Raw genomic sequence first — 236,426 nt, 5'->3', positions numbered from 1 at the left:
CTTGCCCAAGGTTTCTACACCTTTTCATCGGTCCCAAGAGATCGTGCTCCCTTCCCTCTGTGACCCCCCTCGGAACGAGAAGGAGGCTAGGTTACACACGTTGGATGTCCGGAGGGCCTTAGTCACGTACCTAGATAGGACTAGGGAATGGAGGAAGTCTCAGGTCCTGTTTGTCACTTTTCAGGGGCAGTCCAGGGGGCATGGGGCTTCTAAGGCTACCTTGGCCAGATGGGTCAGGGATGCCATCGGTTTGGCGTACTCAGCTAAAGACGCCACTCCTCCTCCGGGCATAAGGGCGCACTCCACTAGAGCAGTGTCTACGTCTTGGGCAGAGAGGGCGGATGCCTCTATTGACCAGATCTGTCGGGCGGCTCCTTGGTCGTCTCCTGGGACTTTCTTTCGGCACTATAGGCTGGACTTGTCCTCCACAACTGACCTTTCCTTTGGGAGACGGGTCTTGCAGGCGGTGGTCCCTCCCTAAGGTGGATGGTCTATATAAATCTCTCATGTGGTGCTGTCATGGGCGGCAGGGAAAAATCTTAATTACTCACCGGTAATGGGATTTTCAATAGCCCATGACAGCACCCTTAGTTCCCCCCCTTTTCACTGGTTGTGGGCACCCTTCGGGGAGTGTTAGTTATGGGTGTTTTTCCTTGGGTGGTGGTATGATTAATCTGTTTGTTGTGTTTTGTTGGTCCTCTCTGGCTCTGAAAACCTACTGATGTGGAGGAGAGGTACCGCCTTTTTATCAGTGGGTTTCCTGTCCTGATGTGGGCGGAACCTATCTCTCATGTGGTGCTGTCATGGGCTATTGAAAATCCCATTACCGGTGAGTAATTAAGATTTTTAGCTTAGTGTCTGTAGGAGGCACTTCCTTTCAAGGTTTGTTATTTTTTGAGGGCAACGGTTTCCTTTTGGGACCGATCTCCCACTACCATCAACGGGCGGGAACGTGAAGTGTTGCCTACACGTACCCCCTCCCGCGACGCTGGATCCTGGGCTGGACGACGGGTTCCATAGACACCGATTTTCCAAAGCCCAGGGTAGAGGCCTGTGCCCCATAGCCCAATTCCTCAGCCCCTCTCTGCAGGCTCTGAGTTGAATATGACACCGACACAGCAAGCTGACTCTGCTATTTTCACTGCCTGGAAAGCAGTGTTTTAAGGTGAGATCCCCCTGACTGGATTCCCAGACAAAAGGAGAAAAGACGCTGCAGGGAAGGTTCCCAGGACATTTACAGTATTTATTATGTGCAAGGAGCAAGGATCCTGCACACACAGTGTTAACTTTCTTGCTGGCTGGAGGAGGGGGAAGTTCTGCTGTTTGCAGAAAGTCTTGCAGATAATTTCCCGGTGGCAGGGGGAGGGCCCAGGGCTCAGGGACTCAGGCTGTTTATTATCTGCTCTGTTTATTTGCTCTAGCAGAAAAGCCGTTTTTTTTTTTTTGTTTTTTTTTTGTTTTTTTTTTACTACCCACAGCAATGGGGGGCACACTGACTCATCTTCCCACTCTTTTAGGGCTAAGCCCCCCCCCCCCCGTGGCTGCGATAAGCCCCGCCCCCCAGGAAAGCGTGCGAAGATCTTCATAGAGCTTAATCCTTCCTGAGGACAGGGCCATCGGCTGGTTCTGGTGAGGTGCTTGCTTCAATTGTAGCTCTGCTGAGCATTGCTCCCCCTCCTGGCATACTCCTATTAGGAACATGCAGAAATCTAAGGGCACTAAGAGTACTAAGGCCCACATAGTCTATTATTCAGCCTGCACTGCCTGCCACACTGAGCTACCACGTAAACACACCTCTTCTCTCTGTGAGTCCTGTGCCCCTATAGCCCCCCAAGACCCCCCTGCCACCACCGCCGTAACCGGCAGCCTAGGGCCCCCAGCCCACCAGAATGGGCACAGTTTCTGTCCCAATCCATGGAAAAACTGTCACAGAACCTGGTTCTGGCTATGCAATGTCGTCCTCCACACCCTTCAGGGTCCCTGGACGGAACGCAGCCTGATGATACCCCTATGGAGGATCCTTCTGAGGTAATCCAGGCACATGCTTCACCGGTTGCAGGGATCAGGAAAAGAGCACACGGCCGGGTGTCTCCAGTGGGCTCTCCCTCGGGAACACACAGGGCAGGCTCTCCCACACGCTCCACGGCTTCTGAAGAGCTGGAGGAGGGAGAATGCTGTTTGTACCAGGAGGATTCCTTGGTTTCATCACCCCCAGATGATCAAACTGAAATAGACTCCCTTATAGCAGCAATCAACCAAACTCTGCATGTGGAGGATCCCCCATCCACTACCACTGACCATGCGGTCTCCTTTAAGAGGTCAAGGAAACCCAAAAAGGTTTTCGCTGATCACCCAGAGTTTCAGGATATCCTCACAAAGCAAAGGGAGAAGCCTGACAGGCGCTTCGGTAACAGTAAACTCATGGAGTCCCGGTACCCTTTTGCCTCACCTGCCCCTAAGGGCTGGGCCGATCCGCCCTCGGTCGACCCCCCCCGGTCTCCCGCCTTACCACAAAGACGCTCCTGTCTTTACCCGATGGTTCTTCCTTCAAGGACCCGACAGACAGACAGATGGAGCACCTCGCCCGCTCTGCTTTTGAGGCTACGGGTTCCTCCCTCTCGCCCTCCTTTGCCTCTGTGTGGGTCGCAAAGGCGATCTCGGTCTGGGCAGACTCCCTTAACACTTCGCTTGAGGAATCCCAGTTCACTCATACCTTCACAGAGGTAACAGCTCAAATTGCCGCTGCGGCGGAGTACCTGATCCAGGCCTCCATGGACGCTGCTACCTGCGCAGCGTTTGCCACCTCAAATACCATAGCCATCCGTAGAACTCTCTGGCTCCGACAATGGCGAGCGGACTCTGCCTCCAAGAAGTCTCTCACGGGCCTTCCCTTTTTTCCAGACCGATTGGCGAACGTCTGGACAAGCTCATTTCTGACGCCACGGGAGGAAAGAGTACCTCCCTCCCCCAGCTGAAGTCCAGGACGTCCTTCACCAGACGTCCACAGTCCTCGTTCCGCTCCTTTCGGAACTCATTTGGTTGGTCGACATCCCGTGCTGTCCCCGCCACCAGCCGCGGACTACGCAGGGACCGACCTTCTCAGCTCTCCCCGAAACCCACTTTGTCATGGCAGCCTAGACCGAAACAGTCCAGGACTAGGGAGACTCGTCCACGACGTTTTCCCCCCTCATGACTCCTTCGGCGCCCCGGAAGACACACTCATTGTAGGAGGTCGACTGCGGCTCTTTCAACACATCTGGGCTGCCGCCTCAGACGACAAATGGGTGCGAGACCTTGTGTCTTCCGGTTACCACATAGAATTTCGGACCCGACCCCCGAGTCGGTTCTTTCTCTCAAACCCCCCAAAGACTCGAAAACGTCGCAAAGCTTTTTTCTCAGCAATACACTCGCTTCAAACAGCAGGAGTGATAATACCTGTCCCAGACGACGAGAAGTTCGGGGGTTTTTATTCCAACCTCTTTGTGGTCCCCAAAAAGGATGGGTCAGTTCGACCCATCCTGGACCTCAAACACCTAAACAAACATGTGCACGTACGGAGATTCAGAATGGAGTCCCTAAGGTCCATTATTGCATCCATGGTCGAAGGGAAATTCCTCGCATCCATAGACATCAAGGACGCGTACCTGCACATACCCATCGCCCCAGATCACCAAAAGTTCCTCCGCTTCGCAATTCAGGACTCCCACTTTCAATTCGTAGCTCTACCCTTCGGCCTTGCCACCGCACCAAGGGTCTTCACCAAAGTCATGGCGGCCGCCATGAGCGTCCTTCACGCCAGGGGAGTAGTCGTTCTCCCTTGGATGACCTCCTCATCAAGGCCCCCTCCTTCCGCGACTGCTCAACCAGCGTACAGATCACTGTGGACACCCTATCCCGCTTAGGGTGGCTAGTGAATCTGGACAAATCATCCCCGATCCCATCATGATCCATCACCTTCCTGGGCATGTCCCTGGACACCCGTCGGGGCTTGATCCTTCTCCCTCAGGACAAGGCGTTCGCTCTTCAACGAGCGGTACGCTGCCTTCTACGTCCTCCGTCTCGCTCCATTCGATTCAGCATGACAGTGCTCGGCAGGATGGTGGCGGCTATGGAAGCAGTACCCTTTGCTCAACTGCACCTCCGCCCACTGCAGCTAGCCCTTCTAGCGGCCTTGGACAAGAGCCCCTTCTCCCTGGACAGACTTCTTCACCTGACGCCTTCAGTCAGGTACGCACTCCGCTGGTGGCTTCGGTCCTCATCCCTATCGAAGGGGAGATCTTTTCTCCCAGTGAACTGGCTGGTCCTGACCACGGACGCCTAGGCTGGGGAGCAGTGTACCAGCACCACACTGCTCAAGGACGTTGGACGCCCCAGGAGTCTTTCCTACCCATCAACATCCTGGAACTCCGCGTGATCTTCCTCGCGCTCAGAGCGTTCTGCCCTCTGCTAGCGGGTCGTCAGATTCGATGTCCAATCGGACAATGCAACAGCTGTAGCCTATATCAATCGGCAGGGGGGCACCCGCAGCAAAGCGGCTTATCTCGAGGCCCACAAGATCCTCAGCTGGGCCGAATCGACGGGATCAGTGATATCAGCGGTACACATACCGGGGGTAGAGAACTGGGCAGCAGACTTTCTGAGTCGCCAAGGTCTGGCTGCCGGAGAATGGTCTCTCCACCCAGATGTGTTTCTACACATCTGCACTCGCTGGGGAACACCAGACGTGGACCTAATGGCCTCAAGGTTGAATGCAAAGGTACCCGCGTTCATAGCCAGGTCACGCGACCCGCAGTCCATCAGCGCGGATGCTCTAGTCTGCTCCTGGCACCACTTCCGCCTGCCTTACATATTTCCACCTCTACCCCTGCTGCCGCGGGTAATCAGGAAGATCAAGGCAGAGGGAGTCCCGGTGATACTGATAGCACCAGACTGGCCCAGGCGCGCCTGGTACGCCGAATTAGTACAAATGCTCACAGACGCACAGTGGCGCCTTCCAGACATCCCAGACTTGCTGACCCAAGGGCCTATTTCCCATCAGAACTCCAGAGCCCTGAAGCTGAAGGCATGGCCATTGAGACCTGGGTATTAACAAGAGCGGGATTCTCCCCCGCGGTTATTACCACCATGATCAGCGCCCGAAAGCCTGCTTCATCCCGCATTTACCACCGTACGTGGAAAATCTTCCTTTCATGGTGCAGGGAAACTAACGTCCAGCCTATGCCTCTGGCCATCCCCAGAATTCTCGACTTTCTACAGTCTGGCTTGCAAGCGGGGTTGGCTCTCAGTTCCCTTAAAGGGCAGGTCTCAGCGCTCTCAATCTTCTACCAATGCCGCCTGGCTCAAACAACGCAAGTCAAGACCTTCCTCCAGGGTGTTTCCCACCTAGTTCCCCTGTACAAACGGCCGCTGGAACCATGGGACCTCAACCTCGTTCTGGACGGTCTCCAGAGGTCTCCCTTTGAACCCCTCAAGGAATCCTCCCTTGCTCTTCTGTCCTGGAAGGTAACATTCTTAGTGGCAATTACGTCCATCAGACGGGTTTCGGAGCTAGCAGCACTCTCTTGCCGCGAGCCTTTTCTGATCTTCCACCAGGACAAGGGGGTTCTGCGCCCCCTTCCGTATTTCCTTCCAAAGGTTCTTACCCCGTTTCATTTGAACGAGGACATTGTCCTGCCTTCCTTTTGTCCACACCTGGTTCATAGGGTGGAAAGGTCTCTGCATTCGTTAGACTTCGTCAGAGCTCTCAGATATTACATATCCAGGACAGCCCCCTTTAGGAAAACGGACTCTTTGTTCGTCATTCCTGAGGGGCCTAAGAAGGGACAGGCAGCTTGAAAGGCGACGCTGGCTCGCTGGATTCGCTCTTTGATCCAGGAAGTCTACCGCTTGCAACTCAAGCCCATTCCTAGTGGGCTGCGGGCTCATTCCACGCGAGCAGTTGGAGCTTCATGGGCCATTCGGCATCAGGCTTCAGTGGAACAGGTGTGTAAGGCTGCGACCTGGTCTAGCCTACATACGTTTTCAAAGCATTACAGAGTCCATACCCAGGTTTCAACTGAGGCAAATCTGGGTAGGAAAATTCTGCAAACGGCAGTAGAGCACCTCTCTCAGTAGGCGCTGTCTGGGACTGGTTCCTAGTCCTTGGGTTGTGTTGTCTTCTTTTATGTTTCCCACCCATGGACTGCTTTAGGACGTCCCATGGTCCTGTGTCCCCCAATGAGGCGTCAGAGAAAAACGGATTTTTGTGTACTCACCGTAAAATCGTTTTCTCTTAGCCATCATTGGGGGACACAGCACCCACCCTGTTGCCCTGTTGGGCCTTGGTTCTCTCAGTACCTTATTTGCTTATTACTCTTTTTTTTTTTCTCATGTTCCTCTGTTGAGGTGAGTTTTTACTGTTTTTTTTTCTCCTACTGCTTGTGTACTAAAACTGAGCTTGCTTGGCCCGGCCAGGGGGTGTATACTGCAGAGGAGGAGCTATGCTTTTGCATCTACTTAGTGTCCTCCTATGGATAGGCAGCATAACACCCATGGTCCTGTGTCCCCCAATGATGGCTAAGAGAAAACGATTTTACGGTGAGTACACAAAAATCCGTTTTTTTCAGGTCTTGTCACAGATTCTCACTGGGATTTAGGTCTGGAATCTGACTAGGCCATTCACACACACATGAATAGGCTTTGAGCTAAACCATTCATTGTAGCTCTAGCCGGATGTTTAGGGTCTGCTGGAAGGTGAACCTACACCACAGTCTCAAGTCTTTTGCAGCCTCTAACAGGTTTTTTCCCTCACCCTATGACGGCACCACGAGAGAGGATCCGCCCATCCAGGACAACAGGAAACCATCAGGTTAAAAAGGGGCGGCCATCTCGCCGCCTCAGTTTGGTTTCCTGTCCTGGACGGATACCTCAGGATGCGGCCCTGGAGAGCCGTGGATCTTCAAGCAAGTCTTACCCGGTCCCGACGGGCGGTTCTGGCGGCGGCACGGGTCCTGCCTCGCTCCGTTCGGGTGCCTGGAGGCGCCATGGTGGACCCCCGGGGGTTGCGTCCATGAGCGGATGCAGTGCGGCAGGTAAGTACTGCAGCCTGCCGGTCCTTCCAGGGCGGCGGGGCTGTTCGCGGCCGCGTGTGCTGCACGCCGCCGCCATCTTGGGGGCGTGCTTTGAGTGCGGGTGTTGCGCATGCGCGGCAGCCGCACCTGTCATGCGCTGACGTCGGCAGTGACGTCAGACCCAGGAAGTGGGTCCGGAGGCGCGGGGGGGGGGGAAGTGCTCCAGTGCTCCAGCGCTCAGTTTACAACGGAGCTCTGGGCTGAATACATGTGCTCCAGTCCTCCTTGCCTAAACGGAGGTGTTTTGTGCTTGTAGCAAACGTCCTTAGGTTCAGCTATATGGACAAGGAGGGGCACCGTGAGGAGGACCGGCACTCGGTGCGTGAATCCTCATCCCCTCCTGCTGGCAAGAAAGTGGCAAAACCACCGGAGTGTCGCAGGAGCGACTCTGGTTCAGATGCCAGCTTGTCTAGCAAGCGTGGCACCCGGGCCACTAAACAGACCCGAGAACCGTCTGACGGCAAAGGCGCCTCCAGAGGGAAGACTTTGATGAAAGCTCCTTCCCCAGAACCGGTACCGACCTTCATCTCCTAGTGGGTGAGTGATCTTCAGGCATGTGTACCTGTTGTTCATGGTTTTCCTGTTGTTGTGTCTCCCCTCCGTCCCTGTCATACGTAGGTTAAGAAGCCACGGAAGTGTACTGCCAAATCAAATAACAGGGAATGCGCCCTCTGTAACCGGGAACTGGCTCCGTCCTGGTCCAAGTGGCTCTGCAAGGACAGTATCCAGCAGACCATTTCAGATGAGACCCCTGGGTTTGCTAGTGATCTTCGTGCCATCATCCAGTCCGAAGTCCAGAGTTCTCTACAGTCCCTGAAAGAGCCTCCTCGTAAACGGCATAGACAGGCCTCCCCGACCTCGCCATCCAGTCGATCCGAGGGAGAGTGTGGATCTTCTGGCTCGGCATCCTCTTCCTCTGACAGTGAGGCTGATGTCCACCAATGTTTCCCGGTAGAAGGCACGAGCAAACTGATTAAAGCTGTCAGGGACACTATGGGCATTACTGAGTAGAAATTGCAGCCTTCAGTCCAGGATGTCATGTTTAAGGGTCTGGAGCGTAGAAAGCGCAGGACCTTCCCGGTAGTGGACAAGATACAGGCGTTGATCTCCAGGGAGTGGAAGAAACCGGATAAGTGGGGTTCTCTTCCAGGCGGCTTCAAGCACAAGTATCCCTTTGAGGATGCTACCTGTTCCCACTGGGATAGGGCACCCAAATTGGATGTAGCAGTAGCTAAAGCGTCAAAAAAGTTTTCCATTCCCTTCGAGGACATGGGATCCTTAAAGGACCCTATGGATCGGAAGGCGGATGTCTTCCTTAAAACCGCATGGGAGTCCTCAGCAGGTGCTCTCCGGCCTGCCATTGCTGCTACTTGTACGGCACGGTCTCTGGCAATGTGGTTGTCCAAATTAGAGGAGAATCTGAGGTCCAAGGTTCCTCGGGACGAGATTGTTTCTTCTCTGCCCAGACTGCAGGGAGCGGCGGCTTTCATCTCAGATGCATCAGCAGATTCCACTCGCCTGGCGGCTAAGACGGCGGCCCTTTCTAATGCGGTTCGTCGAGCCTTATGGTTGAAATGTTGCCCAGGGGATCTACAGGTTAAGTCTCAGCTGTGTTCCATTCCCTGTCAGGGCGAGTTTCTTTTCGGATCTTTCCTTCTCCGACCTCACCTTTGGGAGGCGTGTTCTACAGGCTGTGGTCCCTCCCTAAATTTTCCTTTCGCTGTAATTCTTTCGTGGTGCCGTCATAGGGTGAGGGAAAAATACGTAATTACTTACCGGTAATGTGTTTTTTCCGAACCCATGACGGCACCCTTATATTCCCACCCGGCACTGGGGGTTGTTGGTTGGTTCACCTTCCTTTCTTCCTTCTTCCACATTTTTTCTGGTGGTGGCCTTATACTAACCTGTTGTTTTTTTCGGAGGTCCTCTCATGCTCTGTAATCAAACTGAGGCGGCGGGAGGACCGCCCCTTTTTAACCTGATGGTTTCCTGTCCTGGATGGGCGGATCCTCTCTCGTGGTGCCGTCATGGGTTCGGAAAAAACACATTACCGGTAAGTAATTACGTATTTCCTCCTGGAGTTTCCTGTATTTAGCTGCATCCATCTTGTCATCGATTCTGACCAGCTTCCCTAACCCTGCTGAAGAAAAGGCCCCCCATAGCATGATGCTGCCACAAGTGATGAGCGAGCACTACCATGCTCTGGTGATCAGTACTCCTTAAGATCAGTTTGATGCTCGGATGGGTGCTACTCGAGTACCTGGGGAACTTTTTAAGCATTTTTCCAGAAAATGTTAAAAAAAAAATGCTATAGTTACTAGTTATTGCTTTCCATCTGTAGCATAGAACACTGTTAATGGTCCTGTAAATGATACACCTGACCTGTCTGGTGAATTCCTTAGTTTTCATGATGCGGTTTGATCCTTATTGTTCTCAGAAAAATCTGAGGCCTCCACAGAACAGCAGTAGTTATACTGAGAATAAATTACACATAGGTGGACTCAATTTACTAATTAGGTGACTTCTGGAGGCAATTGGTTGTTTAGGATTATATTTAAGCGTATCAAACTACAGGGGATGGAATACAAATGCACGTCACAAAAACATTTGAAATACCATGTATCTTTTCTTTTACACTTCATAAATACTTGGTTTGTGTAGGTATGTCACATAAAATCCCAATAAAATAAAGTTAACTTTGTGGGTATAATGTGAAAATATGTGGAAAAGTTCAGTGTATGGATACTTTTTCAAGGCACTGTATGTATTTATCGCTGTTAAAAGGAAACCTGCTGTATGTTTTACACTAGGATGTAATGGTGTGGCTATATAGGCAACTGTCCTCCAATAAAATTAATACTTTTTTATGTAGAGATCCCATGTGCAACTCAGGAGAAATCTAGCGTAGAAGCAAATCAGGTTGGGGTATGTTCATCAGTGTACTTAGAGGAAGTAGTCAAAGTGCCCTGACGCGCCTCCAAGTGCCCTGACGCGCCTCCAAGTGCCCTGACGCTCCTCCAAGTGCCCTGACGTTCCTCCAAGTGCCCTGAGGCGCCTCCAAGTGCCCTGACGCAAATCAGGCTGGGGCATGTTCATCAGTGTACTTAGAGTAAGTAGTCCAAGTGCCCTGATGCTCCTCCAAGTGCCCTGAGGCGCCTCCAAGTGCCCTGACGCGCCTCCAAGTGCATTGACGTGCCTCCAAGTGCATTGACGCGCCTCCAAGTGCCCTGACACAAATCAGGCTGAGGCATGTTCATCTTTGTACTTAGAGTAAGTAGTCCAAGTGCCCTGACGCTCCTCCAAGTGCCCTGAGGCGCCTCCAAGTGCACTGACATGCCTCCAAGTGCATTGATGCGCTTCCAAGTGCATTGACGCGCCTCCAAGTGCCCTGACGCAAATCAGGCTGGGGTATGTTCATCAGTGTACTTAGAGTAAGTAGTCCAAGTGCCCTGACTTGCCTCCAAGTGCCCTGACGCAAATCAGGCTGGGGCATGTTCATCAGTGTACTTAGAGTAAGTAGTTCAAGTGCCCTGACGCACCTCCAAGTGTATTGACGTGCCTCCAAGTGCATTGACGTGCCTCCAAGTGCATTGATGCGCCTCCAAGTGCATTGACGCGCCTCCAAGTGCCCTGACACAAATCAGGCTGGGGCATGTTCATCTTTGTACTTAGAGTAAGTAGTCCAAGTGCCCTGACGCTCCTCCAAGTGCCCTGACACAAATCAGGCTGGGGCATGTTCATCAGTGTACTTAGAGTAAGTAGTCCAAGTGCCCTGACTAGCCTCCAAGTGCCATGATGCAAATCAGGCTGGGGCATGTTCATCAGTGTACTTAGAGTAAGTAGTCCAAGTGCCCTGACGCACCTCCAAGTGCATTGACGCTCCTCCAAGTACTGTGACGCTCTTCCAAGTGTCGTGACATGCCTCCTTGTGCCCTGAGACTACTTCAAGCGCCCTGAAGTGCCTCCAAGTGCCCTGACATTCCTCCGGTGCACTTTCAGGCTCATTTGCATATGGTTTGTTCACTAGCGTTCTCATGACAGGTACATCGGATCTTTACAAAAAGGAATCATATTTGAGGGGAGGCAAGCATTTATACATAGGGAAGGAATGGTGGCAGTTTATCAGTTGGAGCAATCCAATACCGATATAGGATACAACACACAAGTCAGAATGAATTCTTTTTGCTCTGTTTTATTACTACAACACTGACATCCCTAGTTCCATCCCCAGCCCAGAATAACAAGAATGGAAATCCTGAAACTAATACAATAACCTGTTTTAACTTTCTGGAGCTAGAAGTGATCGACATCAGATCAACTGTACTTAAATAACAGACACAGAAAACTGACCAATATGAACATATAAAACTGTACAATATATACACAGAAGGTTATCGGGCTGTGGCTGGGAGATTCCCGGCACCGGCACAAGTACCTGCATCTAATACGAACGGTGTAGCAGCAAAGGATCTGGATTTCTAAAGACCTAAAACGGCAAGTACAGGATTTCCAGCCAAGCTGTCAGTTCTAGCTATTCACATACGGCGACTACCATTCCTTACACGCTGCTATTTACATAATGACGAGTAACGGTAACACTGACATCAATTCGAGACTTATACCAAATGAGGACGTCTCATTGGTGAAAATATCAAATTTTCATACATATGGCTTTTTATTTTATTGCTTGGTGATGACCTACCAGCTATCTAAGCTTACTGTGACCCCCACATCTGGAGAACTACAAGTCCCAGCCTAATCTGCTGTCCTGAGCCAACACAGTTTGCTTCCCTTAGGAATAGATCATAGATTAGATAAGCCAATTCACTATGATCATCTTGCTCCTTGCATGTCACATCTAGGGTCCAATCTGAAAAATAAAAGCCCCCCCCAAATCTCAGCTTCCTGGAATTATGCTTTATATTACATTCCATTACCCGACTGTTCAAACTGAGCTAATACATTTACCTATTGTATTCGGTGAGGATGAAAAGAAGAGCTGGAGCGACACGGCCTGGGACTGGCAGTACGGACTTTCCCGAGGTCCGAGGATTTATGGCGTGTGCTCATTGTGCCACCCTCTACGTCTGATGCCAGCCAGGCGGGGATGAGCAAAACACACGCAAGTAAAGAGAAACATCGCACATCTCCGTCCACGGGCAGTAAACACTGTACATCGCCTCCTCCGTAGTTATCACCCCCAGACCTCTATGCACAATGAATAGCAATGTGCTGGGGGAGACTTCCCAAACAAGAATTAATGAGAACTATGAGATTCACCAGCTGCCCCCGATGGGAACAGTGAATACTGTACATTCGCAACTTTATACAGTATGACACAGGTATCTCCTGCTAATCTACCACCAAAGGGCAGGCACAGGGATTGACTTCATCTGTAGGAACCCTACAAGCCCCCTCATCATCCTCATCACTCAGGCAGCGGAGTAGCTATTATCTAAGCTAAACGTGGCCGTGCAGCTTTCCAGTCTCTGGCTATGATCCCTTCCCTACAGGTTCAGTATCCAGAATATATTTTCTGAGTTCCGCTCTCAAGGCTTCAATTCGTCGCTGAGCGTCTTTGAGTTGGATCCTCAGACTTGTGTTTTCCTCCTTCAGATATGATCTCTCCTGTTATAAAGAGGGACAAAACAACAGAGCTGTAAGACTGTGGTCTTCAACCCTCCCCAACATATTGATTAGTGTAGAATATATTAGACCCCCATAATGATGGAAGGAACTAGAAATCACCCTTGGATCAATTCCCTACCCAGTTACCAAACAATGCAATTGAAGGGCTGAACTTTTTCATTCTAAGGAACTCATAGCACCCACATGAGTTATGCTATGTATAGTTAAATCCAGAAATATTTGGACGGGGACCGACTCTTCGTGATTTCAGCTCTGCAGGCCACAATTTTAATTTAAACTGAAACAACTGAGATATAATTGAAGTGGAGACTTTCAGGTTTAATTAAAGGGGTTGAACAAAAATATCCTGTGAAATGTTTAGGAATTGCAACCAGTTGTCTACAAAGCCTCCTCATTTCAGGGGCTCAAAAGTAATTGGACAAATTAACTTTACCATAAATATGTTCATTTTAATACTTTGTACGGAATTCTTTGCAGGCGATGACTGCCTGAAGTCTGGAAGCCATGGGCATCACCAAACACTGGGTTTTCTCCTTTGTGATGCTTTGCCGTTTTTTACTGCAGTGACTTCAGTTGTTGCTTGTTTGTGGATCTTTCTGCCTTAAGTTTTGTCTTCAACATGTGGAATGCAACTCGATGGGGTTCAGATCTGGTGATTGACTCAGACACTGCAGAATATTCCACTTCTTTGCTTTCGCAGGATGTTTTGCTTGACTCGGATTAAAAAGTATCACCCTGTACAGTGTACACTTCAGATTTCATCCAGCTGCTTCTATCTTCAGTCACATCATCAATAATCACCAGTCACCCAGGGCCATTGGAAGCCACGCATGCCCAGCCATTACATTCCTCCACCATGTTTTACAGAGGATGTGCTGTGCTTTGGATAAAGAGCCATTCCGAGCCTTCTCCATATTTTATCTTCTTCCCATAATTCTAGTACAGGTTGATCTTGGTTTCATCTGTCCTCTGCTGCTTTTCCAGAATTGGGAGGCTTCTTTAGATGTGTTTTGGCAAAGTCTAATCTGGCCTTTCTATTTTCAAGGCTGATTAATGGTTTGCACTTTGTGGTGACCCCTCTGTATTTGCTCTCATGAAGTCTTCTCTTTATGGTAGACTCAGATACTGAAACACCGACTTCCTAGAGATTGTTCTTTGGTGGATGTTGTGAAGAGGTTTTCTTCACTATGGAAAGGATTCAGCGATCTTCCACCACTGTTGTCCTCCACGGATATCCAGGCCATTTTGAGCTCCCAAGCTCACCAGTACCCTTTTTTTTTTTTTTGCAGAATGAACCAAACTGTTAATTTGACCACTTCAAACATTTCTGCCATCTCTCTGATGGATTTCTTCTTTTTTTTTCAGCCTAATAATGGTCGGTTTCTCTTCTATTGAGAGCTCCTTTGACCGCATGTTGTGGGTTCACAGCAACAGCTTCCATGTGTAAATGCCACATCTGGAATCAGCTCCAGACCTTTTACCTACTTAATTAATGATAGATAATTGAGGGAATAGCCCATGCAGCCAATTAGAGCTTTTAAGATGATTGTCCAATTACTTTTGGTCCCTTAAAAAAGAGGCAGCTACATATTAAAGAGCTGTAATTCCTAAACCCTTACACCAATTAGGAATTGAATACCCTCAAATTAAAGCTCAGAGTCTGCACTTTAAGCCCATATTTATTATATAACTGCATCTTGAATATGTTTTGGTGAACAGCTAAAATGCCAAAACTTGTGTCACTCCAAATATTTTCTTCGGCGCTCCATTGGGAGACCCAGACGATTGGGTGTATAGCTACTGCCTCCGGAGGCCACACAAAGCATTACACTAAAAAGTGTAAGGCCCCTCCCCTTCTGGCTATACACCCCCCGTGGGATCACGGGCTGCTCAGTTTTCAAGCTTTGTGCGAAGGAGGTCAGACATCCACGCATAGCTCCACTGTTTAGTCAGCAGTAGCTGCTGACTATATCGGATGGAAGAAAAGAGGGCCCATGCTAAAGGGCCCCCAGCATGCTCCCTTCTCACCCCACTCTTGTTGGCGGTGTTTGTTAAGGTTGAGGTACCCATTGCGGGTACGGAGGCTGGAGCCCACATGCTGTTTTCCTTCCCCATCCCCCTGAGGGCTCTGGTGAAGTGGGATCTTACCGGCCTCCAGACTCTGAGGCCGGGCTCCATCCACAGACCCGGAGATCCTGCTGGATACGGAGCTGGGTACCGTCAGGGACAAGGCCCTGCAACATTCAGGTACTCTGTGTCCCCGTACAAACAGGCACAGACACACTCCAGCGTTGCTGGGTGTTCTAGTGCGCCGGGGACAGTAGCGCTGCGCGCTTGGGTTATACTCACTGCAGCTTAGCTGAGTGAGTTTATGTGTGGGGAACTACCGCGCCGGCCGCCATGGAGACTGCGGCGCGGCTGAGACTTGTGGTGCGCCGGGGACTTCGCGCCGACCGTGCTTTTACGACGGCAGCGCTGATAAATCTAGTCCCCGGCTTCTGCGGCCTAGTTACGTTTCGTTCCCGCCCCCAGCCCTGTCAGTCAGGGAAGGGGAGAGACACTGTACAATAGTCAGCGCCGAGGGCTGGAGTCTTATTTACATACTCCAGCCCTCTCACTGGGCACAGTGGGACGCCAGTTTCCCGCTCTTTGTCTGCAGCACGCCCACGGCCCGCCCCTCTTCACAGGACGCCGGCAGCCATTCCTGCACGCAGTCTGAGCTGGAGAACGGACATAGCCCTGGGAGACCCAGACAGGGGATTCTGGCGACCACACACCCGCTGTTAAGCGGGCGGTAAGCAGCACCTAGGTGCTGACCCCACTAGTGCCACAGTGTTGTTTTGTGTACTTTTGTTTGTACCTATATATATTGCACTGTACGGTCGCTTCTTGGCTTATACCCCTATATTGCTCTGAGGAGACAACAGCATGTCATCCGCAAAAAGCAAGGGTGCCAAGGCACGGGCTTCATATGCTGCCTGTACCGCATGTGGGGCTGATCTACCGGCAGGTTCCACTGACCCCCATTGTGTGCAATGTTCGGTCCCTGTGCCACTTCGTCAGCCGGAGTCTATGCTAGTAGTGGCCCAGGCAGAGACGCCTGTGAACCCTGCCCCGGTGACGGGGACAGAGTTTGCAGTTTTTGCTGATAAGATGTCTGTGACTATGACAAAAATTCTAGAAACTTTGCAGTCCAGGCCGGTCACTCAGACCATGGGCACTGCTGATTCAATGTTCCCCGGTCCCCCTCAGTTGGAACTAATCCGTGCTCCAAGGGGGTCCCAGGCATCACAGGCTGAAGGCTCTGACTCGGACGACAGTCCCAGGCAGCCTAAGCGAGCTCGCTGGGAGAGACCCTCGGCGTCATCACGCTGGTCAGGGTCTCAGCGAGAGGATTCTCTGTATGATGAGACAGAGCTAGGTGATCAGGAGTCTAATCCTGAGACTGCTCTCAACCTGGATACCCCTGATGGTGACGCCATGGTGAATGATCTTATAGCGGCCATCAATAGACTGCTGGATATTTCTCCTCCAGCGGAGGAGGCAGCAGCACAGCAGGAGAAATTCCATTTCAGGTATCCCAAACGGAAATTGAGCACTTTCCTGGACCACGCTGACTTCAGAGAAGCAGTCCAGAAACACCATGCTTATCCAGATAAGCGTTTCTCCAAACGTCTTAAGGATACACGTTATCCCTTTCCCTCTGACGTGGTCAAACGCTGGACCCAGTGTCCAAAGGTGGACCCCCCAATCTCCAGGCTTGCGGCTAGATCCATAGTTGCAGTGGAAGATGGGGCTTCACTTAAAGATGCCAATGACAGACAGATGGACCTTTGGTTGAAATCTGTCTATGAAGCTATCGGCGCGTCGTTTGCTCCAGCATTCGCAGCCGTGTGGGCACTCCAAGCTATTTCGGCTGGTCTGGCGCAGGTGGACTCTGTCATACGTCCATCAGTGCCGCAAGTGGCGTCCTTGACCTCGCAAATGTCTGCGTTTGCGACTTACGCTATCAATGCGGTCTTGGACTCTACCAGCCGTACGTCAATGGCGTCCGCCAACTCGGTGGTTTTACGCAGAGCCTTATGGTTAAAGGAATGGAAAGCAGATTCTGCTTCCAAAAAATGCTTAACCAGTTTGCCATTATCTCAAGACAGACTGTTTGGTGAGCAATTGGCGGAAATCATTAAACAGTCCAAGGGTAAGGACTCTTCCTTACCCCAGCCCAGATCACGCAAACCTCAACAGTGGAGGGGACAGTCGAGGTTTCGGTCCTTTCGAGGTTCGGGCAGGGCCCAATTCTCCTCGTCCAAAAGGACTCAGAAGGAGCAGAGGAGCTCAGATTCCTGGCGGACTCACTCACGCCCAAAGAAAGCAGCCGGAGGAACCGCTTCCAAGCCGGCTGCCTCATGACTTTCGGCCTCCTCTCTCCGCATCCTCGGTCGGTGGCAGGCTCTCCCGCTTTTGCGGCATCTGGCTGCCACAGGTCAAAGACCGGTGGGTAACAGACATTTTGTCTCACGGGTACCGGATAGAGTTCAGTTCTCGTCCTCCGCCTCGGTTCTTCAGAACTTCCCCACATCCCGACCGAGCCGATGCTCTTCTGCAGGCGGTGTGCTCTCTAAGGGCAGAAGGAGTGGTGATCCCTGTTCCTCTTCAGGAACGAGGTTTAGGTTTTTACTCCAATCTATTTGTGGTGCCAAAAAAGGACGGCTCTTTCCGTCCTGTTCTGGACCTAAAACTGCTCAACAAGCACGTGAAAACCAGGCGGTTCCGGATGGAATCCCTCCGCTCCGTCATTGCCTCGATGTCTCAAGGAGATTTCCTAGCATCAATAGACATCAAAGATGCTTATCTCCACGTGCCGATTGCTCCAGAGCACCAGCGTTTTCTACGCTTCGTTATAGGAGACGAACACCTTCAGTTCGTAGCCCTGCCATTTGGTCTGGCGACAGCCCCACGGGTTTTCACCAAGGTCATGGCAGCAGTGGTAGCAGTCTTGCACTCTCAGGGACACTCAGTGATCCCTTACTTGAACGATCTACTTGTCAAGGCACCCTCTCAAGAGGCATGCCAACACAGCCTGAACGTTGCGCTGGAGACTCTCCAGACTTTCGGGTGGATCATCAACTTTTCAAAGTCAAATCTGTCACCGACCCAATCACTAACATATCTTGGCATGGAGTTTCATACTCTCTCAGCGACAGTGAAGCTTCCGATGGACAAGCAGCGTTCACTACAGACAGGGGTGCACTCTCTCCTTCAAGGCCAGTCGCACCCCTTAAGACGCCTCATGCACTTCCTGGGGAAGATGGTGGCAGCAATGGAGGCAGTCCCGTTTGCGCAGTTTCATCTGCGCCCACTTCAATGGGACATTCTCCGCCAATGGGACGGGAAGTCGACGTCCTTAGACAGGAAAGTCTCCCTTTCCCAGACGGCCAAGGACTCTCTTCAATGGTGGCTTCTTCCCACCTCATTATCACAAGGAAGGTCCTTCCTACCCCCATCCTGGGCGGTGGTCACGACAGACGCGAGTCTGTCAGGGTGGGGAGCAGTTTTTCTCCACCACAGGGCTCAGGGTACGTGGACTCAGCAGGAGTCCACCCTTCAGATCAATGTTCTGGAAATCAGGGCAGTGTATCTTGCCCTACAAGCCTTCCAGCAGTGGCTGGAAGGAAAGCAGATCCGAATTCAGTCGGACAACTCCACAGCGGTGGCATACATCAACCACCAAGGCGGGACACGCAGTCGGCAAGCCTTCCAGGAAGTCCGGCGGATTCTGATGTGGGTGGAAGCCACGGCCTCCACCATATCCGCAGTTCACATCCCCGGCGTAGAAAACTGGGAAGCGGACTTCCTCAGTCGCCAGGGTATGGACGCATGGGAATAGTCCCTTCACCCGGACGTGTTTCAGGAAATCTGTCGCCGCTGGGGAAGGCCGGACGTCGACCTAATGGCGTCCCGGCACAACAACAAGGTCCCAACTTTCATGGCACGGTCTCGCGATCACAGAGCTCTGGCGGCAGACGCCTTAGGGCAGTTGGAACTGCGACCAATCTTGCACTATGTGTTTCCCCCTCTGGCACTCTTGCCCAGAGTGCTACGCAAGATCAGGTCCGATTGCCGCCGCGTCCTGCTCGTCGCCCCAGACTGGCCGAGAAGGTCGTGGTATCCGGATCTGTGGCATCTCACGGTCGGCCAACCGTGGGCGCTACCAGACCGGCCAGACTTACTGTCACAAGGGCCGTTTTTCCATCTGAATTCTACGGCCCTGAACCTGACTGTGTGGCCATTGAGTCCTGGATACTAGCATCTTCAGGATTATCTCAAGGGGTCGTGGCCACCATGAGACAGGCTAGGAAGCCCACGTCTGCTAAGATCTACCACAGAACGTGGAAGATTTTCTTATCCTGGTGCTCGGCACAGGGAGTGTCCCCCTGGCCATTTGCATTGCCTACTTTTCTTTCCTTCCTGCAATCTGGTTTGGAAAAAGGCTTATCGCTCGGCTCCCTTAAAGGGCAAGTCTCAGCGCTATCGGTATTTTTTCAAAAGCGTCTAGCACGACTTCCTCAGGTACGCACGTTCCTGCAGGGGGTTTGTCACATCGTCCCTCCGTACAAACGGCCGTTAGATCCATGGGATCTGAACAGGGTACTAGTTGCTCTCCAGAAGCCGCCCTTCGAGCCTCTGAAGGATGTTTCACTTTCTCGACTCTCACAGAAAGTGGCCTTTCTGGTAGCGGTCACGTCTCTTCGGAGGGTATCCGAGCTGGCAGCGCTGTCATCCAAAGCTCCCTTCCTGGTTTTTCACCAGGACAAGGTAGTGCTGCGCCCGATTCAGGAGTTTCTCCCTAAGGTGGTATCCTCTTTTCATCTCAATCAGGATATCTCCTTACCTTCCTTTTGTCCTCATCCAGTTCATCGGTATGAAAAGGATTTGCATTTGTTGGATCTCGTGAGAGCACTCAGAATCTACATTTCCCGCACGGCGCCCCTGCGCCGCTCGGATGCACTCTTTGTCCTTGTCGCTGGTAAGCGCAAAGGATCGCAGGCTTCCAAATCCACCCTGGCTCGATGGATCAAGGAACCAATTCTTGAAGCCTACCGTTCTGCTGGGCTTCCGGTTCCATCAGGGCTGAAGGCCCATTCTACCAGAGCCGTGGGTGCGTCCTGGGCATTACGACACCAGGCTACGGCTCAACAGGTGTGCCAGGCAGCTACCTGGTCGAGTCTGCACACTTTCACCAAACATTATCAGGTGCATACCTACGCTTCGGCGGACGCCAGCCTAGGTAGAAGAGTCCTGCAGGCGGCGGTTGCCTCCTCGTAGGAGAGGGCTGTTTTGCAGCTCTAACTTGAGGTATTACTTTACCCACCCAGGGACTGCTTTTGGACGTCCCAATCGTCTGGGTCTCCCAATGGAGCGCCGAAGAAGAAGGGAATTTTGTTACTTACCGTAAATTCCTTTTCTTCTAGCTCCAATTGGGAGACCCAGCACCCGCCCTGTTTCCTTCGGGATTTTTGGGTTTTTTTCGGGTACACGTTGTTCATGTTGAACGGTTTTTCAGTTCTCCGATGTTACTCGGAGTGAATTTGTTTAACCAAGTTATTGGCTTTCCTCCTTCTTGCTTTTGCACTAAAACTGGTGAGCCAGTGATCCCACTGGGGGTGTATAGCCAGAAGGGGAGGGGCCTTACACTTTTTAGTGTAATGCTTTGTGTGGCCTCCGGAGGCAGTAGCTATACACCCAATCGTCTGGGTCTCCCAATTGGAGCTAGAAGAAAAGGAATTTACGGTAAGTAACAAAATTCCCTTCTTTGCACCTTACATCCAGGCACCCATTATTTTGATATATCGGACTGAAAGTCTGAAATACTTCTGTACTGTTACCATGTAATCATTTTGGAAGGCCGTTTAATGAGCTGTGATGTGTATTTTTAGCACAGATTGTCTGCAGGATAAATGAAAGGAGCTGAGGCTGCTTCATATTGGTAGATGCTGGCTGTGTAACACAGTCGTAATCCACCAGTAACAGCAGTGAATGGATCTAGGTCTGATCGCTACTACGGTAATTAATCATTTAAATACCACTGTTAATCAATGATTGGCGCGATCGGTAGCTGGTGCAGTACTTTGGCAGCCCGGAGCCTGCTAAAGGCCTCCACGGCTGCAATCCTAGTCCTCTAATGAAGCCTGGACCTCATTACTAGATTACAGTTCGGTGCGCAAAAAACAAGCCCGCACCAAGCTCCGTCTACCAAACAATTAAAAGTTTACATGTTTAATAATATGCCAACACAAACAAAATGACATATACAGTCATATGAAAACGTTTGGGCACCCCTATTAATGTTAACCTTTATTCTTTATAACAATTTGGCTTTTTGTAACAGCTATTTCAGTTTCATATATCTAATAACTGATGGACTGAGTAATATTTCTGGATTGAAATGAGGTTTATTGTACTAACAGAAAATGTGCAATCCGCATTTAAACAAAATTTGACCGGTGAAAAAGTATGGGCACCTCAACATAAAAGTGACATTAATATTTTGTAGCTCCTCCTTTTGCAAAAATAACAGCCTTTAGTCGCTTCCTGTAGCTTTTAATGAGTTCCTGGATCTTGGATGAAGGTATATTTGACCATTCCTGTTTACAAAACAATTCCAGTTCAGTTAAGTTTGATGGTCGCCGAGCATGGACAGCACGCTTCAAATCATCCCACAGATTTTCAATGATATTCAGGTCTGGGGACTGGGATGGCCATTCCAGAACATTGTAATTGTTCCTCTGCATGAATGCCTGAGCAGATTTGGAGCGGTGTTTTGGATCATTGTCTTGCTGAAATATTCATCCCCTGCGTAACTTCAACTTTGTCACTGATTCTTGCACATTATTGTAAAGAATCTGCTGATACTGAGTTGAATCCATGCGACCCTCAACTTTAACAAGATTCCTGATGCCGGCATTGGCCACACAGCCCCAAAGCATGATGGAACCTCCACCAAATTTTACTGTGGGTAGCAAGTGCTTTTCTTGGAATGCCGTGTTTTTTTGCCTCCTTGCATAACGCCTTTATGTATGACCAAACAACTCAATCTTTGTTTCATCAGTCCACAGGACCTTCTTCCAAAATTTAACTGGCTTGTCCAAATGTGCTTTTGCATAGCTCAGGCGACTTGTGTTTGTGGCGTGCTTGCAGAAACTGCTTCTTTCGCATCACTCTCCCATACAGCTTCTCCTTGTGCAACATGCGCTGTATTGTTGACCGATGCACATTGACACCATCTGCAGCAAGATGATGCTGCAGGTCTTTGGAGGTGGTCTGTGGATTGTCCTTGACTGTTCTCACCATTCTTCTTCTCTGCCTTTCTGATATTTTTCTTGGCCTGCCACTTCTGGGCTTAACAAGAACTGTACCTGTGTTCTTCCATTTCCTTACTATGTTCCTCACAGTGGAAACTGACAGTTTAAATCTCTGAGACAACTTTTTGTATCCTTCCCCTGAACAACTATGTTGAATAATCTTTGTTTTCAGATCATTTGAGAGATGTTTTGAGGAGCCCATGATGCCACTCTTCATAGGAGATTCAAATAGGAGAACAACTTGCAAATGGCCACCTTAAATACCTTTTCTCATGATTGGATACACCTGCCTATGAAGTTCAAAGCTCAATGAGGTTACAAAACCAATTTAGTGCTTTAGTAAGTCAGTAAAAAGTAGTTAGGCGTGTTCAAATCAAGAAATTGATAAGGGTGCCCATACATTTGCACCGGTCAAATTTTGTTTAAATGCAGATTGCACATTTTCTGTTAGTACAATAAACCTCATTTCAATCCAGAAATATTACTCAGTCCATCAGTTATTAGATATATGAAACTGAAATAGCTGCTGCAAAAACCCAAATTGTTATAAAGAAAAAAGGTTAACATTAATAGGGGTGCCCAAACTTTTTCATATGACTGTAAAACTTATAACTTTGGTATTTCCATAATTGTACTGACGTGAAGGCCATATTTACTGCACATTGACTCCGGGGAACAAAAACTACAAGTTGTCCCGCAAAAAACAAAACCCCATATGACAATGTTGACGGAAAATTTAAAAAAAACATATCAACCTTGAAAGAAGGTGAGAAAAACAAAAAATCACCAGATTTTGAAAGTGTTAAAGGGAATGTGTCTTCAGAAAATGAACTATTGTATAAATAAGGTTTTATGTTAATTCCATTTTTTTTAATTTTTTTAGCTTTTTACATTTTTGTAACAATCTATTAAAACAACATCTGAAACCTTGAACAGGCCATTAAATTTTGGGCTGATACTTGCAGCATGGCTATAGACCGCACTTGACTGAGCCTGACATATTGACTTCTATAGGAGTATTTTCTAGGCAATCTCAAATCTGAACAAAGGTCATTGTGAAAGGAGGGTGAGAAGGTGAGCTGTAACACCCAGCATTGTAAATGGTGGAGCTTGCATACTGTATAGCTATAGTGCCTTGGATCGTAATCTATAATATGTGTCTAGTATTAACTCAAGTGGCCAGTGTGAACACTGCAAGATTTCTGAAAGGTTTTGATTTTTAAAGCTAATAAGCTAGTGAAAGAAAATTTGAGGTAATTATATATATATATATATATATATATATATATATATATATATATATAAATAAATTTGTGTGTGTATGTATGTATATATATATATATATATATATATATATATATATATAATATAATATAATATAATATAATATATACAGTACAGATCAAAAGTTTGGACACACCTCATTCAAAGAGTTTTCTTTATTTTCATGACTCTGAAAATTGTAGATTCAAATTGAAGGCATCAAGACTATGAATTAAAACATGTGGAGTGAAATACTTAAAGTGTGAAACAAACAAAAATATGCCTTATATGCTAGTTTCTACAAAGTAGCCACCCTTTGCTTTGATTACTACTTTGCACACTCTTGGCAATCTCTTGATGAGCTTCAAGAGGTAGTCACCGGAAATGGTCTTCCAACAGTCTTGAAGGAGTTCCCAGAGATGCTTAGCACTTGTTGGCCCTTTTGCCTTCACTCTGCGGTCCAGCTCACCCCAAACCATCTCGATTGGGTTCAGGTCTGGTGACGGTGGGGGCCAGGTCATCTGGCGCAGCACCCCATCACTCTCCTTCTTAGTCAAATAGCCCTTACACAGCCTGGAGGTGTGTTTGGGGTCATTGTCCTGTTGAAAAATAAATGATGGTCCAACTAAATGCAAACTGGATAGAATAGCACGCCGCTGCAAGATGCTGTGGTAGCCATGCTGGTTCTGTATGCCTTCAATTTTGAATAAATACCCAGCAGTGTCAGCAGCAAAGCCCCCCCCACCATCACACCTCCTCCTCCATGCTTCACGGTGTGAACCAGGCATGTAGAGTCCATCCGTTCACCTTTTCTACAAAGACACGGTGGTTGGATCCAAAGATCTCAAATTTGGACTCATCAGACCAAAGCACAGATTTCCACTGGTCTATTGTCCATTCTTTGTGCTCTTTAGCCCAAACAAGTCTCTTCTGCTTGTTGCCTGTCCTTAGCAGTGGTTTCCTAGCAGATATTTTACCATGAAGGCCTGCTGCACAAAGTCTCCTCTTAACAGTTGTTCTAGAGATGAGAAGGTGTGTCCAAACGTTTGGTCTGTACTGTATATTTAGCAAAACCAATAGTTCATTAATAGGTCATTTTGGGAAGACACATTCCTGTTAATGGCGGCCATGCTTGTTATTACCTTTACATTTCTCTGTCCTGGTTTAATACTTACTCTTTCCAGTTCCTGTGTTGTGGGTTTAATTCCTCGTCTCTCCTCTCGGGCTTTGCGGACAGAGTCTTTATTATCCCACTTGGCATATGCCCGCTTCCTCACCAACATTGGACTGGGACAAGGAGATGAGCTGCGGTTTAATGAGGGGTCTGGGGTACGGCTCCGGCGCATGTGGGGGATGAGTAACGAAGGGCTGGGCGGGCAGTCGTCTGTCTGCGTGGCGCGATGTTTCACAGCTGGTTGTAACCGCACAGAGATCTTCTGAGCCGAGCTGCCCATCAACATGATTGTCCTGTCTTTGCGGATTTCGGTGTGGTCACCGGCTTCTCCATTTGTATAAGGAAAGGGGTCCTCATCTGCTAAACAATCTATTTAATAAAAAAAATGTTGAAGAGTGAAATGAAAGGACAGACCTACAGTTATTTTAAAGAGGACCTGTCACCAAGTCAAAAGTCTCCAGTTTTTGCACCTATCTTGTTCCTGCTGTTCTCCTGAATATTGCATTTTTTATTTTTTTTAAATCTATTATACGGTTCCAGAGATATGGGCCTTTATATTTAGTGCTAATGTTTATGATGTTTACAAGGGGGCGGTGCTCAAAGGAATCTTTGGAGGCGTGTCTGCATAATTACCCTATGAGGCACGCCCCCTTGCAAAAAAAACAAACCATCACAAGTAGTGCTAAGTAAAAAGGCCCGTATCACTGGTACTGTATGGTACATTGAAAAAATACTAAAAAATGGAATAACCAGAAGAGTAGAGCAAATAAAATAAGAGCAAACACTGCCACTTTTGACCTGGTGACAGATCCCCCTTAAATTTCATGGTATCATGAGTTCATTATTATTTTGCTATTGGTTATTCAGAGTTATTTCCATGAGATACACGCTCACCGTTTGTCACCCCCTTGCCACTGGCCAATGAAACGTCAGTCTGTCCGGAGTCCGGTGACAAACTGCTGTCCCCAGAGGGGCACTTTGACCTCTTCTTACATTCAAACACAACCAGCTCTTTACATTGCTTGTGGCAGTTCATCCCGCAGTCTGTGCAGCAAACACAATGGACAGAACAATGAATAATTATGGATACAGCTACCACCTCATTTCCAGCAGGTCTGCACTGGTAAGTAGGGCGTGCACTGACTCCAGACAGTAAATGCAGGTGTGGTGAGACGTCCTTGTTTATTTCCCTACTTTGACAATTACAATGTCACACGATATATTTCAGCTGTAATACATATCATAATATGACTGTGACAATGTACAGGAATACCATAACTTAAGAGTGCACCAACTTACAAATTTTTCAAAATATGAGTTGTCACTCTCTTTTTTGCTTTATTATGCCAGCAGAAATGTGAGGTAATAGCAGTTTATACTCGCCCTCCCTCTGATCCCACGCAGTGTGCCATCCTAATCTCATGCAGGTAGCTGATCAGTGTTTGAGAGCACCTCAGCTGATCAGCGTGTAAGCGCTGCGCTCTCACACGCTGATCATCTGACTGCATTAGATGAAAGTGCCGCGCTACAGGGGATCGGAGGGAGGGTGAGTCTAATAGTTTTTTTTAAGTGTGCAGCATCATAGCGGCCATGTACCAGGATAGTGGACCATATGTACCAGGATGGGGTGGCCATGTACCAGGATGGGGTGGCCATGTACCAGGATGTGGTGGCCATGTCCCAGGATTGAAAGCCATGTACCAGGATGGGGTGGCCGTGTACGAGGATGGGGTGGCCATGTACCAGGATGTAGTGGCCATGTACCAGGATTGAGAGCCATGTACCAGGATTGAGAGCCATGTACCAGGATGGGGGGCCATGTACTAGCATTGAGAGCCATGTACCAGGATTGAGGGCCATGTACCAGGATGGGGGGCTATGTACCAGCATGGGGGGCCATGTACCAGGATGGGGGGGCCATGTACCAGGATTGAGAGCCATGTACCAGGATGGATTGGCCGTGTACCAGGATGGGGTGGCCGTGTACCAGGATGGGGTGGCCATGTACCAGGATTGAGACCCATGTACCAGGATTGAGAGCCATGTACCAGGATGGGGTGGCCATGTACCAGGATTGAGAGCCATGTACCAGGATTGAGAGCCATGTACCAGGATGGGGGGGGGGCAATGTACCAGGATTGAGAGCCATGTACCAGGATTGAGAGCCATGTACCAGGATGGGGGGGCAATGTACCAGGATTAAGAGCCATGTATCAGGATTGAGAGCCATATACCAGGATGGGGTGGCCATGCACCAGGATTGAGAGCCATGTACCAGGATGGGGGGGGCAATGTACCAGGATTGAGAGCCATGTACCAGGATTGAGAGCCATGTATCAGGATTGAGAGCCATGTATCAGGATTGAGAGCCATGTATCAGGATTGAGAGCCATGTACCAGGATTGAGAGCCATGTACCAGGATGGGGGGGATGTACTCGGATGGGGGGGCCATGTACTAGGATGAAGTGCCGTGTACCAGAATGCAGAGCTATGTACCAGGATTGATGGGGCCTTGTTGGGTGATCATATACACAGTACCAGAATGGGGGCCATATGCCAGGATGGGGGGCCATGAGTAATAGCTGGAACAAATTAGTAGCATTTCAATTAATTTTAATGGGGAAATTTAATTAGACATAAGAGCATACTAAGTTAAAGCTCTGTCACAGAACAAATTAAACTCATGCGTTAAGGTATTACTGTATATGCCTCCTATAGGGGAGTCCTTTCATACATAGTAGATAATGTCTATATTAATGAAAAGAAGCAGCTATTTGATCAAACTAATGTTAGTCTGTGGCCTGAGAACAACCCCCTACCGGACAGCATCCCCGCCTCTTCTTTTTGATTAGCCGGCCTGGCATGACACCATGTGCTGCAACGATGATTAGCCAGGCTGGCTAATCAAAAGAAGAGCTAGGGATGAAGGGAGGTAGAAGGTGGTACTCAGTCCTTCCGGCAATAGTCAATAATTCATCTATGTGACTGCTGGATCGGGTCCCACAAAAGGATTCACAACTCTAGATCAGTTCTATCCTATATATTAATCCAGAATGCTTGGCAGGTGGACATGAAGTATAACCGTCACACAGGCATAAAGTAATAATATTTTTACCTTTGCAGCGATATCCTTGTTTAATCACACCCCAAAGCTGAAAATATACAGAAAACATCAGTCATTCGGAGTTACTATTTCAACTTACACATTATCTGCTCATCAGATACCGGCATAATTGTATCTGGTATAGTGTATGATTCACTTCTAATATAGCATGGAGCAAATACAACTGTGCAACCTACACAAGACGTACATATTCCAAGCATTAACATTGTGTTTCCTTGGTCATAACTCTGGGATTTGCGGTGCCCGCTTAGGAGAATGAAGGCCCTGTGCAAGACTCTTCATTGTAGTCTATTGAACTTATGTGAGTGAGCTAGTGTGGTGGCTCTGATGGTCCCACAGCTTCCATAGCAGTATGCACGCTTGGCCCACTCTCTTCTACCTCTCAGTTCCTTTGCTGCCTATGGCCATTTGATATATGTTAAGCTGAAGAGCAAATTCATTGGATGAAATTACTTTTAAGCATGCCAAAAAATTATCATTCTTGGCAGCAAATATGTTGTTGAGAACAGTGATATAATATGTGCACAGAACAGTTGTATTAACAATAGTGGACCATGCTCAGATTGCAATACTATGTCCTGAATTAATTTCTAAACATGCTCGTTGACCTGTTCAAACGGGGAGGGGGTGGCAGGTGAACTGTGACATCACCTAATGTGAATGGTTTCATCATAAGTCATCTACAGTATATGTAGAAGTTATTCTTCATTGTAATCTCCTTGTGATGATAATGAAAAGTGACCTACGCAGATCAGTAAGTGTCTGTCTATTATGAGGCTGAGTGGCCAAAGTGAAAACTGCAGGATTTCAAGATTTTTATTTTTTAATTTAGATAGGGATTCAATAATTAAGATAGAATAACCATAAATTTGTAATACAATTAAAGCATAACCATCATTTTAATTTTTATTTCAGAAATCAATAGTACGCATTAGTTAGACCCACGTAAGATGGTGTCCACGAAATTGAAAAATGTCCTTTTTATGGGGTAAAACTAAATGGTAGCAAAATTAAGAATGGACTTTGTGCATGCAGATTGATGGGTAAAGCTGAAATACTTACAAATCCAGCACAGTTGTCACAAAATGTTGGACGGAGGTAGGTGGTCTCCTGGAAGTTGTGTAGGAAACCCAAGCCAAGTTTGGAACATATGGAGCTGGCTCGCATAAAATAGGCTGTGATTTCCTGTCTGCTGATCTGACCTTCCCTGTAAAGAAGAGATGGCAGACACTTATTAGGTGAATGCATCCCCAACTGTGAATCTAATCGTCAGCTTCGGCTCAATGGTTTGCAGATTTTTCTTCCAGTATGGAAGTTGCTTTAGGCTGGAATCACACATCCAGTTTCCTCTCTATCAACCATTCCTTTTGAATCCACTTATAGCTATTGCTCACAGTCTTCACCAAAGACTGTATGCTGTAATTCCAGGTTAAGGCCTCTTTCACACGTTCATGCACTTAGCGCACGTGTGTGATGGTCCATGGGGCAGGTCAGTATGTGTGTCCATATGTATGTCCTCTGTTCGTGTGCTATACGTGTGACATCCGGATAGCACACGGACACCATGAACTTGTATACTTGCCTGTCTCCGGCACTACTGTCTCTATCACACTTGCTTCCAAGTCCACGGTGAGTGAATACAGTGAATATTCATGAGGCATAATGAGCAAGTCCGGAAACGACAACAGTGCAGGAGACAGGTAAGTATAAAAATTATTTTTTTTTAAAGAAAACCTGTCACCGGATGTTTATAATACTCACCTAACGGTCGGTGCAGAGCAGTCTGGTCGGATGGGTGTCTCCATTCTCCGGGTCCCTCTCCTCCTCTTTGGGCCATCTTTGTCCTCCTTCTTCTGAAGCTAGTGTGGATGACGCGTTCTACGTCATCTACTCTAGCCAACATTGAGGTCCGGTGCAGGTGCACTTTGATCTGCCCTGAGTAGGGCAGATCAAATTATTGTAAAGCGCCTGCACAGGACCTCACTGTAGGCTAGTGTAGATGACGTAGAACGCATCATCAACACTAGCTTCAGAAGAAAGATAACGATGGCCGAAAGAGGAGGCGCGGACCCAGAGAACTGAGACAACCATCCGACCAGTCTGCTCCGCACCGACCGTTAGGTATTATAAACATCCGGTGACAGGTTCCCTTTTAAGTGGCGTATTTTCTCCGATACGTGTCACACTGATGTCACTCAGTCCACATAAGGCCAGAGTCACGCTTGCGAGTGCCTCGCATGTAACTCGTGCAAGTCTCTCATTGAATCACCCGGCATGGACTCAGACTCTCAGGACAGGAGCATCTCAGCTGCATAGACATACATGCAACCGACCCGCTCCTGTCAGGAGAGTGCGAGTCTGTGCCGGATGATTCAATGAGAGACTCGCGCGAGTTACACGCGAGGCACTCGCAAGTATGACTCTGGCCTAAGTGTGACACCCATGCTACTGGTAGAAACTCAAGATGTCGCCGTTTGGTGCACACAGACAAATGTGTGCGCAACATAGACACACGATCAGTGTGAAAACACAGACGTGTGCGCCGCCCCATTGAATTTAATGGATCTACGAGTGCCTGTGTCTCCAGTACATGCGGAAACACACGTCACACGTACCGGAGACATGGATGTGTGAAGGAGGCCTAAGGTTGCATTCACACATTGCAGGTTTTGCTGCGACGTTGAAAAAAACAAACCTGCCATTTGTCAAAATATTTGAAAATGTATGAAGGCAGTCTAAAACAGATTGTCCAGCATTAGTTAAAAAAAAGAAAACAGGGGGGGGGCAACCTACATGCAAATGTGGTGCTAAAATCAAGTCTTTCTTAAGTATATGTTGTCCCGGAATATTAGATCTTACCTGTCCTTATCCATGATGCAAAAGGAAAAAGGGAAGCTGGCAGCAATCTTCTCAAATTCTTCCTGGGATATATAATCATCTTGGTCCAGATCATAGTTCTTAAATACAGACTAAGGTAAAAACATCTCGTTATACAAAACAACAAAGACAGGAGCAATTATATGGTAAATGTTCAATTCATAATGTTGTACTTACATCTACCATCCTTTGCACATGCTTGCTGATTGTTTTGGGGTCTGGTTTGGGGGAGACGCCGGATGCCCAATCTGCGACAACGGGTGGTTTGGAGGGGGTGACGGGCTGTATGTAGATAGATTAAGTTACTGGTATGTTGCCACAGCTGATTATAACAGTAGTGATGAATTTACACCACCAAATATTGGGAATGAGCATAACCCGGTAAAATAATGTGTATCACCGGTGAAAGAGTCAAATGTTAATTCATTGGATGAAATAATTATTTTTAAGCATGCTCAAAAATTATCACTCTCAGCAGCACATATGCTGGCGAGAACAATAATATAATATGTGCACAGAATCATTGTATTAACAATAGTTCTGTCCTCATGGAAGTCTGGTCAGTCTGTCTAAAGGGGCCGAATGTAGCCGATCGGCAAGTGTTTAACGAGTCAACCAATGTACATGAACTCTGAGAAATGAGTAAGGAAAACCAGGCCAGCCCTGTCTCTGTTATCTTTACCTATATGTAGGTCATTGTTCTCATTATAATTCTAGCAAACTAGGTCCACCTCCAGTTTTATCACATATTATATCTGTATTTGTGAGCCGCTAAGGTGTGAAACTGCAGCTATTTATACCACAATTCACACCAAGCTTCATTTCATTTTTAGGATTTGCAACATCATTTCCAGATACATATGGGATTGTGATGTGTCTGTGAAATTCAGGAAACCTATACATATACGTGAACATTAGCCTTATTATATAAAAAAAATAATAATATCTTCAGACATAAGTGGCTATGACCCAACTGTATGATTAGAATATTGTAGTAGTATGTCTAAGACATTTCACAAGAAGACCCTTCACCAGACATGAAACTATTTAGAAATGAAATAAGGAAGAAACATTTGTGATCAGGACTCGCTGCTGCTAGTGTGAACTAATCCATTATTTATCATTATTAACCATTCTGGTGTACTTCTGGATGTGAGCTTTGGGTCATTTTTCTATTGTATGACCCAGTGTCACAAGGAGTTGGGTACAAACTTCGTCGACTGTCAAGGCAGCTCTGGGCTCTGTTCAGATTGCAGATTCTGACACTCTACCTGATAGTTTCTCTGGTGTCTGGGATCAACACAGGCAGACTCGAGCATCGACCTGCTGTGTGCTAATTCATAGGCAGGCTAGCAAGAGTTAATCTCTGCTGGTCTGCTTGCTCCTTTTGGGAAAGCCTATCACACTTGCTTCTCTCATATTTCTGCTAGTTTAATCCTTCCACCCATGCCAACTATAGTTTGTCTTTGTTGGTCCGTGAGGTTTGATGTCCCAGACTTTCTGGAGAAAGTTGTCCTTATTACTTGGGGCAGTTGTGGAGTTTAACCCGGTTGTTTAGTAGCTTCCCAACTGCTCTTGTTTCCTCCTAAATCTCTTGTCGTCTTTACCCTTGTGTGTGCATGCGGTGTGACAGAGTTTTGGTTTTCACTTGTCTGTCTTTATATGTGGGTATCATCACAGACCTGTCCCATCCCTCTCTGAGGAGAGGGGAGGGGGAATCAGATGAGGACTGGTCAGGAGCAGAGCCAGGAAGGAGACTCAGGCATCTCCACCTTCAGAAGTATCCCTGAGATTAGGGATAGCATAGGGGGCCCTAACTTGGACAGCTTAGGAGCCCTGGTTCCCCACTATCCCATAGATATCATGACACCCAGTGCATTCAGTCCCATCATAGTTTTCTTAAATTTGAGAGGCAAATTGGCTCTAAAATTCTCTGAATTCATTGTTCCTACAACACATCTAAATGCTGCTTTACACGCAGCGACATCGCTAGCGAGCATACCCACCCACATCGTTTGTGCATCACGGGCAAATCGCTGCCCGTAGCACACAACATCGCTAGGACCCATCACACATACTTACCTTCCTAACGACGTTGCTGTGGCCGGCGAACTGCCTCCTTTCTAAGGGGGCGGTTCGTGCGGCGTCACAGTGACATCACACGGCAGGCCTCCAATAGAAGCGGAGGGGTGGAGACTAGCCAAAAGAAAATGACGCCCACCTCGTTGCCGGAGGACGCAGGTAAGGTGATGTTCCTTGTTCCTGGGGTGTCACACGTAGCGATGTGTGCTGCCTCAGGAACGACGAACAACCTGCGTCCTGCAATAGCAACGATATTTGGGATTAGAACGACGTGTCAACGATCAACAATTAGGTGAGTAATTTTGATCATTAGCAGTCGTTCGTACGTTTCACAAGCAACGACGTCGCTAACGAGGTCGGATGTGCGTTACGAATTCCGTGACCCCAACGGCATCTCGTTAGCGATGTCGTTGCGTGTAAAGCCCCCTTAAGGCCTTCAGTCCAAGAGGCAGCAAAGAAGCTGCATATCATTATAGGTCCTCATCATGATCACAGTTAGTAGGGTGCACTTTTCTTTCTAGGCTTTCTTTCATTTGTGGTTTGTCAGCTATTGTTTGTCATGGTCATCGTTAATCAGTGGTTCCTTCTCTCATACTGCCCTGTTTTTGTTCAATCTGCGATGTATGGTACTGGTTGAAACCATCACTCCAGATGTACCCAACTCAGCCTGGAGACATTTAGATGTGGCAAGTGGTTTCTTTGCCACATTTCAAATCAACTTTCTACATAATTTTCCTTTTTCCACCATGTTTTGGAAAGTTTTCAACTGTTACATGAGTAGAAAGCTTCAACCTAAAATCTTAAATGGTTGAAGCAGAGATGTCAAGGTCTTTAAAGATGGTTTTGTACTCTATACACCCTTTGTTTAGGGAGCTGTTGTAGACTCAATAAAAAGGAGCAGGTTCAGATAAAAAAGGAGTCGGGTGTAAGTTTGTGTTATGAGGACATCTCCCATGATGAGGTTGAGTCCTCTGATGTGTACTCCTAAGGAAGAATATGTTGAGCCAATAATAGTGAAAACGTACCAAGCCAAGTGTGGAGCTCTGAAGTCAAGTAGAGACTGCAAGTATACACATAGCTCTGTAGAGCCTCCAGCAACATGAAGGATTGGTTAGGAGTCTGACAGATAGATGGGTACTAAAGAGGGAAACCTGGCACAGAGCAGAGGCTGAGCAAGCTCTACTGATCTAATGTGAGTGGTTGGATGGACCCACCACCAAGACAAAAAGACAGCCTTCATATATCCAAGTAGTGATGACCTAGTTTACTTCTGCTACCATTCACTGCATTGTTTGTGTTTACAAAAAACTGTGCTTACACCTGGAGATGACTTCCAAGCTTTTCACCTCTTACCGGACCATAACCACTAAAGCGGGCTTTACACGCTGTGATCTCGCTAGCGAGATCGCAAGCGACCGTACTCGCCCCCGTTAGTTGTGCGACACGGGCATATCGCTGCCCGTCACACGCAACCTCGCTTACCCCCGTCACATGGACTTACCTGTCTTGCGACATCGCTCTGGCCGGTGAACCGCTTCCTTCTTAAGGGGGCGGGTCGTGTGGCGTCACAGCGACGTCACACGGCAGGTGGCCAATAGAAGCGGAGGGGCGGAGAAGAGCGGGACATAAATATCCCGCCCACCTCCTTCATTCCTCCTTGCCGGTGCAGACAGGTAAGGAGATGTTCGTCGCTCCTGCGGTGTCACACACAGCGATGTGTGCTGCTGGAGGAACAACATCGCTAACAACATCCTGAAAATGATTTTTTGTTTCAGGACGACCTCTCCGCGGCAAACGATTTTGCCCTCTTTTGCGATCGTTTAAAATCGCTCTTAAGTATTACAAGCTGCGATCTCGTTAATGACGCCGGATGTGCGTCACAAACAACGTGACCCCGACGATAATAAATTAACGATATCGTAGCGTGTAAAGCCCGCTTAAGAGTTGTACCACCTCATGACTATGAAAGGAACAATGTGGTCTTCTTACCTAAACGTTTGTGTTTGTGGCACTTCTACTGAAATAAGGGCATTACACACCTGGCCTTACGGTTTCAAAAAGTTTACTGTAAAATAGTGAATTACCGTACTTCTAAGGATATTTTCTGATATATTTGATAAAATAGCTGCAAAGGTAAAAATTCTCTTAATGTGGAAGTAACAGTTACTTTAAATTCCACTTATGATTCCATAATTCCCTCTTTGCATTTCATCTTATTTCGGCACTCTACACAATAGATTTACACCTCCGGTCGCCCATGAATATGTAGGCTACGGTATCATCATGTGAATCACATTTCATCGGTGGCATCTGCTTATGTAAGTAATGAGTGTTATACAAGTGATGGCTCTAATGTATGCACTGACAACTTTCCATCCTAATTTCTAGCTGACCTCAATAGAGAGAACATTTATGTAATCACAGGCTCAATCTTGTCTTAACAAAGGACTTTATCCATTGAAAATGCACAATTCTAGAAGCTTGTGCCAAACAGGTCAAGTATACAGTTACCCTTCAGAATCCGTGTCGCATGTATACTGTGTTATCAGTGTGAGTCTATTACCCTTCAAGGGACCTTTCGCCTCGTCTTACTCAAGCCTGCCTGTGTGTGCATGTTACCATCCTTTTTGTATTGGGGCATTTACACTGGAAGGCAATGAATGAGTGTTCCTAGGACTAAACAGGTGTAAACAGACTGATGATGACCCAAAGGAGCAAAATCCTCGTTCATCGTTTTGTGCAGCACAAACGATTATCCTTCTCGGCGGCGCACCATCCTATGTAAATAAGACCTGCTGCCCAGAACAAGTTGTTGATCGGCAGTCACTTAGTGCTGCTGGTTTTTAGGTGTAAATGCAGCCTTAATCTCTTAACACAATCTTAATAATTAGGGATTATCAAATACCTCAAATATTCTGCTTCGCGAATATCCGACGAATAGGTCGCCGCTATGCGAATATTCGATGCGCAATGTAAGTCTATGGGAAGCCCGAATAGTTGTTATTCGGGTTTCCCATAGACTTACATTGCGCATCGAATATTCGCGAATAGTTGAATAGCGGCGACCTATTTGGCAAATATTCGCAAAGCCGAATATTTGAGGTATTCGATCATCCCTATTAATAATCCTCAGATACACTTACTGGAGCCCGATGATTTCTTGGTTCCCTCGCATAAGACAACTCATACATTTCATCTTCTGTGTAATACAAGTCCAGGGAAAGCTGGAAAAAAGAACAATGAAGCATGTTTATAAAAAAAAAAGAGTGAAAATGAATATACTGGTGTTACCTAAGACAACAAATTAAATTCTGAATCCAATGTTATACGGTACATTACACAAAGTAGACATCTGTTTGCCTGGGCCAACAATACTGCAGGGTTACGGAATTGTAAAAGTTTACAGAAATATTCCCTAATGTTCATTTCACAGACAATGAGATACAACAGGATCACGTGATTACTGATTATCAATGATGTTTTATGTGCCTGTGTAGCATGGTACAGATGCTAAAATTATGGCTATTGGAGGACAAGCTTGGCTACTGGAGTAATGTCTATGTGATAGATAGCATTGCTACTGGAAGTTTGGCTATAAGATCTAGCCTGGCTTCTGGAGTTATGACTTTAGAAAACTCCTGGAGGGACGCCTATGGCTGACAGGCACTATATATTTAAGGCACCCTCCCATTAGGGGAGGTGCCTGTGCAACGTGTTCAGATAGCCAGTATACCAGTCTGCTAGCTAGTTGTCAGGTCCCGAGCTCCTGTCCTATTATCTCTGTGTCCATCACCAGTATCTGCCATACCCACCATTCCTGTCCGTACCTGCCTGTCCAGCCTACCTCAGTCATTCCCAGACTCCCTGAGGAAGCGTTAGTGAAACACACGTTGGAGTGTGTGACGGGGGAACAGCATTATACTCTGGCTCTACACATGACAGCAGGTAATTGCTAAGGATCTCCCTGCACAGCCGATGCTTTTTTGATATTGCAGTCAAAATCATTGTGTAATACAAGGAGTATATTCTATATATATATATATTTTTGTTTTTGATGGGTTGTGGTATTTTGGGCACTGAGCCGAGGAGGTTAAAATATATATAATTGAATTGATTTAACTCCTTACTTACCTATTGCCTTAATATGTAAACATACTGTATATTTAATTAGGGTATGAGTATGACCTGTTCCCTTGGCATATGTTTTTATGGTTTTAATTGTATCTGATGTGATTTTGTTTTTTAAATGGAATCTGTTGCTATCAATGAAGATGTAATATTTATTGTTTTTGTGTTTTCTGGGACATTTTTTTGGTTGATCTACCTCAGTCATTCCGCCTGTACCTGAGTCCATCACCTGTCCTGGGGGTTAGCTGCCACAGTTCTGGTCACTACCCTGGGAGTGGTAACTGGCGTCCGCCTTACGGTGGGTGCTTACTTAAGCTCCTACTAAAAGGTAAGTCCGGGACCCCCTTGTGGCCCAGTGGGTCCACTAACCCCACTTGCTGCCCCTACATCGGCCGCAAGAGTTACAGTGATTAGGATTATAAGGTTATTTCCATCTCCAAGCTCCTATCCTAATATGTAGTAGGTGTAATAATAATAATATTAGCAAATATCTCCAGTAAGAAATGTAGTATAGTTCTCCTGATATAGCCATGTCTCTTACCTCATGTGCAGAGCATTGCAGTAACTTAGGTATCCATGGTTATGACCACAAGCAACTAATGGTCACTATATGAGTGGTCGTAACCATGGATACTTAAACTGCAATGGCCTGAACATGAGATGAGAGACATAGCTAATCAGGAGAACTATACTATATTTCTAATTGGTGATATTTGCTAATTTTATTATTATTATTACACCTACTACATAGGAAGTCCCATGTTCCCCATCTGAATGGATTGATAGTCGTGTCTGTTTGCGCCATGCAAAGTTATGGGACTGAAGAACTTATCGGAGTCCTCTACTAAGAGTGAGGTAGAACTACAGTTGTGGACAAGATTTGAGACCACGTTTTTGGTTTTCATAAAGTTTGCTGCTGCAGTGTTTTTAGACTTTGCAGTTGATGTTTGTATGGTTACTGAAATACAATTATCAGCATTTCATACATTTTTATACTGTTACTAGCTGTAGTACCCGGGCGTTGCCCAGGATAGTAACTGTCTCTCTGTCTGTCTCCCATCTTCATCTGTTTGTGTCTGTCTGTCTGTCTCTCTCCATCTGTCTCTGTCCGTCCATCTGTCTCTGTCTGTCCGTCTGTCTCTGTCCGTCCGTCTGTCTCTGTCCGTACGTCTGTCTCTGTCCGTCCGCCTGTCTCTGTCCATCTGTCTCTGTCCGTCCGTCTGTTTCTGTCTGTCCGTCTGTCTCTGTCTTTTTCTGTCTGTCACTGTGTGTCTGTTTCTGCCTCTTTCTGTCTGTGTGTCTATCTCTGTCTGTCTGTCTCTGTCTGTCTCTTTCTCCGTCTGTCTCTTTCTCCGTCTGTCTCTTTCCCCGTCTGTCTCTTTCCTTGTCTCTGTCTCTTTCCTTGTCTCTGTCTCTTTCCTTGTCGTTGTCTCTTTCCCTGTCTCTGTCTCTTTCCCTGTCTCTGTCTCTTTCCCTGTCTCTGTCTCTTTCCCTGTCTCTTTCCTTGTCTCTTTCCTTGTCTCTTTCCTTGTCTCTTTCCTTGTCTGTCTCTGTTTCTTTTTCTGTCTGATTATCTTTTTCCGTCTGTCTGTGTCTGTCTGCCTCTGTCTGTCTCTTTGACTGTCTGTCACTCTCTCTCTTTCCCTGTATATCCTCTTTCCCTGTTTCCCTCTCTCTGTCTCTGTCTGTCTCTCTCTATTCGTCTCCCAACTGACATCTTATTACCTCACACATAAGCTTCTTATACTAACAGTTTATTTTGTTCCTATAGCAACCACTGACAGTTGCTATTAATAGCCTATAGCTCCCACCTCCATTCAGTTTAATGGAGGCAGGTTTTTTGGAGAGTAACTATAAAGCGTGGGGTTAAATTTTCCCGTCCAAACATAGTCTATGATGTTACCTGAGTCACATGGGGTGTCTGTGCAATATTTCATAATTGTAAATGCGATGGCGTGGATTCCTTTAGCGGACATACACACACACTTATACTCAGCTTTATATATAGGTATTTATATATATGGACAAATACATCAAGTTTATTGAAAAAAGCGAGTGGAGAAACCAAAACACAGAAATTATGAAACTATGACGAACTTCAAGCACTGATTAAACAAGAACTGTTCATAGGTCACAATTTGGCCCAGAAGCTGATATCCAGCGACCAGGACAAAGGAGAGAAGTCTTGAAAAATAAGGGACAACACTGTAAATATTGAGTCTTTGCGTAAACTTGATGATTTTGTCAATAAAAGTGTAAAAACTTATGAAATGTTGAAATTGTCCTTCAGTAACCATATAAACATCTAAAAGACATAAAACCACTGAAGCAGCAAACTTTGTGAAAAGCAAAACTTGTGCCAATTTCAAAACTTTTGGCAATGACTTTATATAGGAGTTAGAGAGTTTTTCTGGTATTACAAAAGCATGGCTGCTGTCTTTTGCATACAGTGCCACTCTTGTGCATAGGCTGGATCTGGTACTAAGGGTATGTGCACACGTTGCTTTTTTTTCCGCGCGGAAAAAAACGCACCCTCTGGCAGAGGGGAGAATAGTAAACAATGCTTTTTGAGAAACAACGCATCGAAAACGCATGCGTTTTCATGCGTTTTTCATGCGTTTTTTTAGGTGCGTTTTTAAGACTTGGGTACCTATACGTCAGAAACCCCCCACAAGTGACCCCATTTTGGAATCTGCACCCCTCAAGGATTTTATTCAGGAGTATATTAATCATTTTGAATCCACAGCTACTTCCCCCAAAATGTAGCTGTAGCAACAATATTCTCACTGTTGGGCTATGTGGCCATGATCCAGCGACACGGCGTCTAGTACCCAGTGTCAGCCTTCCTGCAGAGATGTGAGTGTTTCCCACGGGAGAACGCAGCTGCCCATGCCCACGATTTGGGTTCAGGCTGCTGTGGAGCTCTATGCTACCTGCAGAGAACACTCATCTACGCAGCATAAATTGACATGCTGAGGCTCGGGAAGCTGCGCCACCGGTCGGTTTATGCTGCGGAGAAAAGAAGCACAGTGGGCATGAGATTTCTAAAAATCCTTCCACTGTGCTTCTACTGCACAACGCAGCGTCATGGACGCAGGGAAAACACTCTGCGCCCAAAACGCTGCAAACCCCGATTGTGGGCATCCAGCCTAAAAAGCGTCAATGGAGGTCAAATATTTATATAACGTCCCACCCCCCCCTGCATATTCTAAGCTGGCACCTTTAGTACCTTTCATGTGGCACTAAAGGGTGCCTAGCCTAGTTTATATCACAAAAACAAAAAAAAAAATGGCGTGGGGTCCCCCCTATTTTTGCTAGCCAGTCAGGGTAAAGCAGACAGCTGTAGCCTGCAAACCACAGCTGGCAGCTTCATCTTGTCTGGTGATCAATTTGGAGGGCTCCCCAGGTTTTTTTTATTTATTTATAAATAAAAATAATAAAAAAAAAAAAATAACATGGGGTCCCCCCAAATTAGATCACCAGCCAAGGTGAAGCTGACAGCTGAGGTCTGGTATTCTCAGGGTGGGAAGAGCCATGGTTATTGGACTCTTCCCAGCCTAAAAATAGCAGGCCACAGCCGCCCCAGAAGTGGCGCATCCATTAGATGCGCCAATCCTGGCGCTTCGCCCCAACTCATCCCGCGCCCTGGTGCGTTGGCTAACGGGGTAATAAATGGGGTTGATACCAGATGTGTAATGTCACCTGGCATCAAGCCCAGCAATTAGTAATGTCACGGCGTCTATCAGACACCCGACATAACTAATTGACAGTAAACAAAAGCAAAAAAAGACAACAAAAATTTTTTTATTAGAAAAAACACTCCCCAAATCATTCCCTTGTTCTCCAATTTAATAAAAAAAATGGGTCCGCAGAAATCCATTTGGATGTCCCACGTCGGCTCTGGACCTTCTAGAATATGGGGGCACGTTCAGGGAACGTATCCCCCATTTTCTAGGAGGGCAGACCCTCCATTTGAGGAGAGTGGGTGCAAAAATCTGCACCCACTCTCCCCGGGTCACAGCTGCAGAGTGCGAGCAGCCAGCACAGCTCTCTGAACACAGTGCTGACTGCCAGCTGCTCGGAACATGTGACCGGCCGGCGTCTGCTGTGAAGGAGGAGGGGGCCGCGGGGGATCAGCGCTGCGACCGGACAGGTATGTATGACACCGGGGGGAATTGGGGTGAACGGGCAGGGCCTGGGTGCATTTTTCTGTCGCATGTCTCAAGGCACATGCGACAGATAACATAGGAGCAGGGCGGCCGGTGCGCTACTATGCGCGCGGCCATGTTGGATTTTCGGGAGGGGGGTCGGGGGTCAGGGCGGGCACTTTGGCGACACCGGGGGCTTTGCCAGGAAGTGAGGTCAACAGGAAACCTCTTGACCTCACTTCCAGGTAAATGCCTGCGTTCTGGCGTGCCGACAAAGCCCGCGGACCGCAACAAAAAAGCAGGTCCATGCGGTGTAGCTGCGTTCTGACCCCACATCATTGATTTCAATGGGGGAGAGAACGCAGCCACAACGCACAAAAGAAGTGACATGCTGCTTTTCTTTCCGCACCGATTTTTGGCATCAAAAACGCTGCGTTTAGAAACGCAGCGTGTGCAGTGATTTTTCAGCTTTCCCATACACTTTGCTGGGAAAGCTGAACGCATGCAATTTGCCACTGAAACGCTGCGGTTCAAAACGCAGCGTTTCCGCGGTAAAAAACGCAACGTGTGCACACAGCCTAAAGCCAAATGAATTGGGCTAAGCTGCAATACTAGACATGGTGGCTCAGTGGTTAGCACTACAGCCTTGTAGGGCTGGGGTCCTGGGTCCAAATCCCACCGAGGACAACATCTGAAAGGAGTTTGTATGTTCTCCCCGTGTTTGCGGGAGTTTCCTCTGGGTACTCCGGTTTCCTCCTGAACTCTATAGACATATGGAATTTAGATTGTGAGCTCCAATGGGGACAGTTAGGACGATGTCTGTAAAGCGATGAGGAATTTATAGCGTTATGTAAGTGAGAAAATAAATGAACAAGTGTGGCACTGTTTCTGCATGAGAGCAACCATGATTCTGAAAGCTCTTAAGGCCCCGTCACACGCTATGATACATCGGGCGATATGTCGTCGGGATCACGGATTCCGTGATGCACATCCGGCAACGTTTGATATATTGTAGCGTGTGACAGCTACGAGCGACTATTAACGAGAAAAAATACCTTATCGTTGTTCGTTGATACGTCGCTCATTTTCATAATGTCGTTCCACCTTCTGCGCGCCGGTTGTTCATCGTTCCCGAGGCAGCACACATCGCTCCGTATGACACCTCAGGACCGATGAACACAGCTTACCTGCGTCCCGCCGGCAATGCGGAAGGAAGGAGGTGAGCGGGATGTTACATCCCGCTCATCTCCGCCCCCCACTTCTATTGGGCCGCCGCTGTGTGACGTCGCTATGATGCCGACCATCCTTCCCCCTTCAGGAAGTGGATGTTCGCCGCCCACAGCGACGTCATGAGGGAGGTAAGTCCGTGTGACGGGGGTAAACGACTTTGTGCGCCACGGGCAACTAATTGCCCATGACGCACAAACGACAGGGCGGGTGCGATCACTCATGTGATCGCACAATAAATCGGCGCTTGTGATGCCGGCCTTAGACTTTAAACTTCAAAAAGGAGTTACAACTGTGGTGGAAAGTCGAGGACTTAGCAACAATATGGTAATTTAAGAAGACTTTACTTACTGTGAGTAGATGTACAAGATCCATATTAGCATCCAGGGGAGGCGCGATGTTTTGTAACTGGATCAGCTCATTGATATGGTTGTACATGGAATGTAGCTTTGGCACGTTGATTTGCTTCTCATCCAAAAAGTCAGGCATGGCCTCATAGAGAGAAATCAGGTCTTTTAGATGAACCCCAAGAATGGGAATCTTGAAATTGCTGCACTCGTTGTATACTCTCCGGTAATTATCATAATTCCTACAGGAGGTCAGGAGCTCTGTCATTTCATTAAGGACCTGCAAGAAGAAGCATATGATATTTAATGCCAGGGAATGCCAACTAGCTTGTGAGGATATTACTTGTGTCTTCATCCTCAAGGGTTTTCAGTAATCCTCTGTGTAATGTCCCCCCAAATTTTGTCAATGGCCTCTAAAATATGACAATACACTCCATTTTTTTGTAGGTATAAATGTCTAATTTAATACACACCTTATGCACATCATGAGACACATGAGAACTGGTCTCCTTAAGCCGAGAGATGGAGCTGTGACAAAGCCCTCCAATGACTGCCATTAACGTGTTAAAGTTCTGCAACTGCTGAAGTTTCTGTAAGGACAGTGACAGCAAATGATATTGGTATACAGAGCTGTATACATCTTTTCTCCTTCACAACACGTGGACATGAATGACTCTTACCTGAGCCACGTGAATAAACTTGGTGAGGACTTCAGCTCGTAACTGTGGAGTTGGTCGGCTCAAGACCATCAGTTGAACCCACTGGGAAATCCCATTGCAGAGAGCTATTGAGCGTTCCATCGTGGGATTATCCTTCACGCAACCATTCACAATGTAGTTCTGATAGTCTGAAAACTAAAAGAAATAATGGTATTCTTATAAAGAACCAACGTTCGATGTTCAACACATCATATTTATAGGTTATGTATGTTATATAGTGGCTACTTAGTCAAATGTTAGTCAAATCTTCCTATAGATTTACAGAGCATTACATTAAAAGATTCTCCACAGCTGTAATAGACCTGAAAGAAATTCCCATAGAGTTGCCATATCAGTTTACTCACAGAAATTCTGCGGAAGGATTTGAATTCTAGATACGTCAAGTGTTCTGCTAGTTCTTGTGGCTCCAAGTGGTCAAACAAAAGGGAGACTTTCCTTTTCTTGCTACAGTTAGGTTTTATTCTTTGTGTTAGTTTTCTTGACCACTCCCGAGAGTTACTAGAATAATACAGATAGGAAATTATAAGATGACAGACATAGTTAGAAATGAGGTACATGATATACAAATAGATAAGATGAAGAGGTGTTCTAAACATAAGTAAAGAGAACCAAATCAAAGGACTTCAAATAGTAGGCTATTCCATTACTTATTCAGAAAAAATGATCCACTATCACGTATCTGTGAGTATAAACGTATACGACCCTTTAGGATTACCACAGAATTTGAAGGCGGAATTAGAATCTGGAGTTTAGAGTCAATGACATGACAATCAGGTGTGATAGGGCAACCGGTTTTATGTGAAGAACAGGGATCTATCAAAGTCTGATATCCACAACACACGTTTATGGAAGTGTTTCATGGTATGGACAGAGGAGATTTTTGAGAACCTCAGAAGAAGAGTTGTTGTTACTCATCAAGGTGGAGAAGGTTCTCTAAAGAGCTTGCCTCCAACAATCCACAGGGGCTTGCTAAGGTTCTCTAAAGAGATTGCCTCCAACAATCCACAGGGACGTGCTAGAGGTACCGTCACACTAAGCGACGCTCCAGCGATCCCACCAGCAACCTGACCTGGCAGGGATCGCTTGAGCGTCGCTACATGGGTTGCTGGTGAGCTGTCATACAGGCAGATCTCACCAGCAACCAGTGACCAGCCCCCAGCCAGCAGCGACGCGTGGAAGCGATGCTGCGCTTGGTAACTAAGGTAAATATCGGGTAACCAAAACGATATTTACCTTCGTTACCAGTGCACACCACTTAGCGCTGGCTCCCTGCACTCCTAGCCAGAGTACACATCGGGTTAATTACCCGATAATATAATCTGTAGTCTGGCTATGTGTGCAGAGAGCAGGGAGCCGGCACTGACAGCATGACAGCGGCGGACGCTGGTAACGAAGGTAAATATCGGGTAACCAAGGAAAGGGCTTCTTGGTTACCCGATATTTACATTGGTTACCAGCGTCCGCAGAAGCCGGCTCCCTGCTCACTGCACATTCAGTTGTTGCTCTGTCGCTGTCACACACAGCGATGTGCCCTTCACAGCGGGAGAGCAACAACTAAAAAATGGTCCAGGACATTCAGCAACGACCGGCGACCTCACAGCAGGGGCCAGGTTGTTGCTGGATGTCACACACAGCAACATCGCTAGCAACATCGCTGTTACGTCACAAAAGTCGTGCCTCAGCAGCGATGTTGCTAGCGATGTTGCTTAGTGAGACGTGGCCTTAAGTTTCTCTAAAGAGATTGCCTCCAACAACCCACAGGGGCGTGCTAAGGTTCTCTAAAGAGATTGCCTCCAACAATCCACAGGGGCGTGCTAAGGTTCTCTAAAGAGATTGCCTCCAACAATCCACAGGGGCGTGCTAAGGTTCTCTAAAGAGATTGCCTCCAGCAACCCACAGGGGCGTGCTAAGGTTCTCTAAAGAGATTACCTCCAACAATCCACAGGGGCGTGCTAAGGTTCTCTAAAGAGATTGCCTCCAGCAACCCACAGGGGCGTGCTAACATGCTTTTCAATTCCCGCTGCCCGGCCTCATCAGTGGTGACGCGCGTACCTGTGTTCATTGTCACCGATTCAGATACTGGGTTTAGGGTCAGTGCGCATGATCAGAAGTCACTGCACTTCCGGTCATGCACACTAAGGAAGGAAGGGCTATGTGGGGGCTCATATGTAAGGGCTCACAGTGACTATAAAGGGAATATGTGGGGGCTCACATTATATATAGAGGCTAAGTGGGGGCTCATACTGTGTTTAGGAGACTGAGGTGGGGTCATACTGTATACAGGGGGCTCATACTCGATATAGGAGGCTATGTGGGGGCTCACATTGTATATGTGAGGGGCTATTTGAGGGCTCACATTGTACATAGAGGGGTTATGTGGGAACATACATTATATATAGAGGCTATTTAGAGGCTGATACTGTATATAGGAAGCTATGTGGGGGCTCACAGTGAATATAAAGGGGCTATGTGGGGGTTCACATTGCATAATGTGGGGGTATGTGAGAGCCCACACTGTATATAGTAGGCTATATGGGGGCTCAAACTGTATATAGAGAGGTTATGTAAGGGCTAACACTGTATATAAAGGGACATAGTGGGGGCTCACATTGTATATAAAGGGGCTATGGGGGGCTCACATTGTGTATAGAGGGGCTATGTGTGAGCCCATACTGTATATAAGAGGCTATGTGGGGGCTCATCCTGTATGTAGGGGCTATGTGGGGTCTCTTACTGTATAGAGAGGGGATATGTGGGGCTCATACTGTATAGAGAGGGGATATGTGGGGCTCATAATGTATAGAGGAGATATGTGGGGCTCATACTGTATAGAGAGGGGATATGTGGGGCTCAATGTATAGAGGAGATATGTGGGGCTCATACTGTACAGAAGGGATATGTGGCGCTCATACTGTATAGAGAGTGGATATGTGGGACTCATACTGTATAGAGAGTGGATATGTAGGGCTCATACTGCATTGAGAGGGGATATGTGTGGCTCATACTGTATAGAGAGGGGATATGTGGGGCTCATACTGTATAGAGAGGGGATATGTGGGGCTCATACTGCATAGAGAGGGGATATGTGTGGCTCATACTGTATAGAGAGGGGATATGTGGGGCTCATACTGTATAGAGGGGATATGTGGGGCTCATACTGTATAAGGAGGTTATATGTGGGACTCATACTGTATAGAGAGGGGATATGTGGGAATCATACAGTACAGAAGGGATATGTGGCACTCATACTGTATAGAGAGGGGATATGTGGGACTCATACTGTACAGAAGGGATATGTGGGTCTCATACTGTATAGAGAGGAGATATGTGGGGCTCATAATGCATAGAGAGGGGATATGTGGGGCTCATACTGTATAGAGAGGGGATATGTGGGGCTCATACTGTATAGAGAGGGGATATGTGGGGCTCATACCTTATAGAAAGGGGTTATGTGGGGGCTCATACTGTGCATAAGGGATGTCAATATATTTATTTGAGCTCAATACTAAGTGATACAATTAATATTTACATGAAATAATAATATATTAATATTAATACTGAGCAGAATTAATTTCAGTCCCTTGGTTCAGCTTTCCACTCCAGTTATGATCTCTTATGTGATCCCTAGGGAAAATGAATTGCCCACCATTGCTGTAGACAGATGAATATATAGACAAGCCGTTCTTAGCTACTAACATTTGAGCAGTGTCAAGCAAATGCCAATGTGACTCTTCTCCTTGCGCTCGCACCATCTCTTGGAACTCTTCCATGGTCTGCGTTAGACACGAGTCCATTTTAAACATGGTCCAAAGTTCTGTAATCCAGTACCTGATGAGGATAATGGGGTTAGTAACACCACATTACACATGGTTGGAAAGCTTGGTTGTCCGGGACGTGAAGACATGGAGGCCACCACAACCTTTAGATAGTCATCTCACCTTACAAAGTAGCATATCTTGAGGCAGAACATTGAAGACCTCTTCTCCAGAGCCGCCTCATATGTAAGGAATTTCAGTTAAGGATAGATAGAAGAGGAGGAGGAGGAACGACGCAATAAAAAGAAAATGATAAATTCTATGGAAACGGGTTGTAAATGTCGGCGGGTTTGTATTCACGTCCTATGTATTGTGTCATCAGAGAACCAAGGCAATATAGAAGGTTTTCTATTTTCCAGGATGGGATGAGTCTTATGTAGGTTATACAATAAACAAGTGTTGGACGTAATGGCTCTGTTGCCAGGTTATGCCTCCCCCATGAGTCTGCTCATTAGCCGCAGCCCCGGGAGCACATGCCTGTCAATACCAACACACATGCTCCGGTCCTCATGTGTCTTCTCATTACCTGCATCATTACCGACACAATCAAAGGTGTCTGAGATAAAGGAAGGTAAAAAAGAAATCCATTCACATCTGATAAATGAGTCTCAAACACTCCTGCGCAGACGGATGTAACCAAGCAACCTATTAGCATCACTTTACAGCCATAATAGCCAGAGTTCTGCAGAACCCAGCCCGGATCACCAGAGGTTTCTAAGTTCAGACCGGAAAACCTGTGCGGTGACATATGCTACATACATCTAACCATAGGCTCAGCAGGACCGCGTCCACACTTTAACCCCTTAAGGGTCTTTTCTTTATTTTTCATTTTTTCCTCCTCTTCTTCCAAAGCCTTTACTTTTTTTTTTACATTGGCGTATGAGGGTTTGTCGGATGAATTGACGTTTTTAAAGGGAACCTGTCAGGTGTAATATGCTCCCAGTACCACGAGCAGTTTTGGGTGAATATTGCTAATCCCTGCCTAACCGTCCCTGTATCTAGTATCATACATAAAGACATCTTTAGAAACAGTATTTCTAAAGTTCGTTTATGATATGCTAATGAGCGGGGGGACTAGTCACAAGGGCATTAGTTCCTACGCTCATTCCACCCTCTTAGCATGTAAGCACACCCACAGGGGCGTGCTAACATGCTATTGAATGTCCATCGTCCAGAATCATCTGAGGTGATGCGCATACCTGTGTCCGTTGCACCTCCTCAGAATGCCGGACTTAAGGCCTCTTTACACACAGCGATATCGCTAGTGATGTCACTGGTGAAAGCACCCGCCCCCGTCGGTTGTGCGTCATGGGCAAATCGCTGCCCGTGGTGCACAACATCGCTAACACCCGTCACACGGACTTACCTGCCTAGCGACGTCGCTGTGGCCGGCGAACCGCCTCCTTTCTAAGGGGGAGGTTCATGTGGCATCACAGCGGCGTCACTAAGCGGCCGCCCAATAGAAGCGGAGGGGTGGAAATGAGCGTCCGTAACATCCACCTCCTTCCTTCCTCATTGTCGGCGGCTGCAGGTACGGTGTTGTTCCTTGTTCCTGCGGTGTCACACAAAGCGATGTGTGCTGCCGCAGGAGCGACGAACAACATCGTACCTGCAGCAGCAACGATATTTGAGATTAGAACGACGTGTCAACGATCAATGATATGGTGAGTATTTTTGATCGTTGACGGTCATTCCTGCGTTTCACAAGCAACGACGTCGCTAACGAGGCCGGATGTGCGTCACAAAATTCCGTGACCCCAACGACATCTCGTTAGCGATGTTGTTGCGTGTTAGGTGGCCTTTAGGGTCAGTGCACATGATCAAAAGTCACTGCACTTCTTGTCATGCACATTAGACCTCTCTAAAGCCGGGATGCGTACACCCGGCTTCATAGTGCGCATGACCGGAAATGGGGTAATTTCGGATCATGCGCACTGACCCTAAGCCCGATGTCTGAGGCAGTGACAATTGACACAGGTACATGCGTCACTGCCGATGATGACGCTGGGCAAAAAGCATGCTGTGGATGTGCTAACATGCTAAGAATGAATGAGCACAGGAACTAACACCCTTGTGACTAGTCCCCGCACTCATTAGCATATCATAAAGGATCTTTGGAAATACGGTAATCTTTCTAAAGATCTCTTTATCTATACTACCAGATACAGGGACAGTTAGGCAGGAATTAGTAATATGCACCAAGAACTGCTCATGGTCCTGTGTGTATATTGCACCTGACAGGTTCCCTTTAATTGACACCATTGACTTTACCATATGATGTACTGAAAGCCAAAGGAAAAAAAGGAATTCTGATAATGTTATTTTGGGTTTCCTTCTTACAGCATTTGTTATGCATTAAAAATGACCAGACAACATGATTCTTCAGGGAAGTATGATTATGGTGATACCAAACCTATAATTATTTTTTTATTTTTTATGTATGATTTCAATGGTTAGAAAAAAAAATTAAAAACTTTGTTAAAAAAAAACCCCTAGGTTTCTGTCGCCAATTGTTGAGATCTAACTTTTTGTTTTTCAATCAATGGAGTTGGGTGACCCCCAAAATGCCAATATTTATTTTTAAAATACCATATATTTATACTGTAATAGGGGTCGATTTAATCTATTATTTTTTCACTTTTTTTTAACCCCTTCAGCCCCGGGGCTTTTTCCGTTTTTGCGTTTTTGTTTTTTGCTCCCCTTCTTCCGAGAGCCGTAACTTTTTTATTTTTCCATCAATCTTGCCATATGAGGGCTTGTTTTTTGCGGGACAAGTTGTACTTTTAAATGAAACCATAAGTTTTACCATATGGTGTACTGGAAAGCAGCAAAAAAATTCCAAGTGTGGAAAAATTGCAAAAAAGTGTGATGGCACAATAGTTTTTGGGATGTTTTATTCACGGTGTTCACTATATGGTAAAACTGATGTGTAGGTATGATGCCTGAGGTCGGTGCGAGTTTGTAGACACCAAACATGTATAGATTTACTTGTATCTAAGGGGTTAAAAAAAATTCGCAAGTTTGTCCAATAAAAGTGGCGCACGTTTTGCGCCATTTTCCGAAACACGTAGCGTTCTTATTTTTTGGGATCTATGGCTCAGTGACGGCTTATTTTTTGCGCCTCGAGCTGATGTTTCTAATGGTATCATTTTTGCGCAGATGCTACGTTTTGATCGCCTGTTATTGCATTTTGCGTAAAACTTGCGGCGACCAAAAAACGTAATTTTGGCGTTTGGAATTTTTTTGCCACTACGCCGTTTACCAATCAGATTAATTGATTTTATATTTTGATAGATCGGGCATTTCTGAACGCGGCGATACCAAATATGTGTATATTTATTTATTTTTTAACCCTTTAATTTTCAATGGGGGGAAAGGGGGGTGATTTGAACTTTTAGGTTTTTTGTTTTTTTTTTAATTTTTTAAAACTTTTTTTTTACTTTTATTTTACTAGTCCCCCTAGGGGGCTATAGCGATCAGCAATCCGACTGCTGATCGCTATCTGCTGATCACAGCTACACAGCTGTAAACAGCAGAAATAGTCACTTTCTTTTTTCCTCTGCTCCGTGCCGAGGAAGAATGAAAGTGAAACATCATAGCAGCAGGCGTCATCACATGACCCTGTGCTACGATGGCAACCACCGAACGTCACGTGATCACTCACGTGACGTCCGGAGGGGGCGGCGGTAAGTAAAAAACATGGCCGCGCGCATATAGATCTCGCTGCCAGACTTTGGCAGCGAGATCTAAGGGGTTAATGTTCCGGGTGGAATGCGATTCCACTCGGAACATGTAGGCACACGTCAGCTGTTGAAAACAGCTGATATGTGTGCCGATCCACGCCGCCTGCCCGCGGCAGGGGGCGGGGCTTACCGGGACACGATCCATGACGGAAAGATCCGTCCATGGTCATGAAGGGGTTAAATTAATTTTTCACTTTTTTATTGTTTTTATCAGTTCACCCCAGGGGACTTTACCTGCTTTTACTACAAATTGATATTCTCCTATGAAGCTCAACCACAGGATGGGCTTCATAGGGAGGACCAAGATGGCAGTAATGGGGGGGCCTTGTCTTGGCTAACAGCTGCCATGACAATGCAACAGCACCCCAGTGATTGACTGCAGCATCTAAATGCTAAAACGGCAGGGATTGTAGCTCTGGTTGCTGCTGTTAGAGGCAGATGGCAGCTGTATATACGTGCACTCTAGACTGACATACAGTTACTGTATGTCGGGGTGCAACAAGGACTTAAAGTGAGTTTGTCAGCAGGTTTTTGCTATGTAAGCTGAAGACAGAATGCTGCAAGGGTTAACACAGAGAATGTAGGCATGCCTGTCTTGTTAAGGTCAGATCTGTTGTTTATTTGCTATGTTTGTTTAAACATTAGAACTGATTGTTGCTCGGACTACATTGTCATGCGCAAAGTCGTCCGGCACACCCCTCCACTGATTGACACCTCACTGTCAATATACAAGTGTGGCGCCCCTGAGGCTTCCGTCGCCACAGAGACATTGCACCTCAGCCAGAGGTGTGATGTCCCATTCTGGGTAAGGAAAGGAGAAAACGCCGGTTCACAGGCAAATTCACAGTACACCCATTGTTAGGCATATTTTGGGACCAGGGATAGTGGCAACTACCCCCCATGCTGCATTCTGAGGGGCTGTAAGACCCATCCCTTCTCCCATAGGGTGGGGCCTAGCAACTGGGTAGGTGGGAGGAGCCAACAGCTAGATAGAGCAGAGACAGGAAGGTCAAGTGTAGTTAGTCTAAGTTGGGAGAGGAGAGCTGACAGGAGCTAGCAAGGAGAAGTTAGAGAGAGAGAAAGTGAAACTTCCTGGTGGAGACCCTGGGGCCAAGCTAGGCACAGGTGACACCACAGCAGAGAACTACAGAAAGGATTCCAGGGCCACTGAAAGGCTTTCAAGCTTGTGGCCTGTTCCACTAAGTCATCGGGTGGAGGGATCAGGCTGCATACAGGCAACGGTCCCTAGAAACTGGAGGAAGAGAAGTCATTTCCAAAAGTGAACACCGAGGCCCAGGGTGGTTGCAAGAGCCCAGGGCCACAACCCACTGTAGAACCCCCTAGGAAGAGGGCAAGTTCCATCCAGGCAAGCCTTCTTGTCCAGAACCTATAGTGGAGGCCAAGACAGGTTTATCCAGAAAAGTCAAGGCTCTGAAGACAGCCGAGGGAAGAGACACAACAGAGGGGTGCACCGGCATTTATTCCCAGATCTACCCGGGATCGGCGGAGGTCCCTAACGGTGAATTTCAGCAGTCCAAAGGCACCAGTGTGCTGCAGCCCTGGAATCGTGAGTAAACATCTTGAAACTGCACCCCCTGGTGTTGCCTCCATTATTTCGCCTGCACTGCACTAACTACAACACTACCATAGACTTTAATAAGCACCAACGGTTGCCCCGGGGTACCGCTCCACCTGTGGGGAGCGGAACTACCATAGCTGCCAGTCCATCAGCCCCGGAGGTCCCATCAAGCAGCGGCGGCTCCTTAGTCGCAATCCACAGGTGGCGTCACGAATATTCTACAAACTTTACTATTAATTACCATCTCCATCACTGCGATATTAATTGACTCCCGCCAGGGTCACGGAGTCGGGCCCTGCCACCGCTGACTACCCCCGGACTATTCCGGCCCGGCACCGGGTGTCCCAGAGCCCTGGGGTGGGCGAGTCACAATTTCTATAGAGAGCCTGGTGGGGGCGGTAGTAGCTGTCTCAGCTCTGCCACATGGCTAAATCTAAAAATGGTGATTGTATCAGAACGGCTGCACCCAGTAATCTAAGTGATACATCGTTGGATTCAGGATCTCATTACCAACATCATCCTGCTCTCAGATGAGATAGTAAAAACCTGCTGACAGATTCCCTTTAACATTAAGTGCAAGCTTGATCCACCCACATCATTTTGCAGCATATTACATAGGGTTTTCCCCTTTTTTAAGGTTGTAAAAACTGTGACTTGATGTTCCTTTAGTCTAAAGCCGTGTTCACATGACATGTAACCAATGATGTTTTTGCCTATATGTTTTACTTTATTTTATAAGAAAAAAACAAAACGATTCCTTTGACCTAAAGCGAAATATTGGAAAATCCACCCTTCTGTGGTTTTGGGGGTCACTTCTAATTTTGTCGCCCTCTGAATATGGTGGTTTTAACCAACAGGTTTCTCTATAGGACTTGAAAAATGTCTGTAAAAAATACCACTGAAGCGGTGTAAATCTATAGCTTCTTTTTTTTTTAGATAAAGAATAGGACATACAACAGTATGAGGTGGCGATCTAACAGCCGGCAATATCTGCACTGTGCGGGAAAGGATATAGTGTCCTGAGCTTGTTGAGCAGGTCTGCGGAGGGGATCAGGAAGCCATGCATCGTCAGCATGATCTGCACCAGCTCGCTGCCCTGGCAAACATTGCCATCAGAATCTGGAAAAGATAAGGGTTACAAAGATTACAAGGGGCGGAATCCAATCTAGCAAAGTCACAGGAACAACGCGGAGATCAGCACAGGATACCGCCACGTCACAGAGCTGCTGGTGACAGGTGTCATGGCCTAAAGGGGAAGATGGGCTAATAAATGCGAAACTCTGCTGTCCTATAAAAAATATCACTGAGAAAAGCACTTCTTACCAACCTAGAGTAAGCAAGAAGGAGAGGACACAGCAGTATGGCTGCAGCATCAGACTACACAGTTGTTTTGTAGTCTGTTGCCGTGGAAACCTATAGGCCTGCAGAGGAGCTTATTAACTACTGGACAATCCCTGCTTTATCAATTTAGGGCCTTTACAAAATAAAAACAACCGCTACTCACCTACTATACCGATATCGACTCCGCTATTTGCGGCTGGTCATGCGACTTGACAATATCACGTGACCACTGCAGCCGATCAGTGAAAGAGACGGTCACGTGACACAATAGTGTGATAAACTGAGAATGGCAGAACCCAGATCTCAAGAACGGCGTTGCTACAGGAGGTGAGAAACTGGGAGATTTTATTTTATGAAGGGTCCTGAAGTGACTAAGCAGGGGTTGTCTAATTGTGGATTACCCATACCTCCCAAGTTTTCAAGAAAGGAAAGAGGGACAAAGTATGCGGGGCAAATTTTGACCACGCCCCTAGCCACACCCCTAGCCACACCCATTTAGCAGTAAGGGTCATTCAGCAGATGCCCCGGACTGTTCATTCATATTTATAGCAGTCAGAATTTTTTTATATTTCTGTGTCACTATATGACATGTTGCTTATTTGTGCCTATCAATCCGTGTTCACACGTTGCATAAATTCTGTTTCTTTTTGTTTCTGTCTGCACCAAACTACACAATAACAATCTTCTCTGTTTTTTCCATTTTTGCTGCATTTTTTCTGCCTTTTCTCTATTATTTAATGTGTTTTTGGTTCACATGTGAATCTGCGTTGTTAAGTGTTTTTATCGTACAGAGAAGCTTTTTCCTGCATTTTTTTAAGCTCCACATAGAAACCTCCAGAGAAACCCCCCCCCCCCCCCCCCCCGAAAACCGCAGAATTCAGCGGCGTCTTTTCATGGAATCACATCCACTTTACTTGGACAATTAAACACAGCAGAATAAATGTGCAAAGAAACAGCAGAAAAAAATGCAGCATTTACACTACATGTGAACATGGACTAATTGTCCAAGCAAAGTGGATGAGACGTCCTGAAATCTCCGCTCCTGGTGCGTGGAAAGACGCCGCTGAACTGTGCGGATTTGGTGTTTCTTTCTTTATAAGCTTCAGGATTCACATCAGCAACAAACATGTATCAAATAAGGGGGACAATGTATAAAAAATACCGCAAACACGCAATAATCAGAGAACATTGTTATTGCACTCGTGGCGCGGACACCTGCAGAAAAAATGCAGCATTTACGCTATGTGTAAACACGGCCTCAGTGATCCATTTTTATTACATTTTTTTATGGGTTTTAATAAAGAAAAATAATAAATTGCGCCTTTTTTTCCCGCCATTTACCGATCCCCATAAATAATCTGATCGCTGTGTTGTTCAGGTCATTACAATTACAGGGACACCAAATATGTCCATGTTATTTGCTGATTTGTAATGTTTATTATTTTATAAAAAAAAGTGCAATAAAATTACATTATTCTATTTTTTTTTTTATTATTTTTAGTAACTTTATTAGAAGAAAAAAAATCCTCTTTTCCTCTCCCTCTAGAATACAGGACATAGAGATGCTGCTCTGTACAATGGAGCTGTGTCCTGTGTAATCTGCTGTGTAAGAGGCTGCATTGTAGGTTCATTTATGTGAAATCCTCCCTCTGACATCATCAGTCCTAGTGGCTCAACAGCTAGAGCAGCTAGGAAAGCCAGGTTACTGGACACAAGTTTTGAACGTTGCTGGTTTGAATCCAAGGTGGTGAAGATAAAAAAAAAATTAAAAAATTGTATTTGTATTTTTTTCCTCATTTCTTTATAGTAGTTTTATGGGAACAAATGAATCTGACTCTTTCACCAACATTGAGATACAGTATTTATCTATCTATCTATCTCTATCCCTCTATCTATCTATGATTCTATCTAACTATGATTCTATCTCTCTATCTATGATTCTATCTATGATTCTATCTATCTATGATTCTATCTATCTATGATTCTATCTATCTATGATTCTATCTATCTATGATTCTATCCCTCTATCTATCTATGATTCTATCTCTATCTATCTATTATCTGTCGTGTATCTATATATCCCTCTATCATCCATCCCTCTATCATCCATCCATCCCACTATCATCCATCCATCCCTCCCTCTATCTCTCCATTCATCCCTCCATTCATCCCTCCATCATCCATCCATTCATCCCTCTATCCCTCCATTCATCCCTCCCTCTATCCCTCCTTTCATCCCTCTATCCCTCCATTCATCCCTCCTTCTATTCCTCCATTCAACCCTCCATTCATCCCTCTATCATCCATCCATCCCTGCCTCTATCCCTCCATTCATCCCTCTATCCCTCCATTCATCCCTCCCTCTATCCCTCCATTCATCCCTCTATTCATCCCTCTATCATCCATCCATCTCTCCCTCTATCCCTCCATTCATCCCTCTATCATCCATGCATCCATCCCTCCCTCCATTCATCCCTCTATCATCCATCCCTCCCTCCATTCATCCCTCCATTCATCCCTCTATCATCCATCCATCCCTCCCTCTATCTCTCCATTCATCCCTCCATTCATCCCTCTATCCCTCCATTCATCCCTCTATCATCCATCCATCCCTCCCTCTATCACTCCCTCTATCCCTCCATTCATCCCTCCATTCATCCCTCTATCATCCATCCATCTATCCCTCCCTCTATCCCTCCATTCATCCCTCCATTCATCCCTCTATTATCCATCCATCCCTGCCTCTATCCCTCCATTCATCCCTCTATCCCTCCATTCATCCCTCCCTCTATCCCTCCATTCATCCCTCCATTCATCCCTCTATCCCTCCATTCATCCCTCCTTCTATCCCTCCATTCATCCCTCCCTCTATCCCTCCATTCATCCCTCTATCATCCATCCATCCATCCCTCTATCCCTCCTTTCATCCCTCTATCCCTCCATTCATCCCTCCATTCATCCCTCTATCCCTCCATTCATCCCTCCATTCATCCCTCTATCATCCATCCATCCCTCCATTCATCCCTCTATCATCCATCCATCCCTGCCTCTATCCCTCCATTCATGTCTCCCTCTATCCCTCCATTCATCCCTCTATCATCCATCCATCCCTCCATTCATCCCTCTATCCCTCCATTCATCCCTCCATTCATCCCTCCTTCTATCCCTCCATTCATCCCTCCATTCATCCCTCTATCATCCATCCATCCCTCCCTCTATCCTTCCATTCATCCCTCCATTCATCCCTCTATCATCCATCCATCCCTGCCTCTATCCCTCCATTCATGCCTCCCTCTATCCCTCCATTCATCCCTCTATCATCCATCCCTCCCTCTATCCCTCCATTAATCCCTCCATTCATCCCTCTATCATCCATCCATCCCTCTATCCTTCCATTCATCCCTCTATCATCCATCCATCCATGCCTCTATCCCTCCATTCATGCCTCCCTCTATCCCTCCATTCATCCCTCTATCATCCATCCATCCCTCCCTCTATCCCTCTATTCATCCCTCTATTCATCCCTCCATTCATCCCTCCATTCATCCATCCCTCCCTCTATCCCTCCATTCATCTCTCCATTCATCCCTCTATCATCCATCCATCCCTGTATCCCTCCATTCATCCCTCCATTCATCCATCCATCCCTCCCTCTATCCCTCCTTTCATCCCTCTATCATCCATCCATCCATCCCTCTATCCCTCCATTCATCCCTGCAGCTGAATAATCTGCTTCTGGTGTCTCACCTGCAGTATAGAGGTCAAGATAACAAAATCTTCCTATTGCTTTCAATACAGGCAGTAGCTCAGTGGTAAAGCTGCTGCCTTTGAAACAATGAACTCACAGTTCCACGAGTTTGAGTCCCGGCCGCCCCGAAAATCCAGAGCCGATGATAATTTAATTTCATTTATTGACTCCACTGAGGGGAGGAGCCGGGACATCAGCTGTGAGCCGCGGGAGTGCGGGACAGACCTGATAAATCGTGGCAGTCCCGCAGAATCCGGGACGGTTGGGAGGTATGGATTACCCCTTTAAACAATAACACATTTGTGTCCTACCTCATGGGGAGGGCATTGCATCTTAGGTATCCATGGTTATGTCCACTCATATAGTGACAGATAGTTGCTCATGGTCGTAACCATGGATACCTAAGTTGCAATGCCCTGCACATGAGGTTAAGAGATATACAGTTAGGTCCAGAAATATTTGGACAGTGACACAAGTTTTGTTATTTTAGCTGTTTACAAAAACATGTTCAGAAATACAATTATATATATATATAATATGGGCTGAAAGTGCACACTCCCAGCTGCAATATGAGAGTTTTCACATCCAAATTGGAGAAAGGGTTTAGGAATCATAGCTCTGTAATGCATAGCCTCCTCTTTTTCAAGGGACCAAAAGTAATTGGACAAGGGACTCTAAGGGCTGCAATTAACTCTGAAGGCGTCTCCCTCGTTAACCTGGGATGAATGAAGTAGTTAAAAGGTCTGGGGTTGATTACAGGTGTGTGGTTTTGCATTTGGAAGCTGTTGCTGTGACCAGACAACATGCGGTCTAAGGAACTCTCAATTGAGGTGAAGCAGAACATCCTGAGGCTGAAAAAAAAGAAAAAATCCATCAGAGAGATAGCAGACATGCTTGGAGTAGCAAAATCAACAGTCGGGTACATTCTGAGAAAAAAGGAATTGACTGGTGAGCTTGGGAACTCAAAAAGGCCTGGGCGTCCACGGATGACAACAGTGGTGGATGATCGCCGCATACTTTCTTTGGTGAAGAAGAACCTGTTCACAACATCAACTGAAGTCCAGAACACTCTCAGTGAAGTAGGTGTATCTGTCTCTAAGTCAACAGTAAAGAGAAGACTCCATGAAAGTAAATACAAAGGGTTCACATCTAGATGCAAACCATTCATCAATTCCAAAAATAGACAGGCCAGAGTTAAATTTGCTGAAAAACACCTCATGAAGCCAGCTCAGTTCTGGAAAAGTATTCTATGGACAGATGAGACAAAGATCAACCTGTACCAGAATGATGGGAAGAAAAAAGTTTGGAGAAGAAAGGGAACGGCACATGATCCAAGGCACACCACATCCTCTGTAAAACATGGTGGAGGCAACGTGATGGCATGGGCATGCATGGCTTTCAATGGCACTGGGTCACTTGTGTTTATTGATGACATAACAGCAGACAAGAGTAGCCGGATGAATTCTGAAGTGTACCGGGATATACTTTCAGCCCAGATTCAGCCAAATGCTGCAAAGTTGATCAGACGGCGCTTCATAGTACAGATGGACAATGACCCCAAGCATACAGCCAAAGCTACCCAGGAGTTCATGAGTGCAAAAAAGTGGAACATTCTGCAATGGCCAAGTCAATCACCAGATCTTAACCCAATTGAGCATGCATTTCACTTGCTCAAATCCAGACTTAAGACGGAAAGACCCACAAACAAGCAAGACCTGAAGGCTGCGGCTGTAAAGGCCTGGCAAAGCATTAAGAAGGAGGAAACCCAGCGTTTGGTGATGTCCATGGGTTCCAGACTTAAGGCAGTGATTGCCTCCAAAGGATTCGCAACAAAATATTGAAAATAAACATTTTTTTTTGGGTTTGGTTTATTTGTCCAATTACTTTTGACCTCCTAAAATGTGGAGTGTTTGTAAAGAAATGTGTACAATTCCTACAATTTCTATCAGATATTTTTGTTCAAACCTTCAAATGAAACGTTACAATCTGCACTTGAATTCTGTTGTAGAGGTTTCATTTCAAATCCAATGTGGTGGCATGCAGAGCCCAACTCGCGAAAATTGTGTCACTGTCCAAAGATTTCTGGACCTAACTGTAGCTCTGTAAGCAGAACTATAGTACATTTGTAATTGGAGGTATTTGCTAATATTATTATTACACCTACTACATATTAGGATAGGATCTTGGAGATGGGAATAACCCTTTAAGATTTGCTAGTCCTTTAGTTATAATCTCCTGCTGATAAAATAGTAATTTTATCAAAACTACAGCAAGCAGCCCAGTAATTAATACATCTCTGGAATCAGAGTCTTTGCCACGAAATTATGCTGCTATGTCTGTACTTCCAATAGCTATTGGCCTAACTCTCACTCAGCCGACAGTTAATCCTCCCAACTCCCCATACACATGCACTCTCCATTTTACTGAGCATGCATTTTCAATGGGGAGAAGAGCGTAAACCGCTCCCAAATACCTCTGGTGGTGGTAATGTATCTTCCCTAAGAACAAAAGAATTGGACACTGATTTCTAACTATTTCTTCCCACAGATGATATTGGAGAAGAGTCAGTAGCCCAAAACACATTAGTTGGCTACTCCTACCGATATTCGGGAGTTTTACTGACTGTACTGTTATCTGTAGGAATACCTTAAAGGGAATCTGTCACCAGGTTTTTGCGATCAAATCTGAGAGCAGCATAATTTAAGGGCAAAGACTCTGATTCCAGAGATGTGTCACTTACTGGGCTGCTTGCTGTACTTTTGATAAAATTACTGTTTTATCAGCTGGAGATTATGACTAGAGGACTAGCAAACCTTAAAGGGTTATTCCCATCTCAAAGATGCTATCTCAATATGTAGTAGGTGTAGTAATAATAATAATAATATAAGCAAATACCTCCAATTAGAAATGTAGTATAGTTCTCCTGATTAGCTGTCTCTTACCTCATGTTCAGGGCATTGCAGGACCTTAGATACCCATGGATACGAGCACGAGCAACTAAGTAACTGTGACTATATGCGTTGTCGTAACCTTGAATACCTAAGGGCCTGCACATGAGTTAAGAGCCATAGTGAATCAGAAGAACTAGACTACATTTCTAATTGACAGTAGTTTCTAATTTTATTGCTTGTAATCTTGAATACCTAAGCTCATGCAATGCCCTGAACATGAGGTAAGCGACACAGTGAATCAGCAGATCTATACTACATTTCTAATTAACAGTATTTGCTAATATTATTGGTTATAACCTTCAATACCTAAGGCCCTGCAATGCCCTGCACATGAGGTAAGCGACACAGTGAATCAGAAGAACTATACTACATTTCTAATTAACAGTATTTGCTAATATTATTGGTTATAACCTTGAATACCTAAGGTCCTGCAATGCCCTGCACATGAGGTAAGCAACATAGTGAATCTTAAGAACTACACTACATTTCTATTTGACGGTATTTGTTAATATTATTAGTCGTAACCTTGCATACTTAAGGCCCTGCAATGCCCTGCACATGAGGTAAGCGACATAGTGAATCTGGAGAACTACACTACATTTCTATTTGACGGTATTTGTTAATATTATTAGTCGTAACCTTGAATACTTAAGGCCCTGCAATTCCCTGCACCTGAGGTAAGCAACATAGTGAATCAGAAGAACTATACTACATTTATAATTGACAGTATTTGCTAGTATTATTATTATTACACTTACTACATATTGAGATAGGATCTTGGAGAAGGGAATAGGCCTTCAATGCTCATGTGCGCTATCTAATCCATTGATTGGCAGCTTTCTGCCTATGCACAGTGTACACAGAAATCTGCTAATCAGTGGTGTGGGCGGGGTTATACAGAGGTCAGCATTCAGAGAAATGGCAGATCTGCAGCAGATAAAACAATTATTGTAGAAAAGCTATGGCACACAGTTTAGTAAGTGACACATCGCTGGAATCAGGGTCTCCGCCCCTACATTATGCTGGGCCAACAAATACCTGGTGACAGATTCCTTTTACATGATATGTTGCATTTGCTGGTTCCTTTTATGTCCTCTGCTCATATACATGATATACTAAGCAGGAAGCCTCTGATTTCCTTTTGTCTCTCGCACTCGGCGTTGCGTTTCCTCTCCAGCGCTCACTTATTATAATTTACAAGAAGTGGTTTTAGGAGGCATTTTCAAGATGAGGTTAGAGAAGGGGGAGGACCGCGCTGTACACCCAGGAGCGGGTCCTTTCTTTTCTGTGTGTAGCGCAGGGGTTAACAGCTGATGACGCGGGATGTGCACCTTATTGCACCGGGTTACATAAGCAGCGGCGTGTACCCATCCTCAGGGCTGTTATACAAGTTGTTTTCTAGGATCACTAAATGAATATAGGATGCCACTTCAGCACATAATCTGTCATTTACCCTGAGCATCACGTCATGGAAAATAAATCTAAATTAAGGAGGCCGTTTCTGCATTTCACTTCTTCTGTTCTGCAGGTTAGCTGGAGATGTCATGCTGTGTTTCCATTCAGGGAAACTTGTTGTATTAATGCTAATGTGATTGCAATTTTCCTCCATTTTCCACCAGAGTGACAAACAATAGACTTTCTTTTGTTAATGTTCCTCCCACATTTCCCAGCACAGAATCAGTCCCTGGGGGGCTCCGGTTGATTCCTTCTCTCCAGGTACCACACAGAGCTGTCTCCGCTAAGAGCAGCGCTTATGGATAGCGAAAAAGCAGCTAGAGAATGTTAGTCAAGATCACGACTGAGGTATATGTCATACGCTGAGCACACATAGTCCTGTAAAATGCGCTATATATATATATATATATATATATATATATATATATATATACTGTTTATGTATATATATCCATCTGCATTGCTTTATTCCCAGAAAGCAACACTCCCAATGTCATCTGACACCAATCAGACCAGCTGTTTTATCAATATCTACTCTTTCAACAGTTTTAGATCATCATTTTATGGTCACTGCTGTTTGATTGGACATTTAAAGACCACTTACACTTGCCGCCCAGTTGCACTCAGCCACTTGTTTGCTGCTCAGTAATAGATGGTTCTTTTCACCCAGTTAACAAGTGTTTTGCTTATTTGTCAGGTGATCGGCAGCCTGTTGATCATTTCACCCACTAACAAGCGTTTTGCTTGTTTGTCAGGTGACTGGCAGCCTGTTGATCATTTCATCCAACTAATAAGTGTTTTGCTTATTTGTCAGGAGATCGGCAGCCTGTTGATCATTTCACCCAACCAACAAGCGTTTTGCTTATTTGTCAGGTGATCGACAGCCTGTTGATCATTTCACCCAACTAACAAGCGTTTTGCTTGTTTGCCAGGTGATCAGCAGCCTGTTGATCATTTCACCCAACTAATAAGTGTTTTGCTTGTTCATCAGGTGATCGGCAGCCTGTTGATCATTTCATCCAACTAACAAGTTTTACTTGTTTGCCAGGTGATCGGCAGCCTGTTGACTGATTACCCAATTAACATGAAATAAGTGTTCCTATGAGCACTCGTTCATGATAATTCAGTAGTGTATATACACATTTGTCCTGTGTTAGAGCCTTCTGGTGACCTTGTCCCGTGATTAGACCCTTCTGGTGGCCTTGTTTTGTGATTAGACCCTTCTGGTGGCATGTCCTGTGATTGGACCCTTCTGGTGGCCGTGTCCCGTGATTAGACCCTTCTGGTGGCCTTGTCCTGTGTTTAGACCCTTCTGGTGGCCTTGTCCTGTATTTAGACCCTTCTGGTGGCCTTGTCCCGTGATTAGACCCTTCTGGTGGCCTTGTTTTATGATTAGACCCTTCTAGTGGCCTTGTCCTGTGATTGGACCCATCTGGTGGCCTTGTCCTGTGATCGGACCCTTCTGGTGGCCTTGTCCTGTGATTGGAACCTTCTGGTGACCTTGTTCTGTGATTGGACCCTTCTGGTGGCCTTGTCCTGTGTTTAGACCCTTCTGGTGGCCTTGTCCTGTGTTTAGACCCTTCTGGTGGCCTTGTCCTGTGTTTAGACCCTTCTGGTGGCCTTGTCCTGTGTTTAGACCCTTCTGGTGGCCTTGTCCTGTGATTGAACCCTTCTGGTGGCCTTGTTTTGTGTTTAGACCCTTCTGGTGGAATAGATAAAAAATCAGCAGTGTCCGGGCGCTGCATAGAGTCAGGTTGAATAAGGATGATAGTTTACCATTTAATTATACTAATTGCACAAAGCGTTTCTGAAACGTATTGCCCCTTCATCAGGTGGTCTTGTCCTGTGATTAGACCCTTTTGGTCTTTCTGTATTTACACTAATGTATACAGTTATTCAACACTGTCGTCATCCAAACCCACTTAAGCTGAAACCCGAATCTTCTGTGGTCACCAGTTGAATTATTCTTGTGGCAAAACTTTCCATAGCTAAAAGTTACAAATTCCTAATCACCCTTTATATCTGAAACTGTACTCTTGGTTTCTTTTCTGGAAGAAAACTAACAACAACTTTACCAACCCTGGTACCCAAAATCAAAACTTTGTAACCTTCCTGGCTTCTTCCCTTACTTATGGCAATTTGCCCATAATAATAACCATCACTGCTCATGATCACAGTTGGGAGAGGTCCCACCTTGCCAGCTTCTTTTTTTTGACCCCGTCCTTTTCTAGCATTTTAAAGAGAGTTTGTCACTCCCAAAATGCAAAAGCTACTAAACATTAATATAGGGGGCTTAGCTCCTATAAAAATCATACCAGCAATATTAATTTTATTGTAGGGTGCGTGCCCAAGATCAGGGTTCACAGCGTTTTGGCCGCAGCATGTTTCAGCTGTGTCCAAAATGCTGCCATGTACAGGAAAAGCACAGTGGATGGGATTTCTAGAAGTTTGATGCCCACTGTGCGTGTACTACTGTAAACTGGCCTGCGGTGCTTTCAGAGGCTCAGCATGTCAATTGTTTGCAGGGGAGTCGCAAGCGTTTTCCATCGGAAGAACAGAAGACAGAGACCGCAACTGTCCAAACCCTGATTGTGGGCACAGGCGGCTGCGGTCTCCTGCGGTGGAGACTTGCAGCCCCGCAGGTCAGGACCCGCCGCGTCCAGGACACAGCAGGTCCTGATCATGGGCACGTACCCTTAGTGGCTGAGAAATTGACTTTTCATTTATAGGCACATGAGGAGGTTTCGATGCACCTTTGGCGTGGCTCACTCCTCCTCCAGATTGCCAGCAGTCACTTGTCCAGAGCAAGCACTGCCTTAATTCAATCTGCATCCCTGCACATACGCACAGACAGTTTTATAGGGTCTATGTTCCCTATATAACTGTTTACCTTGTTTATTTTGCATTTCGGGGGTGACAGACTGCCTTTAAAGGGAACCTGTCACCAGGTTTTTTCCCTTATGAGCTGTAACCACCACCTGTGATCTCTAATATACAGCTTTCCTGAATATTGTATAAGAGCCCAGGCCGCTCTATAGAACATAAAAAACACCTTTATAATACTCACCTAAGGGGCGGTCTGGTCCAATGGGTGTTGCTGCTCTCAGTTCAGCATCTCTGCCATCTTGTGCAGTTGCCGTCCTCCTGCCCAGCCCCGTGTGCATGATGCGTGCTGCGTCATTCACACAGAGGCCACTATTGTACTCCTGCACATGCGCGCATTGATCTGCCCGGCTGATGGCAGATCAAAGTACTGTAGTGCACATGCGCGGGCGGTCTTTAACCTTTCCTCGCTCCTGCGCATTACAGTACTCTACCATTAGCAGGGCAGCTCAAAGTGCCCATGCGCAGGAGCGCTATGGCGGCCTCTATGTGAATGATGCAGGACGCATGATTTACACGAGGCTGGGCAGGAGGACGACGATCGTACAAGATGTAGGAGGCGCTGGACCAAGAGCAACACCCATCAGACCAGAACGCCCGTAGTTGAGTATTAAGAGGCTATGTGCGCACTTTGCGTTTTTACCTGCGTTCCGCTGCGTTTTGAACTGCAGCGTTTTAATGCCAAAATGCATGCATTTTGATTTTCCAGCAAAGTCAATGGGAAATAGGGATTTCTTGTGCGCACTTTGCTGTTGAAAACGCTGCGTTTAATTTGTATATTTTTGGGCAAAAACTCAGCGTTCAAAGAAGCAGCATGTCAATTGTTTTTCCCATTTAGGCTGCGTTTTGCTAACATTAGAGTCAATGAGAAATCACAAAACGCAGGCTGAATCAAAATCCTAGCGTTTTACATGTTTTTGTGATACAGAAAACATATGTTTTGGGCAAAATAAAAGCATGCGTTTATGCAATTAAAATAATGATATGATATGTCCCTTTACCACACACATAGTCCGACAATTAAATTAATGAAAATCCATGTTTAACCTTTATTTTATGCATAAATATATTAAAATAGTTATAATTTAAATTAAATTAGCTATTTTTTGCATGTTTTTAAATATATTTGTAATAATTTTTTCTGTTTTTTTCATAGTGTTTGACTGTTTAAACTTTATTTAGCAGTGTCTTTATGTTCAAAACGCATCTGACTTTATGCAATGAAAAAGCATGTAAAAAGCGCTAAATATGTGGCTAAACCGCGGTAAATACGCACGCGTATTTATAGCGTTTTGATGGTCAAAAGCAACTTTGGCAAAAGCAATTTCTGCCAGAGGATGCGTTTAGAACTACAACTACCTCGACGCAAAGTGCGCACATGGCCTAAAAGTGTTTTTTACGTTCTATAGACCGGCCTGGGCTCTTATATACAGTATTCTGGAAGGTTGTATATTAGAAATCACTGGTGGTGGACGTAGCTCATCAAGGAAAAACCTGGTGACAGGTTCCCTTTAAAGGGATATTCCTATCTCCACGATCCTATCCTAATATGTAGTAAGTGTAATAATCATAACAAATACATAGTACATAGAAATGTAGTATAGTTCTCCTGATTCACTATGTCACTTACCTCATGTTCGGGGTATTACAGGACCTTAAGTATCCATGGTTACGACCACGCATATAGGAAAAGTAAGTTGCTTGTGGTCATAACCATGGATACCTAAGGTCCTGCAATGCCCTGAACATGAGGCAAGTGACATATTTAATCAGGAGATCTATACTACATTAGTAATTGGAGGTATTTGGTAATATTCTTATTATTACACCTTCTGCATATTGGGATAGGATCTTGGAGATGGCAATACCCCTTTAAGCAGATGTGTCCTTCCATAGTGATTATACCTTTTTATTTGCTTCATGTCCCGCCTGAGGTTCCCCTTTTTGTACCTTATACATTCAAACAATTGAACTATATGTATCTTCTAGAGGACTTTGTTAACAATAGCTTTCCTTTATGTAGTTGCCAATAGTGAACGCATCCGCGTATGCTTCCTACCCTTTCTTCCTCTCCCTCCCGCCATTGTTAATAACGTTTAGAATACATTGCACTGTATTCATTGCAAAATCTCAGTGAAAATATACATTTGTAAAAAAAAAACATAGACTACTCAAATCTTACAATGTTACTGTGCGGGGACCATTATTCCGCCTGCACTACTGGATACTACTGACATAACAAGCTGTAGGGCACGTCCAACGCAAAAGGCAAGCAACTACATGTAATTGTTGCTTTGGTTTGTAGTAATCGTGAAGAAACTACTTTATGAGTTAGTGAGTAAAAGATGTATCTGATGACTAGATGGGACTGGTTTTATTAATTTTGGACTTGGGCCATGATCACAAAGACTGTATAACCTCTGTGCGCTGCTATCCTCCTCTAGTAGCATTGGTGGAACTCCATATATAAGGCATCTGAAAGATTCCCAAAAAACTACTGTATAATTTCATGTTCCCATGTATTAGTACAAGATTTGTATTACAACTCTATACCGAACCCAGTACTTACTACCTTCACGTTTCGTCTACTGGGGTGTATTCACCCAGGGCAAATCAATTCTTCTATATGTTCCTTACTTCTTGTTGACCCGTCTTTTCAAACCCACTTCTTGCAAAGATGGACATAGCTTTTGAACATCCAAGACTTAAAAGGGAACCTAGAAGAGTAGATTTGGAAACTTGGCACTCAAGATAAATGTGAATAGTGGTCTTTTATTGAGAAGAACTTGTAGGACCAGCACAAGCACATACGTTTTGGTCAAAGACCTTCATCAGTGTGCGTGCAGGGGGTCCTCAGAAGGTACAGCAATTGGCGTAGTCAAGTATGATGCCGTGTCCATCGCTGTCTATGTGGCAATGTCTGACTACGCCAGTTGCTATACCTTCTGAGGACCCCCAGCACACACACTGATAAAGGTCTTTGACCGAAACGTCTGTGCTTGTGCTTGTCCTACAAGTTCTTCTCAATAAAAGACCACTATTCACATTTATCTTGAGTGTCAAGTTTCTACAGCTACTTGAGAACGTTTTGGACCCTACCTGGGCACCACCCCAGAAGTGCCATGTGTATCAACTCATTAAAAGGGAACCTATCACCAGGTTTTTCCTATATAAACTGTATCTACCATCTTTGTGTTACCTATAATAGCACTAATGCAACATCTTCAGGAGATCACAGCTCTGTGACGGAACAAAATGCCTTTTATAATGGTCCTTCTCCATATGCTAATTGGTACTGAAAGGTCTGATGGGTATCCCTGGACTGTGCTTGGTGCCTCCTCCTAATGTCAAGCTTACACTAGGGGGCGCAGGCGCTTAGAGGAGATTGAACTTCTAAGTGCAGTAACACAAAAAGCCCACCAGAGGTCGCTGATACAACAGTAAAGTGTACTTTACACTCTGCGATATCGGTACCGATATCGCTAGCAAGCGTACATGCCCCCATCGGTTGTGCGTCACGGGCAAATCGCTGCCCATGGCGCACATCGCTTGCACCCGTCACACGTACTTACCTTCCCTGCGATGTCGCTCTGGCCGGCAAACCGCCTTCTTTCTAAGGGGGTGGTTTGTGCGGCGTCACAGCGATGTCACACGGCAGCCGTCCAATAGCAGAGGAGGGGCGGAGATGAGCGGGACGTAACATCCCGCCCACCTTCTTCCTTCCTCATTGCCGGTGGACGCAGGTAAGGAGATGATCGTCGCTCCTGCGGTGTCACACATAGCGATGTGTGATGCCGCAGGAACGAGGAACAACCTCGCTACGTACGAGACAACGATTTTTGGTAAATGAACGACCTCTCATATACCAACGATTTTTGTCTCTTTTGCGATTGTATAAGGTCGCTCCAGCCTGTCACACGCTGCGAAGTCGCTAACGGCGCCGGATGTGCGTCACAAACACCGTGACCCCGACGATATATCGTTAGCGATGTCGCAGTGTGTAAATGGCCCTTTAGTGTAGTCAGACAAGCCAAAGTAAAACAAAAAGTCACATCTGAACGAGGGAGTGAGCAAGCCGTAAACTTGGAAGCACAAGGGTCAGGAATCAAGAGGTCACGTCAAAAACTAAAAGGGGAAACAGAGCTGTGGTCAGAAAAACGTTACCGAGGTCAGAGGCCGGGAGAGCAAGTAAGTACAAAGGACGGAACCGAGACACAGAACGGGACCGGGGTCTGGGAGACAGGGAAGACAAGCAGTACAAGGGGGATGGAGGTCAGGGAGAGGTAAACTGGATAGTGGGACGGATGAGGGCTAACTCACAAGAAGAAGTTGCGCATGCTGCAGAGCAGAAACTATTACTGGTGGTCTCTACACCATAATAAAGCGGCGTGAGCCCTGAAATGAGGCACCACAGAAGAGACCCCTCCCACCTGATTTAACCCCATCAGAGCCAAGCTACAGTCATGACACGTTTCATCATCCTTGATTGGCATGGTTGACGTCATCCATACAGCTTATTACACCTGCGCAGCTCTTGTTTCCTACTATGCATTCGCAAGAGTTGAACAGACTCTGTGGATGATAAAGAAAACATCAGTCATGTCAATCAAGGCTGTTGAAATGGTGACTAAGGACAAAGGAGGCTCCGAGCACAGTCCAGAGACGCCCATCCGACTGCTCAGGGCAAATTACGGCTATATAAAGGAACAATTATATCAGCCATTTTCTTAAGCACATGGGGGAGCTTTGATCTTTTGAAGGGGTTGTAGGATGTTATTTAAGGCAGCACAAGAGTGATGGATACAGTTTATAAATAGAAAACCTGGTGACCGCTTCCTTTTAAAATTCATAAGCATTCCCAAAGGTTGTGTCACCACACTACTCTACACTTTGGTGGTCCAAACTTTGCCCGTTTCCATTTCCGGAGCTTTGTGGGCACTAATTATGGAATGACAGTTTCCATCCCTGTCAACAAACATACGTGATGCTGTACATCAATATATTTTTGACCATCTATTCAAGATGTGGGAGGCCATGTATGAGCCTTGACATAAAAATATCACCTATTGACACCTTTCATTATTGAGGTCAAGATCTTAAGCGGTAAATGGGTTACTTCTTCAAAGAATCGACAACAAAGTGTCCTGATGTCATTTTTATTGATTGGGCTCAGCTTGAGACTCTTACATCAAACACATTGTGATTGGTGTCGGGGCAGTGACATTGTAGCTCTGTGCTCCAAGGCTCCAACAAAGCTCTCAACTTATAAGAACAACCTACATTTTATAACGCAAGATCTTTTCTTCCTAAATTTATCAGGGATCCTTGACATTTTACCTGAATATATCAGGATTTGGAAAATGTCTTGGAACTGTAACGGTTGTGCCCAAGTTTGAAGCAACAAAAATTGAACTCCACAATAAGAGGTTCTCCATGTGACTCAAACAGGCGCGTTTTGGGCATCTTCATTACAGCTTGAGTGTAAGTTTATAGGCCTGAAATGACTACATTATAGATCACCATGAACATGTTTAGTTTGTAAAACCTGCGGTCTGGATGGGACTTGGTGCCAGGCTTAAAAATACAGAATGCATAAATGAGACCTCAAATTAGAGTTTCATGTGGTAGATGTGATATTAGATGCTCCAGAAACAACCTCATTCACATGTATGCATGGATTTTTTAGCTGCACGGGATTCAGTAACTCGTCTGCCGTCACAGAATTCAGGCAAACAGATCATCTATTTGCATAAGCAATGCGGGAATGACTCTGTGCCTACAACTATGGAACCCCACATTTTAGGTACAGAGGGGTTCCAATGGACCCACTGAATCAAGTAAAATGGGCAAAAGCAGCCTAGAATGTGATAAGAATAAGGAACAGGTCAAGCAAACATGTAGCTCTCTCTACTGAAGACTTTGACAGGTAGAAAAAGCAGCGCCGTGCACCAAGGAGCAGTGATGGTGTGACCCAAACCCAAGGGCAGGTACTGTAACTAGAGTTGGTGCAAAATAATTCCGTTCGCAGCTACTCTTTTTATTCAGCCGGAGCCTGCAAGACCTCACATGTGCACCATGCTACAGGCCGACTAATCAAAAGAGGACCTGCAGATGCCATCAGTTAGATGGTGGTTCTCAGGGCTCAGGTCTAGCGTCACAGATTACTGATGTGAACAATAGGCCAGGTCTTGACAATCATTTTGTATCAACTCCAACTTCTACATTTTAAAGCATAAATTCTACTTGTTCTACCTATTTATTAATTTCTGTATCACTATACAAATGGGCAGATTTACTATCTATGATTGTGGGTATGTTCTATGGGATTGGTAATGATTAATGATGAGTGAGCACTACCATGCTCGGGTGCTCAGTACTTGTAACTAGTGATGAGTGAGCACTACCATGCTCAGGTGCTCGGTACTCGTAACTAGTGATGAGCGGGCACTACCATGCTCGGGTGCTCGGTACTCGTAACTAGTGATGAGCGGGCACTACCATGCTCGGGTGCTCGGTACTCGTAACTAGTGATGAGTGAGCACTACCATGCTCGAGTGCTCTGTACTCGTAACTAGTGATGAGCGGACACTAACATGCTCGGGTGCTCGGTACTCGTAACTAGTGATGAGCGGGCACTACCATGCTCGGGTGCTCAGTACTTGTAACTAGTGATGAGCGGGCACTACCATGCTCGGGTGCTTGGTACTCATAACTAGCAGTGGGATGTTCAGATGGGTGCAACTCAAGCACCTGAGTATAATGGAAGTCAATAGGGAACTTGAGCATTATGAAGCAGCCACTTAATAGTTGCGATCTATTGACCTACAAATAGTTGCATTGTAGCCCCAACCTTACATTTCAGAGGAAACCGTCCTCCTAATCTGTGCTGCGTGACTGTATTGTACATCTGTACTTCAATACATCAGAAGGCAGGAAGCCAGCGGTGTGTAGTAATCTGTCTACTGCCCTTCCCCCACCATCATGTAAATGACATTAGGAACTCCTATACAAGTTCTATTTTAGGCCATATTGTCCTTTATATTAATATTAATAAGTCTTAAATGCTCCTATAGTTCAGAGCGAACTGTCATACATTAATGTGGCAAATTAGGGTACAAAACACGTACACATTTTTTGCTGCAGATCCATGACAAAATGTATAAGTGCCATCTTCAGATTCTACCCAAGGAGTAAATTGACATTTTGCAGATAAAAAATCCACGTTGCTGGTCAAAGGCTGCTGATAATTTTTTTCCCGCAGCGTGTGGATGTGATTTGCTAAAATCTCAGCCACGTTTCTGCTACTGAAGAACGCTGAGGATTTTCTGTCTGCAAATCCAAACAAAAGCCTATCTACCATGTGTCAACGTGATCTCAAAAATGATCATCCTCCCCTGTGACACCTCGAAGGTGAAAAGTTTCAATTCAGTAAAGATTTGATTGGTGGGAGCCCAGAATTAATACCGCCATCAGTTACTTTAGAAAAGTCATCAACAACTATGAAAGCAACCAGAGATGGTGTCAATCTATTGACGGGAACTTTGACCACGCCATTAATCTGTGGTCTTGGAGCTCTACAGCATCCAAGGCCTCTTGTACTGCACTACTTACGGATAGTACAAACAGAAGAGTAGTCAGGAAAGTCGGTGTCTAGTAACAGGAGGACATATATTGATACAGGGAGTACACAGATGCGTATTCAGGTCACAATCCAGTGGTCAGAATTCCAGGAAGGCATATAATAGATTCAAGGAGTAAACTGAGATGTGGCCAGGTCACGGTCCAAGGTCTAAAGCCAGGAGGTCGCAACAGGAACAGGGAGCGGGCAAAGAGAAGTCAAACAACAGCCAGAGGTCAAAAAACAAAGATCAGAACACTAGCAGAAACACAGGAAAAACAGCACAACAACAAAACCAGAAAGTACAACTGGCAAGCTTCTGTGAGAGCATGCTCAGTAAAAAAGCAGATCAATTACCAGAAATATGGAACACCTGATCAATCAATCAACCTGGCAGCTCAGTAGTCCAGGAAAACACAGCAGAACATCTCCTAGTGTGCAAGATGCTCTGCACAGACACTTCTCTTATTTAGCCAACCCAGTGTGATATCCCCATAGTAAAGCACAAGGCCGGCTAACCAAAACAAAAGCCACGGATAGACTGAATCCTGCAAATCAATTTGCATTAATTCTAGTAGAAGCCACTAGAGACACTTTTGATATTACAAATTTTAAATGATTAGCATACTAATAATAATTGCCCAAACAATTGTAGAGGGGACGGGAAAGTCTCCTGAATTTTGTAAGTCACGAGGAAAACTTGCCTGTGATGACCGAAAAAATTAAAAAATAACATTTATAGAATTTCTAGTTATGAAATATATTTTTCTGTGTTTCTCTAACACACAAAAAAGGTCACAAAAATGCGTCCCATGAAGCGTTCAGTAATCAGTGGTTTGGAGGATACGGGCCGGGCCTAATCTCCACTTGTCTCCCACCGGACCTGCACTGTCTCACAGCTAATCTCCGGAAGCAGCGACATCTCTTATCAGCGCTCCGGCACCCGAGACATCTCACACATCTCATGTCCACACCAAGCTTTTCTCTACAAGATACCGCTTCATTTTGTTTACTGACCATCTGGCTTGGATCATTGGGGGCTTTCAGAAATGTTTCCATTTCCTGCTAACACAATGCATGTTAACCAGTTGTGATATTGGTCTACTGACGAGGCACAGCACTCTAGTACAAAATCTGTATGCTTCGTCAAAATGTAATTTTTATTTATCCCTAGTGATAACCCAGGTCCAAGTATAAAGTGCAAATAACAGTGACACAATTCAGTTAGTTCAGAGATAGGTGACGTTTCAACCAGATAATGCTTCATCAGGGGAGAAGCATGTCATGGCTCCAATGATAATACACCCTGTGTAAGGTGGCGTGCCTGCGTCCAAATATAAATTATATCGTGCCAATCAATATCCATTGTCTCAAAATTCTGTTTTGTAGGGAAGATGGGCTGTCTTAAAAGGAACCTGTCCACATTTTTTTCATATAGAAGTAGCGGTTTGACTGTATAGGTAATGTCCATAAATCATAATAATACTTTCTCATGTGCCAGTCATGGGAAATGTAGTCTAAAAGCCACAATCAAATCACACTGGGGGGCGTGTCAATGTATTTACTTTTTTAAGTGCAATGACACGCCCACGGTGCACTTACATCCTCATTTGCATATGGCTTCTATGCCAGATTTCTCATGATTAGCACATATGATCTCTAAAAAAAGGAATCCTTTTTATTGGCGCCTATACACCGATCATACTACTTCCTTATGGAAAAAAATGAATGCAGACTGCTTCCCTTTAAATTAAGAAACACTCAAAGCCTCTATTTCCTTTGAAGCTGGACAAGTCTTTCTATCCACCAGACATAATATATGTCACAATTCCTCTGTGCAGAGCATCTTGCACGCTAGGAGATGCTCTGCTGTGTTTTTCTGGACTACTAAGCTGGCAGGTTTATTGATTGCTCAGGTGTTTCATCTTTCTGGTAATTGCTCTGCTTTTTTTTGAGCATGCACCCACAGGACCTTGCCAGTCATACATTTTGGTTTTGTTGTGCTGTTGGCCTGAGTTTCTGTTAGTGTTCTGATCTTTGTTTTTTTACCCCGAACTGTTGTGTGACTCCTCTCTGCCTGCTCCCTGTTCCTGTCGTGGCCTCCTGGCTTTAGACCTCGGACCGTTACCTGACCACATCTCAGTTTACTCCCTGAATCTATTACGTGCCTTCCTGGAATTCTGACCCCTGGGATTGTAACCTGACTACACCTCAATGTACTCCCTGTATCCATTTGTGTCCTCCTGTTACCAGACCCCGGCTTTCCTGACTACTCTTCTGTTTGTACAACCCGTAAGTAGTGACTGCATTACAATAGATACAGCAGGGACAAATCATCAGAACTATATATTATGTACAGTGAAAAAGGGCACAATGTCTATAGCGTTATCAGAAAACAGGAACCGTACAACTACTCTGGAAAACCACAGCTATGCATTACAGCATGTTAATATTATTAATAATAATAATAGTATAATTATTTTTTTAATATATAAATTATTTCTAAACAAATTAACAAAGCAGCATAACAACATGTGGAGTTAAAATGTGCAAATGCAACAAAGTGTATAAAGTATCAAGTGGTATAATGTTCTCCCAAATTGGACTGAATTCGGATGTCTATTCCTGGTCTAAAGGTCTACATGAGCAGGAGGACTAAGATGATTACATTGTCTGGGACTTCTATCTTTAGACACTTTTGTAGAAATATATCCAAGGAAAAAAAGTTGAAATAACTTACCAAAAGTCTGAATGCACATCTGTATCAGTTCATCCAAGCTGGCTCCCTTGATGAGCTGTCCTAGAGGCATCATCACCCGTATGGGATTGACCTGGGGAAGTTTGGGATGTGACGTGCAATGGATGATTTGCTTTAATTCCAGCGCCAGTCTAGGAATAGTGGTACAGCCATGTGCAGGTCTACTGAGAAAGAAGGAGACCACACATGAATCAGTTACATGACAACTATAAAGCAGAGGATCTAAAGAGCCAGTTCTACTATTGGGCAGAGGCTCTAAAGAAACAGTTCAACTATTAGGCAGAGGATCTACAGTAAAGAGACAGTTCTACTATTAGGCAGAGGATCTACAGTAAAGCGACAGTTCTACTATTAGGCAGAGGATCTACAGTAAAGAGACAGTTCTACTATTAGGCAGAGGATCTACAGTAAAGAGACAGTTCTACTATTAGGCAGAGGATCTACAGTAAAGAGACAGTTCTACTATTATGCAGAGGATCTAAAGAGCCAGTTCTATCTACTATTAGGCAGAGGATCTACAGTAAAGAGACAGTTCTACTATTAGGCAGAGGATCTACAGTAAAGAGACAGTTCTACTATTATGCAGAGGATCTAAAGAGCCAGTTCCATCTACTATTAGGCAGAGGATCTAAAGAGCCAGTTCTGATAAAGAAGGTTATCTCCCCCTCCTGCTTTCTCTCCTAGCTCTCCTCCTTTGTGCCAACCACAAATCATTACTCTTGGTTCTCCTTCCAGGAAAAGTGACAATCATGACCGATTTTACTGAGGATTCCACAGGGTTAAGATGCTTTCACCATGCATGCCTGCCCCGAAAGAAGACTGAAATTTTGGGTACTTTCCCGCCATCAATGAATCATCAATTAAGAGCATGGAGTTCAAGACTTTTGAAAGGAAACCATTGTAGCTACTTTGTAATTCTATCATAGCGGCTGCCAGGAATCCTGCATACCAGGAATAGCTGAACATTTTGGATCAATTGGATCAAAGAAAATTCTTAGTGATGAGCATACAAAATTTTATATATGTACTGTACATACAGTTAGGTCCAGAAATATTTGGACAGTGACACAATTTTGGCGAGTTGGGCTCTGCATGCCACCACATTGGATTTGAAATGAAACCTCTACAACAGAATTCAAGTGCAGATTGTAACGTTTAATTTGAAGGTTTGAACAAAAATATCTGATAGAAATTGTAGGAATTGTCACATTTCTTTACAAACACTCCACATTTTAGGAGGTCAAAAGTAATTGGACAAATAAACCAAACCCAAACAAAATATTTTTATTTTCAATATTTTGTTGCGAATCCTTTGGAGGCAATCACTGCCTTAAGTTTGGAACCCATGGACATCACCAAACGCTGGGTTTCCTCCTTCTTAATGCTTTGCCAGGCCTTTACAGCCGCAACCTTCAGGTCTTGCTTGTTTGTGGGTCTTTCCGTCTTAAGTCTGGATTTGAGCAAGTGAAATGCATGCTCAATTGGGTTAAGATCTGGTGATTGACTTGGCCATTGCAGAATGTTCCACTTTTTTGCACTCATGAACTCCTGGGTAGCTTTGGCTGTATGCTTGGGGTCATTGTCCATCTGTACTATGAAGCGCCGTCCGATCAACTTTGCGGCATTTGGCTGAATCTGGGCTGAAAGTATATCCCTGTACACTTCAGAATTCATCCGGCTACTCTTGTCTGCTGTTATGTCATCAATAAACACAAGTGACCCAGTGCCATTGAAAGCCATGCATGCCCATGCCATCACGTTGCCTCCACCATGTTTTACAGAGGATGTGGTGTGCCTTGGATCATGTGCCGTTCCCTTTCTTCTCCAAACTTTTTTCTTCCCATCATTCTGGTACAGGTTGATCTTTGTCTCATCTGTCCATAGAATACTTTTCCAGAACTGAGCTGGCTTCATGAGGTGTTTTTCAGCAAATTTAACTCTGGCCTGTCTATTTTTGGAATTGATGAATGGTTTGCATCTAGATGTGAACCCTTTGTATTTACTTTCATGGAGTCTTCTCTTTACTGTTGACTTAGAGACAGATACACCTACTTCACTGAGAGTGTTCAGGACTTCAGTTGATGTTGTGAACGGGTTCTTCTTCACCAAAGAAAGTATGCGGCGATCATCCACCACTGTTGTCATCCGTGGACGCCCAGGCCTTTTTGAGTTCCCAAGCTCACCAGTCAATTCCTTTTTTCTCAGAATGTACCCGACTGTTGATTTTGCTACTCCAAGCATGTCTGCTATCTCTGTGATGGATTCTTTCTTTTTTTTCAGCCTCAGGATGTTCTACTTCACCTCAATTGAGAGTTCCTTAGACCGCATGTTGTCTGGTCCCAGCAACAGCTTCCAAATGCAAAACCACCCACCTGTAATCAACCCCAGACCTTTTAACTACTTCATTGATTACAGGTTAACAAAGGAGACACCTTCAGAGTTAATTGCAGCCCTTAGAGTCCCTTGTCCAATTATTTTTGGTCCCTTGAAAAAGAGGAGGCTATGCATTACAGAGCTATGATTCCTAAACCCTTTCTCCGATTTGGATGTGAAAACTCTCATATTGCAGCTGGGAGTGTGCACTTTCAGCCCATATTATATATATAATTGTATTTCTGAACATGTTTTTGTAAACAGCTAAAATAACAAAACTTGTGTCATTGTCCAGATATTTCTGGACCTAACTGTACCATACACATAATACCCTAGTGAACAGGTAAAAGATAACACCCTACAGTTTATCCTCCCTCCTGTGCACTACCTATCTGCGGAAGTCATCACCCTAAAAAATTCGAATTGGCACCGACCTCTACAGATAGGTAGTGCACAGAAGGGAGGATATATTGTATGGTGTCATCTATAATTCCCTCCTCCTTTTACCTGTGCACTAGTGTTTTATGTGTATGGTGTATATATTTTTTGTATCTTGTTTTAATCTATTCAATAACATTTCATAGTTTTAAAGGGTAATTTATGTAAAAGTCTATGACCCTATTTTCCATATACTTTGATGAGTATACGAGAAACTGTTCTTTCTCCAAAGTAAGCAGCAGAGCTCCACAGATCAGGGGCCTATTGAGACCCTGCAAGGTGCAGCGCAAGGTCAGTGCTTTGCATTGATACTTTTAGGACTGCGACATTAGGCTGAATTCACATCCTAGTGCTTTCCAAATCAGCAGTAGACCTCCAGGGCTGAACTTATCAGCTTCATAGATCTATACTGTATGAGGCTGACCAAATCAGGCCATGAGATCCATGTCCGGTGAATCAATTGCAGTTCGTACACGGACCATGACCCCTGAATGTGTGATCTTTTTTATTTCTACATATTCTAATGTACTGTTATAGCTTATATCTTCTTTTTTGTCTATGCAGGATATTCAGAGCTTAGAAATAGGAGCTTTGGCCACTATAAAGATATATTAAGAAATTAGTTAGCTTAACGGAGGGTCAGATTTATAGATTCATGTAGAGTTGTATTACATTTGATATCACCTAACCAACCAAACTTTCAGCATCTCCCAATCTCACACCACCTCTTCATCTCGCCTCCTATCTGTCGGTGTCCCCCATGGTTCTGTTCTTGGACCCCTGCTGTTTTCCATCTACACCTTCGGCCTGGGACAGCTCATAGAGTCCTATGGCTTTTAGTATCACCTCTACGCTAATGATACGCAGATCTACCTCTCTTTCTCTCATATCAGCTCCTTACTAACCAAAATCCCACAATGTCTCTCTGCTATCTCATCCTTTTTCTCTGATCGATTTCTAAAACTGAACAAAGACAAAACAGAATTCATTATCTTTCCTCCTCACTCAACGCCACCAACTGACCTATCCATCAAAGTCAATGGTTGCTCACTTTCTCCAGTCCCACGTGTTCGTTGCCTGGTGGTAACCCATGACTCTGCTCTCTCTTTCAAGCCACACATCCAAGCCCTCTTCACCTCCTGCCACCTTCAACTCAAAATATTTTCCAGATTCATACATTCCTTTCCCAAGAGGCTACAAAAACCCTAATGCATGCCCTTATTATCTCCTGCCTGGACTATTTTAACCCCTGCTCTGTGGACTCCTTTATAACAGTCTGGCACCCCTACAATCTATTCTAAACTATGCTGCCCAACTAATCCACCTGTCCCCCCGCTACTCCCTGGCCTCTCCCCTCTGCCAATCCCTTCACTGGCTTCCCATTGCTCAAAGACTCCAGTTCAAAACCCTAACTATGACATACAAAGCCATCCACATCCTGTCTCCTCCTTACATCTCTGACCTAGTCTCCCGGTACTCAACCGCACGTAATCTTCGATCTTCACAAGATCTCCTTCTCTACTTTCTTCTTATATCCTCTTCCCACAATTGCATCCAAGCTTTCTCCCGTGCATCCCCCATGTTCTGGAATGCTCTGCACTACATATCAGACTTTTGCCTACCGTGGAAACCTTCAAGCTGAACCTGAAGATCCACCTCTTCCGACAAGCCTACAATCTACCATAACCCTCAGTTCGCTATAGCGCCCCATGACCATCTCCACCCTCACCTACTCTATCCTCACCCATCCCTTGTAGACTGTGAGCCTGTCTGTGCCTTGCATTATTCATGATTATTGTACTTGTCCCTATTATGTATGCCCCTTTTTACAAGTAAGGCATGGAATAAATGGCGCTATAATAATAAATAATGATATCCATGCAGCTATATATTTGATTTTTAGATTGCTCCCTCTTGTAAAGGGAGGGATTCTGAGTAACAGCCACTTATGTTGTCTATCTCCATCTTATTCAATCGGTTTTGATTTTACTTGGGGTTCAAAAAGCAGATATTAACTGGTTTTGCTAATCTCTCCGATGCTTTTTGACCTCCATAGATCTTATCATTGTAAAGACCACTTAACTTATCTGAAATCGCCATCATACTTTGTTACACTTGGCAATCACTATGTTTGCATTTATTTGTATGCTGCTCTAACATTGTGGCTTATACACTGTTGCAAGTAAATAATAAACGAATCACATGAAAAGAAAATCCTTCTATTAAATAAAATGCAAATAAGGAAACTGCTCACATTTCTATCAATGATCTATAACCTGTGACTCTCCAACTGTGGTTAAAGGGGTTTTCTGGTTTAAGAAGAAAAGTCTATGTGACTGGAAACTACTGAATCGTGAAAGTAATATGCAAACTGTTAAGATTTCCCAGTCTGCAGGCACATAAACTGAGCGAAGACTTCTCATCTTAAGTCTGTTTACAAACAAGGCTGCATGGACTAGCCGCGGCTATCCTGACCCGAACTTGACAGCTTCATAGGAATATGAGACTTGCAAGTTCAGGTCAGGAGAGCCACAGACAGTGAGTTCATCACTGTGCTAAATGGGCGTCTAAATGAGGCCTTACCAGAAGACACCCTAAAACTACAACACCCAGCTGGCACTGATAATGTATTCATAGGAGGAAACAAAGAACAACACTTATAAGAAATAATTCAATACATTCAAACAACTTGTATACTGTTAATGCACTGATCAGCCATGTATTGATAAGTTTGAGCTGTGTTTACTGACAAGTTGTAAATTTTTCTGACATATTTGGAATTTTAATTCAAATTCTCTTATTCCCAGCAGTGAAGAAGGATGGGGTTTTTTCTTCTTGAATTTAAAAACAAAAAAATGGACTGATTTTCTCCAGTGTTTTGGGTCAGATTTTCATCAGTCTTTGGTCAGTGTGTATTTTTACCATCATTGATGTTATCATACGTCAATACAATATGAAAAAGTTGCAAAACTCCAATGTAATATTAAAAACAGTCAGCAAATGAATTGCACAGACTCGTAGACTTGTATGGGTGACTCTATAATTCGGACACGTCCTTACTTAAGTGTATTGAACGAGGTTGCGCTGATTCAGTTGGAATGTGGCCAGGAGTATATATATCATTAGAAACAACCTGTAGGAGGGCACCACCTATGGGAACCAATAAACCCATAAATGAAATAAAGAAGGGCTCTTAAACGAGTATATATATCATATATCACATACTTGTGGCCTCATGACCGCCATTCCTGGTTCTGACTCCGGCAAATCCTCACTGTACAGGCAGAGGTGCTGTCACCTGCCTGCTGCCATTCCTGAGCAAGCTCTGCACTGGTGTGGAATTGATCCCATAACTCAATCCTCTTTAGGTGACGGTCCTGGTACTTCGCTGAACTTTCTTGGGTGCCATGAAGCCTTCTTCACAGCAATTAAACTTCTCTCTTAAGTTTTTGATGATCTGATAAATGGTTGATTTAGAGGTAATATTACAAGCAGTATTGGCAATGTCCTTGCCTGTAAAGAGAGTTTGATTTAAATCAATGATGACTTTTAAAGCAACTAGTCTGCTTTTATAATTCAGTCATCATGATAGTTGTCTTGTCCTTGTCAACAGTTTGTCTTGAGATCAGGAAATGAGCAATGAAATTATGTACGTAGGTAATTTTGAGGCTGAGTTGAAATTCAGTGGAAATGGCATTATTGTGATTAAGTTATTTCTCATGGAAAGGAATGATTTCTTTTTTTTTGCAATTAATCTGATCACTCTCCATAACAATCTAGAATTAAAGAAGTTGTCCACTAAAATAAACTCAGCAAGTACTCACCCACCCTGGGATCCAGCACCAGCTCCCGACCACTGCTCTGGTCTTAAGGCCATTTTACACGCTGCGATATCGGTACCGACATCGCTAGCATGGGTTCCCGCCCCAATCGGTTGTGCGACATGGGCAAATCGCTGCCCGTGGCGCACAACATCGCCCAGACCTGTCACACTACTTACCTGCCCTGCGACATCGCTGTGACCGGCGAAACGCCTCCTTTCTAAGGGGGAGGTTCGTTTAGCGTCACAGCGACGTCACAGCTGCATCACTGAACCGCCGCACAATAGAAGCGGAGGGTGAACATCCCGCCCACCTTCTTCCTTCCGCATTGCGGGCAGGATGCAGGTAAGGAGAGGTTCCTCGTTCCTGCGGTGTCACACGGAGCGATGCGTACTGCTGCAGGAACGAGGAACAACTTTGTTACTGCTGCAGCAACGATATTAGAGAATGGACCCCCATGTCACCGATGAGCGATTTTGCTCGTTTTTGCAACGATGCAAAATCGCTCATAGGTGTCACACACAACGGCATCACTAAAGCGACTGGATGTGCGTCACAAATTCCGTGACCCCAACGAGATCGCTTGAGCGATGTCGCAGCGTGTAAAGCGGCCTTTAGTCTTTTGGCTATAGTATGTCACCGATCTAGGTATTCAATGAGCTCAGTGATGCATGCACTGAGCTTAGCGGCGCATGTCATCAACCTTGCCACAAGCAGAGAGCATTAACGATTGTGGTTCATGTAGGATTACCACTTAAGCCAAAATACTAAGACTGGAGCAGCGGTAGGGGCTCGGCCCTGCATCCAATCCATGGAGGCTGAGAACCTGCTAAGTTTATTTTAGGAGTATTACATAGTTTAGGGTCTGTTTTCCTGAAAATGGACAACCTCTTTAATGCACATTGCCGCTATTAAAACTGAAGCAGCAAATTTTGGGTATGTGCACATAATCAGGACTCGCTAGTGTTGGATAAAGGGGCTGCAGCACCGATTGAGCACTGCACTTCCTCCACTGCCTTTGATCGGCACACATGGGATCAGGATGAAGGTCACTGAAGTTGGGTGGCTGTGGCACCACATCAAGTCCATGAGGCTGGAGATCATTGCATGGAATTACGTGGTGAGTAGCTGCTTTTTGATCATAAAAACCCCAACACACCTCAACATGTAGGATCTACTGTAGTAAGCAGCACGGTATCACTTCCTTGTAGGTGAGCTGAAGAATGAATCATGTGCAGGAAGTCTGATCGCCACAGACGCTCTGAATCTGCCTTATCTAGAGAAAGGCTTCTCAAGAAAACATTTTCACAATCACCTTGGAGACATCTAAATAACTATGTTGTGCAAGTTATGACCACAAGTAAGCTATTAAACCTGTTCAGATCGTGACATTATGGAGAACCATCACCATTACTCATTGGACGGGGTCCTTTACTCAGTTAACAGGAGGAATTTCAGAAAATGGGGCAGAATAGGTTGCTGTACATGGTACACTATATTCTGTCAGGAAACTTTCCTACAACTGCCCCTGGACTTCATGACTGAGGAGAAGACCACTCATGCACATGTTTGAGTTCTCAAGCATAGAGCGAGATGGGCAGAGACGTGCTGGGATGTCAGTCATGTCCCTTTGGGTATGATTACTGCGGATTCTGCTGGCCATGGATGAAGGGCAGCCTCTGTGACTAGTCTAGGTGCTTTACATATGACGTGCTGCGATATTACAGTATACCTCTCATTGCCATTTTGAGGATCAATCCTTAGGCCGGAATCACACTTGTGAGTGACTCCCGTGTGTCTTGCATCGCTTCAACAGGCATGGCCTGCCGCTATCCGGACAGGAGTGGGTGAGCTGCATGTATTTCTATCCAGCTCAGATGCTCCTGTTGGGAGAGAGGTAGGCCATGCCGGGTGATGTGATACGAGTCACGCACAAGTCACTCCCAAGTGTGACTCCGGCCTTACAATCAAAGTCTAGCTGGGGCCACTTCAGAGTAGGTCCCAACACCAAAGTCTGCCCCTTTTAAGACTTGTTGCACATTGTGATTGTGTCTGAAGAAGGAGATGGAATTTCTGAAATGCGTAAGACAATAAATTATTGTCATTTTGCAATGACAGCATGGTGTTAACCCTTTCATCGCTTCTACATAACTTGGAGTGACCTCCAAACAATCCGACCGTTGTCCTAGTTTTTCAAAAAAATTAATTCTACCAAAAGGTATCCTGGATGCCAGCCATAGCACACTCTAGTGCTATCAAACTGGCTGATATGAGCCCTTCGTTTTAACATAAAATAACTTTCTATCAGATTTATGAAGGTTTAGTACTTTCCCACAGCAACCAGCAAAGTCACTTATTTCCATTTATTTCTTTGGTTGTCCAGTGTCTTCTGCAGGACATTATGTCGTTTCAGATGAAATAGCATTTCAGCCTGCAGCCTCTAGATGACAAGGTCACGTGATGTGACAGCATCATGGAGGTCATGTCACTGCGGCCTACAACCATAGGATGTAACATAGTCAACATGGAACTAGAAGCATTCTGTGACGGGGTACAGAAGGAGTATTTCATTATTATAAAAAGTACAAAATAGCTGGAGAAGATTTCAGGTTCTGGCACATGGTCTCTTAGACCATCCGTGCAGGTAGCCAGCAGTATTAAGGATCTTTTACCGATAGACAACCATTCATCAGAGGCCAAAAGTGTATCCATTCTGTCTGTGGGCTACCTCCTGAGCCTATATGCCTAACAATCGCCACAAACCTAGTGTGGACCTAAATTTTAGTGAATTTGGAACATCTGGAGTATCAAATGCCAGTCACGGTGATTTCAGTCTCCTCTTTATAGATGTCTTACATCTACGACTTCTTGGATTTGCCTTCAAAAACTGCAGAAGAAAAAACTGAATGTGGCAAAGTAGTCTTATAGCATAAAAGATTGATGAAGCTCAGTTTCTCCTAATACGAATGTGATGGCCTCATGGATGCCTCACGAGACCCTCACGCGGTTCAGATAAATTGATCTACACTTGGATCGTGACTGCCAGACGAGAGACTCCTCTTATTGAGTAATTACTAAGAAGTAACACGTAGAGGACATTTGATCAGCTGGGTTCAGTGGTTTGCTATAAATTAGGCCCACGAATTCCTCCATTTTTCCTGAGCAATCAATGGCACAAATCACAGGCCAATAGGACATAGAGCAAAAAGAGAGCCCTTCTGTACCTGGCACAACCGTGGGACTCATGCGCTAAACAGACAGCATTATAAAAATACACTAATTAGCATCTAATAGACTGATTGACTTTCTTCCATTCTGAAGGTTGTATCTGTAGTAGATGGCTTTATTTTATATATAGCAGCTCTGGGGATGTGAGGCCAAGCCAGCGGAGACAATGCAATCATATCACTGCGAACACAATTCCAAGGAGAATTCTGCCAGGAAGGGCAACGGAGACTAAATCCTTATCATGGAAAGCAGCCCCAAATAGACACCACCTCAGCTAAAGGTCACCTCCACCCCTTCATTGTGAGCGGAGATGTCTGATACTGTACACCAGCATTGTGCAATGACCTAAACACTTGTAGCCTGGCTCGAGATGGCACCAATTCACATTATTTTATCTGTGCACCATACAACATTACTGATCTGCATTACATAAAGCTGGTAAGCTCTGTATAGGTTATATTTCACTGTTTGGGGGGGCCTTACACATTTACTGCACCTTCCCCATACATCTAAATTGTGTTTGCAGAAATCCATACAGATGCTGCAGAATTAACACCATCTAATCCATCCACCTCACAGGTGTGGTATATCAAGATGCTGATTAGACAGCATGATTATTGCACAGGTGTGCCTTATGCCCCCGTCACCTTTAATGACTTACCAGCGATCCTGAAAACGATGCGCCCTGATAAGGATCGCTGGTAAGTCGCAGTGAGGTTGCTGGTGAGATGTCACACAGTCAGATCTTACCAACGACGCAGTAATGATCAGCGACCTGTATAACGATCTCGGCGGGTGTTGGGACTGTGTTAGGAGGTCGTTGGTAGGCGTCAAACACAGCGATGTGTCCTGCCCGGCAGGACATCGCCTTTGAAGGAAATGGTCCCAACCATTCAACAACGACTAGCGATCTCACAGCAGGGGCCTGATCGCTGGTAGGTGTCACACATAACGAGATCGCTGCTGTGTCGGTGATGTAGCAACAATCTCGTTACCGATCTTGTTGTGTGTGACGGGGCTTTTAGGCTGGCCACAATAAAAGGCCACTCTAAAGTGTGCAGTTTTATAGTACTGAGGGGTCCGGGTGGGTCAGAAAAGCAGTCACTATCTAGTGTGACCACCTTTTGTCAGTCTGCCATCTGTACAGTGATAACCGGGATTTATCCGTGAAGAGACCACCTTTCCAACGTTCCAGACGCCATCGAATGTGAGCATTTGTCCACTCAAGTGGGTTACGACGACAAACTTCAGTCAAGTAGAGACCCCGATGAGAACAACAGGAGCAGATGAGCTTTTCCGAGACGGTGTGTGACAGTTTGTGCAAAAATTCTTTGGTTATGCAAACCGGGTGGCTGGGCTCAGACGATCTTGGAGGTGAAGATGCTGGATGTGGAGGTCCTGGGCTGGTTACTGGTGGGCTGTGGTTGTGAGGTCGGTTGGATGTTCTGCCAAATTCTCTGAAACCCCTTTAGAGACGGCTTATGGTAGAGAAATGTACATTCAATTCACGGGCAACATCTCTGATGACCTTCCTGCAGTCAGCATGACAATGGCACGCTCCTTCAAAACTTTTGGGCATCTGTGGCGTAGTGCTGTGTGATAAAACTTCACACTTTAGAGCTGCCTTTTATTGTGGCCAGGCTAAGGCACACCTGTGCAATAATCATGCTGCCTAATCAGCATCTTGATATGCCGCACCTGTGAGGTGGATGGATTATCATCAATAACACAGATTTAGACAATTTGTGAACGATATTTGAGAGGAAAAGGCCTTTTGCACATAGAAAACGTCTCAGCTCTTAAGAGTTCAGCTCATGAAAAATGGAAGCAAGTACAAAAGGTTCCCAATATACAGAAGCACACACATGAAAATGTAGTTGTGTAAGATATAGGTCGATAATAAACAGAAGACCAGACGCACCCATGCATTCATAATATATGCACAGTGATATGTGTAATATAAAGGTCTCATAATACACAGAGCAAAGCAGGAGCAACTGTACATGTAAAGTATAAGTATAGTAACATGCATATAAAACATCAGACACCCTACCGCTTGTATCATGTATGTACATTTACAGATATACGTGTAATGTAAAGGTCTCACAATACACAGCACATCTTGTCTATGTGGAACACAGGGAGTCCAAAAAAATGGGAATGCAATGTATATGGGCACCGCAAGTGATATACTGTAAATGTATACAAACATGTATGTGTGTGTGTGTACAATAGAAAGGTCTTACAATACACAGAAAAAGCAGCACTACTTATATGTGTCATTTACATACATTATACAGGTCCCACAGTACACAGCAGAGGCTTCATTACATATATGTACAGTAACGCGCAACATAAAGGTCTCACAGTACAAGCTGGGAAACAACATGAATATTATAGGTATAGACAGTCACATGTTTTACAGTAAGGGCATCTATCACTATATATTTATATATATATATATATATATATATATATATATATATATATACAGTATGATAAGTATGTAAGATAAAGGACTCCTAATACAAGGCTGGGAAATGACATGTATATGGAAACTAAAAGTTACATACCGGTAGTGCACAGCCCTGATACCACTATTTTATATATATATATATATATATATATATATATATTCTTTTTTTATTTGATATAATGAGAATAAATATAAATATTCGCAGTAAAGATGACAACTTCATAACCGTGCTGTAAAAGATTTCTATGTCACTATTTAGTATCAGCACTGATGTGTAATAATAACAGGTAAATTGAGCAAAACATTTCAGGTTTTACCGACTTAGTTATATATTTCACAACTAGGACAAATGTATATTATATGTACATTATTATATGCATACTATATGTACAAATGTTACATGCCTATGGACATCACTAATGTAAATTATAAGTTATATGTACAGAAGTTACATGCTTTACAGTAAGGACATTGCTACATGTATGTTATATGTATATTATATGTATCTTACATGTACAGATATTACATGCTTTACAGTAAGGACATTGCTACATGTATATTATATGTACATTAAATGTATATTATATGTAGAGATGTTACATGCTTTACAGTTAGGACATTGCTACATGTATATTATATGTACATTAAATGTATATTATATGTACAGATGTTACATGCTTTACAGTAAGGACATTACTACATGTATATTATATGTACATTATATGTATATTATATGTACAGATATTACATGCTTTACAGTTTGCTGCATGTATATTATATGTACATTATATGCATATTATATGTACAGATATTCATGCTTTACAGTTAGGAGATTGCTGCATGTATATTATATGTACATTATATGTATGTTATATGTACAGACATTACATGCTTTACAGTAAGGACATTACTACATGTATATTATATGTACATTATATGTATATTATATGTACAGATATTCATGCTTTACAGTTAGGAGATTGCTGCATGTATATTATATGTACATTATATGTATGTTATATGTACAGACATTACATGCTTTACAGTAAGGACATTACTACATGTATATTATATGTACATTATATGTATATTATATGTACAGATATTCATGCTTTACAGTTAGGAGATTGCTGCATGTATATTATATGTACATTATATGTATGTTATATGTACAGACATTACATGCTTTACAGTAAGGACATTACTACATGTATATTATATGTACATTATATGTATATTATATGTACAGATATTACATGCTTTACAGTTAGTTTGCTGCATGTATATTATATGTACATTATCTGTATATTATATGTACATATGTTACATGCTTTACAGTAAGGACATCGCTGCATGTATATTGTATGTACAGATGTTACATGCTTTGTAGTAAAGACATCACTAATGTTCAGTGACATATTACACAGAAGGCAGACAGTGGTCACTTACTGGATGCCCTTCTTCTTGCCAATAGTGCCCATGGTGAAGATGCTGGTGTGGTCTGCGTGTTCTGCTGTCCCAGCACTCCTCCTGTATCCCATACTGGAATGGGGCTGATCACTGGTCTCCACCCCAGCACCCCTCCCAGTCTGCGGCGGTGCCAGCACCTGTGCCCTGCGCCACACACATTGCACCCGGCTATTCTTACAGCCTGACACTCAGGAGAACATTGCACTTCTTCTCTTCCTGCCACTTGTGACAAGTTGAGCAGATCCCGAGTTCCTCCTCACACAGCTCTCTCCTCCCACACACCATGCCTCTCTGTATTAACCCTCAGGTACTGCTAGATTCACTGCTACAGGCTGCACTGCCAGTCAGTGTGTGCGTGGAATTGTATTGCAGAGTTTACATTGCCATGTATTAGGAGGCCAGAAGGAACACTACCATGTATTAGGAGGGCAGAAGGGACACTGTCATGTATTAGAAGTTTAGGAGGCACTGCCATGTATTAGGAGGGCAGAGAATACACTGCCATGTATTAGGAGGGCAGAGGGAAGAAGACTACCATGTATTCGGAAGGAAGAGGGGCACTGCCATATATTGGGATTGTAGAGAGTACACTGCCATGTATTAGTGTGTCACCCAGGGTTATGGGGTACTCAGCCTCGGGCGGTGTATAACTTGGGAATATCACTTTGGTGGCCATTGCCCGTTCCCGTGCCCTGGGTGCTTTTTGAAAAGGGGGTATTGACAGGGGATTAGAATAATGTTCACACGTGACGCCACTTGCGGTGTTGCGGCTATGTAGATGGAGCCGCCGCTGCACAATGTGCACTACTGGGGCTGGTGTCAATGGCAGCCTGGATGTTAGGCCCTCCACAAGCAGGGACGGGCCCCAGAGGGTAGGTGATGTGACAGGTGTCGGAAGAAGGTAGGCCACACGAGGGTTTCAGTGCAACTAGTTCTTTACTCACTTTCTGGTGGTAACTGGTCACCCGAGGGCAGCTGGTTTCACCTTCAGGTCCCCTTAGTCCCAGTGCCGGTTTAGCAACCTGGTGGCTTCTTCCACTGCACCTGTCTTTTGTTGTTGGGTCCCCGTGGCGTAGAGCAGCTGGGGGTTCCCTTCTGATGGTTTTCTACTGCAGTCCGTATGACGGTAGCGTGAACCCTGTGAGTTGGAGTCTCTGGTCCTGTCCCTGTAGCACCCCTGAAGGTTTCAGGGTGCTGCAGTGAACTGCATCCTCTCCTAGGGTGCAGGGCCGACCCCCAAGGTCCCAGGAAACTCAGTGCCACTACCACCACAACACAGAACATCACAGCTACCAACCACACCAGTGCCTGACAGTCACAGATCGGGGGGAGGGTCCAATGTCCCAGGGCCACCCCGGGGGTATCTAGACAGACTGGTGGGTGGGGACAAGTGAGTGTAGTGCGGAGCTCCAAAGGGAGAGGAGCTGAAAGTGGAGTGCAGAGCTCCCAGGAGTGGGGAGCTAGGAGGGAAACCTGACAGCTGGGTGTGTATGTCACGCTCCCCGGGTCCTCGGTTCCGCTCCCCGGGTCCTCACCCCCGCTCCCCGGCTCACCTGCCACGCTCCCCGCTCTCCAGCCTCCGGTGCCCGTCCTTCCCAGGCCCCCTGGTCTCCGATCCCGGCGCCCGACGGCTTCCCAGGCCCTGGCCGGCTCCCCTGCGTCCTCCTCTCAGCTTCCTTCCCTGGCTTCTGGCACCCGGGCGGCGCGCATGCGCATTAGGGCGCGCGCGCGGTCACTGACCCTTTCTTAAAGGGCCAGCGTCCATTAACAGGAAATGAGGCTAAACAGGTACAGGGTATAAAGGGGGTTATTGTCCAAGGGGGCGGGGCCTGATCTTCGTGTTTCCTAAGCTAGGAGTCAGGTCTCCTGGTGTATATGTGTATATACTCACCTATCTCTCTTGTAGAGCCGTGCCTGCCTCGCCATCCAGTCCTGCCGTATCCTGAACCCCGAACGCTGTCCATCTGCCATCCTGACAGTCCGCACCATCTCGGATCCCTGCGGTGACCCGTCATCTCGCTCCAAAGGTTCCGGACCCCGCCTGACATCATCTCGGCTTCCGAACCTGAGCTGCGTCACCCGGACTACCACCCGTGACTCCGTGGTCCCAGGGACTTCTCCGCTATCCTCGTGTGCACGGACTGTTCTGCTGTTTATAGTGTTCCAGCTACCGGACTCTCTACTACCATCTAGGAGTTCGGCCCAGTGGATCCACCTCCTGGGTCTGCCCGTCCACCTGGCCATGACAGTAAGATCAGGCCATGGATCCCGCTGCAGCACTAGCAGCCGTACAGGAGGAACTCCAACGCCAGCGTGAAGTCCAGACCCGCATGCTGCAATTCATGTCTTCTGTGGACGCCCGCCTGAACACGCTACAAACGGCAGTGACGACTTCAACATCCAGGGCTTCCACTAGTCAATCCACGGATCCAGCTCCTGTGGCGACTTCTTCAGATACCACCAGACTTCGGTTGGCTTCACCACCCCGGTACGCCGGAGACCCCAAGACCTGCAGGGGATTCTTAAACCAATGCTCCCTCCATTTCACGCAGCTGCCGCATTTGTTTGCCTCCGACCAAGCCAAGGTCGCCTTCATCATGTCCCATCTAGAGGGTGAGGCACTGGCGTGGATGAACCCCTTGTGGGAGAAGGGGGATCCTGTGACCACGAACATCCAGGACTTCCTGCAGGCATTCCGTGGTACTTTTGATGAGCCCGGACGCGCCTCCGCGTCTGCTTCGTCTCTTCTCCGGTTACGTCAGGGGACTCTGACGGTGGGTCAATACGCGATCCGGTTTCGCACCCTGGCCTCAGAACTCGGGTGGAACAACGAGGCTCTAACCGCCGCCTTCTGGGAAGGACTCTCAGGGCGAATTAAAGACGAGCTGGCGGGTCGTGACGTACCGACCACCCTGGATGCCCTGATTGCCCTAGCGACTCGAGTAGACATTCGCTTTCAGGAGCGATCCAAGGAAGTGTCCCGTGAGAGACGTCCAGTACGGCATTCCTCTCCTCCGCAGAAACCCTCCGTACTTCATTCATCGACAGCTGGGGCTCCCGTCCACGAGCCCATGCAGATCGACCGAGTGCGTCAGTCTGAACAACGTAGAGCAGAGCGGCTCGCCAAGGGTCTCTGCTTTTACTGCGGTGAGGGCACACACCTGCTACGCTCCTGTCCAGAGAGGCCGGGAAACTCCAAAGCCTAGGGTTGGTAGGAGAGGCCACCCTAGGTGCTGGGACTCTCTCTGACCCGGTTACATGGACAGTGCAAGTGACAACGGGAGAGACGCGGTTCACGGCTGATGCCTACCTCGATTCCGGGGCAGCAGGCAATTTCATCCAGCAGGCCACGGTGGACAAGTACCGGGTGCCTGTTATTCCACTCGACAAGCCCCTAGTGATTGCCTCGGTGGATGGGAGACCCCTCTCTGACACCATCTCCTGGATCACCAGGCCGGTCGAACTGCGTATCGGTGCCCTTCACACCGAGAACATCGCTTTCTACGTTCTCCCACTCATGTCCCACCAGATCCTGCTGGGACTGCCATGGTTGCGGACACACGAACCATCAGTTAGCTGGGGCACTGGCGAAATCACCCGATGGGGCTCTTCGTGTCATGAGAGGTGCCTAAAGTCCATACAACCCATCCGACGACCTCCGGTTCCAGAGAACCTACCGGGGCTGCCCTCGGCCTATTGGTCCTTTGCAGATGTCTTTGATAAAAAGGAATCCGAGGTACTGCCGCCACATCGTCCATACGATTGTGCCATCGACCTGCTCCCAGGAACAACACCACCACGAGGACGCATATATCCTTTATCTCCAGCCGAAACAAGGGCCATGTCTGCTTACATCTCAGAGAGCCTGGCAAGGGGGTTCATTCGGAGATCCTCCTCTCCTGCTGGAGCAGGTTTCTTCTTTGTCAAGAAGAAAGAGGGCGACTTACGCCCATGCATAGACTACCGGGGTCTGAATCAAATCACCGTAAAAAACAAGTACCCTCTGCCGCTCATTCCCGAATTGTTTGACCGGCTTAGAGGAGCTCGTGTGTTCACCAAGCTGGATCTTCGGGGTGCTTACAATCTGGTACGCATCCGCTCTGGTGACGAATGGAAAACCGCGTTCAATACGCGCGATGGACATTATGAATACTGCGTGATGCCCTTCGGCCTGTGTAACGCTCCTGCCGTCTTTCAAGAACTGGTGAACGACGTGTTCCGGGACCTTCTCTACATCTGTGTGGTAGTGTATCTAGATGACATCCTTGTCTTCTCTCCGGACCTCCAAACCCACAGAGAAAACGTACAGCTGGTTCTACAAAGACTGAGAGAGAATCGTCTGTACGCAAAGTATGAGAAGTGTGTCTTTGAGCAGTCTTCTCTCCCCTTTCTGGGGTACATCATCTCTGATACTGGACTGCAGATGGATCCCAAGAAGGTCTCCGCCATTCTCAACTGGCCTCCTCCTTCTGGACTGAAGGCAATCCAACGCTTCCTGGGATTCGCCAACTACTACCGCCAGTTTATCCCTCACTTCTCTGCCTTGACTGCTCCTCTCTCCGCTTTGACTAAGAAGGAGGCTAATCCAAAGGACTGGTCACCTGCGGCTGACGCCGCGTTTGGCTCTCTGAAGCGGGCTTTTGCTTCCTCTCCTGTACTCCACCGTCCGGAGTTAAACCGCCAGTTCACCTTGGAGGTGGATGCCTCCTCCTCAGGAGCCGGAGCAGTGCTCATGCAAAAGTCCTCCTCCGGGAAGATGGTGACTTGCGGATTCTTCTCCAAGGGCTTCTCAGCGCCTGAACGCAACTACACCATCGGTGACCGAGAGCTCTTGGCAGTCAAACTGGCTTTGGAGGAATGGCGCTACCTCCTGGAAGGTGCAGTGTACCCCGTGATTATTTACACGGACCACAAGAACTTGGAATACCTACGGTCCGCTCAGCGTCTGAACCCACGGCAAGCCAGGTGGTCCCTATTCTTTGCCAGGTTTGATTTCCAGCTTCACTTCCGACCCGCGGACAAGAATGTACGCGCTGATGCCTTGTCCAGGTCTTTCATGCCCGTGGAGCAGGAGGAAGAGACTACCCAACCCATCATTTGTCCTAGTAAAATCATTCCGGTGGCCCCTGTCACCCTGGCCCAGATACCGCCCGGGAAGACCTATGTCTCCGAGGTAGACAGGGAAAAAGTGTTACACTGGGGTCATGCCTCGAAAACAGCCGGTCATGCTGGTCAGAAAAAGACATGGGGTGCGATTGTACGTCATTATTGGTGGCCATCCCTTCGCACGGACGTCGCTGCTTTTGTATCCGCCTGTTCCTCTTGTGCCAGGAACAAGACGCCCAAACACCTCCCATATGGCCGTCTTCTGCCTCTGCCGATACCCTCAGTTCTGTGGCAACACATAGCAATGGACTTTATTACGGACTTGCCATTGTCCTCCGGACACACAGTCATATGGGTCGTGGTGGACCGGTTCTCTAAAATGGCCCATTTCGTCCCTATGGCTGGACTGCCCTCTGCTCAGGAACTCGCGGACGCCTATATACAACACATCTTCCGCTTGCATGGCTTTCCATTACACATCGTATCCGACAGAGGAACTCAGTTCACCTCCCGCTTCTGGAGGGCTCTCTGTAAACATCTGGGAGTGACTCTGGACTTTTCATCTGCATACCATCCTCAGTCTAATGGCCAAGTGGAACGAGTCAATCAAATCTTGACCTCTTTCTTACGTCACTATGTTAACGCCCATCACGACGACTGGTCCACTCTTCTTCCTTGGGCTGAATTCTCCCACAACCACCACATCAGTGAGTCGTCCTCCAGCTCTCCCTTCCATGTCGTTTACGGACTTCAGCCTTCCATCCCATTGCCTGTATCCCCTTCTTCGGATGTCCCTGCTGCAGATACAGTAGCCCGTGACTTTGCAACCATTTGGGACTCTGTCAAAGCGTCCCTTGGGCGTGCTTCCCTGCGGATGAAAAGACACGCAGACAAGAAACGTCTGGACCCTCCGTGTTTCTCTCCTGGAGATCTCGTCTGGCTTGCTTCCCAGTACGTCCGCCTGAAGATACCATCATACAAGCTGGGTCCTCGCTACATTGGGCCGTTTAAAGTCCTCAACAAGATCAATGAGGTCTCCTACAAGCTACAGCTCCCGGCCACGATGAGGATACCCAACTCATTCCACGTCTCCCTGCTCAAGCCGGTTGTCCTTGGTCCCTTCTCCGCTGCTGCCAGTCCGGCTCCTCCACCTATTGCCGATGACGACATCTATGCGGTAAGGGATATCGTGGCCATGAAGACCGTTCGAGGTCGACAGTTCTTCCTGGTGGACTGGGAAGGGTATGGTCCTGAGGATAGGTCCTGGGAGCCCAGGGAGAACGTGGGCACTCCTCTGATCCGTGCCTTCATGTCCCGGTTGCGGGGAGGGGGGCGTGGGGGGGGGGTACTGTCACGCTCCCCGGGTCCTCGGTTCCGCTCCCCGGGTCCTCACCCCCGCTCCCCGGCTCACCTGCCACGCTCCCCGCTCTCCAGCCTCCGGTGCCCGTCCTTCCCAGGCCCCCTGGTCTCCGATCCCGGCGCCCGACGGCTTCCCAGGCCCTGGCCGGCTCCCCTGCGTCCTCCTCTCAGCTTCCTTCCCTGGCTTCTGGCACCCGGGCGGCGCGCATGCGCATTAGGGCGCGCGCGCGGTCACTGACCCTTTCTTAAAGGGCCAGCGTCCATTAACAGGAAATGAGGCTAAACAGGTACAGGGTATAAAGGGGGTTATTGTCCAAGGGGGCGGGGCCTGATCTTCGTGTTTCCTAAGCTAGGAGTCAGGTCTCCTGGTGTATATGTGTATATACTCACCTATCTCTCTTGTAGAGCCGTGCCTGCCTCGCCATCCAGTCCTGCCGTATCCTGAACCCCGAACGCTGTCCATCTGCCATCCTGACAGTCCGCACCATCTCGGATCCCTGCGGTGACCCGTCATCTCGCTCCAAAGGTTCCGGACCCCGCCTGACATCATCTCAGCTTCCGAACCTGAGCTGCGTCACCCGGACTACCACCCGTGACTCCGTGGTCCCAGGGACTTCTCCGCTATCCTCGTGTGCACGGACTGTTCTGCTGTTTATAGTGTTCCAGCTACCGGACTCTCTACTACCATCTAGGAGTTCGGCCCAGTGGATCCACCTCCAGGGTCTGCCCGTCCACCTGGCCGTGACAGTGTAGCGGTGACCCAGGAGCAGAGGCAGACAGTTACCAGTCAGGGGTGACCTGTACCTGAGTTTGCCAAGGACACTGCCTAGAGGGGGCAGTGGACACCAAGACAGTGCAGCAAATCCCTCTGGACCTGTGCACGGACGGGTCACAGGGACCTAGATCAGGGAAGAGCTTCAGGCGCCTTGATAATTAACCTGCCCAGTGAGGGATCTTCACAACCCTCTTTGACCCAAAAAATCCGGGGGCAACAGTATGCCGCCCCTGCAGCTGTCGAACCGCTCGGATCCGGGGGTTGCTGTGGCTCGAGGGTCTCTGGACCCAGGGACTCACGGCCACTTCAAATGCAAAGAGGATATTTACAGGTGATAAGAGTTCGTGACGCCACCCGTGGTTCGCGGTAAGGGGAGTACCGCCGTTGCCGATGGGAGTACCCGGGGGAGATGGAGTGGGGCAGCCAGATGACATTCCCTCCACGGGTAGGGGAGGCCCTGGGATTTTGGATGATGGAGGTGTAGGGGAGCGTGGTGCAGATTGGAAGCAGGGGAGGACAGCGTACTCACTCAGGCAGTGTTGGTAGTGATGCGAACGCAAAGCAGACTCTGACACAGAAGTAAACCAAGTCTCTGTGTGCCGCTGCCACGTCAGGGGAGTCCGGGAGTCCGCTCCCGTTGGTATTGCTGATAGTCTGTACCTTGCCTCCATGCACTGTATTTTAGATGTTCTGAGTGACCCCTCTGCTTGAAGCTGTCGGGGTCCCGCTCCCCACTGTTAAGTAGGGAAGCTGTGCTCTCGATGGCTGACACTTTGGATTTCAGTGGGCTGCATAAGCTGGAAATCCCTATCCCCCTCGTTGTGTTAATGCCTTCGATCTCTGAGCTCTTGGGGAAAGTTCATAAAGAGACTATCCTTTACAGGTTAATTATCAGGTTGCGTGAAGCTACTCCCTGATCTAGAGTCCAGTACCCGCTGTGCTCGGTACCGGTTTGGTGGTTACTGGGTACTCCGGTGCCGACCGTTCCCCAAAGCTAAGCCTTTCACATTTCTCTAATACCCTGTGACCGGGTCTCCGACTCCTTCGGTCCCAGACCACCATCCGCAACCTAGCCAAAAGTCCCCAGGGAGCTCCAACTCCCAGCTCCTCACTCTTTGGGAGCTACTACTCAACTCCAGGGAGCTGCCACTCCTAGCTCCTCACTCTTTGGGAGCTACTACTGAACTACCACTCACTTCCTCTCTCTGACTTCCTCCCTCCCACCAGTCTGCCTGACACCTAGGCGAGTAGCCCTGTTCTAGCTAGACCATCCACTGGTGTGCCTGACAGGCTGACCGGGTGTGGTGTGAGGTGTGACTAGGATTTGAATGCTGATGGAGCAATACCAAAGGTTAGGATCCCAGAACCATGGGGGGTTGAGTCCTGCACCAGAAAAGAAAGGAGTGCAGTACCCTGTGACACCCTGACTAGTTCAGGGGTGTCACAACAGCAGCACCGATTCCGGACCAGGGCCCCGAGACTCCAAGTACCAGCCCTACAGGGTCCACGCTGCCAGCCGGACGGACAAAAGGGGCTGTGAAACAGCCGGAGAACCCAAAGTTTCAGGCTTGGGATCTCACCACAGACTTCAACACAAAGTGCAAAGGTAGAGCAACTGGATCACTACGTGGCAGGCACTGATAGTACCAGACCGGAACGGGCGTCCCAGAGCTCTGAGTGAGTAAGAACTTGGTTTACAATCTGTGTGTGGTCCCTGTCTCATACACCGTCCCCTTCATCCAGCACCACGATAACCAGCCATGTGTGTTCCTGTTTTCCTGCATTATCAACCCTATCTAGCACCTGTTTCCTGCATTGTGCACCTCATCCAACACCAAGAGGTCTCATAGACTGTTCCTGCACTATCCACCTCATCCAACACCACGAGGGAACCGGGGCCTTCCCTACCTGCGGAGGGACTCACATCTAGCTGCTCCATTCCATCATCCCAGGCCCCCTTACACAGCAGCGGCGGTATACCCGTTACCGCAACCCGCAGGTGGCGTCACAAACACTTCTGCCTTGTAAATAGCACCCTTCATCGAGTGTCCGCTAAACCCTGGGTCCAGGGAGCCTCGGGCCACAGTAATCCCAGATTCGAGCAGCTCGCCTGCCTAGAGCAGCACATCCCCGATTCTCCCTTTGCTACTGAGTCCCGAACTCTAAGGTCAGTGAGGTCCTTGATGGTCCCCTCACTGTGCAGATTTTATCAGGTCTGCCTGGAGCTTTTGCCTGACCTAGGATTATGTACCCCGTTGGTGCATAGTTCCGGGAACACTCCACCGTACTCCACTGGCAAATAACCGCTTGGGCCCTCAGGTCACTGTTCACTCCTATCAGCATGTCTGCTCACTTTCACAGTCACTGCTCAACTCCACACTCTCCACTATCGGACTGTCCACAGTCTGCCCCTCCCACCTGGTCAACTAGTGGACTGGACTGGCTCCACCTCTAGGCGGCCATCCATTGGTCCAACCCTAGCCTTGTACCATTCTATAGGGGATAATTGGGGAAAACTGGGATTACCTGGCGTGTTTGTGTGTTACCAGCACTGGTCTTCTGGGTCCCTATGGGGTAGGCCCTGCATCCCGGTGGGGATGCAGTACCTTGTAGCTCCCTGATGGCTTCAGGGGCGCTACATTAGGAGGGCAGAGGAGACACTGCCATGTATTGGGATTGTAGAGGGGACACTGTCATGTTTTGGGATTGTAGAGGAGACACTGCCATATATTGGGATTGTAGAGGAGACACTGCCATGTATTGGGATTGTAGAGGAGACACTGCCATGTATTGGGATTGTAGAGGAGACACTGCCATGTATTGGATTGTAGAGGAGACACTGCCATGTATTGGGATTGTAGAGGAGACACTGCCATGTATTGGGATTGTAGAGGAGACACTGCCATGTATTGGGATTGTAGAAGAGACACTGCCATGTATTGGGATTATAGAGGGGACACTGTCATGTATTGGGATTGTAGAGGAGACACTGCCATGTATTGGGATTGTAGAGGGGACACTGCCATGTATTGGCTTTGTAGAGGAGACAATGCCATGTATTGGGATTGTAGAGGGGACACTGCCATGTATTGGGATTGTAGAGGAGACACTGCCATGTATTGGGATTGTAGAAGAGACACTGCCATGTATTGGGTTTGTAGAGGAGACACTGCCATGTATTGGGTTTGTAGAGGAGACACTGCCATGTATTGGGATTGTAGAGGGGACACTGCCATGTATTGGGATTGTAGAGGGGACACTGCCATGTATTGGGTTTGTAGAGGAGACACTGCCATGTATTGGGATTGTAGAGGGGACACTGCCATGTATTGGGATTGTAGAGGGGACACTGTCATGTATTGGGACTGTAGAGGAGACACTGCCATGTATTGGGATTGTAGAAGAGACACTGCCATGTATTGGGTTTGTAGAGGAGACACTGCCATGTATTGGGTTTGTAGAGGAGACACTGCCATGTATTGGGATTGTAGAGGGGACACTGCCATGTATTGGGATTGTAGAGGGGACACTGCCATGTATTGGCTTTGTAGAGGAGACACTGCCATGTATTGGGATTGTAGAGGGGACACTGCCATGTATTGGGATTGTAGAGGAGACACTGCCATGTATTGGAATTATAAAGGGGACACTGCCATGTATTGGGATTGTAGAGGGGACACTGTCATGTATTGGGATTGTAGAGGAGACACTGCCATGTATTGGGATTATAGAGGGGACACTGCCATGTATTGGGATTGTAGAGGAGACACTGCCATGTATTGGGATTATAGAGGGGACACTGCCATGTATTGGGATTGTAGAGGAGACACTGCCATGTATTGGGATTATAGAGGGGACACTGCCATGTATTGGGATTGTAGAGGAGACACTGCCATGTATTGGGATTGTAGAGGAGACACTGCCATGTATTGGGATTGTAGAGGAGACACTGCCATGTTTTGGGATTGTAGAGGGGACACTGCCATGTATTGGGATTATAGAGGGGACACTGCCATGTATTGGGATTGTAGAGGAGACACTGCCATGTATTGGGATTGTAGAGGATACACTGCCATGTATTGGGATTGTAGAGGAGACACTGCCATGTATTGGGATTATAGAGGGGACACTGCCATGTATTGGGATTATAGAGGGGACACTGTCATGTATTGGGATTATAGAGGGGACACTGTCATGTATTGGGATTGTAGCGGAGACACTGCCATGTATTGGGATTATAGAGGGGACACTGCCATGTATTGGGATTATAGAGGGGACACTGTCATGTATTGGGATTATAGAGGGGACACTGTCATGTATTGGGATTGTAGAGGAGACACTGCCATGTATTGGGATTATAGAGGGGACACTGTCATGTATTGGGATTGTAGAGGAGACACTGCCATGTATTGGGATTATAGAGGGGACACTGCCATGTATTGGGATTGTAGAGGAGACACTGCCATGTATTGGGATTATAGAGGGGACACTGTCATGTATTGGGATTATAGAGGGGACACTGTCATGTATTGGGATTGTAGAGGAGACACTGCCATGTATTGGGATTATAGAGGGGACACTGCCATGTATTGGGATTGTAGAGGAGACACTGCCATGTATTGGTATTGTAGAGAAGACACTGACAGACTCCTCAATCACTTTCAGCTTCTGAATAGGGACAGGGAGAGTTGCATATGTCGCTTCTGTAAGACCCCTAACAAAACGGCAGAGCAGTGATTTTGATGTACTTTGGAATACTTTATCTGTGCCACTAAATTCATGGGGCCATTTTTGCTGGGATGATTTAGGGCACTTTCAGGTGACTGTGATCAATATTGTGGATTCAAAAAATTACGTCTAGGGCACATTCAGATTATCATATAATAGGCCTGTGCGAGCCATGGTCCGCACATGGAGAGCATATGGACCCATTATAACCATTGTGCCAGTGCGCATGGCTAATTTTCCATGCGGATCAATGGTCTGTATGGAGAGATTTTCAAGATCAGAAAAAAAATGCATGGTATGAATGTCAGCCAGTCACATCTGCAAATTAGGCCTATTTTCAATATGATCATCTCAACCGAGCCTTAGGTTTCATTCAGACGTCATTGATTTTTATAATACACAAAAAAATCAGACTGATGTTCTTCAGTATCTTGGATCAGATTTCCATCAGAGTTTGATCAATGTCTCAGTTTTTACCATCACAGTTTCATCAGTTTTTCTTGTATGCAAAAAAAAACTGAAAAAAAAAAACCCAAAAAACTGATAGAGATTTCTAAAGCTTTTCATATCAAACAGTCCAGGGAAAATGAACAGTGTAATGCACCCAAGTGCTGCCCAATTTTCTCATAGACCCATAGACTTGGCATTGGCAAGTTTGATACATAACTCAGATCAATATTAGGCATGTCTCCGTGTTTCGCTGTGGACCACTCAGTCTACAAAAATACACAAACATATGAACAGCCCTGTAAATCACAATTAGGTACTAATATTATCAGTGAAAACATGTATAGAACCTGTACGTGAAAAACAAGATGACATGCGTGTGCCATGTTTTTTAATTGGACCCTCATACGTTGTATGGCTGATTCTAATCCACAAGAAATAGATCAGAATAAGAAATTAGTAACTGAGGGGAAATATGGATAAAGAGTATATGTGTCAGTATATGTTGGTCCGCACACAGATTTTTTGCCAATCACACCGATCCTACAGATGATGTAGTTAGTCTAAGTTGAGATTTTCACGCTAAGATAATAATCGTGAAGCACGGACTGGCCATGGGTCTCCAACAACCTCCAGGTGAGCCTATGAGGCTACTGAGCTTGGGTCAGTCAGAAGACCTATGGCAATCTGTAAATCGTAGACTGTGATACACACTGGCACACCCGAGTAACCGGACGAGGAGGAATCGGGTCCACTGATCCAACATACCGTTTCCTGACCCAGAGGAGTGAACTTGAGTGGCTACCGAAACTTCACCACACCCAGAGCAGCTGGAGCCACAGGACGAAGATCAGGAGCTGGAATAGAAGAGGCAGAAGCTGCTGCGAACTGGTGCAGGCCGGTTTCGGAGGCCACTGGAGTACAGAAATAGCAGGCAGGGTCTGGATGACACAGGATAGACACAGTCGGGTACATGGACAATACTAGGCAGGAACAAAGACAAGGTCACGGGACAGTACAGAGAGTTGATATAAGCACAGGGACCTGAGAACTAGCACATGCAAACTAACTACGGGGACACGTTGAAAAGGCACCTCCCAATGTGCAAAACCGGGGTCGGGCAGCACTTCAAGGTTAGGATGCGCACTTTAAGAAAAGGGAGAGCAAGTGCGCTCCCGAGAGCCCTACTGTGCATACGCCAGGAGAAGAATCAGGAAGTGTGAAGCAGGAGGAATGTCGGCGCCCTTGACACACGAGGAACGGGAGTGCCGACAAAGGGTCAGAGGGAACCCAGGGACTTCAGAACCAGACAAAGGCTGTGGAGGTAGCAGAGGTGACCAGGGAAGAGTGTCTGCGCTCCTGGGCTGGAAGCGCCGACGATGTGACATACACATCTGTGAATGGGATTTAATTCTCATATTTTATGAAAGTCCTACAATAAAATATTTCAACTTCTTAGAGTTTCAAACATTTTGATTATCAGATATATTCTAAGAATGACTTTACATGTAATTACTATTGGATCTATATTGGTGCATTGATCCAAATAAAATCTTTGAGCAGAGCCACTCAGTGATTGGCTGCAGTGGTGGTGTGTGCTTAAGACAACGGAAACCAAATCGGGTGCTTGAGGGTGAGACCTATCTGACTTTCTTGTTTTACATTACAGAAATCAGGTCTACTTTTTGAAAAGTGTAAGCTCCCTTTAAGGCTGCATTCACACGTCCAATGGACAGATCGAGTGTCACTGATTCATACACATTAACTTTATTAAAAAAAATGGATCCGTGAGTCCAATCCGTGAGATGCGGAGTTGGTAGGCACACCTCGGCCGGGAAGTACCAGCCGGAGAGAGAGGACTTACGGTACTTTCTGATTGAAGACCAGGATTCTTATCTTTATAAAGGACATTGTTTCACCAAGCTCTCATCTCTGAAAAATGGTGTCACCCTCCAAAGTAAATGAAAAGGAAATCATGCTTGTCACATCTCATGAGGTTCAAACCAAGCATCAAGTGCCAGGTGGCATTCCTTTGTTGGGCATTTTTTGTAGCCCTGCAATTTGGGGCCATGCTGCATTCAAAGAATTAAAATGACTCATTTCCTACTTTCAATACAAAATGAAAAATAGGCTGGAGCCTCTGTGAACACATATTTGTCTTGTTAGAGGGGAGAGGGTGTTGTTATGGTTAATTTAACCTCTCCTCAATTCTGCCGTTACCAAAGGAAAGTTGCATTACCAAAAACAGCTAAACATTTCGGATGGATTCCAAGTGTCTTGGTGCAGACGATGTCTTGCAGTTTACATATATGGGCGGTGTTACGCTTTAATTTATTTTATGCAAAAACGCCACCCAATTGTTATAATCCTGGAGAGTCCTTCAAGTAAACACAGTTTATATATAGTACAGACCAAAAGTTTGGACACACCTCCTCATTCAAAGAGTTTTCTTTGTTTTCATGACTCTAAAAATTGTATGTGACACCTGATTTGGGAGCGATCTATAGCGTTCCACCCACATTCACCTCTACAGATGTTGCTTCTTTGGTTGAACTGGAGAATACTACAATTCCCAAGGTGCCTTGCAAATCTGGGGGAGGAGGAAACAGGACGGAGGGGTGGAAGGAAGTTGAGCCATCTTGGAGGCGGGAAGCTGCAACTCTGTGTGAGGAGAGACTGAGTGAAAAAGCTACAGGATGCACCATTAGTAGGAGCTGCTGTCTTCCAAGTTTACCACGCCGAAGAAGGATTTTGCCTGCTGTACCCACCACTCTCTGCCAGACATTGAATCCAGATGCCCCAGTGTGGAATAGTCTGAGAGAACAGACCTGCTGCAGACAGAAGTGAGTAGGACATTGCTGTGACTTGTAGTTCTACAGTTTGAGAAGTGTGCTGGAGCAAATTACAAGGCCTTGCTAGAGAGGACTTTTGACTGCACTAACTGGGAGTTTGTATAGGACCAGCCCTGGGGAAATACTGCCTTCATTACTTTAAGTGCACCAACATACAGCAAGCGCGCCAACGTACTGCAAGCGCGCCGACATCCGCGGCAACTGGGGCCCCAATTTGGGACTGTGTCATTTGTGAGGCTGCAGCTGTTAGTTGGTAGATTGTAATTAGTCAGCAGAGTGTGTGGTGTAGGTTAAAGAGGAAGCATTACCCCTAACCTTCAGGTCTTGTACAAAGAGCCCCTCCTGCATTTTTGTAGAATACTGAATAACACTACGGCGGGTTTTGCACACTACGACATCGCAGGCCGATGCTGCGATGTCGAGTGCGATAGTCCCCGCCCCCGTCGCAGCAGCGATATGTGGTGATAGCTGGCGTAGCGAAAGTTATCGCTACGCCAGCTTCACACACACACTCACCTGCCCTGCGACGTCCCTGTGGCCGGCGGCCCGCCTCCTTGTTAAGGGGGTGGGTCGTGCGGCGTCACTGCGAGGTCACACGGTAGGCGGCCAATCAGAGCGGAGGGGCGGAGATGAGCAGGATGTAAACATCCTGCCCACCTCCTTCCTTCCGCATATCCTACGGAAGCCGCAGTGAGGCCGGTAGGAGATGTTCCTCGCTCCTGCGACTTCACACACAGCGATGTGTGCTGCCGCAGGAGCGAGGAACAACATCGGACCATGGCGTCAGCGTAATTATGGATTACGCCGACGCTGTACCGATGATACGATTACGACGCTTTTGCGCTCGTTAATCGTATCATCCAGGCTTTACACACTGCGACGTCGCATGCGATGCCGGATGTGCGTCACTTTCAATTTGACCCCACCGACATCGCACCTGCAATGTCGCAGTGTGCAAAGTGCCCCTACCTGTCTTTTCACTGTTATTTGCTTTTACCCTGCAATTGCCATTTTTCATCCTCTTGCAAATAAACCTGTTAAGATTTCTAACCTCAGTTATTGTGAGTGTGCACGGAGCGTGGGTAGGGGTTTCCCGAGTCGACCCCTAGCAGAAGACAAAGACCCTTCTGCATTCCACTAGAGCTCCTAGCAAGATTTGGGTGGAGGCACTGCGTCATATCAAGGTGAGAACTACCGAACACCCTGCCCCAGTGGCAAATTAAAGGGGTGTTACAGTGGAGGCACTGCTGAGATCGATCAAGACAGCTATTGCTGACATGGAGGCTTTAACTGAACCACAAGTGTCCACATGGTGTGGGGAAAGAAGTATACTTGAAGAACACAGTTTTGCAGTATGCGGTGAACTCTCCAAGGTACCGGACGAAGAAGTACTGCAGATTGTGAACCAAGTTCATGGAGTTGTCCATCCCAGAGTGGTTGACAGAAGGACTGATGAAGGGAGTCCATTATCAGCAGCTCTAATCACTACTGAGGGGACACTGGATAAAGGGTATTTTCCATCTGTCATAGCTGTGCCATTAAAACATGAACCGCATTGGAAGATCACCTGGCCTGTGAGGTCCGAAGCCGGTACATCATCTTCGGGTGCAAGTTCACAGCCTAGGAGGTCTAGTTGATGTTTACCTTCCACTCCTACTCGGGACAAAACTGAAGAAACAACCATGATGGTTGATGTGGTAGTGGCAGCCATGGAGAAGTTAGTCACCCAGTTTACAAAATTGCAACCTGAAGGGGCCTACCGTCGTCTGAGAACCTTCTCGGGTGTCACTCCTGTCCCAGCTGGTGAAGAAGGGTATGACACGTGGAGGGATGTTACTCTGAAATATCTAGAAGAATGGCAGTGTACTGATGCAGTGAAGAAGCAGAGAATTGTGGAGAGTCTGAAGGGGCCTGCTATGGAAGTGGTGCAGGCTGCTTGGAGAAGTCAGTCAGAGACAACTTCTAAAGATTACATGACTGCTCTTAAAGATGCTTTTGGATCCCTAGAGGATGCCACTGATCTCCTTTATCAACTCCGCACCACCTATCAGAACTCTGGTGAGAAGATGTCAGATTATCTTTATCGATTGGACAAATTGGTGCATAGGGTTGTATCCAAGGGGGGACTTAGGCCCGAACAAGTTGATCAGTGTCGTCTAGAACAAGTGCTCCGAGGAGCTCTGACTCATGATCCCATTGCTCAACGACTGAGGTGTTGTGATAAAGAGCAGATTCCCTGTTCTTTCCATCAGTTGCTTAAACAAGTCAGCAAGAGGAAGCTCTCCTGGCCGCCAGAGAACAAGTGACCCAGCGAGTGGCTGTTGCCCCTGTACATCTTGAACCCAGCCATCGAGAGGGAGAGTTTTTGAAGGTCATTGAGAGGCAAGGGGAACAGATTGCCCAACTTCTAGCTGCCCAGGCTCTGAAGGTTGACCAGCTCAAGCAAATTGTTGAGACAGCTTTCAAGAGTCAAAGACCGCCTTTGCAAGTGGCAAGTGATGACCACAGTCTGGTAGAAGATACAAAGCCAGAAGAATGTTTTGTTTGTGGGAGCACCCATCATATGGCTCGCCAGTGTCTGAAGAGGTGGAATTTGAAGAGATCTCAGGACCCCCCACCTAACAAGAAGGGGCAGACGGGAAACGGGGAAGGGGGCCAGTAGAGTCCTATACTGCCCCCCCTGCAAAATCAGAGGTATATTCTACTGCTCCATCTAACCCTGTCCAGTCAGAGCAATTTCCTAAAGGGCTCGTAGGACCAGCACCACATGTACCGGCCTGTATCAATGGGCAGCCATGCACTGTATTACTGGATAGTGGTTCACAAGTGTCCATCATTTTTGAGAAGTGGTATAGAAAATACTTGTCAGACGTGCCCTTGCAACCCCTATCTGGACTTGTAGTCTGGGGTTTGAGTGAAAACAGTTACCCCTACAAAGGATACGTGGCTGTCACACTACGATTCCCAGAGACTATAGCTGGGGTGGAAAGAGAAGTTCCCATCATTGCATTAGTCTGTCCAGACACTGATGAAGACCGGGAAAAAGTGCCTGCCATAGTAGGGACAAATGCCAACCTATTCCGTACTCTTGCTCAGTGGTGTCGCGAAATTGGAGGTAATAGATACTCGCAGGCCCTCACAATCCATCCTGTCTATCTGGCTGCTTATGAGAAGAAAGAGGAAGAGGAAAGGAAGGAACTACGTCCTGAACATTTTGACCTCTGTTTTGAAGGTAGTGATCTGAAGAAGGAGGAAAAGCAGTCAGTGATAAATGGTATGATGAAGCGTGCCGGAACCTTCTCATTGGGTGATTGGGACCTGGGCCTTGCAAGAGGAGTGGAGCATCATATCCGGCTGACTGATGAGAAGCCATTTCAAGAAAGATCCCGACGATTGGCTCCCGCTGATGTGGAGGATGTTCGAAAGCATTTACGGGGTTTACTGGACACTGGAGTCATCATAGAGTCCAACAGCCCATACGCATCTCCGATAGTGATCGCTCGGAAGAAGAATGGAGCTATTAGGATGTGTGTGGATTATCGCACCCTGAACAAACGCACTGTGCCTGATCAGTATACTGTGCCCAAGATTGACGAAGCTTTAGATTGCCTGCAGGGAAGCCAGTGGTTTTCTGTGTTAGATCTTCGGAGTGGATATTACCAGATACCCATAACCAAGGAGGATCAGGAGAAGACTGCTTTCATTTGCCCTATCGGTTTCTATGAGTTTCAACGGATGCCGCAAGGAGTGACCGGTGCCCCTGCTACTTTCCAGAGATGTATGGACAAGGTGATGGAAGACATGAATTTTCGTGAGGTCCTGGTTTACCTGGATGATCTGATTGTATTTGGCCACACCTTGGAAGAGCACAACCTGAGGTTATTTAAGGTGTTGGACCGGCTAGAGGAAGCTGGGCTAAAACTATCCCTCGAAAAGTGCCTGTTCTGCCAGAAATCTGTGAAGTATGTAGGACACATTGTCAGCCGAGAAGGAATCTCCACGGATCCAGCCAAAATAGAAGCTGTGATGGAGTGGCCCAAACCCACCAAATTGGGGGAGCTTAGATCTTTTCTAGGTTTCAGCGGGTACTAGAGAAGATTTGTGCCACAATATTCCAAGATCGCAAAGCCATTGACAGCCCTCACTCAAGGGTATCCCCCACCTCGAGGGACAGCTCGCTCCAAGAAACCTGCAACAAAAACCTACTTCAAGGTGAATGAGCCTTTCGGAGAGAGATGGACATCAGAGTGTGATGAAGCCTTTGAGAAACTCAAGTCCTGCTTGACCTAGGCACCTGTACTGGCTTATGCAGACCCCAACAAGCCATACGTACTTCATGTGGATGCTTCTTTTGATGGACTTGGAGCAGTCTTATACCAGGAGCACCATGGCGTCTTGCGTCCAGTCTACTACATCAGTCGTGGATTGTCTCCGAGTGAGCGCAATTACCCAGCACATAAACTGGAGTTCTTGGCCTTAAAATGGGCTGTGGTGGACAAGCTGCATGACCACCTCTATGGAGTGCATTTCCAAGTTCATACTGACAACAATCCACTGACCTATGTGAGGACTACAGCAAAGCTGGATGCTACTGGCCATAGATGGCTCGCCGCGCTAGCTATATATGATTTCAGCCTGAAGTACCGACCTGGTGCCACCAACATTGATGCAGATGCTCTGTCCCGCCTGCCCAGGCAGATGGTGAATGAAGAAGAAGAAGCCTGGATTGAGGTTCCAGCCCCAGAGGTGAAAGCTATGTGTCATCGACATCAAGGAAGGATTGCTCAATCAGGGGGCTGTGCTACCTTCTTAGGGGCTCCAGAGGAAGCTCTTCCACTATTGTTCTGTCAACTGACCGTTGATGCTGGCTCCCTGCCTCAACTGACGCAAAACCAGATTGCAAAGGCTCAACAGGAAGATCCTTCTGTGGGAGTTGTTTGATGGTGGGTGAAAAGGGGCCAAAGGCCTGAGAGGAATGCTCTGAAGACACAAGAGTCTGTTCTCTTGACCCGACAGTTAGACTTTCTGGTGGTGAAAAATGGATTGCTGCACCGTGAGGTCAAACACCAAAATCGAGAAGTTCGTGTCCAATTGGTGCTTCATGCTCAGTTCCGTGAGATGGTCGTAAGAGCACTGCATGACGATCATGGGCACCTTGGGGTGTAAAAGACCACCAGCCTCATAGCAGATCGGTTCTATTGGCCAAAGATGGAAGCTGACATTGAACAATACTGTAAATCCTGTAAGCGGTGTATCCTAAGGAAAACCTGACCTTCTCAGTCCGCCCCCCTTGTCAACATCATCAGTGATGGCCCCCTTGATTTAGTGTGTATCGACTTCCTTTCCATTGAGCCTGATGAAGGAAACGTCAGCAACGTTCTAGTGGTCACTGATCATTTCACAAGATATGCTCAAGCTTACACCACCAGAGATCAGAAGGCAACCACTTTGGCTAAAACCTTGTGGGAGAAATTCTTTGTGCATTATGGGCTGCCAGCATGCATCAATTCTGACCAAGGGAGAGATTTTGAGAGTCGGCTAATTAAGGAGTTGTGTGAGGTTTGTGGGATCAAGAAGTCCAGGACCATACCATTTCATCCGCAAGGAGACCCTTAGCCTGAAAGATTCAACTGTACCCTTCTTAACATGCTGGGCACTTTGGATTCAAAACGGAAAGGAAAGTGGAGTCGACACATAAGTCAATTAGTTTACGCCTACAACTGCACCAAAAATGAGTCAACAGGGTACTCGCCCTACTTCCTCATGTTTGGAAGGAAAGCCAGACTACCTGTGGATATTAGTTTTGGAGTGTCCCCTGGCAATTCATCTGGGAAGAACTATCTGAAGTATGTGTCACAGCTGAAGGAACAATTAAAGGAGGCCTACAAGTTGGCTGATGAGGCCTCTGGTCGATCCGGGAGGCGAAACAAAATGTACTACGACCGCAGAGTCCGGGAACAAGTCCTGCAACCTGGAGATAGGGTTCTCATCCGTCAGTTAGGCCTCCATAGAAAACACAAGCTTGCTGATCGATGGCGTTCAGAACCTCATGTGGTGGTAGACAAGTTGCATGGCATCCCAGACTACAGAGTGAAGCCTGAGAAAGGCGGGGGGGGGGGTGTTAAGACCTATCATCGTCAGCATTTGTTACCTATAGGACAGAATGTCCGATTCCAGTCACCACAACGCACTGAAGCCCATCCAACCACCTGATCTCACCGAAGGAGTCTTCGGCCGCCGCAAGCGACCCATCCTGTGGTCCCTCCTGAAGGTAGTGAGAGTGATTCCAGTGATGAATGTGGACCATGCTTCAGATGGACAAGTGACCCAGGCTCTGTAATTCCAGATCATACAGACCAAGCAGCTGAAGAATTGTCCCAAGACGAGTGTGGTTCGGCAACAAGCCCATGTTGCGATCAGTCGGGGGAGAGTTTAGAAAATGCAGAGCTACCAAGTGAAGAGGTTGCTGTCATAGAGCCTGAAAGTGAAGAGCTAGGGGTCGATGAGGGGGTCCCTGTCCCTGCCGTGCACACTCATCCAAAACGGGACATTAGACCCCCCATGATGCTGACATATGACCAGATGGGGCAAGTCACTGAGGTTCCTAGAGTAGTACACCCCTATTCCAACTATGCGTGGCCCTATTTCCCCCCTACAGCTATGTGGTCTGTTAGTGATTTGGGTGTAACTGGTTGGGGTGTTAGGATGCTTTATCACAAAATTTCCTACCAGGTGGTGAGTCTTCATTTTGTGCTTGGGATCCTACAGCGACTCACCAGGGGGAGAGTGTGACACCTGCTTTGGGAGCGATCTATAGCGTTCCACCCACATTCACCTCTACAGATGTTGCTTCTTTGGTTGAACTGGAGAATACTACAATTCCCAAGGTGCCTTGCAAATCTGGGGGAGGAGGAAACAGGACGGAGGGGTGGAAGGAAGTTGAGCCATCTTGGAGGCGGGAAGCTGCAACTCTGTGTGAGGAGAGACTGAGTGAAAAAGCTACAGGATGCACCATTAGTAGGAGCTGCTGTCTTCCAAGTTTACCACGCCGAAGAAGGATTTTTCCTGCTGTACCAACTCTCTCCCAGACATTGAATCCAGACGCCCCAGTGTGGAATAGTCTGAGAGAACAGACCTGCTGCAGACAGAAGTGAGTAGGACATTGCTGTGACTTGTAGTTCTACAGTTTGAGAAGTGTGCTGGAGCAAATTACAAGGCCTTGCTAGAGAGGACTTTTGACTGCACTAACTGGGAGTTTGTATAGGACCAGCCCTGGGGAAATTCTGCCTTCATTACTTTAAGTGCACCAACGTACTGCAAGCGCGCCAACATCCGCGGCAACTGGGGCCCCAATTTGGGACTGTGTCATTTGTGAGGCTGCAGCTGTTAGTTTGTAGATTGTAATTAGTCAGCAGAGTGTGTGGTGTAGGTTAAAGAGGAAGCATTACCCCTAACCTTCAGGTCTAGTACAAAGAGCCCCTCCTGCATTTTTGTAGAATACTGCATAACAATACCTGTCTTTTCACTGTTATTTGCTTTTACCCTGCAATTGCCATTTTTCATCCTCTTGCAAATAAACCTGTTAAGATTTCTAACCTCAGTTATTGTGAGTGTGTATGGAGCGTGGGTAAGGGTTTCCCGAGTCGACCCCTAGAAGAAGACAAAGACCATTCTGCATTCCACTAGAGCTCCTAGCAAGATTCGGGTGGAAGCACTGCGTCATATCAAGGTGAGAACTACTGAACACCCTGCCCCAGCGGCAAATTAAAGGGGTGTTACATGTAGATTCACATTGAAGGCATCAAAACTATGAATTAAAACATGTGGAATGAAATACTTAAAGTGTGAAACAACTGAAAATATGTCTTATATTCTAGGTTCTTCAAAGTAGCCACCTTTTGCTTTCATTACTACTTTGCACACTCTTGGCATTCTCTTGATGAGCTTCAAGAGTGTTACGAACCGGCACCGCCATAGCCGCAAGCGGCCTGCTGCGGTTCCTGTTGCGCCCAGGCGCCGGCTGCCGTTCTTGGCCGTGCCTCGGGTCGTCCAGTTGGCTGTTCCTTCCACCACGTCTAAGTGTGGAGAGGCGGCTAGTGCGCATGCGTGCGCCGATTTACCCCAGCCAGAGTTTAAAGGGAACCTGTCATCAGAAATTTCGCCCAAAAGCTAAAAGATTCCCCCTCTGCAGCTCCTGGGCTGCATTCTAGGAAGGTCCCTGTTATTATTGTGCCCCATGTGAGACCAAAATAAAGCCTTTATAAAGTTCTACCTTTTTGTATGCAGCTTCTGTAAATCCGACACGGGGGCGGGCTCTCTGCCGTCCGTTATTCTGCCTCCTGGTCCTGTATGCCGCCCCCATCGCTCCTTTCCATATCTGATGCACCGCCCACTGCTCCAGCCATCCCCGTGCATGCCCAGTGCCAGTCTCACAGGACTGAGCACTGTGACTGCTGGTGATGTGTGCGCAGGCAAGTGATTATGGACGGGGCTGTGACTGTTATCAGCAAGTACCCGGCCATAATCTCTTGAGCGCGCAAACCTCTCCAGCGTCACACTGAGCTCAGTGTAGATGCTAGACTGTATGGGCTGCTTCCAGGGATGACGTCCCTTTGTCATGTGATAGGGGCGTGTTCGAAATACTATCACATGACAAAGGGACGTCATCCCTGGAAGCAGCCCATACAGTCTAGCATCTACACTGAGCTCAGTGTGACGCTGGAGAGGTTTGCGCGCTCAAGAGATTATGGCCGGGTACTTGCTGATAACAGTCACAGTCCCGTCCATAATCACTTGCCTGCGCACACGTCACCAGCAGTCACAGTGCTCAGTCCTGTGAGACTGGCACTGGGCATGCACGGGGATGGCTGGAGCAGTGGGCGGTGCATCAGATATGGAAAGGAGCGATGGGGGCGGCATACAGGACCAGGAGGCAGAATAACGGACGGCAGAGAGCCCGCCCCCGTGTCGGATTTACAGAAGCTGCATACAAAAAGGTAGAACTTTATAAAGGCTTTATTTTGGTCTCACATGGGGCACAATAATAACAGGGACCTTCCTAGAATGCAGCCCAGGAGCTGCAGAGGGGGAATCTTTTAGCTTTTGGGCGAAATTTCTGATGACAGGTTCCCTTTAAGCCCGATGTTTTGCCTAGTGAGCATGCTCAGCCTGATTGTGTTATGTCTGAGACTAAGTCCTCAGTTCAGGCTACTGAGCATGCTCCCACAATTAACCCTAACAGCCTCTTTGCACAGGTACTTGGACTTCGTGCTGTGTCTAAGTGCTGGGATGTGCCTACTGAGCATGCTGAAACTGATAGTCTGCTTTCTGAGCCTGTTGCTCAGGCTACTGGGCATGCTCAGGCACTTAGTGCACCAGAGGCTAGGTCCGGTAAGGACCTCACTGAGCATGTCCGTGAGGTGGCAGGCCCTGATAGGGCAGAGGGTGTCAGGTGTCCTGATGACGTGGCAACTCCGGACTGGCTCGCAGAGGCCCGCCCCTATGATCTGGCACCTCAGTATTGGTCATCAGACGATGACTGGTGAAGTGTTTGGGGCGTGGCTGCCATGAGGTCATCAATGACGTGGCGGTTCCGGATAGGTCGCATGTGACGTCACTGGTGACATGGCACTCTGCTATTGGACCTTGGTGCTTCCACCCTGGGTTTGGGGCGGACCCAGGTTATAAAAGGGGCTGGAGACAACATGGAGGGGCGCAGTCTTCACTTTTGCTTAGTCAGAGCACACCTCCATGTTAGAGCCTCATTGCGGCATAAGCCTATGTTGGGAAGTGGTAGGTAGGGTTAGGCGAACGGTGCCTGTCACGCCAAGATTCGTGGCTCGGCACATCAGGGTCAGGCGCCGTGCTTCCCTCCTGCCGTTCCAGTCTTGCTATAGCAGCCCAGTGGCGTTAACTGGGTTGCGGCTGCTGTACTTCCTTTCCGATTGTGCTCCCTACGCACACGGACAACGCACCTGCTGCGCCACCTTTCCGATTGTGCTCCCTACGCACACGGACAACGCACCTGCTGCGCCACCTGTTCGATTGTGCCCCCTACACACACGGACAACGCACCTGCTGCGCCACCTGTCCGATTGTGCCCCCTACGCACACGGACAACGCACCTGCTGCGCCACCTGTCCGGTTGTGCCCCCTACACGCACGGACAGCGTACCCCAGGACCCCTGTGGAGTTAACAGGGTGTTCCTTATCCTCCTCGGCTTCCCGGTCAACGCTACTGGTGTACCCATCTGGCCTGACGTGTCCTACACACACGTGGCCAGTCGAGAGGTGGCCAGAAACGCTAATCGGAGGACCGCTCGGCCTGACGTGTCCTACACACGTGGCCGACAGGGTGCTTTCGTGGCGGTCTTCCGGTCAACGCTACCTGGTTACCACCCGGCCTGACGTGTTTCCTGCACACGTGGTTGGTGTAGCGCTAGGTGCACCAAAACGCTAATCTGGTTGTCGTCCGGTCTGACGTGTCCCAACACACGTGACCGGTTCCCAGAGTTCCTGGGTTATCTCAGAGCCATCCAGCTCTATAGTCTCCGCCTAACCCTCAGGTGCCAGCAGCTCCTTTGTCATCTGGAGCACGGTGGGCCCCGACTGGCGATTAGGATATATACCCCCTGGTCCTAATCTGCCGGTCCCCCCGTAACAAAGAGGTAGTCATCGGAAATGGTCTTCCAACAGTCTTGAAGGCGTTCCCAGAGATGCTTAGCACTTGTTGGCCCTTTTGCCTTCACTCTGCGGTCCAGCTCACCCCAAACCATCTCGATTGGGTTCAGGTCTGGTGACTGTGGAGACAAGGTCATCTGGCGTAGCACCCCGTCACTCTCCTTCTTAGTCAAATAGCCCTTACACAGCCTAGAGGTGTGTTTAGGGTCAATGTCCTGTTGAAAAATAAATTATGGTCCAACTAGCAAACCGGATGGAATAGCACGCCGCTACAAGATGCTGTGGTAGCCATGCTGGTTCAGTATGCCTTCAATTTTGAATAAATCCCCAACAGTGTCACCAGCAAAGCACCCCCACACCATCACACCTCCTCCTCCATGCTTCACGGTGGGAACCAGGCATGTAGAGTCCATCCGTTCACCTTTTCTACAAAGATACGGTGGTCGGATCCAAAGATCTCAAATTTGGACTCATCAGACCAAAGCACAGATTTCCACTGGTCTAATGTCCATTCCTTGTGTTCTTTAGCCCAAACAAGTCTCTTCTGCTTGTTGGCTGTCCTGCCTGCAGTGGTTTCTTAGCAGCTATTTCACCGTGAAGGCCTGCTGCACAAAGTCTCCTCTTAATAGTTGTTCTAGAGATGAGAATGTGTGTCCAAACATTTGGCTGTACTGTGTATATATATATATATATATATATATATATATATATATATATATATCTTACTGAATTTCCAAATGTAAAGTGACCATCTAAAAGGGATAGTTCAACATCAAATGATATCTATGATGGTGTGTCACCCAGGGAATGGGGTGCTCGGTTTCAGGCAGTTCACTATTTAGGAATGTCACTGTGGTGGCCGTTGCCCGGTCCCGTGCCCTGTGGCCTTTTTGAAAAGGGGTTATTTACATGGGAGATGAAAGTCATTTATGTGACGCCACCTGCGGGTTGCGGTTAATAGGATGTAACTGCCGCTGCTTGGTGGAATTACCCCTGGGCTGATGGTGATGGCAGCTATGGTGGTAGGTCCTCCGCAGGCTGGGCTGAGCCAGGGGATTTGTAAGATGGGAGCTTTCGCACTTTATAATGAAGGAGACCACACCGGGGTTGTAATGAACAGTCTCTACTCACTTTAACCTGTGGACGGCTGGTTCAGGTCTCTGTATTCTAGTGCCAGTTTAATGACTCGGTTGCTCTATACCCAGCACTCTCAGTGTAGTTGGGACCCCGAAGCCTGGAGCTTTGGGGGTCCCCCAGCTGTGATACAGCGACCTGTCCATTCAACTGGCAGTGTGGACCCTGTGGGGAGGTATGTGTCCGAACCCCGATCCTTCCTTTACTGCTGATGCCCCCGGATCTGTACGTCAGTGAGACCCTTGGAGAGCCTTCACCGTGCAGGAATTTGCCAGGCCGTGTGAAACTGTCGCCTGACCTAGAGCCCTGTGCCCGGTGCGTGCTTGGTTCCAGTGGTGCTCCCTCGTACCGTCCCTGGCAATTTCTCTCTGTTCCAGAGGTACTCGTTTGCTCCTATTCTGGCAACCTACTCCTGTGCCCCCGGGCCACCATTCCACAGACCCAGCTCGAGGCACGTCTGCTCCCTTCACTACATTCTCACAGACTGCTCCCAATCCACACCCACCAGGCTGTCTAGTTCCTGGTCTGGCTCCGCCCTCTAGGTGGCCATTCCCCAGTGTCTGACTAGTGAATGCCCCTGGTGTGGTGTGGGAACTAGTATTTTGGTGTGTGCACTGGTGTTCCTGGTCCCAGAGGGTAGGCCCTGCATCCATGGAGTACCTAGTAGTGCCCTGAGTGGCTCAGGGACGCCACAATGGCACTATATAGATAGGTAAAATAAATAACATCCGCTTCTCCAGTCTTTACATAAGTCATTGGGTCACAGGAGAAGTACGTTAGAGACTGCCCCTGTGTGCCGAGATCTCGTCTGCTGTCCTGAACACTTGAGTCACAGATCTGCATGCAGCCAATTCAACATCAATGGGAGTTATGGAAACCCTCGAGTGCTCTCTTCAAAGACGAGGCGGCTGTAAATGCATAAATACAGACCGCAATGTGGAGGGGAGATCAATACTGTTTGCAGTGAGTTCTATTCATAGCTATTCTATATGCTTCCTACATTGGTCAGGCTACTTAAGCTGCAGACAGGTCATTACTTTACAAGTGTATTACACAACAGTCAGATGTTCATTATTTCACATCATTATGAATAATTGGACATAATTTCACACAAAACCCCAAAAATGGGCCAGACAAAATTGTTGGCACCCTCAACTTAATATTTGGTTGCACACCCTTTGGAATAACTAACTCCAATCAATCGCTTCCTATAACCATCAACAAACTTCTTGCCCCTCTCAGCTGGAACTCTTCGTTTGCAAACTGCTCCAGGTCTCATATGTGAAGGCGCCTTCTCCCAACAGCAATTGTAAGATCTCTCCACAGGTGTCAATGGGACTTAGAGCTGGACACACTTCTGGCCATTTCAGAACTCTTCAGCGCTTTGTTTACATCAATTTCTGGGGGCTTGCAGGACTGCTTGAATTTCTTTGGACATTGATTGGGGCTGTTTATCCACCATCTGGACTATTCTGCATTGCAAACTTTCATCAATTCTTTTCTTATGTCCATATCCAGGGAGATTAGCTACAGTGCCATGGGTTGTAAACTTCTATTTATGTTGTGTTCCCTGGACAAAGAATCATCAAGATCTCTGGAGATGGACTAGTAACCTTGTGATTATTGATATTTTTCAACAATTTTGGTTCTCAAGTCCTCAGACCGTTCTCTTCTCTTTCTTTTCTCCATGGTAAGTGTGGCTCACACAGACACACTGCAAAGGTTGACTCAACTTCTCCTTTTTTGATCTGGTTTCAGGTGTGATTTTCATATTGCCCATGCCTGTTACTTTCCACAGGTAAGTTTGAACGAGCATCACAAGCTTGAAACAAAGTTGTTTATCCACAATTTTGGAAAGGTGCCAACAATTTTGTCCTGACCATTGTTGGTGTTGTGTGAAATTATATCCAATTTGCCTTTTTTCTTCTGTTATTTTTTTTATATAACAAAACATGTGTAATTGCAATAATTTTCTGGGAGAAGTACTTCATTTTCTGGAATAATTTCAAGGGTGCCAAAACGACTGTAATCCATGTGTTGTCCGTTGTTTGATATTTTGTTTTTGCATACATGAAAAACAGATGCCATGCTGATGGGAAAAAATGGACCAAAAATGGATGACAATTGGATCCAGCTCAATGATAAAAAACAGCCCATGCCAAAAAGAAACGAGGCTTAAGGCCAATGTCACATGAGAGTAATTAAAACACATTGTCATGTTCATATTATTTCCATAAAACTCAGACCACCATGGGTCTGATCATCTGAATATATATAAAGACCCTTTTGCTATTATTTCAGACGATCATATTCGTGGTCAGGTCAGGATTGACGGCTGTTGCACAACCCCGGTCCACGGTCCAGCTCAGTGCTCTCTGCTTGTGAACAGGAGCTGTGCAAAACATCTGAGCTTCTAAGGATGTCCTGCTGGTGTAAACTGTGCTGCACCACTGAGGCCACATAGGTTAGGAGGCCCATGGACAATTTTCGGGTATGAGTTAGAGCAGACCTGGGCAAGGGGCGGCCTACTGTCTGTGACCGGCCCGCCCATTAGATCAGAGTTGGAGACAATTTTGCTGCTTTTCCTGCCGGGCAGGAACTTTTCAAATGACACACGTGCGCTGTACTGACGACATCAGGGCGCGCGTGTGTTACAGAAAATGCCGCCGGACAGGGAACAGAGGAGAGATTCCTGCGTTCCTCTGCTACACTGTGCGGAGCTTCAGGATCGGTCCTCTGTTCCCTGCCTGGCAGCTTTCTCTGTGACACAGGCACACCCTGATGTCGGCAGTATAGCGCGTATGTGTCATTTGAAAAGTTCCCGCCCGGCAGGAGAAGCGGCACCAGCCGGTGCCTGGACAGAGAGACGCAGCGGCGGGGGCAGGGGCCGTACAAGAACAACAGCGGCGCAGCCAGGGCCCATACCAGGGAAGAAGCAGCTCAGTGGGGGACCCGTACGGAGATGCCTGAGGAGGGAGAGGTGAGTACTAACTAATAACCGGAGGGGGAGGGGAAGGGGAAGGGGGAGGGGTGTAACTGGTGTAATATTTGGGTGTAGTGATGTAGTATATGGGAATGTAATGATGTAGTTTTACAGGGGCAGTATATAGTGCTGTAATGCATTACAGGTGCAATATATAGTGCTGTAATGCATTACAGGGGCAGTATATAGTGCTGTAATGCATTACAGGGGCAGTATATAGTGCTGTAATGCATTACAGGGGCAGTATATAGTGCTGTAGTGTATTACAGGGGCAGTATATAGTGCTGTAATGCATTACAGGGGCAGTATATAGTGCTGTAGTATATTACAGGGGCAGTATATAGTGCTGTAATGCATTACAGGGGCAGTATATAGTGCTGTAGTGTATTACAGGGGCAGTATATAGTGCTGTAATGCATTACAGGGGCAGTATATAGTGCTGTAGTATATTACAGGGGCAGTATATAGTGCTGTAATGCATTACAGGGGCAGTATATAGTGCTGTAATGCATTACAGGGGCAGTATATAGTGCTGTAGTGGATTACAGGGGCAGTATATAGTGCTGTAGTATATTACAGGGGCAGTATATAGTGCTGTAATGCATTACAGGGGCAGTATATAGTGCTGTATTGTATTACAGGGGCAGTATATAGTGCTGTAATGTATTACAGGGGCAGTATATAGTGATGTAATGTATTACAGGGGCAGTATATAGTGCTGTAATGTATTACAGGGGCAGTATATAGTGCTGTAATGTATTACAGGGGCAGTATATAGTGCTGTAGTGTATTACAGGTGCAGTATATAGTGCTGTAATGTATTACAGGGGCAGTATATAGTGCTGTAATGTATTACAGGGGCAGTATATAGTGCTGTAATGTATTACAGGGGCAGTATATAGTGCTGTAATGTATTACAGGGGCAGTATATAGTGCTGTAATGTATTACAGGGGCAGTATATAGTGCTGTAATGTATTACAGGGGCAGTATATAGTGCTGTAATGTATTACAGGGGCAGTATATAGTGCTGTAATGTATTACAGGGGCAGTATATAGTGCTGTAGTGTATTACAGGTGCAGTATATAGTGCTGTAATGTATTACAGGGGCAGTATATAGTGCTGTAATGTATTACAGGGGCAGTATATAGTGCTGTAATGTATTACAGGGGCAGTATATAGTGCTGTAATGTATTACAGGGGCAGTATATAGTGCTGTAGTGTATTACAGGTGCAGTATATAGTGATGTAATGTATTACAGGGGCAGTATATAGTGATGTAATGTATTACAGGGGCAGTATATAGTGCTGTAATGTATTACAGGTGCAGTATATAGTGCTGTAATGTATTACAGGTGCAGTATATAGTGCTGTAATGTATTACAGGGGCAGTATATAGTGCTGTAATGTATTACAGGGGCAGTATATAGTGCTGTAATGTATTACAGGGGCAGTATATAGTGCTGTAATGTATTACAGGTGCAGTATATAGTGATGTAATGTATTACAGGGGCAGTATATAGTGATGTAATGTATCACAGGTGCAGTATATAGTGATGTAGTGTTTGTGTGTATATATATATATATATATATATATATATATATATATATATATATATACACATACAGTATTGGGTAGAATTGAGTTAAGTATATCAGTCCGGCCCTCTAAAAGGATCCCAAGTTCTCATGCGGCCCCATGAGAAATTTAATTGCCCACCCCTGAGTTAGATAGAGCATGATGAGGGTATGAGCTGATAAACGTCAAAGCTCATAATTACTGGTAAATTATTAGAGAGAAATAATTGGGGGCTTTATGATTAGCTACGGGATAAGAGGGGTCCATATACAATTATTGCATATGAGTCCTCTACAGGCCCTGCTTATACCAGCCATTAGGCTATACAAAATACAATAATTTGTTAATTTCATGTTACACAATGCTTTCATTTTTGCATGGCCATCATGTCCCCACCTGATTGCAATCTCCCATAGTGGAGCTTAAGGCTCTGTGCGCACTGGGAAGTGGAATTTTCTTGAGAAAATTCCGCATGCCCTCAAAGATTACCGCACCCGCGGTAAAAAACCGCGGGAAACCGCACCCGAAAACCGCATGCGGTTTGCTGCGGTTTTACCGCGGTATTATTCGCGGTATTGCCGCGGTTTTGCCGCGTGCGGGTTGGGATGTGCTTTATTGCATTCAATGCAATAAAGCACATTGAAGAAAAAAAAAAAAAAAAGTCATTTAATTCTGAGAGTAGATAGACAGAAGAATAGATAGAGGGATAGATAGATAGACAGAGGGATAGATAGATAGAGAGATAGATGACAGATCGCTGCATTTCCCACGGTCGGCAGTGAGTTCACATTACCGGCCGTGGGAAATGACCGGTAATTACCTCTGCTGTCTGCTGCTTTCATTCAGCCTGTGTCTGTGACAGTCGCGGCTGGATGGAAGCAGCGCTGGACGTCGGACCTGGATTACGCTGGAGCTTTGGTGCGGGAGGGGTTAATAAAATGGTGAACGAGGCTTGTTTGTTTTATTTAAAATAAAGGATTTTTCGGTGTCTGTGTTTTTTTTCACTTTACTTACGGGTTGATCATGTCAGCTGTCACATAGACGCTGCCATGATCAAGCCTGGGGTTAATGGCGGTGGTCCCCCATCACCATTAACCCCTTGTATTACCTTGCCACCACTGCTACACGGTGGCAAGAAGAGCCGAGGACACGCTGGCATTGTCGCATATTGCATGCGACAGTGCCGGGGCCGCTGCGGCTGATATTCTCGGCTGCTGGAGGGGGAGTGAGGCGGGGGACATTACCCCTGCCCCTCTCCCTCCCCAGCCTGAGAATACCGGGCCGCCGCTGTGTGCTTACCTCGGCTAGAAGGTAAATATGCAGCGGAGCCCATGTTCTTTTTTTTCTATATTTCCGTTTTCTTTCTATGTGTGTTCTATGTGTCTGTGTCTATGTGTTCTATGTCTGTGATGTCTGTGTCTGTGATCTGTGTGTTTACTCTCTGCACGGCTTCCTGTTCCTGTAATGACATCACTTCCCTGCAAAACCGCAAGCAAGTGATGCACATTACCGGAGGTAAACCGCAAAATACCGCAGGGAATAACGCAGGAAAACGCAGTGAACCGCACAGAATTTGCTGCCTGCGTTATTCCCTGCGGGATTTCTTGATTAACATTGAGTCAATGGAGTGAAATCCCGCAGCGATGTGCGGAAAAGAAGTGACATGCACTTGTTTTTGCTGCGGGATTCCCGCAGCAAAACATGCAGCTGTCAAATTCCGCCCAGTGCGCACAGGATTTTTTTTCTCCATAGGATTTGCTGGTGATTCACTGCAGAGATGTTATGAACATTTTCTGCAGCGAAACATGCAGCAAATCCGCGGCAAAATCCGCGAAAAATCCGGTAAGTGCGCACATAGCCTTAGGCACAATTACAGCCATTAAACGTCTATTGATAAGCTACATTGAAGCCGATTGGTGGTCTTTTAACTGGCCAGTTTAGATGGCTGAGCACAACTCTATGCGCACACAGAACAATCGTTAATGTAATTGACGTGCCCACGGGGTCTCAGGGGGGTTACTCGTCGCCAGGTCAGAGTAGGAGAGGGATGTCACAGTGGCCTGGCCCAGTTTCGTGACCCCGGTGGTGTCACCAGCCTAGGGCTCCTCACTCTGAAGTGTGCGCCTGGTCCTGAGGGAGCTATCAGCTCTCCCCTCAGCGACCGTGTTCTGCTCCACATCTTACTTGTTCCGTGTTCTTCACTAGACTTCTTGTGTGTGTGTCTGTCGCCTTACTGCCCATGTGTAGCTCCATCCTCCAGGTTGCTGAACTAGAGGGTGGGAGGTGCCATACCTTGTGGTGATCGTCCTAATGACGCTACCCTAGCCTAGACCCGGTGAGAGGGCCACTAACTATGCGTTGTGGGGATTGTGGTTTACCGGCAATGACCTCCTCCTTACCCAGGATGACTACGGCACCTCTGGTGAGGTCCAGTACCCTGTGGTGACTGAAGCTTCAGGCGGCACCACATAATCACTCCCTGGGTATAGAATATCATGGTGTTACCTATTTCTACAGTACAAATTTCTCTCAATAACGATGATTTTTAAGCTCGCTTAATAATTATCGCACCTGATGAACAAGCGTTTTGGTCTTTAGTCGGGCTTTTGCCTACCTGTTTTTACGAACACTATTTCTCTGATCATTAGCCCATCTAAATGGGGCCTTAGTCCAATATTGGGAACTTAAGGGGGCTTTACACGCAACGATATCGCTAACGATATGTCATCGGTGTCACGGAATTCGGGACGCACATCCGGCATCTTTAGCGACGTCGTTGCGTGTGAAACCTATGAGCGAGTGTTAACGATCAAAAATACTCACCTAATCGTTGATCATTGACACGTCGTTCATTTTCAAAAAATCGTTGCTGGTGCTGGACGCAGGTTGTTCGTCGTTCCTGAGGCAGCACACATCACTACGTGTGACACCCCGGGAACGACGAACAGCAACGTACCTACGTCCTGCCGGCAACGAGGTGGTCGAGTCGTTAATGCGGCTGGTCTCCGCCTCTCTGCTTCTATTGGCGGGCCGCTGTGTAACGTCGCTGTAATGGCGCACGAACCTCCCCCTTAAAAAAGAGGTTGTTCGCAGCCCACAGCGACGTCGCTAGGAAGGTAAGTATGTGTGACAGGTCCTAGCGATATTGTGCGCCATGGGCAGCGTTTTGCCCAGGACGCACAAACGACGGGGGCGGGTGCTTTCGGTAGCGATATCGCTAGCGATATCGCAGCGTGTAAAGCGCCCTTTAGGGGGATGCTGGAGCAGGTAGAGACCTTGTAGACCAATGGTTTTAGCATGTACAGAACCAAAATAATTGGAATAATATAATTCATTATCAAGGGAATACCAATTATACTATGTAGAAATCACAGTAGTGCTACCAACTTGACATCAACATTGGTTAAATCCCAAGACAGTCACCATCCTATTCCTTTTATTATGGTGTTTGATGCAGATATTTTATAGTGCCCCAGTCACAGTCAATATAATTACATTGCGATAGGCTACAATACTTGAAATTAGATAATGACTCAGAAAAAAGGGCTCATGAGACAAATCATTGATCGTTTCCCCATGTAATGTGCTCCTTCAGGAAAAGATTCTAAACGATTTATAAATAAATGGTTAAAACACCTCTACTGTATGCAAATCTGCCGTAGGTTCAGCGCAATCTCACATACATTTCACAGCATCAGTGCAGGTGGGAAGTGACTGGAGATCTGTATCAGCAGGAACAGCAAAGTTTCCCATGTGCATTTTGAGAACTGCATAGACAAAAATAACACTCGCAACTTGGGTGAACTAAATTCTTGAGAACCTGATTTACAACGAACACAAGAAGCCCGCATTAAACACATCCTAGCCCATATATATATATATATATATATATATATAGCCGAACTTGTTTGCACCCTTGATATCTTGGTCTCATCTGTCCACAAGACGCTTTCCCAGAAGGATTTTGACGTACATACAATTTGGCAAACTGCAGTCTAGCTTTTCATGTATCTGTGTCAGCAGTGGGGTCCTCCAGGGTCTCCTGCTATAACATTTAATTTCATTCAAATGTCGACTGATAGTTCGCTTTGACACTGATGCCCCCCGAGCCCTCAGGACAGCCTGAGGTTCTTTGGAACTTGATTGGGGCTGCTTATCCACCTTCTGGACTGTCATGCACTGCAACTTTTCATCAATTTTCCTCTGTTGTTAATGTCCAGGGAGATTAGCTATAGTGCCAATGCGTTGTAAACTTCTTGATCATGTTGAACAATGTAGACAAAGCAACATCATGATCTCTGAAGATGGACTTGTAACCTTATGATTGTTGATATAAGGCTATGTTCACATGCAGCATCTTTTGTGCATCTTTTGCTGCATCTTCTTGGGGCGTTTTTGAGGTCACAAAGATGCACCAACATGCATGCATTTCCTTCCTCCAGCAAAGTCTATGAGATTTCAATTTGTTTTCCACACTGTTCATCTTTTGTTGGCTGCATCTTGGCTGCATTTTTGAAGATGCACCCAAGATGCAGCATGTCAATTATTTTCTGCATTTTTGCAGCGTTTTGGAGCCTTTCCAGTCAATAGTTTTGACTTAAAAACGCATTGGGCAAAAACGCTGTAAAAACGCAGTAAAAATGCAATGTGTTTTTGTTACGTTTTTGCCGCGGTGCATTTTTGGTGCATTTTTTTAAGCACTCAAGATGCACTCAAGATGCAAAAAGATGCCACATGTGAACATAGCCTTAAGGCCCCGTTACACGCAACGACATCACTAATGAGATGTCGTTGGGGTCATGGAATTCGTGACTCACATCCGGCCTCGTTAGCGATGTCGTTGCGTGTGACACGTACAAGCGACCGCTAACAATGTAAAATACTCACCAAATCGTTGATCGTTGACACATCGCTCCTTTCCCAAATATCGTTGCTGGTGCTGGACACAGGTTGTTCATCGTTCCTGAGGCAGCACACATCGCTATGTGTGACACCCCAGCAACGACGAACAACACCGTACCTGCGTCTTCCACCAACGAGGTGGACGTGACTTTCATGCGGCTGCTCTCCGCCCCTCCGCTTCTATTGGACGCCTGCCGTGTGACGTCGCTGTGACGCCGCGCGAACCACCCCCTTAGAAAAGAGACTGTTCGCTGGCCACAGCGACGTCGCTAGGAAGGTAAGTACGTGTGAATGCCACTAGCGATATTGTACTCCACGGGCAGTGATTTGCCCATAACGCACAAACGACGGGGGCGGGTGCTTTCACAAGCCACATTGCTAGCAATGTCGCTGTTTGTAAAGCCCCCTTTATTCAACAATTTTGATTCTCAGGTCCACAGACAGTTCTCTTCTCCTCTTTCTGTTCTCCATGCTTAGTGGGGCACACACAGACACAATGCAAAGATTGTGTCAACCTCTCCCCTTTTTATCTGTTTCAGGTGTGATTTCATATTGCCCACTCCTGTTTCTTGCCACAGGTGAGTTTGAATGAGCATCACATGCGTGAAACAAAGTTGTTTAAACACAAATTTGTAAAGGTGCCAACAATTTTGTCCAGCCTGTTTTTGTTGTTTTGTCTGAAATTATGTTCAATTTGCCTTTTTTCTATGTTTTTTTTGTGCTGTTCCAATACATACAAAAGAAATACAGATATGTATTACAGAAAATGTGTAAATGCAATACATTTCTGAAAGAAATACTTCATTTTCTGGAACAATTACAAGGGTGCCAACAATTTCGGCCATGAGTGTATATATTATATATGCATCCATGAGCGTGCCACTCATAAAACCTTTATGACATAAAAGCAAATATTGTTTTGGATAATGTCTGGACCACAGACACTGAAAGTGACTGTATTACGCCCAAGTAATCACATAAATCCTTTGATTTCTACCCAACCCCTAGAAAAAGCAGCTCATCTACTTCTCCTATGGCAGAAATTGGGAGTGTCGGCCACAAATTACTTGTGCGGCAATTTATGTAGGATAATTACAGTATTACGTGAGGCTTATCATTGATTGGAGCCCCAGGTAATACCAGCAGTTTTCCATAGTCACTAACACATGAAGGCCCCAATTGGTGACTTTTCCTACATATTATAATATCATCCATACATCTAAACCAGTTCAGGATAGGCAATCTTACCCTGTTCCTGATCAGGCACATTTTCTGGTATTATCGTATATGTGCTTTTAACATCTCTAAAACAATAAAATAATTCTTGTTTGGCTAGTCAAATGATTTTTGCCTTTGTTTTTCATGATAGGAAGATACACAGCACTGTGTATACAGAGAGATGGTAAAGGTAAAATTGGTAATAAACCATTTTCTCTGTAGGGAGTCTGGCTGTGCCTGACAGCTGGCTCCCCATCCACAGATGCGAGCTGCTGATTCTGCATTTTAGAATATCAGTGCCAGGTTTATAGGTTATAAGTAGTTCTAATCTTTTGATACCTGCATACAGAAATTTTTATGGTTAATTTGTTTATTAAGTTTCTAAGTAGTCTTCATTTTGCTTCTGAAGAGTGTCTAAAGGCCGCTTTACACACTGCGACATCGCTCAAGCAATCTCGTTGGGGTCACAGAATTTGTGACGCACATCCGGCCGCTTTAGCGATGTCTTTGCGTGTGACACTTATGAGCCATTTTGAATCGTCGCAAAAACGGTCAAAATCGATCATCGGTGACATGACCCCCTATTCTCGAATATCGCTGCTGCTTGGTGTACGAAGTAGTTCGTTGCTCCTGCGGCAGCACAAATCGCTACGTGTGACACCGCAGGAACGAGGAACCTCACCTTACCTGCGGCCGGCAACAATGAAGAAGGAAGGAGGTGGGCGGGATGTTACGTCCCGCGCTCATCTCCGCCCCTCCGCTTCTATTGGGCGGCGGTTCGGTGACGCTACTGTGACGTCGCTGTAACGCTGAACGAACTGCCCCCTTAGAAAGGAGGCGGTTCGCCGGTCACAGCGTCGTCGCAGAGCAGGTATGTGCATGTGACGCTGCCGTAATGATAATGTTCGCTACGGCAGCGATCACACGATATCACATGTACGATGGGGGCGGATGCTTTCGCGCTGGGCATCGCTAGCAATTGCTAGCGATGTCGTAGCATGTAAAGTGGCCTTAAGTCCTTTATCTAGCGGACTTTTGTGCAAAACAGCTCTGACAGTGCTTCTGCTACTTGCTCTGCTGACTTTTTCTGCTCTCCCTCTCTCTTCTCTCAGTGTTAGATCCCCTTCACATGCATGTGTCTCTGGTACGTGCTAGCTCCGTGCCCGCATGTACCGGAGACACGGGCACACGTAAACCCATTAAAATCAATGGGTTTATGTGCACGCACGTGTGCAGGCATTGGCCCGTGCCTCCGTGTGGAGCAGACGTGAGCCTGTGTGCTCCACACGGATGCATGTCCGTTTTTCTCCGGCAGCACGGGTGTCACACGGCCCGCACACATACCACACGGATGTAGTGTGGATGCGGTCCCATGTGACACGCGCCGGAGAAAACTCACGTGTCAGAGAAAAAAATAACAAATCTTTACTCACCTTTTCCACCCCTCCTGTCTCTGCCGCTGCTGTCACTTGCTGCCGACCGCCGCTCATTATGCTCATCTAATTTTTACTTCACTGCGGCAGAAGCAGCAGCAGCAGGGAGTCGGCAGGACCGGAGACCGAACATCAGCACCACGGACAGCGAAGCCAGGGACAGGTGAGTTCAAAGTTCTCGTTCTCCGTGTGTGAGGGGAAAACGCACCTTTGACACGTCCGTGAAACACATGTGTGATTTTCACTGACGTGTGAAGGGGGCCTTAGGCTATGTGTCCACGGTAGAATGTACCTGCGGATTTTTCTGCCTGAAAATCCGCGACTTTCGCGGCAAATCCGCACCCGTGGATTTGCCGCGGATTTACCGCGGATTTGCCGCGGATTTTGATGCGGATTTTTTTTTTTTTTTTTTTCCCCATTCAAAACCAAAAATCCGCACCAAATCTGCACCAAACAATTGACATGCTGCAGATTTTTCCGGATCAAAATCCGCGGCAAATCCGCAGCGGAAAAATCCGCAGCATGGACACAGCATTTCCAAAATGCCATTGAAATGGCTTGGAAGTGCCGCTGCTGCAGATTTTCGGGAAATCCGCGGCAAATCCGCGGCAAAATCCGCGCAAAATCCGCAGCGTGGGCACATAGCCTTAGAGGTAGCAGCATGGAGGAGATTGCACACGTATATGTAGTGGAGATGGAAGATAGTATCAAAAGTTTTACACAGCAAAGATATCTGCCTGTATAAAAGGAAGAAAGCACATGGAGAGGAAATAAGATCAGATATGGAAATAAAGGCAAGTGAAGATAACAGCAACCTGGATTACACACAGAGCTCACATACAGCCTATATTACTGTGAGGGACACTCCCAAAACAGGAAAATTTAAAACTTGGATGAGTCTATAAACTGCATAACAGGGGTACAAAAAATGGATTAAGGAATGAAGGTTGCAGACTGAAACTTTTTTTATTGTCTAAAGGTGTCTCAGTGGTTAGCACTGTTGCTTTGCAGCACTGTGGTTCGCGTTTCAAATCCCACCAAGGACAATATCTGCAAGGAGTTTGTATGTTCTACCCATATTTTATGGGCTTCCTCCTGGTTCTCCAGTTTCCTTCAACACTCCAAAGACAATACTGATAGTGAATGTAGATTGGAAAGAATGTAAAATGCAATTGGGTCTTTTCAGGATAAAACAGCGGAGAAGTGCTAAAGTTAGGCTCACCTGGGAGGGTTTAGTGTAACAACCACTAATGTGAATAAATTCTGGCTGTTGCAGTAAAAACAATTAAATGTAAAGTATTTCCATGGTTATGGGTATATTCTGTGCTGTCGTATTGAATGGATTCCAAGACATAGCAGATGAATGGTGGTTTATTGTCAATTTTTCATTTAGTGACTTAGAAACGCGTTGACAATACACTACCATTCATCTGTTACGTCTTGGAATCTGTTCAATTCAGGAGCGCAGAATACATCTATACCTACGGAAATACTAAGGAATTTAGATTGTGAGCCCAATAGAGACAGTAATGATGTCTACAAAGCATTGTGGAATTAATGACATGCCAGAGCAGCAGATCCCCCATAAGTGACCCCATTTTCCAAACTACACCTCTAAATGAATTTATCTAGGGGTGCCGTGAGCATATTGACACCACATATAGTCACAGAATTTTATATCATGTGCCAGTGAAGAAATAAAAATTACATTTTTACCACAAAAAAAAATTGTTAGCTCCAGATTTTACATTTTAACACAGGAAATGAGTAAAAATGACACCAAATTTTGTCACAGAATTACTGCTGAACATGGCAATACCCCATTTGTGGCTGTACAGTACTGTACGCAACACTCAGGAGGGAAGGAGCATTATTTGAAACTTGGAGTTTAAATTTTCATATAATAGTTTGCAGACTCCAAATACAGAGCCCCTAAGAGCCCGAAGAGCATAATCTCCCTGATATTACCCATTTTTAAAATCACACCCCTCTAGGAATTTATCTACAGGTGTTGTAATGATTTTAATTCTACTCCATCGGTGTTTTCCAGAAACAAGCAGCAGTGGATGTTGCAGAATTGTAAACTGCACATCTGTCATTGTAGTGCTCAGTACATTGTAGTGCCCAGCTTGTGGTTCTGGATACATGCACCCTGTAAATTACACGGGCTCTCCACACTGCAAACATGTGGAGGCTAAACCTGGTTTAGGCACACTGCGGGATTGAAAAAGAAAGGGGGCATTTGGATCTAGGAGCTCAACAGATGATGGACCTTAGTGGAGACTTATGCTTTGTGGGTTGAGTTGAATGCTATTGGTGGCAATTTGGGGTACAGAACATTTTGGATCAGTTCACATTTATCCTGTGCTCCATGCTGAGCATTTACATCATGATAAATCGCCAAGCGTGCATCAAAGGGGACCTACAAGCAGCCAACTGTTGTGACAGAGAGAGAGAATTTTCATGCCCAGAAATTCATTTACGCTGGATCTGGGCATGCGCAGAATAAAAAGACACATCAGTCGCCAGATTGTGTAATTCGACGGATACCGACGGATTCCGCCGCCCATAGGCTTCCATTATAAAACACGACGGACGCCGACACATCCGTCGGCATCCGTTTTTTAGTCGATGGAAAAAAACATTACATTCAGCGATGCTCCCGACCGACGGTCAGTCAGTAAACGACTGATCGGTCATGCGGTGGATGCAACACAAGGTCATCAGTCACAATCCGTCGATAATAGAAGTCTATGGGTAAAAAAGGATTCCTGCAAAATATTTTGCAGGATACCGTATTTCCTCAAGGCGACGGATTACAACTGAAGGAAACAAACGGAAGTGTGAAAGCCACCTTACCAAACGTATCTACAATCACTAAAATCACCATTTTTCAAGCAGATGGAGAAAGGCCGGTAATAAAATTCATAGATACATGTTTCCATGATCCGTCAGGTATAACCAAAGGTAGGAGAGACCCAGGAGGCTGAGTATGCAGAGTCTAAAGCGGGCTTTACACGCTATGACATCGCTAATGCGAAGTCGTTGGGGTCACGGAATTTGTGACGCACTAGCGATGCCGTTGCATGTGACACCTATGAGCGATTTTGCATCATCGCAAAAAACGTGCAAAATCGCTCATCGGTGACATGGGGGTCCATTCTCAAATATCGTTGGAGCTGCAGGTACGAAGTAGTTCGTCGCTCCTGCGACAGCACACATCGCTATGTGTGACGCCGCAGGAACGAGGAACCTCTCCTAACCTGCTGCCGGCCGCAATGCGGAAGGAAGGAGGTGGGCGGGATGTTACGTCCCGCTCATCTCCGTCCCTCCGCTTCTATTGGGCGGCCGCTTAGTGACGTCGCTGTGATTACCCGATATTTACCTTGGTTACGAACGTCCGCAGCTGCTAGAAGCCGGGCTGCCTGTTCCCTGCACACGTAACCAAGATAAACATCGGGTAACTAAGCGAAGCGCTTTGCTTGGTTACCCGATATTTACCTTGGTTACGAGCGTCCGCCGCTCTCAGGCGGGGGAGAGAGAGGAGGGGGAGAGAGAGACTGATCACGCCAGGCTGGTTTCTGGGCATGCTCAGTAGAGCAAGCAGGATCCTGTCTATCAGCATGCCAGCGTTCGCATGCGTTTGCATGCAGTATAGTCAGGGTCCAGTGAAAAACAGTATTTGGACGCAACTCAAAAACGCTACAAGTAGCGTTTTTGAAAAAAGTTAAAAAACTGAAAGTCGCTGGATCCTCACTATAACGCATAACGCACGCATAACGCACGCATAACGCATGTGAACGCATGTTGACGCGAGTCCATTGCAAATGCATTGAAATGAAAACGCATTTGCACTGGATCCGTTTTTGCGTTAAAAAACGTTCATGACGCATGTTAAAAAACGTAGTGTGAAAGCAGCCTTAGGCTCTGTGCGCACTAGGCCGTTTTGCCCGCGGATTTACCCGCGGATTTGCTGCAGAAATTTCTTGAGAAATGTCTGCAATCTTTGTGCAGACATTTCCCAGCAAATCCTATGAGAAAAAAAAATAGCTGTGTGCACTGTGCGGATTTTTCTCAAGAAATTTCCTTGAGAAAATTTTCTCAAGAAACTTTCTTGAGAAAATGAGCATGTCCATTATTTTCCGCAGGTACCTGCGGTATACCCCCGGAATTTCACTCCATTCACTGTAATGTAATCGCGAAATTCCGGGGGTATACCGCAGGTAGCAAATGATGTGCGGTATACCCCCGGTATAGCCGCGATTTACCTGCGGTAATGCTCATCGCTGCCTGCGGTTTTGCAGGAAGCGATGTCATTATGCCAGGAAGAGGAAGCGGAGCAGAGTAAACACAGACGTCACACTGCCTGGACGCCGCACAGAAGCACTTCCGTGTGACCTCCAGGTGCCCGTGCAGTCTGTGTCCCGCTCCAGCCTCGCGGCTGCCTGCACTGCAGGGTGTCAGTGTCTGCCCGCAGTGTCAGCAGCCTATCACGCGGCAGCGCAGGCAGACACTGACACCCTGCAGTGCTGGCAGCCGCGGGGATGACGATCGCTGCTGTCAGGAGGTGAGATCATTACCTGCTGTGACGATCTCCTGCCTCCTGACGTCAGCGCTGTCACTGCTGTCTATGCCCGTCTCGCGAGCGGCCCGAGACTGTCACTAGCGGTGACGTCACGGGCTCTCGCGATACTTCTGACAACGCGGCGGGCATAGAAGTCAGTGACAGCGCTGACGTCAGCAGTACAGGAGATGATCACAGAAGGTAATGATCTCATCTATGCTCCTGATGGCAGCGCTCGGCATCCCCTGCAGTGACCTGAGCTGACCTATTGATGTTAGCTCAGGTCACTGCATTGCTCTCCCAGCCAATGGGGAACGTTCTGTTCTTCATTGACTGGGACAGCGACTATGGTATGGATCGCCGTGGGACCCCCCCCTTATTGGATTACGCCGGACGTGGAATTGATTGTTCTTTTCAATAAATTGGTTAAAGAGGGAATGTTTTGGGGAGTGTTTTTTCAAATAAAACTTTTTTTGTTGTCTATTTTTTATTTCTTATTGACTGGGTTGGTGATGTCGGGTATCTGATAGACGCCTGACCTCACCAACCCCAGGGCTTGATGCCAGGTGACATTACACATCTGGCATCAACCCCATATATTACCTCGTTTGCCAACGCTCCAGGGCGCGGGATGAGCTGGGGCGAAGCGCCAGGATTGGCACGTCTAATGGATGCGCCACTTCTGGGGCGGCTGCGGCCTGCTATTTTTAGGCTGGGGAGTGTCCAATAACAGTGGACCTCCCTAGTCTGAGAATACCAGACCACAGCTGTCCGCTTTACCTTGGCTGGTGATCCAATTTGGGGGGGACCCCCACGTTTTTTGTTTTAAATTATTTATTTAATGTAAAATAACAACGTGGGGTGCCCTCTATTTTGGATTACCAGCCAAGGTGAAGCTGTCAGCTGTGGTTTGCAGGCTGCAGGCGACTGCTTTACCCTAGCTGGCTACAAAAGATGGGGGGACCTCACGTGGTTTTTTTTTTAATTATTTATTTATTTTATGGCTAAATACAAGGCTAAGCACCCTTTAGTGCCACATGAAAGTCACTAAAGGGTGCCAGCTTAGAATATGCAGGGGGGTGGGACATTATATAGGTCTTTCTCATCTATCTATCTATCTATCTATGGCCCGTTTCACACGTCAGTGAAAAACACTGACGTTTTTCACTGGCGTGTAAAACATGCACATGTCCCTGCGTGTGCCGTGAATTACGGCACACGTGGGTTGTCTAAGTGCAATCCGGGCTCCATTCTCCGTGGCCCGTGATTGCACTTAGAAACCAACTCACCTGTGCCCGCTCCCGCTCTCCATGGTGCTGATCGCTCCCACGGTGCAGCATCCGGCCGGCGCTGACCCCCGCAGCAGCTGCTTCCGGGTCGGCTGTGTCGTGCATCATGAATATGCGCGACAGTAATCAGCCGGCTCAGAAGCAGCAAGCTGCACGGGCTGCAGAGAGCGCCGCTGAAGCCGGTTGAGTAAAAATGTTTTTTATTTTAAAAGCACGTTTTTTTCTGGCACGTGTTTGACGGACCACACCACTGCGTGGTCCGTGGGACATCAGTGATGCCAGAAAAAAATGGACATATCTCCGTGCGGCAATCACGCACACACGGGTACGCCGCACGGAGACACGTGCAGTGAAAAATCACTGACGTGTGAGCAGACCCATTCATTATAATGGGTCTGCGTATGTCAGTGATTCTGGTACGTTTAAAAAAAAGCACAAACGTACCAGAATCACTGACGTGTGAAACAGGCCTATCTGTCTATTCATCTATCCATCTTTCACTCTATCCATTATCTGTCTATCGATTATCTATATTATTTATTGCGAAACCGCAGGGACCAACCTGCGGTAAATCCGCGGCAAATCCGCATGCGTTTTTGCCGCGGATTTTTCCGCAGGTGCGGAAATCTTCCACTCCCAGAAGTTTCTCAAGAAATTTTCTTGAGAAAATTCACATTTCTAGTGCGCACATAGCCTTAGGAGGAAACAAAAGGGACTCAATCCCTTCAGAACGGAAAGGAAATAACTCTGCACTACTCATTATAAATTGCTGATCGGACTCCAAAAAGGATCTGTGGCCAGCCAAACGTCGTGACCTTCTGATCCAGGATACTCCAGAGATCAAAGCAGGGCGTGACACACTCGTGACACCGCATAGGCTTTGTGAGGTTCAGAGTTCCTCCTTCATAAATTAAACAGGATGTGTCTGACCACGTCACACACACTGCAAGCCCAGATAAGATAGTAAAATGTTAATATTACATTTACCGGTGACTACTGCTTGTTGTAGTTTTATTTCCCCATTTACTGTGTCCTCTACTGTAGTCATAAGTGACGGGGAAATACGGTGAGAGATGGCCTGGCTATTAAAGGGTGGAGGAGATAGAGGGTTTTTTCCTCTTTTTAATTTTGCCTTATATACAATTCATTATACTGGAAAGTATGCTTCCTAACATTTTTTCCTGTAAATTCAATTTTATCTTCGGTATTGTATGTTTTATTGTCGGTCTATAAAAGTGGCATAATATTGTGACAACATTGTTCTCAGCAGCAACCTAGGAGTTAGAAATGCGTCCTAGTATCGCATAGCTTTACTCCTAAAAATGGTGCACGACAGAGCACATGGTGACTCAATCGGCACCATTATAGTCAGCGCATACGTCTAAAACCCGTTTTGCAGGGGGTTTAGATAGAAGGCCCGATGGGACCACTGAATGGGGAGAGGAACGCAGTGTGAAGGCGGCCTAAAAAAACCCCCATGTTTTGAAGATCCCATTAGTTCACTAATGTCACGATCGTCTCCCTGCATGTAGAGACCAGTGACGGCCATTGGACTGGAGCCTCTCATTTGTCTCTCTTCATTCAAATGGGTTTCATTTCTCTTGGCACTGAAGTGGTTAAGTCCAGGATTGCTATTGCAGCTTTTCCAAAGCAGTTCCTTGCTGAGTGATCAGCTGCACTTACTAAGTAGTCACGACCTTCAGCTTTAAATGGTGGTGTATCCCAGCAATCCCTGCTGAAGACACAAAGTCATTTGGTCTCTGGCTGCCTTTTGAGGAAGGTTCTGCAAGTCAACTTCTTATGCTCAGGCTATATCCTTATGGTTGTTAATTTCCCACCTGTTTGTCTTTACCTACCTGGTGTGTTGTTAATGCAGCGGTGAGGTCTAGTGAACCCCACCTGCCTCTCACTAGTCAGGGTTACTATAAGGTCTTCTGAGGGTCTCAGGTTCCTGTTCAGCGACAGTTGTGGAGACTGTATAAGGACTGGTGAAGAGAGAAGGGATAGTTGCAGGTGAGGTTAGGAGGTTCCCACCTACCCCTCTCACTAATTCCAGGGCCTACCGTTGTTTTTGTGTCCCCGGTGCCTCTCTTTTCGTGTGTTTTTTGTTGTGCATCAAACCGCATGGAGGTCTGAACAAACCCCATCATGCTTGCTACACCCAGCGAGCGTGACAACTAAACTAGAAACCTTTCAATCGGGGATTGACCAGGAGTTATAAAGGAATAGTCCCATCTCTGTCTCATCTTTGAACTAGACATTTTCTCTGAAACAACGGAGCAATTCAGTGAAAAAGGTATGTACCTGTCTGTATTCGTGCAGCCGGGATTCAATTCCTACTGTCCGTGGTTTGGGCAGCATGAATCAAGTGACAGGGTCTCTTTAAAATATAGTCAGCACCAATGCTCGGAACATAAAAAACGATATTCACAATACCCCAAGATTCAAGAGTTATAAATAGTATCTTAAAAGGATTTTTGCAGATGGTTGACTCATATCAATGATATGGGAGCAACAAGCTGACAGCCCTGTTATTGCTGTGCATGATCCCAGCGTTTTTCATGTGTGTTTTCACTGTGCAGAAAACTGGAGGTTTTATACCGAGCTGCCAAATGAGATAAGGAAGCCAAACACACCACGCTACCACCCATCATTCCTTCAATAACAGCTTAATCTAGTAATTCTGAGCCGCCAAGAGACTGGGGAGTGATACAATGAGATTTAATGTGTGTACTCTACATGGATAGTCATGCTGTTACATGGAACAATCATCTCAATTCCGCCAATGGCGGCACACTCGCTCAGCAGATATTCGGCGGTGCACCGGGAACATTTTCTGGCCCAGCAGTAGAGGAGACCTGATACCGTACATCTAATAAGGAACAGGAAATATTTACATGAATGCGGGAGAGAGATAAACCACAGGACACATAGAGAATAAAGAAGCATTCAGTGCCTGCTACTTGACTTCATGTCGTACACTGAATCACTGACGGTGCCAGTGTGCTCGAAGTCTTTGTGTGGGTATGTGTGTGTGTGGGTGCTATCAGCATGTGATTCCCACATCTATACACCGAGTACTGCCAGCATGTGCTCCAAAACAAGCCGTTGAACTGGAATTGCTGGTGAAGCACAGAGACACTGCTGTCCAATTCCTACTCATAATCTCTGTGTATATTATCTTCATGCTGCTTGTTCTTTTAACTATTAAAATACAGACAACATTGATGTAGAAATCCAGAAATAAGGCTTTATTCGCACCCCCTGAAAGAGAAATTTGGTCCGCGAAACAAAGTATCTCTGCATGTAACATTTCCATAGCTTACTGTATGCCAAAAGGGTGTCCTTTTGACATCTGGTGCTGTTTTGTGTAACAATAAAAAGAGAAGTTTTCTACACTCCACAACAAATATAGGGTTTTTCATGAAAAATAGGAGAAAACTGGGTCAACTCACCATTCCGGAGGTTGCCTTGATCGTCTTCCCAATTGCTGCCTGTGATCCCGGCACGGACAAAGTAGTAGCTAACCAGACAGTATGCATGGAATGAAAGGAAAGAGTCCAGCTAGGCATCAAACTTGGTAAAAGCTTTTATTACATATAGATAAAAAGGTTTTAAAGCCAGTAAACACACTGACTGTGTACAGCAATCTCGCAAGACTACGCGTTTCGGCGAATAGAGCCTTCTTCAAGGTCTCCTTTACCAAGTTTGATGCCTAGCGGGACTTTCTATCCTTGTCATTCCAAATACTTTTTTCTGTAGTGAAAGTAAATGAAATATGCTCAAACATGGCTTAAATAAAGTAAGCACTATTGACTCAATAGTGTTAGATCATAAAAATTACTAGCACTTGCAAAAATGTATTCTGAAGTTTATTTTGCCATCAAAGCACAATCATATTCACTCATTAAAAATAAAACCTTCTCTGGCATTAACCCCCACTTTGTAATCAAACCCTTAAAGGGGTGGTTCACCCCTTTTCATTATTTGCTGGATCGATATTATGCTGAGAAACAATGTTTCTCTCAAATATCTTGCGTTGCCAATTCTGCCTTTGAGCAGTTCTATTGCGGACTGCTCTTCCCCATCGCGTGACCCCTGGGGCTCCGTGACCTTGGGGTTTCGGTGATGTAATGTCAACTTCCTGTTGACCTGACATCACCGCGGCCGGCCCCAGTCTCCATGAGTCACTGGGCTGTGGGTGGTGTTTCACCGCTCATCACAGCTCAGCGTGACAGCCCAGCATCTCCCTGCTCCATCCTGCCTCACTGCAGAGCACTGCAAGCAGAAGAGATGCTGGGCTGTGACAAGCGGTGAAAGTCTGCCCACAGCCCAGTGACTCATGGAAACAGGTGCCAGCTGTGGTGTTGTCAGGTGAACAGGAAGTTGACGTGACATCACTGGATCCCCGAGGTCATGGAGCCCAGGGGTCACACGATGGGGTCCACAATAGCGCCGCTCACAAGCACTATTGCCAAAGCTAGGTATTTGAGAGAAACATTGTTTCTCAACATAATATCGATCTAGCAAATAATAAATATGGGTGAAGCACTTCTTTAAGGATAAAGTCTGAAAGAGCCTTAAAGGGAATTTGTAAGCTGAGGACTAGAGATGAGCGAACCGGTCCCGGTTCGGCTCGAGGCGGTTCGCCGAACGGGGGGTCTGGCTCGAGTTCGGCTCGTCGAACGTTCGACGAACCGAACTCGAGCCCATAGGAAACAATGGCAGGCAATCACAAACACAGTAAAACACCTAGAAAACACCCTCAAAGGTGTCCAAAAGGTGACAAACAACTCACAACACAACACAAACACATGGGAAAGTGACAAGGACATGTACTCATGCGAAAACAAAACAGCTGGACAAGGAAAAAGAGGAGGACACACAGATATAGGCATGGCACGCCCTTCTAAAGTCATGTAAAACACCGCAAGGTGACTCCAAGCGGAGTCTCCCTTTTTTCCAAAAATTGGGCCCCACACACCCACCCCTTCAGTGGCAGCAGTTGTGCCCCAGTTGTACACTTCACAGCTAGATTTGCATCAAGCACATTCAAAAATACGCCATTCTTATCCGTCCCCAGGATGACACCGGGGTAGGTAGCAAAGTCTTTCCTGATCCCAGCTCTGTTCATCTTGGCTTCTTTTAAAAACACAGCAAGCAAGGGTTACTCCAAGCGGAGTCTCCCTTTTTTCCAAAAATTGGGCCCCACACACACCCACCCCTTCAGTGGCAGCACTTGGGCCCCAGTTGTACACTTCACAGCTAGATTTGCATCAAGCACATTCAAAAATACGCTATTCTTAACCGTCCCCAGGATGACACCGGGGTAGGTAGCAAAGTCTTTCCTGATCCCAGCTCTGTTCATCTTGGCTTCTTTTAAAAACACAGCAAGCAAGGGTTACTCCAAGCGGAGTCTCCCTTTTTTCCAAAAATTGGGCCACACAGACACCCACCCCATCAGTGGCAGCACTTGGGCCCTAGTTGCAAACAGGATGTTTTGATTTGCATCAAGCACATTCAAAAATACGCTATTCTTAGCCGTCCCCAGGATGACACCGGGGTAGGTAGCAAAGTCTTTCCTGATCCCAGCTCTGTTCATCTTGGCTTCTTTTAAAAACACAGCAAGCAAGGGTTACTCCAAGCGGAGTCTCCCTTTTTTCCAAAAATTGGGCCACACAGACACCCACCCCATCAGTGGCAGCACTTGGGCCCTAGTTGCAAACAGGATGTTTTGATTTGCATCAAGCACATTCAAAAATACGCTATTCTTAGCCGTCCCCAGGATGACACTGGGGTAGGTAGCAAAGTCTTTGCTGACCCATGACTTGTTCATCTTGGCTTCTTTTAAAAACAATGTAAGCAAGGGTTACTCCAAGCGGAGTCTCCCCTTTTTTCCAAAAATTGGGCCCCACACACACCCACCCATTCAGTGGCAGCAGTTGTGCCCCAGTTGTACACTTCACAGCTAGATTTGCATCAAGCACATTCAAAAATACGCCATTCTTATCCGTCCCCAGGATGACACCGGGGTAGGTAGCAAAGTCTTTCCTGATCCCAGCTCTGTTCATCTTGGCTTCTTTTAAAAACACAGCAAGCAAGGGTTACTCCAAGCGGAGTCTCCCTTTTTTCCAAAAATTGGGCCACACAGACACCCACCACATCAGTGGCAGCACTTGGGCCCTAGTTGCAAACAGGATGTTTTGATTTGCATCAAGCACATTCCAAATCCACAAGCATTTACTCTCCCCAGGATGACACAGGGGTAGTAAATTCCTTCTGGATCCATGACTTGTTCATTTTGATGAACGTCAGTCTGTCCACATTGTCACTGGACAGACGCGTGCGCTTATCTGTCAGCACACACCCAGCAGCACTGAATACACGTTCAGAGACAACGCTGGCAGCTGGACACGACAAAATCTCCAAGGCGTAAGTTGCGAGCTCTGGCCATTTTTGTAGGTTTGAAGCCCAAAAGGAGCAAGGCTCCAGTTGCACAGTCATGGCATCGATGTTCATTTGGAGATACTCCTGTATCATCCTCTCCAGCCGTTGACTATGTGTCAGACTTGTTGTCTCTGGTGGCCTTGCAAAAGAGGGTCTAAAAAAATTATGAAAAGATTCCATAAAATTGCTGTTACCGGCACCAGAAAAGGTCCTACTGGTACGGGTAGACTGTTGAAGATGACGAGACCGTCCCATGTTTGTCAAGTTACAACTGGGAGAATCACTCCCTGCACCTGCACGGTTGTTTGGTGGAAAAGCCGAGCTAAGATCGAGTAACAGCTTCTGCTGATACTCCTGCATACGTGCGTCCCTTTCTATGGCTGGAATTATGTCACAAAATTTGGACTTGTACCGGGGATCTAATAGTGTGGCAATCCAGTAGTCATCATCACTTCTAATTTTGACAATACGACTGTCATGTTGGAGGTAGTGCAACAAAAAGGCACTCATGTGTCTTGCGCAGCCATGCGGACCAAGTCCATGCTGTGTTTGTGGCATAGAGGTGCTACCCGTTCTTTCTTCCTCTGACATCTGACCCCAACCTCTTTCAACTGAAATTTGACCAAGGTCTCCCTCATCCGCTGAGTTTTCCATGTCCATGGACAGTTCGTCCTCCATTTCTTCATGTTCTCCTGCACCTTGCTCAACATTTCGCCTGCTACTATGCGCCCTTGTCGATCCCTGTCCCCCATGGTCCCATGCCTGCTGCGTTGGTGATGATGAACGTCTGGACCTTCGTGATGTTGTTGTCCCTTGCGCATATGAATCCTCCTGTAGTTCCTCCCCTTCATGTTGTCCCACCCCCTGACTCCGAATAGTGTTTAGCGTGTGCTCCAGCATGTAAATGACTGGAATCGTCATGCTGATAATGGCATTGTCAGAGCTAAACATATTCGTCGCCATGTCGAAACTGTGCAGAAGGGTGCATAGGTCCTTGATCTGAGACCACTCCATCAGGGTGATCTGCCCCACCTCTGCATCTCGTTGGCCCAGGCTATACGTCATGACGTATTGCACCAGGGCTCTGCGGTGCTGCCACAGTCGCTGTAACATGTGGAGAGTTGAATTCCAGCGTGTCGCCACATCGCATTTCAGGCGATGAACCGGCAGGCCGAAAGACTTCTGGAGCGATGCAAGTCGCTCTGCTGCGGCGCTTGAACGGCGGAAGTGAGCTGACAGTTTTCGTGCCCTGTTCAGAAGGCCATCTAGGCCGGGATAGTGTGTTAAAAATTGCTGCACGACAAGGTTCAACACGTGAGCCATACAAGGTACGTGTGTCACCTTGCCCAGGCGAAGTGCCGCACCCAGGTTTGCAGCATTGTCGCACACGGCCTTACCAGGCTGCAGTTTGAGTGGAGACAACCATTTATTAAACTCGGACCGCAAAGCTGACCACAACTCCTCAGCTGTGTGACTCTTATTACCAAGACATGTCAAGCTAAAGACCGCCTGATGCCGTTGCGCTCTGCTGCCAGCATAGTAATGAGGGGTGCGTGATTCCTTCTGCGCAGTGAGAACGCTGGTGGCCTGACCAGGCAGGCTTGGGGCGGAGGTGGAGGACCCAGATGAGGTGGAGGATGCAGAAGCAGTGGCGGAACTTGGACAGACAGAGGATTGACACACAAGTCGTGGGGACGGCAAGACTTGTGCAGCAGACCCTTCACCATCTATCACCATAGTTACCCAGTGCCCAGTCAGCGACATGTAACGTCCCTGTCCATGCTTACTGGTCCAAGTATCGGTGGTGAAATGCACCCGTTCACACACAGAGTTTCTCAAGGAAGCGGTGATGTTGTGTGCGACATGCTGGTGTAGCGCGGGCACACCTTTCTTAGAGAAGTAGTGGCGACTAGGCATCTGGTACTGGGGCACAGCGACAGACATAAGGTCTCTAAAATCCTGTGTGTCCACTAGGCGGAAAGGCAGCATTTCGGTAGCCAACAGCTTACAGAGGGATAGAGTCAACCTCTTAGCTTTGTCATGGGTCGGAGGAAGTGGCCTTTTATTTGACCACATCTGAGGGACAGAGATCTGGCTGCTGTGTGTAGACGGTGTTGAGTAGGGTGTCCCTTGAAAAATGCAGGTTTGTGAGGAAAGTGCAGGCGGAGACATGATGTTGCCTTCATCCAACGTTGGTGCTATCGATGTCTGAGAGAGCTGTACACACTCACTTGTTTCCCCTTCCAAACCAACTGACGACCTTACAAGCAAACTGCCTGTTGCGGTTACAGTGGTGGAAGTTTTGCGTGGAAAAACAGGTGTGGCAGCTGTCCCCACAGTCCTAGAAGATGAAGAGCGCGCGGATGCAGTGGAAGGGGCGGGCGGTGGATGGTTCGCTCCACTAGGCCGCATTGCAGCACGGTGAGCTTCCCACCGGGACTTATGATATTTAGTCATGTGACGATTCATGGAAGAAGTTGTCAAACTGCTGAGGTTTTGACCTCTACTAACAGAATCATGACAAATGTTACATATCACATGAGTTGGGCGATCTTTTTCGATGTGAAAAAAGGACCAGGCTAGGCAAGGCTTAGAGGCCATGCGACCTGTTGATCCACCCCGAATAATGCTCATAGGCAGAGTGGTGGCTGAGGATGCAGTTGTAGACGTGCTACCAGTGCTCCGACTCTGTCCAGGAAGGCGCAAGGTAACTTCGTCGTCGGTTGCATCCTCCTCCACCGCCTCTGTTGACCTCCTCGAGTGCCTGACTGGGGGTTGACAGTAGGTGGGATCTAGAACGTCATCATCAATTGTTGTGTTTGCACTCCCCTCCCCCTCAGACCGAGCCTCTTCTTGCCCTGACGGAATATTTAAGTTGTCATCCCAATCGGGTATCTGCGTCTCATCTTCATCAGTATGTTCCTCATTGTCTATAACCACAGGTGTTACAGTTTGTGACAAAGGGTCAACATTATGCTCAGAAACTTGGTCCTCACGGCCTGAATCTGAGTCACAAAGGTTCTGGGCATCACTGCAGACCATTTCCTGTTCTGTACTCACTGTAGCTTGGGAGCAGACCTCTGATTCCCAGGCTATAGTGTGACTGAACAGCTCTGCAGACTCAGCCATCTCAGTTCCACCATACTGTGCAGGGCTGATGGAGACTTCAGAGCTGGGAGAAAGCAAGTTTGATTGGGATGACAACTCAGAGGACTGGTGTTTTTTGGATGCGGTACTTGAAGTGGCAGAGAGGGCACTTGTTGGACCACTTGAGATCCATTCAAGCATTTTCCTTTTTTGCCCATCATCTACCTTTGTTCCTGTTGTTCGTGTCCGTAAAAAAGGGAGCACATCGGATTGTCCACGGTAAGTAGTAGACATCTTACTTTTGCTGGTAGATGGTCTATCTTCAGCAGATGATAATGGAGCTTTGCCACCTTCCCCACGGACAAAACCTTTTTTGCCTTTTCCACCACGCCTCTTCCCCTTTCCACCAGCATCTGTCATTTTGCCACTCATGTTGATTGCGACAAGATTGTGGACTGAAAATGTGGTAGTAAAAATTGAGAGGTGGTGAAGATTGCAGTGGTGGTCTAGCTTTATTAACAGCAGAATAATAAAGAATAAATATCCCTGACAATGCAACTTAGTTATAATTAGTTGGAGTGTGCAACGCAGGCAGACGTGCTGCAAATGTCTTTGCACTAGTGGGACTATAGCAAAGTCCAATAGCCACGTATAGGATGCCACTAGGTACACTGAGTGTTTGCTAGTATAATGGCTTGGTTAGAATGAGTTGTAGTGTGCAACGCAGGCAGACGCGCTCTGCAAATGTCTTTGCACTAGTGGGACTATAGCAAAGTCCAATAGCCACGTATAGGATGCCACTAGGTACACTGAGTGTTTGCTAGTATAATGGCTTGGTTAGAATGAGTTGTAGTGTGCAACGCAGGCAGACGCGCTCTGCAAATGTCTTTGCACTAGTGGGACTATAGCAAAGTCCAATAGCCACGTATAGGATGCCACTAGGTACACTGAGTGTTTGCTAGTATAATGGCTTGGTTAGAATGAGTTGTAGTGTGCAACGCAGGCAGACGCGCTCTGCAAATGTCTTTGCACTAGTGGGACTATAGCAAAGTCCAATAGCCACGTATAGGATGCCACTAGGTACACTGAGTGTTTGCTAGTATAATGGCTTGGTTAGAATGAGTTGTAGTGTGCAACGCAGGCAGACGCGCTCTGCAAATGTCTTTGCACTAGTGGGACTATAGCAAAGTCCAATAGCCACGTATAGGATGCCACTAGGTACACTGAGTGTTTGCTAGTATAATGGCTTGGTTAGAATGAGTTGTAGTGTGCAACGCAGGCAGACGCGCTCTGCAAATGTCTTTGCACTAGTGGGACTATAGCAAAGTCCAATAGCCACGTATAGGATGCCACTAGGTACACTGAGTGTTTGCTAGTATAATGGCTTGGTTAGAATGAGTTGTAGTGTGCAACGCAGGCAGACGCGCTCTGCAAATGTCTTTGCACTAGTGGGACTATAGCAAAGTCCAATAGCCACGTATAGGATGCCACTAGGTACACTGAGTGTTTGCTAGTATAATGGCTTGGTTAGAATGAGTTGTAGTGTGCAACGCAGGCAGACGCGCTCTGCAAATGTCTTTGCACTAGTGGGACTATAGCAAAGTCCAATAGCCACGTATAGGATGCCACTAGGTACACTGAGTGTTTGCTAGTATAATGGCTTGGTTAGAATGAGTTGTAGTGTGCAACGCAGGCAGACGCGCTCTGCAAATGTCTTTGCACTAGTGGGACTATAGCAAAGTCCAATAGCCACGTATAGGATGCCACTAGGTACACTGAGTGTTTGCTAGTATAATGGCTTGGTTAGAATGAGTTGTAGTGTGCAACGCAGGCAGACGCGCTCTGCAAATGTCTTTGCACTAGTGGGACTATAGCAAAGTCCAATAGCCACGTATAGGATGCCACTAGGTACACTGAGTGTTTGCTAGTATAATGGCTTGGTTAGAATGAGTTGTAGTGTGCAACGCAGGCAGACGCGCTCTGCAAATGTCTTTGCACTAGTGGGACTATAGCAAAGTCCAATAGCCACGTATAGGATGCCACTAGGTACACTGAGTGTTTGCTAGTATAATGGCTTGGTTAGAATGAGTTGTAGTGTGCAACGCAGGCAGACGCGCTCTGCAAATGTCTTTGCACTAGTGGGACTATAGCAAAGTCCAATAGCCACGTATAGGATGCCACTAGGTACACTGAGTGTTTGCTAGTATAATGGCTTGGTTAGAATGAGTTGTAGTGTGCAACGCAGGCAGACGCGCTCTGCAAATGTCTTTGCACTAGTGGGACTATAGCAAAGTCCAATAGCCACGTATAGGATGCCACTAGGTACACTGAGTGTTTGCTAGTATAATGGCTTGGTTAGAATGAGTTGTAGTGTGCAACGCAGGCAGACGCGCTCTGCAAATGTCTTTGCACTAGTGGGACTATAGCAAAGTCCAATAGCCACGTATAGGATGCCACTAGGTACACTGAGTGTTTGCTAGTATAATGGCTTGGTTAGAATGAGTTGTAGTGTGCAACGCAGGCAGACGCGCTCTGCAAATGTCTTTGCACTAGTGGGACTATAGCAAAGTCCAATAGCCACGTATAGGATGCCACTAGGTACACTGAGTGTTTGCTAGTATAATGGCTTGGTTAGAATGAGTTGTAGTGTGCAACGCAGGCAGACGCGCTCTGCAAATGTCTTTGCACTAGTGGGACTATAGCAAAGTCCAATAGCCACGTATAGGATGCCACTAGGTACACTGAGTGTTTGCTAGTATAATGGCTTAGTTATCAGTTGGAGTGTGCAGAGGACAAGAGGGTACAGTGGCAGGATTGTGGTGCTCTGGGTAGAGGAATGGAAGCCTGCCTTTCTATTCCCTCCTAATGGTGAAATGCAGGTAGGAAATCCCTGACCTGGGCTACACAGACGCTGTTGCTGTTTGCAGGACCTGTCACCTATGGCTCTCTGACCCTGCCGGTTGGAGCCCTTAAAAGGACTGCTATAAAGTGCTCTCCCTAAGCTGTCTAACGCTGTGTATGCAGCGCATACAGCTGTATCGGCTATAGGACTCAGGAAGACGGAGCTGCGACAGTGATGTCTGACACCAAAGACGCAGAAGGCAGATAATGGCGTCCGTGAAGAAAATGTCCGGTTTTATAATGCAGGGACATGTGACATGCAGATCCTATCACACATGCCGTTGCTTCTCTGGCTCAAAGTCCACTTAGCTGTGTGTGTGTCTGGGATTGGCTGACATGCTGGCCCGCCCCACAAGACGCGCGCACTTAGGGAAGGAAGACAAGAAAAAAAAAAAAAAAAAATGGCGATCGCCATTATAGAAACAGCAGTGATCTGAAGGCGCTGTTCACGCACACTATACACTGAAATGTGATAATAGTTTGATTCACAGAGTGACTTACACTATTACAGCAGAAACCAAGCTATGATTTAGCTGTTTTTTGGCTGCTAGAACCGTTCTCGAACGTTTCTAGAACTACCGAGCTTTTGCAAAAAGCTCGAGTTCTAGTTCGATCTAGAACATGCCCCAAAATCACTCGAGCCGCGAACTGGAGAACCACGAACCACGAACCGCGCTCAACTCTACTGAGGACAGCATGCTGCAAGAGTTAAAAAAGAAAAAAAACAACTGGGCTTCTCTTATCTGTGTGTGAGATATTGTTTACCTAAACTAAAGGGTTTATTACCCTGTGATTGGCATTATAGGACAAGGATGTCATGTGCCATGTTGATGTAATGCCTGCCTGGATCAACAGACTCAGATAGGATGTAATGGACAGGCTAGAGGGAAGCCACTCACCAAGCAGGACCCCCAGAACCCTGAAACCCTTTAACCCCTATACAGGGATTTGGAATTACACAGGGCCCTGGAGATCACTACCTGTGGAAGGCTGCAGTCTGATGAGAGTAGTCATCAGGCAGGGTCAAACCAGGAATAATAGCAGAACAGGGACAGAATCAGCAGGCAAGGACGTAATCAGAAAACGTAGCAGAGGTCAAATCCGGATCGGGCAGCGAGGTACAAAAACAGCAGCAGAAGGGTAGTCAGAAAACACGCAGAAGTCAGCCCACAGGAATCACCAAACAGAATAGGGCGGATCAGGAGCCAGGAAATCAGAACTATCTCTGGCAGTGGTCATGTGACAGAAGGGGAACTAAGAAGGGTGTGGTGTCTTCCTATTGGCTGTAGCTGAACGCTGGCAACTTCAGCTGGAAGACACATGCCACCCACAGTCAGCCAGTGGTACTGCAGATCCCAAGATAACCCAGCCCAGTGGATGATCGGAGCTTGCGCCCACTGGTGCTACTGGCATCGACTCCTCTCCCATCACCAGCACCATCCACGGCAGGAACACGGCGTCGCCTGGCGATCGGAGCAGAAGTCGCTGGAGCGGACTTCGGTGGTAACGTAACAGTTGACCGGTACGCCCTCTGCTTTGATTGACACCTCACAGAAAATGCACAATCTCTATTTGGAGTCTGGTGTGGGCGGGGACAGCTCCCAGCTCTGCTATACTCAATTCATGGATAATGTCAGGACGGCTGCACCCAGTAATCTAAATGACATATTGTTGGATTCAGAATCTCTTCACCTACAACATACTGCTCTCAGATGAAGTAGCAAAAGCCTGCTGACAGATTCTTTTTAAAAAGGTTCTGTAAGTTAACCAACTCAAAAATGACTATAGTTTTTGCTCTAATTTTATATTTGCTGTTCCCCAGAGTATGGTTTAAGGCGGCGCTCACAGCATAAAAATGCAATGCAGCCCGAAGACATGCAATCAGAAAGATCTATGAGCCATACCCCCTTGGCAAAGATAACAAAAATTTCCACCATATAAAAAGGCTCATCTCTAGAGCCATATAGTGGATTTAAACGAAAAAAAACTGAATATTCAAAAATACAGCAGGCCACATTTGATCTCGTGACAGTTCCTCTTTAATGACTCACATCTTTTATTTTTATTTTGCCTCTCCATTATTTAGCAGCTATAACATTTTTTATTATTTCACGGACATTCCTATATTAGGCATTGTTTTATTTTTGACAAATTGTATATTTTCCACTGTTTTGGAGTTCATGTAATTTACTGTGTAATTTACCATATATACATTTTTGTGATGCAAATATAGAAAAAAGGTACTTTTGAAATAGGTTTCTTATTTACTGCATATTTTTTACTTATCAAGTTTCACACTGATTTAACCATGGAATGAAGTCTCTGTTATTACTGTGGTGTAGATACTAATAGGTTTTTTTGGGGGGGTTTTGATGTATTTTATGTCATTAAATATACTTTGATGAAAAAAAAAGTCCCCACTGTTTATCTGTTTTCTTTTTCATATAATGTTTTATATTTACATTATGGAGTTAACAAAAAGCAAACTTCATAAAATGTCAATTTATTAAATAAAAACATGCATTAATACTGTCATCGGACAAATCACCGGAAACAAAAACACTCCCCTTAAAAGGTACCACAAGGAAACATTAGGGAAAAACATGGTAGGTATATGTGACGCCCTGGCAAAACCAGGTAGTCACAAATAGGCCCCTGCATAACACCTTACCTCACTAGGAAACACACAGCCAACCAAGAAAACCCTAGTCACCCCCCTTAGGGAAAGATAGACACACCATTGGGCATGACCAGGCGGTTGGGAGACGCTCACCCAGGGGTTCAGACAGCCCGGAGTGGGAAAAACAATTAGTTAAGAAAAGAGTGGAGGAGAGAGGTCAAGTTTGGAGAGGAGTGTGAGCTGGAGCTAAGTGTAGCTCCAGCAGGATAGTTCAAGAGGAACAGTACCAGGGTAGGAGCCCTGGTGCCACTGGCTAGGAGGCAGACGGTGGTCTCCGTCAGCAGGAGACGGGAAGATGGCTCAGCAGAACCGAGGTGGACCGGGACAGGGTTGTAGCCCGCCAGTACCGACACGGGCAACCGACCCGGAAACCGTAGCACAAAGGGGGGTACTCGGACCCTGAAGCCAGAACCGGAAACAATCGGACTGGTTAAAGGAGTTATCCGACATACACTCCAAAAAAATTTGTAAGCTAATCTGTGCTGTATTGTCATATAAATCACCCCTACATTGTTATTTTCTGTTTTCTAACTTTTGTTTCTCTTGAATTCACACTTTATTCCCTGCAGCTCTTGTTTACATTTAGCTCCAACAAACATGACAATTTCCTGTATTCTTGGTTGCAAACCTCAGTCAGAGCTGGCACCACCCAGCCTCAGTGTACAGGAACGCCCCCTGCCCGGCCTCAGTGTACAGGAACGCCCCCTGCCCGGCCTCAGTGTACAGGAACGCCCCCTGCCCGGCCTCAGTGTACAGGAACGCCCCCTGCCCGGCCTCAGTGTACAGGAACGCCCCCTGCCCGGCCTCAGTGTACAGGAACGCCCCCTGCCCGGCCTCAGTGTACAGGAACGCCCCCTGCCCGGCCTCAGTGTACAGGAACGCCCCCTGCCCGGCCTCAGTGTACAGGAACGCCCCCTGCCCGGCCTCAGTGTACAGGAACGCCCCCTGCCCGGCCTCAGTGTACAGGAACGCCCCCTGCCCGGCCTCAGTGTACAGGAACGCCCCCTGCCCGGCCTCAGTGTACAGGAACGCCCCCTGCCCGGCCTCAGTGTACAGGAACGCTCCCTGTCCGGCCTCAGTGTACAGGAACGCCCCCTGCCCGGCCTCAGTGTACAGGAACGCCCCCTGCCCGGCCTCAGTGTACAGGAACGCCCCCTGCCCGGCCTCAGTGTACAGGAACGCCCCCTGCCCGGCCTCAGTGTACAGGAACGCCCCCTGCCCGGCCTCAGTGTACAGGAACGCCCCCTGCCCGGCCTCAGTGTACAGGAACGCCCCCTGCCCGGCCTCAGTGTACAGGAACGCCCCCTGCCCGGCCTCAGTGTACAGGAACGCCCCCTGCCCGGCCTCAGTGTACAGGAACGCCCCCTGCCCGGCCTCAGTGTACAGGAACGCCCCCTGCCCGGCCTCAGTGTACAGGAACGCCCCCTGCCCGGCCTCAGTGTACAGGAACGCCCCCTGCCCGGCCTCAGTGTACAGGAACGCCCCCTGCCCGGCCTCAGTGTACAGGAACGCCCCCTGCCCGGCCTCAGTGTACAGGAACGCCCCCTGTCCGGCCTCAGTGTACAGGAACGCCCCCTGTCCGGCCTCAGTGTACAGGAACGCCCCCTGCCCGGCCTCAGTGTACAGGAACGCCCCCTGCCCGGCCTCAGTGTCCAGGAACGCCCCCTGCCCGGCCTCAGTGTACAGGAACGCCCCCTGCCCGGCCTCAGTGTCCAGGAACGCCCCCTGCCCGGCCTCAGTGTCCAGGAACGCCCCCTGTCCGGCCTCAGTGTACAGGAACGCCCCCTGCCCGGCCTCAGTGTCCAGGAACGCCCCCTGCCCGGCCTCAGTGTACAGGAACGCCCCCTGCCCGGCCTCAGTGTACAGGAACGCCCCCTGCCCGGCCTCAGTGTACAGGAACGCCCCCTGCCCGGCCTCAGTGTACAGGAACGCCCCCTGCCCGGCCTCAGTGTACAGGAACGCCCCCTGTCCGGCCTCAGTGTCCAGGAACGCCCCCTGCCCGGCCTCAGTGTACAGGAACGCCCCCTGCCCGGCCTCAGTGTACAGGAACGCCCCCTGCCCGGCCTCAGTGTACAGGAACGCCCCCTGCCCGGCCTCAGTGTACAGGAACGCCCCCTGCCCGGCCTCAGTGTACAGGAACGCCCCCTGCCCGGCCTCAGTGTACAGGAACGCCCCCTGCCCGGCCTCAGTGTACAGGAACGCCCCCTGCCCGGCCTCAGTGTACAGGAACGCCTCCTGCCCGGCCTCAGTGTACAGGAACGCCCCCTGCCCGGCCTCAGTGTACAGGAACGCCCCCTGCCCGGCCTCAGTGTACAGGAACGCCCCCTGTCCGGCCTCAGTGTACAGGAACGCCCCCTGCCCGGCCTCAGTGTACAGGAACGCCCCCTGCCCGGCCTCAGTGTACAGGAACGCCCCCTGCCCGGCCTCAGTGTCCAGGAACGCCCCCTGCCCTCCCTCTGCACACTCATTGGCTGTCAGTATTCTGCCCAGCACCTGACCTCTCAGCATGTGACAGAGCAGAGATCCAGCTTCTCTCATCTGTGACACAGCAATCAGCTCACATCCACAATGGTAACAGAAAGAGTTGTTACATGTTCCTCACCCCTTATAGATAAATGAATACTGTGTAAGGCAGACTATATATAGCACCCAATGTGAGTCTATAGTAGATATATACGCCATGTATGTATGGTACATGTGTGTGTGTGTGCGTGGTTTGTGTCATATAGTTATGTGTATACATATACACATATATATATATATATATATATATATATATATATATATATACACACACATAGATTCTCCAGGCTTATCCCTCTATGTGTCACTATATGAATTGACACATTGGGCTCAGAATGTGGAGTGTGCAGATTGCATACGAGTGGTCACATGACCATTCATTCTGACTGTCGACAACTGTGTCTGCTGCATGTGATGTGAGGATTCACATATCTACACTGTGTAGCAGCAAGCAAGATATAGTGCGATAATAATAATAATCATCATCATCTACAATAAAATATAGTTACTGCAGATTTTTGTGAAAAATCTCGACCACTATTTTTTCCTTGGGCTACATGGTATTTTGGTCATGCTGTCATACATCACAGCATGCCTATGTCACTACTAGCATGATGCAGGTCTGTGAGGTGGCTTTCATTTCCGCACTGGTAATAGCCACCCGTCCCTCACAGCATCACTCTTTCAATGGCATCAACATTGTGGATGCACATACAGTTGAAAACAAGAAGGAATCATAAGCTCCCTGCTCCATCTTTCACCCTGTTTATGTGAGCTCTGAGAGTCAGCACTGTGTGCATGATGTCCCTATATCGCACCCTCTGTACTGCACTCTCTGTTTCCGTCTGTCTCGTTCACCGTCTGTCTCGTTCACCGTCTGTCTCGTTCACCGTCTGTCTCGTTCACCGTCTGTCTCGTTCACCGTCTGTCTCGTTCACCGTCTGTCTCGTTCACCGTCTGTCTCGTTCACCGTCTGTCTCTGTCTCTCTCTATCCGTCTCCCCACTGACATCTTATTACCTCTTATACTAACACTGTCCTTTGATACTATAGTAACCAATCACAGCTGAGATTAATAAACTGTAGTTCCAGGCTCCATTCACTTTAATGGAGTCATGTTTTTTGGAGAGTGACTGTAAAGCGCAGGGTTCAATTTTCATGTGAAACCGTAGTCTACGATGTTCCCTGGGTCACATGGGTCATCTGTGCAAAAAAAACGTTATTGTAAATGAGAGCGGATTCCTTTAGCGGACATACACACACACACGGTGGATGCAGCGGTGGCCGCGGGTAACCTCAGTGACAGCTCAGCTGATCGCGATACTCACCTCATTTGCTGTGTGGAGCTGACAGGAGCGGCGGCTGAGTAGCGCGATCAGCTGAGCTGTCACTGAGGTTACCCGCGGCCACCGCTGGATCCAGGTAACCTCAGTGACAGCTCAGCCGATCGCGCGGCTGTCTTCATTAGCTGCGTGGAGGTGACCGTAGCGGCGGTGTATTATGCAGCTCCTGTCACCTGCATGCAGCAGAGCTGGATGCGACGCTGGAGGAACGTGGATTACGCCGGACAAGGAGGGCTTTGTTGTGGGTAATAAATTGGTAATGAGGGAATTTGTTAGTGTTTTTTATTTCTAATAAAGGATTTTTCGGGTGTGTGTGTTTTTTAACTGTAATTTACAGATTAATCATGGAAGGTATCTCGGTCAGACGCCTGACATGATTAATCTAGGACTTATTGGCAGCTATGGGCTGCCAATAACTCCTTATTACCCCGATTTGCCAATGCAACAGGGCAAATCGGGAATAGCCGGGTACAGTCCCAGAACTGTCGCATCTAATGTATGCGGCAATTCTGAGCGGCGCTGGCTGATATTGTTAGGCTGGGGGGCTCCCCATAACGTGGGGCTACCCATCCTGAGAATACCAGCCTTCAGCCTTATGGCTTTATCTGGCTGGTATTAAAATAGGGGGGACCTCACGCCGGATTTTTTAATTATTTATTTATTTATTTTACTGCACAGTATAGACACGCCCACCGGCTGCTGTGATTGGGTGCAGTGAGACACCTGTCACTCAGCGTGGGGGCGTGTCTCACTGCAACCAATCATAGGCGCCTGTGGGCGGGGAAAAGCTGGGAATACGAGATTGTTTAATGAGCGGCCGGCTTTTTCAAAAAAGGAAAAGCCGCTGGAGCAGTGTGAATGCCGTGCAGAGCCGGGGATCGGGGATCGTTGAGTATGAGAGAGGGGGGGAAACTTCAGTCACTCGGGGGATTAGCGGTCACCGGTGAATCCTTCACAGGTGACCGCTAATCATGACGCTACACAGACAGAGCCGCGTGGTCGCTGTAAAGTCCCCTTTACACACTGAGACTTTGCTGCACAGCGGGAAACAAAAGGAACAAAGAATGGTCCTGAACGATTTCTAGCGATCACAACTTCACAGCAGAGGCCAGGTCGCTGATGTGTTTCACACACTGCAATGTCGCTGGGGAGGTCACTGTAACGTCACAAAACCGGTGACGTTACAGCGATGTCGTTTGCGATGTTGCAGTGTGTAAAGCCACCTTTAGTGCCTTTCATGTGGCACTAAGGGGTGCTTAGCCTTGTATTTAGCCAATAAATAAAGAATTAATAAAAAAAAAAAAAAACGACGTGAGGTCCCCCTTATCTTTTGTAGCCAGCTAGGGTAAAGCAGACGGCTGCAGCCTGCAGTCCACAGCTGGCAGCTTCACCTTGGCTGGTAATCCAAAACAGAGGGCACCCCACGCTGTTATTTAAAATTAAATAAATAATTAAAAACAAAAAACGTGGGGTCCCCCCAAAATTGGATCACCAGCCAAGGTAAAGCGGACAGCTGTGGTCTGTTATTCTCAGACTAGGGAGGTCCACCGTTATTGGACACTCCCCAGCCTAAAAATAGCAGGCTACAGCTGCCCCAGAAGTGGCGTATCCATTGGACGTGCCAATCCTGGCGCTTTGCCCCAGCTCATCCCGCGCCCTGGTGCGTTGGCAAACGGGGTAATATATGGGGTTGATGCCAGATGTGTAATGTCACCTGGCATCAAGCCCTGGGGTTGGTGAGGTCAGGCGTCTATCAGATACCCGACATCACCAACCCAGTCAGTAAGAAATAAAAAATAGACAACCAAAAAATTTTTATTTGAAAAAACACTCCCCACATTCCCTCTTTCAACAATTTATTGACAAGAACAATCAAATCCGGGTCCGGCGTAATCCAATAACGGTGTCGCACGGCGATCCATACCATAGTCAATGAGACTCCCAGTCAATGAAGAACAAAATGTTCCCCATTGGCTGGGAGAGCCGTGCAGTGACCTGAGCTAACATCAATAGGTCAGCCCAGGTCACTGCAGGGGATGCCGAGCGCTGCCGTCAGGAGGTTAGAGGAGTTCATTACCTGCAGTAACGATCTCATACTCTCCTGACGTCAGCGCTGTCACTGACTTCTATGCCCGCCGCGTTCTATGCAGTATCGCGAGAGCCCGTGATGTCACTGCTAGTGACAGTCTCGGGCCGCCCGCGAGACTGGCAGAGAAGGCAGTGACCGCGGTGACGTCAGGAGGCAGGAGATCGTTACTGCAGGTAATTATGTCATCTAATCTAACCTGCAGCTACATGTGCAGAGAGCAGGGAGCCGCGCACACTGGGCGCTGGCTCCCTGCTCTCCTAGCTACAGTACACATCGGGTTAATTAACCCGATGTGTACTGCAGCTACATGTGCACAGAGCAGGAGCCGGCGCTGGCAGCGAGAGCGGCGGAGGCTGGTAACTAAGGTAAATATCGGGTAACCACCTTGGTTACCCGATGTTTACCTTGGTTACAGCTTTCCGCAGCTGCCTGATGCCGGCTCCTGCTGGCTTCATTTCGTCGCTCTCTCGCTGTCACACACAGCGATCTGTGCGTCACAGCGGGAGAGCGTCAGTGTCCCGCTCCCTGCCAGCCCCGCGGCGTGAGAAGCTGCAGATACTGCGGGCAGACACTGACATTGCAGTGCGGGCAGCTGCGGGGCTGGCAGGGAGCGGGACACAGACTGCACGGGCAGTGAAGCAGCGCTCGTCATCCCCGTGGATGCACGCACTGCAGGCTGAGAATGAGAGGCAGCTTATACTGCAGAGGGGGGCAAACACTGACAGGGGGGGCGGGGGGGGGGGGTGAAATGGGGGGGGGGGGAACAGTTCCCAGGGCGTCAGGCAGTAAACATAATAAAGCGCTGGGGAAACAGCGCTGGCAGTGTATCGGACAACAAGTGTTCCTTGCCTTATTGAACTGGACACTGACTCGGCTGCAATTCAGGGCGCACGTAGCTGGGCACAGGAGGCGGAGGAGGGAGACTACGGAGTGTGTGGGAGGTTGTGGGCAGAGTACGGGGTGCGGGGGGAATGTGTGGGAGGGGGCAGGGAACGGGGGCGTTTACTCCAAACACTGTACAGCCCAGCAGGGAGGTGACATGCTGTCCCAGATTTGCATGTCAACATGGCCCTGCCCATGTAGACGTGCAAAGGCTGGAAGCAGCAAAATCGCGGCAGGAGGGGTCACATGACCGCTCTGAGCCGGGGGAGAGGGGCTGACAGCGGGGCAGGTAAGTGGTCTCTATCTACTTACCTGCCCCAATGTAGCCCAATAGTGTAATAATGAAAAAAAGTCAAAAGAAGCCGGATAACCCCTTTAATTCACCGATTGAGGCCATTACTAGAGGTCCTGTCCCACCCAAAGTCCCTCATAGAGACCCCCGGGTCCGGAGACCCTTGAGCCACCACCCCGAAAGGCTCGGACCCGAGCAGCGCCGGCTGCTGGCCCGGGGGCGGCACATATATGTGGCGCCCCTGTCCTGGTCAGGCACCACTGAGTACTGCACCCATGCTGGGTCAGTACAAACAGGTAATCCCAAAGGCTGACTAGGGTGTGTACGCACAGACACGTAGTACCCAGTACACACACACAGCTTAGAGGGGACCCCTGGGCAGACCCAGGAGGGGGCGTAGCCCTCGCGTCTCAGCTAGTGGTGGAGTAGTGGGACTGGAAGCTAGAGAGTGTGCAGTGGCAGTCAAAGGAGTAGGAGTGGAGCAGCCGAGTCTGAGGTGCAGACACCAGTCAGATCCTGCACCTGTAGTGGCTGCTGGCGGGGGAGTACAGTCACCAGAAGTTGGACAGAAAGACGCTGGGGAAATCAGCTAGTCTGGAGGACACTGAAGGGAACCAGCTGGTCGTGTACGGAGACTTCTGGAGGGCTAGGCACGCAGGGGAAACAGGTTCCTGAAGTAGGCTCAAGTTTAACTACCTACTAAACCTGCCGGTGGGGTGGACAATAAGTCCCACACCAACTATCACAGAGCCCGAGCATCAGCAGCAACGAGGGGGCCCATAACGAGGATCGAGCCTGGAGCCATCTTAATCTTGGTCCACGCTGCCAGCAAACGGGTCAGAAAGGGGAGGAAGGCAGCCGCAACTTCCCTGGATGAATCTCACGGTACTCTAAGTCAGGGGTTGTCCGAAACAAGAAGTGCTAGGAAGGCGAGTCAGCAGCCACCCCTTCGTCGGCCTGAAGGATACCTGGTTCCACCTGGTCCATCATAGCATCGCCCGGGTTGCCTCACTCTACCACCAGAAAGTGAGTAAAAACCCTGAAAGACATTTCTGGACTGTGTGTGAGTTCTTCTGCGACCTGTGGTACTACACACTTACACCTGAGCCCCTGGGGCCAGCCTCACTCTCAGGAGGCTATAACACCAGACTGCAATCACCATCAGCCCCAGACGCTCGTTAAACTGCAGTGGCGGTCACTCCTCACCCGGACCGCAATTACCGAGAGTGGCGTCACGATTCCTATTAGTTAACCTGATATACCTGTTGCCGGAAGATTCCCAGCACGTGAAGACCCTGAGGCGACTTGCAGGTGAGGGGCTTCACATATATAGGGCTGCCGAACCGGATAAATCTAATACTTCAATTGCCCTGCTACTGCCTCTAATAAACCGACCTACCTGCCTGCGGAGGTTGGCACCCTAATAAGCGCAAATGGTGCCCCCGCTCACCGTAGACTAGCCCTAAGGCCTTGTGCGCACTTGCCGTTTTTTGCCGTGGATTACCCGCGGATTTGCTGCATGTTTCGCTGCAAAAAATGTTCATAACATTTCTGCAGTGATTCTCCAGCAAATCCTATGGGAAACAAAAATGCTGTGCGCACTAGGCGGATTTTCACAGCTGCATGTTTTTCTGCGGGATTCCCGCATCAAAAAAAATTGCATGTCAATTCTTTTTCGCAGTTAGCTGCGGGACTGGCTACTGGAGGAATCTCCAGTAATACCAAGCCTGGCCGCGGTTACCTGCACTGAACTCCGGAGCTGTCACCTGAGCTCCGGAGTGCAACGTAGACTAAACTGCGAGCTCCAAGTGATTGATTCCCCGGCGATTGCAGTTTAGTTCAGGCCAGAATGATCTCCGGTGCTCAGGTGACAGCTGTAGAGAGGCCGGGCTGCACTCCGGAGCTGTCACCTGAGCTCCGGAGATCAGCCCAGCCTGAACTAAACTGCAATCACCGGGGAAACAATCACTCGGCTCTCGCAGTTTAGTCTAGGCTGCAAGCGTCGGGGAATCAATCAATCGGCGCTCACAGTTTAGTCTAGGCTGCACTCCAGAGCTCAGGTGACACCTCCGGAGTTCAGTGCAGTGTTGTGAATGTCAGTTATGCTTTTGCTGCTGTGAGGCTCCCTCTTGTGGCCAGGAATGTTTTGGACAGAGACAAGGTGTGTTGAGCAATGGGCGTTTCCATTGCTAACTCTCTGCCTATTTAAACCCTGGTCTGCTGGCAGGCTATGCCGGATGTCAGTTGTTGTTTGTTCACCAGCCTGCTTCATCCTGCTCCAGACCACTTCTACCCCAGATAAGTGCTTGGCTCTTTATTTGTTGTTTGGTTCTTTTTGCTGTTATCTGAGTTTGTCATTTGCTGTGGTTATTGTCAGTTTATTTACTTGCAGGAATCTTCCCTCTCAGTTGCTTAGCTGGGAAGCTCCCTGCAGCTATGTTTGGAGTATTGCTCCTATAAGTCAATGTGTTTGTTGCTTCTTGAATTTGCAATGGTTCCTGCTTTCTGTTCATTGGTATGACAAGAGCGCCTGGAATAGGACGGAGTTCAGATCTAGCGATCTGAGGGATTTTTGTACTATCAGGTTTTTGGATTTTTGTAGGGTTTTTCTCTGGCCACCATCAGTCCCTTTCCTATCCTGTCCTATTTAGTCAGTAGGGCCTCATCTTTTGCTAATCCTATTATCTATCTGTGTATTGTGTTTTCCTATATCACCGCAGTCTTTGAATGTGGGGGGCTTGCTATTCTTTATCTATTTTCTGAGGCAAAGAGTTATTCATCTTTCCTTCCTTTAGGATAGTTAGTTCTCCGGCTGGGTTCGCGGTGCACCGGATGTTAGTTCACCCCTCGGATACTTCTAGTGTGGATGGTTAGTAAGGGGATGGCGGCCAGATTACTTGCCAATGCTCTTGTCACCTTTTACCAATGATTTATGGTGGTCTTCCATGGTTCCGGATCATAACAGTGCAGGTAACCACAGCCAGGCCTGGTATTACTGGAGATTCCTCCAGTAGCCAGTCCGACGCTGGCTGCGGCATTTCCGCACCAAATCCGCATCCAAATCTGCAGCAAAACGCAACAAACCGCATGCGGATTTGGATGCAGATTTCGGCGCGGTATTTTCTCGCAGGTGCCTCCCGAATTTTCTTAAGAAAATTCCTTTTTTTAGTGCGCACAGGGCCTAAAGGTCCCTAAACTGTCCCTTTCTCACCATGTGAGTACCAAACCACCAGTAACCACGTATACAAAAAACATCTCTATATGTCTGGTTCCTACTGTACAACCGGGCTCCTGACCTCAACATAATATCCTTGATCAAGTGATAACTACTTCACATTGAATCTCTGCGTTCATCAAACATTGAGTCAGTAACTGCACTAACGGTGTTAATGCACCAACCAATTATTCACTTCAAGGATTGTTATTGTGCATAAAAATCTAATTCACATGCAGTATATAGTAACAGAGATGTTTGGATAAATTACTTCCCTTTAGAAGTTTGATGTCATATCGTGATAAGGAGAAAACCTCGCGTCACCTCATATAGGTGCTCAGGAGAACAATTAGATCAGACAGTATGAGAACTCCGGCACAGTAACTATCACCCTTGGAGACACAGAAAAATGGAGAACGTAAAGTTGATGTCAAAATCCTTTTCTTTTTATTTTATGGTGAAAAAAGTGCAGATAGTGCTGTACAATAGTCCGCCAATCACAACGTTTCGGCCGTTTTGGCCTTCTTCAGGTCGGACAGGCTAAATACAATATTTACAAGAAAACAAAACAAAAATACAGGACATCCATCAGTATAGAACATTGGAACATGTTAGGATATAATAAGACACATGTGGGTCCTCCCTGCTTCCCTTTAATCCTTTTTATGATGACGTGATTCCAATTCAGTGTACCCACGATGCTACATTATTGTCTCTCATTGACTATCTGATACCTTAACATGTGTCTTATTATATCCTAACATGTTCCAATGTTCTATACTGATGGATGTCCTGTATTTTTGTTTTGTTTTCTTGTAAATATTGTATTTAGCCTGTCCGACCTGAAGAAGGCCGAAACGTCGTGATTGGCGGACTATTGTACAGCACTATCTGCACTTTTTTCACCACAAAATAAAAAGAAAAGGATTTTGACATCAACTTTACGTTCTCCATTTTTCTGTGTCTCCAAGGGTGATAGTGTTCCGGAGTTCTCATACTGTCTGATGTCATATCGTAACCTCGACGTGTTTCATCTGCCTCACAGGTTCATCAGGAGGCTTTGAAAAGGGAAACATTTCCCAAGATGTGGCAGATACTGAATGTGCTCCTGCAGATAACTTAGCAGATCAGGGCGCCATTGATCGTACTCGTTTTTAAAGGTCTGAAATCGGCTCCTGTAAATAAATCTTAAATGTTTGTGTGTAATGATGCAGCTGGGACCCCACTTGTAACTTTTGCCCAGGGCCCCACTTCATCTAAAACTGGCCCAACATGCTCTTATTAGATTGGTATATTAGTGTCTTAACCTAGAATTTCCTCTTTACCATTTTTTTGTCTATGACCTTGGACTGCCTGAACACTGTGTCTCTGTTTTCTGCCTGACCTCCTGACCCTGACCTGGCTAACCCTAAAGGCCCCGTCACACGTAGCGACGTATCTAACGATATATCGCCGGGGTCACGGATTCCGTGACGCACATCCGGCATCGTTAGCGACGTCGTTGCGTGTGACACGCACAAACAACCATTAACGATGGAAAATACTCACCAAATCGTCCATCGTTGACACGTCGTTCCTTTTTAAAAAGTCGTTGATTGTTGAGCACGCAAATTGTTCATCGTTCCCAAGGCAGCACACATCACTATGTGTGACACCTCGGGAACGACGAACTGCAGCTTACCTGCGGCCGCCAGCAATGCAGAAGGAAGGAGGTGGGCGGGATGTTCGGCCGCTCATCTCCGCCCCTCCACTTCTATTGGGCGGCTGCTTAGTGACGCCGCTTTGATGCCGCATGAACCGCCCCCTTAGAAAGGAGGCAACTTGCTGGCAACAGCGACGTCGCTAGGCAGGTAAGACCGTGTGACGACTCCTAACGATATTGTGCGCCACGGGCAGCGATTTGCCCGTGATGCACAAACGACGGGGGTGGGTGCTTTCACCAGCGACATCACTAGCGATATCGCTGCATGTAACACCCCCTTAAGCTTTTGGATATGATTCTCACCACCCTTCTGACTGGTTTCTAGTTGGCTTATTTTTTTCCCCTCAGCATGCTGCACTGGACAGCAGCTACTCTGCAGATACAACCTGGGTCCCCAGCATCAAAGGGCAGATCCCTGTATAATGGTTAAATATTGAAAACCAAGATGACACTTCGATCGTGTCAATCAGAATGTGCCAGCACCAAGCCTGACTGTGAGCTGACGGATTGTTACAACTCCTATTCTTGTAGCCAATTTCTGGAGTTGCTGGTGAGCATAGTCCATCAGTAGAAATAAGGGTAATACAGCCAGATATGACTATTTGACTTGATAGCAGTGAGTATAATTTAGTGCCTCCAATCCATACCATAAATATATATATATATATATATATATATATATATATATATATATATATATATATATATATATATATATATATATATAAATCAAATAGGCTTTATTGGCAGGACCAAAAAACTATTAGCATTGCCAAAGCAAAAAAAGAAGTGTGAAAGGGGAGTGGGTCAGGGTTGTGGGGATGAGGTGGTGGGGCCACAATTTAGGGAGTCATGGCCCATTTGGAGGTCTTTAGTACCCCTCATCTTATGACAAGTGGAGACATATTGGGCGGCGATCTCCACCATTGATTCCTCTTCCCCCAGTAGGATGTGGAGTTTCTTGAGTTTCCTCTCCTCGTCCATGGATGGAAAGTCCAGGGTATGAGCGGTAAGTTTCTGGAAGTGGGAGGCCCTCACTGCTGAGTATTTGTCACAGTGCAGTAGGAAATGCGTCTCGTCCTCCAGAGCCCCCTGCTGGCAGTGGTGGCACAGTCTGTTCTCCCGCGGCTTGTATGTCTGTCGGTGCCGCCCTGTTTCCACCTCTAGGCTGTGGGCACTCAGTCTGTACAGGCTAAGTGTCTGCCTGTCTTTGGGGTGGCGTAACCTTTGCAGATATGGGGCCAGAGTGTAGTCCCTCCGCAGTGACCGGTAAATGGTGAGTTTCTGGGCGTTCTCTAATTCACTCTTCCAGACCTCTATGTATTGCATCTTGCAGCTCTCTGAGATCTCTTTTATTTGGCCTTTTGTCAGGGTGTGTTGCTGACTTTGGCTGTACTGGCTGCCGGGGTTCCTGGCTTGCTCTGGGCTCCGGCTCAGCAGGGCTTTATGATGGTAGGAGCTGGGGTTGCTGTTCTGTATGTGTGCCTGGTGTGATAGTGCCCGCTTGTGTATACTGAGCCATAAAGGGAATCGGGCCAGCTCTGCCCGACAGGCTATGTTTGAGGTGCTGCGATAGACTTGGAGGAGATATTTGCAGAACTCCAGATGGAAGACTTCAGTTGGGCTGGAATCCCACTTTGTGTGGTCTGGGTAGGTCACTGGGCCCCATACCTCGCTGCCATACAGTAGTATAGGGGTGATGACGCTGTCTAATATATTGAGCCAGACTCTCACCGGTGGTTTGAGGTGGTACAGTTGTCTTCTGATAGCATAAAAGGTTCTGCATGCTTTCCCTTTCAGGGTCTCTGCTGCTTGCTTAAGGCTCCCAGTTTGGCTTAGCTCCAGACCGAGGTAGGTATAGCTGCTGGTCTTCTCCAGCGTGGTGCCATTTAGTGTGAGGGAGGGAGTAGAGGTTTCGTTAAGGTTCCTCTTCCGTATATATAGCAAAAAAAAATGAAGGCAGCACACAGCTTCAACTTGAATGAAAACGTCTATTTATTGGCCCATATGATACAGCAATGTTTCAGTCACAAGTGACTTTTTTCAAGCAGTACTGCTGAAACATTGCTGTATCATATGGGCCAATAAATAGGTGTTTTCATTCACGTTGAAGCTTTGTGCTGGTTTCAATTTTTTTGCTGTCTATTGGAATCGGGTGAGACTGATTGGAAGGACTTTGCACCACAACAGGTTAAGTGCTGCTCCTATTTTTGCATTGATATATATATACAGTATATATATATATATAGTTTCCCTTTAATATGCAAAATAAGGCAGGACATACTGTATTTCTTCATTTTTGTTTTTTAAGAGCAACATAGGAAAGACTTTAAAAGAAATATATGACATGTAATGTATGCAGTTTTAGCATGAATATAATCACGTCTGAAATTCTTGCCTGTTTACACACCTTCACCATAAGCCGAAGAAGCACTTCCGGTAATAGGAAAACCGCAGAGACCACAATAAGCCTAAAAGTTACTATTTGTGACTTGCAATTTTCTGGCACCATGAAGTTAGTATTAGTTGTCATATAGATGTCATTGCTTGCACGACTAATCAGTAAGTCAAAATGTATGCTTTTACCAAAGGCGTAACTCATCATTAGGAGACCCTTGAGTAAAAATTGGAGGTGTCTCCTAAATTTAGAAAGTTTTTAATGAAAGGAGGATTACCAGTGTGAGACATGTAATGTCTGACATTTTGCTCTCCTGATCTGAAAGCAGAGCTGTGTGTGTAAGTATCCACAGTTTTAAGTGTGCCCTAAATACACATTTCTTTAGACTTGTCCATCACCTTAGGTTGCTAATCTAACTATTCTCTGTTCTACATTCCTAAATTATCCTCAGAATCTGGTCCCTCCTATCATCTGTTTCCACACCCTATATGCACTCAATAACACTTTGTATCAATACTCATACAGATACTGGCTGGTGACTGGTTCATGCAGTGTTATTTGAATGCTCCTAATTATCATAATTATTATTAATTTTAGAGCACCATAGATTCCATGGTGCTGTACATGTGAAAAGGAGCTTATATTACTTGTGGACACAGAGAGAAAATGTTCCCTATACAAAACAATACATGGACCTTTAGCAGACCAAGAGCTCATCATAATGCACAACTCGTTCTGCTTTGGAAGTAAAGATGGGCCCCCTTACTTCTTGGGCCCATGCGGCCGTCATATTGCACAAATGGTATTTCTGACCTTGGTTTACATACCAAACACAAATATAAACTACAATGAACAGACTAAAGGCTACTTTACACACTGCGATATCGGTCCCGATATCGCTAGTGTGGGTACCCGCCCCCATCTGTTGTGCGACACGGGCAAATCGCTGCCCGTGCCGCACAATATCGCCCAGACCCGTCACACATACTTACCTGCCCGGCGACGTCGCTGTGACCGGCGAACCGCCTCCTTTCTAAGGGGGCAGTTCCTTCAGCGTCACCGCGACGTCACAGCAGCGTCACTGAACCGCGGCCCAATAGAAGCGGAGGGGCGGAGATGAGCGGGACAAACATCCCGCCCACCTCCTTCCTTCCGCATAGCGGCCGGGAGGCAGGTAAGGAGAGCTTCCTCGTTCCTGCGGCGTCACACACAGCGATGTGTGCTGCCGCAGGAGCGACGATCTACATCGTTACTGCTGAAGTAACGATAATTGAGAATGGACCCCCATGTCACCGATGAGCGATTTTGCACGTTTTTGCAACGATGCAAAATCGCTCATCCGTGTCACACGCAGCAACATCGCTAATGCGGCCGGATGTGCGTCACAAATTCCGTGACCCCAACGACTCCGCATTAGCGATGTCGCAGCGTGTAAAGCCCCCTTAACAGTGACATACTGGTACCGAGAGTAGAGGACCCTACCCTGGTACAGTCTGCAGGTAATGGAGAAGGATCATATGTCTGAACTTTACACGACAAGCACTTTTTTACCTTTTACGCTACCCTCTTTACTGGTAGATCAGGGGTTGGGAACCTATGGCTCACGAGCCAGATGTGGCTCTTTTGATGGCTCCATCTGGCTCACAGACAAATCTTTAATAAAAAAAATACCATATTTTCAAATTTGTAAGACGCACTTTTTTTCCTCCAAAACTGGGGGGAAAATGGGTGTGCGTCTTACAAGTCGCATATAGCGTACCGGGGTGGCAGTGGTGGCACAGGGTCAGCGATACTGTGTTCTCATGGGGTGTAGCGGCAGTGTACACGCAGGCGGACTGCGGGCTGCATTGAGTCTCCTGCAGTTAACAAGATCGACTTCAAGAAAATGGCCGAGGAGGCGGCACGTGCGCAGATAAGACTCTGCGGCTATTTTCTTGAAGTTCATCTCGTCGATCTGCACAAGCAACCAGCCGGCAGATCAATAGTTCTTGCTGCTGCTGTGGCGCCCTGGACAAGCCAGGGGCCACAGAGAACAACACCCACACACCCCACACTCCCGGTCAGGCACACCGAAGTCAGACACAAAACCCTTGTTTCCTTCCTCCAGGGGCTGATGTTCACACCAGGGGGGTGGGCCAGGCGGTTGGTCCCGCCCACCGAGGAGTTCACAGTCCTGGAGACGGGAAAAGTAAACAGTTTAGTCTTGGAGGTGAAAGTGAGAGGAAGGAAAGTAGTAATGGAGCAACTAACTGACAGCGTCCGGGTGTGTGGCCCGGACGGTACAGCAAGGTTGGCAGACGGTGGTGACCGTCTGCAGGAGTGGCCTATTGGAGTCTACCGTAAGGACCGTGGACGGGCGGTGGCCCGGCGGTACCGGACCGGTACGCGAAGAGAAGCCAGCACCATCTGGCAGGGGCTTACGGACCCCGGCAAGGCTAGGAGTCGCCGAGAATTTGCCAAATTCCTTAGTGAAGGGAACCTCCTGGGTTTCCCAACAGCCAAGTCCCGACAGAAGGCAACAATCCAACCAAAAGAGGGAGACACCGCCACCGCCAAGGCAACCGTTTCCCAGGGCCAGAGCCTGCGGGCAAAAGGGGCTCCTCTGGCTCATATCCAGGCTGGGGAGCGGGTTACCGGTGGGAACCCATTGGAACCATCTACCGTACATAGGTGCAGGGAAAGGCAGTCACCATCAACCTGCTGGGAGAAAACAACACTGCAGCCGTCTGTGGGACCCGTCCATCCAGCCGTGTGTTTTACCGAGAACTGTGTCCTCATCATTGGCTGAGTGAGTACTACCGTGCCGTGCGGCACAGCGCTGCCCCCGCGACCCTGCACCTCTTCAGGCCCCGTAACCCGCCTGACATCCATCTCTACCCCCACACCGGGCCCCGGGACAACCAACCCCCTACCCACGGAGGGGAGAACCAACATCCAAGCTGCTCCCTGTCATCGCTCCCGGGATCCCCGTCCAGAGCAGCGGTGGTGTCACCAATCTCACCACAACCGTGGGTGGCGTCACGGACAATATCCCTAAACCAAATCACCCCCCTTTCACTCACGGGCGAGGAACGCCGCTCGAGTCCCCGGGATCCGGCCCAGCGCTCGAGCCACCACCGAGCAGCCGCAGCAGCAGCGGCCGGACCCGAGCAGTGGGAGAGCGCAGCGTCCCCTCCTCCGCCCGCGACACTGCGACACCCCATGAGACTGCAGTATCGCAGATCCTCCGCTGCCACACACTGAGCTACAACACTCCCTCTTCCAAGTCCGCCGGCAGATCAATGGCGCCCGCCGCCGTGACACCCCACGAGTCCACAGCATTATCGCCGACCCTCCGCACACACTGACCCACATGCTCCTCCGTTCCCGCAGCATTGCCTACCCTGCCTCCTGGAACCTTCTAAGCCGCACGACCACCGTCACTCCCCCTGGTGAGTATGGTTCTCACGGAATTACATTTTGTTGTAGATGGTAAACTTGCGAGCAGGACCCTCACTCTTCTTGGTATTTGTTGAATTACTCCGTAATGTCTTATTTGGTTTGTACATGTACCCTCTAAATAGTAGTTTGGAATATGTGTGTACTATAGAAATAAAAAAGTAGGGGTAGGGCTTATTTTCGGGGAAACACGGTAGCTACAATTTACAGTATGGAATTGTTTTGGCAATGCTACTGTACATTGGAAAAACATGGACATCTTTCTTCAATAGGACAAATGCGCTATTCTTTAGCATTAGCTTATTGTTTGCTGAGATGAAGGGTGTAGCACATAAAGTCAGAATTGCGTAACAGCAGAATGAAAGAAGAACTTCCATTATTAGCTTGTCAAAACCTGCTGGATAAATGCAAACATAAATCTTGTGTAATATGAAATTATGGATTCTAAAGAATTTTAGCCAAAAAGCTCAAACTCATCAAGGTTTCTCTTTGTAAAACTGGAGCACAAATATATAAACATTATATCTATAGCATATTCCACGAAGTATTATGTAAGATCTTAACTCCCTAAAATACATCTTTCAAAGATACTATTACAATATTTTGCTGAATTTTAATCACTACAATATTTCACATCAGTCATGGTCTTGTAGGGATTGACATTTTTTATAAATCCTATTCCCACAATACAGCCTAAAATATTCGTTGTTTGTGGTAGTCAAATCCTGCCCTAGTTTATTGGCATAGTCATACAGTATATATGATAGGTCCCATTAAATACTTTTTTAGGGGGAGCAAAGAAAAAACAAAATGCACATTCCCTCTTCCCCCATACATCTACCACCGGGAACAGTTGTTAGCCTTCCTTACACATTAAAATATTGGTTGTTCCCAATGAAGTTTTATCATTTTTTATTGTCTGAAGGCTTGCCAGTCCGAGTAAAGAGGATGTATGTCACAAGTGTGTCACAGCCTAATGTGATCTGGGGGGTTGTGGGATCAGAAGGACACAGTGTATTGTGGATCACAGATGGGTAGGAGCCATAATGGGACCATATATGCAAGAATGGGGCTATGATAGGGATATATACCAGGATGGGGACATATATACCATGATGAGGGATATATTTACCAGTAATTGACTCAGGATGGGGACATTAGTACAGGATGGGGGAAATTACAACATAAAGAAGGGGGGGGCAACTCGTATGTCTATATAGGATTTAGAATGCTACAATGGCCCATACATCTGACCAACATGCAGGGGGTGGGCAGGCCGAAAATTTGCATTGTGGCCCATCAGACTCTAGCTATGCCATTGGGTAACAAGTTCCCGCTAGAGATAAATCATAGTAATAATACTGGCCAGCCAACTATCTACTTTGTCTAGGGGGCATGGCAAGCTGTACTATGTATGGTACATGAAGCAATGTTTTATGGCATGATGTATGATGGCACATGGTACAATGTATTATACCACATTGTCTTACGGCACCATATATTATGGTACATGACAAAATATATTATGGCACAATGTATATTGGCACCATGTATTATGGCACATAGCACAATGTTTTATGGCACAATGTATTATGGCTTGATGTGTAATGGCCCATGGCACGATCGGTTAAGGCACAATATATTATGGCATGATGTTATATGGCACATGGCACCGTGTGTTATGGCACATGGCAAAATGTATTATGACAAACGGCACAATGTATATTGGCACTGTGTATTATGGCACATGACATGATATATTATGGTGCGATATATTATGGCACATGACAATGTATTATGGCACATTACATAATATATTATGGCACATGACAATGTATTATAGCACATAACACAATATATTATGGCACATAACACCATGTATTATGGCACAGTGTATTATGGCACATGGCACAATGTTTTATGGCACGATGTATTATGGCATGATACATGACGGCACATGGCACCTTTTATTATGGCACATGACAAAATGTATTATGGCACATGGTATGATGTATTATGGATTGACACCATGTATCGTGGAACTTTTATTTCAGGGCAATCTCTCTCTTGGATAATTTTTGGCCTCTAAATAATACATGCATGCCTGAATTTAAGAACACCAGTTGATTATTTATTTTATTTATTTATTTATTTTACTTTTTTTGGAGGGGGGGTGACGCCCTGGCCGGGCCAGGTAGTCACAAATAGGCCCCTGCACAACACCTTCCCTCACAGATGACAGCAGCCAACCAGAAAACCCTAGTCACCCCCTCCTCAGGGCTAGACAGACACACCAGGGGACAGAACCAGGTGGTTGGAAGACGCCCACCAAGGAGTCTAGACAGCCCGGGGCGGGAAAACAAGCAGTTGAGATTGTGTTAGAGCTCAAGTTGGAGAGGAGTGTGGGCTGGAGCTGTATGCAGCTCCAGCAGAGGCGAATACCCCAAATTGAACGGTGCCAGGGTAGGAGCCCTGGTACCATTGGCTAGGAGGCAGACGGCAGTCTCCGTCTGCAGGGGCCGGGAAGACGGCTCGATGGAACCGAGGTGGACCGGGACAGGATTGTAGCCCGCTGGTACCGACCCGGTGAACCGACTCGGAAACCGGAGCACACAGGGGGGTACTCGGACCCTGAAGCCAAGTCAACAAGCTACTGGAACTGGTTAATTAACTGATTGAAATTATAATAACAAGTAACTCCGGCACTCAAAAAGGATTATGTTGTGATTAATTTTTTATTCAGAAAAAAATCTTTTCAAATAAAGTATTGCAAATAAAACGTTTCGGCTATTCGCCTTCTTCAGTTTTATATGGCTCTCTGGCAATGGAAGGTAAAGTCTGGACTCACAACACTTTTATCTTGGTTATATAATTGAAGCAAAATTGTCTCATATTGCTCTGGCATATATCAAGCTACTGTGTGATACATCGCCCATAAACTACAGGGGACTCACTTCTCCTCTGACCACCGGTGAAACAGCCCATTATATTCCTATCTCTCCTAATGATCCTTCATTTCATGATCTGATGTCCCCTGTAGTTTATGGGCGATGTATCACACAGTAGCTTGATATATGCCAGAGCAATATGAGACAATTTTGCTTCAATTATATTACCAAGATAAAAGTGTTGTGAGTCCAGACTTTACCTTCCATTGCCAGAGAGCCATATAAAACTGAAGAAGGCGAATAGCCGAAACGTTTTATTTGCAATACTTTATTGGAAAAGATTTTTTTCTGAATAAAAAATTAATCACAACATAATCCTTTTTGAGTGCCGGAGTTACTTGTTATTATAGTTTGAATTTTTCTCCAGAGCACCCACCTAACGGTGTGCTTAGCCATACCTCATCCAATTAACTGATTGAGGCCAGGACTAGAGGTCCTGTCCCATCAAAAGTCTGTATTAGAAGACAACAGCCCACCGAGGGGGATAAAAGGCCACTGCCAAGGCTCAGAGATCCCACGGGCCAGTGTCTGTGGGCAAGGGCTCCTTAGGCCACATCCAGCCGGGAGCGGACTCCTGAAGTTGCAAGCACAGGCAGTCCACCATTCTACAAAGGTGCAGGAGAAAGACAGAGACCACCAGCCGGGTGGGGGACCAGAACGCAGCCGGCTGTGGGCACCGACCACCATCACCTTGGTTTACCAGAGACTCGTGTGTTACCTTCAATAGTGAGTACACCAGCACCCTGCAGTCGCCCATCTCCCTGCACCAAAACCCCAACGAGTCCCGGGGCGACCATCCCTGCCCACGGAGGGGTTAACAACTTGCTGCACAACATCTCCCCCGGGTTCCCCGTAACTGCAGTGGTGGTGTCCAACCTCACCACACACCGTGGGTGGCGTCACGAACTTAATACGGCTCAGCCCGTACATATACGCCCTACATCCACCACCATAACCCCCTTTTTGATTGAAGTGACCGCGAGACTCTCGGGTCCGGAGACCCTCGAGCCACCGACAGAAGGACCGGATCCGAGCAGCTCGGCTGCTGAGAGCGGGGCAGTACAGGTGCATTCAGACTTTTGCTATGGAGTCCAATTATTTCTATGTACACCCTGGTATAGGGTCCTCTACATACACCCAGGTGTGCGATTTCATGCTTTCTCAAGGGGCCTGTGTGGTACCTGTTGGACCTACTCCATTTTTTGTTTTTTAAAAAAAATTAGTAAAATACACAATGCAGAATATGAAGCCCTATACAGCATCATAATCCAATAACAGTGCCATACAGCGGCCAAATAATAGTTCCACTCACTTGCTTAAATAACCATGCTACATAGTGCCATCATCAACAAACACTGCAAAATTAATATACTGAACAGTTGTGGCCAAATGTTTTAAGACTGGAACAAATTCTAGTTTTCACAGCGTTTGCTGCTTCAGTGATTTTACATCTCTTAGGCCTGTTTCACACGTCAGTGATTCTGGGACGTTTGTGCTTTTTTTTAAACGTACCAGAATCACTGACATACGCAGACCCATTACAATGAATGGGTCTGCTCACACATCAGTGATTTTTCACTGTACGTGTCTCCGTGCGGCGTACCCGCGTGTGCGTGTTTGCCACACGGAGACATGTCCATTTTTTTCTGGCATCACTGATGTCCCACGGACCACGCAGTGGTGTGGTCCGTGAAACACGTGCCAGAAAAAAACGTGCTTTTAAAATAAAAAACATTTTTACTCACCCGGCGTCCAGCGATGTCCTCTGCAGCCCGTTCTCCCTGCTGCTTCTGAGCCGGCTCATTATTGTCGCGCATATTCATTATGCGCGACACAGCCGACCCGGAAGCAGCTGCTGCGGGGGTCACCGCCGGCCGGATGCTGCACCGCGGGAGCGATCAGCACCATGGACAGCGGGAGTGCGCACAGGTGAGTAGTTTTCTAAGTGCAATCACGGGCCACGGAGAACGGAGCCCGGATTGCACTTAGACAACCCACGTGTGCCGTGAATCACGGCACACGCAGGGACATGTGCGTGTTTTACACGCCAGTGAAAAACGTCAGTGTTTTTCACTGACGTGTGAAACGGGCCTTAGTATGTTTCTATGGTTACTGAAATACAATTCTGAATATTTCAGAAGTTTTTCTACTTTTATTGACAAATACATCAAGTTCAAGTAAAAACTTACTTATCAAAAGTTCTGCCATTCGCCCCATTTTCAAGATTGATCACAGGTTCTCAATCTCAGTCTCAATTCTCAAGACCTGAGAAGTGTTTTGACTATGGAGCCAAAATGTCAAAATTTTGTTCACTGAGCCCTTATGACACAGTGCTCCATCATGCTGAAAATAAACATTGTTCATTACCAAATTGGAGGTTGGGAGAAGTTGCTCTTGGATGATATTTAGATATTACTCCTTATTCATGGCAATGTTCTTAGGCAGAATTACCAGTAAGACCACTCCATGGATGAAACTTTATGGCCTTGTGCGCACGCTGCGTTTTTTTTGCTGCTGTTTTCAGGTGCAGTTTTGGTCTCAAAACTGCATGAATTTCCTTCCCCAGCAAAGTCTATGAGATATCCTTTTTGCTGTCCACACATGGCAGGTTTTTTTTGGCTGCATCTTTGTGGTGACTACAAAGACACAGCAAGTCTGTTACGCCCGGGTGGTGGATCCTCTGGGCCGTGCACCGGACTCCCCCACTGGAGCAACTCAGAGCTAACCCCTATACAGGGACTGTCCGGTCACCCGACCAGAGGGCCTGGATGCACGGTTGCCGGAGCACGAAGCGGTACAAGAGCAGAGTCCAACCGGTAGAGGTTGCCGGGTAAAGCCGAGGTCAGGGGAAGGGTTCAGACTGGAACAGATGGTAGTGTCACAGCAGACAATCCTTGCTTGACAGGACAGTCCCCGCAGAACCTCTCGGACAGGTTGTAGACAGGACCAGGTGTAGCTTTGGTAAGACTGGTTCTGGGGAAGACACAATGTTAGAACGAGACACAGCAAGAGGGACCTGGACTCCTAGCTAGAAAACTTGTAGAACAGGCGACGCCCTCAAGCCAGGAAGCTCCTTAAATACTCTAGTCTAGATTTAGGCAATATCCTGTTTCAGGAGTGCTGGCCCTTTAAGAGGAGGTCAATGACCGTGCGCGCGCGCCCTAATGCGCATGCGCGATGCCCGAGTGCTGGAGGCCAGAGCAGGGAGTGGTGTCGAGGAAGCAGGGGAGCCAGGCAAGGTGTCCAGGGTCGCAGGGGAGCACCAGGAGTGGGAGACCGGAAGCCTGGAGGGTGCCGAGGAGGACGTATGGCTGAGGGCAGGTGATCCGGGGACCGAGGCGGTGTGTGAGGAACGGTGTCGGGACCCGGGGAGCGTGACAATGTCAAAGACAGGAGAGCAGAGAGTCCCCTGCTGGGTGTAAGCAAGTGGTATCACCGGATGTGGTGTGTGCATGCGCGACTGTATGTGCGATCTCATGAGTGTGTGTGTGTGATCTGATGTGTAAATCTAAAAATAAGAAGCGCTGATAGTGTAACACCAGATGAACAAGTGTAGTATATAGGAAATATACACTGACCTAAATCGGTTGTGAACGTCACAACCACTGATAAGCAAGAGATAATGGCGTCTGCAGCAGCCCAACGTGGATGAGCATTCAAAATGGAGTAGAGAAGGTGTTACGAATTGGCGCCACCATAGCCGCAAGCAGCCTGTTGCGGTTCTTGTTGCGCCCAGGCGCCGGCTGCCATTCTTGGCCATGCCTCGGGTCATCCAGTTGGCTGCTCCTTCCACCACGTCTAAGTGTGGAGAGGCGGCTAGTGCGCATGGGCGCACCGATTTACCCCAGCCAGAGTCTAAGTCTGGTGTTTTGCCTAGTGAGCATGCTCAGCCTGATTGTGTCATTTCTGAGACTGTTCAGGCTACTGAGCATGCTCCCACAGTCAACCCTAACAGCCTCTTTGCACAGGTACTTGGACTTCGTGCTGTGTCTAAGTTCTGGGATGTGCCTACTGAGCATGCTCAGTCAGATAGTCTGATTTCTGAGTCTGTTGTTCAGGCTACTGAGCATGCTCAGGCACTTAGTGCATCAGAGGCTAGGTCCGGTAAGGACCTCACTGAGCATGTCCGTGAGGTGGCAAGTCCTGATAGGGCAGAGGATGTCAGGTGTCCTGATGACGTGGCCACTCCGGACTGGCTCGCAGAGGCCCGCCCCTATGATCTGGCACCTCACCATTGGTCGTCAGACGATGACTGGTGACGTGTTTGGGGCGTGGCTGCCAATGACGTGGCGGTTCCGGATTGGCCACTGGTGATGTCGCTGATGATATGGCACTCTGCTATTGGACCTTGGTGGTTCCACCCTGGGTTTGGGGGTGGATCTAGGTTATAAAAGGGCTGGAGACAACATGGAGGTGCGCAGTCTTCATTCATATTCACTTAGAATTTATGGTGGCATAAGCCTTGGTGGAAGCGGTAGGTAGGCCTAGGCGAACGGTGCCTGTCACGCCATGATTCGTGGCTCAGCACGTGAGGGTCAGGCGCCGTGCTTCCTTGCTACCGTTCCTGTTGTGCTATAGCAGTCCAGTGGCATTAACTAGACTGTGGTTGCTGCGTCACCTGTTCAGTTGTGCCTCCTACGCACACGGACAGCATGCCTGCTGCATCACCTGTCCGAGAGTGCCCTCTACACACACGGACAACGCACCTGTTGCGCCACCTGTCCGGTTGTGCCTCCTATGCACACGGACAGCATACTCCAGAACCTCTGTGGAGTTAACAGGGTGTTCCTGGATTGGGTGTATGAACCCTATTTCCCTCCTCGGCTTCCCAGTCAAATGCTACTGGTGTGACTACCTGGTCTGACGTGTCCTTCACACACGTGGCCAGTCGAGTGGTGACCAGAAACGCTAATCGGAGGACCGCTCGGCCCGACGTGTCTTTCACATGTGGCCGACAGGGCGCTGTCGCAGCGGTCTTCTCTGTCAATGCTACCTGGTCACCACTCGGGCTGACGTGTTCCCTTCACACATGGTCGGAGTAGCGTCCGCTCCACCGAAACGCTAACAGGGTTGTCGACCGGTCTGACGTGTCCTTACACACGTGACCGGTTCCCCGGTCTCCTGGGTTATCTCTGAGTCATCAGCTCTTTAGTCTCCGCCTAACCCACAGGGTGCCAGCAGCTCCATTACCATCTGGAGCACGGTGGGCCCCGACTGGCGATTGGGATATATACCCTTGCTCCTAATCTGCCGGTCCCCCCGTAACAGAAGGGATTAAAGCAACGATGCTTTTGTTGATGTACTGGTCCTGAGGAAGAGGTTTTTGACCTTGAAACACGTAGACCGATGGAATAAAAGAAAGATATTATTCATCAACATTTCTACAGTTTCATTTGGCTGATGCGCGGCTTTAACCCCTTCTCTACTCCATTTTGAATGTGTGATCTGATGTGTGAGTGTCGGCCAGAAGCAGGGGAGGACGGCATAGAGCATACCTGCTGGGAGTGCTCAGCGGAGATTGCAGGAGGAGGACCTGAGAGCCACGCGGACGCTCGGGGTCTGGTAAATATGCCGAACCTGAGAAGGGGGATCTGCATTTTTTGGGGGGGTGAACTTTCCCCCAACCATCTTTCCCCGAGAATAAGCCCTAATCCGAAAATAAGACCTAGCGCATTTTTGGGGGCAAAAAAATATATATAAGACTGTCTTATTTTTGGGGAAACCTCACTGATCAGTAATGTGGAGACTTGCATGTAACAAGGTCATCATCTGATTACTTTTATGCTGCAAGAGTCATTGACATACAAATTTGTTTTCCCAAGTGATAAAATAATCTTTCTCATAATAACAAGACATGTCGCATGTGAACAGTGGAGGGAAAAAAAAAATCTATTTTTGTGAATCATCTCTTTCAAAATAAAGATACGACAAATGTGGGTGATGTTGTGGATTGTGAATTATTACATCGGATTGCCAAGTTTTTCTAAACCAACAACATTCTTAATTGTCTTCTGCTTATTTGGCAACGACATGAAAAGAATTCAGAACAAATTGTCCATGATTTTTGAACACACGCTTGTTCGGTTTACAGCAGCGAATTACCCACTTCTGCAGAAAACAAGCACCTCATATAAGTTGCCATAGTAAATAAATTAATGTGATAGATACAGATAGTACATTGTACATTATTGTATCAGGGATTTAAAAATAATCTATCAAGTTTTTGTTATGTAATCTAAGAGCAGCATAATGTAGAGGCAGAGAGCCTATCTCTATAAATTGTCACTTAGGGTACCTTCACACTTTAGCGATGCAGCAGCGATCCGACCAGCGATCTGACCTGGTCAGGATCGCTGCTGCATCGCTACATGGTCGCTGGTGAGCTGTCAAACAGGCAGATCTCACCAGCGACCAGTGACCAGCCCCCAGCCAGCGGCGACGTGCAAGCGACGCTGCGCTTGCACGGAGCCGCCGTCTGGAAGCTGCGGAGACTGGTAACTAAGGTAAACATCGGGTATGGTTACCCGATGTTTACATTAGTTACCAGTGCACACCGCTTAGCTGTGTGTGCAGGGAGCAGGGAGCCGCGCACACTGAGCGCTGGCTCCTTGCTCTCCTAGCTACAGTACACATCGGGTTAATTAACCCGATGTGTACAGCCGCTACATGTGCAGAGAGCCAGAGCCGGCAGCACAGGCAGCGTGAGAGCGGCGGAGGCTGGTAACTAAGGTAAATATCGGGTAACCACCTTGGTTACCCGATGTTTATCTTGGTTACAGCTTACCGCAGCTGCCAGATGCCGGCTCCTGCTCCCTGCTCGCTTCATTTGTCGCTCTCTCGCTGTCACACACAGCGATCTGTGTGTCACAGTGGGAGAGCGCCTTTGAAGAAAACGAACCAGCACTGTGTGTAACGAGCAGCGATCTCGCAGCAGGGGCCAGATCGCTGCTCAGTGTCACACACAGCGAGATCGCTAATGAGGTCACTGCTGCGTCACAAAAAGCGTGACTCAGCAGCGATCTCGGCAGCGAGCTCGCTGTGTGTGAAGCACCCCTTACTGGGCTGATTTCTGCAGTATCAATAGAATTAGTTTTTTATCAGCAGGAGATTATCACTGCAAGACTAGCTTTACAACTCATGTGTACACAGAAATCTGCCAATCAAAGGTATAGGTGGGGTTATATAGGGCTCAGTATTGAGAGCACTGCTACATCTCCAGCAGAGAAAATTGTGATTTTATTACAACTGCTGCACCAAGTAACCTAAGTGATACATTGCTAGAATCAGAATGTCTGTCCCTACATTATGTTGCTTTTATGTGAGGTAGTAAAAACTTGGTGACCGTGTCCCTTTAATGGGAATGTTCAAGCTGCACTTGTAAGGAGGTGGACTGATTGCTGTTGCATTTGTTTTCTTGAAGACACCAATTGAGTTGTTGTATTGTAGTGTAATGTGAATTGTGTTCTGCGTCTTTTGTAAATATTGTGCAATGTGGATTGTGATGTAATGTGCAATGTACGGTAAGACAATATGTAATACGGTTATATGTTATAATCTATATTGCATAGCATTTATATATGTAGTTGCCAGACTGTATGGTAAGAAGTGTTGGGATTAGCCCACAATGGGAGGGGTTAGGGAAAGAGATGGTTCCTTCTAGAAACTTGGTGAAGACCCAGTGTATGGCAGGAATGGACATATGGTCTGTTTTTTGTCAAGGCCACATGCAGTGGGTGACTTGTGCCAGAAAAAGGAGAGAGGAGATCAGAATCGAAATAGCATGATCCTGAAGTGTTGACCAAGACACAGAACACAAAACAATAATAATGCTAGAGACAGGTCTTCAAATGCCGTGACCATAGATAGGAGGGTTTGGAGGATGTGAATTTAGTGACAAGGCCTTAAGCCTATAAGGTACCTGAGTAAAGTTGGCTTTCCCAGGCAAAGTCTCCCCAAGCGTCTTAGAGCACAATGCTCTACTCTGGCAGTACTGGCTGCCACCTACTCCCTTCACTACAAAAAGAGATGTGGTTACGGAAGCATGAGAGAGCACAAGGCTCTACTCTAGCCATAGGGGCAAAACACCTTACTCTTTTCTCTACGAGGAGGTTGGACGTGAAGCTGCAGAAAGGCAAACTGACTGTTGTTACAGATTGGACTGTAGCATTAGACTGGGTTATGCTGGGGCTCACAGGATGACTAAGAACGGAAACAATCCAGCATAGTTGATGACAATGAACCATTAAATAAAAAGTTGTTGATGATATTCAACTGGTGGTCTCCTTACAGAAGCAAGTTGTCAATTGGTCCTGGCCAGCCAACATAAACGGCAACACATGCCCTGACAATTCCAACCACGCAGCCAAGACCATGTCTTCTATGTATCGTGCCAGGGCATCTGAAGTCAATCCCTCACCCATGTATACCACCCCGCACCACTCTACAGACTAACTCTTCTCTAAATGAGGACGAGTTGATTGTCAGTGGTCTCATCTGAAACCCCAGTTGTGATTGTCATGGGCAGCTGTAGATAGACAGTAGCAGGAGAAATCAGTAAGATAAATATGGTGTTACATTGCATTGATTCATGTTAGAAGTGATCACATTAAGTCAACCAGAACCATTTTTTGAAGCAGGTATCCAGTCTGGCTACTAGAGTGGTTCACAGGCTTGAGATTCCACCTACAGAGCTAAGCAAACGTATTCACCCCTTTGGCATTTTTAGTGCTTTACTCACTACCTGGAATTTCATTTTTTTTATGAGGGTTTGTATCAGTTCAGTAAAGAACATGCCTTCATCTGTGAACATTTTGTTTTCTTTTTTTATTGTGAAACAAACAGCAAATAGGACAAAATAACTGAAAACTTCAGTGTGCATAGCTATTCACACTCCTAAAGTCAGTTGTTTGTAGAGCCTCCTTTTGCAGCAATTACACCTGCAAGTCGCTTTGGATAAGTCTCTTTGAGCTTTCCACATCTTACCACTGGGATTTTTACTAGTGATGAGCGAGCACTACCATGCTCGGGTTCTCGGTACTAACGAGCAGTTGGATGCTTGGATGGGCTAGACTCGTGTACCGAGTATTATGGAAGACAATGGGAAACTCGAGCATTTTTCCAAAGGATTTTTCAGAAAACTGCTTGAGTTCTTCATTGACTTCCATTATACTTGGTACACGAGGCGAGCCGACCATGTATCCGATTGCTTGTTACGAGTACCGAGCACCCGAGCATGGTAGTGCCCGCTCATCACTAGTTACGAGTACCGAGCACCCAAGCATGGTAGTGCCCGCTTCTCACTAGTTACGAGTACCAAGCACCTGAGCATGGTAGTGCTCGCTCATCACTAATTTTTGCCCATTCCTCAAGGTAAAATTGTTCCAGTTCCTTTAAGGTAAATGGTTTCCTCTGGTGAACAGCAATCTTCAAATCTGACCTCAAATTCTCAATTAGATTAAAGGAGTGTTCTCACGAACAAAGTAATCATGGGTATCATACACATTTTGGTTCCTTTAAAACCTCTGAAGTTGACTTCCAGAGGCTGATATATCTGTAGATAAGTTGCAGCTTGTCTGATCTGAAGTCATAGAAAACCTAAATATTGTACAGAATAGACAGTTCCCACTCGCTAACAAGTGGTGCATTGATAGGCCGAACTCTGCTATTGGATACAAGGTGTGGTTATCCACTAGAAATATCAAATTCAAGGTTCCTTCTGCTAAGTTGGGTCTCAAGTAGTGATGGCCGAACCCAAACTGTACAGTTCAAGATGCGAACCAGACATCTAGTGTCTATGCATAGACCCTGAACATGGACTTCTCAGGGAAGTCTATGTTACTGTTCATGTTTGGCTACCTGAATAAAAAGAAAGGAAGCAAAATGGGGTATACTTACCGAGTTAACGGGTGGCGACTGTCATACTGCTTCCGTGTCCACTCATTTAATTTCATGCATATTCAATTCCACTGCCTACCCTCTGTGACAGTGTGATTGGTTGCAGTCAGACTGCCAGCGTGCTGGCGTCTGTGATTTGATGCCCTCATAGTAGCTGACTAGGTGTGTTTAGTTTGCCTGGAGATGCAGATTTTCTGTAACCAAATACTCAACGTGTGCACATAGCCTAAGCCAGTAATCCAGCATTGAGTTCATTGAGTTCATCTCAGGTGAGTTCATAGAGTTCACCTGAGATGAGTTGATACTGTTTAACCAACTAAATGTCTATCACCAACAGTCACAATTAAATGATATAATTATTGATGTATATGTTTCCATCAGCTCCCTGCCACGTGATCACCCGGTGCCAATGGGTTATCATGACAGTCAGGGTCCTGCTCAAAGGAAAATGTAAAACTTAACACAAACAGTAAACGCCATAAAGAAAGATAAAAACGTTATAGTTCTTAGAAAGGCGGAGAAAAAACAAAAGAGCAAAAATGAAAATTGTCTCCAGCTGGAAGGTATCTGACTTACTGGACTTGTCTTACTGGAAACTGGTGCAGGACCAATAGGTATATAATTCAGGGTGTTGATGGAAAGAATGTAATTCTCGTCATAGAAATATCGAGCCTGTCATTCATGAACGCCTTTTTTTCTCCTCGTAATTAAAAGCCATAATTAAAGATTTAATATGTCACAACATGTTGAGTGCTGGTCATGCTTCAGTCCCAATACTCTAGATTTGGCAGTATTTGAAGGGAAAATGTTCATAATGTGGCTTATTGTCATTTCTGAATTTTTCTGTTTTCTGGAAACGTTGATACAAGAGTTGGTCCTAATCCTTCAATCATGAAACCACATGAATACCATACAAACAATTACGTTATTTGCATAAAAATGTGACCTTCACTAAGTAAACTACCATTTCGGGCAGGTGGAAATATCTCCTATCTTGTTCTTATCAGATTAAATTAGGTTAAATAGAAAATAACAAGTGTCAAAATAAAGAATATTCCCTCCAAGTATTTATACTGAGAGGTCCCGGCAATACTGTGATTTTAGAAAAGTCAACAATGCTATTGTCATGTTGGAATTTGTCAAAGCAACACATTTGCAGACAGCTACTAAGCTGACCCGACAATGCCCGGAGAAAAAAATGTTCCAGGAAACTGCAGATTTCATACCCAACATGTAGACTGTAAAATGAATCACAATGACAGTCAAGGGGGGAATATTGATAGTGACCTGCCCGAATTCCTGTTCCAATCACACCAACTGTCTGCCTTTCAGGCCTTATTCAGACGTCCATGAGTTACATACGTGTCCTGTGTTTTCAGGGATAGCACACGTAATTTATAGTCTATGGTGCCATTCACACTTTTGTGTGTTTTGCGGACTCTATGTCTGCACACGAAAATCACAGAGACCTGCCTGTTTTTGATCCGACTCATGAGCATACTGTAATTTTCATTGTATAAGACGCACTGGATTATAAGACGCACCCCGAATTTTAGAGAAAAAAAAAAAAAGGTAAAAAACAAATTATGGAGTCCATCTTATAATGCAGTGGTGTCTTACCGGGGAGGGGCACCAGCCGTGGTGGAGCAGAGTCACAGGAGGCAGGGGTGGTGGTGGAGTAGGGCGATGCTCTGGCAAGTGCAGAGGGTGTTTCAGATGCTTGCTGCAGGTGCCATGAGGAATGAATATCCAGAAACTGTCGGCGGTGCGGGCTTCAAAGCAATGGTGCTTGGACTTGGCGGGTGCGCAGTTTCAGCTATCTGCTGAATGACAAGCCGAGCTCTCATCTGTGCATGCACCACCTCCGGGTGCCATTTTCCTTAAATCCGCTGCTGAGAAATCAATGGGCCGGAGGCAGCGCGTGCGCGGATGAGAGCTTGAACCAAGAGCTCCATCTATGCACAGGCCGACTTTGGGCCCCATTACTTGAAGCCCACACCGCTGACATTTACAGGATGGACCCTGCCTCACCGCCCACAGCGAGCACCAGCACAACCCACAGCATTTCACCTGCCTCCTGTGTAAATTCTCCACCACTCCTCATAAGCCATATTTAGCTTATAAGACGCACCCCTCATTTTCCTCCCACATTTTTGGAAGGAAAAGTGCGTCTCATAATCCGAAAAATACGGTATGTCTATGGGCCTATGGAAATGTGTGAAAAATCACTGCTGGGAAAAACTGACCAAACACTGATGAAACTCAGATCAAATAAAATGATTAACAGTGGTCCATGTTTTTACATTCGACAAAAATCACGTTGGTCTGAATGAGGCCTTAACTGGATCTACCCATTTGCTAAACACATCGATTTCAGCAAAACCTGGTATCCATCTATTTTGTATGGTGACTTCTTGACCGTTCCTTACGACAGATGCCATAGGAGAGTAGGAAAATACAGTTGGATTTCAATAAACCCAAACCTTTATGTTCACAGGTGTCTGGCAGCTGCTTACTCCCCAATTCCTGTACAGAACACTTGCATGCTCAGTTTTGGGAAAGTGTTGTCAGCCAAGAGGTATCTAATGTGAATAGGCAGTCTGACCAACTCTTGACTAACCAGCACCATCAATCCATCTTCAGTTTGTCTTCTGGTTGTAAATTCTGTTTCTCTGATGCCTCATTGGGGGACACAGGACCATGGGTGTTATGCTGCCTATCCATAAGAAAGAGGACACTAAGTAGATGCAAAAAGCATTAGCTCCTCCTCTGCAGTATACACCCCCTGCCGGGCCAGGCAACCTCAGTTTTAGCTTAGTGTCTGTGGGGGGCACATCCTTTTGGTTTTGTTATTTTTTGAGGGCGACGGTTTCCCCTAGGGACCGATCTCCCAATACCATCAACGGGCGGGAACGCGGAGTGTTGCCTCCACGTACCCCCTCCTGCGACGCTGGATCCTGGGCTGCCTTTTACTGGACGACGGGTCCCACAGACACCGATTTTCCAGAGCCCAGGGCAGAGGCACAATTCCTCAGCCCCTCTTTGCAGGCTCTGAGTTGATACATTGCACCTGTGTGGCCGGACACAGCAGGCTGACTCTGCTATTCCACTGCCTGGACTGAGGCAGTGTTAAGGTGAGATCCCCCCTGACTGGTTTCCCAGACAAAGTGAGAAAGACGGTGCAGGGAAGGCTCCCAGGACTGCTGAATTTACAGTCTTTATTCCCACCATAGCTGCGTGCTGGCTGGAGGAGGGGAAAGTCCCTTGCTGACTGCAGGGAATCCTGCAGAGATAATCTAACGGTGGCGGGGGGAGGGCTCCCAGGGCAGTTTCTGTCCCAATCCATGGAAAAACTGTCACAAACCTGGTGCTGGCTATGCAATGTCGTCCTCAACACCCTTCTGGGTCCCTGGACGGAACGCAGCCTGAGGATACCCCTATGGAGGATTCTTCTGAGGTAATCCAGGCCCAGGCTTCACCGGTTGCAGGGATCAGGAAAAGAGCACACGGCCGGGTGTCTCCAGCACTCTCTCATGGCCCCCATGGCTCTCCCTCGGGAGCACACAGGGCAGGCTCTCCCACACGCTCCACGGCTTCTGAAGAGCTGGAGGAGGGAGAATGCTGTTTGTACCAGGATGATTCCTTGGTTTCACCCTCCCCAGATGATCAAACTGCAATAGACTCCCTTATAGCAGCAATCAACCAAACTCTGCATGTGGAGGATCCCCCATCCACTACCACTGACCATGTGGTCTCCTTTAAGAGGGCAAGGAAACCCCAAAAGGTTTTTGCTGATCACCCAGAGTTTCAGGATATCCTCACAAAGCAAAGGGAGAAGCCTGACAGGCACTTTGGTAACTGTAAACTCATGGAGGCCCGGTACCCTTTTGCCTCACCTGCCCCTAAGGGCTGGGCCGATCCACCCTCGGTCGACCCCCCCGGTCTCCCGCCTTGCCACATAAACGCTCCTGCCTTTACCCGATGGTTCCTCCATCAAGGACCCGACAGACAGACAGGTGGAGCAGCTCGCCCCCGCTCTGCCTTTGAGGCTGCGGGTTCCTCCCTCTTGCCCTCCTTTGCCTCTGTGTGGGTCGCAAAGGCGATCTCGGTCTGGGCAGAATCCCTTAACACTTCGCTTGAGGAATCCCAGTTCCCTCATACCGTCACAGAGGTAACAGCTCAAATTGCCGCTGCGGCGGAGTACCTCATGCAGGCCTCCATTGATGCTGCTACCTGCGCAGCTTTTGCCGCCTCCAATACCATAGCCATCCGTAGAGCTCTCTGGCTCCGACAATGGCGAGCGGACTCTGCTTCCAAGAGGTCTCTCACGGGCCTTCCCTTTTTTTCCAGACCGATTGTTTGGCGAACGTCTGGACAAGCTCTTTTCTGACACCACGGGAGGAAAAAGTACCTCCCTTCCCCAGCTAAAGCCCAGGATGACCTTCGCCAGACGTCCACAGGCCTCGTTCCGCTCCTTTCAGGAACTCATTTGGTTGGTTGACATCCCGCTCTGCCCCCGCCACTAGCCGCGGACTACGCAGGGACCGACCTTCTCAGCTCTCCCCGAAACCCACTTCGTCAGGGCAGCCTAGACCGAAACAGTCCAGGACTAGGGAGACTCGTCCACGACGTTCTCCCCCCTCATGACTCCTTTTGGCGCCCCGGAAGACACACTCATTGTAGGAGGTCGACTGCGGCTCTTTCAACACATCTGGGCTGCCGCCTCAGACGACAAATGGGTGCAAGACCTTGTGTCTTCCGGTTACCACATAGAATTTCGGACCAGACCCCCGAGTTGGTTCCTTCTCTCAAACCCCCCAAAGACTCGAAAACGACGCGAGGCCTTTTTCTCAGCAATCCACTCGCTCCAAACAGCAGGAGTGATAATACCCGTCCCGGACGACGAGAAGTTCAGGGGGTTTTTATTCCAACCTCTTTGTGGTCCCCAAAAAGGATGGGTCAGTTCAACCCATCCTGGACCTCAAACACCTGAACAAAAGTGCACGTACGGAGATTCAGAATGGAGTCCCTAAGGTCCATTATTGCATCCATGGTCGAAGGGTAATTCCTCGCCTCCATAGATATCAAGGACACGTACCTGCACATACCCATCGCCCCAGATCACCAAAAGTTCCTCCGCTTCGCAGTTCAGGACTCCCACTTTCAATTCGTAGCTCTACCCTTCAGCCTTGCCACTGCACCAAGGGTCTTCCCCCAAGTCATGGCGGCCGCCATGAGCGTCCTTCACGCCAGGGGAGTAGTCGTTCTCCCTTACTTGGACGACCTCCTCATCAAGGCCCCCTCCTTCCGCGACTGCTCAACCAGCGTACAGATCACTATGGACACACTATCCCGCTTAGGGTGGCTAGTGAATCTAGACAAATCATCCCCGATCCCATCACGATCCATCACCTTCCTGGGCATGTCCCTGGACACCCGTCGGGGCTAGATCTACCTCCCCCTGTACAAGGCGATTGCTCTTCAATGAGCGGTACGCTGCCTTCTACGTCCTCCGTCTTGCTCCATTCAATTCAGCATGAAAGTGCTCGGCAGGATGGTGGCGGCTATGGAAGCAGTACCCTTTGCTCAACTGCACCTCCGCCCACTGCAGCTAGCCCTTCTAGCGGCCTGGGACAAGAGCCCCTTCTCCCTGGACAAACATCTTCACCTGACGCCTTCAGTCAGGTATACACTCCGCTGGTGGCTTCGGCCCTCATCCCTATCAAAGGGGAGATCTTTTCTCCCAGTGAACTGGCTGGTCCTGACCACGGACGCCAGCCTCCTAGGCTGGGGTGCAGTGTACTGGCACCACACTGCTCAAGGACGTTGGACGCCCCAGGAGTCTCCCCTACCCGTTGTGAACGTTGCTTACCGCAACCCGGTGGGGTTTACTCGCTTGCAGCGATGAAGGGTAGCTTAGGCATACACAGGCAACACAGTCTCTCTCAAAAATGCAGCAGTTTATTAGTAACCAACATAAACTGCCCTTCCAAATGTAACAAAGCCTCTCCTGGCTTAAAGGAAAATATAACATCCACATACCGTGGGCTTCCAGTCCAATTAAATGTTCATAGTGGATTCTCCACACTCTGGCTCCAGCCAGCGAACACAAGTCACTGTGGTTGCTTCCTGCAGCCTCCAGCCCTCTCCAGCCAGGCTGCAGTATTTTTCCCCAGTCATCACCGGGACTGATTTCCAGGAGTCTCTCTTCAGTCTTGACACAGACTGAGATCTCCAGCACACATCCTCCATGTGCAGCACTCTCAGGCTCCTCTCTGTTTCTAAAGCTAACAGTCTCTTAAAACCCACAGGTGGAGGTATGTGATTCTCCAGCTCTGTCCATCACACTGGTCACAGTTTAAAGGGAACCTAACCCTTAATTACAACCCAAGTTTTGTGGAACTACAAGTCCTACAGTCACACCTTCAGTTCAATATCACAGGGGGATCCTTCTCCACTGCGACCATCCACAACATTGGTGGTCGCTACCTCACATATCCCCCCCCTTTGTTCACACTTGTAGGGTTGAACATTTGATAACCCACAGAGGCCCTGAGACAGGGCATTAGTGTTACCTTGCCCTACAAGTTGAGAGGGCCCTCTCTGATAAATTTGAGCTTTAGCTCCTGACAGAAAGTCGGTCATTGCCACCAGACTCGTCTCAGTCAACTTCCTTGTCAGGTACGCCCCCCGGTCAGACCTATCTCTCCATGACTGTCTCCAACGGCTAGTGTAGTAGCGAAAGTCTCTTCCAGTCGAAACTACTGTCTGGTCTGACTCCGAGCTATCTAATCCACTAGAAGGGCTACTGTCTGGGCACCTCAGCACTGAGCGGATAGACGATCTGCTATATCTAGACCGTCTGCATTCTCTTTTTGCAGATTTACTATGGCTTGTTCTGCCATGGCGTCTTCGGTTGTCATTGCTCTGTTGGTGTGTTCTCTCAAGACCATCCTTCGCTGTAGATACATCACTCCCTTCATCCATTCCTTTGGAGTTTAGAGTAGAGGACTTGGACCATTCAGAGTCTATGCTATAGCCCAAAGTGTAGTTAGGTCTTCCATGACCTTGGTTCCTTTCATTATAGGACCTACTTTCTGTGCCAACTGAAGCAACACCTTTATCAGGTGGGCAACCCTTCTCCTGGCCCCAGCCTGAAAGCGGTCTCCACCTCATACCCACTTGATGGAGTTGTTCTGCAATATTCTGCCTTTTTAGGTTCAACTGCCTTAGTTCTTCCAGGTAACCCAGGCGGTACTCTAGTAGGACTTGTACATTTCCAACACACTCCTTTGTTCCCACAATGACACATGGGACCATACCGACTTCACAGAGTATCTTGGCTTCATTATGAATATCAATTCTTACTCTCGTCACACCGGACTTGTCAACCATCTCCTGCATGACTCTTCTATTTCTTCCAATCAGCTTCTTAACCAGTTCTCTGGGCACTTGTGTGACCTCCTCCACAAACTCCAACAACCTTCGAGCTGTCTTGACTGCTCCTGCAGTTTTCCCATAGATTCGGAATGTTCCACTGGTTTTTTCCACTTCAATAGCTGTAATACCTGGAACCTTCCTGGCTTGCTGAATGTTACTTCTCAGCGCTCTTATTGCAAGCCCAATTAATGGTTTCTTCACAACCACCACTTCCTGAAACGCTGCGGCGAGCCGCTTCATATGCTCCAATCGTCTGGGGTCTTCTTCCATCTTTGTAGAGATGAGCCACTTCGTGCGAAGACACTGTAGGTGCATGCCACTCAGGATAGCCACCCGTTTCTTTATGACATCACGTACAGAGCACACCACCAACCGACAAGACTCTGGGGCAAAGTACACTTTATAGGCTCCTACGGCCGTCTTGAATTTTTCATGTACCGCCTCACTGGCACAGGCTTTTCTCAAGTCTGCAGGGACTTCTACCATGCACGTGAAGACTGGCCGAATTTCTTTACCTGTAAGGCCATCGGACCGTTCCTTGGCTCTTCCATAGCCATCCTCTTTTCTTATCACAGGCTCCACCTTTGGAGTTGCATTCTCCTCAGGTTTTTCCATAACCTCAGAGCCTTTGAATTTTTCCTCATCTTTGGGCTCAAGATTCTCAATCTTCTGTACCAAGTCCATCTTTATGGCCTCCATCTTTGTCTTACCAGTAAGTTCAGTTAAGCTCTCAGCTGCTGATGGGACTTCTGGGCTAAATTTCCCTACTTTAAGGGTTCTCTCAATTTCTGCAGCTTCAGCCATCTCTTGGGACTCTGAAGAATCTCCCTCAATTTCCTCTTGATTCTCTGCAGCTTCAGAGGCTTTTTTGCACTCCATATCTTCAACCTCAGATTCTCTGGGGTCTACGACAGCTTTTGTGCCGTTTGCACTATTATTCACGCCAGCACTGGTTGGATCACTGGTCTGCTCACCATGACCTTTGTGGATTTTTCCTCCACCAACAGCCTCCAGGATTTCTTCTCCTATAGTGTTTTCACTCAACAGACCATCAGCCTCACATCAGGAAATCATAGGAGACATCACCACTACTGTTTTGGTCGGCTCCTTTTCTGCACTTTCACCCTGCTGATTTCTGCCGTTACAATGTGTCAGTTCCAGCTCAGACTCATCTTTCTTTTGCATGATTTTGCTGTCCAACACTACATTAGCGGTTGCTATTGGCAACGTGCCTTTCTCAACCTTCTCTGCACACTCAGATTCTGGAAGGGAATCCACCCTTTTGGCAGAACTACATGACACTGTCTCTACCTGGACCATATTTTCAGAGGTTGTAGCTCGCTCCACCTCTCTACGCCTGTTGCGCCTCCGGTGACGGGAGGAGGTTTTCCCCTGTTCGCTCATCAGTACGTCACTGTACACGTTTGTCACTTTAGTAGAGTTAGTGTATTTACTGGAGTCATCGACACTCGCCCTGGTGTCCTGGACTAACATGTTCCCACCTAACCAGGTGTTGGCTCCCTTTTCTGGAGCTCCCCTGTCACAAACGGTCATATTGTCATTTATTTTCTTACACATCATGTCACTAAGTTGGGCATGTCCACCTTTTTCTTTGCTCCCCACTAACTTAGGACAGTCACCTTTAGGGGGTGCTATCTTCACCTTACCACACACAGCCACCCCACAAGGACTCTTTTTAACCTCCCACTGTGGTGGAGCTTCCTTTGGACTGTTACGGCTCTTACAAAAGCACCCGGACACTTCCCCCTGCTTCCACAAGTCCACAAATAATTTAGAGTCCCAACCTATAACAATTGGGTGCTGTAAATCTGAAACTACACCAACATCATGAGAACCAATGTCCGTTTCTGTCTTAATGACCACACTGGTCATTGGGTATTCTATCATTATTGTGGGTGCAGTTGGCGTGGAACTTCTTTCCAGGAATCAGGTAGACATCAGATGTGGCCCTCACCAGGGTCACCAAACTCCTTGAGTCTACAAGTCCAGTTACAGATTCCCCATCCACTTCCACGGTACACAGACGTGGCTTCTCGTCAGATGGGTGGTCTATACTGCAGACAGGACACTTGCAGCATGAACACCTTTGTGCTTGACTACTGTCCATCTGCGCCACTGCGCCCTTATCTATGGGATGCTCCATCCCCTTTTGGGCAACCACCCCTTCATGGGATTCCACCCCCTTTTGGGCAACCCAGTCCCCAGAGGGTACATTCCATGGCCTTTCCATGGAAAACGCATGTCTCAAACCACACAGTACCTCTGTGCCCCAGGTATCCTTCTGGGCACCCTGTGTGTGCACTGGCCCCACAAGGGACTGTACCCACTTGTCCAACGCCACCAAGTCCAGACGCTCTGCCAGCGACTCCCGTCGCCGCTGCAGCCCATTCTGCTCTACCTCCTGGCGGCCAGTGTCCTGCAGTTGCTCACCGACCCGCACCAGGTACTTTAACAGTATCTCATCCACACAAGCTGCTCCAGTCATGGTCACCCAGCTCCCACGGACCTTCGTGGACCCGCCGATCCACCGCAAGCCGCTTGAGTGCGCCGTCAATTTTCGTGGACCTGCCGATCCACTGCAAACCGCTTCGAAAAATGTTTTCGTGGACCCGCCGATCCACAGGCAACACTTCCTTGCAGTGTGTAGACAGCAGAGAAAAAAAAACCTTTGTGGACCCTGCTGATCCACAGGAACAACACCTCTGCAGTTGTTAGACGTGCTGCCTGGATTGCTGCCCGCTATCTAGCACCATATGTGAACGTTGCTTACCGCAACCCGGGGGGGTTTACTCGCTTGCAGCGATGCAGGGTAGCTTAGGCATACACAGGCAACACAGTCTCTCTCAAAAATGCAGCAGTTTATTAGTAACCAACATAAACTGCCCTTCCAAATGTAACAAAGCCTCTCCTGGCTTAAAGGAAAATATAACATCCACATACCGTGGGCTTCCAGTCCAATTAAATGTCCATAGTGGATTCTCCACACTCTGGCTCCAGCCAGCGAACACAAGTCACTGTGGTTGCTTCCTGCAGCCTCCAGCCCTCTCCAGCCAGGCTGCAGTATTTTCCCCAGCCCTCACCTGGACTGATTTCCAGGAGTCTCTCTTCAGTCTTCACACAGACTGAGATCTCCAGCACACATCCTCCATGTGCAGCACTCTCAGGCTCCTCTCTGTTTCTAAAGCTAACAGTCTCTTAAAACCCAACCGGATACACCCACAGGTGGAGGTATGTGATTCTCCAGCTCTGTCCATCACACTGGTCACAGTTTAAAGGGAACCTAACCCTTAATTACAACCCAAGTTTTGTGGAACTACAAGTCCCACAGTCACACCTTCAGTTCAATATCACAGGGGGATCCTTCTCCACTGCGACCATCCACAACATTGGTGGTCGCTACCTCACACCGTAAACATCCTGGAAATCCGCGTGATCTTCCTCGCGCTCAGGGCGTTCTGCCCTCTGCTAGCGGGTCGTCAGATTCGAGTCCAATCGGACAATGCGACAGCTGTAGCCTATATTAATCGGCAGGGGGGCACCCGCAGCAAGCGGCTTATCTCGAGGCCCACAAGATCCTCAGCTGGGCCGAATCGACGGGATCAGTGATATCAGCGGTACACATACTGGGGGTAGAGAACCGGGCAGCAGACTTTCTAAGTCGCCAAGGCCTGGCCGCCGGAGAGTGGTCTCTCCACCCAGAAGTGTTTCTACACATCTGCACTCGCTGGGGCACACCAGACATGGATCTAATGGCCTCAAGGTTGAACGCAAAGGTACCCGCGTTCATAGCCAGGTCACGCGACCCGCAGTCCATCGGCGCGGATGCTCTAGTCTGCTCCTGGCACCACTTCCGCCTGCCTTACCTTACATATTTCCACCTCTACCCCTGCTGCCGCAGGTAATCAGGAAGATCAAGCCAGAGGTAGTCCCGGTGATACTGATAGCACCAGACTGGCCCAGGCGCGCCTGGTACGCCGAATTAGTACAAATGCTCGCCCACGTATCGTGGCGCCTTCCAGACATCCCAGTCTTGCTGACCCAAGGGCCCATTTCCCAGAACTCCAGAGCCCTGAAGCTGACGGCATGGCCATTGAGACCTGGGTATTAACAAGAGCGGGATTCTCCCCCGCGGTTATCTCCACCATGATCAGCGCCCGAAAGCCTGCTTCATCCCACATTTACCACCGTACGTGGAAAATCTTCTTTTCATGGTGCAGGGAGACTAACGTCCAGCCTATGCCTCTGGCCATCCCCAAAATTCTCGACTTTCTGCAGTCTGGCTTGCATGCGGGGTTGGCTCTCAGTTCCCTTAAAGGGCAGGTCTCAGCGCTCTCAATTTTCTACCAATGCCGCCTGGCTCAAAAACCGCAAGTCAAGACCTTCCTCCAGGACGTTTTACCATCTAGTTCCCCCGTACAAACGGCCGCTGGACCCATGGGACCTCAATCTCGTTCTGGACGGTCTCCAGAGGTCTCCCTTTGAACCTCTCAAGGAATCCTCCCTTGCTCTACTGTCCTGGAAGGTAACATTCCTGGTGGCAATTACATCCATCATACGGGTTTCGGAGCTGGCAGCACTCTCTTGCCGCGAGCCTTTTCTGATCTTTCACCAGGACAAGGTGGTTCTCCGCCCCCTTCCGGATTTTCTTCCAAAGGTTCCTACCCCGTTTCATTTGAACGAGGAAATTGTTCTGCCTTCATTTTGTCCACACCCAGTTCATAGAGTGGAAAGGTCTCTGCATTCGTTAGACCTCGTCAGAGCTCTCAGATATTACATATCCAGGAAAGCTCCCTTTAGGAAAACAGACTCTTTGTTCGTCATTTCTGAGGGGCCTAAGAAGGGACAGGCAGCTTCAAAGGCAACTCTGGCTCGCTGGATTCGCTCTGCGATCCAAAAAGTCTACCGCTTGCAACTCAAGCCGATTCCTAGTGGGCTGCGGGCTCATTCCACGTGAGCAGTTGGCGCTTCGTGGGCCATTCAGCATCAGGCTTCAGTGGAACAGGTGTGTAAGGCTGCGACCTGGTCTAGCCTACATACTTTTTCAAAGCATTACAGAGTCCATACCCAGGTTTCAGCTGAGGCAAATCTGGGTAGGAAAATTCTGCTAACGGCAGTAGAGCACCTCTCTCAGTAGGCGCTCCAGGCTGTCTGGGACTGGTTCCTAGTCCTTGCGTTGTGTTGTCTTCTTTTATTTTTTCCCACCCATGGACTGCTTTAGGACGTCCCATGGTCCTGTGTCCCCCAATGAGGCGTCAGAGAAAAACGGATTTTTGTGTACTCACCGTAAAATCGATTTCTCTTAGCCATCATTGGGGGACACAGCACCCACCCTGTTGCCCTGTTGGGCCTTGGTTCTCTCAGTACCTTATTTGCTTATTACTCTTTCTTCTCATGTTCCTCCGTTGAGATAAGTTTCTACTATTTTTTTCTCCTACTGCTTGTGTACTAAAACTGAGGTTGCCTGGCCCGGCCAGGGGGTGTATACTGCAGAGGAGGAGCTAATGCTTTTTGCATCTACTTAGTGTCCTTCTATGGATAGACAGCATAACACCCATGGTCCTGTGTCCCCTAATGATGGCTAAGAGAAAACGATTTTACGGTGAGTACACAAAAATCCGTTTTTGTGGCTCCATTATGGTTACCATTTTGGTTCCAAGTCTGATTTGTGTGATGGCAATTTACTGTGGGGGAAAATAAGTATGTGATACACTGCTAATTTTGCAAGTTTTCCCACCTACAAAGATGGAGAGGTCTGTAATTTTTAGCATAGGTACACTTCAGCTGTGACAGACAGAATCCCCCCAAAAATATTAAGAAAATCACATTGTATTATTTTGAAATAATTAATAAGCATTTTATTGCATGAAATAAGTATTTGATCACCTACCAACCAACAAGAATTCTGGCTCTCACAGATGTATTTTTTTCATTAAGAAACCCACTTACTCTGCACTCTTTACCTGTATTAATTGTTCCTGTTTAAACTTGTTACCTGTATAAAAGACACCTGTGCACACACTCAATCAATCACACTACAACCTCTCCACCATGGTGAAGACCAAAGAGCTGTGTAAGGACATCATTGACAAAATTGTAGACCTGCACAAGGCTGGAATGGGCTAGAGGACAATAGGCAAGCAGCTTGGAAAGAAGGCAACAACCGTTGGCACGATTATTAGAAAGTGGAAGAAACACAAGGTGACTGTTAATCTTACTTGGTATGGAGGTTCCTGCAAGATCTCGTCTCGTGACATAAGGATGATTCTGAGAAAGGTCAGGAATCAGCCCAGAACTACACGGGAGGACCTGATCAATGACCTGAAGAGAGCTGGGACCATTACCGTTAGTAATGCACTACGCCATCATAGATTAAAATCATGCAGGGCATGCAAGGTCCCCTTGCTCACGTCAGCACATGTCCTGGCCCATGTGACGTGCGACAATGACCATCTGGATGATGCAGACAAGGCATGGGAGAAGGTCATGTGGTCAGATGAGACCAAAATAGAATTTTTTGGTATTAACTCCATTCACTGTTTTTGAAGGAAGAAGAAGGAAGCGTACAACCCCAAGAACACAGTCCCAACCATGAAGCATGGGGGTGGAAACATCATACTTTGGGGTGCTTTTCTGCAAAGGGGACAGGACGACTGCATTGTATTGAAGAGAGGATGAATGGGGTCATGTCTTGCAAGATAGTGGCCAACAACCTCCATCCCTCAGTAAGAGCACTGAAAATGGGTCGTGGCTGGGTCTTCCAGCATGACAATGACCTGAAACACACAGCCAAGGCAACTAAGGAGTAGCTCTGTAAAAAGCACTCTAAGGTTATGGAGTGACCTAGCCAGTCTACAGACCTGAACCCAATAGAAAATCTTTGAAGGGAGCCGGACTCAATGTTGCCAGTGACAGCCCCAAAACCTGAAAGATCTGGAGAAGATCTGTATAGAGGAGTCGCCAAAATCCCTGCCGCAGTGTGTGCAAACCTGGTCAAGAATTACAGGAAACGTCCAACCTCTGTAATTGCAAACAAAGGTTTCTACCAAATATAAAGTTCTGTTTTTCTATTGTAGCAAATACTTATTTCATGCAATAAAATGCAAATGAAACAGTCATACAATGTGATTTTCTGTATTTTTTTTCCCTAATTCTGTCTGTCACAGTTGGAGTTACCTATGATAAAAATGACAGATCTCTCCATTCTTTGTAGATGGGAAAACTTGCAAAATCAGCAGAGGATCAAATACTTATTTTCCCCACATCAGCAGTATCTTTATCTTTTCTGTGTATTCTAATTAGTTTGTTTGGGTACTTCAAAAAACTGTGTGAGTCAAATAAACCTCCCCCCCATTTTTTATTTTTTTTTGCTCTGTGAGGGCATTCTTAATTTATGTTTTATTCATTTACTTCCTATTTATCAATGATTACTATGGAGACAGAACCCTTTTAAGTAGTTACCCTATCGACATTTGTTTGCAGGGCAATTATTCTGCTCTTAATCCTTTTTTTGCTTTTTTTGCAGTCACCTAGCTCTTGGGTCTGGGTGTATATTACACCTGAGAGATTCTTCTTTAAGAGGCCCCATAGAATTTTTATGCTCTGGATTTAAAGAGGTATATACAGTGCCTTGCGAAAGTATTCGGCCCCCTTGAATTTTTCAACCTTTTCCCACATTTCAGGCTTCAACATAAAGATAAAAAGTTTAATGTTATGGTGAAGAATCAACAAGTGGGACACAATTGTGAAGTTGAACGAAATGTATTGCCTATTTTAAAGGGGTGGTTCACCCATATTTTTTATTGTCTAGTTCGATATTATATTGAGAAACAATGTTTCTCTCAAATACCTTGTGTTGGCAATAGTGCCTGTGAGAGGCGCTATTGCAGACCGCTGTTCCCTGCTCCGGTGATGTCACGTCAAATTCGCACACGTCACATCCCTGCGGCCAACTGCAGTCTTCCTGACTCACTTGAGCTGTGAGCGGTGTTTCACCGCTTGTCACAGCCCATCTGCTCCCTGCTCCCTCCTCCCTCACAGCAGAACGCTGCAAGCATGAGACGCGCTGAGCTGTGACAAGCGGTGAAACACCGCCCACAGCACAGTGAGTCAGGAAGACTGCAGCTGGCCGCAGGGATGTGACGTGTGCGGAACTAGACGTGACGTCACCGGAGCAGGGAACAGCGGTCTGCAATAGCGCCTCTCACAGGCACTATTGTCAACACAAGGTATTTGAGAGAAACATTATTTCTCAATATAATATCAAACTAAACAATAAAAAAATATGGGTGAACCACCCTTTAAAAAATAAATAACTGAAAAATGGGGCGTGCAATAATATTTATCCCCATTACTTTCAGTGCAGAAAATTCACTCTAGAAGTTCATTGAGGATCTCTGAATGATCCAATGTTGTCCTAAATGACTGATGATGATAAATATAAGCCCCCTGTGTGTAATCAAGTCTCCGTATAAATGCACCTGCTCTGTGATAGTCTCAGTGTTCTGTTTAACACACAGAGAGTATAATAAAGACCAAGGAACACATCAGGCAGGTCCGTGATACTGTTGTGGAGATGTTTAAAGCCGGATTTGGTTACAAAAAGATTTCCAAAACTTGAAACATCCCAAGAAGCACTGTGCAAGCGATCATATTGAAATGGAAGGAGTATCATACCACTGCAAATCTACCAAGACCTGGTCAACCATCCAAACTTTCATCTCAAACAAGAAGACTGATCAGAGATGCAGCCAAGAGGCCCATGATCACTCTGGATGAATTGTAGAGATCTACAGCTGAGGTGGGAGAGTCTGTCCATAGGACAACAATCAGTCGTACACTGCACAAATCTGGCCTTTATGGAAGAGTGGCAAGGAGAAAGCCATTTCTCAAAGATATCAATAAAAAGGGTCGTTTAAAGTTTGCCACAAGCCACCTGGGAGACACCAAACATGTGGAAGAAGGTGCTCTGGTCAGATGAAACCAAAATCGAACTATTTGGGCAAAATGCCAAACGATATGTTTGACGTAAAAGCAACACAGCTCATCACCCTGAACACACCCTCCCCTCTGTCAAACATGGTGGCAGCAGCATCATGATTTGGGCCTGCTTTTCTTCATCAGGGAGAGGCAAGATGGTTAAAATTGATGGGAAGATGGATGGAGCCAAATACAGGACCATTGTTGAAGAAAACCTGTTGGAGTCTGCAAAAGACCTGAGACTGGGATGGAGATTTGTCTTTCAACAAAACAATGATCCAAAATATAAAGAAAAATATACAATGGAATGGTCACAAATAAACGTATCCAGGTGTTAGAATGGCCAAGTCACAGTCCAGACCTGAATCCAATCAAGAATCTGTGGAAAGAGCTGAAAACTGCTGTTCACAAATGCTCTCCATCCAACCTCACTCAGCTCCAGCTGTTTACAAAGGAAGAATGGGCGAGAATTTCAGCCTCTCGATGTTCAAAACTGATAGACACATACCCCAAGAGACTGCAGCTGTAATCGCAGCAAAAGGTGGCGCTACAAAGTATTAACTTAAAGGGGATGAATAATATTGCACGCCCCGATTTTCAGTTATTTTTTTAAAAAAATTATTTCGTTCAACTTCCCAATTGTGTGCCACTTGTTGTTGTTTCTTCATCATAACATTACAATTTTTATCTTTATGTTTGAAACCTGAAATGTGGGAAAAGGTTGAAAAATTCAAGGGGGCTGAATACTTTCGCAAGGCACTGTATGTATATACTGAACGTGCGGCAATATATAATAGTACATCATATTTCATAAACTTGTAGCTTTAGAGAAAAGCTCATGCAGTGCGAATTGTACCTCCTTTATTCATCCTCCAACCTTGAGCATTACATTCGAATGACGTCTGCTCACCTTCAACGCTTCCAACATGCATTAATGCTATTAGCATGTAATGACAGTAGCAAGAAGAGATCTGGATGATTGATTTGATGCATTGTGTCCATCCGAAGAACATAGTCCTTACCTAAACCACATCAATAAGTTACATACGACAAGTAACTCCTGGTCCAGAAACACAAATAAACAACATTTTGGAGCTGAACCAAGTCTCCGATGGGCTCCTGGTGTCTGAAAGGCTTTGCCCTTTACTGTGACTTGAGTGAATCACAAATTTACACTTGAAAGGCGCGAATTCAACAACATCATAGTTGCTAAGAAACCTATTATCTGTCAGAGTAAAAAGACCTGAATCCATGGAAAGCAGAATAGAAAGTAAGATTGATTTTCAGCGTTTTAACACTGAGAATAGACGTTATGTAAAGACCGCGGTGAGTCTTTCTCCTCTTTCTACCTTACTTGGATTACTTTTCTTTTTTTTTTCTAGATAGGTCTTAAATGCAAGTTATCATCATTACAAAGTATAAAAAATTAAAAGAAATTGACTTATAATAAGAATATGGAAAACACTAAGAAGTTTATGCCAAAAGATAACGTATCAACCACTGACAACATACACATGCAGTATATCACAAAAGTACACCCCTCACATTTTAGTAAATATTTTATTATATCTTTTCATGGGACAACACTGGAGATAGGACACTTTGATACAATGTATGGTAGTCAGTGTGCAGCTTGTATAACAGTGTAAATGTGGTGCCCTCTAAAAAACCCAACACATGGCCAGTAATGTCCAATGTTACCAGTATTAGTTGTTATGTTAGAATACTGCCCTGCTGCCCAGTTTGATCATGCCTGGCTTAAGTATGTCACAGTACAGTTTGGTATTAATGGTTCTCTCAATAAATTGTAACTCCCCACAACCAACAGCACGCATGCAGCCCCAAACCATGACACTCCCACCACCATGCCTGACTGTAGGTAGGACATACTTTTATTTGTTCTCCTCACCTTGTTGCCAACACACACACTCGACACCATCTGAACAAAATAAGTTTATCTTGGTCTTTTCAGTCCACAGGCCATGTTTCCAGCAATCCATGTCCTTATTCTGCTTGTCTTCAGCAAACTGTTGGCAGGCTTTCTTGTGAATCATATTTAGAAGAGGCTTCCTTCTGAGATGACAGCCATGCAAACCAAAACCAAATTGATGCAGTGTGCGGCATATGGTCTGAGCACTGACAGGGGGACCCCCAACCCCTGTAATCTCTGCAGCAATGCTGGCAGCACTCATACGTCTATTTTGAAAAGAAAAACCTCTGTATATGATGCTGATCTCATGCACTCAACTTCATTGGTCGACCATGGCGAGGCCTATTTTGAGTGGAACCTGTCATATTAAACCGCTGTATATTCTTGGCCACCGTGCTGCAGCTCAATTTCAGAGCGCCAGCAATCTTCTCATAGCCAAGGCCATCTTTATCATCTTTATGTAGTGCAAAAATTATTTTTTTCAGATCCTCAGAGAATTTTTTGCCATGAGGAGCCATGTTGAACTTCCAGTGACCAGTATGAGAAAGTGTGTGAGAGATAACACCAAATGTAACACACCTGCTCCCCAATCACACCTGAGATCTTGTAACATTAAGAGAAAGTGGCTAATTGGGCACAATTTAGCCATTTTCACTTAGGGGTGTACTCACTTTTGTTGCCAGCGGTTTTCACATTAATGGCTATGTGTTGAGTTATTTAGACGACACTATATTTACACTGTTACACAAGCTGCACACTGACTACTTTACATTGTATCACAGGGTCAGATCTTCAGTGTTGTCCCATGAAAAGATATAATAAAATATTTACAAATATGTGAGGGGTGTATTCACTTTTGTAATATACTAAGAATTTTGCTAAGCAGTGGCTGTTATGAAACAGGAAACCAAATATTAACAGAAATACAAAAAAGGCAATCAGTCGAGACACACAGATGGGAAACAAACAAGAAAGTGTGTGAAGAAAGGCAGAAGTAAAAAAAGAGGAATGGAGGGGCACTGTCAGGTGCATGTAAGGCTACATTAGATATTAAACCAAAACAGGACATAGAACTCCATATTCATAATTTTAGCTCATGGCAAACCTCACCATACATATACATTAGCACCAAAAAAGAATGAGTTTGCAAACAACATTTGTTATGCTAATTCACAGTAGTATTTTTTATTATTAATTCATCACTTCAAAGTTTATAATACAAAAATAGTAGAAAAATACATTTTATTCATACAGTGCTGGTCAAGCAGATTTTTGATAAAAAACACCCTACCCCATAAAACATTATATGGCTGTTGTCGGAACAATGGTTCGCTGTTAGCTATCTCCGCCAGCTCTCCCGTATATAGTAGCGCTCGCTTGGCCGAACCCTTCTGTTTTCTCTAGGAGAACCTCCAACAGATATATCTATCAGCTGATTATCTCTGGGAGAGCAAAGGAATCAACAATCTGAAATCAGACATGTTGAATCCTTAACTCCCCATCTGGAGCTTCCAAACACATTATATTATTGGCTGAACCTGCGGATATTGTCGGGTTCAGCTGACATTATTCTAATGTGTATGGAAGGCTTAGGCTGCTTTCACACATCAGTTTTTTTACATCAGGCACAATCCGGCAGAAACATGAAAAAACGCATCCGTCGTCTGTTGACGCTGGATGCATTTTTTCCCCCATAGACTTCTATTTCTGCCGGATGGTCTTGCGTTCCATCCGGCTTTCACCGGATCCGGCGAAATTTGCTTGTCCGGCGTCCGGATGGAACATTGAGGTGAACGTTTTTTGTCTCCGGCAAAAAACCATATCGCGCCGGATCCGGCACCGTATGGCGTGTTTTATAATGGAAGCCTATGGACGCTGGATCCGGCAAAAAAAACGGATTACGGCCGCCGGATCCGTTTTTTTTAACTGAGCATACTTGGTATCAAAACGGATCCGTCAAAAAACGGAAGAAATGGATGGAAAAACTGATGTGACTGATCAGTTTTTTCACCGGATCCGTCACATCACTTTTTTCGCTGGATCATGCCTGATGGCAAAAAACTGATGTGTGAAAGCAGCCTTAAAGTCTACTTATTTGACCTCTATTGTCCCTAAAGGGGGAGAGCCTTTATTTAGGAGGTCTCAGACGCTAAAAAACCCAAAAACATTTCTACCGTATATTTTGTTGCCTATCCTAGTGCATGTGCTTCCAGCAAATTTGCACCATAGTGCTTTGCTACAATATATACCAATGTGAAGTTTACAAGTTCATGGTACAAAAGAGTTTTTTGCTGGAAAACATATACAATACCGTCACACACTCACACAAGCAGGTGGAGGAATCCTCCTAAATCCAGCTCACCATGTGCACTTGGAAGTTTTTTTAGATGATGCACGGAAAATCTCCAGCCAAGAGGTTAGCACAAAATTTCAGTAATCCGGCACAGCATCTTCATAAAAAAACGAATTTTATTGATCCATTAAAATCCAATAAAATGGACAAGACGCATTTCGGGGACACCCTCGTTCACAATCCGATTGGGAACAAGGGTGTCCCCGAAACGCGTCTTGTCCATTTTATTGGATTTTAATGAATCAAAAAAATTCATTTTTTTTATGAAGATGCTGTGCCGGATTCCTGAATTTCCGTCACACACTCAGTAGTTCTCAGGATTGCGGTTAATCCCAGTCCAGTGGATGGACCTTTAGCGATCAATAACCCTGCTCTACAATTTTGCGGACTCCAAAATAACATGTAATCCTTATGTATTTTGGTGTATTGAATCCAAAAAATCACAACCATTTTCTCCAGTCTTGTCCAGTTTTTCCGCAAAACGCTGTTTACTAAGGAGACTTTACAGAAATAATGTAACATTATATGTAATTATATTTAGATATTATGCTGAATATGCAAAAATAAATGTTGAATATGCAATTGGTATAACTAATAGGAAGACTCCTTAATAGCAGTTAAAAACTGCCAGCATAGGAATTGTATGGCTATATAAGCAGTGTGAAAACAAATGGCAACATTCAGTCCTTCAAGAGGCTTACAAGTCGCAGCAAATTTAACTCTTTTTGTTGAATATGTCATCAAACACTTGAACAGTTCATGGATGGTACAGGAATTATCTTCACATACTATGTTACATTTCTGGTTGTTTTGTTTTACAAAACACCCAAAGGGCAGTTATTTGTCACTTTGTGAGTAAAACTGATAATGCATATTTCGGGGTTATACTGGGTGACCAGGAAGAGCCTTGCTTTACAATTTGCCAAAGGCAATTAGATCCCCAAACAAGGAAAGGAGGATGAAGCCATCAAGATTCTGGAGAGTCTTGAGGAGGGTGAATATGAAAATACTGATGAGATTTCCCCCCCTTTCTCATCACTCAAACCAAAAAGTAAGAACACTCCTCCCTTTTCTCAATATCATAACATAGATACTTTTGTCAATATGGTAGAGGAAGATCTCAAAAAGATTAATTATAAACGACATAGCCTTTTTAAAAAATCTGAACCAATTAGAAATGAAAGCCCTAAATGATCTGGAAGAAATACAAAATGTGACCATAAAAGGTTCAGACAAAGGGGGCAATATTGTCCTGATGGACACAGAGGATTATATAAAGATGGCTAAAAAGTTGTTAGATGACAAAAAAAGTATAAGATCTTGACTGAAGATCCAACAAAAAGATTCCTTCTTGATTTGCAGAGTTTGTTGAAAGTTGCACTATCAGCTTTCTTAATTTCGGAAGATGAATATAAGGAAATGTATAATCCTTGTCCCACTTTGGCCACATTCTATGCACTCCCAAAAGTGCATAAGAATGTGGTCCCTATACCCGGAAGACCGATTGTCTCGGGAAATGATTCTCTTACGGAGGGTGCCAGTAGATATTTGGATGAACTGCTATCCCCTTTTGTACAAGTCTTACCCTCTTTCATCAGGGACACAAAAGATCTAGTCCTTAAGTTACGTGGCATAAATGTATCGGACACGACCATCCTGGCTAGTCTAGATGTTGAAGGACTATACAGCAAGTGGGAAGATGTTTTTGTTTTTTCGGAGGATCTGAGTTTTTACACTAGTCACATATTATTTTGGGGTAGGTACATCGATGATGTACTTATCCTATGGGATGGTGAGAGAAATATTTTTCAAGATTTTGTTACAATTCTGAATAATAACAAGATAATAACAAGATTGGTATGTTTTTTACCCAGGAGATTGGAAACAGAATCATTAATTTTTTAGACTTGACAATTACTATTGATGAAAGGGGGAATATACAGACGAATACTTACAGAAAACCCACTGCAACAAATAATTTGTTGCATTGGGATAGTTGGCACCCACCTGCTTTGAAAGCAGGTATCCCGATAGGACAATACATGAGAGCACGTAGAAACTGCTCTGATGATAAAAGCTTTGGGGCAGAATGTGGCAGATTATTCAGATTTTTTATTGCAAGAGGATACCCTAAAAAAGTTCTGTATAAAGCTTTTAATAGAGCAAAAGGGATGAATCGTGATGACCTCTTGATAGAAAATCGATTAAGAAAATCTGATAATTCACCAGTTAGAGTAATAGGAACCTATGATGAGTGTGCCCCAGCGATCCGTAGGACTCTTAAAAAGTATTGGCCTATTCTAAGAGCGGACCCTGATTTAAAGTCAGTAATTGGATCTACCCCAAATATTACATATCATAGGGGGAAAAATTTGAGAGAATTCCTCACACATAGTCATTTTGTGCAAGGTAAAAGGAATGAGAGTAACAACATGAATTGGCTGTCGAGATTACAGGAGGGTTTTAACCCTTGCGGCACGTGCTCTTTTTGTGGTTACATGTTGAAACTTAAAGAGTTTATCAATCCTTTGGATAATCGAAGATATGTCATCAAAGATAAAATCAACTGTAAATCAAAAGGAATAATATATATAGCAAAGTGCCCGTGCAAAAAGCTATATATAGGAAAAACAATTCAAGAATTTCGGAGGAGGATCTCTAAACACATAAGCACAATTAATACCAACGTTGACACACCATTGTCAAGACATATGAGATGCTACCATACAGAAAATCCCCTAAATTTAAAATTTTGGGGTATAAGACAGATCAGTTTAGGTGCGAGAAAAGGTAATCTGGACAGGCTGCTACTAAAGGAAGAAGCAAGGTGGATTTTTAGATTGAACTCTATGAGCCCAATGGCCTGAATGAAGGCTTCACCTACAGAGCTTTTATTTGAACTTTGCTGCTCTCTGTGATAATTTAGCTACTGCCATACAATATAAGATAATATGAATATAAGACATTTCTGTTGGACTTATAACAAGTAGGACCTATAGATTAAAGATATAAAAGATAAAATAAAACCTCAAGCTTTAGCCATGCCCCAATAACATCTCCTCTCCCAGATAAAAAGATAGCACATTGATATAGCAGCAATAGGTGTAGTATAATTGAACAATCTATCATAAAATTAAAATATTTTCATTGCCATAATATATCAATGATTAGGATATAATATCTGTCATATCAATATAGATATAGAAGTTCTCTGTCCAAAATATTCTCCCCTCTCATATTTTTCTTTTATTAAAGATATATCTCTGATGGTTATTTGTGAACATGTTCAGTAAAGATAGGGATGAGAAATTCCCCTGAATGTGTTTTTATTCTAAGAAAATATTAGGGGTTAATGTACATGTATTTACCTCTCATATAAAAGTAGGAATAGAGCAGTAGAATATATATGTATCTGGGGTAGTACAAACATTTCTTGGATATATACTTCATGATATAAAATTTTCCAAAAATGCTGTTTTTGAGTTTATATATACTGTTTGCTCCTATCCTCAGTGGTGGGAGTAGGCATAGATCCCCATACAGACGATATGAATGGTATACTGCTCTAATCTTCTAAGTCCCAGAGAATGTGCTGTGTAATACAAAATTCTGTTTTAATACTAAGTCTTAAGGCATGCGTGCTGAGAGATAACAGTGCTTTAATGTTCTAAGTCCAGGAGCACGCACGGTGTGATTATCTCTTAGTAAACACAGGGACTGGTGACCCATAGCAGGAGCAAGCACAGTGTGTGTAAAGGTCCAGTCACACTAAACAACTTACCAGCGATTCCAACAATGATAGGGATCGCTGGTAAGTTGCTAGGAGGTTGCTGGTGAGATGTCACACTAAGCGACGCTCCAGCGATCCCACCAGCAACCTGACCTGGCAGGGATCGCTGGAGCGTCGCTACACTAGTTGCTGGTGAGCTCACCAGCAACCAGTGACCAGCCCCCAGCGCCGCGTGGAAGATGCTGCGCTTGGTAACTAAGGTAAATATCGGGTAACCAACCCGATATTTACCTTGGTTACCAGCGCACGCAGCTACACGTGCAGAGAGCAGGGAGCAGCGCACACTGAGCGCTGGCTCCCTGCTCTCCTAGTTACAGCACACATCGGGTTAATTACCCGATGTGTGCTGCAGCTACATGTGCACAGAGCAGGAGCCGGCCGACAGCTGAGAGCGGCAGAGGCTGGTAACAAAGGTAAATATCAGGTAACCAAGGACAGGGCTTCTTGGTTACCCGATGTTTACATTGGTTACCAGCCTCTGCAGAAGCCGGCTCCTGCTGCCTGCACATTTAGTTGTTGCTGTCTCGCTGTCACACACAGCGATCTGTGCTTCACAGCAGGACAGCAACAACTAAAAAATGGCCCAGGACATTCAGCAACAACCAACGACCTCACAGCAGGGGCCAGGTTGTTGCTGGATGTCACACACAGCAACATCGCTAGCAACGTCACAAAAGTTGTTCGTTACCAGCGATGTTGCTAGCGATGTTGCTTAGTGTGACGGGGCCTTAACCTGACGTAAAAACAGGATGACAGAGGACTTTGACCCGGACAGAGATAATATCATGATAAAAGATGTAATCTCACTGGCCAGAATTAATAGATCCTGATTGGATTTTAACCTCAGAGAGGGAAATACGAAGTTGGTCAGTCTGGCCAGTGAGATGGAGGAGCTGAGGAGAGACAGATATAAGAACGAATAGCGATCCAGAAAGAATTGAAGGTAATATACTCCTCTAATAATGATTGGCTATAGAGCATATAATGGAACATATACTGAGGATTTTCATTGGCAAAGCACAATATGAGGTCATATCTAAACCTTTAAAAGGTCCGTGCATGCATAGTAATTCAGCATTAGCCTCAGCCCCCTGATGACGCCAGTGTGGTGAAACATGTTGGGGAGGCTACTGAATGTCTTTTTAAAATAGCGATCGCAGTGATTATTTACAATAGGATTAACACATTAGCTAGCCAGAGACATAGGAAGAATGAGTCTGAATAGGGAATTCCCTGTGGCTAAAGTAATTGTTTTTGTGATATAAGACAGATCACTGGGCTCAGTGCTTTTAATTGTGTTTGTCCCCTTATCTTAATATGTTGATTAAAAGTTATATAATAATAGATTAGTCTTTAGTTTGGGGATCTAATTGCCTTTGGCAAATTGTAAAGTAATGCTAATTAACCCCTATGCTGACTGATAAGAACGAGCTTTCAGTAGGAAATCCAGGAAGAGCCTTGGGCACCACAAAAAGTATGCAGGACATGTGTTGAAAATCAGAGATAGTGGACTAAGGGTCAGAGAAAAAGTCTGAGCTTTGAAGTTTCAATGATGTGGCGAGAGCCTCAAAACTGTGACAAACTACCATTAGGTGTCACCAGGAACACTTGGTGACGGGAAAGTCCAACAAACAGGAGGTCAGGAGTCTGAAGGTCACGTATGGAACACAGGGCTGAAGCAAAGCTGAGGTCAGAGCACAAGCCCATGGTCAGAAGCCAGAATGTCGCATAAGGTACACAGGGGGAGCACAGCTGAGGTCAGGGAACAAGCTAGAGGTCAGAAGCCAGGAAGTCACGTAAAGTACACGGGGGAAAAGCAGAGTCGGGGTCGGGGTATCAGCTGGAGGTCAGAAGCTGGGGAACAACGTCAGAGTCATGGACATGGGAGGAGAGGGAAAACAGCAGGTCCGAGGTAGGAGAACAAGATCAAAGCACAAACGGGAGCCAGAGCACTTTCTGCAGACAGGAACTATGACTGGCTGTGTTCCGGGTGAGGTTGCTCCCTAATGAAGCAGAGCAATCACTCATAACGAGTCGCCTGGAAAGAGGACCCTCCCAACACCAGGGCAGGAACTGAGGACGAGAAACCACCCATCCACCAGCGCAAAATACAAAACAGAACACCGGCTCTGCTGGAGAGCAGAGCACCATGGATGAGAACCATGACAAAAACTAAGCTGATGACTGCTACTTGTCCCTACAAAGTTTCTCCATAGCAATTAAAATTTACACAGCTATTGTTCTCTTCGTTAGTCGATACTCATTTGTTGCATGAAACATATTCTGTGCTTTTGTTTCTCCAGAATTTCTTATTACTCCTGATATTCGACCTTAAAATGTTTGATCAAACATCTCTCATTTGTGACAAAAATTTGATGCGTATATTTTACTTCTTATCTCGCATCAGCACTCTTCATTTGGGTAAAATGAGCAAAAATACTTAGGTCAGATAAATTATTTTTTCAAATGTAGACCAGTATAATTTATTCCCCACCCTATGAATAGAGAATAACTTACTCTTGTGGGAAAAAAGTCTCTTTAAAGTGATAAAATAATCTATACAAAAATATTTGATGCTCCAACAGCTTGGGCACCCATCCCGTGTAAAGTGCAACCACAGTGTTTGAAACTAGACATTCTCTTCCCTTTCTTTGTCTAGCCTTCATCATGACAAAATATAAGCCATTGCAAAATTTAGGACTCGTTCTTCATAAAGCCCATGTTCCATTACACATACCTGCTCATGAATCGTCAGTCAATTTTTGCTTGTACATGGCCTCTTCTTGAACTTCCCCTTCATTACATGGTCTATACCACTGCAAAAAAAATATAAAATTAATTTGTACCTACTTTTAAGATGTTGGATCTCCTAAAAAGTCTGTTTTATTAAATAATCATAAGTTCTAACAATATAGTGTGTGACCAGTTACAGCTTCTGACATCCATAATTGCTATACACATTGGTTGTCCGGTCTCAATCAGGCAACGCAACGTGTATGTGTGTCATCATGGTGATGTGGTATGCTTAAATAAACCAAACCACCAGAAATGAATGATGTCTGCGCATACATCTGTCCAGGGGCGTAACAACCAAGGTCACAGAGATTGACATATTGTGGGGGACATTTTACCAGGAAGAGGTCATATACCAGAATGGGAGACATATATACCAGGTTTGGGGAAATACTGTATTTATCAGGAAGAAGCCCAGGATGGGGACATACAGTCAGGGCCAGAAATATTTGGACAGAGACAAGTTTTGTTATTTTAGCTGTTTACAAAAACATGTTCAGAAATACAATTATATATATAATATGGGCTGAAAGTGCACACTCCCAGCTGCAATATGAGAGTTTTCACATCCAAATCGGAGAAAGGGTTTAGGAATCATAGCTCTGTAATGCATAGCCTCCTCTTTTTAAAGGGACCAAAAGTAATTGGACAAGGGACTCTAAGGGCTGCAATTAACTCTGAAGGCGTCTCCCTCGTTAACCTGTAATCAATGAAGTAGTTAAAAGGTCTGGGGTTGATTACAGGTGTGTGGTTTTGCATTTGGAAGCTGTTGCTGTGACAAGACAACATGCGGTCTAAGGAACTCTCAATTGAGGTGAAGCAGAACATCCTGAGGCTGAAAAAAAAGAAAAAATCCATCAGAGAGATAGCAGACATGCTTGGAGTAGCAAAATCAACAGTCGGGTACATTCTGAGAAAAAAGGAATTGACTGGTGAGCTTGGGAACTCAAAAAGGCCTGGGCGTCCACGGATGACAACAGTGGTGGATGATCGCCGCATACTTTCTTTGGTGAAGAAGAACCCGTTCACAACATCAACTGAAGTCCAGAACACTCTCAGTGAAGTAGGTGTATCTGTCTCTAAGTCAACAGTAAAGAGAAGACTCCATGAAAGTAAATACAAAGGGTTCACATCTAGATGCAAACCATTCATCAATTCCAAAAATAGACAGGCCAGAGTTAAATTTGCTGAAAAACACCTCATGAAGCCAGCTCAGTTCTGGAAAAGTATTCTATGGACAGATGAGACAAAGATCAACCTGTACCAGAATGATGGGAAGAAAAAAGTTTGGAGAAGAAAGGGAACGGCACATGATCCAAGGCACACCACATCCTCTGTAAAACATGGTGGAGGCAACGTGATGGCATGGGCATGCATGGCTTTCAATGGCACTGGGTCACTTGTGTTTATTGATGACATAACAGCAGACAAGAGTAGCTGGATGAATTCTGAAGTGTACCGGGATATACTTTCAGCCCAGATTCAGCCAAATGCTGCAAAGTTGATCGGACGGCGCTTCATAGTACAGATGGACAATGACCCCAAGCATACAGCCAAAGCTACCCAGGAGTTCATGAGTGCAAAAAAGTGGAACATTCTGCAATGGCCAAGTCAATCACCAGATCTTAACCCAATTGAGCATGCATTTCACTTGCTCAAATCCAGACTTAAGACGGAAAGACCCACAAACAAGCAAGACCTGAAGGCTGCGGCTGTAAAGGCCTGGCAAAGCATTAAGAAGGAGGAAACCCAGCGTTTGGTGATGTCCATGGGTTCCAGACTTAAGGCAGTGATTGCCTCCAAAGGATTCGCAACAAAATATTGAAAATAAAAATATTTTGTTTGGGTTTGGTTTATTTGTCCAATTACTTTTGACCTCCTAAAATGTGGAGTGTTTGTAAAGAAATGTGTACAATTCCTACAATTTCTATCAGATATTTTTGTTCAAACCTTCAAATTAAACGTTACAATCTGCACTTGAATTCTGTTGTAGAGGTTTCATTTCAAATCCAATGTGGTGGCATGCAGAGCCCAACTCGCGAAAATTGTGTCACTGTCCAAATATTTCTGGACCTAACTGTAGATACCAGAATGGGGGACATATATACCAGGATGGGTGACTTTTTTACCAGGACAGGGCCCAAGATGGGGACATATATACCAGCATGGTGGACATGTATACCTGGATGGAGAACATATTTACCAGAAAGGGTGTCACAAGGCTATCATTACAACCTATTCTAGGGTTCAGAAGGTCACAGCGTGTGGCTACACACACACACACACACATCTCCACTGGGTGAAAATGCTTTGCTGTCCAGCTAGCTGTGCAGATTTCCCTTGTGCTGGTGCTGTTCCTTTGTCTAAAGGCCATGTCTCACTAAGCGACATCGCTGCTAAGTCACGGTTTTTGTGACGCATGCGATCTTGCTAGCGATGTCGCTGTGTGGGACATCCAGCAACGACCTGTTCCCTAGTGTGAGGTCGCTGGTCGTTGCTGAATGTCCTGGACCATTTTTTGGTCGTTGCTCTCCCTCTGTGAAGCACACATCGCTGTGTTTGACAGTGAGAGAGCAATGATCTGAATGTGCAGGGAGCAGGGAGCCAGCTTCTGCGGACGCTGGTAACCAAGGTACACATCTGGTAACAAAGTAAAGGCTTTGCTTGGTTACCCGATATTTACCTTTGTTACCAGTGTCCGCAGCTTCTAGAAGCCGGCTCCCTGCTCCCTGCACACGTAGCCAAGGTACACATCGGGTTACTAAGCAAAGTGCTTTGCTTAGTAACCTGATGTGTACTATGGTTACCAAGCACAGGGTCGTTTCACGGGTCGCTGGTGGCTGGTGGCTGATCTCTGATCGCTGTGGAGGTCTGCCTGTTTGACAGCTCACCAGCGACCATGTAGCAACACTCCAGCGATCCCTGCCAGGTCAGATCGTTGGTTGGATCGCTGGAGCGTCGCTAAGTGTGACGGGCGGTACCTTAAGGCTTTCCATCCTGGCATATTTCAGCTTTTTGGTTTTATCCAATCTCCTCTGATATAAGTACTCACCTTTTATCTTAGGTAATTATCAGTGCACCCTTTGGCTCCTTAGTGGAGAGTGACATTAACACTAGACTCACCCTGGTTAGGTCTATGATGGACCCTGTTGCTGCTCTAGTAGAGCAGCTGTAAAATCTGTCTCTGGAGGTGGCAGATCTGCGTTCTGTGATACTGCAGTGCCAGCCACAGACTCGGGCAATTCCTGTCTGAACCTAGATTGGCTTTGCCAGATAGGTTTTCTGGAGATTGGGACAAGTTTCTTGTTTTTAGGGAGGCTTGGAAACTGTACTTTAGGCTTTGACCGCACTCCTCGGGTACCAAGGAGCAGCAGGTGGGGATTGTCATCTCCTTTCTTCAGGAGTACTAGTCCCCAGTTCTCAGTCCATCAAGACAGTGGATTCATTTTTTAGTGTTCTGGGGCTCATTTATGACAATCCTGACATGGTCTTCTTGGCTGAATCCAAACTATGCCAGCTTCGGCTTTAAGATCGTTCAGCTAAGGAGTTTTGTTCTGAGTTACGCAAATGGTCCAGGGACACCAGGTAGAATGACCCTGCTTTTCGGTGTCATTTTTGTCAGGGTCTTTCTGAGAGAGTAGTAGATGTCTTTGTCCTGTATGAGACCCCTGAATTCTTGGAGGTCGCCATGTCCCTAGCAATTCGGGTTGATCGCTGTCTTGGAGAGAGACCAAAGGAGACACTATTACTTACTGGGGTTTTTGTTTCTAACCAATTATCCTGTGTCTGAGACGGGGGGGGGGGGGGGGGGGGTCAACTTATTACACCGCTCCATCAGTTTGGAGAAAAATGGGAGTCTGCTTTTTTTGTGGTCATAAAAGTCATTTTGTAAGTAGCTGCCCCTCAATATATAACCGTAAGCAACTGACGGAAAACTGAGCTCAGGCTGCATGGAGGAAAATAACCTGGATATGCATATCTACTCCATTGGCACATTGCAATTTATTTCCACCCAGGTCCTTTTAGGTGGAAGAAGGGTGTTTATTTCCGCCTTTTTGGATAGTGGTGAGGGGTCCAATCTGGTTGACGCTCAGTTCAGACACAGAGCCTTACTTCTCATAAGTTGCCTAAACCTATTCCCATAAACTCTATAAATTCTCCATCCCGAGTCAAGGGCATTCACTCAAATCGTTCAGGTTTTATGCCTCTAGGTTGGGGCTATGCACACTGAATTCATAAACTTATGTGTTTGAGAAGCTGTCCTACCTGGTGGTTCTAGGGAGGTTGTGAGGTGGAGCAATTATGATTTTGGGACATATTTATCATGGCGGGGACCAGAATAAGGACATATATATACCAGAATGTGGAACAACATATATACCAGGATGGGGACATATATACCATGATAGGGATATATACTGTATATACCTAGATGAGGACATATATACTAGGACGGGTTCCAGAATGAGGACATATATGCCTGGATGCTGCCCAGGATGGGGACATATATACATGAAAAGGGAATTGTAAGATGCTGCATTTTTGACAGTGAAAATACACAGTATCAAAAACTCACTAAAAACTAATCGGGGGCACATAGCCTTAATTTATTAAGTATATTTATTACTTCATTGTTTGTGTATATCCATTTATTTTGCAGATATATTTATTCATCCATTTGTAATATTGACATGTTGCTATTAAATGGGTTGTTCTCGTTTTTCACAAAGTCTGCAGTTAGTCTATGTAACTACAAATGCATGAATTCTCTCATCACGCAAAGTGTACACTGTCAGGATTCTCCGGTGCCGGCCTATGTGATATGCATATCTCCGAACACATTCCGACTAGATAAGTGCTGTCTCGCTCAATTCACTTTTATCTGCTTCTTTCTTCTCTTGGATTGATCTTTCATTCTCAGTTCATGGGTAAAATTTATATCTGTAATCAGTGAAGACAGTTTACATTACAGAAACAAGAGATGACAGTTGGTGCTTCTTAACATTCTATGGAGAAAGAAGGGGGAGGATGAGGAAGGAGGCCGAGTTTGAGAGTTCGCTCACATTTGTGTATAAAAAATTGGTCCAATTTTCATCCAGAAAACTTGGACAAGTGAAATCCGTTTTGTATTCCATATGTCATGTGCGTGTGCAATTTCTTTCTTACTTACCATCCGTATGATATGCGGGTTTTTATTCCTGTCGGCAGCTATTATTCTACAATCATTTACAGGACCATTTACAGTGTTCTACAGAATGGAAACATATCCGTAAAAAATCAGATGATCCGTGTGATGTCCAATTTTTTTCTCACCCCCATAGACTTGCATTTTCAACAACCATACGCCTCTTGTTGCAATTTTTTTTCTCGGACTGAATACAGGTGAGAAAAATGCTAAAATCTACAATGCCTCACTAAATAACATTGGTCCAAGTCCAATGCGATTTTTTTTCCGTTTTATAAGCGAGTGTGAGTGAACACAGACTTTCATCTCCAAGTTTTTCTGAAACAACACTAAGGGGTACTTTGCACACTACGACATCGCAAGCCGGTGCTAGCGATGCCGAGCGCAATAGTCCTCGCCCCCGTCGCAGCTGCGATATCTTGTGATAGCTGCCGTAGCGAATATTATCGCTACGGCAGCTTCACACATATTTACCTGCCCTGCGACGTCGATCTGGCCGGCGAACCGCCTCCTTCCTAAGGGGGCGTGTCGTGCGGCGTCACAGCGACGTCACACGACAGGCGGCCAATAGAAGCAGGGGGGCGGAGATGAGCGGGACGTACACATCCCGCCCACCTCCTTCCTTCCTCATTGCAGCCGGGACGCAGATAAGGTGATGTTCCTCGCTCCTGCGGCTTCATACACAGCGATGTGTGCTGCCGCAGGAACGAGGAACAACATCGTAACATCGGTACTTCTGAAATTATGGAAATGACCGACGCTACACCGATCATACGATTTCGACGCTTTTGCGCTCGTTAATCATAGTAAAAAGGATTCACATACTCCGATGTCGACAGCGACGCCGGATGTGCGTCACTTTCGATTTGACCCCACCGACATCGCACCTGCGATGTCGTAGTGTGCAAAATACCCCTGAGGCTATGTGCGCACACTGCAGATTAGGTGCAGAAATTTTCTGCAGCAAAAAAAACGCACCTTATGGCAGAAAAACTAACCAAAAAACGCATGCGCTTTGGTGAGTTTCGTTGCGTTTTTTGGTGCTTTTTTTAGCCATGTGTGTTTTAGTGAAATCAATGGCAAAAAGGGCTAAAAAAACCCGCACCAACAATTGACATGCTGCAGATTTTTTCGCACCCAAAACTGCAAGGAAAAAAGAAGCAACGTGCCCACAGCATTTCAGAATTCTCATTCACTTTGCTGGGATAAGGATAGACATGCAGATTTGGGTAACAAACTATGCGATTATCTGAACCAAATCTGCAACAAAAAACTCAGCATGTGCACACAACCTTACAGTTCTCCATAGAGCTTTATGAGCATCAACTGTCATCTCCTATCTCAGTAATAGGAAAGTCTGTCTTCACTCAAGAAAATTTTTACCCATGAATTCAGAATTCCACTCCTTGTGAATCTCCCCCAAATTTTTGAATGGCCTTTTCTTAACAATTTTATCCATGCTGCGGTTATCCCGGTTGCTTGTGCACCTTTTTCTACCAAACTTTTTCCTTCCACTCAACTTTCCATTAATATGCTTGGATACCGCACTCTGAACAGCCAGCTTCTTTAGCAATTACCTATTGTGGCTTACCCTCCTTGTGGAGTGTGTCAATGACTGAATTCTGGACAGCTGTCAAGTCAGCAGTCTTCCCCATGATTGTGTAGACTACTGAACCAGACTAAGGGACCATTTTAAACGCTTAGGGAGCCTTTGCTGGTGTTTTGCGGTAAATATTCTAATTTTCTGAGATAATGACTGTTGGGTTTTCATTGACTATGAGTCATAATCATTAGCAATTGAAATAGATCACTCTGTGTATAATGACTCTATATAATATATAGAAATAGATCCCTCTGTGTGTAATGACTCTATATAATATATAGGAATAGATCCCTCTGTGTGTAATGACTCTATATAATATATAGGAATAGATCCCTCTGTGTGTAATGACTCTATATAAGGCCTCTGCCACACTCATGTGAAAATCACGCACGTGCCGAGAGACACGTATTTCCCCTGCGTGTTGCGTGCAGGTAAGTACGTGTCTCTGGTACGTGCGGGCCACCTGTGTTCTACGTGTGCTATCCGCGATAGCACACGTAGAACCGGTAATTTACATACTCATGTGGTCCTTCCTGATGTCTGCGCTGCTGTCCGTGGTGCTGATCCTCAGTCTCCAGCCCTCCCGTCTCCCCGCTGCTGCTGCTGCCAGGGAGTGAAGTGAATATTAAATGAGAATAATGAGCGGCGGTCGGCAGCAAGAGGCAGCAGCGGCAGAGACAGGAGGGCTGGAGAAGGTGAGTAAATGTTTTTTTTTTTTTTCACTGACACGTGTGTTTTCTCCGGTGCGTGTCACACGGGACCGCATCCACACTACATCCGTGTGGTGCAAGTGCGGGCCGTGTGACACCCGTGCTGCCGGAGAAAACACTGACATGTCAGCGTTTAGAAAAACACACACATGTACAAACGCACACGGACACACGTTCCGTGTGGTTTTAGGTGTGTGTGCCTGCTACAATGGGGTAGCATTGCTTAACGTGTCTCCGTGCCACCGGTACGTGCAAAAAATGACAAACACGTGCCGGCAGCACGGATGTGTGTCGCAGGGCTAATATATAGGAATAGATCCCTCTGTGTGTAATGACTCTATATGATATATAGGAATAGATCCCTCTGTGTGTAATGACTCTATATAATATATAGGAATAGATACCTCTGTGTGTAATGACTCTATATAATATATAGGAATAGATCCCTCTGTGTGTAATGACTCTATATATGTGCTTCCTTTTTATATTGAATTACTGAAACAAATTAACTTATTGATGATATTCTAATTTATTGCGATGCACTTGTATTACAAAGTTTTTGATTTTCATGTGTACTATTGCAGCAAAAGTAAAACTTTGCATTATTATTTGGGTACATTTCATGGAACAGTGCATTGCTACTCACAATTTAGCTAAAACACCCATGCCTTTAACCCCTTCAGCCCTCGGGCACTTTCCGTTTTTGCGTTTTTGTTTTTTGCTCCCCTTCTTCCGAGAGGCGTAACTTTTTTATTTTTCCATCAATCTTGCCATATCAGGGCTTGTTTTTTTGCGGGACGAGTTGTACTTTTAAATGAAACCATAAGTTTTACCATATAGTGTACTGGAAAACGGAAAAAAAATTCCAAGTGCGGAAAAATTGCAAAAAAAAGTGGGATCGTACAATAGTTTTTGGGATATTTTATTCACCGTGTTCACTATATGGTAAAACTGAGGTATCTATGTGATGCCTCAGGTCGGTGCGAGTTTGTAGACACCAAACATGTATAGGTTTACTTGTATCTAAGGGGTTAAAAAAATTCACAGGCTTGTCCAAAAAACGTGGCGCACGTTTTGCGCCATTTTCCAAAACCCGTAGCGTTCTCATTTTTCAGGATCAGAGGCTCAGTGATGGCTTATTTTTGTGTCTCGACCTGATGTTCTTAACGGTACCATTTTTGCGCAGATGCTACGTTTTGATCGCCTGTTATTGCATTTTGCGCAAAATTTGCGGCGACCAAAAAACGTAATTTTGGCGTTTGGAATTTTTTTGCCGCTACGCCGTATACTGATCAGATTCATTGATTTTATATTTTGATAGATCGGCCATTTCTGAACGTGGCGATACCAAATATGTGTGTATTTTTTATTTTTTTAACCCTTTAATTTTCAATGGGGTGAAAGGGGGGTGATTTGAACTTTTAGGTTTTTTTATTTTTTTTAATTTTTTAAAACTTTTTCTTTTACTTTTTTTTTTTATTTTACTAGTCCCCCTAGGGGGCTATAGCGATCAGCAATCCGATTGCACTATCTGCAGATCTCAGCTACACAGCTGAGAACTACAGATTTGCTGCTTCACTTTCAATGCCGGCTGTATTCCGGCATTGAGAGGAAGTGAGTCATGTTAGCTACAGGCGTCATCACATGACCCTGTGCTACCATGGCAACCGCCGAAAATCACGTGATCATGTCACGTGACTTCCGGTGGGGGCGGGGTAAGTCATTGTAATGGCGGCGCCCATATACATATCGCTGCAAAGATTTTGGCAGCGAAATGTAAGGGGTTAATGGCCGTGGGTGGAAGCGATTCCACCCGCGGCTAGCAGGCACACGTCAGCTGTTGATAACAGCTGATATGTGCTCGGATCGCCGCCGCCTTCCGGCGGCAGGGGGCGGGGCTTACCGGCACACGATCCATGACGTACCCAGTACGTCATGGGTCGTTAAGGGGTTAAGGCTAGGGCCCCACTTTGCGTTTTGAACCTGCGTTTCTGCAGCGTTTTGAGCTGCAGCGTTTTATGGCCAAATGGCTTGCGTTTTGTTTTTCCATGTTATCCTATGGAAAATGTGAAATTTCTGACCACAATTTGCTTTTCAAAACGCTGCGTTTAATTTGCATAATTTGTGGCAAAAACCATGCGTTCAAAGAAGCAACATGTCAATTGTTTTTGCCATTTTGGGTGCGTTTTGATAACATTGAAGTCTATGAGAAATGACAAAAACCAGGATTCCAGCAAATTCCTGCGTTTTACCTGCTTTTCCAGTGCAGAAAACATGTGTTTTGGACTTCAAAATAATGATTTCATATGTCCCTTTACACACACACATAGTCCGACAATTTAAAATAAGAATTTTAATAAATTATTGCTATTTTTCCATTAAATATCATAATACCGCTATAATTTTATTAAATTAATCTATTTTCATTATTTTTCACAAAAATATAGATTTGTTTCTTTTTTTCCAATTTTTTCATTGAGTTTGACTAATTAAACTTTATTTAGCAGTGTCATGATGTTCAAAACGCATCTAACAAAATGCAGGTGGAAAAGCAGGTAAAAAGCGCTGAAAACGCATCTAAAACGCGGTAAATACGCATGCGTTTTCAGCGCTAAATTTCTGAAAAAGGCAACTTTGGTCAAATCAATTAAGCCCAAAACATGCGTTTAGAACTGCAAGTAGGGCAACGCAAAGTAGGGCCCTAGCCTAACAACAGAAGTATTGAAGCAACATGTTGCACCCTCTAGAAGGCGTTTTTGCGGTTTCGCACTTGTGGCTATACATGCACAATATATACAGGAATATAGCAGAGTACAGCAGACAATCCTCATTTACCCTATTGTTTTTATTGTGTGCCCGGAGTCAGAGTGACATTTGGATGAGATTAATTCTTCAAACAAGCTTCTCATTCATTAGTACAGCTGTCCTTGCTGATAATAAGAGTGTGACGCTTACTTTCCATCTCTAATGAAAGCTCTGCTCTTCGGCTGCTGATACAACTAAATTGTTTTTCCTCTTCCCCACCCAATCAATAGATGATGATTACCTATAAATAACACGTTTGTGCTGTAAATAGCTGTCTGGCTGAGCACCACTTCATTAGTGACTGTGGATTTTGCATTATAGTGGTGTAAAAGAAAAGCGGAGCAATAAGAATATGGAAATAACTTTATGCAGCAAAGCGCCTACAATTGATTAGAATTTCTAACATTTCCAAAAATACATTTATTTTACATAATACCTGAACAGTGAAGGCTGCGTCCCAATGATTAAACACACAGCTCTTTAAAAGCTATTAGATCAAATTTCTGAATTCGATTATGAAAACAAAAGGATACCACAATGCAGTTCAAATTTGGAGAGAAAAGGGTTAATAGACCGGGCTGCCAAAGAAGAGAGGATCCATGTAGAAGAAATTATTCTACATAGATCCTCTTTTCTACGGCAGCGCGGTCTATTAACCCTTTTATCTCCAAATTTGAACTGCATCTCCACGTGGGTTCTGAGGCAACTGTACTTACGCCATTAAAGTGGTTGTGACTCTCACGACCACGCCAGGTGAGTCTATCCTCACAGCACGTTTGGGATAAGACCGTATATGCGCTTACTGTCTTTTCCAGCATTTTTAACCAAGGATTAGAGTTGAGCGGACTCCGGCGGATCCGTCGCGGGTTGTGAAAGAAGTCCGGATCCGATCCGGAATCCGGACCTATGTAAGTCAATGGGGATCGGATCCGGGACGAGAGAGAGAAAGAGAGAAAGAGAGAGAGAAAGAGAGAAAGAGAAAGAGAGAAAGAGAGAAAGAAAGAGAGAAAGAAAGAGAGAAAGAGAGAGAGAAAGAGAGAGAGAAAGAAAGAGAGAGAGAGAAAGAGAGAGAGAGAGTATATCGAGCAGTCGGACCCGGATCGGACGCTGAAACTTTTCAAGTTCGGGTCCGCTCAACACTACCAAGGATAAGACAATATCACAGCTCGGTATCATCTTCGAGTTCTATGACGTCCATACAATTGTGTGGTCTTGATGACTTTATTAAAGAGGAGCCACTTAATTACATAAGTGAATAACCAAACAATCAAATCCCTAATTTTGCCATTTATTTATCCATCCATTTGGGCTGTATCATTCATGGGGGAATGATTCTCATTGAAGAGACTGGATGGAGGCAAAGTGCTGTGGGAAAAAGTATGCAAATTAGCTCTTGCAGACGGAATAAAGCCACCCATACACATTACGTTTGCCGATATTGATGGGCTAAGCTAAAACTTATAGGTTTGGTGGAGCCAGGACAACTGTTGGTTTAGATGTCTGATTTCAAACTGCCAATCGCTTAGTTCTCCTAGAGATAAGCCGTCTTATATATGTTTGAGTCTTTCTCATTGAAAACACAGGAGCGCTCAGCCGAACTAGTACTTCTGTGTGGGAGAGCTTGTCGAGATGGCGATTGGCCAAAGCATTGTTTGGTTGTCATCCACATAATATGTATGACCGGCTTAGAGGGGTTGTCCACTTCCAGGGCAAAACCATGTTTCCCCAAGGTAAAATAAAAAAGCCTATACTTATCTCCACAGCCGTCGCCGTTCCAGCGGTGCCAAGGCTCACGATGCCAAGGCTCATGTGACATCCGACATTTTTTCCCCCACCTTCGGACACAGGAGCAATAAACAGCGGAAGCCTCAGTGCTCACTTCCTGTTGATTAACTCGTTTGTCTGAAGGTGGGGAGACAGAAGCCGGCGCTGATTGGACACGGTGGTCACGTGACATCCTAACGTCACATGAGCTTCGCACCGCAAGCTGGACACCACTGTAACCATGCCGGTCGTGGAGGTGATTATAGGCTTTTTTATTTTACCTGGGAGAATCGTTTGGAATCAGAGGGGGTTGTCCTAGTAGTGGGAAACCCCTTTAAACCATATCAGCCACAATAAAAGCTCGTCCAAAAGACAGCTGTAGTAAGTAGTTTTGCAGATTCCTTCCAGAGTTGTAAATTCAGATATGATAAAAATGTATTTTTTTTATAGGGAAAAGGGCAAGATTTAATCTTTTATATTTTCTTTACTTTTTATATTTTACATATTTTATTTTTTTTTTAAGATATATCATTTTATTTTTCTTGTCTTCCTAGAGAACATGAACGTGAGATTGCTTCTATTATTCATTACAATAACTATAATATTACATTATATGCTGCAGTGTGCAATTACTGAAGGCCAGCCACAGGCTTGGCTTCATAGGAGCACCAAGCTGCCTGTAATAAGTGTCTCCGGTAGGCTTTCAACTGCTATAGCACCCCATCAGCTCCCTATGTATGTGTGTGGAAGAGAGGGGGTGATTGAGCCAAAAACGATACAAGACACTACGGCCATTTAATGCCAATGTGAAAGATTTACAGCAGCATTAAAATGGTTACACAGCAGCGATCGCAGCAAGCTCCTGAGCCTGAGATATTCACTATATAATGCTGAACGCAACCTTCTGGCGGAAGCTGGGATTGAACCATTTGATTTGCCAAAGGGCCTATTTTTTTTTTTGTTAAAAAAAGGTTAGCCACTGCAGAAGTAACTGGAGCCTCATTTATGAGAATTGTCTCCCAGTAAAGGCCCCGTTACATGCAATGACATCGCTAACGAGATGTCGTCGGGGTCACGGAATTCGTGACGCACATCCGGCCTTGTTAGCAACGTCGTTGCGTGTGACACGTACGAACGACTGCTAACGATCACAAATACTCACCTAATCGTTGATCATTGACACGTCGTTCAAATCCCGAATATCATTGATGGTGCTGGATGCGTGTGCTGCCTCAGGAACGACGAACAACACCGTGCCTGCATGCTCCGGCAACGAGGTGGGCGTCACTTTCCTGCGGCTGCTCTCCACCCCTCTGCTTCAATTGGACGGCTGCCGTGTGACGTTGCTGTGACGCCGCACGAACCGCCCCCTTAGAAAAGAGGCGGTTCCCCAGCCACAGCGACGTCGTTAGGCAGGTAAGTACGTGTGACGGGGACTAACGATATTGTGCGCCATGGGCAGCGATTTGTCCGTGATGCACAAATAACAGGACGGGTGCTTTCACGAGCGACATCGCTAGCGATGTCTCTGTGTGTAAAACCCCTTTAGATCGTTCTGGTTGTATATAGCCACTGCAGAAGTAACTGGGTCCTTATTTATGAGAATTGCCTCACAGTAAGATCGTTCTGGTTGCCTATAGCTCCTGCAGAAGTAACTGGGGCCTCATTTATGAGAATTGCCTCACAGTAAGATCGTTCTGGTTGCCTATAGCCACTGCAGAAGTAACTGGGGTCTCATTTATGAGAATTGCCTCACAGTAAGATCGTTCTGGTTGCCTATAGCCACTGCAGAAGTAACTGGGGCCTCATTTATGAGAATTGCCTCACAGTAAGATCGTTCTGGTTGACTATAGCCCCTGCAGAAGTAACTGGGGCCTCATTTATGAGAATTGCCTCACAGTAAGATCTTTCTGGTTGCCTATAGCTACTGCAGAAGTAACTGGGGCCTCATTTATGAGAATTGCCTCACAGTAAGATCGTTCTGGTTGCCTATAGCCACTGCAGAAGTAACTGGGGCCTCATTTATGAGAATTGCCTCACAGTAAGATCGTTCTGGTTGCCTATAGCTCCTGCAGAAGTAACTGGGGCCTCATTTATGAGAATTGCCTCACAGTAAGATCGTTCTGGTTGCCTATAGCCACTGCAGAAGTAACTGGGGTCTCATTTATGAGAATTGCCTCACAGTAAGATCGTTCTGTTTGCCTATAGCCACTGCAGAAGTAACTGGGGCCTCATTTATGAGAATTGCCTCACAGTAAGATCGTTCTGGTTGACTATAGCCCCTGCAGAAGTAACTGGGGCCTCATTTATGAGAATTGCCTCACAGTAAGATCTTTCTGGTTGCCTATAGCTACTGCAGAAGTAACTGGGGCCTCATTTATGAGAATTGCCTCACAGTAAGATCGTTCTGGTTGCCTATAGCCACTGCAGAAGTAACTGGGGCCTCATTTATGAGAATTGCCTCACAGTAAGATCGTTCTGGTTGCCTATAGCTCCTGCAGAAGTAACTGGGGCCTCATTTATGAGAATTGCCTCACAGTAAGATCGTTCTGGTTGCCTATAGCCACTGCAGAAGTAACTGGGGTCTCATTTATGAGAATTGCCTCACAGTAAGATCGTTCTGTTTGCCTATAGCCACTGCAGAAGTAACTGGGGCCTCATTTATGAGAATTGCCTCACAGTAAGATCGTTCTGGTTGACTATAGCCCCTGCAGAAGTAACTGGGGCCTCATTTATGAGAATTGCCTCACAGTAAGATCTTTCTGGTTGCCTATAGCTACTGCAGAAGTAACTGGGGCCTCATTTATGAGAATTGCCTCACAGTAAGATCATTCTGGTTGCGTATAGCCACTGCAGAAGTAACTGGGGCCTCATTTATGAGAATTGCCTCACAGTAAGATTGTTCTGGTTGCCTATAGCCACTGCAGAGATAACTGGGGCCTCATTTATGAGAATTGCCTCCCAGTAAGATCGTTATGGTTGTCTATCACCACTGCAGAGATAACTGGGGCCTCATTTATGAGAATTGCCTCCCAGTAAGATTGTTCTAGTTTCCTATATCCACTGCAGAAGTAACTGGGGCCACATTTATGAGAATTGCCTCACAGTAAGATCGTTCTGGTTGCCTATAGCCACTGCAGAAGTAACTGGGGCCTCATTTATGAGAATTGCCTCACAGTAAGATTGTTCTGGTTGCCTATAGCCACTGCAGAGATAACTGGGGCCTCATTTATGAGAATTGCCTCCCAGTAAGATCGTTCTGGTTGTCTATCACCACTGCAGAGATAACTGGGGCCTCATGTATGAGAATTGCCTCCCAGTAAGATTGTTCTAGTTTCCTATATCCACTGCAGAAGTAACTGGGGCCTCATTTATGAGAATTGCCTCACAGTAAGATCGTTTTGGTTGTGTATAGCAACCAGAGTGCAGCTTTCAGCACTGAAGCTGATGAGGTAAAGCGAAAGCTGAGCTCTGATTGGTTGTTATGGACAACTAGACCCTTATAAGCGTATCCAAAACTATAATGCTGAACATGTCCTTCTGTCAGAAGCTGGGATGGCCAACACGTTCACAGTGATAGGTTTACATTGTAGTTGAAATCTTCAATAAAATGGCACCGAATTCAGCATACATACTATGAATTCAAGCACCATTTTATTGAAGACACTGTCTCTGTGAATATCACCAGTTTGGTTCAGATAATATTCGCAGAGACAGTGTCTTCAATAAAATGGTGCCGGAGATCGCAGTATGCACACATGCTGACTCCAGCGCCATTTTATGGAATGATAAAACTACAACATGAACCTAGCCCTATGCACGCGCCGGTCATACGGATGGTGGTGACGGCTGTGTGGCACAAAATTTAAATAAAAGGGGAGGAAAGCAGCCGGTTGGGTGAATTGATTAAAATGCCCCCACCCACAAAGTCCCGCACTAACAAGGCAACTTAAAGACCACTGAGTTTTTCAGCCAAAATGTGGTTTACAAAGAAGTTTTTGCACAATAAATGTGTCGCGGGCGGGGAGGAGGGTGTCAGCACTGCGCTCACCCCACTGCTCGGGTCCGGCTGCGGCTGCTCTGTGGTGGCTCGAGCGGTGGGCCGGATCCCGGGGGTCTCGAGCGGCGCTCCTCGCCCGTGAGTGAAAGGGGATTGGGTTTTGGGATATAGTTTATTGTCCGTGACGCCACCCACGGTTGTGGTGATTTGTTGACACCACCGCTGCTCTGTATGGGGATCCCGGGAGTGATGGTATGGAGCAGCAAGTTGTTGTGTTGCCCCTCCGTGGGTAGGGGTTGGTGATCCCGGGGCCCAGTGAGGAGGTGGGAGATGCAGGGCCTGGTGGGCGCAGAGACGCGGGGGCAGCGCTGTGCCTTGCGGCACTGTGGTACTCACTCAGCCTGAGACGAGGACACAGTTCTCGGTAAAACACACGGCTGGAAAGACGGTTCCCACGGACGGCTGCACTTGCTTTTCCACAGTAGTTGACGGTGACGGTCCCTTTGTCCTGCACCTAAGATGATGATGGTTGCGATGGATTCCCACCGGTAACCCGCTCCCCGGCTTGGATATGGGCCGGAGGAGCCCTACTTTGCCCGCAGGCGCTGGCCCTGAGAAACTGGTGCCCTGGCGGTGGCGGTGTCTCTCCGTTATGGTTGGACTGTTGCCTTCTATCGGGACTTGGTTGTTGGGAGACAGTCGTCCCCTTCACTGACGGATTTGGCAAATTATGGCGACTCCTAGCCTTGCCGGGATCCAAAAGGCCCCTGGCCTGGTGCTGACTGTTCCTTGTACACTGCTCCAGACCGCCGGGTCACCACCCGTCCGCGGTCCTTCCAGTAACCTCCGAGCAGTCACCCCTGCGGACAATCACCGCCGTCTGCTGACCTTGCTGTCTCTCAGCCCGGGGCACACACCCGGACCAACTTCAGGCTTTACAAACTGTCAATTTTTACTTTACTTCAGCTTTTCTCCTTAGCTCCACTACTACTTCACTTCCTTCTACTTTGAACTTCCACTTCTATCTGCCTGGTTCTTCCCGCCTCCAGAGCTGTGAACTCCTCGGTGGGCGGAGCCCACCCCCTGGTGTGGACACCAGCTCCTGGAGGAAAGCAACAAGGATTTTGGGTTAGCTTTGGCGTTCCTAACTGGGGTGTAGGGTGTTGTGGTGTGATGACCTGTGACCCCTGGCTTGCCCAGGGCGTCACATTCCCCCTTAGCAAAATGCAGACCGTCCGCGGGCTGCCCGTCCAACACCGGTTTTATTTTCTGAAAATATATAATAGTAAAACGGTAACATATATACACTTTATAACATCATCCCAAATCGGGAGGTACATTTCTTAAACGTTGCAAAACGGTTCACGGTTACGGTTTCCGCTCTCTTCCACCCAAGTAACCTGGCCCTGATGCTGCCCCTACAACCCAGGCAGCACCCCTTGACCCAAGTCCAGCACAAGTTACCCGAGCGGGATCTGTCCTTCCCCTCTAGAGGGTAGCCACCGGTTCCTGTGGTGGCTGGGCCCCAGCCGGCTCTACTGCGGGCACTCCCTCCAACCTGCCTCTCCGGAGGCGGTAACTGCGGAAACAGTAACGGTAAAACAACTTATTTACATTCCACTTAACGTTTGTGGTTGCCCTGCAAGTTCACGGGCTTGTCCATAAGGAGTCCCTTATGCAACTTTTAAACGGTCCCCACGGGGACAACGGTGCCGGCAACGGCCGGTTTTCAGAATCACGGTAAATCAGGTGAAGCTTCGGTTATCATCTTATCATTTTTGCAAACTTTCAAACAAGAACTCAGTGGTGGTCCCAACGGGGACGGTGCAACGGTGCTCCGCTGCCCTTACTGCTGGTAGTCGGCTTCGGCTTCATCTGAGGGAGGGGGTGCAGAACCCACACGGCTCTCCTGGCTGCCCCTCAGTTTTGCATCTAGGGCGAACCACCCCCTCTCTCCACAGTTCCGGGTGTACTGCACAATGTCGCCCGGCATTAGGTTACGGCTGGGATGCTCCTCAGGCAGGTGGGCATTCACATCCCGCCGGGCTACAAACACTTCGGCCTCCAGGCCCGGTTCATATATAAACCCGTAGCCCCGGCGGACATCAAACCGCCTCACCTGCCCCTCGTACAGCGGGCCCCGGACACGGAATATGGCCTGGCGGAGATTCTCCTTCTCTCTAATTGCTCGGGCCACCAGCTCGGCCTTCTTCCTCTCTCTTTCACCGATCTCCAGGCCCAGCGGTACCGGCTCCCTATCCCAATATGGCGCTGCTGCGAGCTCCGGCGCACGGGTCGGGCCCCGTGGGACATTCTGGACGCTGCCCACTGTCAGGGATCTGGGCGGCGGGTCCCGCGGTGTCTTGGCCTTGGGCGCTGCCTTGCAGCAACAACCCAGCGCCACCTCAGCCGAGGTGTGGGGGATGGGCACAGGGGCTTTCCGCAGCTGGGCCTCCGGCTCGGAACGGGTCATCAGCTCCGGCTCGGGGGACTTCTCGGGGGATGCCTCCGGTGCAGACTTCGGGGCCTTCCATGGCAACACCTCCGGTCGACTACGGGCTCCGGCTGCAGGTCGGCCCGCCTGGGCGGGGATGCTGGGTATTGCTACTGTGTCGCCCTGGACAAGCCAGGGGACACAGGTAACAACACACACACACACACCCACCCCCAGCAGTTCACAGCAGACATCCCCAAAGTGACCTGCTTTCTGCCTCGGGCTGACACACCAGGTGGGCGGAGTGAGGAGATGGGGACGCCCACCCTGGAGTGAGCTGACCTGAGACAGGAAACAAGCCCAGTCTAGTCCTAGGAGAGGAAGAGTGAAGGTCTGCAGAGAGGCAGACAGAGCCATGGGCCTAGGTTGGAGCCTAGGGCCTCGTACAGAGAGTCCGGCAGACGCTAGGTGCCGTCTGCAGGGAGCCGGGGAGACAGCTGGTGGAACCGCAGGTAGCCGGGGCTGGGCAGTGGCCCCTCGGTACGGAGTCGGGGAGCCAGCTGGAAGCCGGAGTGCAGGAGAGGGGTGCACGGAGGTGGAAGAAAGGACTTACACCATCAAACTGGGTCAGGGGAGAAACAACAACCGCAGCCGTCTGGGGGTACCCGTCCATCCAGCCGAGTGTTTTACTAAAAACTGTGTCAACGTCTCAGGCTGAGTGAGTACCACAGTGCCGCAAGGCACAGCGCTGCCCCCGCGTCCCTGCACCCACCAGGCCCTGCATCTAACCCCATCACCGGGCCCCGGGATCACCAACCCCTACCCACGGAGGGGCAACCCAACATCTCGCTGCTACACACCATCATTCCCGGGCCTATAGAGCAGCGGTGGTGAAATCACCACAACCGTGGGTGGCGTCACGGACAATAGACAATATCCCAACACCCAATCCCCTTTCACTCACGGGCGAGGAGTGCCGCTCGAGAACCCCCGGGATCCGGCACACCGCTCGAGCCACCACTGAGCAGCAGCCGCCGGACCCGAGCAGAGGGGTGAGCGCAGTGCTGACACCCTCCTCCCCGCCTGCGACACTACCGGTTGCGGTGGTAGCGGGCCTAGTGGCGGGGTCACGGCCTCTGAGACGGGTGGCGAGAGAGGCAGCGAGGGGAGAGGGCTTGGACCGGGTCCCGCAGCCGCGATGACCGGCCCTTCAAGGGCATCGGGGCGTGGGTCACTCACCCTCCCTTCCTCCGCTTCCTCCTCGCGTCTCCGCACGGCTGCTATAACGTCCGCCATGTCGGTCTCCCACTCCTCCATGAGGAGCTGCATCCTGACCTGCAGCCGCTGGTAGAGCTGCGCAGTCCGGATCTCCACCCACGCCGCGGTTCAAGGTGCGGGGGCTACGGTGTCGCGGGACGGCATCCACATGGTGACTTCTTCCAGGAACAGGGTGACTGCAGAGTCCTGGCGTCCCTGCTTTTATAGCTGCGCTCACATGCAGCCAGCCGGCCCCTCCTCTATTGGGGCGGGGTTTTGGCCTTCGCACCTCTGCTACTCGAGAAGACGCTCGAGCGGGAACTTTTTGCGCCAAAGATGGCGACTTCTGAAATTTTTCAGCCGGATACCTCCGGCGGTCACAAGGCGCACCTCTACCCAACGGCAGAGCGGTAAGATCCTGTTCGTGACGCCAAGTTGTCGCGGGCGGGGAGGAGGGTGTCAGCACTGCGCTCACCCCACTGCTCGGGTCCGGCTGCGGCTGCTCTGTGGTGGCTCGAGCGGTGGGCCGGATCCCGGGGGTCTCGAGCGGCGCTCCTCGCCCGTGAGTGAAAGGGGATTGGGTTTTGGGATATAGTTTATTGTCCGTGACGCCACCCACGGTTGTGGTGATTTGTTGACACCACCGCTGCTCTGTATGGGGATCCCGGGAATGATGGTATGCAGCAGCAAGTTGTTGTGTTGCCCCTCCGTGGGTAGGGGTTGGTGATCCCGGGGCCCAGTGAGGAGGTGGGAGATGCAGGGCCTGGTGGGTGCAGGGACGCGGGGGCAGCGCTGTGCCTTGCGGCACTGTGGTACTCACTCAGCCTGAGACGAGGACACAGTTCTCGGTAAAACACACGGCTGGAAAGACGGTTCCCACGGACGGCTGCACTTGCTTTTCCCCAGTAGTTGACGGTGACGGTCCCTTTGTCCTGCACCCAAGATGATGATGGTTGCGATGGATTCCCACCGGTAGCCCGCTCCCCGGCTTGGATATGGGCCGGAGGAGCCCTACTTTGCCCGCAGGCGCTGACCCTGAGAAACTGGTGCCCTGGCGGTGGCGGTGTCTCTCCGTTATGGTCGGACTGTTGCCTTCTATCGGGACTTGGTTGTTGGGAGACAGTCGTCCCCTTCACTGACGGATTTGGCAAATTATGGCGACTCCTAGCCTTTCCGGGATCCGAAAGGCCCCTGCCCTGGTGCTGACTGTTCCTTGTACACTGCTCCAGACCGCCGGGTCACCACCCGTCCGCGGTCCTTCCAGTAACCTCCGAGCAGTCACCCCTGCGGACAATCACCGCCGTCTGCTGACCTTGCTGTCTCTCAGCCCGGGGCACACACCCGGACCAACTTCAGGCTTTACAAACTGTCACTTTTTACTTTACTTCAGCTTTTCTCCTTAGCTCCACTACTACTTCACTTCCTTCTACTTTGAACTTCCACTTCTATCTGCCTGGTTCTTCCCGCCTCCAGAGCTGTGAACTCCTCGGTGGGCGGAGCCAACCGCCTGGCCCACCCCCTGGTGTGGGCACCAGCTCCTGGAGGAAGGCAACAAGGATTTTGGGTTAGCTTTGGTGTTCCTAACTGGGGTGTAGGGTGTGGTGGTGTGATGACCTGTGACCCCTGGCTTGCCCAGGGCGTCACAAATGCATTTTGTTTACAGCTATACGGCACTCCCTGGTGTAGGTGCCCGATAGGGTCCCAATCATTAGTATAGGTGAGGCACTACTGTAATTTTTGGCCATGCCACTAACCACACCCATTTACCGTTTTTTTCTACTCTTGCAGATGATGTTGTAGAGGGTATGGTGGCAGTGAAGAACTGCGCAAGACAGCAGGACGTAAACCCACATCAGACCGTTCTGCTGTATCCATGACAGTTGGGACCGATAGATTTATTTCTTATTCATTCACTCATAGTTGTAGTAGTCATAGATTTTTCATTTTTATGTCAACTTTACTTGAAGGCTGCTTTCACACTGCGTTCTGACCTACGTTCACTAGTCCCATAAGGACGTCCGTCCGAACCCCCCGCCAAATGGGTTTCGGACCCATGCGCCGATGGGGCTATTGACTATAATGGTGCAGACGGAGTCACCATGTGATCTGTCGTGCACCACTTTCGAGAGCATACACTTTCTGGATGCAGACATCCAGACGTAGTAGACAGTGTCTGGGTGTCCGCCTACAGAAAGCGTATATGCCCAAAAATGGTGCACGACAAAGCACATGGTCACTTCACGGGACCAGTGAACGTAGGTCAGAACGCAGTGTGAAAGCGGCCTTAGAAGTCTAGAAGTGCTATAGTTTTTTTAAAGTGCCATTTTGCCAAACAACATCTGTACGTCCACCTTTGCTCACAGTGTAAATGCTGCATTTTTTTCTGCTGCTTGTTATATGAATTCTTTCTGCAGGTGTTTTGCCAAACTAAGAAACAACATCTTCCTTGGTTATTGCATTTTTTTTGTGTTTTCTCCCTTCTTTAAGGCATTTTGGTTTGGATTTTAAGAACTGTTTTTAATGCTCTTATTGATATGCCTGTAATTTTTTTTATATAATATAAAGTGCATTAAAAATGTAATTATTGTAATTTTTTTTTTTAGCAATTTCATAGGAAGAAATTTTTTTTCTGACTTTTATTTAACCAATACAATATAGGTGTAGATAAATACACTGTTATATACAAATGTGTCTTTATTTACCAGCACAATGTGCCTATAATGAAGAATGCAATGTATATTCAAATAGAGAAAAATTCTCCTATAGAAATTGTTGCTGCCTACAATGCTATAGGTTGTGAGTTTGATTACTGAAGAAGACCAGATTTCAAGAAAAAAAAGAACAAGTAAATTACATAAATGTATGTACAGAACACAGGGACATCGGCTCCTCCATCGGAGACTGGGGAAAAAGAACTACTGAGCAATGAATTCAGTAACAAGCAGTGAAGCCTACATAGCAGAAGACCAGACTCCACAGAGAGCAAGTGATGTCACCAGGATAGCTCCCCAAAACAGGACTGTCCCACAAGATAAAAGATGGTCTAAGGCTTACAGACTCCACAGCTCTGGTTCTTAAACTTTGTTGTCAAGACACCGGGTACTTTTGGCTAAGAGTTGGCTCTTAGGATGACTGAGTCCTGGGTTCTCTGGTCCAATACTACATAGACTTGCAGAAAAAAAAGACTAAATATGTAGTTAACAGCCAAGTTTATAACAGAAACTTGTAATCTTGGCAACGGACACAATACTGGAGAGGGAAAATTACATATAACTGTGATGATGACACATTATATTGCACAAATCTTGATATGAATCGGTCTGATACATGAGAATAATCTGAACGCTTCACAGGCAGAGAACTATAAAATGCTCAGTGCAAAGTATTCAGCACCCTGTGAACAAACAATAGTCTCCTACTGGTTTATACTTGTCTGCCCTCTGCAGGACTCAGTATTCATTTCTAGTCTAAGGAAAGTACATTATAACCACATATACAGTATGTCACAATTACTGATCAAGTGGAATGTTATGGCACCTACAGAGTAAACCTTTCTCTTTAACCTTCACCCCATTATAAGCTGAGGATTTCCCTATTAAAGGGAACCTGTCACCACTTTGTTTGGCCTATAAGCTGCGGCCATCACCACCGGGCTCTTATATACAGCATTCTAACATGCTGTATATAAGAGCCCAGGCCGTGGGTATAACATAAAAAACACTTTATAATACTTACCTAACAGTCGCGCTGTGGGCCTTAAGGGCGTCTCCGTTGTCCGGTGTTGGCGCCACCTCTTTTGGCCATCTTTGTTCTCCTTCTTCTCTAGCCGCGGTGCATGACGCGTGCGACGTCATACACACTCGCCGGCATTCAGGTCCTGAGCAGGCGCACTTTGATCTGCCCTGAGCAGGGCAGATCAAAGTATTGTGGTGCGCCTGCGCAGGACAGGCGAGTGTGTGTGACGTAGCCGCGTCATGCACCCAGGCTTCAGAAAGAGGACGAAGATGGCCGAAGGAGGAGGTTCCGGCACCGGACAACGGAGATGCCCATAAGGCCCACAGCGCGACCATTAGGTAAGTATTATAAAGTGTTTTTTATGTTATACCCCCGGCCTCGGCTCTTATATACAGCATGTTAGAATGCTGTATATAAGAGACCGGTGGTGGTGGCCGCAGCTTATACGCCAAAAAAGTGGTGACAGGTTCCCTTTAATACCCCTTTATGGTCTATTAGTAATTTGCAATTAGGTATTAACACGGTACAAATATATATTTTACCTGTATCAATTAGGTATTGCAATTCTTAAATAGTTTTTCACCCTTTCCCATTCATACTTCCTTAAAGGGTTGGTCCACTACTTTAAAGCACAAGTGGGTAAAAAAAAACAATAGCCACCTAAAGATATCCAGTGTATCCTTCCCACAGGTCTCCTGGTTTCTTCTCTAGGAGGGGAACTTTACATGACCACTACAAGCAATTGGTGAGCTATTCAAAACAGAACAAGAACAGATGCAAATGGGTACTAAATTATTATTTACGCTTATATAGCGCCATCATATTCCACAGCGCTCTACAGTCATTATCATCACTTTCCTCTTGGAGCTCATAATCTAAATTCTACAGTTTCCATTTTTAAACGTTTCAATTTGCAACTGTTTCAGTTCCTAAGGAGGACATTTCACTGGATTTTTTAATTTAAAATGAATATATTCCTCCAATTGGTGTTTCTCCACTGATTCTTTGTATGCACTGATAAGCAAAAGGGTAACAATGTTTTGAACCTTTCAATCCATGCTCTATATCTCACCATCCACTACATCTTTGAGCGTGAGATTACCATCATTATATAGACAATCATCTTGGCTATCTCATGCATAAATTTGACTTGCAACTATCTAGTATATAATTGGTTATGCAGATTCTTGTCATGTCACTGCATTGTTACTGTTTTGCTCCTAAATATTTAAATTTAAATTTTTATTATTTTGTTAGTATTTTATAAATCCACCTTTATCTTTCAACACTGCCTGAATTTTTCTGGGCATGCATGCGACCAGATTCAAGCAAGTCTCGACTTAATCTAATCCCAGTTCTCTTCTATACGTTCCCAAAGTTGGTGCATACTGGTCGACTCACATGCCAACACAGTCGTACAGGAATGATGGAATACAAGAAACAAAAAAAGAAATAGGAGATAACTGGGAAGGAATTCATGCAAATAAACTGCAGGGAATAGCAACAGCAATATCTAAGTAAGAAAACCTTGTGTGGATTACGTCAGACCTGGGTGTTTTGGAGGTTAATAAATTGGAGAAAGATGGTGTTTTTTGTATTTTATGAAAAAATAAAATTCTGTTTGTGTTTATTTCTTTTTACTTACAGATTAGTAATGGGGGGGGGGGGGGGTTCATATACCCTCCCCATTACTAATATAGGGATTAATGGCAGCTTTGAGCTGTCATTAACCCCTTATTACCCTGATTGCCACAGCAATAGAGATGAGTCATGTAAAATTCCGGGATTATTGCATCTAATGGATGCCACAATTCGGAGCTGCTGCAGGCTGCTATTTTTAGGCTGGGAGGCTCCAATAACCATGGGTCTCCCCAGCCTGAGAATACCAGTCCCCAGCTGTCAGCTTTATCATAGCTGTGCATCAAAACTGGGGGACTGCATGCCGTTTTTTTAAATTATTTATTGAACTTTTAAAAAAAGCAGCAAGGAGGTCACTCTTATTTTGATACACAGCCAAGATAAGCACACTGCTGGAGGCTGCAGCCTGTAGCTATAGGCTTTATCTGTGCTGGGTATCACAATATGGGGGGATCCTATTCCAATTTTTTATTTATTTTTACACCACAATAAAGACACAAATAGCGTCCATGATTGAAAGTAGTCAGATAAGTTGTCACACAGAGTAGGGGCGCTGTCTGACTGCAACCGATCACAGTTGCCGGTGTGTGGGGGAAACAGTTCCTATGCATGAGATTAATGAGCTGTTGCAGAAGTAGTGTTACAGCTGCGTGTGAGACTGATAAGTATAACGTGTTTGCTCTAACTGTACTATCACTTCTACCACCATTTTCCATTTTAAAACCCTGAATTCAGGATCAATTCTGGGCTAGAACAAGGTTTTTTTTTAAACTTGGTTGGCCCTGCTGACCCTGAGTATCTGAGGGTCCACCCATCACTAGTCTTCACCTTTATTCGGAACACTCTTCCAGACTTGTGTAACGTGCATCTCACGGTGCTTGCATGGATGTCTGTGATATCACTATTATAAAGCATATGAGTCACCTCTACATCAGTGTATGTCGCACCAGATAGATCTCGTGATGAGCTGACTTGTTGACCCTGATATTGTGCCTAGACGTCCACCTCTTGGTTTTTTAATGGCTAGATGAACTTTATTTCGTATTCTTCCAACTATCATGGCACTCACATGATGCAGTTTTGCAATTTATTTGGTTGAGAGCTGGATGATGCCGTTTCTCTTTTTTTGGGAAACCTTATTCATGGCTGCTCATCGATTCAACCTTTGACCTTTCGCTTCGGAATCAAACTAATAACACACTGAGCTGTTAGGGAATGTGAGAACAGGTTGTAATTTGTAATATACAGGAAGAGAAAGATTTTCAAACACCAGGCGCAAAACAGTAACAATGCAGTGATATGACAAGAATCTACATAACTAATCATATGCTAAATAGTTACAAGTCAATTTTATGTATGAGATAGCCAAGATTATTGTCTATAAGAAGGAAGTATCATACTCAAAGCTTTAGTGGATGGTGAGATATGGAACCTGAAAGTCAAAAGTTCAACACATTGTTACCCTTTTGCTTATACAGCAGATATGAGAAGATTATGATGTACATACTGTAAAGTAACAAAAGTAGTGTTGCATTGTGTGACGCCCTGGACTAGCCAGGTAGTCACAAACATAACATCACACACACACCCTCCCCTGGATAGTCAACACCAGTCAAACAAAATCCTTGTTGCCTCCTCCAGGGTCTGATGTCCACACCAGGTGGGGCAGAGCCAGGCGGTTGGCCCCACCCACCGAGGAGTTCACAGGCCTGGAGGCGGGAAAAAACAGTGAGTTTTTGAGTTTGGAGTTGGGAGTTGAGAGAAGCAGTGAGTGGAGTGAGGAGTTGAGTTTGGAGTAGAGAAACTGTTAGTGTCTGGGTAGGAGCCCGGGCACTGTCAGTAAGGTCGGCAGACGGTGGTGGCCATCTGCAGGAGGTGGTGCAAGTCAGCGGAACCGTAGGACCGGGGACGGGTGGTGGCCCGCCGGTACCGAACCGGGGAGCAGATTTGTACCAAGCACAAAGGCAGGGCCATCAGACCCCGACCAGGCTGGGAGCCGCCGACAACGGTCAAATCTGAGAGTGACCGGAACCCCAGGGGTTCCCTAACACCCAAGACCCGACAGAAGGCAACCATCCACACAGTGAGGATAAAAAGCCACTGCCATAGGCTAGAGATCCAAGGGCCAGCACCTGCGGGCAAACGGGCTCCTTCGGTACATACACGCCAGGGAGTGGACTACTGTTGGGAAACCATCGGAGTCAACACATTCTACAAAGGTGCAGGGAAAGACAGCCACCATCAACCTGTCCGGGGAGAGCAAAGACACTGCAGCCGGCTGCGGGACCGGTCCATCCAGCCGTTTGGTTTACAAGAGACTCTGTGAATTTGTGCCTGAGTGAGTACAACAGTGCCATCCGGCACCACGCCGCGCTGCCTCCGCAACCCTGCACCCCAGCTACCCTGCCTCCCCGTACCACCATCCGGCCCCGGGATCACCAACCCCTACCCACAGAGGGGGAACCAACATCCTAGCTGCTCCCTGCCATCGCTCCCCGTCACCAGCAGCGGTGGTGCCCATTATCACCACGACCTGTGGGTGGCGTCATGAACTATCTCCCCAAACAAACCACCCCCCTTTTCACTCGTGGGCGATGAGCACTGCTCGAGTCCCCGGGTCCGGCCCACCGCTCGAGCCACCGAGCAGCAGCAGCCCCGGACCCGAGCGCAGCGAGCGCGGCCCCTCCGCCCGCGACACATTGCAGCAAAGGCCAACATGGGAGTGTACCAAATGTAAATAAAATCAATATAAATTCTGGGAATCCATAAATGTTCACAAACATATAAAGTAACAGTCTATGGATGATACAAAGCTGCATAATACATTATAATTCTATAGTTTGCAACATTAAAGACATGAGATTTTGGCTGTGTGACGCCCTGGGCAATCCAGGGGTCACAGGTAATGACATCACCACACCCTACACCCCGGTTAGGTACACCTAAGCTAGACCAGAAATCCTTGTTGCCTTCCCCAGGGGCTGATGTCCACACCAGGGGGTGGAGCCACGCGGTTGGTCTCCACCCACCAAGGAGTTCACAGTCCTGGAGGAGGGAAAACTGGCAGTTAAGTTTTGGAGGAGGAAGTGAAAGGAGGTAGAGTGAAGCTAGGAAAGTGGTAAAAGAGGAGCCTGAAGTTAGTCCGGGTGTGCGCCCCGGACTGAGACAGCAAGGTTAGCAGACGGCGGTGACCGTCTGCAGTGGAGGCTGATCGGAGTTGCCGTAAGGACCGTGGACGGGTGGTGGCCCGGCGGTACTGGACCGGTACACAAGGAGAAGCCAGCACCATTGGCAGGGGCCTTTCGGATCCCGGCAAGGCTTGGAGTCGCCGTAAATTTGCCAAATCCGTCAGTGAAGGGGACCTCCGGGTCTCCAAACAGCTAAGTCCCGATTGAAGGCAACAGTCCAACCGTATGAGAGAGACACCGCCACCGCCAAGGCACCAGTTTCTCAGGGCCAGCGCCTGCGGGCAAAGAGGGGCTCCTCCGGCCCATATCCAAGTCGGGGAGCGGGTTACCGGTGGGAACCCATCGCAACCAACAGAAGTACTAGGTGCAGGGAAAGAGACAGTCACCGTTAACTACCGGGGAAAAGCAACAGCAGCCGTCCGTGGGAACCGTCTTTCCAGCCGTGTGTTTTACCGAGAACTGTGTCAACGTCTCAGGCTGAGTGAGTACCACCGTGCCGTACGGCACAGCGCTGCCCCCGCGACCCTGCACCTCACCAGGCCCTGCACCTGGCCTTCCATCCCTCATCCTCCACCCCATCACTGGGTCCCGGGACAACCAACCCCTACCCATGGAGGGGAGAAATAACAACTCTGCTGCTCCATTTCACCGCTCCCGGGATCCCCATACAGAGCAGCGGTGGTGTCCACACAATCACCACAACCGTGGGTGGCGTCACGAACAATAAATCCCCAAAACCAATCCCCCTTTTCACTCACGAGCGAGGAGCGCCGCTCGAGTCCCCGGGATCCGGCACATCGCTCGAGCCACCGAGCAGCAGAGGCCGCAGCAGCAGCAGCAGCTGGACCCGAGCAGTGGGAGAGCGCAGCGTCCCCTCCTCCGCCCGCGACAACTTGGTGTCACGAACAGGATCTTACTGCTCTGCCGTTGGGTAGAGGTGCGCCTTGTTACCGCCGGAGGTGTCCGGCCAGAAAATTTCAGAAGCCGCCATCTTTGGCGCGAAAAGTTCCCG

The 236,426-nt window shown here is 46.8% G+C and overlaps 1 protein-coding gene across 3 annotated transcripts; it reads right to left on the bottom strand.

The window, feature by feature from the left end:
* Positions 1 to 11,298: 11,298 nt before the first annotated feature.
* On the bottom strand, positions 11,299 to 207,077 carry RASGRP1 (RAS guanyl releasing protein 1). Of its 3 annotated transcripts, none has more exons than XM_075330319.1 (17): positions 207,040 to 207,077; positions 75,084 to 75,262; positions 53,361 to 53,466; positions 47,149 to 47,211; positions 46,907 to 47,038; positions 43,555 to 43,708; positions 43,172 to 43,345; positions 42,965 to 43,081; positions 42,496 to 42,771; positions 35,785 to 35,865; positions 30,737 to 30,841; positions 30,542 to 30,651; positions 28,745 to 28,889; positions 27,674 to 27,710; positions 25,452 to 25,601; positions 24,559 to 24,926; positions 11,299 to 12,737 (listed from the first exon to the last, which is right to left on the bottom strand). In XM_075330319.1, exons 1-17 carry the CDS (start codon positions 207,045 to 207,047, stop codon positions 12,603 to 12,605), a joined length of 2,340 nt encoding a protein of 779 aa, XP_075186434.1. In that variant the 5' UTR covers positions 207,048 to 207,077; the 3' UTR covers positions 11,299 to 12,602. The 3 variants fall into 3 exon arrangements, with proteins under 3 accessions (XP_075186434.1, XP_075186432.1, XP_075186433.1); XM_075330317.1 differs by lacking the exon at positions 207,040 to 207,077 and adding an exon at positions 88,887 to 89,150 and having other exon boundaries at positions 75,084 to 75,265; XM_075330318.1 differs by lacking the exon at positions 207,040 to 207,077 and adding an exon at positions 88,887 to 89,150.
* Between the last annotated feature and the right edge of the window lie 29,349 nt (positions 207,078 to 236,426).

Source organism: Anomaloglossus baeobatrachus, chromosome 12 (genome assembly GCF_048569485.1).
Source record: "Anomaloglossus baeobatrachus isolate aAnoBae1 chromosome 12, aAnoBae1.hap1, whole genome shotgun sequence".
Classification (NCBI taxonomy): domain Eukaryota; kingdom Metazoa; phylum Chordata; class Amphibia; order Anura; family Aromobatidae; genus Anomaloglossus; species Anomaloglossus baeobatrachus.
This window is presented reverse-complemented; position numbering and strand designations above follow the sequence as displayed.

What these genes read in the sequence shown, in the direction of transcription:
- RASGRP1 (XM_075330317.1), bottom strand. Translation starts at nt 88,978, where the DNA reads ATGGGATACAGGAGGAGTGCTGGGACAGCAGAACACGCAGACCACACC. An exon ending in GGCAAGAAGAAGGGCATCCA is followed by an intron (nt 75,266 to 88,886) that starts GTAAGTGACCAC and finishes CTTCTTTCTCAG; the next exon opens with TAGACCTGCACATGGCTGTA. An exon ending in ATCTTGTACATCTACTCACA is followed by an intron (nt 35,866 to 42,495) that starts GTAAGTAAAGTC and finishes TCTTTTTTCCAG; the next exon opens with CTTTCCCTGGACTTGTATTA.